Source organism: Thunnus maccoyii, chromosome 8 (assembly GCF_910596095.1).
Source record: "Thunnus maccoyii chromosome 8, fThuMac1.1, whole genome shotgun sequence".
Classification (NCBI taxonomy): domain Eukaryota; kingdom Metazoa; phylum Chordata; class Actinopteri; order Scombriformes; family Scombridae; genus Thunnus; species Thunnus maccoyii.
Genome location: NC_056540.1, coordinates 30809129 through 31097486, shown reverse-complemented (window position 1 = coordinate 31097486; position 288358 = coordinate 30809129). Strand labels below are relative to the sequence as shown.

Genomic DNA, 288358 nt, shown 5'->3' with positions numbered 1-288358 from the left:
AACTTTATATTTTAAGTTGTTGCTGTGAACAAGGTGGTTTCAGTTGAAGAAATTGTAATGTGACCACGGCCTGATTTGACAGACTAGTTACAGCCTAATTACTAACCAACCAACGGTAGAGCCAACACGCTTAAACCTAACTATACTCACCTGAAACCCAACCCCAACCAATCAACCAGTAGGACAGACAACAAACCAGCCAAAAACCACAAACCAGTCAACTTACCAACCACATGTCCAGTGCAACAGGAAAACAGCCATCCAAAAAAATGAATCCAAACTCCAACCAATCAACTGGACAATAACAACCAGCCAATTATCCAACAAGGCGATACCAAGAAGCCAATCCCCAACCTAATAGCCAGGCTGGACCAACAAACTGTGATTCCAGCCAATCAATCAACCAAGAGGACAGACAACCAAACAACTAAAGAACAGTTAAGCCAACCATCAAACAAGAAGTTAAATCGAAACAACCATCCAATAAACATTTGACCAGACATCTAATCAACCAACTTTCAGCCAGCCAGAGTTTGCTCAGAAACACACAAAAACACTCTTGCACAAACATTTGACAAAGTGTTTGTCATTCAGAACATTTGCTTCAACCACTGATAGTTTATCAAGCCTGGCATGATGACAGAATCGCTAATGACCTGGAGACATTTGAGGGACAATAGACCCTTTGAGAGATGGAGATTAGATTTTAGTTGTGAATCTGATTGAGACCAGAAGACAGCAATGGTGCTCCACTCTTTGTGATGTTTATCCATCAGCCATTCAACACCCACTCAACCCCTGAGGGACAGCAGATAGTTTGTCCATGCAAGTTGTCTCTTTAAATGATCAATTTTATAAGACTTAACATTTGTAAAAAAAAAAACAAAAAAAAAACAGGTAGCATATTAGGAGTGCTAAATTGAATTATGGCCTTATGCAAAAAAAAAAAAAAAATCTTCTTGCTATGTGATTACTTATTGATGGGTGTTTGTGTGCATTTTTATGTGAGTATTCCTGACTGAATGATCCCTTTATTCATGCATGCTTATGCATATTTACATGTGTGCTTTATGCATGTATGTCTGTTGTAGTATATGTGTGCAGACCTGCATGAATATGTGTGTGTGTGTGTGTGTGTGCTCATTTGCAATTCAGCTGCTGCCCATACCCCCAAAGTAAGATTTGAATAAAAAGGAAAACCTATGAAATACTGTAACAGTATGCTATGTGTGGTCTGTTTATGAGGGAAATATGTATTCAGTGAATGGAGGAAGGACTCTATGCATCTATAAATTACTTTGGGGGCTCTGCTGCCTCTCTCAGGGATGCTGATGTATCACAGAGAGAGAGAGAGTGAGAGCAAGAGAATCTGAATCTGTTTGTGTTGTGAAAATCTTCTGAGACCAAAGAAGAGAAATAGACGGGGGGAGGAGGGATAAATGGGGAAGATGAGAAAACAGATGTGAGAAGAAACTAATAATCTAACTACTCCAAAAGTGTTGGATTGATGCCCTTTTTAAAATATGTTTTATGCTTTTATTATACAGTAGTTGACAGTAGAGATCTGACAGGGAATGTGAGGAGAGAGAGATGCAAAATGACATGCAACAGAGGTACCCAGCTGGATGTAAACCAAGGACAGTGTGGTTCATGGTCGGTGCATTAACCCCTATAAGTCATGAGGGTGACTCATTTTTCAGCTTTTTTTAAAAAAAATGCATCCTCTTTAACTCTGGATATTTTGAGTCCTGGAATTTAAATTTAATTGAAATGGTTTTGTTGTGTCATACTGATGCCTGCAGCTCTTCCACTTTCCCTTAGACTCTCTTTTCCCACTATTAGTGTGTCTGCTCGGGAATTTTCCATACCTTGTCCTGCTCCTCTTACTGTGATTTCCTCCTCTAGAGATCATCTGACCCAGTCACCTGCCTGAAGGTCCTGAAGAAGCTCCTATCTGTCAAATATCAAAAATGCAACATACTTTGTTGTGCTTGTTCACGTTGGACCTTGTTTAACTCTCCAACTAGCTGCTAGCAACTGATGATTTTGCTCATCTGCATCCTAGTATACAAAGCACTCCTGAACAGGAGCCATTTAGACTTAAACTTACAGGGTACACCTTAATTTTAGTTGGGCCAGATCGAGGTTGGATCACATTCCCACCACAAATGAACCACTCCACAGTTTGTTTGGGATCAGACCAAAACCACATCCTTAAAAAGTCTCGGTACGGTCGGTGTGGTCCGCACCCGAGTATGATTGCTGTGTTCAGATCTGCCCAAATGAATCACACTAAGAGGGAAAAGATTTCAGTGCATACTACAATGATTAGTATGTAGTATTTACTGTATAGAGTTGATTTGTAGTATGGAAATGGGACACAGGACATGTCTGTTTCTCAGACGAATTTACCAGCATTCCAGTCTCTCCAAGTATTGTCACTGTTCCTCTGTCAGACTGCAAATGGCCTGTCTGCTAAAGCCTGTCTCTACCTCTTGGCAGAGCCGATATCTTGTCTCTGCCTCATGGCCAGAGTGTGCATCAATTTCCAAATCTTAGTTTGCCAGGTTTTGTATATTTTTCCTCTCTGTCTGGATCCTGACACTCTTAGGCCTGATCCCAAACCTACATGAGCCTGAGCCAAGACCTGTCTGTCTAAGCCAAAGCCTGAACCAGAGCCTCAACCTTGGTCTGTATCTATTCCTGCCTCTCCACTTGAATCCCTCTTTGAGAATCCAGCTTAGTTTTCAGCTGGCCCTTGCTCTATTGTCCATGTTGCTAAGCTGCTGTAGCATTCACTCTATTCATGCCTGCCTATCCACCAAATAACCAGTTTCCTGCCTGTATCCTGTTACAAGTTCTGATTACTTCTTGATGAGTGTCTGCTAGTTCTGCCTGCCTGCCTGCTGATTTTTGGATTAGGTTGCTGGGTCTAACAGTCTGTCTGTTGACCATTTTAAATCTTTTGATTTGATCTTTGAACTCAGAAAGGTGCATTTTACCTGTTAAGTCTTGGTTTCTGTATTTGAGTCCTCATTCCTATTGCTGGAGTCGCACAAATGTCATATGTACACAACAGTATACAGTGTGTCTAAGAGTGAGTGGGCGACTGTAAATGTCTCCATATTATTGTGTCTTTTAGTATATGTATCTGTCAGTGTTTGTGTGTGCATGACTGTGACTGTGTGCATTAGTGCAAGAACAAGAGTGAAATCGAAGAGTAGCTTTGCTTGCATGTATGTGTTTGTATGTTGGAGAGAAACGTGATTGAGAGAGCTGTGATACCAGGCAGACTGTCAGATATGTTGTACATAGAGATGACATCTCTCCAACTCTTATCTGTCTTTCTCTGTTTTATCTTGGTGTGGTTGTTTTTCTTTCTCTTACTTTAATTCTCCTATATTCCATCCCTTCTACCTTTTACTGCTCCCTTCTTTTCTCATCTTTCTTTATCACTCACCCTCTCTTTGTCTGAATCCAATTAAAATGGGTCTCTCGGGGTTCATATATTGTGACACAATATGTTGTGTGTGTAGGAAAGCAATATGAAGCAGGTTTCATTGCAGGTTTGAAACTGAAACTATGAAAAAACATATATATTTTTTAACAACTTAGACCTTTATGTTTGGCCACTGTTCCTATCGAACAGGGTAACAGTTTATTGACCAACAAAATTGTTCAGATGGGGACAACTTTAGTGTCCAGTTTATTTCCAGATTGTGTAGCCTCTGCAAAATAGTTCTGTTCAAAAACTTTAAAATTTACACTTGGGCTACTGGTGATGTGCTCAACAATTTCCTTTTTTTCGGTGCCAGTTCAAAATGTACCTGTTTGGAATGGACCGATTTCTAGAGACCTAGAGAGAACAGTGCCCATCCCCTAAATGCCTCTCATGGAGACTATCAGTAGAAGAGACATCCAGCACTAAGTCTTGAACGGACATGCCAAGTTTCGTTCATAGTACACAGTTCAATAGTAGAGCTTAAGTTTCTTAAACCTTTTAAAGTCATTAACACTATGGATCTAATCCCACCTCTGACCACAATGTGGATTGCAATGGCAGAGCGGCGCTGTCCGTATTTCTGCTCGTCGACTCCATGGGCAGAGGAAGAAGCAAATCAATGTTGTAGAAGCAACGTTGTTCATGAGGTATTTTTATATATTTTCAAGAACCACTGATCCAGACATCTTCACACATCAACATTGCACTTCCTCGAATCACCAGCAATCCACATGCCAGGTATGAAGTAGATCTGATGAATGGTTCTCGAGCTATGCGAAGGACAAACATACAGATAGAGGTTCCTTGCTTTATATAAATTGATTTTGTTAATTTAAACACTACAATCCAGAAACTTTACCTCTGGTACTCCTAATCAAAAACATCTCTGAACTAACAAGAGGTAAAAGCTACATTATCCAGCATGAGTCAAGTAGTTGGCTGGTTGCAGGCTGATACACTGGTTTGCTTACTTGCTGGAATGTTAAATAACAAGTTGACTTCTCGATTGGCATGCTGTTTGGTTAATTTATTGATTGTTAAGCTTGAGGAATAGCCGATTCGTTGGCTCGATAGTTGATTAGTTATTTGGCAGGTTGGTTAGTTTGATGCCTGTGAGGTAGAGGGTTATTAGTAGATTGGTTGATTGAGTGCTTGATGGCAGTGTAATTAGTTTCTTGGCTTCTCTGGTTGATTGGTTGTTGCTAGTTGGTGGGCTTCACCTCCCTATCCTTCAGTCACCTCCTACCATGGAAGCCGCCATGCTGCAAACACCTCACAGATGTGACTGAAATGTCAGGGATTTTCATGTTTTCCCCTCAGCTGAAGGTTTCGTTGGTGTGCTGTCACCTTAAGGTGCTGAAATCTACCTCAACTCTCAATGTCTTGCTCCATTTTCTTCTTTCTCTTTCCCTTCTCTGTTTCCTGCTCTCTTCCTGTGCTGTCCTAATTCCATAAGAAGACAAACTTAAGTACAAGTCTGCCAAAGGCTTCCAGCAACAAATCTCAGTGAACATGACAGTATTTTTTTCACTTGAGAACGGACCAGCCGCACCAAGGCACAATACTAACCAATACAAGCAGTGTCCAGCTTAACAGACAAGAAGCAAAATACGTTTTGATGTGTCTGAATGTGGCCTTTGGCCTTGTTAGTCTGTATCAGGAACTCTGTGACAGGCTGTTGAAAGCAAGGGACATTCTGTCATACACAAGGGACATTGTGACAAAGGACAGTAGACAGAGAAGTTTTCTGAAGACACTGCTGATTTATCCAGTGACACTGAGAGTCTTTTGAAACTCCAGTGGATGAGGAGTAAGACAAACATGTCACTTTAAGGTAGAAGTCTTTATTGAAAGTTATTTTAATGCCTGCAGGTGTCAATTTGTGCAACAGGACGCTTACAACCTTGCATATCTTTTCTATCTTTTAATTTATTTTACATGATTTCATTTCATGCATATAAGAAGCAGGGTTTTTTTTTTACATGGAGATGGAATCTGGCACAATTAAATTGAGTCGACAGTCATCTCAATTTTTTAATTGTGTTGATGCATTTACAAAACACTTTGATACAACCGGTATGACTCAGTGTTAACAATTCAGAGGCCAAAGACAATAAAATTCACGCAATGCATCACCAGCCACAACAACTGGTCCTCTAGAGTGTACAGTATAACAGACAGGAGAAAAATTATATCTGATTGGTTCAAAAATGCCCGTTGGCTCTGTCAGCATCTATCAGCAGCTCCACAAGACATTTCTTTCCTTTTTTTTTTCTTATAATATGTAGTATAACAAAGCAGAACCAAGAGTGTGTCCTTGATTTCCCTTGAAGTCGCAAAATGTCGCCAAAGAAGCTAAGTATAGATACAATTTAAAAAGGACATTCAAGCCTAAAAAACAAAAAACTTGTGATATGATTAATAATTACATTGTTGGTTTAAGGCAGTATATGATCATGTTAACAAAACTGTAGTCAGTTTTTTGACAGTACATTTTCCATCAGAATTTCCACATGACCTTTCCTCTCTGGAGAAATTACCAAAAAAAAGAGAGAATGGAGGATATAGATGTAATTGACCTAACAAGACAATGGCCTTTTCTGGCCTTTTCCCCACAAAGGAATCACAGGAACAAAACTCAGAAACTAAAAGTCTCTTTTTTTCTGCATTGCTGCATTTCACAGCAGCTGAAGAGCCATTAAGGCCAGGCAAATAAGACATATAAGTGAAAGCAACAGCTTGTCGGAGTCATCGTGTCATTGGTTGTTATTTACAGCTGATGCTTGAATGGATGTTGGAAAGAATGTTGGTCATTTTTCTGCTTTAGTACAATATGTGATGACATTTAAATGATTACTCACTCTATTGCTTGCATGCTCTTTCATTCGTCCACACTCTCTGTCTTTATCTTGCAAGAAACCCTCACCCCTTGTTTTATTTATTTATTTATTTGTGACTGAAACTGTACACAAGTTGTTGCAGCTTTGTGGCTTGTCTCAGACCAGTCAGTGTCGTTCAGCCCTGCAAACTTCACCCTGATACTTCCTGGCGTCTCGGAAAGTCCTACGCCAATAGCAGGGACTGTTTTGGGGAAATTAGCAGAGATGTTAAATTTAGACCCTGCTTCCCTCTCAAGTACTGTTCATGAGTTCCTTAAAAGTAGTTGTTTCCTGTAGTTCCTCTACAGAACAAAACATGCAGTATTCACACTAAACAGTCTTCTCAACCTGCGTGGTTTGCATTCTCTATTTATGTCTGAAGAAGGCAGAGAGGAGCTTAAATTATAAATATAACTAATAGAACTAAATCTGTATGCTGCATACCCATCACTCTTTTCGTGTAAAGTTATTATATATACATTCCCCGCTCTTTTCTTAGCCTTTTCAAAGCAAGAGCTCCCGTAGCTCCAGAGCACCTCACCAATCTTGCTCATGGCAGCTATGAAGTATGGGAGGTATGCTCATGAAAACATTCAGCTCTTTTATAAATAAGTTCATTTAAATGTTAATACTGTTTGTAAATAACTAAGGCCTGAGTACAACTCCACCTCCACAGGCAAGACATTGCTCATATTCGTGCCTTTCACCTGCTGAAGGTTTCACCCTGCTAACGTACAGGGGGAGAAATTGCACGTCAGCCTCAGTGTCAGAATGATTAATTTGCCTCTGCATCATGGCATAGTAATCCTCCTCGCAACGGCGCGATCAATCACACGCCGCCCGGCGGGTCGCCATGGCACACACCACACAGCCCAGCCGAATGCTGAGGTGAGATGGGTTCCTCCCCATAATACAGTCACAACAAACAGCTTGATTGAGTCAGACTGCCTGGCAGGAAAGCAGCGTAGAGATGCAGAACGAGAGAGAAAAATGTGTTTTTTGTTCAGGTGATTTCTGTTTCATCATGCAGAAAAGTTTCCGCTTGTGTTTTTTGAGGTTAGAGGCATGATTGTTGATTCTCAAGTGCGCCAAGATGGATATAGAATGACATGTGACCCACATACAGTGCAGTGGTCAAGGATTTGTACAATAATTTGTGAACGGTTTAAAGTGGCTGATTTTGAGCTTATATACAAAATACTAATAATTTCAGAACAAACGCAATTATAAACAAAAAGATGTAGATTTACCATATAATTTGTGCAGTTGACATTTCTCAGTACTATCAGAAACTCACTGAGTTTTGATATGATCATTGTCAACTTTTAACTTTATCTGTATTGTCCCCGATCCTAAATTTCTCTTGTATCCAAGGAAAATATAGAAGGCACACATGCATCAACATAGGATACATAACACATAATAAAATACATGAAAAATTTAGTGTAAAATATGCAAAAACACAGGTTAAACCTATCTCATACTGTAAGCTCACATAAAATACATATCAGAAGACAATATAACATCCAATCAAAATTCAACTGACACAAATGATGCTCCAAGGTATTTACTTTACTGTTTATGCTTTGTTTTTAGTATTTTTTTTATACTTATGTACCGTGTTTTATACTTTGATGGTGTTTTATTATTATATCTGTCCTCTCTGTTGTCATGTTCTTGTGCTGCTTTTATGATTTTGGTGAGCTAAAGACAATCTGTGTTGGCAAAGACTGCTTTGTTTTTCGTCAATTGCACTAGTATCTATAAAATGTGACATTCAACACCATTATACATTACCATTCAACATCATTACAACCTCTTATGAGTCACAGTAACAGCAAATGTTCTAGAGCTGAAAGTTTAATTTTGATTATAAATGTGAGCAGTTTGTGATCGTTCCCAAAAGTCGACTGTAACTTTAGGGATGTTTTCCCCTGAATTTTGCCTTGCAAGTGGTGTTTTCTTCCAGATGATTTAGATTCCAAACAGGGTCTTTAAAATCAAATGGTTAGTTTAGGATTAGGTTTAAGATGGTTTTACCCTTATGAGATTTAATTAATGGACCTTGTTTGGGTGGTTCAGAGCAAGAGGTTAAACACTGACTGAGAATCCAAGGGAAAGAAAGTCCCTGAGGCAATAATATACTTGCAAGGAAATATGTTTGACTTCTCTGATTTGGCTATTTTACAGAAATACTGCAAAGATTGTGCAAAATTTCACTTGGCTGATGTGTTAACTGTTGTGATTGCAAATTCTCAGACGGACTCATTTACAACAAAGCAAAATGGTTTCCAGTAAATCTCAGTTCAGGCGTCTTTGGCTCAACCCCCCTGTAGGTTAACAACACAACCCGCTGACCAGGATTACAGGGCATCACACTCTGATGATACACACACAAACACACACTCTCTGAAAAACACATACATACCAACATGCACTAACCAGCCCAAGGCGATGCTCAGCTTTATCGCCGATAAATTACATATTGATTTCACAGTGTGGACGGGGGACTGGGGAATAGGCTGAGCTGGTGAATTGTCTATTGAGTTTTCTCTGTGAAGTGATGATCGAATTCCTGCTGTTCTTCTCCACGTACGCAGCCTGCCTGCTGGCATCTCTCAGGTTGCAGCACATCGGACAATATTTAACAGCCGCATTGTTTGTGTGTGTGATTTAATCTCTGAGGATTCTGGGAAAGTCCCAAGAGCTTCCCGGTAACAATAACATGTAACTAAGATGTATTTAGATTCTGTAGTTAAAGGATAATTCTGGTTTATTACAACTTTGGGTTTGTTTTTGTGGTTTTAATAACAGTGTACTCACCAAATGTGTAGTCAATTATTATTTAATTCAAAAATAGCAGCACCCCAATGTTAAAATACTCCATTACAAGTAAAAGTCCTGCATTCAAAATGACACCAAAATACATTTTCTTATATAAATTTTTTCTAAGTATCAAAAGTAAAGTGACCAGTTTCAGATTATTGTATTATTATACAACAATACATCATATTTTATAAATGGATCATATGTTTTGTATATAAAATCCTAGTTTGCAGAGTAGTTACTACTGCAGTCACATTAATGTAAGTAGTGCTTAGTGCTGAGTTAATGTATTTAGCTACTTACTAACTCTGTTCTTACATTTAACAAGGTAGATTAAAAAGTTAGCAAAGAAGATATTTTGACAGTGGAAAGAGTCATTTCTTCAGTTTCTCTTGTTTCTGGTATATTAAAAAATGAATGTCATTATATTGAAACAAGGATATGGACAGATCACTGACCTGTAAACAAGAAATATTACAAAATAATTTTTAAAAGCTGATTTGTAGTAATAGAGGTATTTTCCCAATAATTGAAATTCAAATTGTAACATTTATTTGCTTGTTTAAAAAAGTAGGTTCACACAAATTACACCGATTAACTCTAGTCGTAGAGACAATTTTATTAGTCCAGGGTTTAATGGTAAATAACTGTCTCTGGGATTTCTCTGTCAACCCCAATACAACCAAGAAGAATGGAAAAAGAAGAACAAATTCAACAGCAGCATCTTCTTCCAAAATTAGTGTCCCTGTAACTCTGAATAATACAGGTACGTCACCACCAACAACTTAATGGTGACTATTTCTACTAATAAACTATCTACATGAATATATATATATCACGAGTGGTAAATATGAAAATATGTATTTTTTGTACATATTGTCTAAATTAATGAAATTAAATCAAAATTCAGGGCTCTATAATAAAGCAGTTGGCTGATGAGCAGATTTTTGCAGTGTTTTGAGGTGAAATACTGTCAGTGCTGTACTTTGCTTGAGGGCACCTTGACAGCAACTGTTTCTCTAGACAACCACTGTGTGTGAGTGCGTGCGTGTGTTTTTATATTTACACATTAACATCATTTTATTCATTCATTCATTTATACATATCTGCTTAAATCTGTGTGCGTGTTTGTCTTGTATGCTGGTGTGTGTGTGTTAGTGTGGCCTTACACGCTGTGTGTATGATTACAACACACTTTGCTGAAGTGTACTTAAGACATCATGCTGCTCGCCCCATTCGCAGGGATAATATGATTAAGAGCCACCTATGGCGCTTTGCGAGAGCGTGTGTGTGTGTGTGTGTGTGCGGAGGGGAACTGGTCAGCAGCCAAAAGCACCATCTTAATATGTGCTTCTTGCTTGTCCCCCTGCAGGGCTGAAACAGCGCGGCGCCTGCACCACGCAGAGCCTCGCCTTCAACCCGAGCCAAATCATCAGCCAACTATCACCCTGTACAAGGTTACATTAACACTCTGAGGCGTCCAATCACATATTAGACTCCATACACTCCGCGGGGCTGAGATTTAAAGCTCTCAAATATTAAGAGAGAGAGAGAGAGAGAGAGAGAGCCATCCAGTTTGCTAACGTGGCATTCCCCCTCTCTGTTTATATGTGTCTACTGCATGTTTCTGTGTATGTGTGAAATAATTAAGACAAAGTGTAAAACATGAGACGCAATGATGAGGTGAACCCATGTAAAAGCCATCACGACTATATTGATGTCTCCTAATAAATCTGCGAGGATATAAAATGTGAGAGACTTAATATAAAATACTGTGACGCTAAAGATGATATACAGCCATATAAAATATTAGGGACACTTAGTTCATTAAGTGCACTGATGAGGAAGATCCAGGTAAGAGCCATTATTTCTAATAGATTTCTCTCATTAAATCTGTAATTAAAAATGAGGAGATGGCGATAAAATGGAAGCAGATAAGTTTAAGAAGTAATTTTAAAGCAATAGTTTGATATATTTGGGGGAATGTGCTTGCTTGGTGTTTAATCCAGATTCGGAGAAGATCGATATCAATGTCATCACTGTGCAGGTTTGGGACAAAGACTGCAGCAGCGGGGGGAAACTGCTGGCTGAGCAGTATCAAACATGGAGCATCCTTCTGTTCAATTTTGTTGTACAAAGTAAATCTAAGCAGTGGTGAACATTGCTCATCCTCAAGAGCCCCAGCACCTCATACTTTCCCAACTTTCCCAACAACTTTCTACTCATCCTTTGGATGGTTGAACAAACCTGGTCCAGTATAGCTGATGAGTGCAGCCAATCAACAATTGTGTAAAAAAGTGCTGCAACTGTACATTCAGTACATTCACTGTCAAGGCTGATTTATAATGTTGCTCGACAGAAATGACATATTTTCGACGGAAAAGTTGTTGCTCAACACTTTTCTTTCATGTTTTTAAATTGGCTTTTGTGTCTTTTTGAGTTGTGTGATTGGAGTGTGTTATGCATATTGATCATTTGTTCATGTGTTTCTACTTGAGGTACCTGGGTTTTGTTTTTTGTTCTTTAAGATTAATTTTAATTTTTGGCATATATTTTTACTCGATGTATGTTCTTATGGTCTTATTTTTAACTCTTATTCCTGTGAAGCACTTTGTGAATTTCATTTCTGTGAAAGGTGCTATACTAAATAAACTTATTATTATTATTATTATTATGTACACCTGAAGAATTTTGTTATTTCAGTTATTTTGTTGCGTAATGTGATTGGGTAGTGTTACTGCCGTTGCCATGGAGATTGTAGTTTTCATTGAACTTCCTGATTGATATTTTGATCCGTAACTTTAGATTAATTGTAACATCCTTGTTTTTAATAGTCCCGTTCAGGATGATGTAATGTAACTAAACAAGCTGGCTGGAGAATAGCATCTGGTTACCATGGAAACCTTTCGCCGAAGCATAAATCGAAAACGTCGTGCAACTCTTTAATTTCTGTAGAGTGACACTTATCAAAAGTGTTGATCATTCTTTGATGTGTGAATGTGTATCTGCGTGCTTCAACACAAATAATGTGTGTGCGATTCTAGTGGTGAAGCAGCAATTATCTGACAGAGATGCTGCTCATTAATCACAAACAGGATGACCCCAAAAAAAAATCTCAGGTACACAAAATGCCCCCAGAATCACAAATCAAAGACAGTAAAACACTTCAGTGATCAGAAACGGAAAGGCTGCTGCTTCATCTCAAGGTTGAAGTCAAAGTGAAGCATCACTGTGTTGTTTCATTTCTGGGAAATCGTCAGTGTGAATAAAGAACATTTGAAAAGAAAAGAGGAGTCCTTGTCTTGTTTAATATGACTGACTGTGTCTGAAAGACTCTCATCAGTTTAACATGTTTTTTTTTTCACAGAACTTTGTGTTCTTGTCTTTACTCTGCTGCAGGCTTTGCTCCTCTAACCGATGCTTACATTTGTTTACAGGCATTACACTAACATCACCGACTAATGTGGTAATGATTTAATGTTCAGTTGCTACGTTGCATCTTGCTGTACCTTCGGCTCATCGTTTTTGATTTTCGCACACATATACCCAGAATCTTTAAAAGGAGTAGACTGATTTAAACTGATTTTTATCCAGAGTTTAGGTCCCAAAGTCCCCAAATGTTGATTTTCCTGCTACTGAAGATACTGCACCCAAGAGAATACAATAACTGTGATGCTCTTGTGTTGAGTGCAGCTCCAAAAATGCTTGCACAAATAAAATTGAAGAGAAAAATTGGGAAAAAATGCAAATGAGCTGCTGATTATGCACCGGAGTTCCTCAAAGTAATTTTAAAAAAATCAATAAATGTTTAACCTCGGAAATGTTTGCTCAGCAGGTGCTATTTTTAGAATCTGATTTTCACCAAGAGTTTTGTATTATTGACATTTAATCAGATTTTACTTTTATAAAATGAGTCATATGAAGAACTCATTCTAAAAAAAAAAAAAAAAACATTTGTGCGCGACCATCTAAAAGTTCTTGGAGGAAGTTGCTCACAACTTCAAAATAAATGTTCAAAATTATTTTTTCTGCTGTTCAACAGATTAATGAACAACAAATGGAAAATAATGTGGATCTGCTTGTTCAGGCGGCAGAAAGGTGGATCTTCTATCTGAAGACGCTTCCACCCCGGGGGTTAAACAGTAACAAGTAATAAATTGTTTTGTTTTGATCAGTTTTGCATAATACATTTTCATGCACTATAGTTGGCGTTTCCATTTTCGGTTTCTATATATATATATATATATATATATGTATGTATATATAGAGTACAGGTGTTCTTTTGATCCCTTGTCCACTGTATGAAATAGATGCCTCTCTCTTTAATAGAGTGGAGTTTCACCCTCAGGGTAATTGATTACTCTATATATCCCTGCTTTGTGCAGACAGATGATGACATAACCAAAACCTCTTTGTCTTCTTTGTTTTTTTTTTACCACTTTTCTATTTTTGCACTTTTTCCATTCTCTTTATGCATTAAACTGCATCTCCTGTACGGTTTTCTTCCTGAAACACACACACACACTGACAACAGCATGAAATCTAAAACACAGACACACACACAGTGTCTGGATGTGTGAGCGCTTTGTCTTGTCTTTTGTGGACAGTTGTTTCTGTGAAGAGAAACAATGAGAGCAGATGGATGTAAAACAGGGAAGAGACAAAGAAACAAAACCGTTGGAAGTTTAAACACCCAACTGCTGCTGGAGCCAGGAGCCAAATGATGCTGTTGCCATGGTAACAAACGCTGCTTTTCTAATTAGTAGTTTTACTCAAGCAACAAGATTGTTTGCCAGTGCCTTGGTCATGGGGACTGAAAGGAGTATTACCCCCAACATAACTGGCCTTGATGGTGGGAGGAAACCCATACGGAACATGCAAACTCCACACGGAAAGGAACCGGCGCAGCCGGGGTTTGAACCCAGGATGTTCTTGCTGCGAGGCAACAGTACTAACCACTGAGCCACCATGAGGCCCACAGAGAAACTGTCAAACACTAGATATACACTAGAATTCAGCGGTTTCACCAGAAGAGAAAAAACAAAAAAAGTTTCAGTTTAATTTATGCTGACAACAGCTGCGGGCAACACTGAGGTCTCATTTGAGATCATTTTGATTTAAATTTAAAAAACTCAGTTCTCCCAGTTGTTGTTTGTATCTATTATATTAAAGTTTGTAAATCCCTGATCATCTTCTAGCAATAAATGACTTTATTTTTTCTAGGTTCTGAGTTGTAACATAGGCTGTAATGAGAACAGAAAAAATAATCAAGGTATAGCAACCAGGATGTTGCTCTTGGGAGGGAATGTAATAAAATTGCTGCTTTTCTGGAGAGCTGATGCATATCAGTGCTGGAAATAGAACGTTGGCACATTGAAACGATCTGACAATTCAGTATTTGTGATATTGTTGGTTGAGGCACCAATGCTACCAGTTTGGGAACTTTGATGTACCTTGATTACCTCATCATATATCCATTATTAAAATAAAATGAACTTCTGTATCATCCATACAACAAAACTAAACAAATTATTACTTTTATGACTAAAAAAGTAAAAGTGAAACTAAAATGAGCATTTCCACATCACAATCTATAACTTACAAATTAAAAAGAGAACCACATAGATAAATCCAGACATATTGATGTCTGCTGAACTTGAGCCCAGTACCTTTTCCCCACTGGACTCGTGTGTTTTGGTGTAATTGGTTTCAGGAAAGAATTGCCTGCAGTAGTAATACAGGACAGACTGGAAGAGGCAATGTTACCGTGGTTACTACTGTTGCTGGCGGTGTCAGATAGAAGTAGAACAGAGAGAAAATAAAAATGCTGAATGCAAAATTGCATCTGCAAGGCCTCTTTTAGCACAGATACTTAGAGAGGGAATGAAGTCAAATCCCTTCGAGGTGTTGTGGCTAAGTCGTTTCGAGGGATTTTCAACAATACAGCCTTGTGTGCTATCATCTCTTTTCTCCTTCCTTCTCCTTTCTCCCCCTTGATGTTGTCAGCTTTCTATTCCTCGCTTTATGTCCCCTGAAAAAGCAAAAAAATCTAGCACCATAATAGAGAGCAATAACAGCATTTTACAACGTAGCAGATGTCACTGTGTTTCTGGGATGCATCCTCATTTGGCAGCTCTGAGCACAGCAACTCCGCAGCGTCATTCTGTCCATCACTCACTGTCTGAGAAACAAATGAGGAGGCACATTTCAGAGATCCAACACTTAAGAATGTGATGGCTCCATTTACCAAACTCTTGCTGACATATAAACTAAAGAAAGTAGAGTGCTGTAACTCATCCTAAAAGTTCTGTATTTCATGTAGCTAGCTGCGATGCATTACTGTACATGGTAAGATGTTCTGTACTGTGACCATGACAGATATGAGGAGCGGAAAAGCAGTATACAGATGGAGATACTGGGAATTATCAGCATGGACAGCATATTAGTTTTATACAGTTATCGGATAAAAATACCTGTTGGTTGTGTCATCAATAATAATCTTCACAAGCTGCTACCCAAATGCAAATTCAGCTCCATGCAGTACAAAGTTGCATATATGTTGATGTTACCTTTTCATCACCACCATTACCTGATTGGTCCTTAGTTTTTTTGCGTAGTCTGCCAACTTGATTGGTTAGGTTGATCCAAGAAGAAAGAACTTTCTTGAACCTCCATACAGTAACATTTATTATACACATATCTACCTTTCTATATATATCTACCTCCATACAGTAACATTTATTATGTACATATCTACCTATTAGGGATGTGCAGAGAGTCCAGTATTTGTATTTGTATCTGTATTTGTTGAGGCAACAAAATTATTTGTATTTGTTTTCGAATAAAAGTGGAAAAAGGTTTAAAAATCCTGTTTTAGTTTTTATTACGCTTTTAATTTTAGAAAATTAACGTGTTACAATAAGTGTTCATGAAGTGTTCTCTTGGGAGCACGAAGCAGTAGCTCAGCTTTATCTCTGGGGAACACCCTCAACTCCGGGAGTGACGTCCAAATTAGGAAATGCGCGTCATGTAGCAGGTGGATGTGACTCCCCTCGTTGAGACCTGCTGATAGACATAACAGTGGAGCAGAGATAGTGATGTAACCGACGTGTGCACTGGTATTTAACATGTTTTTTTTTTTTTTTTCTTCCTGAAAACAAATAATTTTTAAAATATTTGTATGAAATGTACCTCCACACAATAACATTTATTATCAGTTCAAAACATACATTTCTGCTGTGTCTTCTTTTGTCGTTTTATTTTCTTTATCTTCTCAGCACCATGGACAGCTGATGCTTAGTAGCTCTTAATATCCAGAATACACAGACGTGTTGAGTATTTTGTTGTCAGAAAAATACTTTATGTTCACAAAAACAGAAGCTGTGCAGATATTACAAGGATGCTCTCATATCTTGTAACCAAAACTCTCTCTCTCTCTCTCAGCTGTGAACAGAACAGCCTTGTGTGGTTTGTAGTGTCTCCTCTTGGTTCTGACTTTATGCTTGACTGGTTCCTCCAACCTCAACATCTTATGAATATGCCATCGAGGTTGCAAAGGGACTATTGTTACACATCCGGAATTCGTAACAAACTGCAAGGGCGAGGTCTGCGGTCTGGGAGATGATTCATCTTTACAAATACACTACTAGATCTGCTCAACATGCCTATGAGCATTCTTTACATATTTTTTTTTTCCCCACATGTTGTTGTTATTTGGGGCATTTCAGTTTCATTCCTGCCTTCCCCCACTCAGTTTACTCCCTTATCTCTTGGGCTTTACAATACAGGAAGAAGCGTCCTCATCTTGACGTCTCTCTTGGGGTTTTTAAAGGCCAACTGTATGTCATGGTACGAGGACGTAGACAGCTGCTTGTACAATGCACAATTTTCCAGCAGACAAGTCACAGCCAGAGTGAAGGCTACCCGGGTACACACTTGGCAGAGCTTATTGCAGTGTTGTAATGTATTGATAAGAAGGAGAAAGAACCAGTCTGTTCAGTAAATTCACATCCCCCCTCTGCTCTAAATCAGTTTGTCTGACTTGCACCTCAGCTTAATCCTCCTCTGTTAAGAAAAAACACATTTCCAGCCTGATACTCATGTTCTTAAAGCTGCATTAATTGATATTTTGACCACTTGCAGAATATGCAGAATAGGCTAAAAAGAATAAAAAAAACCTCACACACATACACACGCTATGGCAAACATAGAAAATAATTGCTTACTAGCACATTTAGCAGAAACAGACAAACATTATCATCCCATTAAAACTGGACTTTTCTGGAGACCTCATGAATGTAATATTTACTTTCCTTTTAACTCTGGTTTGGTCTCCACCAACTCCTAAGAAAAATATCTGGCTTTTTAGCCACTGGATGTTCCACCAGATCTTCACCAGCTAGTTTCTAAATCGCCTGTCGTCTGGTGCAGGGCAGGTAGTGTAAATGTTCATATCAAAACAGAGAAGAAAGGCTTTATGTCATGCTAACATCTTCTTCCTCTTCTACTGTACACAAACTATTCATGCCGTGCCATCACTCACCTTTAGAGGCCTCCACTCCATCAGGAAAGTCAAAATATAAAGAATGAAGAAGAGTGTAACTCCTCACCAAAGCAGCTGATAAAAACACCACAGGGTACACAAGGTGGCCATTTTAGATGACAAGACACAAATGTCATATTACAGAAGATATGTATCCGCAATGTAAGATATGTATGAACACTCCAGAAAAGCAGCTATTGCAACTATATTCACTCCCAGAATCAGCACATTCAAGCTATGGCGATGCAGTTGATGTGTTCTGCAGACAAATGTCACAACACTATCAATCACAATCGTAGACATTTCATAGTTGCTGATGCCCAAATGATTATGTAATCTTGTCACGTTCTGTTGAATATACTTGCAAAATGGTATTTGATAAACAAATGCACTAATCCTTGTTTTACTTGGATGAAATTTCAGAAATTGTTTAGACAGCTAACAGGTTGTTTTAAGGAGTCTTAAGTTGTCTTTAGGATGAAATATTTTATATGATTCTATTGGAGATTGTATTCATGATTTTTAATTGCAGTGTTTCTGATATTGTGATGTACTTTGAGACATATTTTGTGTTATTTGTTTTATGTTGTTTGTACTCGTTGCTGCTGCTGCCTGTTTCTGCAAGGACACTCTTGAAAAAGATTTTAAATCTCAATGAGGTTTTCCTGGTTTGATAAAGGTTAAATAATGTATTTGAAAAAAAATAACAAAACTTGAAGAATGTAATGGCAACATGAGTAGTATAATGTAAAAATAACAACAATGAGCCACACAGAGCTGCAGAGTTGTATATGAATTCTTTCAAGCAGTCATTTGATCCACTGATTTGCAGTACTGTGCAAAAGTTTTAGGCATTAAAAGTAAAGTGAGAATGCTCACAGTTTTTCAGGTACTCGGCAGGTCGGTTGTTCCTGCATCTTGGAGAAGTTGCCACAGTTCTTCTGAGGATTTAGGGGTTTTACCTGCTTCTGTCTCTTCATGTTAATCCCAGACTGACTCCGTGATGTTGAGATGAGATCGGATCAGTTCAGGGCCAAACCATCTGTTGCAGGACTTGTTTTTCTTGTTGTCGCTAAAAATAGTTTTTTATGACTCTGGCTGTATATTTGGGGTCATTGTCATGCTGCAGGATAAGTTTGGGACCGATCACATACCTCCCTGATAGTATTGCATTATGGATAAGAATCTAAACATCTAAAGTGCCTAAAACCTTTGCACAAGACTGTATATACTCTATATATTTATTTTATGTTATTTTGATAGGCGACAGTAGAAAGTTACAAGGGAGAGACAGAAGCAAGCAGCAAAGGTCCCCATCTGAGACCAAACTGGGGACGCTGCAGTTCATGGTCAGTGTCTTAACCCACCAGGCCACCCCGATCTATTAGTATAAAAAATATTCATTGGTGGAGCTTTGACCAAGTGATTTTCTGTTCAACATGAACTTCCTTCAAAAGACAGCAGGAAAACTGAGTCAAGGAAATTTCCTGTACTCATTCTGGAACAGCTTACATGCCTTAAATACAAAATAACGTGAACACATATTGGTTTTTTTGCCCTGATGCACATCGCTGACATGAACAGAGAGATACGGCTCTTTGTTGTGTTTAAAGGTAATCTCTGTTGCTACAGCTGAAGTGACTGACATGAGGTTATAATAATGTTGTGATGGAAATAAAAGAGTGCTTCAATACAGCGTTGTTTCACGAGACCCACGAGGCTGAACGTATTGCTCAAGGGCACCTCAGCAGTAACGTTTAATGAGAGTCCACATCATCCGTCATCTGTCATCAGCATCATCACATCGGGTGGCTCTACACAGGAAATCACGCAGCGTTACATCTCGCTTTACCTTTAAAATAAATTATCTGCACCAGATGACGGGGAGCTTTCAATGTATTCAGGTCAAGAAAAAAAAAAATCTGTTTTTTTTTTCTATTATCTTTCCCAAGCAAGGAGCCGCAGAGTGCATTTCTCTGTAAGCATGCCTCATCTTTCTCAGAGCAACATATGGCTATTAGTCAAAACCTTCCTCTGCTTAAGCTGAGTAGACAGCCAGAATTACATAACAGGTTTACTCACCGTTTCCGTGTGTGTGTGCATGTGTTTTATTTAATTTTATATCCGAAAAGCTGCACACACACAGAAGCCTTGTGCATATTTAAAAAGGAGATATAAGACGCTGGTAAGCTGTAATGTGTCCCAACATTAGCCCTCAACGGCTGTATTTAACAACCAGAGTGGATTTAATAATTTGTGCTAACAAATGGCCCGGTTGTCCTCCACTGGCAGCTCTCCTCTGATAACCAGCTCCCGGTTTGACTGCAAGATAACAGCTGTTAGACATAATTTACTCATCTAACTGGACATTAACACAGGAAAACGTAGGACATCCTTTAGACCTTGTGTGTACATGCGCCAGTGTTAAGTGGATAAAACAGGATCTACAACTGCCAGAGTGACAAGTTTCACTTAATTTACTTACCTCTACGAAGCAGGAACGCTTCATGATGACGTAAAAGTGAGACCTGGTGTCTGCACTTACTGCTGGTTAACTTAATGCTGGTTAGTGAGTGATCAACTCAGAGTTCACTGTATGAATTAACAGGCAACATGCACATGCACAGTGGCGTCTGCCTTACACAGAACTACTCTGCAGAGACTGAAAATGTGATCACTGTTATTTGTCTTTGGAGCTGTTTCTTAACAAACTAAAATGACCAAACTCTTCATAATGAAGGAATATGTCACCCAGTGCAGCGGTGTGGCTCACTGACATGTTTGTAATACATTTTTGGACAACAACTAAGGTTTACGGCACAGAAAAATAAGTTATATCAGGCTTTAGATACACACACAATACTTGTTAGTAGATCAATTCATTGCTGGTTTGGCTCTGCACATGAGGTTTGTTGACAACAAGTCATATCCTTCAAGAGAGGCAGGAAGGAAATCAGGAAAATGGGAGACAAAAGACAGCCGAGAGATCATTCCTGATACATATCGTCACTTCAGAAAGGCAAACCTACGACACAGTCGCTATATTCCTTGACATTCAGCGACAGCATGTATTATCAAAACTGTCTTCTAAGCATAAATATAGAAAACATAACTGGACAGACTGAAATTCCATTATCTTCACAGAAGCAAACAAGATTATTATTTCCCCACTTTGAAAAGCTGGTCTACACTTCGATGAGCCATTTTCATCATAATCCATTGTTGAAATGGTTTGTGACAAATATTTGGACAGAGATCACAACCACAACCCTGGGATTTATATTCCTCTCTATTTTGTAGATTTTGCACAGCATAAATGAAAATAACAGATGCAAATATGACATTTGTTGTCACCATGACCTCGTGCTTTATCTTTGTTTTGGTCATTGCGACTGTGGCATTAAGAATTCAAATGTTATTCATCACCTCTCAAGTTGGCCAGTGGGTTGTAGGGACCGTAAACAGTCATTGATCCAAATGAGCATTTATTCATTATAAAAATGAATTATAAATATTAGAATTTCTCCTTTGTACAGTATGGCTGTTGAATGTCAAATGGAAAAGTGCAGAAAGAGGCCCTTGTCTTTAATGATGATATTTTCCATCACTGATATATTTGGAGTTGGAGCTCCTGAAAATATCTGGACATTATACAATGTCTGCACAGCCTGCATAGCAAAAAGCAGCACATTAGCAGAGCAGCAGCAGGAGCTTTCATTTGTGACTAAACAGGATCCGTTCAGGCATGGTTGTGTTTTGGCAGCATTTACAGCCCCAAAACACGATCACTTTAGTTACATGTGTAAAACAGAAGAAAATAATGTAACATGTAAAAATATGTAAAAATATGCTTGTACGCAGCTTGGGTAGACAGCTGTATTGATTAAAACAGAAGCGTATCTGTTCCATCAGATGCACGACTGATGAATGTGGCTGAAATGACTCCTGTGTAGACGAGCTGTTAGGGTCTCTGTCCAGTTATCCTCATTAATAAGAAGCACATTAAAAATTAATTTATCCCAAGAATGCACATTACATTAGCAGCAGCTCCATATTAAAGTGATTTAACGCATATTTTGTAAGTTCTGATGTACTGTTTCTTGTGTCTAGAGAATATTTCCCATCTGTGTCAGTACCATCACCAAAATGAAATGTAAGATACCAAAGAAAGTCTGTAGCGACTCATTTAAGACACTCTTAAGTGAGTCCTAATGATTTGCCTAGTATCTAAAGGTTAGATAATTAGGCTGATAATGAATTTTACAGCATTAAAGCTTTGCTGTGAAAGCAGCAGCTAATAAATGGGGATGTAGATGTGGAACAAACTAAACATTTCAGCAGGAGGGGCTGCTGCTGCACCTGAAAACAAATTCAAAACGATTCTGCCAGTAACACCGCGAGGCAATTCAGCAAAACTATCTTTAGCCTCTGAGAGGCTTACTGTACAGTTTTGCTCCTGCTACTGTAAACATGGTGTGTGTGTGTGTGTGTGTGTGTGTGTGTGTGTGTTGTCTCACGTGATTGCCCTGTTTTTCCTTCCCAACTATTCAGCAGTCACCAGCCGTCCTCTGTCCAACAACAGCACCGAATTATAATTAAGATGATGCCTGTGAGGGTGTTTCTGAGAGTGTGTGTGTGTGTGTGTGTGCGTTTTTGTTACCTCTTGTCGACCTTTTCCTATATAAACACTGACCTTGTCGGGACCAGTACTCCTCATGGGGACCAAAGCCAGGTCCTAATGAGGCAAAATGTCATTTCTGAGGTCCTGGTTAGGGTTCGGGTTAGGCTGTCCACCGTGAATGGAAGTCAAGGCAATGTCGTAACAAGGATGGCTGCACAAACTCTGTGTGTGTGTGTGTGTGTGTGTGAGAGAGAGAGAGAGAGAGAGAGAGGGAGAGACAGGTAGAGAAAGGTAGGAAAGAGAGATTGCTTCATGCTTTTTTGTGTGTGCACAGGAAAAAAAACGCGTGTTTATTTGTGTGTGAGAGAGAGTAAGTAACTGAGAGATACGGAATGAGGGATAGTGGGTGCACATGTGCAGAGTGCATTTGCAAAAGTGTGTGTGTGTTTGTGTGTGTTTGTGTGTTGGCGTTGCAACGGAGGGAAATCCATCATCGTCAGGCTTCTATTGATGTGAATGTCAGACTCAGTGAGGACCGATCACATTGAGACGCAACACAAAGCACTCACTATAATTAGACACACAAACACACACACACACACACACATGCAGGCACATGTGTATTCCTGCATCTTTGTGAGCACGCACATGCATACAAATTTACTCACAAACACACACAGATCCTGTTCGCACAACGGTGACATCATTCACATCAGTGTGACTCAGAGCAGTTTGTCATTTTAACCAAAATAATCCAACAGCTGTGTCCAAAGACTGTTTTCTAAATAGTGAACTGTATTTGCTCAACAGCATCTTATTTGAGGGTCCAAAACCTATGCACTATAGAGCATTCAGAAATACCTGCAGTAGAACAAAAATGTATGATGATAATCTCTACTCAGTGTAATCTATTAACTGTTGATTATGTCTGAAACAGTGACCTGAAATGTATACAAAATACAGTGTCATAAAATATCCCACAATGGAATGTAAAACAGTGTCCATAGCATGCATGTGACTTTTGCTGGAAATACCACAATGTAACGTTTCACCATGAATAGACAAGTAACCTACCTGTTATGCTACATTATTCTGGTGCTTTCCTTGCTCCATACTCCAAACTAGGAATGTTCTGAATCTTTTTGTCTGTAGGAACAGTCTGTCACACCTATTGCCCTGTTTGAAATGCTGCTGTTGAGTCCAGTTTGCAAGCAAAGGAACACATTACATGTGACACACTGCACATGAGATTTCCCAGAACAGCCTTTTTCTTTACAATGCATTGGGTTTTTCAGGTTGACCGTCTCTGGAAGATGTGCAGCAGAAGTTGTGTGGACCGAGACATGGGGCACTGGAGTGGCCTGATGTTTTTTGCCTTATTGTGAAAGGTGTGCATCCTCTTCCTGTACATGTTCGACATCAGTGTCACACTTGGTCAAGTATGCCTGAGCCGGTGTCATGCGAAACTCAAGGAACTGCATTACGCCCTTTCTTGGTGTACCACGTTCAGTGTTGTGGATCCTGGTTTTCCAGACACATAAAGTTGTGTGTCATCAGCGTAGCAATGAAAAGAGATCTATTATAGATTATTCTGCCAAGTGGAAGTGAATAGATATAGAATAGAAGAGCACTTAGGACAGGTACTCCTTAGCTCATAGAGGCTGTACAACTGAGAGGTAAGAGATGAACCACTCCAGAGCAGTGTCTGCATCTCCTACAATGTCCCTTAGATGACAAGACAAGATTCTATGATCCACTGTATTGAATGCAAAACTTAAGTCAAGTAAAATCAGGGCAGACCCTTCACCAGCATCAGTGGCGAGGAGACTATTGGTCATCCTAAGGAGAACAGTTTCAACGATTTGAACTTTTCAAAAATATCATGTTAACTCATGTGAGTAGTCAATTGTTTATATAACAGTTTAGATTAAATTAAATCCTTGAAAAGCTCATTGAGCAAATGGTACAATGTGCAATTTACAGTATGTTCCATTTTCTTCCAAAATTGAAGCATGCCAGTATTGTTAAAGCATCTGCACCCTAGTAAACATGGATTTGGAATTTTGTAGCTGAGAGGACATCTGCTAAAACTACTAAAACTGGGCTGGTTATAACTTTAAAAAAAAAACCAAAAAAAAACCTCACATATAATCATAGTTTTAATGGTATATAAATAGTTATATTTCCACACGTTCTACAGGATATTCAGACATACTTCTTGACTAAACCTGTACAGAAATGATCAAAAAGAGATTATCTCCATACACAGTGTTATTACAGGGTTCTACAAGTGAGTATTTAGTCTCAACCACATACACAGAGATGTTTACATACTAAGCCCATACAAATATTGTAGATGCAACTACATTAGCTTGCTACATGTATACAAAAGACACAGAAACCTGAGCTGCTGGACATATGTTAATGTTTTAGACAGCAGTAGTTTAATGTGTGTATCTGTGTGTAGATATATTATTTAACAGCGCTCCAGCTTTTCCATACATTACAAAGTAAAACCACAAAGCAGTGCTGCTTTAAAAAATGCCTCTGGTCAAATTAATATTAACATCCCTACATTAAACCAAACTCTTGAAAATACAAAATACACTCTTTGCTGTTGAATTAGTAAGAGAACAAGTTCAATCTCGCCGGGGGAAAACGTCTGGACAAATATTAACATATAAAACTACATATTAACACATTCAAAACGTCCTGTGAAGCATACAGAAGAGGAGAAAGACAGAGAAGGAGGAGTTAAGCTGTATTGTCTGGATGACTTATAAGTTGAACAATGAGGATTTGTTTTTTGTGTTTTATATGTTTCCGCATTTTCTTTTTTAAATATTTGAGAGTCAAATTTGTAGAAGGCAGTCAGGCTTCAGCTGCTAATCTTGGCCTCCTCCTCCATGCCAGCTAGATATAGTCTGACACTTCCTGGTGCTGCACGGTGGCGACAGGTGTCTGTGGTATGTCAGATACGTTCACTTGTAATCAAACTGACACCAACTACTGCTCATGGATTATCTGATGCCTGGAATACATTGAAGGCACTAAAGATGTATCTAATAGTGCACATCTACTGGCTGATGTTTGTTCTCCACCTGTTGCCTCAGGTTCCAACACAAGGTTTAACAACAGGAGAGCATACTTCCACAGCTGAGCAGACTGGTACAACTTTGGCAGTTGAGGTAGTAGGATGACTTTAACAATGTCTCCATGGAATTGCAGGAAAGGAGCGAATACATCGGCAGTATAAGAAGGCAGAGAGGTTGGCGTGCAGGGGTGTAATGGAGGGTCTGGGCCCGTGGTAGCGGGTCGCCTCTGCGGACAGTTACCCTTTCAAACACATGCTCTCTCCCCAAGTGGTCAATAATGTTTTACTGAAACATTTCTAAAGGATACAATTGATAATTTCTGACTTTGTGTTGCAGGGTGTAGTGATCCTGTGAGAACGGATCGTGATCCACTGGTGACGGGGAAAAAAGCAGGTGGAAATGTGTGTATCTATGTAGCTAAATGACGGATGGTACAAGAACTACACACTTTGAGAGTCACGTTGTTCTGACGATACTGAGCTTCTGTCCTTGTCATTTAGACCTTTCTACCTCTCTAGGGAGTTCAGACAGTTATTTATTACAGTTGTCTATATTCATCTGAGAGTGAATGCTCAGGCTGCTGCAGATCCAATATATGATACTGTGGTTAGGTTAGAAAACGCTGCTCCTGATGCCCTTAAATTTGTACTGGGACATTTCAATGTCTGTTCTATAAAACACTTCTATCACTGTATTACCTTTCCCACTAGAGGAGAGAGGACACTTGACCTGTTCTTTGGCAACATAAAGGATGCATACAGGGGGTATAAAACCACCACTAGGTGACTCAGACCACAACGCTGTCCACCTGATCCCTCTCTATAAACAACGGCTTAAAACCAGTAAGGATGAGTTTAGAACCATCCAGACATCCAGATGTTTTGACTGTACATCATGGGACATCTTCATACCAGTGAGAACTTGGATGAGCTCAACACTACACTTTTGTATGGACAATGTTATTCCAATTGTTATTCCAATGAAATGTATCAAGAGTTTTCCAAATGATAAACGATGGATAAATGCAAAAATTGAAAGCAGCGATGAAGAAGAAAAAGTGAGCCTTTCAGCAGGGTGACAGTAGGCAGGTTAGAGTTATGAAGAAGGAAATCAGGCAAACTGTCATTAAGTATTAACATAATTATAAGCAGAAGATAGAACGGAAGGAGAACAACTTAAGGCAGGCATGGCAGGGAGTGTACACAATGATAGGACAGGAAAAGAGGAAATCACTTGTAGGTAATCATTGGGATGATTTGACCTTTGCAAATGAATTAAATAAATTCTATGGCAGGTTTGACACCTCACATCTCAATACTGAGCAGAATCTGATTAGGCAACAGCTTGGCCCTGGCCATAACAGCAGAGGAGGTTTGGCAAACTTTTAAAAAGGATTAACATGACAAAGGCTGCTGGTCCTGATAGATTAACTGGGCGGGTACAGAAGGAGTGTAGGGAAGAGCTTAACTTTGTTTACAGTCAATTGTTTCAAATCTCACTTGATACACACTATGTTCCCAGAGCCTGGAAATCTTCACTTATAGGGCCTGTACCGAAAAACATCAAAACCACAGCCTGAAATGATTACCGTCCAGTAGCCTTAACATCTATTGTAATGAAGAGTCTTGAGAGAATAGTGTTGGATCGTGTTCTCAGCAAGGTGCAAAACAAACTTGACCCACTTCGATTTGAATAATAAAGTGGAGGAGCACAGAAGATGCTCTTTTGTATGTATTTCATAGAATTTACTCTCATCTACTGTTCATCTGCATTCAATACTAAAAGACCTCATATTTTAATGGAAAGGCTGTTACATTTAGAGATGAACAGCAGAACCATCAGATGGGTGGAGTCGACTCATAGATCGCAGTGTGTCAGAGTAAATACTGCAGTGTCCTCCCTCATTGATATTAACAATGGAGCCCAGCAGTCCTATCTCTCCAGTGCTATTTACTCTTTATGGAAATGAATGTAGGGCAAACTTATCTGATGTTTTCAATGTTAAATTAGCTGATGATACAGTGATTGTTGGTTTGATCACTTAAGATGAGTTTGTTAATTGGTGTCACGTTAGTTTTCTTCATCTAAATACCAAGAAAACTATGGAAATGTCATTTACAGAGAGGATTACAATGATTATACTTCATTCAGAAGCTTCGACCATTTGGAGTGGACCAACATATACTGGTTTTCTTTTATCGTTCATTTGTGGAGAGAATTCTAACTGTCTGTTGTTAACAAGAACAAACTCAATAAGATTGTTAATATGTTTAGCAAGATTGCGGGTCAACAACAACATAGTATGACACTGACTTGTGAGTCTCGAGTGGCAAGGAAAGGGCGGGCAATCCTCAGTGATGTATCACGCCCTCTCTATGGCGAATACGGTACTGCCTTTGCGGACTTCCTGTGCCCAGAGATCCTTTATACCTTTCAGTACAGCTCCGTTAAACAAATCCTGATGATGTGAGGTGTGTGTCACTTGCAATTTGTTGTACTTAATCCTTGATTATTGGTGATGTTGTTGTGCAGCACTTTCTTGTCAAATGTCTGTCTTTAATTGTAACGTCTTTTATGTTGCGGTTGTGTTTGTCTGACAGTTGCCACAGACACAAAGAGAATTTCCGAAAGGATAATAAACGAAACTAACTAACTACATCTGTTCGCTCTGCCCCACGGGAATACAGCTGGGCTTCGGCCTTCATAGGACAATACAGAGGAGATGAGAGAGAGAGAGAGAGAGGCAGCGGATGAAAGACAGAGGGAGAGAGACAAAGCGAGAGTGAGGAATTGAGGAGGACAAGGGGGGAAAGAGAATCATTTCTGCTTTCATAAACCCCACATGTCTTGCACACACAGTCCCAGGAGTCAGTGGCCTAATAGTGTTGTAATTTAGATGAATACACCACAGGGCCGGACAAATACGCTGTGCAGATGTTTGCTAAGATAAACCCAGATCAAGAGAAAAAAAACAGGTTTAACCCAGAAAACCAGAAGTAATTGGGCAATTATAACCATGCAAAGCAGAATTACAAATGTCCAGTCACATCTGCAGTGCTGTGTAGTGGAGCGGGTAGAGGGAAGCATGAACACTGACACAGTTGGGGGTCCAAAATGCTGAAAACAAAATGTTTAACACATTTAGGGCCAAGACAAGGTATAAATTAAACCATAATGAAGGGTCAATCTAAAAATAGATATTAGTTAATCCTGTTTTTGAAAATGTCTTTCTAAAACACAGTTCATCATTTGGATTAGTCATGGAATCCTGGACTACATTAATTAGATTAATTTCAACCACCTGTGTTAGTCATTGTTAGTCAGTGTGTACTCAGTACTGTCCTGAGGCTCATCATAAAGGCTGGAACAGATCACTAAAACCCCCATTCACACCTAGTATTAATATGCAAGCTGTATCTGGATATCTTATCTGGATTATAGAGGTGTAACGGTACACAAAACTCACGGTTAGGTATGTACCTCGGTTTTTGGGTCACGTTTTGGTACAGCAGAAAAAAAAAGAATGGTAGAAAATAATATTTTGGTCCTTTATTTTGAAAAATGTAAACATCCAACAATGACTCACTGATCATAACTGTTACTGAAACAGTTAAGTTGTGCTGCAGTGGAAACTATTACTGAAACTGTGAAGTTTTGCTGCAGTGGAAAAGGAAAACAACCTTTCCTGCAAGGAGTCAGGACACCTGCTGACAGCTGGTTTATGCTGATTTATGGTCTAACTGTATATAAAGTAGTTCAAACTAGCTCCACTTCCAGCAGCTACAACAGTAACATGCTGCTTATACACTGATGCTTCAGTATTAATAATCTAATGATGTCATATATAATAATATATCAGTCAGAGGGACCAAACCACTACTTTTAATCTAATATTTTTTAACGAACTGCTGTCGAACTGGTTCTTACAACAGAGGGGGAAGGGGAACGGGTAGACATGGTATCATTTCACAATGGAGATAACTTAGCATATTTCAATAATAGTGTTATGTCTTGGTTGTCATTCTGACAGCAGTGACACTAACCGGGGAAACCAGGCTACCTTGGATAAGCCAGCTAGCATACATACATGAGCATGCTACAGCTAAGTGGTGCCAAAATGTTCTAGGTGGAACACGTGCTTTAGAATTAGTGTTCCACATGTCAGACTAAGTGGATTATTAAACTATTTTGATGGTAATTGTTTGGGTCACGGAGCGTATTCTTTGTATGACTGCATGCACCAAGCCGCAACATCCATATGGTGATGGTTCTGGACGAATACACACACCATTACACTCCTGATGCATTGGGAAAAACAAATGTTAAAGGGGACGTATCATGCAGGTCAGGGGCTCTAATGGAATATCTTTGCATGATTTACAATTTAAAAAAAACTCATCTAATACTAGCTCTTTATGCTGCCCCTCAGTTCAACCAGTTTTAGTCCAGACCCCCTCCCAGTGAGCCCTCTCTGTTCTGATTTGCCAGTTTCATGAAGCTGCCCCTCGGCAAACTTCCGTTGGCTCTGGAGGCTACGCAAATAGACAGTAGTAAGATTTCACTTCTTTTTCTTGTTCCCTACTCCAAATGGAAACAGATCCGAAATATGATAGTGGACGACGTGAACAACCTTAGCAACAAAGGCTACAGAATGGACGACCAACTGTGTGAACGATCTGATGTCATTACAAGGAGGAAGTAGAGTTACATTGCAAATGGAGCATTCAGAGCAGGTTGAAGCCCTGGCTTTTGACTTGCAGGAAGCATTTTTACATACTGTATATTCACCTCAAGCTTTGGACTTCTGACCATGTTTAACATCCAACATCATAACTGTATAAAAATAACAGAAAAATCACAAAAAGCATGGTATGTCTCCTTTAATGTGTTGTCTTCAAGAGCTTAGCAAGGTGTGAATGTAATCTGTGCAGTTTGGCTGCTTTCTTAATAACAAAATCCTCCCAAACATTGAAAGGTCATCTAACTCTCCCTCTTCCTGCTATCTCAAGCTGTTGGGTAAAAAGCTGCAGTACAGACAAGCCGCTCCTCAACAAAGCAAAAATTAATTTAGCTGATACAGCGATACTACTTCCCCTGATCTGGGACGTACCATGTTTGTTGACAGGTCTGCCGGCTCCGCTTACCTGGTTTACACATTAAGATCAAATCACAATGTGGGCAGAATCAAGACAATGTTTACCAGGTCTAAATGCAAATATCCTCAAATGATATAATTATCCAGACAACATATCCAGATATGTGTAAAAAAAAAAGTCCATAACGTGATGGAGTCTGAGGAGCAAAAACAGACAAAATAATAACTACAGATCAGATTCACAAAAGCTTAAAGCAATCAAGTCTGAATGAGGAGGTTTAGACTTTCTTCTCTGACAACAATGTAAGTCTGAGCTCCGGCACTAAAATGATTTCCAGTCTTTCCTTTGTACATGTAATAGGTTTCAGAAACTGATTTTCAATAAAATGACTGCTTGGGTTGTTCCTGACAATAAGTATTTGTCAGTTTGGTGGTGCTTGTGGAAATTGTTCAAATAATCCACATGTCTCCACTGATAAACAGCATTAATCTGAAGTTATACCCCTTACATATCATAATTAAAATTCCTCATCCAGAAAAAGATGTTGAGTTAGTGTTAGAGACTATGCACAAATGTTGGGTAATAAAACTCAAATTCATGTGAGAACCGATCGAAATAGTATTTAAAACTGCCAAAAGTACCAAAAGCTGGCATTGAAAGCTCAGTTGATTAGACTGCTACAGGTTTCAATGTAATTAGATTACATTTGTAAGTTTTTGTGTCTTTTTTGGATTATATAATTGTTGTTTATAATCCTAAATGTAATGAAGAAGTATCATTGTGGTATTTGTACTAAAACCGAGGTATTAGCCCTGGTCATGACAAATTTCAAACAATACTCAAATCCAAAATAGTTCAAACCAGGTCTGAGAAAGAGGAGGAGTAAATCTAGTTTTAAAAGACACTTTTAGATCTTTAAAATTGATTTGTTCATATATACAGATTAATCAATATTGGTTAAAATCCAGCTAGGATTATATCCAATAATTCTCCTGTTTCCACTGTGAAATTTCTTAAGATCAAAATGACCTCCATCAGTCATTAGAGTTGAAATCAAATATATCAGTGTCAAAGTTTTTCCAATATCTCCTCAAAAGAATCTGTTATTGGAGAAGCAAACTAATTATTTGTTGTTTTCATACATGGAGAACATTATTTGAATAATTAGAAATAGATATGTCGATGGACCAAAGATCTAAAGCATCAAACAAAAAGGGAAGAAATCAATGTCTTCCCTACTGAGTAGAAAAAGTTGAAAGATACGTGAAGTCAAATACACTTGAAGCGAGTGATGAACCCTTCCAACCCCCACCGTCATCTCGCTTGAACACGCTCACAAACATACACACACACACACACCATCCGTGATAAACCTGAGGTCAGCAGCTGTGTATATTCTGATCGATGTTGACATCAGCGGTTGTCAGCTAGTTGAAGATGAACCGAAGTGACCCGAGATCAATCTGATCCTCACGGCTGTGACGAAAAGCGTTTCCTTCTTTTATACCATTTGAAAATATGTCTGTCAAGGATGTTTGGTTTCAAATTCACAGTACGGCTACGTCAAGTCATTACAGATGATACACTCCAGGCTTTAGTAAGAGAAATGCCTCTGTCTTCTTTTTCAAAACAGCTCTAATTTAAGTTTCTTGCTCGTAACAGCTGAAATACACCAAGTGCGGCTGTGAGGCATTACATATGTGGGGCGTAGCGTCGGCATGATGTTTTCTACCTGCTACACTAACTCAGTCTCCGTCACTCTGTGCATATTGAGTTTTGCCAAGTGATAATGCAGTTGTTTATGCAGGGTTTGGAAGCATAAGCCCTATTGACTGGTACTGAATTATTTAACTAGATTGTTTTAACTTCAGGATCACAGATACACATTGATTTGATTGATTTATTTTAATGTGCAATGTGCTGCATCAGATTGTCTCTGGTAGCCTACAATGAGGTATTTATTTTATTTTTTTAATTTTTATTTTTTTGTTAACAGTTTGTACTTGTTTTTTTTTTTACAGTTCTATGTAGTTTTACCTGTTGGAGGGCCATGTAGCCACATACAGTGAAAAAAATAGACCAGCCACATAAAAATAGAGATGAGCTGTGCGATGCGGCTTCCATGATCAGCGTAGCAGCTTCAGTTGATCAGAATGAACACACTCTGCTGCGGCCAAGCTGCCACAGACGTGTCACGCCTGGTGTATTTTGTCCATAACTCTTAACTGCTCCTTGACATTTTAATGACATTTAATAGTGCAGAATGCACTCAAAGACTGGACACACTGGAGTGTAGCTCGCAGCACTCGTGTCACCTTTGGATGGCACTTAATTCCAGCTCTCGAGTTTTCAAAAGATAAATTTTTGTCCTTCCATCGCTACAGTCTATACACAAGTACCAAGACTACACATTTACTTCTTTAACTCAAAGAACAAACTGAACAGAAAGCTGCTTACTGACAACAGCAGCTGCTGTACTTTATATTTAAGGCTGGGTAGTTCTCAAAGTTTTGATCACTTACAATCCAACAATCTGCCAAGTCTGCCCAAAATAGAGGACATTGGGATAAAAAGCATAAACTCTTTCTCAATTGGATAAGATACACCTAACATTTCCCAGAAGATTACTATGCATTACAAGTAATGAGAAAAGTGGAGAGAACAAGGTTCAATTTCCTCTCCACTGTGTTTTTCTGTGGTCAAACAGGCAGAAATTGAACAGGATTGTTTTATAAGTAGATGTCAATCAAACAGTGACCTGGCGTTCCATGTGTCACCGCCTGCTCCAAATACCTGAAATCTGCAAAAAGTTGACTTGCAACTTTACTTTTGACTCCTCACCCCAACAAGTCTCCCAAATTAAATGACAAAATTGATGCTGGAGTTGGTGCATTCATTCCAGAACAACAAACAGAAGTGTTGTCTGATCTGGTACCCCTATTGACATTATCTGCACAATGAGGTATAAATTGTCTGTCTTCCAAAACCATTACAAATCAATGTTTAAAAAGTGTTATGATGTGACAACACTATGGTTAAGGCCTAGTGAGGTTTAGCAACAAAAAGCACTTGATTACATTTAGGAAAAATAGAGAAGAAGAAGAGAAAGAAATAACCTGGTTTGGGTTAGAAATACTGCTGATTAGTCCTCATGGTTACAAAAATAATCATGTAGTTAAGGTTAGGGGATGATCATAGTCATAGTTTAACAAAATAATAATGTAGACTCACAGTGGGAAACAGTGATCTCCTATTTATCGACACTGCTAACTGTGTGCCTCTTTTGATACAGATGAAACTACCAGCTTCTCTGAGCAAGAAGCTTTATGTTGTATTTATTTGTGCATCACAGGGTTACAGAGTAGGGATGTGCAGAGATCCCAGTATTTGTATTTGTAATTGTATTTGTTGAGGCAGCAAAACTATTTGTATCTGTATTTGTATTCAAGTAAAAGTGGAGATAGGCTTAAAATCCTGTTTTTATCCTGTTTTTTTGTTTTTATTACACTTTTAATTTTAGAAAATTAAAGTGTTATAATAAGAATTCATGAATAAACTACCTTACGAAGGAGGTCCCCACACCGGGTTTTGGACTGCAGTCTCCCAGATCATAGACGACTGCGCTGATTACTGAGCTAAAACTTTACTCATCACCTCATTGCAGGCAGACCTCTACCTATTTATACACCCATAACACAGAGACAGCACAGCGTGTAATGAGTAGGGAGGAACTTCAAAGGCAATTATTGCTTTGCACTTTTCATTTATTGCCTATTTTTTACAACCTAACTTTGTGGAAAGGAGAAGGGGAACAACAGGTTATGGAGAGTCCATTTGGAGCACTTTGCTTGTGTCAATAGCTCAGCTTTATCTCTGGGGAACACCCCCAACAAATAACTTTTAAAATATTTGTATGAAACAAATATTTGTATAAAACCCACTATTTGTGCTTTGCCACATAATGTATTTTTATTTGGGCACATCCCTATTACAGAGTAGCTACAGAACCATTTAGCCTACAAAGCTACACTGTAGGCCCTGAGAAAGCTGACATGGACTTCAAGATAATACCATAAGCATTGTGACTGGTCACGTGAGGCTGTTTTCTCCTTCAGGTTTCTGGTGCCAGTGGATATTATTTATAAAGAAGACACTAATTTCGCATTCATGTCTTATGGGATTGATACCCATGTTTGTGACTTGTGAGCGTCGGGTGAGGGTTAAAAATACTGTGCATTGATAATATAACATTATATCCATTAAATGTGGGTTTAATCACCAAGCATGACAGACTTCGGCTGATAAGTGTCAATATTTGCTACATTTTCAAGTATCTCTGTATTATCAAGTGCTAAGTCGGATACATTGGTGCCTTAAGAAAAGTCTGAGTTTCACAGCCATAATTCATGAGTCTGAATCTCATAATTATAATAACTCCAAAATGACGTAAATGCAACATAAATAAGTTAAGGAAACGCTCAGTAATCTTCTCTTTTTCAGTCACACACATTTGCAAAGTCATCTCCGCTGCAAACCTGCTCACCACATTTGCTGCTTCACATCACATCACCGCAGTGAATGAAAGAACGGAAATGCTTCAGGTGCATGATTAATGCAGAACACACACTGATGATGTATAACACATCTAGGTATTGTGGAAGTGGCGCTACGACAATCAATGTGTGAAATACAACCTTGAAATATAAATCAATTCCGATGCTGGAGGCATCTATGGTGGGCTCACTCTCCAACATGATGAAGAAGCATAAATCCACCATAAATCCATCCAACCCCTCCCCCACATATGCACTCTGACCAACCAGTTGGAGCTAGTGCATGATCCCTCACTGGGTTCCCACATAGAAACATTGACAAAATATTCTAAACTCAAGGTGCACTTACCTGTGTTAACTTACTGTACAAAGAGAAATTGTAGTAGCAGTTTAGGATATTTCCTCCCAGATATGTGTTCCTGTGGTCATGGGTGAACCTCATTGCTCAACTGACCGCTGCATTTGTCAGAACGTGCGACCGAGTGGGAGGTTTTTCCCCATGTTTCCCCCCCTCCTAGTTGAACTTTTGTCGTCACGGAGATGCAGGGATGCAGAGAGCAGCTCAGTTTTGGCTGGACTGAGGCTTCAGAGTCCACAGGATGTGATGTAACTCCTCGCTGTGCTATTTTGGATGAGCCTCTAGGTACAAACCTGGTCTGCCTGTTGAAAGGAACAGACAAGTAGATGAGATGCAAGCACATTACTGGGGATTTTAAGTTATTACACCTTTTTAATGCTGTAATACACATTTATTAAGCTTGATGTCATGAGGTAGTAAACATTGTTCCTCCTGCTCTTCTTCTGTCATGTTTTATCAGCGTCTCCCCGGATTTCAGCTACAGCAGATAATCTTTTTTTTATATCATGTGACTCATTCGGTATATGCTGTGTGCTGTAAATTTGAATCCAACATGCCTGTGAGTAACATTGACCCGTTTCGTGTTTGCAATCACTAGCAGGTTCACATGCAACCCTGAGGCAGAAAGTTAGTGCGCACAGGAAGCCGCTCTGACTCTGACAAGGTCAAAGCTCATTTCATTGTTCTGTCATTTGTTATTGTTTTCCATCCACAGAATAAAAGACTTTCAGTTATGTTCCTGAGGCTGACTTTCATCATGGTACATATCACCTTCTTACCTTCTTTAAAATGACAGAAAAACATCGATTTGGGGAGTTTCACAGCTCCTGTCACTAGCATTTTATTTTATATGTATTCAGTGTGTTAGTATTTGCTGAGTGCTCCTTGCTAGCTGCAGTTCAGCAACATCAATATTAAAATGATATACCAAGCTTATGTCTTTCAGAGATGTAGCCTAATTGAAGATTCACATTCAATGAAAAAAAAAAAACAAAGAAAGAAATTAATCAATTTTTGTAAATGCGTGTCTGGACCTTGGAACCTGAATCCTGATATTATTTCAGACGGTGAATTGCAGAAGGAAACTAGAAAAGGTAAAATTTCTGAAGAAACTGTACGTGTGCTGGTCGTTTTTGAGATATCAGATGAGAAATTTGTTGACAGCCATGTTTTCCATTTTTTCATATGGGACCAAAAATCAATGCTTTTTCATAATTTGTGCAAAGAACATATGTTGGATCGCTACAAAAAGTCATAGCACAGGTGTCCTCTGCTATGATATCCTAAATATTTGTGTAGATCTATGTAGCCCCAAAACTGTGGGAGGAGTAGTTTACCGCGAAATAGGTGGGAGAATAAGAAGATGTTTGCAGCATTTCAAAAGTTATGTTATGCACCTTCGCTACTCAGACACCTAATAAAAACCTTTATGACCTTTATTAACCTTGCGGTGTTGGCACCTTGTTTAACTTAGAGGCTACAAGACAGCTGCTAACGAGGCAGCGAAGTTGGCAACACAGCATGTTTAGCACATTATGATGGAAAGGTGGTGATGATGACAAAGTTGTTGATGATACTAATGTTTGGTAACAGTCTTTATGAACCTGGGGAGACAGCTGTGACCTACAATGTGAAGATAAGGACGGAGTGAAAGTCTTGTGACTGTGTGGACTTGAGAACAGCTGAGCGATGGTTAAGTGGCTCTATTCTTCTTCTTTTATGCTCTTCTGGAGCAGCTCCACCTGTCATGGAGGTGCAGCCCTGCAGTCAGGAGAAGTATGGTGGCAGAAGACGCCACAACATTCAGCTAGAAAATCTCAAACTTCAGCAGTGAAACTTGTTACACCAACTGACATCAGCTTCTGTTTTTAGTACTCTTGTCATTTTGGTACATTATATTATTATTATTCAGTTGTAGTGTGGTATTTAATTTCCTTTTTTATAGTTTGGGCATTTTTTTCATTATAATTTATTATTTGTCTTTTGTTGTTATGATGAATCTGTTATCACTGTTTGACACCGTGTTCTTGTTTGTCGAGCCTTTATCAGTGGAGGAAAACAATGTGTTGGTGGTATTTTGATATTAAATATTTTGTTTGTTCCATTACAGTTCAACCTGTTTGAAGAATAAAAGCAACAACCTGCCTTATTCTGCCTTCTTTCAAGGTATTGACTCTGATTTCAAAAGAAGGTGGCAGGTGTCCATTCATATCTTAAAGTAGGATAAATGTTTCCAATTATAGTTCTGGACAATAGTTTAACCACTGTTCCAAACTATAGGAGCTCCTCTCTTTGCTTGCTGCAAGTGTCCATGGTTCATGCATGATAACACACTCTGGAGGTGTTGTAATATAGAAAACGATGGACTCTTAACTTCCACAACTCGTCATTTATTGTTGCTTACATGTATAACTCAGAATTCCTAAAGCCACAACTCTCACAATTTATATAAATTGGTTTATTTCTAAACACCAACAGGATATCCACTGAAGTATTATTTAGAGGTTAATTCTGGTATTTTTCAACCTGGACTCTGTTTTCCCATCATTTGGGGTCTAAGTGACTAATGGAGACAAAAATTTTTGAAATTAGTCCACTATTTAACAAGATCACTTAAGCCAACAGCCGCAAAACGGGCTGCAATGTAATCCAATCGTTGTCACTGACAGGCTCAGATTGTTATTATGAGTGTCTGACAATGGAAGCAAGCACAGGATCCATGCTACAGAGAGCTGTAGCAGCATTATAGCTAACTGCACAGGGAACTACATCCAGGGCAGTTTGCCGTGAGGCTGACTTTCACCGCAGTTAGACTGTAAGGAAACTAACAAAACAAAGTGCAATGACGGATTATCCTGTAGACTATTATAAGGACGATCGTGAGTCATTTCACTTCGACTGGACAACCATATTTATTTGAGCCAGAGTACAGAGAGAGGAGATAAAACAAAACAAAAAAGGAAAAATAAAGAATGGAGGCAGAAAGACAACATACAGTAATGGTTACTTCAGAAAAAATGCTGCTGTTCCTGCAGTCATTGCTCTCCTGACGAGTGAAGAGGAAAACTTTTTCTGAAGAGTGGGATCCCAGCTGTGTAACTACTACATATGGATTTACAGCATTTATCAACATTGTTGCCCTGGAGACTGTTTCACCTCCACAGAATCAACTGGATGAAAAGATTGAGGCCGGCTGGATCAAACTTTCAGCTTTAAGAAAAATGTGATTTCGACACGTAACTGTGAAGAATTACAGTATGAAAATCTCTATTGTCCAGCAGTAATCCATGAAAACTGCACAGTGGGGATCTGGTCATTTTGTCGTTGCAATTAGGAAACTTGTGAACCATTTTATTTCATATTCTAAGTTACTACCTCTCTAGCATGAACAGATGCTGAGCCTCAGATGTAAACAAACTGGTGTTCAAGCTGCCCCAGATGTAGTTCCCTATGCAGTTAGCTATAATGCTGCTAAAGGCAGCTAGTTCCTGTGTTTACTGTCATTGTCAGACACTTATAATAACAATCTGAGCCTGTCAGTGGCAAAAACAAGCACTTTTAGTGGATATACTTTGATGGGTTCAATTGCCCCCAAGGATTACATTGCAGCCTGTTTTGGAGCTGCTGGCTGAAGCGATCTTGCTCCATACTGGACCAGTTCCAAAAGTTTTTGTCCCCATTTGTCACTTAAGCAGCAAATGATGGGGAAATAGGGTTCCAGGTTGAAAAATACTGGAATTACCCTTGAAAGTCTAAACCTCCATAGGGAAGGAAACTTTTTAAAATCAGATTATGTATCGCACAAGGGGTAAAACTAAAAGGCCAAACACACTATTATCACTGTGTTCCGAGTAAGCACCAAAACAAAAAAAGCTTTAAAGGTCACAATAAAAACTTCTAATCTGTTTTAATGGACTCCTTATCGAACTGTCCAATAACTTCCCACAGTCTTTGGGTATGTAATCAAGAAAGCAGCCACATAAAGAACAACATCCAGATTTGTTCCCTAGACAGCCACCAAAACCACCGGTACATAATCCCAAAATTATTATTATTTCTTTTAATAGTCTGGGTGTGTTTTTCTTTTCTTCTTCGTCTCCTTTACTCTCCAGCACTCGAGCACCTGAGGGAAATGTAATTGCATCCTCCTCCTGGCAATAATACAAGCAGACTGGCCTCATGCATTATTCATGCTGTCTAACATGGCGCGCTGGATTTTTAAATTAGAGGTCATCCTGTGTTCTGGCTCAGGACACCGTGGGAATTACCTGCTCCACAAGATGCATATGTGTATGTGTGTGTGTGTGTTTGTGCATGTGCGTGTCTGCATAAATCAATCTATATGCATCTGTGCGTGTGTGTGTGCCTCTCCTAGCGCGCATGGCTTCATAGTGCTTTTATTGTATTGTGTGCATGTACAAGTATATCCAAGCCTATCAGTATATATTTTCGTGTGTGTGTGTGTTTGTGTAGAGGCGTGTTTGTGTGAGCCCGTCCTCCCAAGAAGAACAACACTATAGGTTGCTATTTCAGTCGCAAAAAGCGTGACGGACGCCATCTAGCAACTGTAGTAATTATAACCTGGAGAAGTGGTGCAGTTCAGATGGCGTCTATATAAGGTGACAAATTTCCATATTTGGAGGTGGCGGGTTAGATCCTAACTTGCAAAACCTGGACATAGTGGACTGTGCTGCAGGAGACCGCTGTTTGCTTCTTGCTTCCAACCACGAGTGTCATGTTTCCAGCTGCGAGTCAGCTACGATCATTGTGGCGTTTACTTTTGCCATGACGGTGAAGGTTGCCCAACTTTAAGGAAGTAGTAACTTTCACCCACACCAGGTTTTCATGTTTCATTTTAATCAAAACTATGATCTTTCCCTAATCCTAACCTAACCAGATCTTAACCACAGCATTGTCGCATCATAAAACATCATTATTTTTTAACAGTGATGTGTAACAGTTTTGGAAAGCACAGACGAGTGATGCTGCCCTGCCAACAGAGGAGCCATATTAGAAAAGGTACCTATTAGGAGTGTACCTGAATGCAAATACATTATTTGGCAAAGCACAAATAGTGGGTTTTACACGAATATTTGTTTCAGACAAATATTTTTAAAATTATTTGTTTTTGGGGAGAAAAAAACAAAAACATACCAGCATGCAGGTCGGTTACGTTGCTATCTCAGTCTCTCTCCTCTGCTCCGCTGTGACGTCTGTCAGTAGGTCTCAGTGAGGGGAGTCACATCCACCTGCTACATGACGCACATTTCCTAATTTAGACATCACTCCCAGAGTTGGGGGTGTTCCCCAGAGAAAAAGCTGAGCCACTGACACATGCAAAGTGCTCCCAAGGGAATCTCCATAACCTGTTGTTCCCCTTCTCCTTTCCACAAAGTTAAGTTGTTAAAAAATAGGCAAAAAATGAAAAGTGCAAAGCAATAATCACCTCTGAAGTTCTTCCCTACGCAGACCTTACATGCTGTGCTGTCTGTGTGTTATGGGTGTATAAATAGGTAGAGGTCTGTCTGCAGTGAGGCGATGTGTAAAGTTTTAGCTCAGTAGTGGAAAGCCTCTTTCCACTTTTATTCGAATACAAATACAAATACAAATACTTTTGCTGTCTCAACAAATACAGATACAAATACAAATACTGGGCTCTCTGCACATCCCTAGTTCCTATGGCTCGTGCTGGAGTGCATGGTCAAAGGACCTCCTATGTGGTTGTTTAATTTGGAGGACATGTTGGTTTGTGTGTTTGCTATCTATTAGCTCCCTGGTGGGATTAAAGCTTACTTCTCTGCTTGCTGCATACAACTTTAATGATTTTACACCTGGAAGCATATGGCTCTGTGACCTGACACCTGTTAGAGCACCATCAGGTCAGCGTTCTGCTAATATGTCCAGTCTGGTGGGGCTAAAGGATAAAATACAGACTTTTCTTTGTGTGTTTCACCCCCTTTATTTTCAGGTATTTGGCTATTAGAAAACAAAAAATGGCAGAAAATAATAGAAAGCAATACAGAATAATAAATATAGATCAGATATTTTTAATTTGACAGTGAATTCACACGCATACGGTAAAAAGAACATACATCCACGTAGTCATCCATGTCCACTAACACAACGCCTTACCGCGACACTCTGTTATCCTGTCAAGCTCTGAGCAGTGAGCAGTGTAAGCTATATGTCTCTCTGTCAGTACAGAAAAGTGAAACCACAACACTGTGCATGTAGCGCTGCAGGACACAGACATAAAACACCTGTACATTTATCCAGCAGCTGCTCTGGTGTTTCAGCTCACTTGGCAGGGCAGCAGGTTTTCATTCGGGGTCCCGGATTTGAATCTTGCTTCAATAAATTATTCAAACAGTTCAAGTTTGACTCTTCAACCCAGCGAGCAGACATATCGTGTCTAGAATGTACAGGGTGCTGTTCGACAAGGTCAGCTAAAACATTTTTCTCCCATGATTCTCCCTGCTCGCCGTCGCCACAGGCCACGGCATTTACAACGCTTAAAATATGTATAGAAAAACTACAGAGCTTGTCCTGAGAAAAGCATGAATGTGTCCAGTAAACTAGGACGAAGAAGTCACTGTGCATTTGATTTTAAAATGTCTTAAATAATAGATATTCTGACCTGATGATGGTCTCATCCTCATGTCATATCTCAGAAAGTCTTCCACCAGGGAAATTTAACTGATTTTAGAAAGTAAGGATCACAAACTCATCCTCTGATAACCATTAATGGCCAACCCAATCGCCAGAGTATAACGTTGGCATTGAACGTTTCTGCAAACCACAGACCACGTATCATATCAACATTTCTACAAATGTAGCATATTAACATTTCTACCCGTTGAATTATGATGTTTTATGGTGTGACAACGCTGTGGTTAAGGTCTGGTTAGGTTTAGGCATAAAGACCACTTGGTTAGGGTTAGGGAAAGATCATGGGTTAGGGTTAGAGGTTAGGGTTAGGGTTAGGGTATGATGTCTCACTAAAAACACCCGGTTTTGTCGGTTGGCAGTGGTTTTTAGATGGTCTCGAAATGTACTCTCGGCTGACTTCAAACTTGCCGCCAAGAAACTTTCTAACCATCCACCGACCCCTCCTCCTCCTAATAGAAAAGATCAGCTCATATAGATCGCATGTGAACTACGTCACTTTAGAAATGTTGAGATGATATGTTCTGTTGAAATGTTGACATAATACGTTTTGTTGACATTTTGATATGATACGTTTTGTTGAAATGTTAATATGCTATGTGTTACACATGTTGAAACGTACATATTCAACGTTTCTGTGGTTTGCAGAAACGAAAAACTGCCAACGTTTTATTCTGGCGACTGGGCTGTAATGTCCGCACCGAATTTCTCCCACAGTTGGGGAGATTATTTGGACCAAACTGATGCCAAGCAGGGAAAATATATTTTTTGTTACTATTGAGTAATGTGGCACAAATAGACCTCACACCATTATTGATATCTTTATCAGCAACTGAAAAAGCACAGATTGATTTTTGTTTACAGACCAATAAAGTAACCTGCAACAATACTGGTTATAGCATCATATCACATCATATCATACAGAATATACATACACAACACACACACACACACTTTAGATTTGACTTTCATATTTTATCTCATTCTACTATTCTGAAAATTTGAATTAAGTTAATGAACCTTCACAGTCACACACTGAAACACCTTGATGCAAGTCCACACATTCACTTGTTCTTGCAGTATTTTTCTTTTCTTAGTGATGGAAATAAGACCCAGGTTGTAAAGAAAAAAGGTAATTTAGCATAATTTAGTTGCCAGTACATCAATGTTTATATATATATACACACACACACACACACACACACATATATATATATATATACATGTATATATGCATGACTACCTTTTCATTTATTGTTCATAAATTATACAATATTGTATTGTGAGAGGGGCAGGTGTAATTAGCTCTCTGGCTCACAGCTTTTTAGTCATTGCTGTAATCTGTTTTTGACATTTGCCGCTATTTTCAGGATCTCTTGTAAAATTTAAATAGTTGCCTTTCAAATGAGACCGGGGTTATGACTGTAATCAAAAGGGTTGAAGAACGGTAACCTTTTTATTTTGGGTACATTATTTTCAGGATTGTGCACAGTAAAGTTGTACTTTACTGTTTTCAGTTTTAATCATTTATGTTTTTACTTAGAGACTTAAACAAAAATGAACCAAATCAATAAAAGGTTGGCACTTGGCATTCACATTATACCGAATATTCAGTGCAATATTGCTAAAAAGAAACTTAATCCGACAGAACTGCCTTTCACTTCAAAACATATTTTCCGACTGAAAAAAAAAGTTTGGTAGTTGGTTGATATTTTCACTTCATTATCATTTGTCACTGCAGTAGACGGAGCCAGAGACTGTCCAAAGATTTTATCTGGTCGGGTGTAAACAAAGTGGAAGCACTGATACATACATCGATACAGAAAACTGGGGAACATAATACACAACAAAACACTTTAAAAAGTCAAGTGACATTACAAACGATGAACTCCAAACACACGTAGGGATTCTTTCTCTCTGTTGTTGGACTCTTCTTCCATCTCTCTGTCTTCTGTCTCTTCTCAACCCTCCCCCCACCCCCCAAACCTCCGTCCTGACAGAGCAGTCGGTGTGTGAAATGCGATGTCAGACCCTCCCGCTGCTCGTCGATCATGATTTTCCTGGTAGAGCTCTCAATAACTCAGCAGGCCCTCATGCACCATGAGAGCGCAATTAAGTCGACTGACAACTGCATTTTTCTCCTCAGAATAAAACGGTGCGACCCGTTGGTATTAATCTCAATGGAGATTTTGACTGATGTAATGAACGGATGGTTTCCTGCTGAGCTCGGCGCAGCTGCACGGTCACCTGCTTTCTTTTCAACCTAAAGTGAGGAAGAGGATCTGAGGGGTTGTTTTTTTTTTAACTTTTTTTTTTTTTTTTTTTTAAAGTGGGTCAGCCAAGCTTAAAGGCGCACATCAAAGTAAAGGTCACATATTCCTTTTTTTAAACATCCAAGACATGAACATGGAAGATGAAAAATGGTGCTGTGGTAAAGGTTTTGCTTTGAAAATGGAAACCTGTATGATGTTTTCCTCCAATTCAGTTTGGTTTAACTTACTCAAAATCCCTCTTTCTGTGTTGATAGCTGTAGCTGAGCATATTATTAAGTGTCTCTCCATTTCTGTATTTAGTGTTACACAACAGGACCAGGTTGTTTCTGTCCTCCTGAGGGACGGCCATTGTTTTCTGTCCCCTCCAGAGGACGTTTTGTATTTGACCGACCCGTCTACTGTGGTTGTAGCTGCTGTACTTGTTGTACCTTAAAAGAGGACAATCTCAGCATTTCAATATGAACTCAGTGGGCAGATGAGACCTTGTGGGAACTTAACTCTTTCCTGCACTCTTTCTAACAACAGAGGAAATGTTAACATTGTTTTTACTTTTTGGTGTTGCTGAGCGTAATAGAATTTTATGTTCTGGCGCATGTAAAGAGGAGTTAGATAAAGATTGAATTTGTATTCTTCCCATGTGCTATTAGGTAAGATTTTTCCTTTTTTTCCCATGTTTTTGTTTGTTTTTGTTCTTATATCTATATACACTAAGACTATGATGTGCACCCTGCAGTGAACATCTGAATTAAACACATTCTTCATACATTTTTAATGAGAGCTCACTTGAGGAGACAAAACAAACTATAACTTTCACCACAGGCAATGTGCAGCATGTAGGTTTAAGTATTGTTTTAAGCTTTAGGAACCTTTCATAACCATAGATTTGGACTTGATAATTGACTGAACTATAAATAATTACAGCAGCCTTCTAGGTTATTGGTCTGACATGAACTCAGTGGTAGGAGGTGATAGAATTGGTCAAGTTTCCTAATGTAACACAACTTTGAACTGAATTTCCAGTAGGGGTGTGTCCGAATACAAATACATTATTTGGCAAAGCACAAATAGTGGGTATGTGTGAAACAATTATTTGTTGGGGGTGTTCCCCAGAGATAAAGCTGAGCTACTGACACAAGTGAAGTGCTCCCAAGGGACTCTCCATAACCTGTTGTTCCCCTTCTCCTTTCCACAAAGTTAGGTTGTAAAAAATAGGCAATAAATGAAAAGTGCAAAGCAATAATTGCCTTTGAAGTTGATCCCTACACATTACACGCTGTGCTGTCTCTGTGTTATGGGTGTATTAATAGGTAGAACTCTGTCTGCATGAAATGATGAGTTAAGTTTTAGCTCGGTAATCAGCGCAGTCGTCTATGATCTTGGAGACTCCAGGTCAAGACCCGATGTGGGGACCTCCTTCGTAAGGTAGTTTATTCATGAACACTTTAATTTTCTAAAATTAAAAGTGTCATAAAAAAAGGGCTTTTAAACCTCTTTCCACTTTTATTCGAATACAAATACAGATACAAATAATTTTGCTGCTTCAACAAATACAAATACAAATACAAATACAGATACAAATACTGGGATCTCTGCACATCCTTAATTTCCAGAAAATCTGCCAAAAGCAAATGTGAATTAATGTGCTTTTCCATCCATGACTGTTATGCACATATTAGGAATTGGGCACATCGAGACAAATAGTAACAGTTGTAACTGTAACAGTTCAACGTTGTTCACTTTTCATGAAAGTCATAATTTATTCACTATGTCTGTATCCGTCACACTTTGTTTCATTTTGTTTTTATTGATACATCAACTTTTCTACCTCAACCGAGCATAAAAATGACTTTTGCGATAATTTCTCAAATTGGCAGCATTTCCATTCCGTTTTTTAAAGTGCAAACTCAAAATGTGCATAAAACAGGTGGATGTGAAAGGCACGGAAACAAAAATCATCCAAGTACAAACAGTGAGGGGCAGAGGTGATCTGTAGCAGCAACAGCTAACAGGTGCTGCTCATCAGTAATTAGCAGCTTCACTACCTGAAACTCAGTAGCTGAAAGTGTTTTTCACATACTGGATCACAAACAGTGCAATTCGAAGTCTGAAATGTTCATGTTCCTTCCAGTCTACATTAACACTCCAAAACAGTTACAGTCCACTCAAGTTAAATGTATTTACTACATTTATTTCACACAAAATGTATTGAAAAAGACAATTTAAAAAACCCCAGTATAAATTCACCAGCCTCATTCTTTGTAATCATATCTGTCTCATACATAATAATACATAACTGAGCAAACATGACAAGCACGTCTGCTGTTGAGGAATTTAAGTTATGCATGAAACAGGAGGCAGCACAAGCCTGGTAATCATTTTACAAAATAATAGGGTCAAATTAAGTATTTACAGATGACAGGATTTCATCATTTGTCCAACAACTGGGATTTCACTGCTCTTCATTACGAAATGTCTCCATCAACTGAAAGCAAATGATAAAACATTTAGTGCAATTGCTCCTAAGGTTCTTTAATTTTGTCTTGGTATTTCAAAGTAAATATATCATCGTGCCAAACAATATATACAAGAATGAAAACCAAACATCTTCACTCGCTTGATTCTAGCAGGATGTATGAAAGTAAATAAAGTCAGAACCCAATTATGTGATTCCTCTTTGTAAAAGTGCTAAAAATGTGCTCATCGGCACCAGTTTGAGCTACATGATCATAAGATCATCAAAGTTGCATAAAATAATTAAAGAGCTCAGCCACATCACTGAATAGTGCTCAGATGTCAGACAAACTTTTTAAATCACATCGTTAAAACATATTTGCAAGACTCTTTTTGATTTCCTCTCGCTCGTAATAATGTTTTATGTCTGTTCTGCTGTCGCTCTGATTTAATTACCAGGATATAAAGTACTTTATGTATGTTTCTACTTTAATTTATTTTCTTGTTTTGTGATCTTAAAAAAAGCATGTATAAAACATGCTGTGAGCTCTGCTTCTAGATAAGTTATTCATTCTATAAGATTAACATCTAAATGGTGATTTGGTTGGTCGCTCCAGCTCCAGCTTCAGCTCCACACCTGAACAGACGCCTGGCCGGCCATGGAGGAGCAGGTAGCAGGTAGCTGCAGGTTATTTTGGCTGTCTGACATTTCAACCAACCATGGAGAGAACCAGCCAGCCGTCTCAAAGACAGCAGGTCTGACACACATGAGAGAGAGAAAGACAAGCTGGGGCTGAGGGACAAAAAAGATAAAGACAGGGAGGGAGAGATTTGGTGATGGAGATGGAGAGGGGTGAGGGAGAAAGAGAGAAAGAGAACAAGAGGGTTGAGAGAGATACACTCAGAGTGCAGGAGAGGGACTAGAGCAGTACTATTCATCAGTCTGGCTAAATTAAGCAGATTGCTAAATGTGGTCCCCTGTGTGAATATGAAGAAATGTGCCTCTTAATGTGATTGCCAGCGGCGGCCACGCCATAACTCAAGGTTGAGGTTGGATGATGCGAGCAGTGGGGGGTGATGGCGGCGGCGGTGGTGGGGGATTATACGAGGACATTTACAATGTGATGATGCCAGGCGAGCATCAGGGGGAGAGAGGAAGCTTGGGCCAGTCAGCAGCTTCACCTTGAGGGAAGCAGAGCGGGCCAGCTAGCCGAGCTGACAGCTAACTGCTAACGCCAGAGTTAGCTTATGCTCTGTGCTCTCCTACACATCTGTACAGTTACACATACAAGAGCTGGTCAGTCTGAAATAGTGTCCAGACAGAATGCAATGCAAATTTTAATTTATTGTTCAAATTTAATCACTTGAGTGTTTTTCATTCTTTGTTTATTCACCCCAAAACAGCCAATATACTGACTGTATAGACAGACGTTAGCTTGTTAGCAACCAAGGAGTGTTTCTGTGCAGTTATGTGCAGTTATCAGACCTTAACTTATCTCAAAACATCATCACAAACTCAATTTGTCTTTTGTTTTTCAATCAGTCTTTTTTTCCTCCTGTCTGTGTACATTCATGAATTGGAAAACAGCATTATTAGCCTACAAAAAACAAACAAATCTTTGCTTCACTTGGTATCAACTAGAGCCAGACTGCTTGTTTGCATCTTAAGGCTTTGTGTGCAATCAAAGGGCCTCATTCAAGAGGCACTCATACTAACAGATTCCTTCTTAAAAATGCACATCCGAGTCGTGGCATTCATCAATTTTCTCATACTTAGAATTCTCTCTCATGTATGAACAAAATTTACAAGTGGTCCAGACCTCTTGTATGTGTCATGAATTAATTTTGAGTTTATATATGATACCAAAATTAACAAAAAAATAAATATATAACTAAAACAATCGTAATGCAATAATTAATATTCTGCTTACTATATCATCATCATCATGACTGTGATGTGTTTTTTTTTTAGATTCTATGATTTTTATGGCCATATTTTGTTGCAGCAACTTCTGCATTTCAGTAAGGTGGTTACTAGGAAACTCTCACTCCAACAGCTGCCTCAGTGTCTCTCTGCAGGTTTCTGTCCAGTATCATCTTGTGTTGCAGCTGACAGTGTAACATCACGTGTAGATTATAATATTCTCCTCTAATATCTGTGACTGCCGTACTTGAAGCTGCACAGTGGTTTTACTCTTTGGGAACTTTTTGTGAATGAGCAGAACATGGAGCCTTATATGGCAAATTTTAGGGGTGTAGATTATTATGATAATGATCACATCCCAGGAACGTGCACCTCCTCATGAAGACCTGGCATTCATCAGGCTGAAACGAACGTTTCACGACAAGTTCAGGCAGTTAAGAAAGTTTGTTGAATCCCATGTAGGATGTTCTTATTTTCCTCTTATTGCTTTGTGCAAGAACAAATATAAGAGAATAATAAGAAAATCAATCAGGCATAAACTCACTGACATGTTGTTTATCACAGTGTGTTGCAGATAAATGAGATTAATATGAAAGTAACAAACCAATACTGAGAAACTACTCATAGTTATCTTGGATATTACACCCAGAAATTTGCTGGTTTTGCTACTTCATTCTATTCCAAGGCAACATCCTGCTAATACTCTTATATGGACATTAGCTTTACAAGATAATGAGTAGCGCCCAAATGCATCATTAGTTTGGTTCTCTGAGGTCTGACCGTCTCATTTGGAGGAGCATGTTCAGCCAGCAAATCCTCTGAAGGACACATGGCCTAAACTGTTCGGAGGATCCATCTGCTGAATGCGGCTTTTCTTTAATAGCCCCTTATTGCCGATGCATGAAGTAGTGTTACAAAAAGTGTGGAGTAGAGTATTGCTTCAGCCTGAAATAATGGTTCGAGTTGTAATTTCAATTATGGACATAATGTTTAGAAAGTAACATTTAATGTGTCATAGCAACATTTATATTTTAAGCCTTACCCAAACCTGAATACTGCAGGTCAGGTCTTAGTAGTCGAACATTAACCATTCTTTAGTGGCCTTGGGTTTTGCAGATATATTCAGCAGTAAAGTTCTGGCAGTGACAGTTTTGCTGCTACATTTTGATTCTCACAAAATGTAACTGAAATTTGATTGAACAGAATTTGAAGGTAATATAGTTTGAATACCAGAACTCTTACCACTATCCTTGCAAAACATCCTTGCAAAACATCACTGCCACAATTTTATCATAAGTCTTATAAGATTTTACTGTTGTGTCTTTCTTTTTTGCTTCATGTACTGTTTCAGGTTGTGATTTTCTGCATCCCCCTGGATTATTGTTTGACGAACCCTCAGAAAAGACACAAGAACATGAGAGCGTTTCCCTAAAACACAACAATCAAAAACAGTTTTCTTGACTGAGAGTCATCTTAATCTACTCATAACCCAACCTGTGTTGTGGCTTCATTACATTCTGTATTCTGTGCTACTGTGGGTAAGAAAATTGGTTGCACCAGTGGAAATGAAAGTATGATGGTGAAAATGGTGGTTCAAGAGAAAAAGTCCTTGCTCTGGGGAACTGAAGACAAAATTTTGTCATTTATCATTTTGATGTTTTAAATTACTGAAAGTATTTCTGCTGTCAAACTCTACTGCAGCTTATAAAAAATGTAATGTTACATAATCTGTTTTGCCAATTAACCACAAGAAGAAAAAGTACGTACACCAAACAACCAAATGGACCCAAAAGTGTAGTGCATCACTAATGGCTGGATTTTAAAGCCATAATTTCAGGCAGGATCTTTCTTTTCAACAACTACCTGAGAAACTGAAGGTTATAATAACTGGTACATTTACAGAATGAAAACAATGAGGCGTCGTCTTGTTAGGACATAAAAGAAAACAGAAACAGAATTGCTTTAAAAAAAGAGAAAAGAGACAAAAGCAGCTCAGGCTGTCACTAACCGTGAGGAGAGCTTCTGAAAAAACACAAGCAGAGAAAAACAGTCTCAACGCTTAATGAGAAGCAGAGCGCGGGTTATGACCGGCTCGTGTTTGACGAAGAAAATAGTAGGTTTGGTTAAACTGCTTCCCAAAGCTTCTTTCAGAGGAAAGAAGTTTTTGGATCATTAGCATAAAGACCCATTCAACAAATGACTGGGTAATACCCAATGTTGATTTAGAAGACTTATTGGAAATACATTGTCAGTGTAAATTTTGCAGATTTGTTCATTATGAACATTTTACAACTTTGCACATAAGTTCATTTAAAGAATGTAATCCAGGTGAAATTACAGTTCTTGTATTTGCTGCTGCAAATTAAGAGTACATGAATGTAATTTTAAGGAAAATGGGTTGAAATACACCACTTTTATATTTCCCAGTATCAATGCAAGGCAGCTCGCCAGAAAGGCAGAAATTCTATCAAATTTGCTCCCTCAGTTGGCCCAGCTACATTACATGATCTATTTACAAGTATTGTGTGTGTATCCAAAGCCTGAAATATCTTATTCTTCTTGGCCGTAGACCTACGTTGTTTTCCAAAAACTATTAACAACACGTCAATGAGCCACACCACTGAAAAGTTCGGTCACATCAGTTTGATTAGAAACGGTTCCAAAGACTAATAACAATGATCATGTTTTCAGTCTCTGGAGAGTAGTTCAATTTAAGGCAGGTACCACTGAGCATCCTTTAATAGTGTCAGGGAGAAAGACAAGTTGTAATTCTGTATGTGTCTTTTTTATGTGTCTTTTAGGCTAAATCTAAATCTAAACCTGTTAGATGAATTCAAGAAGTGAGGAAATAAACATTGATTGATTTACCTTTAGAAAAGGGCACTTTTGCCCTGTTGATGTCTAATATTGTGACATTCCTGTTCATAATTGAAAAATGTATACAAGTCTTATTTTCACAGTGCTTTGGGGGTATTATTTCAGAATAATGTTTTATTAAAAGTCATTGGAATTCACTAAATTATATGGTTAAGAGAGTGATTGACAATAACAAAGTAAGAGAGAATGACCAACACTGTTTGCTGTAAGTCTAAGTAGAGAGATATATTTCCTGTCATCTTCATACTGCAGTTGTATCTTCCCACCGTGTCGGATCCATTTCAGATATGTGTTACAAGACCGTATCCTATAGCAACCATCGATTATCTGCTCCGATATGAAAAGTGCTCAAGTTCAGGCCTTTACTCAAGTCTCCTTCTAAAGACTGTGAGAGTGGACATGATGACCTTTAGTAATAGATAAATGTTACTAAGCCACTGCTTTCATTAGGAAACTGGAGCTATTGATCCGTCCTGCAGGCCTGCTGCTGAACATCATCTTTACTCGGAGCATCTGTTCGTCTTCGAGCAGCAAACAATCTGATGAATGACGGCCCTTGCGGATGGTAAATGATACTACCGAGCAGGTACCAAACAGACATTGGACATATACGCATGGGTAAATATACAGTAGTACAGTGTAGTTGGTCTTCTGTGCTGCTGCCGTCAGACTCTTCAATCACCACTGTTCTCAGTGGACCATAATAATTCCAAGACTGTTAGTCAATCGCACCACTCAGCTGTGAACCTTTTGCTCTGCTGTCTTTGCATCAGGAGACTTCACACACTTTTGTTTTACTGCTGAAAAACTCACTTTTCCAGTTTAGTTTCTTTTAATCATGACTTTTGTTTGAGTCGGGTAAGTTCCTGTTTAAATTCTGAGGGTTTCTGATCAAGCGGTGCATTGTTATCATCAGAGGAGAAAAATGTGTTTTATCAAGTGTAAGAATACAAGACAAGAACATCGATATTGGACGATTCAACAAAACCCTGAATGACATCTGTGGAATAGTTCAACTGGGAAAGATTGTGGTAATGGGAAATAAACTGGAGTTAGGGCTGGGTACAAGAAAAGAAGAAGTATGTCAGTAATAAAAATGGTTTATAGTTGTTCCAAATGGACACATAGAGTAAAGGGAGATGTGATAATCATAAAATACGAGGTTAACAGCAAATATTTTCAGACATTCTCTCCTGGAAGGCATTTATAGTGTTGGACTAGAAATACTTGTGTAACAAATGAAAAAAAGAGAGCTAGAGAGAAGTTCAAACTGTGTCTCCTTTCTTATCTTCGCACAGCTGGCCAATCACTGCCTGAAGTGGGTGTGAATGTCAGATTGTCGGTTTCGGGAAGTTACAGAAATGGTTGGACACAGTCCACCCCAATTCTGGTGAGGTGTGGGGGGAAGGGGAGGGGGTTTCCAACAAGAAACATATGTCAAGCCTTTAGGCAACTAAAACACTTGGCTATGTTAGGTAACGATCATGGGTAAGGTTAATAAAAAGCTTGCTTTACGCCCATTCACCCTGAACTCCTCTCTCTTACTTTCTGCTCCACTACATAAAGGACACACTACTTCCTGCATTGGCTCTGAACGTTGGCGCTGCATGTCAACCGTAAGGTGTGGAAGTTGTTCCTAGCAATACCGGTCTTGAGCATGAACTGTGAAGTGCTGGAAAAATAACATGTATTTCTGCTCTTTTTAACAGTGGCTGCTTTTTAATTCACGGAGCATCATTTATATTTACATTTACATTTTATTACGTGGCAGACACTTTTATCCAAAGTGATTTACAAGTGAGGAAAGACAATCATGTGTGACACAAACTAGCACATACAGTAAATATATTTTGAGTGTGTTAGTTTCAGGATACCAGTTGTTCTCCTGCTCTGTGAGAACAAAAAACGCCTCTATAGAGATCGATAAAGCATCACATTAAAAACAATCACAGGTAGATGTTATCCTGCATCCTGCATCCTGAAATCTGATTATATGGAAGTCTATGGAAGAAAATGACCCTACTTCTCACTTGATTTATTACCTCAGTAAACATTTAATGAGTTTATGGTCTCAATTACATATTTCAACCGTGCAGATTGAGAAGGTCTTCTTTAATACAGCATGATGTTCACTTTGTAAATTATGGTCCCATAAGTAAAATAGACAATAAAGCAGCCTATGCTTTAGGGCGTGGCTACCTTGTGATTGACAAATCACTACCACGGCAACAACGTTGATTGCTAACGTAACCATGGCGTCACTCCAGATTCACAGATTATAGGCATAGCTACCACTATTTCTCAGTGTGTTTTCAGTCTATGAAAGATAATTGTAACATTTTGGTCATCTAAAAAAGTTTTGTTCAGCATGTGGTTGATCCTCTAAAGAGCTGGCTGTTGTTTTCCGGTATTGTGTTTTAATGGTATTGGGCCTGTTATTCGCTTGCAAAAACTAGCATTAGCATTACAACATTTAACCATAGACTGTAAATGCTAACCAAGCTAGCAGCTAGTGCTAGGGTCACCTCCACCCTCTCATCCACTTCTGGCTCCAAAAATCAAAGATGGCGACGGTCAAACCGCTAAATTCAAGCTTCAGATCAGCAGTCCACAAACCAATGAGTGATGTCACGATGTCTCCGTCCATATTTTTTTTTATATGGGGTAATCCTTTTGATTTTTAGGATGCAACAATGGCCAAAACTATGAAAGTAAGACAAGTTTTAATAAACCAGAATTATCTTTTATCCAGTCAAAAACTGTGGGTCTTAAAATTTTGGTGGATGCCACTGAACAAACCTATTTTGGCTCACAGTGAATTGCAGCATTATATTGAACAGCAGTTTGACAGCATCTGAAAATACGTCAAACTCAGTTTTGTTGGGAGCATTTAGCAACCGAAAGGCTCAGATACATAATGGTAATTATTTAGGGGAAAAGAGAGTGTTTCTCATTTACTTTGTTTACTGAGAGTTTTTCCATGAAGGGTTTGAACCTGCAACCATCCAGACACACAGCTGCTGCTCTGTTTGAGATTCTCCACACTGTCCCAGCCTCCTCCATGTGCACCATCCTCTACAGTGATCAGTGTGTCGACCCACTCCAAACAACGACTGAAGCCAATTACAGCCTGTTGTGACTATAAATAACCACCATAGCAGCACTTTACTCTGCATTTACATAAAGAGCTATAATGGCCGTGTAATGGTATAAATATTCATCATGCTTCCTTTGCATTCCACTTTTTACTTCCCACTTTCCACTGAATTATAAAAGGAAAATTTCCCTGTATGGAAGTTTATGTACAGTAGGATCTCTGCTCATGTTGTGGTGACCAACAAAAAACAAACAAACAAAAAAACCCAACTCTGCAATAATGACAATTAAATAAGAACATTTCCTCTTGTAAAGCTAATATTTTTGCAGAATTTGCAAAAAAAAAGGTGTTTGCCGGAGTTTGTTGAACAATAAGGTCATATCATCATGAAATTATGCTGCTGAAAGTCAATAAACAGTAATATTAAATTACTTCTTAACTCTTAAACAGTTAGCTTGCTGCTTACTCTGTAAGAACTGAATGAAGGGAGCGACCTGGGCCCTCCAGCCTGCATGATTTGATCACCGACTGCCCAGCAAAGCCTTCACCATTTCAGCCACACCTCTTCTCAGCCTGACTCACCTACAGAACACCAGCTCAACAAAGCAGCACCTCTCTCCGTCCAGAGACTGGTAACAACTGGGTCTAGTAAAGCACAGAGTAGCATAGCATAGTAGCACACATGGGTAAGCACAACACTGTTAACTTTGCCACTGTACATGTATTGATTTGATTTGATGTTATTAACTGAGCTTTATTGTTATGATGTCTGTTCATAGTTATGTTTTTGGATAGCCACACCATGAAGTTGACACATGTATTCTTAGGACTGGAGTTATATCCAGCAACCAACACATTTTGCATGCAAACTAACATCTCTTTTAACTCATGCTCGAACACACGGAGGCAGAACAAAGAAGACACACTCTCTCTTCCTTCGTCCCCTCCCATGCCATGTGGTTCCGGCGAGATCTTTGAGAACATGGTCTGAATTCTGCCGTTTTGTTTTTGGCCTCACTTGGTGCAACACACACACACACTCACACATACATACACTCATATACCTTTATATAGACACAGTTAGATTATATATGGTGTGTTTTATTCTTTTATCTCATAGTTAAGTTTAGTTAAGATCACATAGTCTGTTTTACTTTTGTTATCCTTATAAATAAATGCTTTTGAAGATACATGCTGTCTATTTAATGTTGCACAAGAGTGAATACTGCCAATCTCTGCTCTGCAAGAACTCATTCAACTATTACAAGCTATTGATATGATCATTTTAGTTATAATTATTAAGTTAATTATTAATCAGAGTTCCAAATTGATAGCTCAGTATATTTAATGAGACTGAATCAGTCTTCTCCCTGTCTTCCTGGGTGATGCCCCGAGGTTGGACTTGATGTAAATTATGTCCTAGTATTTAATATAATTATTAATTATTTCTGATAATTATTAATTATTTGTGATAGCCAGATTTAATCTAAATGCCCTACATAAATGTTGCATGATCCCAAAAGGGAACACTACTATTAATACTTAAGGGTTTCATTCCTTACCAAGTTCACTTAAATAGATGAACCACCTGAACTGGAAAAATATCAACATTGTAAACTCTTAATGCAGACTGATTCACTTGGATTACAGATTAGAAATCTTCATCGTCCTCCTCAATGAGGCAGTTGGTTGTCCAGAATTAAGTAATACAGCATAACACTTCCAACAAAGTAGGCTAGCCCAGTGGTTCTCAAACTTTTTCACATCAAGGACCCCTAAACTGACACAAATTAGACCATGGACCCCCATCTGATAAGATTTGTGCTTTTACATGTTTTATTACAGAACGTGTATGAAACCCATGACCAAAATAATCATACATTCTGTCATTGTGTTATTTATGGATGGCATTATAGTGAAAATAAATGATTCCCCTTTTTTGCTGGAGACCCCCTGGAACTCTCTTAAGGACCCTGGGGGATCCTCAGACCCCACTTTGAGAACCAGAGGGCTAGCCTACCTTACTTTATTAATTCCAAGGGGAAAAATGGTTACACCAAGTAACATGAAGGAAGCATCAGGTTAACAAACTTCATGGGAGTTAAATTCACAGCGGTGCAGTTGTTCATGATGCTGATATTTTTGTAATGTACAGGCCAATGCAACAATGAATTAAAAGCTTGTCTTATTAGACTTAGGCTACTACAGCAAATAACAACAAATATTAGTTTGTTTGTTTTTGTTGAGTGGAATAGAACATGTTTAAAATGTGGTCAAGTCTCTCCTACAGCTTAAAATTGGCCCCTGGAGAGGAGACAAATACAGATGAATGAACTAAAACATTATAGTTAAAACAGTGACTTTGCAGACAGTTAAAGAAGTTGCTTAGCAGACAACATTCATGAATTTAAAATAGGCCTACTTTAGCTGCCTGTCATTTGTCAGTTCATATTAGCACAAAATGTCTTGTCATGTTATCACTTTGCGGCCAAGCTAGCGTTTGCAAGCTGGTTAAAATGCAGCTGGATTTTGCAACCATGTGACTTGACACCACCTCCTCAAAGTCCAATCAAAGATGAATAACTATTAGCGTCATAAAACAACAACAATTATATCGTATCATCAAAATGGCGCAGAATGAGAAAAAATGCCACCAATATTCTACTGAATACCTTAGCTATGGATTCGTACCTTCTCCCATCAATGCACAACTTCTATTATGTTTATTGTGTGAACAAGTGCAGACAAGAAGTGTCTGTTCTTCTGTGCCCTCAAAGAGAAGCATGGTAGGAGCACCATCAGCAGTCTCTTTGCTAGGAAGATCAGCCACAGTGATAGCTGGCTAACAGCATCCTGTAACATCTCCCTGTTGATAGCCAAATGTGGGTGGGTGCCAGATGAGACAACCAACTCTGACTACAACGCTCTGCTTATGGCCTATGTCCGCTATAAGTCCAACAGTTAGACGGCTGATAAATTTTTCTTTTCCACTTATCTGGAAACAGACACCAAGGGCCAGACCACTTTTAGTGCGCTGGATGTGTATCTACAAGAGAAGTAGATCCCAATCTCCTGCATCCTCGCATGCGCCACTGATGGTTGGCAGGCACTGTGGCTTCACCACTGTGCTGAAGGAGCAGGTCCCACATATCCTCACAGTCCACTGTATCTTGCACTACCACAACCTTGTGGCCAAATTAGACGTAGCCAAATGTGAGCCCACTATCCAGGAACATCTTATCGACATCCAGAGCGACGACGAGGCCCAGAGTACTTTCCACACCTCTGGCTGGAGCAGCATGTGGCTTAAATATGCTCAGTGACCTCGGTAATGGATAGGGGGCACTGTCCCAAAAAAGGTTGAGAACCACTGTTCTAGGGTTTCTTCATATGAGAGAGCCCTAGAGGTGGTTCAGCTATCTCCAGCTTGACCCGATACGGCAAAGGGGCGCATGATATAACTATTCATCCCTCACTGCCGTCAGATCTGACATACTGGAAAACCACTATGTTCTGTCGATAGGGGTTCCCCTCAGGAGAGCTACGTCACACATTTCAGTGTACACAGACACATCTCTTCGGTTGGGGAGGATTGTGTCAATATGGCCATAATTGCCATAGCCTCCATCTCCCCACATAAACTGTCTGGAGCTGTCCACAGTGCTGAAAGTGTTGAGACACTTTGCCCCACTGCTGATGGGCAAGCATGTAGTGGTGAGGACAGACAACATGAAGGTAGCAGTGTATATAAAGTGCCAGCTGCGCTCAGCTGCTGGAACTAGCCAGGAGTCCCCTACTGTGGTCTCCTTGAGAGCGGTGTACATCCCAGGCTAACAGAACCGAGCTGCAGACTTGATGTCATGCAGAGGTCCCTACCACAACAAGTGGAGGTTGAGTCCCACACTTGCACAGATGTTCTGGAGCAGATTCAGGAGAGTGGAGGTGGATCTATTCGCCTCACAAGAGAATGCACAATGCGCACTGTGGTTCTTGGTTCTACTTCAGCCCGTTACACAAGTAGACGGTCCGCTTGATGTTGGTAGATAAGAAACTTGCTCCATCTTTGATGAAGGCTTAAGCTACAGTCATCTCATCCTGTCACAAAAGCAATGGAGAGAGATCTGTTCTTGCACAGCGCTTTTTGAAAAGAGTCAGGCGACAGAGATCTGTCATGCGCTCTTTGGCACCACAGTGGGATTTACCCCCGGTGTTGCATGCTCTGGGGGGTCCCTCATTCAAGCCTATAGCTCAAATATCTCTTAAGATGTCTTTGAAAACAGCCCTCCTCTTAGCCCTGATATCAGCTAAGAGAGTGAGTGACTTATGCGCACAATCGGTCTGTCCGTCTTGTCTTACTATCAAGGAAGATGGGAGCACAGTTATTCTGCAACCAAATCCCTCATTTATGCCTAAAGTCACAACCAGTTCTTGTAGGTTGAAGGTTATTTCTCTGGATTTCTGTCTAATCTCATCATCATGGATTAGTGAGCTGTGCTGTCCTACATCACCTGTTCTGCTCGCATTGGGACTGTTACGGTGCGTAATTTTCGTCCCTCTCTTCTGCAGCAGCAGGTGTGTTCTGTGAAAGGAGTGTGAAGTTTTTCACTCTGACCTTCACACGGGGCTTGGCATGGAGAATGACCGTGGCACAGTCTATGTTTTTTATCTTATTATACTCCGCGCTTGTGGGGTTGCGAACTGGTATGTGTATCTGCTTGTGGACTTTGGTGTCACATGGGGCATTGACCTCATCAGCTTCCCTCTTAACCCAACAGCAACAGCTCTGAGAGGCTGAAGCCTATACAAAATAGAACATTAGTTACATATCATAACTCCAGATTCTATGAGAATAGGCATAGCCCTCTAAGATCCAGGCCCCCCTGCTCCATCGGTGGCAGCTGAAGAATAAGCTGGCTATTGGCAGCAAAGCTCGGGTCACAACGTTATTATATACCAGAGATGAAGAGCTGAAGGGGGCAACCGTGCGCAAAAGAAGATCTTCATGTCTACGCATGTAAACGGGTTTAAACCCATCACTGACAGCTCTTAGAGGGCTACGCTTATACTCATAGAATCTGGAGTTACGATACTTAACTAACGTTCTCCCTCTCTCTCTCTCTCTCTCTCTCTCTGTCTCTCTCTCTCTCTCTCTATCTCTGTGCGTGCATGTGTGTGTTTGTGTGTTTTTGTGTGTGTGTGTGTCTGCACTTCAGTCCAAGTGTCACTCAGCCTTGTGATTCCTTCAGAGCCTGCAGGCATTAGAATCAGAGTCATGTTCCAGCGGACACTTCGGACAAAACGGTCCTGAGGAGGAGGAGGAGGAGGAGGAGGAGGAGAGTGTGTCTACTTATTTTATTTATCAACTTAATGATAATATTATGTTTTCCATGAGCACATTGCTAAGTTTTTTTGCTGTTTGTACTTATGTATAGGCTGTTGTCACAATGCAGTTTCACCTCTAGGATTAATAGTCTATAAATCTATGTACAGTATCTATCTATCTATCTATCTATCTATCTATCTATCTATCTATCTATCTATCTATCTATCTGTCTGTCTCTCTATGTACATAATTCTCATTCTCAGTGTAATTCATAGAGCCTTATCAACTTTGTCTTGAGTGTGGTGCTAAAGGAAAGCTCATGCTTCCGTCAAGCTAGCATCTTTCCTCTTTTTGCTTTGCTCAGCAGATTTCATATCAATCTGTAGCTTGTAAAACATCTTGTGTGCAAATTTGACATTTTGCCCTGAAGGTAGCACTAGAGGAAAACAAAGTGTAACATAAATCATCAAGATTTATCCTCTTGACACCATCAATATCTGCAGCAAATTGTCTTTTAAAGTTGAAGTTTAGAGTTCCACACTAACAAGAATAAGAATTTCATATACAAGATAGATAAAATGTGATGGGGATGATGTTGACTTCAATGTAATTAATATTGAATTAATATTTCATGTTAATCTACCAGACTACTGTTGAGTACCCAAGACACAAGGTCTCAGATATGAACATAGTCATACTAAAAAATATATGTTTAGTATCAATAAGCACCTATGACATTGTATGATGAACGTTCCAGCTTATGAGCTGTTTTCATAGACATTTAGACTTGTCATACAGCAGGTGAAGCATAAATCACCTGCACTTGTCATAAAGCACACAAGAAAGCAATAACATTAACGATGGCTCAGTTCATGAGTTTTGGAAAAACGAAATGGGATTCAGCCGTCATTAATGTTTTCAGTTACACCTGTGATTTTCCTGCTTTGACATATCAAAATGTCTCCTCTGTCTGCTGGTCCCTGAAACTAAAGCAGCTACATCATGTGACTATACAGACACAACGGCCCTGTGCAGCTAAACCAGTAAATTACATATGATAAAGTCATTTGTAGGCTTATAATCAAGCACAAGGAGCTCACTATAGTGAGTTCCTGTATGATTATGGTATAATTGGAAAAAAAGGCACAATGGATTACAAATCTATAAATTGAAAATGCTTTCAAACACTATCCATCTTTATCTCATTTTATTCTATTTAAATTCATTCTATTTTCCTCTTCATTGTGTTTTTAAATTCCTTATCAACTGCTATGTTGACTCTGTTTGAAAGGTAATTAAACTTTACTTACCCTCTTATAAGATCACTATAAACACACCACTGAGAACTACAGATAAACTATAACTCTCCTCTAGAATATTGTAGGTGTGCATGTCAGACTAAACTCAACAATAAGTTCTTATTACAGCAATCTTTCTGTGGGGATCTATGCGTAAGGGGCAGAGCACATGCCCAGCAAGTGACACCTGCGCCGGCCAATCAGTGGCGAGCTTCAGGGCTGAGCGAGCCAATGACAGCGTCCTGTGGGCGTGTCTGTCCACTGCGAGGTGCGTTTTTTGGAGTTTGCTAAATGACTGCAGCAAGAATATAGGCTACAGTGTCGGAGCGCACAGAGGCTGGCTCTGCTGTCTAAACTGTACCTCTGTGTGTGTGAATGTGCGCGCCGGGCAGGGGCCAGTGTGTCGCTGTCGCTCTCTTGCCATGGAAAAGGGTCCACATCAGTCCGACACGCAGGTCCTCACGTTATTATAACACTGTCACTTCTCCTGTGTGGATTGATTTATTTTTTTTCTTTCTAACGGAAGCAGTGACCGGATGGGAGCGAATGCGGAGCGCAGCAGCGGCCGCCGGTGCGTCTCCAACTTGACCACCACCAGACAATGGGAGTAGCTGAGCCGTGCAGCTGCACCTCCAAGTACTACTACTACTACTCGCCCCTGGGAGACAACTACGAGAAGGAGAAGCAGCAGCAGCAGCAGCAGCAGGAGAGGGAGGTAAAGAAAAAGAAGGAGAGGGAAAGGAAGAAAAGGAGACAGACTTGTTCCACCTGCAGACCTCCCTCTCTGAGCAGCAGCAGCAGCAGCAGCTCCGGGACTCCCGCAACAGCCGATACGCACGGAGCGACGTTTCAACTGCCTGTGGGATGCATGTTAGAGAAAACCTGCAGCCAGATCTGAGAAAAAGCACTCCAATGTGTGCGTTTGTGTGTTGGGAGGTCTATTCCGTGAGTGGATTTAGGGATATAACACAGATGCACAGTTTGTGAGACCTCTGGAGACACTGAGACGCAGCTACCCGCAGCCAAAAACTCCCAGTATTTTCTTTTTTCTACCACTGAAGGAATATGTCTTGTTTCCCCTTTATCCGCTGTGGATCGCACAGACTAGACTTAAGAGTAATTGAGTGTAATTGTGTGTCAATTAACAGCAGCCTGTGAGCGACTAACCTCCCCTCGACCCCCACCCCCCCCCCCCACCCCCCTCCTCCTCCTCTTCCTCCTCCTCACTTTGCCCCCCCAACCTCCCACTTCCCCCCCCCACTCCCTCCCCACTCCCCCCACCCCCAACCAAAACCTGGACGAGCTTCCTCCCCGCAGCCCCGCCGGTGTCTCTTCCTGTCTCTGTCCGTGGTCCTGAAAACAATTTCGGGGTGGATTTTGTGGATTTTCCCGCTCTACGGTGGCGGCGCTGCAGGCGTGAGAGCGGACACATGATTTCATGGCCGGTGAGGTCATGAGCATCCCGCGGCTCAACACCGGCTACTCCGGGATCTGAAATACACACACACACAAAAAAAAAGCGGAAACATTTTCGGCTCACCTTGGAGGTCATAAACCATAACCATAAACCCCCCTCCCCTCTCCTCCTCTTCCTCCTCCCTTTCCACCACTAAAGGATTTTTTTTTTTTTTCTGAAGGGGAAATTCAGCCTCTCAAGAGTGTGACCCCCCCACCCCCCCTTCAGCAACACCTTCACCCCCCCACCCCCTCCAAACAAAATGAGACTGGCAAAAATGTGCCGACTAAACGCGCTGGGGATCTATTTGTGGGAAACGGTAGTATTTTTCAGGTAAGCAGAGGCATGAAATGGACTTCATGAGTGGGAATAACGATGTGTGTGTTATTTGGATGGATTTGATAAAAAATTGAAATTTGCATTTTTATTGCTTTTTTTTCTGCCATTTGGAGACGTGAATGGAAATTAGAGCTCCCTTTTTAGAAGTCTTGAAGGGAAGAATATTCAAGGGAAGGATCCATGTGAAAATCAAAGTTGCCTTTGGGTTGTGTGTGTTATTGCTCATGTGCACGCCAGCCTGCACGCACTAGTGAGTTGAATTAAGTCTCATGGAATCCATGCAGGACAGTATGTGGAGCAAACAGCGACTGCTAGTGGGCGGTGTAAGTCGCTGATGTGCTGTCCCAGAATGTCAACAGGCATGTGAAGAGAGAAAAGAAGACTCTGCTCATGTTTTTATGGCATTTAGATGATCCCTTATTTGTGATTTTAATAGCAGTGACAAATGCACGTACAGACTCATGTTAAAGCTCACGTTGCTCCAGTTGATCAGTGAGTAGATGCAGGGACGGACTTTCCCATTATGCAAGGTAGGGAACTGCCTGGGGCCCCCAGCTAAAGGGGTCCCAAACAGCTATAGCTTTATAATGAGGTTTAGATATGAAAAATATTGAAATTATGTCACTATTATAAGTCATTGTACCCTGAAATAACTTACAAAAGGCCCCCAAAGCACTTAAAAATATGCAGTTGTACACTACTTACTTACTGTTTACTTCTACTTCAGAGGAAACATTGTACTAACAGATAAATGTTACTGGTTAAGTTGCAGATTCAAATTTTACTCACGAAATATTACAATTAAAATATGATGCATCATTAAACTATTCAGCATTATTATTATTAGTTATTATTATAAATTTAAGTACATTGTGCTAATAATACCTCTCTTTCACTCTTCACTTTAAGTAAAAATTTGAATGCAGGACTTTTACTGTGTGGTATAAATAGTTTTAATATCATAGTTTTACTTCAGAAAAAAAGTGTGGAGTACTTCTTATACCACTGTCAATACCAACATTCCCAGTTAGAGAAAGGGTGGAAATAAGGCAAGATTGTGTTTGCTCCCAAATCACTAAATCTGTCCCCTGAGTAGATGGTGGGTTTTCTGTCCATGTGAAAGTGAATTTTTCACCCAAAGAAGCTGTGAAAATTCAATCATTATATTTGTCTCTGACTTACAATGGCTTTCACTCCTGAAAATCCTCATCTCATTTGTCTCACCAGTTCGATAAGACAAACAGTTGTTGCGAGGTTTGGGTTGTAATTTCTTCTTTCATTACAAGTAATCCATTAACCGATTAACAGCCATTCATTCCGCTGCTGCTGCTGCTGCACAGGTCGTAAGTCAAACTAAATCCCTAAAACACCAGGGAGAAGGAAAACAACACATCAATAAGACATGCATTTTTTTTTTTTTTTTTTTTACTGACACAATATGTGTTTCAAACATTTGCACGCCACATAATCAGGGAGTACTTTTGCTAGCAGCTAGAGCCAGCCATATTTTTTTTCTCCCTGGTGTACCAATGTTGATTTTGAGGTCATCTCTGGTTCCTCTCCCTGCCGGAAGCAACATTTACTCATCTCTGCTCACTCCAAAGTTGCCTATTCATCAAGGCCCTCTCGTGCTGCATGCAGGCCCCCCTAGCAACCAAATCATCTTGCTAATGTTGCAGCAGTAGGCGGGGCATATGGTAGCACCGCTCTGCGATTGGACCGTCGAGGGCGATGTTGACCGAAACGTCGTTATGCAGCCGGCATTTTGTCCGTGATAAATGAGGAACATGAGAATTTGAGGTTGTTGTCAACATCAGATGGAGTCACGTTGACTGGATGAGGTAGATGTGGGTTTTGTGTTGATAATGAAATTACTGTAAACAGAAAGAGATGTTTGTTTCTTGTAGATGTTGGTTGTATTATTAGTCATGCCGTATGGTTTATGGAGACGTTTATGAGTTTAGTGTACAGTTTATTAACACTCCACTTGTCTAAAAATGATCAACAACACAAGTAGCAGGACCCAATCAAACCACAAAGAAAGGATAATGAAATCATGATTTGAAGGTTGTTCTGAAGTTGATCTGTGATTAGAGGAATGTGGTAGAGAGGATAGATCAGAGGGACAGAAAAGAGGTAGTTGGACTCTGGATGTACCTGGCTCCGAGCCACTATGGGACACCTAATGCGTCATCAACAAGGTGAATGCATTTAATAAAGAGTGAACAAGTGCCAGATGTCACTGCCCTTCACATGCTTGAAATTGCTCTCCTGGGATCATAAAATGATGGCAGCAGGTTTTGGGTTAGTTGAGCTCACTGGGTTCAAGCAAGAAGTTTATCATTCATCTTTTATAAAGACCCTGATTATGACATAATGACAAACATTTTCTCAAATGACTACTACTTTCACATGATAACTGATACGCAGTGATGGAAGAATCATTTTACTCGAGTAAAGGAGCTGCATTCTAATGAACAGTACAAGTAGCTTGCTCATGTAGAATGGCCCTTTCAGTGTTGTTGGATTATTATCATTATTATTACTGATGCATTAACACATAAGCAAGGTTTTAATGTTGTAGCTGGTTGAGATGGAGCTAATTTTAACTACTTTCACAGCGGCATTCAACAAATTTTACACCTGAAGTTCAAGTTACTTGTCACGAGGAAGATATTACTACTCGACCTGTTGTATAATGTGTCTAGAAAATAACCCTGATTATGTCAGCGGTATTATCTTTGATAGGCTCTGAAACTTTTTTCAAGAAAAAAGGCTACATTTAAAACTCAGGGTGTAGAGTTTAAAAGATGTAGGTGTTTACCAGACCGGCAGAGCCTAATGATAGGCAATTTTAAGTTGCATTATGGGAATAGTAGGATCCAGAGTTTTGGGAGTTTGCCTTATACTAGGATATCACAATGTCTGCTTCATCTGTTTTTCACCTTTTGTTTTTTTTTTTTTAAATCTGTCTCATGTAAGTCCTCAAAGTGCAATAGTGAATTACTGGGGTTCCCCTTTAAGTTTGTTATATACTGCCAGGTGGATGATATTTAAGTAGGGTAGAGCTTTAATGTGCTCAGGTACACATTGGTCTACAGACAGCACACCAATCAATATCAAAATATAGACAAAGAAGCAAAAAACACAGATAACACTTTGTTTAGAAAAGGTTATAGTTAATAAGATGAAAGACCACATATACCTGGTTGTACCCTCAGGAAGGTAGAAGATCAACCCCGATGGAAGCAAATTGACCACCGTCTGTAAAGGATGCTGGAAGTTTCACTAAAATTACCAGATTTATAAACTAAGATAAAAATGAATCTGCTAAATAACTGGTAACTAGTTTTTCAAATAAATGTAGTCGAGTGAAACATCTCTGAAATGTATTGGGGTAGAAGTATGAAGTAGTGAAAAAAAAAAGAAAAAAAAGAACAAATACCTCAAAATTGAAATGAGGTACATGTACTCATTTATTTAATATGAAGAAAGTAAAACAATCTATCATTTTTTTACTTTTAGGAGGCAACTTCAGTTGTTAGGTTTAGGGTTAGGATTAGGGTTAGGGCCAGGGTTAGGGTTAGGGTTAGGGTTGGGGTTAGGGTTGTTGGTTGACAAAAGTTCCATGACTTCAAGCAGGATCCAGATGTTTTAAACTAAACGATCAGCTTTAGCTTGTTTGTGATTCACCATTTTGGAAATGAACCAAGAACCGAGAATGAGCCAATTCACTTTTAGCCACTGTTTCTCCCAATTTACACTGAATGCATATTGTATGCAAATATCTCTCAATATAATTTGATAATATGTTTGGGTGCTGCTTTGCATTTCTAACCTGCTGGCTCCTTGCACGTTTCGCTTTATTGCATCATGTGTGGATATTATCTTCCCACACGGCCTCGAAGGTATTTCATTATATGAACTATCAAAGACGTTTTTTTCTACCTGCTGCAATGACTCCCTCATTTCCATTGAATCAGGCAGCCGTTTACAGTTGGGATGGGTGGTGGTGGTGGTGGTGGTGGTGGTGTTGGAGGTGGGTGTGGGGGGTAGGGTGGGGGGGGGAGTCAGAGAGGAGTTTTGCATTCAGCGCACTCTGTTTAGTTAATGAACCAGAGTCAGGGTATTGCTGTCTCAGCTCCTCGGGCCTGGACTCTGCAGTTCCCTGCTTAATTGATATCTCTTTCCTCTCCGTCCCCACCCGGACCCCCCACACCTCATTCCACATTCAGCCTTATTACTAAACATTGATTAGCCTGTCAATGGCTGAGGCCAGACCTGATGAATACACATTTAATGCTCGCACATATCTCTCCCTCTCGCTCTGTCCCCACTCCTATTATTCATCAAAGAGGCAGTAGAGGAGAGCGTTAGCAGGAGAGAATTTAGATTGAGATTGGACCTGCAGGAAATGTTCATCTCAACAAAACCTTTAATCTTGTATTCAGGCTTACAACTGTGAATTCTGTCAAGACAGGTGACAGAAAGTGCCAAGTAGGTGAGATAATTTCCCTTGTTGCCAGCACATCTTAACTTCTTTTCACTGAAGTTTTTTTTTTAATCAGGGTTTTTGAGGAACTGGCTTTACTTTAAGACACTGTCAGAGGTTTGAAGAGCACTTGTAGACAAGTGAAACTGACCTTTGACCTCTTCACTATACAGATTCCTTTGGGTGTTATCTCAGAAAAAAAGAATAGATTTTGCTGCTGTCACATTACTAGACTAGTCAATGGGGATAAGAGCACAAGCTGTAAAATATGAATGCAAGTGGATCTGTCATAGAGGTAAAATGTAGAGTAAAATCAATTGACCAGAAAAAAAGAGCTGTAAAAGATTTGACATATTGTGAAACTGTTTCTGCTGCCGAAATACATCCATCAAAAGTCTCCAATTCAACCTTTAAATCTCCAAAAACAGGAGAAATTTCCAGCTGAAATTGGAGCTTTTGGAAGCTTCTATTAAGATACTGACAATCACAATAGACAGTCAGTATCATCTCAAGAATAAGACAGATTGCTGCATCAGTTTGAAACCCATATACACTCACTTTTTTTCATTGGTCTCAAGAAAATTATGATTTAAAAATCAATAACAGAGCAAAATAGCCTTTTCATTATATATTTTTTAGAAGTGCAGCAATAATTTAACTCAAAGTAAATTGTCTGAAGGGAAACATTTATTGTCCGTTGCTCTATACTCCAAATCACTTAGCTGGAGTTTGAGAATATGTAACTCAATTAACCTGAAATGGTGCTTTGCTACCCGGCTATTTGGCTTGTATAGCAAAAACACTGATATATTAATTAAATTAAATTAAAGTGTGGTATGTCCCAAATAACTGCCTTGCTATCTAGCTCACTTTCTGCTATTTTATTTGAATGTCCAAACACTGTAGTGTCCTCAAACTATCCCGAAATAACAACAAATGTAGTGTAAATAGTGTCCATTACCCTTTTGCTAACAATCCTACAACGCTTGCTTCGTCTTAGAAGTGATAAGACATAAGAAGTGTAAATTATATGGTACGGCAGCTACCTGACTAAAAAGCTGACTAAACATGAAATAAATTAGTTGGATGAGTGATGAAACAATCAGTTCTGCTGCTGCTCAGGACCTCTGACATGGCCAACAAAGGGTGTGTTAGTGTCTTTACTCCACTGTTCTCCATTCATTGTGTCTAAACCGGAACCACAGCAGAGACTTGAAATGCCCAAGGTGGCTCGTTCCTCGGCGTCCGCTTGTATCGACCACTCAGGCAGGAATGATTAATCAAGTCGGTCAGCGTTGCGTTCAGTGAATTCCAACACACAAACCAGGACCATCAGGGAATACCGATCAGTCAGTCAAAATGATTGACAGGCCTTTGAACAGCCATTGACATCTTTGCCTTATTGCTTTTCTACCAGGTGGGAGGTTGTTGTTGGAACAGCAGAATTTTTTAGGTTAGCGCTTGAAACTCTGGCAGGTTGTCTTCTGCAACATGAGTGTGTGTGTGTGTGTGTGTGTGTGTGTGTTACCTGGATATTTCTAGATGCTTATGTTCAATGTATGCATGTATTTGTGCCACTGACTTTGCATATGTGAGTATGTGTGTTTTGCTCTGAATGTGTGTTTCAGGTAAAAGAGGTTTATGCCAAAACTGGAGCATATGTGCAGTTTGCCACAAATTTCACTTGGGGGAAATTTGCATTCACTGATTTAGATACAATTACGGACTGAATATATTATTTTAACATTGTGCAAGAATGTAAAAAAAGGAGTAGCTTTCTGTTTATTTATTTAAAAAACTGACATCGTATATGATTTGCAACGAGGCTTGTTGCGTTTTTACGGCTTTGTTTGTCACAGTGCAACTGCAACAACTAAAGTATCTCCAAGTTTCAAGAGTTCAGCTTCTCAGGAGAAACAAACAAACGTTCCTTCCCTCTTTTGATCATCAGGCGCTTTGCTTATTTCACATCCGCCACCCCTGTGATAACACAGATTGATCGCCTCTCTCATTTGTGGGTGCTTGCACAGATCGTTACTATGCACACATGCATGCAACAGCCCCTCGGTATGCAAACTATTCATCTTCACCCCAAACGAAAAATGTGCAGAGAGTGACCTTTTCCTATATGGATTTCTATATTCAATAAAATGCTTTACTCTCTCAAGTGAAAACAGCAAGCAGTCCATATAAACATGCAATCTAAACAATTCACCTCTGGGCTGAAATATGAGCTCTACTATCACAGATCTTTAAGAGCAACACCATCAAGTAGCTGTTCAAGGGGAAAAACGTATGCAGAATCTATAGGGATAATGTAATCTATAATTTATATTAGCGGGACGAATATGCAGTCATGCCTGCAGCCATTTACCTGTCTGCGGCTGGAAGGTAACCTTGAGCTGGCCTTGAGAAAGCACACACACACCACCATCAAGTCGCAAGATAAATTAAATCAGACTCTACGGGTTCATGAAGTAAATTGATGTTGAAATTGAGAAATTCAGAGAAGGTCATTCATCGGCTTTCTTAAATGATTTAAGTAAAGAAGCCCTGGATGTCAGACACTGTTGAGTCTTGATATTAAATAAAAGTCCTTATCCTGAACTGAAGGTCCAGACGGTTTGTTCATTAAATAAAAGGTTAGCCTCCGCATAGAAAAAAAAAAACACAGCTGGGACAGAGTGACTTACTGGAATGTCATGCTACCTTGAGTGATATTTCACTTCGGTGTAACGTTTCTAGTTGTAGCATTCATTAGCTGTATGAGTGACTCAGTGTTGGTTGTCAGCAGTATTTACAGTCACATCTCTTTTCTTACAACCAGATTGTAAGTTCAAACTAGAACATATCGAGCAGAAAATAATGTCTGTTCTGTGTTGTTTTTGTGAAGTACAAGGTCAAACTTGAGTGAAAAAAAGAAAGAAAAGGGGATTTTTTTTTGTTCTCTTGTGCTGTTATTCACAGGGGAAAACAGAGCACTGTTGCTGCTTTTATATCATATCATAGTTGTGGTAAATATCAAAGCTAGTACACTTGAGACCTGGACTTGAATCAGACTTGGGTCACAAAATTAAAGACCTGAGAAGTAACCTGGACCTGACCGCTCGACTTACTTCAGACTCCCTTAAGTCTTGAGACTTGAAAGCAAACCATTCAAGTTTAAAGTCTAGATAGACCTGCTAAGATTCAGGAGTGGTAAAAAATGTGAAGAGTGACAGGCAGGAATTGTATAGCCTAAAATATTTCACCTAAAGAGGACATAACATGCTTTTTTTATGATTTTCTGTCATTTATATACTGTTATAATGTTGGATGTCTATGTTAAACACAGTAAAAGTTCCAAAACTTGAGATGGTAAAAATGCTCCCTTCAAGTCAAAAGCCCTGTTTCAGACAGAGGGGCTGCATAAAGGGCCGTTATAAGATAAATAAGCAGTTTTTTTAATTGTTAATTATGCAAAGATATTCCAGTAGAGCACAAGATTAAAAATATAGACATAGAAATGTTACATCCTCCTTAATTTATCAGGCATCAGCATTGAAAGGACTCTGTCTCAGATATGTAAAAAAAGACTATTAATAGCTTAACTATTAACATCTGATGTTTCCTGTTTGAAACATGGCTGCTAATATATTTTATTTAATTTTTGAATCCATTATTCGTTCAGGGAAGTTGTGGGTAGAAGGCTTTGCTCGGTTCTTTGTTGTTGCTGAAAGAAATTCTGTGAAACATACGAAATACTGAAGCAGAAGTAGACGGGAACTTAATAATATTTCATTATATAATAGCTGATCACAGATTGATGCTAATACTATGATTAAAGGCTCTGATATCAGGCATTAGCTGGCTTTACATATGTAATTAGAAAATATTCTAAAATGTTCAAAACGAAGTTTACAGTCCCCTTATACTCAAAAATGCAGTTGGACATTTGAGCTTCACTGTGCAGAATGACGTATGTGCAGAGTTTGTTCATTCACAGTGACATCACGACTAGTTTGGAGCCAATCATGGTCCAGTATGCTTTCTGGATGAGGGAGAAGGAGTAGATGAACTGGACACAAATTATTATTCAAAGCAGACGACTTTTTTTTTTGTTAAAACACGTCTAGAGAAGATCTTTAAAGTTTAAATTGTTGCATCAGACACATTTGTCTTCCTGCTGTGAACATGGATGGTAGATATTATATACTGTATACATATATATTATTATTCTATAGGTGTGCGTCAGCTACAGAACTGAATCACTGCAGCTGTCTGGGATTAATTTTGTTGCTCAAGGACACTACAGAAAGGTGGAGCACTCAGCACACACACACTCCTCTCAGAAATCATCCAGTGTCAGTTAGCATACACACCAGCTTCAGCCAAATTAAAGCGACTGCGTTATTTATGAACCTGCCCTCAAGCTATTTTATTTGTTCTGCAGCTTTCTCTATCAGTATTTATCACTCACGTCTCTCATCATAACAAATCATAACATATATATATTTTTTTTTCTGTAATCAATTTCCCAACTCCTCTAATGAAAAACAATCGACTGCTCCGGTGGAGTTCGCTACCATCTCTACAATAATTAACTTCTCGGCAGGTTCATTTCCAAAACTTGATGTATGATAATACATTATTGATTAGCAGACAGAGACAGATTTGCACCATAAATAACAGAGTATATTATCAATGGTCTCTCAGTGCTGCAACTCAGTTACAGTGAAAGTGAATTCCTGGAAATGTTTGGAGTTACAGTGCATTTCTGTAATTAAAGTGGAGTTGGACAGCAACAGACAGATATTCAAAGTGTTTTCTTACCAACAGTCCAGTTTAAATATTACTGTTACTGTTATTCAGTAACATGTTGAAATGTAGCTTGTTTCGGGACATTTTTCTTTCCCTGTACGCTGCACATTTGCAGCAAATACCTAAAAACCAGGTTATGTTTTGTTAGATGAATCTCATCACTTGTCATATCTTAAAAGTACTTTTTTAATTGTTTAAAGCCTGTAAAGATTAGAGAAATGTATCAAACATTTTTGGTACAGAAATGAGCTTCAGTTCTCTGAGTTTTATATGTTTATTAACAGCGGGAGGTGAGCAAATAGCCATTTTAATTATGAGTGACATGATTTAGTTTATTATAACTTTAAGATCAAATCTGTAAAACAAGGAATTAGTAGTTTCACCTGCTTTTACTGTGTTGCTGCAGCTCAGTAATTCAAGAAAAACACTGTAATTTTATTGTTTATATTGTTTATATATTAACAAAAGTGTTCAAATTGAAACTTAATCAAAAATCTGCATTCCTGCCAGATTAATACAAGTAGATTGATTAGGATGATGCAGCAATTAATAGTGTTTATGTAAATGTAATGTACATTTGTGGGAAAGAAATGATTTCTTGACACATTATGCAATTACTTGTTTACAGATGTGATTAAATGTTTGAATTAGTTTTTTAATGTGGATAAATAAATATGAAACATGCTGAGGAATAATCTCTCTGCAAGCTGCAGCCCTCCAGGATCATAACTGTGCAAAATTCAACTGTGTGGGAATTTAAATATAGATCTTAATTTTTCATTTCCATCTTGCCCTCAAAGCTTTTTAATTTTATAGTTTTTTTTTTTTATATCACATAAAACTTATTACATTTGGTGGACTCCGAAGTATCCAAAGTGCCTCACAGCACCATGAGCACATACATTTTTAATACGGCAGGTCCCAGTGGGAATCAAACCGGAAACCCTGACAGTGTTTGACTTGTGCATCTTTTCCCAAAGTTTCAGTGTACTGACAGACTTTCATATGTGGCGCAAGAGATTCAGCTAAATGCTTTGAAGGTTTTAAAGCATAAAAAAAGAAAAATAGCAAATAATAATAAAAAGCAAAATATTCAAAACATTGGAGATGACAGAAAAAAGGAATGTTTTAGGTTCAGTCCCTGCAAAAAGTATGCAACAAGTCCTCCAAATTAAACAACAAAATTTTGTCCACGAACTCCAGAACGACACATAGAAGCGTTTTCTCGTCTGACACCACTAACGACAAAATATTTCAAGGCTGTTTCATAATAAATAAAACTGATTTCTGATCTTACACCACTATGGTTAAAGTTTGGTTAAGTTTAGGCACAGTTTAAAGACTTTGAGGTTAGAGGACCTTCGTCATCATGGTTGCAATAACGACTTTAACAACCACGATCATGGTAAAAATAAACCAGCGTTGACACTTGGTAGGAAATAGTAAATGAACAGTAGTCTCCCACATCAGATGTTTTGTTGACCTACCCATCCACCCCAACCTCTTCCCTCTGCGAACTTTGTGGCTCTTTAACAACATCACACTGCTTCCACCTTTGCTCCCGACTGACAAGAGGCACAATCAGTACTGTTCGGCTGTGATAGGTCTTCATCACTTGAACGTAAGCTTGTGTCAGTTTTGGGCATTTGCTGAAATGACTGACGCTCTCCTTCCTTTCTGCTTGAGAGGAAAGTCTCTGAGTCTTGTTGTCAGAAGTGATGTCGCCAGGTTAAATACCATCATGTCTTTACCGATCTATACTAAAACCTGCACTCACAGACCATTTAGCAATCCATGCTATAGCCTGAGACACTGGGCATTGGGTGGATGAATAACCTCTTGTTTGTCAAGAAATACAATAACTCCCCTAAAACAACAACAATGTGTCATTGGATTAAACAAGCAACATACTTTGTGTTAAATAGTGAGCTTTATAGGTGTTGTTAAGCTTATAGGGTAACTATTTTCCCCTCCCTCCACACTCTGCTAAGCTACGTAGGCTAGCCTCTCAGTCTCCGTAGAGACAATGTTCTCATCTACCTCTTAGAAAGAAAGCAAATGAGCAAGTATTTCTTCAAGGTGGATCCTGCTTTACTACCCAATCATGTGGCCTCGTCTTGAAGAAGTCTCATTTGTCTAAATATTGTAGGCTTTACTATGTGTTTTACCACATAGCAAACATTGGCAAGGTAGTATCCCAGATAGCAACATTGCTGTGACCCAGATCCAGCCCACTTTCATACATTTCATACGTTCATCCGGCCCACATACCGCGTGGAATGATGGCACTTGGGCGGTCCGCTCCTGTTTCCCAGATCTGGGCCACAAGCAAACCATATGTCAACCAAGAACAAACCAGATAAACTAGAACTGGTCCACATCCAGAACACACATACCTGAGAGCACTGCATCTTTACCAAAAAAAGGCCCACATTTAATTTGGGATATTTGGACCATATTTGCTATTTTACATATGGGCCGTTTCAGGCTCACATCCATTTTGTCTGGGCCAGAAGAAGGCTGGCATTGCTGCATCATTGCCTAAAGTGGCCCACTTCCATATGCTATCTGGGATTGTAGCAACAAAAAAAAAAAAGAAAAAAAGAAAAATGGAGGGAGTTTGCAGCATGTTAGAGATGTTGGCACCACATAGCCAGCAGGATCAGAGAATACTGGCCAACATGAAACACTGCAGCAGCCACAGATATGTAGCCAAAGTGAGTGTTTACTTGATAATCTGCACTGGAATTAGTTCAGTAAAATTGCCGCTAAATGGACAATAAATGCTTTAATACCAATCAGACCGAGAGAAAGAGAGAGAGAGAGAGAGTGACTTTTGCCCCGTGAATGTGAAAAAATGTGACTTTCTCGCTGTGGTTTGGGTTGTTATTGGAGCAGCGGAGTGTGCTACGCGGCTCAGCCATCCGAGTATCAGACCTTCATTTGTAGTGATGAGCGAGTGTTTGCTGGGCGAGCCAGGCAGCCTATCTGTTAGTGCCAGGGAAGCGAGCAGCCTTTTGCTTTCCTGAGTGTTACTAAATGCCAGGATGAGATCAATTAGGGATTCGGGTCTTCAGAGGCTTCAGGAACATAATGAGGAACACTTAGGGCTAATGACTGGAGCCTTGCATTAGCCCACACACCTCTCTCTCTCTCTTTCTCTCGCTCTTGCCTTTCCCTCTGCTCGCTGTGTGCATATTAGACACTGGCACAGGACGACTCAGCTGTTTTTTTTTCTTCTTCTTTGCTGCCTCAGCATTGGCCACAGGTCTCCACAGTATAGCCACGGCCAGCATTGATCTGAAATAATTAAAGCAAATCCCAACTTTGATCATGGAAACCCAGAGAACAGGACGGTAAGGGGGGAAGATTAGCAACGAAAGCAGATAGAAAGGCCTTGGACAGCTTTCTACCATGTTGGTAGTTGATTGTGAAACACTTTAATCCACTATGGTCCCATTAAAGTGTATGTTTATATGTGAAATAGCAATGAAAGCACTGTGAAGACCACCTGCTCACTGTTGGCTTTTTGGTATCTGTATATAGATTTAATTTAATTTTGTTTTCCCCATCTTTATATTTTATTCCTCTGCTTGCTCTGCCCTCTGTGTACTTATTGTTTGTGGGATAAAGGAAGTCTTATCTTTTCTCATCTTATGTTTTAAACTTAAAATACTGTTAAACCAGATAAATCAAGATCAGTTTACTGCAGTGGGGAACCATCGAAATCTGATTATGAAAAGCATTTATCATGTATATTTTTCTTATATATATTTTCAAAGTCATTTACGGTAAAATCTAAATGTTTCTAACTTAAAATGAACCATCCCACCACCACTTCAATTTGTCATTATTAGAAAAATTAACAGGCAAGAAAATAAAGCCCCCTGTTTCCCATCCAATCAGGATCTTATTTTGGCTGGTTACTAGGTAGAAACCATATCAGAGAGCTCTGATTGGTTGTTCCTATGTAAATTTGTAGAAGCTCGGCTCAGTCTACAAATTTGTAGAAGGTAGCCTGTGTTACAAATTGGGCACATGGAGTTAGAAAAGATGTGGGCGTCTACTAGGCAGGAAGGGTCTGATGATTCTATACAGTTGCATTATGGGAAGTGTAGGCTCTGAGTTTTGGAGTGTGACACTTACTAGGCACTCAAAGTCAAGATATCTCAGCTGTAGCTTCTGTTCTTTTACCTTTCTCTCACAACCTCTACATGATTAAACATACAATACTAAATCATAAAACTACCTGCATGTCTTGATTACATTTAAATTAAATTGCACACTGTAGCATAGAAACATTATATATTACATATTGCTTTAATTTTCCAAGTCTAAAACACACAAATATAAGCAGCCATCTTGACCTGCATTTGTACACTGCAAGTCCAAACAGCTGCTTATATTTGCTTGTTATACATAATTACTAAAAGTAAATCCACAACATGTCTTATTTTCAGTAATTAATGCCCGTAAACATTGCAAAAAAGACACCATTTCAGATCTCTCAGCAGACAACAGCTAGTATGGATGGAGTCAATTAGCTTCACCTGTCTTTCTCTCATGGAAAAAAGTAAGAATGTCCGTCATGAAAAAGGTCTATTGGTATGCCTCGAGTGGCTTGACCTTTTCTCTGGATTAGTGGTAGTGGCTTATCTTTTTATGGGGTGTTGTAACTGTCACAGGAGATGATTTGAGGTGCAACAATATTTCTACACAGTCACAGTCTCAGCATTATGAAGATAATATTAGAGGAGACATTTCCTGGTGAGTCACAGCTGGAAAGATTGTCTCTTCAGGTGAAAAATCAAATGACGTAACACAAAAAGACTCTTGAATGCGACACTTCATGTTCACTTTGTATGTTGCTATGCTTTTTGTAGTCCTGTTCGGTCACGTTGACTTTGTGCTATACTGTTTCTATACAGCAAAACTTACTGCAGGTGTTCTTGTTTCTTTCTTTCTCCTGCATCAGAAGCTACTTAGAGTCAGTCGGAGAGGGAGGTGGAATATTCTCTTAACTGGTTCATTCATGGATATAGAAAATCAGGGCATTTACAGTGTGAGCAGTCGGCAACAATATCACAGCAGGTGGGATTTAAAAGTACCCATCAAATCTATTAACCGAGCATTTATGCAAATGGAATATAGACACCTGGCAGACATTTGTCTCTCTGACATTTGTCCCAATGAATATGTATTTTGTGGCAGCGCAAAAGTGTGAAAACAGAAATGGCTGTTACTGAAATGTTGATTCTAAACTGATGGTTTTCTTTGACGTGAAGGCTGCAGATGTGTGTTTTTCGGATAATTTGGACTTTACCAGAGTTTTTACTGAAAACCTGCTTGTTCATTGGGGAGACCTGTGTCCTGTTCTAAGAAGCAAAAAGAATAATTTATCTAGTTATTCATTGCCTCTCGATGGTCTAAGACTGTAAAGCTATCTGAGAATTATCTAGGATTTTTGTTGTATAAGTAAAACTTAACTGACTTGACGTGATTCTCTGCCTCAACAGGCTCTAATTTTTTAAATTTTTTTACAGATGGTTAGCTTGGAGTTGTGCTGAAGTCAGACCCAAATTTGTTCCCTACACATTTCAAATATTTGATCGTGCCTTTATGATGCCTCAGGGGTCGCTCCGAATTAACATCCACCTGAAAAATAGCTTCTTTTTTAAGACATACTGTATTGAGTGTTTATATCCTTGTTGTTTAACTCCATGGTAAAATAATATATGCAGCAGAATAGGAAGAACCCAATGCCTTGTCTTGTCTGCTTCTCGCCACATGGTGCAAGTAAATGTACCCTTTCCGGTCATACTGATGGCGATGGGAGTCGTACACAAGCTGAGATGAAATGCAGCATAAGACGCTTAAATCAGGGAATGTTCAGATCGCTTTAACCACAGTTCCCTCGGCAAAAAACTGATACTCTGAGGATGTGTCGGTGGAGTTTGGGTACAGAAAGTTTCAGCTATGGTATGGATCATCCAGGGGTGATCTTTAACCAATGTTTATTCTGGGATTGTAGATGTTGGTGTCAAGGATTTAAAGTGTCTGTTACTCATTTTGACGCCTTGGAGCTGCGCTATGCAACCACTGACAGCTTCAGAAAACTAGATTAGGTGCCAAGTTAAAGGGTTTGTTGCAGTAGTTATTCAGGAAAAGGAGGTACCTTTGCACTATTTGAATTGTTATGGGATTAATCTATCTATCTGCTCAAGTTGAAGGGCTACAAGTGGGAGTCCAACTCCCCCTCAAGAATTTCACAGAGTCTTAATTCAACCAGAAGTGTTGTCCCACGCTACGAGTACTGGGGGAAATTATCTTTGTGTCAAGGACATGCTGGTGTAATCCCAATCTGTGACTAATCTGATTGCACCGTCATCAACCCAGCAGTGTGTTTGTTCAATGCTAATTTGAAAGCCATTTCACACGGGTCTTAAGCTTTATTGTATCATCTCGGTTGCAAGCGCTGTGCCCAAACAACAGAAATTTGTTTTTTTTTTTTGCGAGAGCTTGATCCTATCACACTCCCACTTGTCGTCATTGCAAAGAGGATTAAGCTCAGATTCGTCACGTCGCGGCAGGAATTATTGGCGCTGAGATAATCTCTGATCCACCTAATTTGCCGTTACAGAGAAAAGAATTGGATGAAGTCTGATGTGTCTCAAAAACCTGATGTGTTCTTATTGATCGGCATCGACTCTCGAGAGTGTGTGAGCTCTGCAGTTTTGGGAGACGCCATCAGAGGTCCATTATCTGATCATTGATGGATTGGAGATGGTGCGTTTCTTCAGGTTGTCCGCAGTGGTTCTCCAGGGACACCTGAGGTTGTTACGCTCTGATAAATCATTGACAGCTACAGATCGTTATCATCAATCGGCTCTACTTCGCTCGCTCTCATCAGTCACCTCTGTGACCTCGGGAGCATTTAAACAACAGAGCAGTTAGTACAAAATGTTCAAGCAGACAATTATCTCATCGGGGTAATCACTCATGAAAATGTGCTTGATTTAATCTCACTGGTCACGATAATATGAGGATCATTTTCGCAGTTAATATAATAATGATCTACATGATTTTGATTAATGTAATTTCATTGAGAGGGGGATTTCGGGGCTGGTTTATGTTTCGTACATGGATGAGAATTCAAGAGCAGTAGGTGTCATGCTTTCTTTTGACAAACTGACACATTTCAGAGGCTCCAGCAGTCCAATCCCTAAACAATAGAAAATAACTTAATTAGTGTTTGAAACATCACATATGTCTCCAGTTCTTTAGATGTGAACTGAACGAGTATGACATGAAAATTTAGTTTCATTCCAGAGTTAGACATTTGTTTGAAAACTGTGACGTTTAATATTTTATGAACTGAATGACTGAAAGATATTATTGAAGTGCTTGATTGCGGTTGTGTCTTGTAAAACAGTTTCACCTCAGAGCAGTCGTGTCAGCCTGTAGGTCTGAGGATGTGCAGGAGACCCACAGGAGTCTTCAGAAAAATAACTTTATGTTATTCAACAGAGATGATCCCATTTAAAGAGTCTTAGGTCCGAGGTGATCGTGCTTTCTTCTCAGCCACAGTGAAGACTGTAGTTTTAAATCAAATCTACTTTAGAGGGTAGAGCTGTTTGTATGTTAAAATTCTGACAATTAATCAATGTTCTTCCAGTGTTGATAGTAGATAATATCGAGGCAAATAAATCATTTAGCAGTGCTCCAATAGACAAAACGACCTTGGTTGTGTTTACAGTGCAAGTTGCATTTAGCATTTTTTGCTTTTAGCAGTTTCTCCATTTCTCATAGATCTCCTGATTTTATGGGATGCATTGTTTATCCACAACGGTTTCTTAAATAAAGAAATTCATTTGACACATTTAGTGCATTTTTTAACAAAAATATATGAAGTAAAATAGTTCTAATAATCAATACATGTTGTTTTACATGTCAATACAAGACAGTCCTGTAAAATACAGTTAACTGTGTATAGTATAATTGTAAATTCTGGCCACCCATGATGTAACTTGCGTCCCATGTTCTAGTAATACGAATTATATTTCCGACTCACTTCACACAGTGTTGGGAACAGTCTTACTTTCTGTCACAGGATATTTAATAAAAACACCTCAGGGCACATTTTGCTTTCACTCTGAATTTTTAAAGCTCTGATGTGTGTCACATGTGAGGGGAAAAAAAAAAAATCAATATCAGATTTTGACTTTAGGGGAATGACAGCATAAAGTGCAACGTTGGCCTGCAGACATGTGACCTTTTGCCAGCGCAACAAGGACGACCAGAGGGAAGTCTGCTTATGACAGACACCGTGAGTCACTACAAAATATACTGTAGATCCCTGCATTCATAAAAAAATACTAAGCTGCTTTTAACCAATACCTGTAATACTACTACAAGCTGCAGTATTTTTGTACTTAAACTGTAATGCCTGTTAAAGAAACTGAAAGCATTTAGATTTTGACAATTTTGGATTGTTGGGTTATTATCACAGTAGTATTTACTCAAATCAAATTATCTCCAATCAGAGGAAGTGAAAGATGCCAGTGTGAGTAACAGTTGTTTCCCGATACGGCTGCTCAGTACGTCAGTTTGTCATTGTGATGTCAGAGGCAGAAACGACAAGCAGAAAGACAAGATTAAAGACCCAGACAGGAGTAAGAGTCATCCCTCTGCTCGCTCTAACCGCCCCTTAAAAAAACCTCCATGTCTCTCTTTAGTCACCATTTTTATTTTATCATCCTGAACTTCTCGTCCCACATGATCATTCTAGCATCACTGATATAATGTGTGAGTGGTGTGACCTCTAACCTTTGACAATGGATTTGATTTGATTTGTCAAATTTCTCCCAAACAGACAACGATGACGATGTTGTTTCTGCTTAAGAAAAATCATCAATAAAATACATTAAAACTTTGAAATGTCCTAAATCCGTAGGTGCTTCTTAGTGGGATGCTGCTATCTAGGTTCAAAAGTGAAAAAAAAGTTAAAAGATAAAAGTTTGAGGTGTGACACACGTTGGCTCTGTGCACTGGCATTTAAAAAATCACAGGCTTGTCAAATGGGAGGTCTAACTAAAGGTCAACATTTCAGACTTTGAAAGGCCACAATTGCTACAATAGTTTGATGCATCTTGTCCCTGACTGGCCTAAAGCATGCCTCCATCAACATGTTTATTTCCTCCAGATTGGTTCATTTTCCAGTGGACTCAGACTGAATCATATGGCAGCAGACTGAGTCAAAACCCCCTCATACACTGCAAGAATATTTGTCATTATAGTCCCTCAAACTGTCTCTGTCCCCTCTTTTTGACTTACTGTGTGCCAACCTGGATGCAGAACAGGCTTCATCCACTAAAAGAGATGTAAACTGATACAAAACAAATGCAGCCTAAACGTTTTTAAAATCGTGCAGGGAATTATTTAGTTTAATGTTACATATAGCTGATAGAAAAAAAGAAAAAATGACATTCTTCCTAAAGACAAGATCTCTGCATGTTTAATGTCTTCACAAAAACAGAAAGTCTACCTCTCAGATAAGATATAAGTAAGCAATGTTAGCAAAAGTCACTAAACATGCTACAAACACTCATAAGCTAACGTCACTCCAACATTCTTTAAAGTCAGAACCACTGTGACATTTATGATCTGATTTATGATCTAATCATTTGTGATCTGTTCACTTACAGTTTTCAGTCATCAACATCATCAGTCATGATGGTTATAATGTAATCATCGCTTTTATGATTTACAGCCGTTGCAGCATCATCAGCATCACTGTCATCATTCAACATCAGAGACACACAGACAGAGACAGAGAGAGCGCGGCCTCGTCAGAACAGACGCTGTTCATTCACAGTCTGAAACATCATCGGTGATAGTTTTGCTTATTAGGTTCCTTTTTATGTTATTGTTTATTAGCTTGTTTTGTTTTTTTCAAGGGAAGAAATTGCTGAAGTTATGCGAAAGCCATGTCAGGAAAATGTTTCCCCGTTTGTTTTTCCCTTTTAAAGATTCTTTACAAAATTGTCAAAACTCCTTTAAAGACTTACAAATCTACAACCTGCAGCATTGAATCATTGCATGAATAATGTTGTTAACAATACAGACGAAAACTCCAAATTATGTTTTGGGGGTAACAGCTGAAATAAGACAGTTTGTCATGATTTGAAAATTTAACAAATGTTGCTAAGCTAACTGCTTTATTTTGTGATGTTGTAGATTTAAGGCAAAATATGTTTGCACCCCCAGCTGGTAAAAGGAGGCTACTGAGCCTAACATACAGCCCCTGACACATCACTTGGTTTATGCTTAACACTTAAACAAACATGATCATTATCATTTGGAGAGATATTTGTGTCCAACTGATGAATGTAAATCCAATATTCATTCTCCCTACAGCTCTGGTTTTGTCTCCTACAACTCCTGAGAAAAATCTCTTTTAAAATCTCTTTAGCTGCTAGATGCTCCACTAAATGTTCACCAGCTAGTTACCAACTCTGTGTGCTGTTTGGTGCTGGGTAGATGTGTACAGTGGATTTATCAGAGCTTGTGTGCTGAAAACAGCTGCCGGACGCTGCTGGAAATATTTGCTGAGGAGAGTGAACTAAAACAGTAAATGTGCCATGAAACCAAAACAATGTTGAGCAAGTTAAGCAAGGCTAAAAAGCTCTGTATAGCTGCAGAGTTGGTGATAATTCTCTGTTGTCTCTACAAGTTACCCTTTTTACATCTCATGAAGTCATTTTATCCGTTGTTAATATAAAAATACTGAGTAGTGCAGCTTTAACTCAATGTTTTTGATGTTTTTTGAGCGACTGCAGCCTAAAAAACAACTGTTTTCCTGAAATCTGCTGGAACTTATTTTCAGTTTAAGATGTTATTGCAGCGATGAGCTCGTTAGTTAGTCTCCCTCAGCATCATCATTATCATTCATCAGACAAGAGAAGCACAGCGCCGTTATTTATCTAACGTTAACTTACTTTCAGCGGCGTCATCAGTAGCTTCAGTTATGATCATTATAATGTCATTATCAGTGTGATGATTTATAGTCGTTTACAACATCATCAGCGTCGCCGCTGACAACGTTTAACGTCAACAGACAGACGGAGAGACCGCATGGCTGGGTCCGTCATCGTTAGTCGCCTCCGGGTGTGTGCGTGTGTATGCGTGTGTGATGAGGAGGAGGTCATGTGACTCTGCAGGCGAGGCAGCTTTGGCCGGTGACCTGACATGCAGGGTGACCCCGGCGGGTGGTAGAGGCGCTGGACGGCGACAGCAGCTAAACTTCATCTGCTGCCCTCCTTCACCTCCTCGTCCTCCTCTTCTTCACGCCTCACACATACACACACATGCCTCATCCTCCTTCACCCTCCTCTTCTCAGTGTCTCATCAGTGCCTGGCATGATTTGTTTTTCGATGTTTTTCACTGATGAAGGCCAGTTGGTTGGAAGGTCGATGTGTGTGTTTGTGTGCATACGACTGCACACAATTTCCCTTTTGAGTGTGTACACATGTGTGTGTTATCTTTTGCGTAATACCTTGTGTGTATATGGTGGGTTTTGCAGCATCATTTGTGCGTACCTGCTCGTGTGTGTCTTCTTCTTTATGTACATGAACACATCACGAGAGAAGAACTAATAAGAGATTTGTCCCCTTTTATTTCGTTTTCCGATCACGGCTGCTCCATAATTCCTGTTTTCACTCCGCGGGCTGCGATTCTGATCAGTAGTTTCCTGATAAAGCGACAGCACCGACTGCATAACGTGTTTATGAATTGCTAATGGCGCTATTTATCATGCCGCGCGTCACGATTTAGCATTATTGAAAGTCACGGTTAGCGGTTTTACATTTAGAAGGTGAAAATTTAAGCACGATCGACCGTATCATCTGTCATTTTAATTTATAAGAGATTAATGCAGCGACTCTTCTCCCCCCTCTTGTTCATCAGTTTAGTTACAACTAACGGCTGAATGATAATGATATCCCCTTCCAAACTCTCCTTGTTGCTCTTATAGACATTTTAAGAAAATATTTTACTCTTTAGATGCAACTTTCTGAACTTAAAAAAGTAACTTTAAACCTTCAGCTTTTAACAGATCCAGGTCATGTCCTTCCACTCTGTAGCCTGGATTCAACTTTCTCAGGAAATGATTTTGTTTTCAATCATTGATACAGCGAGCGCAGCCGAGAGAAGGAAGTCCCGAGTCTCGGGCTCTAACGGCTGAGACGGACCGCTGCTTCACTGGATGTCTAATGTGCTGCAAAGTGAAAATGTTCCAGCACCAAAATGAATTATTCCTCATAAACACAATCCATAACTTCTCCTCTTCTCGCCGGGAAAGTTCGGCTCAGGCAGAACCAGAATAAAAACTTGCATGTCAGGAAAAAAAAAAAATCCTATTAGGCTTTGAATACATTTTTCACACATATTTATACATTTTCATGAGTCATGTTTTGGTTCAGATGTTCTAAGAGGATCAGCAAAGTGAATGACAAGGACTTCTTTGCCAACTGAATAAGTAACATGTTTTCAGTTCTCTAGCTGTTACTGTCATATTAATAACCTTTTTGACATCTATCTATTGACTTTAACTCCTCAGCTTCATACCGAAGATTTTTGTGGCTGCACGTTCACATAAAACTGTATAAATGATGCACAAGACATCTAGAATGTTCCATATTTTCCAAAAAATTAATATATGATATACAGTAGTTGGAAAATTTGACAGTTCAACTTCAAAATTTAAAACCAAGTGGGTCCAGCAGAGTTTAAGAGGTTGATATTAGTGGGAAAAAAGGAAAATTCTGCAGAAACTGGTGTAGAAATGATGCTACACATTAAAGCCCAAGAAATGTTTTTTTTTTAATCAAAATTGGACTGGTTTCCTTTTTAAAAAAAAAAAATCTAAATCAGTTTGCACAACAATGGAAACACAAGTTTCTACATCATGTAAAATTTAAAAGTATTCTAACAAGAGAAACTTTGTAGCTGCAGTTACATTTGAAGGCAGATAACAAGCGGAAGCAACCAAAGTGCTTTTTTTTTTTTGAACAGCTATACAGCTCGTTCTTGTTGTTTAACAAAGCTCATTGTGTGAAGCTGTAGTCAAATGAAATGGGTCAGTACAGCAGCTTATTTATAGCCCAGATCGCACTGCTGTCCATGCTCTTTCTCCAGGCGCAGCGAGAGATGATGCAATCAAATACAAACCGCACTACTACAAGTGGCGGCTAATGCAGTTCCACTGTAAGGCCATGGGTCAGTTCAGTCCTCGCTCAGCGAGAGGAAGTCACTGTCAATTTACTTTCAATACAACTGAAGCAGTGAAGCATTTTATTTCAAATCCCGAGACTCCTCTCTTTAAAATGTTTATACAGTCTGTAACACAACAACTAAAAGCAATATCAGCATCTCCTGGATGAAAGAATGAATGATGAACGGAACAAAAAAGCTACTAAACTACTTAAAACTACAAAACCTTTGTGTTTCATGCACTTAATGGCATAAAGTGGATGCTAAAAACAAAGTTAAATGGCATGTTTATGTTTTTATGAAGTAAAAATCCAATGTGAAGGTGAAGTAAGCGTGATAGAGAGACTGACGGTGCTTCTGTCTTTGTGAGGACCTATTTACATACGTTTTAGACCTTGAGAGTGAAGACATTTTTAGAAAGAGGACATGTATAAAAAGAGGAGGTTTTTGGACAATGAGGACGTTTTTTGAAGGTGAGGAGTGAAGTAAGAACTTTTTTTTTGGAAAGTCAGGGCATTTTAGAAACTGATGACATCTTGAAAAGTCAGGATGTTTTTGCAAATTTTGGTTTTTGGAAAATCAGGAAATTTTTGTAAATTCTGGAAAGTTTTTGAAAATGAAGACATTCTGAAAGGTGAGATTGTTTTTGGAGCATTTTGACATTTTTTAAAGTCAGGTCATTTTGTAAAGTAATTTGTGGAAATTGAAGGAATGATTGGAAGTAAGGACATTTTGCTCTCTCTTCAAAGGATTATTAAGGGTTATGGATTGTTTTTAGACTTATGGTTAGAATCAGACTTAGGCAATGTTGTAAAATGAGGGTCCTCTTAGTAGCATACAAGTATATCTACATGTGTGTATCGCTGTAAGTAAGCACAGTAGTGACTTACATTTCTTGGTAATCCAATAACTAAGAATCACTGTTTTATACATTAAATCCCAGGAGCACCAGTCAAATGAACCCAGTTGTATATCGAGCTGACATTGACATTTACTGTATACAAGTCAGATACGCTGTACAGCTGCGGTATATATAGGTTGATGTGTTGATTCTCGTGGTGTCCAGGGAGCCAATTAGTGAGCTTTCAGCTTGCTTTAATTTGTTCTCAAGTTTTTGGTCTATTTTGTTTCGGTTGGTAATAAACTTCATATAGCTGTCCACTTACTTTGGCTCGATCCATCAGCTGTGTTTGTGTGTGTGTGTGTGTGTCTGAGAGAGAGTGTTATTGACTGTCAGCACTGAAGTCATTGCATGTCTATGGGCAAAAGGCCGAACCGGGGATTTGACATTATGCAGAGAGCATCTAATGAGCGTGATGGGCTTAATAAGGTAAAGAAGTCAACTGTGCAAATACCACGGTCTTATTGTAAAATCAATGGCACTCAGCAGGACACGGGCCTGGTTAAATGAATTAGAGCATTAGTTTGAATAACTACTTTAATAAAAAGAAGTGTGAGTAATAACCACTAATGCATTCAACTATAGCCAGCACTGACTGTAAAAGTTCACTTTTAATTATTTGGTTTTTAATTAAATTAGATAAAACTAAATGAAGTTGAATGAAATTAAATGAATTTTATTTAATTACACGTGATGGACTGATGTCCAAAAATGGTTTCCAGCATTTTTGCCCAGTGCATGCTGGGATAACATCCTGGAATAAAGACATAAAACAATGAATGAATGCATGAATTAATGGTATTTGAGGATTGATACCCCTATAAAATACTAATCTTTCAGTTCTCATATCTCACTTTAAAATGACTGAATAATTCCACTGATAAGCAGTTCATTCATTCATTCATTCATCTTATCTTATATACAATTTATTTATGAAAAATACATTAATTCATAATTGTAAAATATCTTTATTTTAAACCACTTACACCCCACCAATGAATTAAAACTTATATTTTCACCTTACTGGTTTGTTCTGTTACATCTCACCGCTGCATTTTTAATGATATTCCTGTGTTATGTCCGAGTTTATTATTTAATATTAATTGATATTAACTGCTGTCACAATACATTCACTGTTGCACTGTATTGTTAGTCCTGAGCTCTTTCTCCTCCATTGGTTAAGTTCTTATCCCAAACACCTGTTTCTCACCTTCATGAGCTGTTAATCCGTCATGAGAATGAGATTAACAGTGTCCCTAATGACTTAACATGCATTAAAGAAACTGCTGATGATATTCAGCAAAAACAACCATATTCAAAAGTGACCTAAAGGCTTTCTAACTCTCTTCGAATTTTGGCAGTTTGACTAAGTTTGCAACATCTCAAGTGACTCATCTGTTTTTTTTCACAGAAGTGTTAACAAACCAATTTTTTTCATATTAGATATCAGATTGTTCTCATTTTCATCCTCATCATCTGTACTGTCTGCAGACCTCCACAACTAATAATCAACAATATAATCCTGGACATGTATGATAGTACGCATGTGGCTCACATTTCAGTTACATTAATCACATTAAATTTCAGCATGCGTGGCAGTTTAGGACCCCACAAACATCAGTGTGAACCAGCAACACAAAAACATCTGATCTGACTACAAAGTCAGATTGAGCATTAAGGCCTGTAATGTGAACGTAGCCTTAAACTCCTTGGTTAAGACTAGAGGAAGATTACATTTATAAGGTGAAGTAGTCATATGCTTTGTACACCTATCCATCCATCTCCACCTTGTTCCTGTAACTTTTTGCTGCATTACAAGAACGTCACTCTGCTTCTGCTTCTGCAGTGTAAAGGTCTCACAAAATAGTTGATGTAGTTGTGATGTATTTCATTTTAAAACTAGATGTTGAGGGAGGCCTGTGAGTGATTAATCTTACATGTAAACCAACAGTCTATCAGTTATGGAGAGAGAGAGGCAGTTTGATTTGATAGGATGTGTGCTGCGGGAAGGAAACTTTTGGCTGGACTCTTTGTACAGTATATGAATATGTGCCGGTGGGTTCAAGTGCTCAATTAATGGAGTCTCTAATATAATAAGTTGTTTTAAGCTGTTAGTTTTCTAGAGAGGGTGGTCTCCTCTCCTGTGAAGTGCTTCTCTCTTTTATATCATCAGTCTATTGGCAGGCTACTATGACCTTTAACCCTTGGCCCTTTTGTACTCTTGGGTGCTTGTAACACTGCCAGGCTACTGCTGTAGATGATAAATTGGTTTGGATGTGAAACTCAGCAACTCATGCAAAGAATGCTGATGTATTATGACTACAATCCAATCTTGCATTTATTTTTCTGCCTGTCAAATGTTCTCTTTCTCATTACAATCCGATCACAACATCGCTTAGGCTACATCGCTCTCTCGCCCTTTTGCATCTTCTTTCTCTAACCTTCCTCTACCTCTCTGTCTTGCAGCTTGGCAGCATCGAAAGAAGCTGCGGCGAGGAAAGCCACCTCCCCGATGCCGCCCTCCGAGTTCCTGGACAAACTCATGGGCAAAGTTTCAGGTTACGACGCCAGAATCCGACCGAATTTTAAAGGTAGGAGCTGCCACCAAGACTCAGTCGGATAAGACAGGAATGTAGCCAAACGTTATCCTGAAAAGACCTGGTAATGTGTTGTCTCCGTATTTCATTACCTTTTCTATAAATGCCTTTTTGAAGGGTTTAGCCAAGATTGTCACCAAGAAAGGTATGTTTTACTAAGACAAAAAAAGAGAAGAAGACGAAACAATATAGAAGTTATTTAAATTCTGTTGCTGTATGTTTAACCCTCTCATGGTTTTGGTTGTTCACAATCTGTCAATCTCTTTCATTTGCCCTTTGCAGTGTGGAACAAAGGTAAATCTGCCAATTGCTCAACATGCTAAAGACAGAATAAGGCTATATCAGGTGTTAGACCCCCAAACTCCCTTTTTTTCTCCCTGCCCTTGCACTCATAGCTCCAATCAGACTGTAAAACATTCCCATTAAGAGATTTTTTTGGGATCTATAGTCATCATGGTGCTAGTTGGCTACATTCCTTGGTATCCACATAGTATCCTGAGTGCTTGTTTTGGTGGTCAAGGTAATGTGCCTCTAAAGTGTGCTGCTAAATATGATTTCATGATGATGATGGTGATGATGATTTTATGAAATTTAGTAACCTCTCCCTGAATGGAAGCCCCCATAAAGACACATGTCAGAGGTTTCTATATTAAACTTCCTCACATTAGGAATACAGTCTGGACATTGATACGTTTGTATGACATTAGAGAACTGGGGCAACCCTCTATATTCATTACAGTATATGAATTATGTAACCAGTTAAGAAAAAAATCATTCAGCATCTTAACCAAAATGATTCCCAAGTAATTGGAACAGGCACAGAAACAAAACTGGAAATGGCCTGCTGAGTTTCATCTTATATAGTTCAACTGATATTACTAATTAAGAACGCTAAATGTTACGTTTGAGCCTTGTTGCATGTTAAACACTGCTATAACTGAGGTTTCCAGAATGGATGTGAGTAATTTCTATTGCCATATATTTAGTTTGTGTATTCTGAGTGTACAAAATATTAGTACCCTTGTGACATTTCACCTTACATCTCCCCTCTAATCCAGAGTATATGCTCAACATTTAATGCATCAAAATCTTTATATCATATACCTGCATTTTTAATACGTGGTAACTCAGTGGTGCAGGTATACTGTCAAGGCAATATGACCCTTGACATTTCCCTTGACACCGTGCAATCTGGAGATTAACGTTTATTCTACTGTTGTAGTTATTTTTAAATTGCTCTGGATATGAAAATTGGTTCAATCAGTAGAAAAGAGTGTGTTTCTCCTACAAGTTTTATCAAACTCAGAGCAGTGGTATCTGCAAGATAAGATTTAAGTAAAAAAATGTCAGTCTTCATTTTTAGCAGCACTAGGCAGAATTGTAGCAGAGATTCACACTGGATGGATATGACATTTTAAGAATTACTTTCATTATAATTCTTCAATTATGCCAATCAACAAATCACAGAGTTTCTAAGAGTTTTGGCTAATTTGATTTAGTGTTATTGAATCTTCATACATTTTTCTGATGTTTATTTATTCAAACGTAATACTTTCATACACTGCTGGTCTGCTTTTGGCAAAACCCAGTAGCCAACAGTGAGGGTTAGAAGTCCTGTGAATCTCCACCAATGGCATTGATAAAACTTGGAGGGACGTTGTACTTTGCTACTGACTGGCCCAAACGCTGCCTGCATCTTGCGTGGGATGTGATGCTTTCTGCATACTTGTCTGCATCTATCCCTTCATCTCTAAAGCAGATTTAACAGGTGAAATTAAAAAGGTGTCCTAATATTTTGTACACTGAACACACAGGTAAACAGACTGCTAGAATGTGCAGCAGTGAACCACAGCTTATGTTTATGAATGCTGCCATGGAGCTTTTTTTTCCCTTTTTTTTTTTTTTTTTTCCGCTGAGCCCATAATGGTATAACCCATTATATGGTGATCTCTGTAAGTGAGATTTCTCAGCTCATGCAAAATAGAATTGGGAGGGGTGGTTGGGTTTTTACCATGACTAAGTGTGTATTATTAAACCTGCCACGGCTGCAAAACAGCTGAAACCGTTCGTCCTTCCTGACCTGCCGAGAATATGTTCTGGTGTTTTTGTGAGGCGTCGTCGTCGTCATGAGTCGGTTTTGGAGACCATTTCTGTTTTTTTAATTTGATTTTTCTGCAGCTCTGGTTGGCAACAATCTGGTGTGATTAACTGAGGCTAGCGCTGCATTGACCTTTACAAATCAGGATTTAAACAGGCCGACGTGACAGTTATTTGAATTTATAGCTTTTATGTTTTATTCGTTCTTTTAATGTGATGTAATAAAAATAAGTTAAATGCAGATGAAAGTACTCTCTGGCAGTGTGTTAGACATGCAGAGAATAATAGTCTTACAGCTTTCAAAATTTCCACCCCATCACAGAATCACAGAAAAATTTAGGAAAATAAAGTTCAATAGGTATGATATTTTATTTAACTTTTGGGGGTTTTTTTTGGCTAAATGAGAGCTGAGGGAGGATCTATGATGAAAATACATATTCAGCAAGATGAGCACATCTTTTATGTAATCTGCTAAGATAATTGTGTCAGGGCTCCATTGTTAGCAGACAGGACCCGATGTGAATTTCCAGACTCTGTCATGGCTGTCAGGTCGACAGAGTGGCATAGCGTGAGCTCTCCAACTTGCTCATTCAAGCAGTTTTTTTTTCTTTTTTTTTGTGTGTGTGTCTCCTAACAGCTAACTATGCCACTGCATTAATCACGTTCATGAAATAAACAGCTTGACAGCTCTGCTCCTTAAAAAACTATGAGGGGGGAGGGAGGAACAAAAAAGTGCACTTGCACAGCGTGAGAGGGAGTCAGTCCGAGGGGACGGCAAAATGGAGGACTGTTCGAGTGCAACAGTTCTGAAATGATCATATGTCACAGAAAATAATAATAATAACACAGAGCCCTACTGGATTTAGGTACAGCATGGAAAACCTTTAGGGTTGGATTTAGTGATTAATTGTGCACAATGATCTTTAAAATAATTTAAACAATTTATTAATGTTGTGTAAATAACACAGTGAATATATATTTTAAGTATTTAAATGAATCTTCATTTTACAACCCTCATAAAAAACCTTTAATTTAAGAACCTGGTTTAGTGTAAGAATAATTATAATAAAAATTGTCAACAACAATGATAATGATCCATGTTCTATTGGGCAAGTGAAAATGGAATACCAATGTTCTAGAATGCTAAAATATCCCAAAATGTGTCTGCGCTGCAGGATTCTAGAACTAGGCCTGCTTCCGGAATGTTGGAATGTTAGAGTGTTGCAGCATTCACAGAAGTTCATTCAGACAATATGATGTCGCAGTATTTGCTCGGAATCATTGTTCACTATTGTCAATTCAGAAGAGATTGACACATCAAAAAAAAAATGGTGATGTTTACACAGTTTAGCTGGTGATCTAATCAGCTAGCGAGCAAGCTAACATTGGATTGAGCTACTGAGCTCACTAGCTTGCCAGCTAACCAGCTAATGAGCTAACAAATGAAACTGCGAATGTAATCTTGTTTAATTTAAGTTCTATTAGCAGAACCAGAGTGTTCAAAGTCCAAAATACACTTGTTGATTGTGACCTGACTGTGATCTGCTTTTTAGCAACAAAGTTATGTTGTCAGCTAGCCTGTCAAAGTTAAGGGATGTCATGAACATCACTAACCTGGTGAAAAGGAGATAGTCCCACACTGAGAAGCTGAAACAGCTCACTAGCAAGGTTGCTAGGTAGATCGCTAGGTAGTAATCTCATTTGCTTAATTTGGTAGACACTTTGCTAGCAAGGTAATCAAGTTTCTGAATTGAAAAGAGAGGAAAATGATGTGTCTGCACCAAACAGGTAGCTCAAGGTCTGAAAAGTGAAGCTAACACGGAAGTGCCTTAAAGCTGCAATCTTTCTAATGACCAGCAGGGGGCGACTCAACTGGCTCCAAAAGAAGTCCAATTGTATAGAAGTCTATGGGAAAATGACCCTGTTTCTCACTTGATTTATTACCACAGTAAACACTTTTCCGAAGAGTTTATGGTCTCAATTGCTAGTTTCAAGTCTTCTTTAATACAACATGATGTTTATTTTGTAAATTATGGTCCCATTTAGAGTAAGATAGATGATAAAGTAGTGCATGCTCTAGGGCGTGACCTTGTGATTGTCGCTACCACAACGACAATGTTGATTACGCAGCGTAAACATGGCGTAACCCCAAAATCACAAATTATAGGCGTAGCTGCAGCTATTTCACAGTGTGTTTTCAGTTCATGAAAGTTAATTATAACATTTTGGTCACCTAAAAAAAGTCCAGCATTTGGTTGTACTAAAAGACCCTTTAAGGAGTCGGCTGTTTTTCTGGTAAGTACACTTTGTTTTAATGGTTTTAAGCCTGTTTTCCGCTAGCAAAAATTAGCATTGCATTATCACAGTTAACCATAGACTGTAAATGCACCGTGCTAACAAAGCTAGCAGCTAGCGCTAGGGTCAGCTCCATCCTCTCGTCTTAACTTGGTCACTTCTGGCTCCAAAAATCAAAGATGGCAACGGTCAAATCACCAAACTTGAGGCTTCAAAACAGCTGTCCAAAAACCAATGGATGACGTCACAGTAACTTTGTCCTTTTTTTTTTTTTTTTTTTTTTACAATCTATGGTCTGCACACTGCACTGTGGGATTCTGTACAAAACAAGTGACATCAAACTGTGTTTATGAACTTCTGCTATTAACTACTGTCTGTAAGGATAATAATACATCATGGAACCTAGAATGGGAAGATCAAGAGAAATGCCATTTTGGCTATGTTCCGGAACATGGAATGAGGAAAAACTTAATTCTAGAACTCCCTCTGGAATGTTGGAATGTTTAGACCTGTAGACATTTAAAGCCACTGGAAACCGAAAATCCACAATAGCCTTCTAACTATGTAATTTAGGGTCTTATTTACATAATAATAAGCATCTAAAAAGTTCAAAATATTGTCATTTAAGTTTTTGTAAATTTTCATGATATTGAATTGGGCATGGTTATGCTGGGACATTTATTACAAAAATTACATAATTAGTGTTGTGAAACAATCATTTCACGTTCCTCCCCCCTGCCTTCGTAATCTCAGCAATGTGTTGTGAAACACAGAGAACTAGGCATTGCTGATCAAATATGAATTTTTTTAGTGTACTGTTTAGCTGTAATATGAAAACGTTTGTGACCCGGCTGCCATGTTGAAAACAGACAAGCCAAAACCAAGCACCGCCTGAATCACAGTACCTGCCAGTATCCAGGGAGATGTCAATCAAAATGAGGGATGTGTCAATCAAAACGTGATCTGCCACGCCTACACACTCTTGAGAAATGGTCTAAACTGCAAAATGAGCTGTTTTTTGAACTACGTTTTCTAATAGTTATGATCGTTTATTTTCTTTCTTTCATTCAGATTTTTGTGGATGCTTAATTACACTCAACTTCGATATCATATATGCATTTTTACTATTTCAAGCCAAATTTCCAGAGTCTTTAAGGGTACTGAAATGTGGCAAGAATGTTATACAAAATGTTAACAGCATAAAAGTGCAGCTAGTTTTTTTGCTAAACGCAAGATGATTGTGCTCCTCTTTTCCGACTACATGGTTTACATAAACACACACCTCATCAAATTAGCACCAGCCCTGCTAATTTTGCGGTGTAGCAACAGTAGATGGGAGGGGCGGGGAGGGAAATAGGGGAGATTTGCCTGAAGCTACGAATGTGCCAGCATGAGAGGAAATTACACTGATCATGACCGGGGGTCCACTGTGTGGGCAAAAAGCTTCCGATTGATTTAGCAGGTTCCTGCATTGGAGAGAGAGGAGAGCAAACACTCCTGACACATTCGGGACAAGCCATTTATAATCCATGAGTTCATCCGTTTTTTTTTCATTGTCTCTTTCTGCTTTCTCAGTCTTTTATCGGTATTTTTCCCCATCCTTTCTTTCCCCTTTCTTAAACCCTTTGCCTCATCCTTCTTTCATTCATTCATTCATTTTTTGTTACCTTTCCTTCTCTGATGATTTATGATGAGTTTTTCCTTCTTTGTTCCTATTTTTTTATTTTTCCTTCCCTCACACCTCTGTTCTTTCCTTCTATCTTTCTTCCTTTCTTCTTTTTTTGTTTTGCAATCAATCATTCCATTTCTTTACTTTTCCCTTGTATTCACCTTTCTCACATATCTTACTTTCGTCATTTATCATCATTCTTGCTCTATTGTAATCTGTCATTTTTCGTTCGTTCTTTCATTTTTCCCTCCCTTGTTTGTTAATGAATTTATTCAAACATCATCATTTTCAGTCTAGCCTTAAAACTAATCAATCGTAATCCATTCTATCATTTGTTCCTGTATACTTTCTTTGTTTTTCCTTCATTCGTTTCCTTCATCCATTCCTACATATTTTTTTACTGTCCAGACATCCATTTTCCTCTGGCATGAATGAAATACAAGGTCATTAGTATCATGATCGCCCCCCCCCCCCCCCCTTCCTCCCTCCTCCCCTCCTCTCTCCTCCAGTCGTCAGGCCTCCTCTGTATTCAAGCCCTGTTTACCGATCCCACTGATTCGTGAAACAAATTGGACTCCTTTGACTCATTTGACCAGGTGGGCATCTGGCAGCAGCCGAGCTCACAGAGCAGGAAGAGCCTGCACATTTCCTCAGTAGTGAGGACAGGGAGGTGTAGTAGAATGGCAACAATCGGCCTTTCTGATCTACTAGCCCCTGTAATGAATGGCCACATGGTGCTGCACAGATAAATGCGTATGAGTGTGAGAGAGAGATGAGGACTTAGAGAGAGAACCAGTGAAGGAAAGGTGTGTGTCTGTTTGCACGTAAGAGTGTTTGTGTGATCCCTCCTGTGTCTGAGTGTGTGTGCGCACTTGATGAATGAAGGAGACTACAGCTGCGACTCCCCTCTCCTTCTCCGCCATAACCTTGTCCTTCCTCATCACTCAAGCCGAGCAGTGGCGAGGACAACGACCGTGAGCGAGCTTCTGGTTTTAAGCTCGACCAGAGCAGGCTGCTAGCAAGCCAGCTATCTACCGCTGCCACTACTTAACCCTCCTCCTGCCTTCAACATCCCGCAAGAGAGGAATCAGTGCTTGAAAAGACCCTGAATGCGTCGCCAACCTCACGCTCAGTGTGCATCAGGGCCGTTCAGCAGGTTTTCATCTTCAGCTCTCTTAAATGGCCACACTAGCTTTCTTAGCTCGGGTTTGCCCCTTCGGATACAATCCTTTTATTTCACGCTGCTCCCACGGTTGGTTTTGCAAAGCTCCCTCCTCCTCTCTGCTCGTAAATCCCAGTGATGATCAGTGTAAAAAAAAATCCTCTGTCGAGAATCCACCACTGTGCTTCTGAGCTGAATGATGCGGTGGCCTCTTTCTCGTCTGAATAAGTGGACTTGAGTAAATATACATAGTACGGCAGTATATTTACATGTTTGGCTTCCTCCTCTCTCCTCCTCCTCTCTTTCCTCTTTCTCTTTTCACAGGTGGACTGCTTGTTACTACACAATGCTACACTACTCTATACTACATTTGTGTTGTACCACAACCCCCCCCCCCCCACTCCCCCACTCCCCTTGTTCCTCCCTGCACCTTCTTTTCTCCTTGCCAGGGTTGAACGTGCCGAGGTGGGACTGTAGTTATTAGCTGTCAGAGCTTGACGTTCATTTGGTGTTATCAGCACTTGTTTAATGGCTACTTAATGGGATTAATGGGCATAAGGTAATGAGCGTGGGATGGAGGAATGGTTGCAGGGGAAAAAAAAAACGAAAGGGTGAGGGAGGGAGAGAGAGTGAAAGAGAAAGAGGGGGAGGTAAGGGAAGGTAGCATTGCAAATGGCTATCCGACTTGGAGGGATTTGCTTACGACAGGAGATTGGAAAGAACCGCAGATGGCAAAAGTGCAATCCAGGGTCTAACACTGCAAACACAGAATATGTTTTCCACTAGCTTAGCACCAGAATTTTGATGCCAACACAGTTCCCAGTGGGCTTCAGTATTGCTCGGTTATATATAACACTTGCAGCAGACATGAATAAGCAACTCTAGAGATACAAACTGTAATATCTACTCCCTACTCCCTTCTTATTTCCATTTTTCCTAGAGCTTACTTTCTACAAGGCTGCAAACATAGAAATCTGCTGGAGTGAGGGGACATCCTTGCACAGAGGAAGGTCTCGTGTCTCTTTTAGTATTCTAGGTAATGGCCCTCTCCTTTCCAAGCCAGGAAATTTGGATGGGGACTATATTGCACGGAGCGAGGAATTTTAATGTCGTTGCAGAGGTGACTCTCCCCTGAGTTATGACAAAAATATTGATCACGCCTCAACGTCTAGCGGGAGGAGGCGGAACGGCAAGGGCAGCGAAGAGAGGAATATTGAGTAGGGTAATGGTAAAAGGCAGCCAAACGTACGAGGGCACTCAAGACAGACTGAAAGAGAGACTGATAGGAGGGTGGGGGAGAGGGAGCGGACAAATACAGAGAAGGACGGATGTTTGCACTGACTGTGCAGCCAAAAGTAGAAGTCTGTACACTATAAATGATCACGCTGGTAATTAAATCACAGTCAAATGAGCTGTGTTGTCAAGATGAATGAACTCCATGTCTCTTTAGCCACACAGTTTGCTATAAATACCTCACATCATTATTGTTTCCTCTTGATCTAAAGATAGTACAAAACGTGGAGTCTCTTTAGCTCAAGGCAATGTAAAGCTAATGTGGGATGTGTAAGAACAGTTGACGGCTACATTATTGTGTCTTCCTCCCTGTGCAACTCACTGGTCCATGGCTAATAAGTTTGTAAGGAGGGGAATACTGCTTTATAAAAGGCCAATCAGTCCTCCAGTGGAATCCCATCACACCTCTAATTACCAGCTTGAGGGGGAAAAAAAAGGGTATAAGCCCTCCGTATCAGTCTAAAAGGCCTGATGGAGAGGTTGACACATAATTGTTTACTTCCGCGACATGATCACAAAGACGACGAGCTGTTGCTTTCAGATTCTACATGGCAGACATGTCTAATCTCCGGCTGATGTGTGCAGCCTGGGACTACACCAAAGGGAGAAAAAACATTTAGGGAAAATCCCTGTACTCATTTCACACAAGAAAAACAGAAAAATAACATTGTTTTCGAACACAAAGGCAGGGCTTTTTTTTTTTTGTTTTTACACCTCCCCTGCAAAGCCAGGAGAATTGATTCTGCACAGTGCTAGTAATTAGCTCGCGTTATGAGATCTCTGCTGCCAGCAAAGCAAAGCCCCAAAAACCAAAGCTGCTGTGGTTTTAATGCCAGGATCAGGTGCTCAGATGTTCGACAGACTGCCTGGCCGCGGGGCTAAGCTTGGGCTTAGCCCTGACACAGAGAGATTGCCGTGCTCAGAGGAGGGAGGAAAAATTGCCTTTCATGGATTCAGGCAGATTATAGAGTTTAAGTCACCTGTCTACAACAGTTCATGGTCGCGACGAATACTTTCCATCTATCTTAGGAGCCATTTCCCTTTTTTTTTTCTGGCTGACAATGACAGATTACAATATTGCTCCCAGACTTCTACTCGGTGTAGTCGCCATCCTTCACAATGGCAGTTGTCAAGTACAGCAAAGCAGGCCGGGCCCGGTTTACCCAGTTCAATGCGGTTCAGGGGGGAAAGAGGACATCAATCAACAAATCTGAGCTACAAAAGAAAAAAACCTCCTCTGTGTGTAGTGGGAGGACATTTTTGGCCTGTGTTCACAGAGTAAATGAAAGAGAATGAAGCTGTGTGGTGACATTTCTAACTCTGTTAAGGATTAATTACAAAGAAGTACATTTAGCTGTCAAACACATAGATGGGATCGATTATTTGCTCGGAAACTATTTAACGTGCGAAGGTCAGAATGAGCTGTATACTGGTTGACCTTTACATAAGGATATTTTTGGAGATGGATTCAAGAAAGTATATTTCATACACAGTGTATGAGACATTGCTACGTGAGTGCATTTTACACATAATAAAGGATGAAAGATGGAGTGTTGTGGGGTTGGAAGAGTGTCTGCTGATTGAAGGACAGGAAAACTTTTGTCCATGCTTTTCTTGAACCTCTTAGACGAATCCGATAAGCCACTGATCACAGCGGCACATCAGACACAGAAGAACAGACAGTAACTTCCTGGAGTGAACAGGTGAAAAGGCCTTGTCACTGTGAAACAATGAATTGTTCAGCCTCAGCTTCCAAATTCTTGACATTAGCAAGTCGGCAGTTTTCCATTATAAATCAGCCTCTCTGCAGACTAAAAGGTCCCTTTCTGTGGTATGACTGAAATTATGGAGCCCATTTGGAAGAAGTTGAAGATTTACATTTTTTTTTGGGGGGGGGGAGTACAATCTTTTGTCATTCAAATGATGTACGGCTCCATTTCAGCCAAATGACTTAAAATTAATGGCGCCCATTTGAAGGAAGAAGTAGAATTTCATTTCAGATTTGGAGATCATTTATCCATTCCTGTGGGGTTACAGCTCCATTTCTGTAGCTGTAGTCAAATCATTATAAGGGACAAAGAATCCATTTTGAGAACTTTGTTACTAGAGTGGTTCATTTCATTTAGAAGTTGGTCAAGTCATTCTGGAATATGCAACTAACCACCAACCTGTTGCCCAACAGAAAATAAAGAAAAAGTGTCATTTCCATGAAGGCCAAGTGAGGCACAAATCAAAAATGAAGCCAGTTTGACATGTAGTCTTTGCATTCTCCCCGCCCTCCTCCTCCTCCTCCTCTTCCTTCTCTCTGGCCTCTTGCATCTCCTGTAGTGCATTTTGCTAGTCTTACTTCAGCTCCTCTTGACAGAACTGCATTGCAACCCTCCTCTTCCTCCTCCTCCTCCTCTTCATCTCAGTGCATCGCCTCTCCTCTCCTGCCCGCTGCAGTATGGCAGTAGATTGTACCTCTACAGACTCGTGCATCCCTCCTTCCTGCTATTGCCTTCACAGTATGTTGCCCCCCTCCCTCTCCCCCCTGCCCCTCCTAAGTCTCCCCCACTGCCACACACTCACCCCCGCTGAGTGTTGGCAGCAGTGCGACAGCTTAGATAATCGAGCCTTGCTGTCTTGTTCGCTCATTGATAGACAAAGCGGTTGTTTTCCTTAATGAGGACAAACAACGTATAGTTGGTTACGTGTTGTTAGAATATGCTGTGTTTAATTCTGATCTTTTTTTTATTAGACCCCAAAGGCTCCAAAAATGAAGCTACTCACAAGAAAGGTACTTTCCTTTTCTTTTTTCCCTTTTTCTTTTTTTCTTCTTCTTTTCTTCCCTGACCATGATTTTGTGTTTGTCACTCATGCAATGATGAGGCATTTTCCAAACGTTGACAACACTAGGAATGTTAGGGAAATGCCTTTTTGGTTTAAATATATAGACATTGCCATGTGTTGTTTTTAGGTTATGTGAATAAAAATGGTGCCAATTTTATTGCCTAGAAATCACTGTAGAACATCTGGTGACAGGAGCAATTAAGCAAAAAAGTATTTGTCAGACATCAGCAATAATTCAAGCTTTACTTAATTCATTGTGTTGACACAGACATTTTTCTCCCTTAACGCCACACATAATTGTTTCATTAGTGGTAAAAAATGTTGGAAAAAAATTGCTCAGTATGACAACAGTTAATTCCTCCAAAACAGCAGATATTAAGCCTTTTATCCCAGGCTCAGGTAAGCCTGTTTCCTGACAGTTCTCTCTGGCCAAACAGGGCCTTTTCTGAGAATGTAATGTTTTTTGTCTCCCTTATGAAGGTAAATTCAGACTTACAGCTCTTTTTTATCCTGGCTTGTCTGTAACCTACCACTGTCAAATCATTGTGCTGGTCAGAAAGTTTTAAAACTGCTGCAATACTTTGTTTTATAACAAGGCTTTCAACACTTAATCATGGCTGATGTGCAAAGTCAAATGTACTGTAGATACAGTATATGGCACTGGACATCTATTGTGTTAAATATAGAAGCTGTGATACTTAAGTATATTATGTAGAATAGAATAAAATCTCAACCACCTTCATTTAACCAAGAGAGTCGCATTGAAATTAAGAATCTCTTTTACTAGGGAGACCTGGCCAAGACAGGCAGCATCATAAATAAAAACACATAGTTACATACATAACACACAAAAGGAGACACATTTAAAAAGAAAATAAAGAACAAGCATAGGGAAACTCACGGTTCAATAGATACATTACCATGAATCAGTTGCATAACTAGGAAAATTAAAAACATTTACATCCTAGAGAATCTACCTCTAATTCTTTCATTTTGGATTTAAAAGCCTTTAACAAGATTAATTCATTGAGTCTCAAGTCATTTTGCAATGTATTCCATGCTGAGGGTGCAGAATACACAAATGCCCTTTTTCCAATTTCCTTGCAGGCATTTAGGACAGACAGCATAAAAAAAGTTCTGTCCGGCACTTGTCTGCATGATAAAAACGCATAGGTAGTAAGGAAGCAGACCAAGAATTGCACTATATATAAAGGTGTACCAATGTAAAAGCCTAGGATTGGCCAGAGCAGGCCATCCTACCCAAGAGTATAACTCACAGCCATGAGTCAGAGCTTTACAATTGGTAATGAACCTCAAGGAAGCATGGTAAGCTGTGTCAAGCATATGAAAACACTGAGTAGAGGTATGCATATATAAAAGATCACCATAGTCCAACACAGGTAAAAAAAAAAGTGACTACAACAAGTAACTTTTTTTTACATCAAAATAAAAACCCAGTTTTAGCCTCAGCTTTTTCTTCAGGTACCGCACATGTGGCTTAAAAGTGAAGGAGTCATCAATCAACATACCCAAGTACAAACAACATAAGTTTTGGTTTATCTGCATTTAGAATGAGTTTCAGATGAAGTAGAGTATTTTGGACAACAATAAAAGCATTTTGCAGGTATTCAGAGGCCTGTACAAGAGTTGAGACATAGCAGTATATAACACTGTCATCAGCATATAAATGAAAATTAGCATCTGACACATTTTGATCCAGATTATTTATATAGATAGTGAATAATAGTGGGCCTAATACAGAGCCCTGTGGTACACTCTCGTTAACAGATACAGTATCAAAACATAGACCATCATATCCAATGCACTGCGGCATATTATTAAGATAGTTTGAGAACCAAGCGACTGGTTGCTCTTGCTAAGACATCTAAGTTTTAAAACATGGTCAACCGTGTCAAAAGCTTTGGACAGATCAATAAAGAGTGATGCACAATGTTGCTTCTTGTCAAGTGCAACATAAATGCCATTTACTACCTTCAGTGCAGCTGTGATGGTTATATGTTTTTTTTCTAAAGCCTGATTGATATATTGATAGAATAGCATTGTTGTATAAAAACTCCTTAAGTTGATCACTCACAAGAGCTTCAAGACTTTTAGCTAGTATTGATAATTAAGATATCGGCCTATAGTTATTTAAAATAGTTGGCTCACCCCCTTAAATAAAGGAAAGGCAAAAGCAGATTTCCATATCTTTAGAATTTCCTTATTTTCCACTGTAAGGTTAAAAAAATGTGCAGGAGGCTCTGGTACAAAATCAGCGGCCAAATTCAAAAAGTAAGGATCAATAAAATCAGGTCTTGAGGGTTTTCTAGGGTCTAAAGCTTTGAGGGCTTTGTGAACAGAGAAAGGTACGAAACTAAAAGACTGACCAGTATACACTGAAACCTCAGTACAAGGTTTCACAGATGCAGAACAAGCAGAGTCAAACAGAGAGCCAGAAGATATAAAATACTCCTTAAAACAATTCGGTAGCTCCATTTTGTCATGATCAGCAACAGAGTCCTTAATAACAAAGGTAGGTGCAGCTTGAGAGTTATTGCTCACAGAAAGGGATTTTATGGTTTTCCAAGGGTCATTTAGTTTTCAGTGGTGACAGACAAATAATATTCTTATTTGGCTTTCTTGATAAAAGAGGAACAAGTGTTTCTTAGTTGTCAAAAAACAAGCCAATCAGTAGTAGAACCTGTTGTCCTTGCCTTAGCCCAAGCCAAGATTCGCTCATGAATAGTATCTGCTACAGTAGTTTAGAGGAAAACCAGGGGTTATCACGACCTTTAATCTGTATCTCTGAATGGGGTATATGTATTTATGATTTATGTAAAAGTAAAAGGAGGCAAATCATGATAAAGCCCCTGTTTGTTAAATGGTTTTAATTTAGGGACTTTAGTTTTCCTGATAGCAGCAGCAACACAATGGTCACTTAGATCATCGCAAAAAACACCAACAGCTGAAAATTTATAAGAATTAGACAGAATCAAGTCAATTAAGGTGGACTTCTCAGGGCATTTAAGATTTAGACGAGTGGGTGAATTAATCAACTGGGTAAGATTGACAGAATTACAAAAAGATTCAAAATTGTCAGATACTGGTTTAAGCCAATCCCAGTTAAGATCACCAGCTAAAACAATTTCACTATATTTTAGTCTGGATAAAAGGTGAATCAATTTGGTCTGTCAGCATGATAATAGTAAAACCAATGAGTCATCTTTGTTTAGCAACGTTACATGACAATTCCTTTGACATTTCATATATTAAATCCGAATGAGATCTCTCATTGAAGGCAAAGTAGTTATTTAAAGCCAGTCTCTTGGTAATTACCATGATAAGTTCATGTCCTGTGCCAACCACTACGGGGTATGCACGGATTATACAACAGCCATAGAGCAAGTACATCCATAAGCAATGTCCAGTGGAGACAGCACATTGTTAGACTTACTCACCCAGGAACGATCACTTGTCTTGTAAGTCCCAGTCACAGACAACACGCAAAGTAAAGTCACGAGAAACGCTACTGTCTCTGTCCAGAGAATGTGTGTGTGTGAATGCACAGCAGGCCGCAGGCAGAGGAGTGGGGATGGGGAGAGGGGAGGAGGAGATGCGACGGCGAGGGCAGGTGGAGAGGCCAGGCAGGTAGAAACTGACTGACTGGTGCACTTTTTGAAACCCAGGATAGTTGGAGAGATAGATTCAGAGGACCAGAGCAGATTATATCCCAATTAGATGGCCCAGGAAAGAGATATCTCTATAATCTTCATAAAATAAAGTTTGCACATGCACTATGTAAATATTTTGCTTTTCCTCAGTATAAATGTTAAAAGAACAAAAGACTCGTTATTAAAAACAGATGACACTAAACATTGACATAGACTGAGATGCTGCCATCTTGGATCCACCTTAACTAACCTGATTTTTACACTGATAGTCATGGTTGAGTTAAACAACTGAAAAACAACAGACAGAACAAGGAAAATGAATGAAGTTCAAACAGATTCACTTACATGTACCAACCTGACAGTGATGGTGCTGATGTGATGATGATTTTATAGGCTGTCAACTAGTGCATAATAATATAATAGTATAATAATATCCATATTTGCAATAACATAGTGGACAATTGTACTGTAGGTTTAGTAAGTATAAGTAAGTTTAGGAGAGAATTATATCAGCATGTGTCACCTACCAGATATTGTACCCGACTCTGGAAACTAATATTACAGTAGTACAGATCCTGACTCAGCACAACCTTCACTAAGTTAAAATATGTTTTGTCCAAAACTGCATTTGAGTCCTTGTACAGTAGTGTTCAGCAGAGAGAAACAAAACTTTAAGCATCCAATAATATGTCTTTTGGACATAACTCACCTTTCAGAGAGACTTCCCTTTTGTTTTCATACATTCTGTTTCATCATAAGAGATATTATAGTATAGTATAGTATAGTATAGTATAGTATAGTATAGTATAGTATAGTGTAGTATAGTGTAGTGTAGTGTAGTATAGTATAGTATAGTGTAGTGTAGTGTAGAGTAGTGTAGTATATAATGTGTAGTATATTGTATTTAGGATATTATAGCAGAGTGTAATCTAATGTAGTACAGTACAGTACTCTGAACTGTGTGTGTGTCATACTCCCAATTTACTAGAAATTAGCAAAGCAGAACACCTGCCAGCCAATCAGAATTAAAAATTCTCGATGGTCATAGCAGAAAGGATACAGTAGTATAGCGTAATATAGTATAGTATAGTTTAATCTACCATAGTACAGTATCATATAGTGTAGTATAGCATAAGTAAGTAAGTAATAGTATGGGATTGTACAATGATAGTAGGCTATAGCACAGCAATAATGTAAAAGTGCGCAGTAGGGTGTAGTACAAAGAATATATAGTGCAGTTTTATACAGTATAGTTTAGTAACAGTCAGTTATTTCTGGCATAACAAGACCTTTTCAGAGTTTTTGTCCCCATCATGAAGGTAAATTCAAACAAACAGGTTTTTTGCCTGTGATGTACGGTTTATAATCTTACTCCACTTCTAAATTATTAAGCTGGTCAGACAGTATAGCAGAGCACAGAACAGTGCAGTATAGTATAGTACAGTAGAGCAGAGTACACAGTGGCGGTACTGTATAGTACAGCGCAATATGGAATGTGACTAGAATCACCTCTCTCCGTTTGTTCTGTGTTGTTCCATGTTGAAGAATTTCTCTCAGCCTATTGGCTCATTAGCTTAACATGCTAACGCTCGTAGCACAGCAGGCCCTTTACACTGTGGCTCCTGTCACTCGTAACTAATGTGTATGTGGCCCTAATTTGTATGCACAGAGTGGAAGCCATAGGAGAACCCCCACATACACACACACACACACACACAGAGACTCTGCATCCATCCTGCAATTAGTGCTGCAGGACTTTCCAGACAATTACAGTTGGTGATGGAGCAAACAGCAGAGGTGATGCACTGGGCAATCTTTTTGGGCGACGCTGCCAGAAACAGTCGACAGAGTGCAACAGGAGTTGAGAAAGGTTATTCCAATGTTTTCTGGCAACAGAGTACTCCTAACTGATTATAGAAACAATGCCGAGGAAACATCGGGACTCGAGTCGCGCCGTCTTAAGGAGATTAAAACAAAAATTCATCTGCGATACTGCAGATATGATCCTTTTGTGTCTGATTACTCTGGGTGACTATTGAGAGAGACTCTGTTGGTTTGCAGACTAAAGACCCCAATTACCTCCTGAGCTTATTCTGCTGGCCAATACTGTCAGCTTCACAGGAGACGACATTTTATATTAGCAGGCAGCAGCCCGCCTGCTTCCAGGCTGCTGCGATGCATAACTTACCCACTGGCTCGGCAGAGGGAAAAGAAAAAAACTGCAGAGCTAATAAGAAATAATTTCTCATTTTAATGTTCAAATAGAGGGAGAAAATTATAGCCTAAGATAATAGATGTGTTAGAGAGAAAGCCAATCAAAGGCAGCAAAAATACAAATGTTTGTAATTACTACTGTGGTATTAACATTTTTCTGAGCCTTCCTCTGCTATTTATAATATATTCAACTGTGGTTAGACTTTAAAGTGATCTAATTCCAGTGTAATAACTAATAAACAAGGCAACATGCACAACTACAATGTATAGTGTTCAATAATAGAAAGTTTTAACATTTTGGAAGGAAACAATCATTTAATCAGGAAATACAGTCATTGCAGGCTGCTTCTCTACTGCATAAGGAAGTGTCTAAAGAAACTGCAGATATTGTATAACATAATAAAGACTATTTATTATCATGTTATATATAGTAAGAATTTAAATGCTATTTTAGGGTTAAGGTTGATTGTATACAGTGAAATGATGAGGATTTGCTACAGCTGTTAAATGGCTCAGGGTGCATTAGGTCATTGTGGCCGAACTGTCGTATATGCATAATTAATAAGCTATTATAATATTGTATAGGTGTTCACTTTCTGGTCCACCTAACTTCTTCACATTGGTTTCTATTGTCAGGCACAATTTCTCAGTCCCTCCAAAAAACTCCTACTGTTAGCTAATCTTTACATGCTAGAACTAGCTTACATGCTAACATAAATCAGTTAGTATTCTAGTCATATGCAGTGTGATAAAATAGGATAGAACAATTAGCACAGTCAGAATCTAAAACCAGATGGAGTATTGATGAGATGATGAGCTCTTGATCAGAAACATTTGACCTTCAAATTTGAATATGACCTCCAATATGACCTTCAGACGCCATGTAAAATCAGCTGAACACACTCTATTGACATCTAAGAACTCATCAAAAGTGATTTGACATGCTAGAGATTAAAGCTCATTGATTTCTAACTCCGCATAGCGAGCAGTAAGAGAGTATTTTATTTCCTTCCACTGGTTTTACTTGATCCACAGTCGGTATCCTTATGTGTAACGGCGGTTATTGACATCCACGCAAGCTCTTTATCATCAGTAACGGTGACGCTAATTTTTTGCTACAAAGTAGCGTGAAGGATGGGCTCTATAATCTGCAGAAACGGTCGGGTTTAGGCAACTTTGGTGGAAATGTCAGTTTTAGATGAGAAAAGGGGGGGGAGGGGCAACAGAGGAGACGTGAAGGGAAAAAAGATTACGTTAATGTAGAAGGCAGAGAGGAAAGATGTAATACGGAGGAATGTAGGGGGGGTGGGGGGACGACGAGAAGGAAAGGAATGGAGAGGCGAATGCGAGGAAAGCAAATAAAAAAAAGGGTCAGGAAGAAAAAGAAAAGAGAAATGAGGAAAAAATTGAATTATGTAAGGAAAGGAAGTAAAAAAACAACAATAAGAAGAAACAATTAAAGGACAGTGAAGGGGAGGAGAGGATATCAAAGGAAACATGAAGAAAGAAAAAGAAAAATGATTAACAAGAGACAAAAAAGTTAAAAGAAAGGATAAGTAGGAAATAAAGAATACACACTGAAGAAAAGTAGCATGAAATAGAAAGACGGAAGCACAAGAAAACAAACAATAAGCAGCAAAGAAATAAGAGAAAAAAAATGAAGACAGGAAACAAAACAAAGCGACAGCAGAGGTAAAAAAAAAATGAATGAAAGAATCAAACAAACCAATGTGGAGACCTGGAGCGGCGTGCTCATCAAGGTGGTAGGAGGAAGGGGAGACCAGAGGAGAGGGAAGATAGGAACGAGGACACAAAGAGAAGAAGAGGAGGGGGAGGAGGAGGAGGTGGGAGGGAGGAAGAGGAGATTTCTCTTCCAGCGTGTTCAGCAGAATCCAGTCAGCAGGTCAGGGCCCGAAGCCTCGCCATGGCCGTCGGCAGCAGCCGTTCTTCCTGATTAGAGGCTCTGCTGTGCTCCTTCTGTTGTGGGATGTTCAGCACATATTACACACAACTCACCTCCTTGCACCGGCGCTTTATGCAGATTAATGTTAGGCCAAGGGATATTTGTCTGCTAACAGATTCTGGGCTCTCCTTCCCCCCTCAGTGCCGTGCGAGAGGCCCAAGGATTCAATCTGTCTCTGTAGATTTATGCTTATCCGAGTGCCCGGTTTCATGGAGGACGGCTTTGTAATATGATTGCATAGTGCTTCAGAAAGGTGACACTTTAATATGAAGACTGCAGGTTGGAGCATATTGCGGTTATTTTACTTTTTTTATTGAGAGCAAAAGAGAGAAAAAAAATCTGCTGCTATGTAGATTTATGTTTATCCAAGTGGCCTGTCTCATAGAGAACACCTTTATAATGTGAATGCACAGTGCTGCAGAGGGCTAACGCTGCACAATGATCGCTGCATGTTGAGAGCACGCAGTGTGGTTTTAGTGAATGTAAAGCAGAATATCCCCCTACACAGATTAATGCCTATCCAAGTGGCCTATTTTAAAGACTGTAATATAACTGCACAATTCTTCAGAAGGGAAATACTCGGGTGTGATTGTGAGGGTTTTCCTCAACTGTAGAAATCCCAGTTGTCATAGCGAAATCACAAAATACTTGTACTGGCTTGTTTTTGGATTTGTCACCTGTCTGGTTAAGTTAACACAAGTAAAACTTCATGTTTAAGGTTAGTGAGAGATTGTTTTCTTGGTTGTAATAATCCAGTGTTTACCGTGGAGGACACAGGACATGAATTGTGGACTTTTGTGTCAAAGTCAAACATCCACCTCCGTGTTCTCGCTAACCCGTCTTTCACATCAAACGTGCAAGCGTGCACAGCTAGTGTGAGGTACCGTGTAGGGTGAAGAGCATTAAATAAAGCCTTACTAATCCTTCAAAGCAGCTAATTAAGATGCAAGGGGCTATATGGGAATATATAAACAATCACAGGGTTAATTTACTATCCTGGTGTTGCCATCCTTCCAGATATTTTCTGCCATGCTTCAGATTTTTATATCACCAACCCCTCTGGCTAAGGTCTGGCCAAGTTTAAGCATTAAAAACCATAGATTAAGGTTTTTGAACATATATTTTCATGGTTAAAACAAGCCAATATTGTCTGTTGGTAGAAGACATCCACCTCAACCCGTCTTTCAACGTGCAAGAATGCATTTTTATATGTTTCTCATATTGTCTGCAATGCTTTAGATTTCTTATCCAAAGTCTTTTTTTTCTCCCTGTTGTTTTCTCAGAAATGTACTAATTAGCCTTAATGAGTATACCAGAGAGAATAATGCATTTTTAACACTTTTTTCTTTCATCAGCACCATTTTTGAGTAAAATATAGATATCCAGGATATAGCTTTATGAGTATCAGTAATACTTAAAATAATCAAATTGGCAAGGGCATAAATGCACGGACGTAAGAAGTGTTTATTAAAGCGAAAATCGATCCCTGTGTCTCAGTCTTTATATAAACTTTATAATGAAAGAGCAGAACAGAGTAGCTAATTAAATACGCTGCACTGCAGAGAATCCATATCACACTTTCTGTTTACATCCAAATGAGCGTGTGATTATTGCACGAAGACATATGGACGATACATCACTACCGCTGTCAGATGTCGGTTTATCTCCTCTTTTAAATAATAATAATAATAATGATAATGAAAATTCATACATCTGTTTATTGTACTCTATCATTCTACTCAGCATTGACAAAACACTCATATAAGATAAAATAAAAGTTGTCTGAATACAATAAAAAGTAAAATAGTATTAAAATGATAAAACCTTTAATTTAATCTTGAATTATAGAAAACAAGGACATGATAATATTGACTCAACCTGTTTTATCAGTGAGGTTGAGAGAAGGAGTGCATGTGAGTGTTTGTGTGATAAGATGAAGTGGTGGAGTGTGTGTGTGTGTGTGTGTGTGTGTGTGTGTGTGTGTGTGTGTGTGTTTCTCCACTAATCCCACATGACTATCTACCTTCCTCTCAAGATGATTAAAAGCACTGAGCTAACAGCCGAGCATCACGACACACCGTTAAATCACAGACTGATTTATTGAGCAGATGACCATCTCACACACACACACAAGAAAATATCTCACTGTCAGGCAAACAAACGTGCAAACAACAAACAGGAAGGATCAAGCGCTCAAGTTCACATGCATGAAAACACACACAGATACAGAAACACGCATATACGGTGCAAACTTTTCCCGCTTCCTCTCTTTCTGTCTCTCGCTGACACACAAACACTCTGCAGCGTCGCTACCTTTCTGTAATCCATTGGAACAAAGCTCCGGTCACCTCATCTCCGTCGCCGTGTTGCCGCCGTAGACCTGCTATCGATTTCTGTCCCTCTGCGGTCGAGCGGCTGCCAGCCTGTCATGTCCACCCGTCAGTCAAAAAACCTGGCCTGGAAAGCCCTGAGCGGTCTAAGAACACCGCTTTGTAATTCACTGCAGGCTTAGGTTTGGGTTTTTGTTCAAAGGGGAAGATGTTTAAGTATGGGGGGTAACGAGATGCATCTGCAGACTGTCTCCTCCTGGACGGTATTCATACTGGTGAAATGGTTGTGTAAAGAAAGAAAAAGAGAGATTGAGAGAATCCAAGTGCTTGTTAAACTCTTTTCAAGTTCCTCCACTGCTCGTGTTAATTGCTCAATCCCACCAATTATCTTTATTTTGCAGGAAAGCAGGAAGTGACCATTCAGACAATAGACTCTTGGAGCGTGACCGATATCTAGATCAGTATCTGAACAACAGCCGGTACAGATATGAGCTGATAGAGTGACTCTATCGATGCCCTCCCTTTAAATAATAATTAGACTGCAGATACCTTTGTGCTACCTGCGAATGCAAAGTATGATATAATAAAATATCTATTAGCCTGTTAGGCAGATCATTTGTTGGTCCTTCTCTCAGACTGTCTGTAACTCTCAGCCTCGAGGCTATTGGTTCCTTCTGAAGATGTTTAAAAATAGCTCCCAAATATATAGTTAAATATTAAGAAGGCTCAGTAATTTCCTAAATAACAGCTGTAGCTTTTTGCAAATGTTTCTCAAACTGGAGGAAATTTGTTGGGGACTATTTTCAGTGGCGGATTAATCCCACCATATGATGCTTTAGTGAGTATTTCTGGGAGCAGGACTGTGTGTGTGGGATTGATTCAAACTAAACTACAATGTGTGTGTGTGTGTGTTCACGGTAATGAAGGAACATGTCACCCAGTGCGACGGTGTGACTCACTGATGTGTTTTTAATAGTTTTACTGTAACAGCACAGATCAGTAAACTATAGGCGTCGCCAACACGCACAACGCGTCCTCAGTTGGATATTGTTTATGTTTGTCTTTTCATGGGGTTTGTTGACAATAAAAAATATATATATCATAGATAGAGTGTAAATGAAACAGTGTGTGTGTTCAAATAATATGTATAAACAGAGGGACTCTGGGACACAGGAAGTGCACACATGCAAGCACATGCTGACAGGCAAACATACACAAATATTCACACAGCAAACACACACACACACACACACACACACACACACACACCGCACAGAGACACTGGAAATGCTCACAGGCATGAATGCCAATTTTGAGTAAATATGCATAGATGAACACACACACACACACACACATATACACACATACACACACATATACACACACATATACACACATATACACACAGCCTCAGGTGGATTCTGACCAGGCTGCCATCCATCCCTCCATCCTCTCCTCTCTGCCTGCCTCCCACTTTGAATACATTTCATCTCATAATGAAACTTGAACACCCCGTGGCTGAAAGAGAGAGAGAGAATACGAATGAGAGAGCAACAATGAGACAGGAAAAAAGAAAGAAAAAAGTAAATTAGAGAGAAATAGATTCGTGGAAAGAGTGAACGACAGATAGCGTAGGAGGAGGAGGAGGAGGTGGAGTAAAAACATATACTGTAATGACATTTCTCCTCCCTCGCTGGGGAGGAAAATAAAGTTTTTTTCCCCTAAAGTTCACACCGTGGAAGAGGAGATGATGGATGGCTGAATATGTCGGTGGGAGTTACTACCATTCCTCATCTCACCACTCCAATTAAAATGTGACGGGAAGTGTTTTTTTTTTTTGTTGTTTTTTTTCCCCCTCGCTGTTGATCAACCGCACTGTTTACTCCCTCGCTTAAAAACCAAAAGGGTATATACCGTTCTATAGGAGAAGCCACATATAGGCTTTTACATGTGAGGGAATAACGAGAGCTGTCTCTGTAAATGAAGAAGGATGCGGCGCAGGAGAAGGTCCACAGCATCTACATGGGAATAAAGGTAGAAATAAACAGGAGAAAGATGCAGACAGTTGCTTTTTTTTTTTTTTCAGGTGTTGGATATCACTTAAGAGAAGGTAGACATAAGGAAGAGAAGAGAGGGAGGGGGTGCGGGGGGGAAACAAGTCTTGTTTCAATAGTGTTTCATTGTTGAATCAGGAGACGGACGGCACTTTAATGTTTCTCAGCCTTCGAGCATTTTCTTTTCTTTTTCCCCCTCCAGGCGTTTCACAGCCTTGATGTTTATCTCCTCCTCCGTTGTCATGTCTGGATGTAATGGAGGGAAAAAAATTAAAAATAGCAGCAGGAAGAATGAAATTTATTCTCCCTTTTTTTTTTTCAGCCTGTTGTCCTGCTTGTAGGTGTGCAGTGAGTAAAGTCAGGAAAAATCCTTGAAAGTTTGTTGATTTTAGAAAAAAAGATATAAAGCCAGTGCACTGAAAAATATTTATTGATTAGAGGTCTTAATTAGGAACTGTATATTCTGCATTTAACAAAGAAGTCCATATACAGGCTGATTCAACACAGCCGTGGCTCCATCAGTTTTTTTTTTTTTTTTGTTTTTTTTTGATGCATTAATTGAGTAGGTGGGCACAATTTTCTTGATATTGCTGTTTTGGCAATACTTTGTGGCCAAGGTACCAAATTAATCAGTATGTTCTCCATAAATGGCACTATCCTAGGATTAATTGACTTAAAGGGGCAGTCCAACAATTTAGCGTTGCACTTTCCTAAAGTTGGGGGAATCATAAGAGTTAAAAGCAATAAATAAAAAGAATATCCTAAGTCTAGACCTAGTCTAGGTCAAGCTCCTTAAACAACTACACTTCCCATCCCTCATATTCTGCTCTTTCATTCTTTATCATAAGTGGAGTTAAAGTGGCCAGATTGGTAAAAAATATTGATAGGGACAATCCAGAGCAGCACCTTGATACTGGTACCGTCCATACCCAGATCTATGCCCAGGGTTAAGAGCTCTATTAGAGAACCAGTTCAAGTAAAACATGTTATTTGATGTTGTTAAAATATATTCGTGACTCACAGTTGGACTACAGTCTTCTTAAAAAAAAAAAAAACTGCTCTAAGTTCCATATGCCATCAAAAGAGCCGTCAGATATCAGCTGCAACACACACACACACACACACACACACACGCACAGGTACAGTACACTCTGAGCTTGTGGCTGAAAAGCTTTTGAAGGCTGTTTTTTTTTTTTTTTACAGAATCAGCTTTTTATGACTTTTAGCAAACTTTTTTAGAAGTTGAGCTGAGTAATGTCCAGGAATATAAAACTCTATAAAGCTTTTGATAAAATGTTCATTATTTCACTGTTTCACTATCGAGTCGGGAGATTTATGAAGCTTTAAAGTTCCCAGGGAAACTTTTTTTTTTTTTTTTCTCCTTACTGGCATTTCAGCTCTGATGTTTATGCATGGAGGATAAGAACGAAACGATCACCTCTTCAGCTGTCATGTCAGGACATAATGGAGGAAAAAAAAGAGCAATATAGGAAAAAGAAAAACAACTCTCTCTACTTTATTCTCTCTTTTTCTTTCTTCCTCTTCCCTCCGTCCTGCTTGTAAAATGAGCAGTGTTCCTCGACTTCCATGAGCATGTGTGGGGAATATATATTAGTTCAATAAAAAGTAAAACTGCTTCCCCTGGACCGTATAGCCTACAGATGACGCCCTATAAATATTTAATGTCTCACAGCCATTGTAGTATTTTTTGCTGAAGGCAGCTCAATTGCAAAATAGGCGATCCTGCGTAATTCAGAGTATTATTCATATAATTTGTAGCCTGCGACTTTTCTTCTCCCCCTTTTGCTTTGTTTAGCTCTGCGCCATTTGTTGCTGTGAATAGATTCGGCCTCACCGCTGCGCCGCTGAGGTGTCACTTAGAGGAGTGCAAATTGGGCATCAGGAGAGGAGAGAGTTAAATAAAGCATAGTAGAGCAGGACCGAGACAATCCCCTCGATACCTGTGTTTTACAACCCTCCAAAGGCTTGATAATGGAGCGTACCCCACTGTACCACCTATACTCATTCCTTCTTGTAAAAATATGAGGTGTGTGCTTGATTTATGTCGCTTCATTAGTTCCACTTCGCGGGTCCAGGTACGCCACAGTGTGGAGGTGCTAGTAATGAATGTGTCAGCAGGGAAAGCTGATGGCTTGACCAGTTAATTGGTCCCTGTAAATGGCGTATCGATGATGAGGGGTTTGGGGGGGTGGGAATGCATCCCTGCAGGCCGATCCGTCTGCGGCAATAGTTGGATAAATACGTGAGTGAGTTTGAGAGTCCAGAGGATGCTGCTGGAGAAGGACCAAGGTTGACGAAACATAAACATTGCGCAGTGTCATTAGCAAAAGAGCACAGCAATGAAATGGAAAGCCAGAGGAGAAAGAAGTACAGCAGAAAGTTTTGTTGACAGTTTAATGTCTGCGTGAGTGGAACTTTGGCCTTCTTCCCCCCCTTTCTGGATTTGTTTGATTGATTTCAACCAAATTCTATTGTCTCCCCTTCATTATAACCTTGGCTTTGTTTCATTGTTGTTTTTCATTTAACATTTATTTTTACCAGCATAGTCTCTTTAGATCAGGGTATCTCTATTTCATCAGCAAAAAAAAAGAGGATAAATGATTGTTTACTGCTGTTCCCATGTTTTAGTGTGTTTGCTTAATGCTTTTCTCATTTAAGATAATCACTGTCGCCAGAAGATAATGTTGGAGTGAGCAAACATATGGAAGAAGTAAAACAAAACACTCTATTTCCCTTTTACCCTCTTAGGAGAATCATATCATGTTGAACTTGATTCTCAGCTGATTCAAGTGCATCAGTGAGGCATTTTATCTCCTCAGTTGCCTAGTTGCAGTAATTACCATTAATTAAAGCTGTGAGCAGCGTCGGTCGGGACCTCGCGCTCTGGCCCGTCGGGATCAGATCATTTTGCTTTTTAAAAATGATATTTATTACAAGTGTGGTGTGCTTTTATTTTGAAAGATTGATTGACAGGATGAGAATTTTCTGCAGGGTGAGACATGTCTGTCTTGCTCACACCTGTGTCACCAAAATCATGCAAGTCTTGCATCAAAGTTTGAAGCCGATACCATTAACGTCCTTGGAGGAGATGGCGTTTTTTCGGGGTCCAAAATTGGGGCAAAGTCTTATTTTGAAAGGCTGATTGCGGACTTCCTGCTGGATTTAGGTCAGGGGTGCCAGCATATGATTTGTAGGTCTTGATGAGACGAATAATTGAGTTTTAGTTTGATCTCTCTACGACATTCCTACTGGCCGTGGCGGTCATTTTTTGTTACATAGGTGGCGCTAGAGAGCATCTTTTGGCACTTTAGGGGTTAATTTTTACATTTTATCAAATTTTATATCAGACCTGATGTGCATACCAAATATAGTGAGTTTTTGAGCATGTTTAGGAGGTCATATTTAGGATTTAAGTCCCGTAATAATAAAGAAAGTAAGAAAGAAAGAAAGAAACAAACACATGAAAAATAATAGCGTCCTCTGCCTTTTGGGCTCGGTCCCTAATTATGTTGTGATGACAAGCACAGAGGAATATCCTTTGTTCACAGAGCACTGATTGCTTTTTGACTTTTTACAAATCATACCACAGTCTGACCTGAACCAATCCCAGATCACCTCGGTCAGGTGGGTTTGGGTTTCGGTTCTTGGTCTGCATCTGTATTCAGAAAAAAGTTTATTTGAATGAATCTCTTAGTTTTAGCTTGATCACCATGTGTTCCTAATGTTCCCAAGTGGTATTTTATTAAGTATTTTATTAACAGCAAGGTTTTTGAAGTTTTCTCAACGAAATCTAAATCTTATAATTGACATGATAATGTGAGATAAACTGAGATCCCCAACATTTGGTGACCAAATTAACTCACATGCTCAGAGATCTTCATCCTTATTCAAAGAGTGAAAGTGTTCACAGGTCAGAACTGCTGATTCTTTATGAATGAATCCAGGATTACACTCCTGGTCTGAATGAATCACTGGAATCAAACTCCCTGTCCACCAAAACAACAACATCTGGCAGTTTGTCTTCCTTGAAAATGTAAATCTGCTCGTCAGACATGCACAGCTCAGCCGCTTCCGTCATCGGCATGAAGTGAACTGTAACTGCTTTCAGTGTGTCAGATGAGGTTTGTTTTTTTTTTTTGTGGAAGTTGTCTGAGTCATCGTTGGCGTTGTCGCGATCCAACAAAAGACCACCAGAGGCTCGAGGATGGCAGCAGTGAGTCCTGGATTGATGCTGATAAGACCTCCGAGCCCCGTTGGAGGTTGGTGAGGAGGCAAGAATTGCAACGGTGCCATGATTTGAAGCTGGAGAGACTGTTCTGCCGTGTTGAAACAAGTAGTGCCAAGCTGCTAGAATTCAATCAAAGATCAAAGAGAAATGATGCATCTTTTGTTGTTACCTGCTGAAGCGACGAGTTATCTAATATCTGATATCTATTGGCAGAAGTAACACTGAAGTGAAGGATCCTGCTGGATTTTGACTTGTAAAGCAGATGAAGTATTCAACCGTGTCCTAAATGACATGAAATGCATTTTCTGATTTTCTTACAGTTTAGTCAGAAGAAAGATTGCCTTCATAACTAAAAAGAAACAAACACTGACTGTCGGTAAAAGACGGGATTCAAACTTTGTTCCTTAAAGTCAAAGTTCAAAGTTTTGTACTCTAAACTATCCACCCCAACTTCCTCTCTGACACTTTGTAGTGCACATATATACTCATAATCACATTTCTGCATTTCAGCTACGATAGCATCACTATATTTATTGACAAGCTGAGTCCTACTGTACTTGTGGTGTTTGTGATCACTCTGTTGCTTTTTCATTTGTCCCAGTAGATGATAAAACGATCTTTGTCGCTCAGCCAGTCGGAAAAGATTGAGTAAGACTTAGTTTTATTATTTCAGACTATAAAGATGCTTCTCTTTTCTTGATTGTTGATAACACTGCACCATTTTTACTGGTATTGTCTCATTTTTCTACAAACCAACAGAATATTTTTAAAGCTATACATACTGTAGTCGCTTTAAGTATCAGCTGGGCATCATTGTATTGGAGATTCTCCTCTGCATTGGCAATAGTGATGCTCCCTGCAGTCTTTATGCACCTGGTATATCATCCTAACATATGGCGTTTGGTGGACGTGGCATAACCTGCTGTTTAGTAGATGCTTTAATCCAAAACACCTTCCAGTATCATGAGCGCATGTAAATTGAGAGGCTCCGGTTGGAACGTGAAGCTTTATCTCGGGGCAGCGATGAGCTGCAGAAACCCAAAATATGTCATGTTTTCACCAATGCTTGAACTTAATTCGAGGTTAGAGATGATATAGAAACATTCCCACAGGCTCATGTCTTGAATCCACAGCTCGGCGTCGGTTCCAGTGTCAGTTTAAAAATCACAACGAGGACGAGATGTTAAGTTGACACCGGAAAAACGTTCCAAGTCTGCTGAGGGGGGGAGCGGAAAACCCGCCGAACTATTAATCATTAAAAAAGCAATTACAGGCAGTTCCCTGGCAGGTTTATCAGGCTGTCATCTTCATACCATCTCTATTTAGACCTATCTACTTCCTGGATAACCACCAAACACTCTTTTCTCTATGTCAGTTCTGCTTCAAGGTGAAAAATGAGTAGATGACGATGACCACAGAGTACAACTCTGGAAAATAAAAGATTCCAAGGAGAACCAAAGTGGGGAATCACTGCCAGGGAGCAAAGTTGTGTAGGTTTGTGTCTTTTGAATAAAGAAATGGACTTTCTGGAGTCCGTTTCGAGCAATATTTCACAATATTCCACCAAAAACATATATATGCAATACACAGACAGGAAATGTTGAGAGACAGAGAGGATAACATACAACAAATTTGTCCTGCCAGATTAACGGCGGCGACGGCAGCCATGACATCCATGAACTTCAGTTTTTAAAAGAAAACACTGGAAAGGCAGAATATCTCTATTTACAGTATCCTTTAATAAGTGTATTACCATTGTTTGCATGTCAAAACGTTCTCTTGAAACTTACATGAGAGAACGAAATCAATCAATCAATCAATCAATCTTTATTTATATAGCGCCATATCACAACAGAAGTCATCTCAAGGCACTTTTCACATAGAGCAGGTCAAGACCGTACTCTTTAATTTACAGAGACCCAACAATTCCCCCATGAGCAAGCACTTGGGGAAATGAGTACATGAACAGCTTGGTGAAAATTTTGTTAAGACTTAATTTATTTCATATAAGTTAGTTTGTGTTTTCCTGAACATTTACATGGATACAATTCAAAGCTTAAAGAGAAGAACCTTAATGTGAGTGTGAAATGTATTTGCAGTCAATTTGTTTGAGGTTTCACAATGTTCATGTTCACGGCAAATCAAGCAGTTACCAGCAATCATCTGCTTTGGCTTCTATATTTATGATCAAACCGCTTCCCTATCAGTAACTATCTGCAACTACAATTGAATGACACTCATCACTTAAGACTATATTGCATTTAACAGCAATATTGAACAAAAAATGTCAGCAAAAAGGCTTTAAACTCAGTTAGCTGGTTAGCTAGCAGCAGCATTGATTATTTAACGTGACGTAAAGAAAGCTCACAAACATGTAGCTTTATTATTCATTATTATCAAGGTTAATTAAAAAAAACATTTCTAAAGCCATCCAATCCCAAGTTCAGATGTATTTCAACCATCTAGTTTCCTCATAAAGAGAGGAAATCTAAGTTTGGAGACATCAGCATCAGTAAAAAAATCAAATTTATTTTATCATAGCAACAGAATTGTATAAATTGTTTCTAAAGGTTTTGTTTTGCCTTCAGTTTACAGGTTAAATCAAACACGTAGAGTCTGAGAGCTCCGGGGGATGTTTAGAGCATTTATACAGTAAGAGGCTGCAGCGGCTGCAGTTAGCAGAAGTGCTGAGAAGCCGAGCCGACTCGTTTGTTTCGCCCTGCTTTATTGCTGTTGTCACTTGTTTTTAATGAAAGTGGAGTTCAGCTGAAGAAGGGGGGGATTTATTCGTGCCGACACACCTCAGCAGGACTTCAGCACTTTCGCTGCCCTTGATTGGCCTCCTCAGCGTGTGTTTGTGTGTGTGTGTGTGTGTGTGTGTGTGTGTGTGTGTGTGTGTGTGTGTGTGTGTGTGTGTGTGTGTGTGTGTCAGCTTGTGTTTGTGTGTTTTTGAGAGTGTGTGTACATTCAATGAAATTAAGTTTTCAGCTCACATAGCGGACCAGAACTGTGTCTCATAAGAACAGTCGGAATAATTTAAATTCATTTCTCATAAAAAAACATTTCATCCTTTCTGTTTCTGTCTGAAAGGTAGCGCTAATGATTTAGTGAGTTTAATAAGTTTAAAAGTAAATTGCTAATGCAGTTTTAAGTATTGGCTACTACTATTTCACATTTTGATTATGAGGCTGTGGGTTTGCTTTGTGTTAATCTGACGTACGGCAGCCAGCAGGGACAAACTTAAAGAACAGACAGAGACCAATGACTGTGTGTAAGATGGTTAAATGTTATCAGCTGCAAAAGATCAAGAACCAATGAGGCATGTTGACAATATGTATCCATGCAGAACTATATGTTAATAAGTGTTAATAGGTTTTATTTCTTTCTGTGCGTGTGTGTGTGTGTTTGTAAGCCGCGTTCATACCGCATGTGTGTGTCTGTGTGGTTCATTCATGCCTGAATGCGCCTGCATATTCATCTCTACAGTTTAGCATATATAGTGTCTGTTCCTGGGTGTATTTTTGTTTGTGTGTGTTCATTTTGTGCATTTTTAATTTAGTGTGCGTCCTTGAAGATAATTCAATGTATATGTGTGTGTGTGTGTGTGTGTGTGTGTGTTTATGTATATAATGCACATTCCTTAATTAAGTGTCTTTATTCAATCAGCACGTTTACTCGTTTATCTTTCTCATCTATGTTCAATGGTGTTTGTTGTATGAGTTTGTGTGTTTGTCACCTAATCTTTTCCTTGTGTTTCTCCATGTTTATGTTTGTGCGTTCAGGTGTTGATCTGTGCGTATGTCAATGTGTTGATCTGACACCGAATCCACGCCCGATAATTACATGTTACGCACATTATTGACAGATGATAAAGTCGCACCATGCGCACATTTAGAATGACCGATGACAGGACATTAGCTTTTTAAATAGATTTGATGTATTTCTTATGCTTATTTATCAATTTTTCAAGACCAAACCTCCCAGACTTGGATTTTTGTTGCCTCCAGGAGAGCTCAGGCCTCTTTTGACTGGCTGGCTTAACAAGACTAACTAGTCAGAGCAGCCATGTGAAGCTCTGGATACAGTATTACAGTACGCTGCCTTTCAAAAACCAAAAGTAAATGAGGAAAAAGTGCAAAAACTGGAGCTAACATTAGTTAGTTAGCGACCTACAGCTGATAAAATCTTCAATTAAGAGTCGATATGCATAATGTCAATGAGGGTATAGACGTACAGACGTGTCTGTGTGTGTGTGTGTGTGTGTGTGTGTGTGTGTGTGGCTCAGACCGTTTGACACATACACACCGAGGCAAGTAAATGTGCAGCTACAGTAGCCTCTGACTCACACTGCCAGCCTGTCCTCCATGACAGTTAATGAGCTGTCGCTTCTTTTTCCTTTCTGTCTTTTTCTGCTGCACCCCCGTCTTCTGTCTTTATTGGAAAGCTATAAAGCAAACTCTCTCTCTCTCTCTCTCTCTCTCTCTCTCTATCCTTCTCTCCTTCTCTCCCTCACTGGATGGTTATTAAATGAACCGCTGTGGTAAAGAAAAGAGGGAGAGAAGCAGAAGGCGGAGGTTTTCATGGGGGGGGGGTATTAGCCTCTCCAACTCCTCCTCCCCCCCCTCAGGTTCTTTGCGTCACACGCTGCGAGGAACGTCAAGAGAAAAGACAAATTATGATATCCCTCCACTCGCCTCCCTCCCTCCTGCCACGGAGCGAGAGAGGACTTTGAAGGAGGGGATTTTAAACAAAGCCAGGATGCAGACGAAATGTGTCAGGGGACTTGAGTTTAGGCCTGAAAAGCCATTCTGAGAAAAAAAACACAGTGATAATGTAATACCAGCTGGTTTATGGATAAACACTCTGATGCACTCAGACATATCAGAGCATGTTACCCACCGGGTTTGTAGAGCCTTTATACATCCGACAGCTACTGTCAAGTGGTCCAGTAGCAGTGATTATTACCAGGAAGGTTTTGGAGTCTATTTATCTGCTAATCGCACCTAGTTTGTTTGTTCCGAGGAGGACAGTGCAATTTCAAACTCAACAGAGAGGTTTTTGCAACATTTAGGTGCCTACTTTGAATGCATTTTTAAAAATAATACTCTTAACTAACCGTTTCTTTACTTGTAAATTTGAAGGACTCTAGCTCTGGCATTTGTTTTTTTCCCCAAGTTTATCGTAATAAGCATCTTCTTGCAGCAGGATGCAACAACTTTTGGATGCTTGGGGACATCCAGTCACAGTGGAAAACAGTTAAGATCTATCTGCTCATATGTTTGTTTTGTTTCTATGAAAAGTCCTCAAACCTTAAAGTAAAAATATCTTACGATCAGCTGCACAGTAGAGTATTAAGGCAGGGGTTTGAAAGACAATGTTCATATGACGTGTTATCCAAGGCAAAACTTCTTATAGAGTAAGAAAAGCCAGTCATTATAGAGGAGGGCAAGACATGGTATTCATTTAAATTCATAGTGTCGCACTCACCTGAAAATAAGAATCATTGTGTCTTTGTTATCACAGAATGAGTCCTTTATATCTACATGGGGAGTGGGGCCTTTTCCACAGAGCCCGCCATGTTACACCGCCATGTTTGTACAGTAGCCCAGAATGGACAAACCAAACACTGGCTCTAGAGAAGACCTTTCACGGGTTTCACATGTTTCGCAGCCTCCTAACCGTCCCTACATGCTCGAATGGGAGGGGCAACCTTACTGCTAGATGCTACTAAATCCTACACACTGGTCCTTTAAAGTCTACTTACTTGAATGTCGGATAGTCAGTTTCATAAAGTTAAAGCCCTCCCGGTTCAGATGTCAGAAAGGTGTGGAGGGAGCGGGTTCCAGACGCTGTTCAGACAACCAACATGCTCTTTACTTGGAGCAGACTGACACCTTTAAACTCAAATGATACTTTCTGTGTCTTTCTGTGTACAGCGCAACATCTATGATTGTACACGCCAGCTGCACAAAAGCGAACACGTCCACATACAGACACCAAATGTAGTATAAACAAAATGTATGTAAGCCTGTTTTTTTATATATCTAACCCATTTAACAGCTTCATTCCCCAGACTGGCACATCCTGGCTACTGCACCTTTTCTGCTTGGCTATATTATCACTTGTGTTTGCTACCAGGAAAATACTCTACATGAGGTGATTGTAGGTAGAAGATACAATGCTGGTCATCATAAAATCTGGACAGATGAACAGTTTTTTAAAGCTTGAATATGCAATTTATACGTGTTTTATACATAAATGAATCACTGTGTGGATTTGAAAGTACCGTCTAGCTGTCTCAAACAAACAATAGACTTCCACACAATGCCTCCACCATTTTTATATAAACATCCTTTCAGTTACACTATCATCTATCACTTTTTGAAGTAATTGAACTTCTTACCCTGGCAGTTTTAGTGTCTTGCTCTCCTCATCCAGCTACAGTACGCAGCTATTTCTCTTTAGCTACATTGGAACAAACTCATTTCATCTGCAGCCAGTTTCATTTGCTGCATTGGAAGCAAACCTGGCTGATTTAATATCAGAAAGTCCCCCCCCCCCCCCTTCCATCTTTATTACTTCATCCTCTTTTCCTCACGCAGTCCTGTGAGTAATCTATTGTTTGTTCTAATTAGATGCTGTACATGTAAGTCACGTAGGGAACGATCGCCTCCGGCTAGCTTTAATGATTTTTTCCCTCTTAACCGTGCATCTTCAACCCTATGATTCTACTCATGGCTTAACCACAGTTGCGTGCTTGTGTGTGAGTGAGTGTGTGTGTGTGTGTGTGTGTGTGTGTGTGTGTGTGTGTGTGTGTGTGTGTGTGTGTGTGTATGTGAATGACTCTCAGATGATATTCCTCCCCAGTGGCCTCCAGCAGTCCTCAGACTGTGACAGGGAGAGTAATTGGCCATCAAAATAATCCAGACCCCTTCCTTCATTCCCAGCTAGCCGCCGGCGAGTGGAATTAGACACCGAGTTTAGCCAGGGATATTAAACACAAACTCTGTATCCGTGTGTGTGTGTGTGTGTGTGTGTGTGTGTGTGTGTGTGTGTGTGTGTTTTCATGAGGCATAGTTTGACCTTAAGTCGCATCAACATGTATCAGAATATGACTGTGATGCAGCCTCATGATTTATTAAAAATATTCCATTTGGTAATCCAGAATTATAATAAATACAATATTATGATAAAACTCTGCTCAAACACAGTCTAATAAAAAATGTATTAAATGAAATTGGATCGCAGGAATCAGATTACAAAAACTGCAAAAATGTGTCCAATCTAATTACTTTGCAGACAATGAATAAACTATCACACTTTGTCTAATAAGTTTCTATACATGAAAAATGCACGAGTGCATTTTGAGACCGGCCGGCATGCAAAGGAGCTATTATGGTAAATAATTACTTTATAACAGCGAAAAGTCTCTTGTGCGTTAATGGAAAAAGCATTGAATGTATACAGTAATACTGTATGAATAATGACTTAAAATCTGACCAAGATTTACTGTGTTTTTCTCCACAGATTTAGTGAATATTAACATTAGTTAGCACATGAGAAAAAACCCCTTCTGAGTGCATTTATTATCAAGGTTCCTTATGCGTATGTTTCATGTGATTTGCTACTTCAGTACACTTTCCCACTTTCCAAATTTTAATAATGTGTCCCTATGTTAATTGTTCATTTACAGTATCTCTTGTTATATGCCAAATATATGTCAAGAAATCAGTATTTTTCACAATGGTTTCAAATGTGTGATGACTCATCCTGCACTCACAGGCGTTTACAAAAGTTCATCAAATCAAACGTGACTTTGGGCGAGTAGCTACGACCCACCTGCTAGTAGCTAACAGAGCGATATGGTGAGAGTTTTAATTTCCAAAACAATGTGGCTGCTGAGGTCTGATTCATTCATCTCTTCCTCGTCTTCCTGATCTAACAGCAGGTGAGGGCAGGTGTGAGTGGAGCCAACAGTCGTCTGCAGCTCCGTATCGTGCTAAACTCTAAGCCCCGCCCACTTCCTGCAGTCCAATCAAATGCGAAAGATTCGATTTAAATCCCTCTTGTAACTGTACACGCTCAATACAGAAGCTTAAGACTTCTGTTTTTCTGGGACTTTAACAACAAATATTACTGGGATGACTACAGAAAATTGCTGATGAACCTTTAATATCCAGGAATTGACATTATAGACACTACTGCTGACTATCCCTGTAACAAACTGTCCACAGTTTTGCATATTGACCATAAACGGTTCAGCCATATATTAGGTTTTGACCTAGTCTTATTTGAAGATGTCCAAAAAAAGTGTTTTCCTTGATCCCTTCCTTGTTTTGCTTGTTGTGTGTATTCTGAAGATTTAAAGTCCCCAGAACCAGCTCTGAAGTGAGTCACAATACTAACACAGCCTCCAAGATGGTTCCTAATAGGTTAGATGACAGTTATTTTGGTAAATCATTGCTATGATAGAAAACTTTGATGAAATAAACTAAATGAGTTCCAGAGACTGTGTTCAGACTGCAGTAGCATCAAGCACAAAGCTAACTATCTGGAAAGTCGAGCCAAAATGCATTAATATGGACACTAAGCACCAAAAAAAGAGAACTACAGTCACACAAGCTGAAACAAAATTTCATCATGACTTACATTGAAATGGAAAGTTTATCTCATGATGGTCTATTGAATCTACTGTATATTTCTGAATCTGTATGTCTTAAATCTTTTTTAAGTGGATTCATGGAGGCATTTAAAGTTTTTTCCTTCCCCTAGACATGAGGTTTTAAGCTTTTAAATGAATAGTTTTACCTTTTAGAAAATGCAAATTGCAATGCAAACTCAAGCAAGAAATTGGTTTTCTTTCAGAGTTACATGAGAAGATCGATTCTACTCTCATGTCTGTGCAGACAGAGCTGGAGTCAGGACATGGGTTAGCCTAGCTTAGCATAAAGACTGGAAGCATGGGAAACAGCTAGCCTTTTTAACCTGCACATAAACAACATAAAAACAGTAGTTTGTGGTTTAATGAGGAGTTATGAGCTGGAAGTATTTCTTCACAAATTATAATGTGGCATGGTGACTTCCTCCTTTTCACTTAGCTGGAAATTCTTTGCAGAGCAGTGCTGGGCAGCTGAATAAATAGATTTCCCTGAAGAAGAGCTGGGGTAACTAGGCTAAACACCTCTTGACTCCAGCTCCATACTTGCTAACACTCAGACATGAGAGTAGTATCTAACACTCAGTGAGTCAACAAGCACATTTCCCAAAATGTTGCACGACACCTGCGGTCTCAATGTCAAATGTGTGTATAAATTTAAGATCTGCAGTTTACTGGGTCGATTGACTCTCTGTCATCATCAAACCGGAGACAAACCGCCCTGAGGTTGAGGGTTATTCACCGTGATTTATCTGTTAAAGCCAATATCATGTCCACTGTCCGTTTGGCCGTCCTCGCCACTTCAACTCCACTCCTGTCGCCACGTAATCGCATTTGTGTTTGTACAACTCGGTAACACAGTGAATCAATGAAGCGGCTGCGAAAGGCTCGAATGCTATTTACTTTCACCTTGACTCGCTCATCTGAAAACAACCTTGAACGCAGCGTCTCATATCTGTGAGAAGAGTGAGGAGCGTTTTTGTCATTATGAATTCCTTTATGATGACACTGTGTTTATTGATATTGTCTGAGTTTGACCGACGGGGGGGGGGGGGGGGGGGGGGGGGGGGGGGGGGGGGTTGAAGTCTCAAAGTGGATGTGAAATAGATTTTCTCGTTTCTAGTTTTCTTAAGTCGTGATGAGATATTGACACATTTATTTTCCGTCTCAACAAACTTGCTGTCGTCAGGCAGTCAGACATTGTTGGAGTATTTAAGTCCAGAGCAGCGTCGGTCTATTCACTGCAGACCCAAATCCTGCATTAACTACCGACTTACCAGAAAGTTTCTTTCACTTTCTTTACTTTCTACAGTCTGTCATGAACTCACTTCAGCTTTAAGTCTTCTCTGCTGCTCTAATATGGAGTCACACACAGAGTCTGATGCACACAAACACACTATCAGCCCAGTTTCAATACATAAAATACTATAAAAAGTTCATATGATTTAACAAGAGGAACGATTAAGAATAAGGATGAGATAAAGTGCTGATGTTGTATCAAATTTTTGGACTGATCTTCGATCAACGGGGAAGATTTCAGAGTCGACCTCTGATTCTCTGCCTGCATTTGTTCGGTGGTTCAAGCAGGTCTTGTGTTACGCTCATTAATGCTGTTGGAAAAATAACCGAGCCAATCAGAGCTCTGTAAGTCGGGTTAAGAACGAGGATGATTTCTTGTTGAGCCAGAGTGAAAATGGCCATCAAACGTGGATGAGATCAACCCAGCTGTACAGGTTGTTGTAAGTTAACTTCCAGAAATAAATCTCAAAGCTGCACCAATCAATATATTTTGTGTGTAAAGTAAAAGGTGTCTTTTATAACAAATGACAAAGACTGACGTTGCTGTTCCCCTGAGCTCTGAGAAGCCTTTTAGCTCATTGTTTTGGTTTTACAGCCCCCGACTTCACTTCCTGTTTCAATCTCTCAGCTCTCATCAGCGTAATTCCCAACAGGTGGCTGTTTTCTGCAAACAAGGGCTGATAAACTCACCTAAAGACAAAATTAGAGACTAGCTGGTGAAGAAAGTGGTGGATACCAAACCGGAGCTAAAAGCAGAGTGAATATTGGAACCTACAGGTGGACACAAACACAATTTCAAATGTAATGTTGCTCTTTGTCTGCCGGGTGTTTCCTAACAAGTTTTTTATTATACGTATGTCCATGTTATGTGTACAGCTTGTTCGGCTGCTCCCGAGTGACCAAAAAAAATCAATCAGCGCAGTCGATTTGGCCTATTTCCCTGATCGACTGCTGCCAGCGATCTCTAGAGCAAAATAATCTGCCTTCCCGAACAGCCAACAGCTAAAGTGAACACGACAGACTGAATAACGGAGCAATTCTGCAATTCAGTCTGATTATCATATAAGATGTCAAATTCCTTAAACATACAATAGAAATGTCTAACAAAGATGGCTGCTGCTCATCAGTGACAAGACAAGACTGTCAACTTCCTGTCAATGTTAAAAACATGAAATAAAAACTTTGTTGCCCTTTATTAATGTTTCTGATGATGATGATGATGAATAATGACATTGTTGTACCTGCTGTTTTCTGGGCGTCATGCCGCTTGTTGAAAAACTCTTTGATGAAATGTAACTTTTGTGTCTCTTTCCCTTTCTTTGCCCCTTCTCTGCAGGTCCGCCTGTAAACGTAACCTGCAACATTTTTATCAACAGTTTCGGGTCCATCGCTGAGACGACAATGGTAAGCTCAATTATTCTTAATATCACTTTATAACACAGCTCGACACACATGTCTTGATAGTATTTATTCTTCACTCGTGTGTGGATGCGGACAGTTGGGCGGCTAATGGAAAACGTCACATCTCGTCGCGGCTCCATTTCGGCTCGGGGTAAAAAAAAATACGATTAATTGAAACGACGGCGGCGCTGATATTCGGCACATCCAAAGTTTCATTTTTATTCCCCTTTCAAAAATTAAAAGCCTTCTGCCCTCTGAGTGTTTTAGAAATTTCTCTCCGCCTCATTGAACCTGTCTCCCATTTCCAACACTTCATTTGAAAGAGCGCATCACCGACGCGGCCATTTGCATAACAACGCGACGGCCGTGCTGTCGTGCCTGTTTTGCAAGCGATGGGATGGAAATTTTACACTCATTCATTACACAGAAAATCCATTAGTGTTAATATAACTGAACCATCAACCCTCACAGAGCAGATATGTGTGTTTGCACGTGTGTGTGTGTGTGTGACAGCAGAGGTGATCTCTGCACCCACAGCATCCATGATTGTTGCTAAAAACAGGCACCACACCAAACTCTCTAACCTCCATAAAATACATGCGTCATGTTTTCATCCACCAAATGCATCAAGCTTGTCAGCTGTGTAAACCATCTGCGGCTTCCACTGGGGAAGGTCATGTCCTTGGTAGCGTTTCTGGGGATGAGTCAGGTTTTAACGATCTCAGAAGGAAAAAGACTTTTTTTTAAGGGGGAATTAAGATATTTGTCCGACTCGGTGTCTTTAAATTTGCCTAAAATACAACAGAATTTAATATTTCTCCAGAATTAGCGGCCTGTATTCCTGGTAGAAGGCTTTTAAACAGCATATGAGTACATTTTTAAACCTTTTTGGGGGACAAATTGGATTCAGCATTTCTACAATTCCAGCTACAGACTTAACCGTCAGAGCTTTTTGTAATTTTACAGGCTAATCATGTGGTCTGAAACCGAAAGTAAATAACCGTAACTCTCATCAAGTGTAAGTGCGGTTTGATTACATTTGATTGAGAGTGGCGTCTCCCTGGCAACACGAGCAAACAACCCCCAACAACTGTTATCAGATTCAGATTCTAAGATTGAGGAGTTTTCAGGGATTTTGAAGGTTAAGAGCTGGTGATATTCCATATTTTCTTAGTACCAAACAGTCAGAAAAGGCAGAATAAAAAAAAAAAAAGGAATGTATTGATCCTACTAACAAGTACTGTGTGTGTATCTTATTCCTCTGCGCCAAAAACTATTAAAAACACATCGATGAACCGCATCCTCGCACTGGGTAGCATGTTCCTTCATTACCGTGAACACACTCAATCATACACACACCGTCCTGCTGCCAGAAATACTCACAAGGGAACCAAACGTGTATCAATCCGCAGCTGAAAATAGTCCCCAACAGATGCACTGTTTTGTCTCATTTGAGTAACATTTGTTAGGAACTACAGTGCCCAGCCGTTTTTAGGAAAAATGAAAAGAAGGAAGTATGAAATAGTGGGAGATATTGTTGTTAGTTTTGGACTTTTCATCGGATTGGTTGACAATAATAAAAAAAGAATATCACTAGCCTCATCTTTAGCAGAACAAATAAGCCTTTGGGAACAACTGTAAACCTCTGAAAGAAGAAAAAAGGAAGGAAAGGAAGTATGAAGTGTATGCAAAGGAACCAGAGGGAAAGGACTGAAAACTGGAAAGAGACACACAGAGGAAAGAGAAAAGGGATATAATGGGGGGGGGGCAAAAAATGTAGGAAAAGGAAGGGACAGAAACAAAAGCACCTGCAGAGAGGAAAGGAGGATATCCCAACCTGAACTAACACTGACACACATCTCTGCGTCGAAACTGCTGGCTGCTGCAGATCCTCGTCACGCGGGAAAAACTCCAGATTTTCCCTCCCGCAGAAGCAGAATCGTTCCTCGTCATAAACCGAGGAGGAGAAGGAGGGAGGGACAAAGGAGGAAGTGGGAAGATGGACAGATGGGGGATGAATGAGGGGAGGACAATAGGGGGGAGACGAGAAACCTTTATCAGATCTGTTTACATACAAAGAGCCGCACAAAGTCCTGCATCCTAACTTTTCAGTAATTTCTCATTAAAATTTAGCTGCATCCAGTTGTTTATTTGCTCCATAGCGACGTAAAAACAGAACATTCATTCCATCTTTTTTTAAAATTCATCACCTGACAGCTCACACGCCACTCTGAGGTCATTTACTGCTCCTACACATTTAGATCTTTCCGTTTCTTGCGATATTAACTCGTGAAATTGAAGCAATATTGTAGAAGAAACTTGCTTGCTCGCTACTTTGCATCATAATTCTACTTCTGCTACTTCCCGTCGACTCAAACATGCTGCAACTATTGCATTTCTGTCCTGAAAGAAGGATCCGTCCTCTGTCGATCTTCTTGAGATTTCTCCCATTTTTTTTTCCTGATTTCCAGGTTTTTTAGAGTTCTTCATTATGCGAATGAATGATTTTATTAGATTGTGTCATATGCTTTACTAAGTATATGAGAAATAAAAGTGGTTTTGGTCTGGATAAATAAAATGTCACTGCTAGAGGTCAGAGGTCATCGGAGGCCGTGACCGAGCTCACATCCCGTCAGTCTGTGAACGCGGGGTAACTTGTGGATGCTGGACGTTCTCCCGCCGAAGACCACAGTCGGTGTTGTTGTTGCTCTGATCTCTCGGAGGCTGGATCAGAAACAAAAACAACAAAGTACTGAAATAATTGGATTTATCAGGTTTTTATCAAAGCAGAAAATCCATTTAAAAGCTCAAGAGGCGAAACACAGAGCGAGCAGGAAGCCCAGGACCGGATCTCGATGCGGTGATGATGCAGTGTAGTGTAGCTCTGGACCGTAGTATCCCCTCCGTCCTCATCACACACACACACACACACACACACACACACACTGTGCTGTGCTGGGGCTGGAGCACAGTGATAGATGGAGTCGGTAGAATGGCGCAGTGCTTGTTGAAGTCCCGGCGGTACACGGCTTTATTCCTGTTTCAGTGCTCTCGACGCTCACTCTCTCTCTCTTTCTTTCTCTTTCTCCTTCACACACACACACACACACACACACTCAGACAAGCACGCAAACCCTTCTCTCTCTCTCTCTCTCTTCATCCCTCCATCACACTCATTTTCTGCCTCTCTTACTTCCTCTCCCTCTTTACAAAACACTCCAACCTCACTCACTCATTATGTCTCTCTCTCGGTCAAACACACACACTTGAACCTGAAACACTCGCTAATTCACTCTAACACACACACACACACACACACACACACACAGATAGAGAAAGGTGGCATTTTTTTTAATTCTTTAATGGAAATGGCATCATATATTGAACAAGGGTGACAGAACAAAGACATCTATATCCATTAACTCTTACATAATGTTCAGGTCAAATTTGATCCATTTTTACACTTGAGAGCAGTAAAAACACCCTGAACACCTTTTTTTAGCATTAAATTTTATGACTTTTTCCTAAAGTGACCCAGAAAATACAAAAATCGAAATATTGTAACTTTTTTTTTCACAGCCGAAACATATCTTTGTATACAGAGGATGTTCCAGGTTAAAATTCACCATCCAAAAATGTTGCTGCATTGTTCACATTCATTGAAATCATTATGGTTGTTTTGTTTGTTTCTGTTTTAGGTCACATAGGAGCATAATATAGTGTGATTGTGAAGTTTTTTCTCTATAAACAAATAGCATAAAACCTAAATTATAAACTCTCTGCTCTCTGAAAGCTTCATTAAGGATTAATCACCTATTCATGAATGACTGATGAGGTTTTAGTGAAGGCAAAATGTGGTTCATGAGTTTGGTTTAGAGATTAATTACTGTGAAGGGTCAGAATATGTAGAGTATGTCAGGGTTAAAAACAAATAAAAGACAACAATTTTTAAAAAAAAGTCCATTTATCCAAATTAAATCTCTTCTGATAATCACTGAAGCAGATCAATTATATATATACGCATGTTGTATTATTGATAAGTTTAAGAGACTTCGTTTAATTTTCAAATTCAGTCATGAATGTTTCAAAAGAGGAGTAGAGATAATTTTTTTTTGGCCATTTTGGAGATGAATTTCACCAGTTAAGATAATCCTCCAGTTTCCTCCAGGATCCTGTCATGTTTTAACAATAAAACATAAGATAAATGTTTCTTTTCATTTTCTACAAACCTTGAGAATATAGAGTGGTGCTTTGTCAAATGTTGTACTTATAGACTGTATATAAATATGGACGTAGTGAAGTGTGACGTCACCCGCTGGTTCGCATCAGTTTGAAGTCCAGAGTTTGTTTGTTTGGAGCGGCGTGTTGCCTTTTGACGCTCTGGAAACTAGGACAGGGAAGGCATCATAACCAACATTAAACTTACTGAAATATTACGACAATATGATTCGTAATATTGACTTTCTTGAGAGAAGTTGAGGCTTTTTGAACAGGAGTCGAATGTTTTGCACTTTAAGGTACTTTCAATCTGGGAACACATCGGCTATCTGTCTGACGATGATTTAGCTTCTGGGAGCAACAGCCGATATTTCAGGGCTCCTGGTGTAGCCAGCGGATATCCGGATAACAGATATCTAAGCCAAGACTTCCTCCTCCATGTGCAGGTCGTTGTTTCCAGTCTGATTAGCAACTTGAGACGCTCCAGCTAATTTCTATGAATAGACATATGCATATGAATGCTGTTTACCTGCATGCAACCAAAGCCTGCTCAAACGTGATTGGTCAATACTATTCTGACAACAAACGGTACCTAAATCTCATCCCGTTGCCTACAGATTCAGCATTTATATGCAGATATCTGATAATAGAGATTAATTCCACGTCGGCTTCAGCCTCAAGCCTCGGTAGTTGCTGCTCGGTTGTACTGTAGTTCTCTAGTCTCTTTATCCCTCTCACACGGAAACCTCAATCATTTTTATTTCCCTTTGTCATCTCTCTCTCTCTTTCTCTCTCTCTCTCTCTCTCACACACACACACACTTTTATCTCGCCGCTCAATCATTCTCTCTCTCTCTCGCCCTCCATATAAAGACAGCTGAGCACCGTGAACAGGCTTTACAGTGTTACTTAAAGTATTATTTCCAGCTTTATCCTTCTCTCTCTCACTTTCTCTTCATCTCTCTCTCTCTCTCCTCCTCCTTCCTATACAACAGGGGAAGTTGTGACTGTATGTAGTTCACATCACTGGATGTTCAGTAGCCTCAAAGGAAGAAGGACACTAAGCTCCCGTGTTGCTTTCAAATGCAGCTCGCCAGAAATAGTTAATTTCCTCTCTCTTAAAGAAACAGTCTGTTTAATAAATAACCAAAAGATTTGAACATGCTGTCAATATTATTGTGTGAATGAAGATGTAGAGTGACATCTTATAAGGCAGTAAAAGCACTTAGGGAGGAGGTTAGAGTTGATGGTTGGGCATAGCGACTGTTTGTACCTACCAATAGTCAGTGTTGGCTTCTTTCAACCATCACAGCTATCTTTCCCTAAACTTAAATAGGTTCTTTTCGTTAACCAGAGGCTGTAATCGATATGTTTATAGCAAAGTATCAGGTTTGGCTTGTAGTGAGGAACCTGCAGAGAATTATCAGCGACTCTGCAGGTCCTCTCGGAGCTTTATAACGAGTTTCAGCTCATTGTTTGACTGTCCGGCTGCAACTTTACTGTTTCAGTTCACTCAGCAGTTTCATGGCGTCGTTTTTCAGGCCGCAGCAGGCAGCTGTTTTCAGAGAAAAAAGCTTTTAAAAAAGTCTGTTGTACTTTCACTTTATCTTTATTCACTTTAACGGTAAATCTGGATGTCATGCTGTTTAAATCTCGGTATAAACTGAGTCACTCTTACACTACTGGTCCAACTTGTTTTGTTTCTCTACTTCCTGTAGTTTACTGGAATAACATTCCCAGCGGTGTCGACGCCAGAGTTTTAAATTGCTTTACACAGGCTCGATCTGAGATATCGCAGAATCCCTTTGTAATTTTTCCCCACATGAAATCTCACATAATGCAGCTTTAATAAACCATGTTTAATTGCATCAGAACAGTCGAACCTCTCTCTCTTATTAAAATCACCTCAAGATCCTGGAAGAAGTTTGCTGTTGAAAATTGATTTGACATCCCACAGTTCTGGTGGTGATGTGGCTTATTTTGAGGCCAAATAGTGAAAACAGCATCTTCCTCTTCCTCTCTCTCTCTCTTAGTGCAGTGTTGTCTGAATGGAGCAGATGTGCTGCCATAATGTGTGAGTCTCCATAACCTCCTCTTCCTACCTGAGCAGCATCCAGGGAGCCAGCAGGGTGTTATGACAGGCGTGGAATTAGAATATGGCTGCTGCTGTCTCTGTGGTTATTGCGGTTGTTGTTGTTAGAGGAAGGATAAGAAGAAGGAGAAGAAGAAGAGGAGGAGGAAGAATGCAGTTCTTTCATGCGTGGTTTACCGCCTGATTTTAATACATGCTGAAATGAGTGCGGTATTGTGTAAGTACAGCATTTCCTCTGCTAATGGTTTCATAGCAGCGTGGCGGCGGTGGATGGTAATTTCAGGGTAGCACTTAACAGTCCAACAGCCTTATGTTAGGATATTAAAACCACGAGTATGACCCATACAGACGTCGTAGGAGTCCCACTTTTTACCACACATATGCCGATGTCCTGCAGCGTTTTTCCACTGTCCTCAGAAAGGAGGCAACATTCAGAACAGAGCTGTTTTAATAAACTGAACACTCAGTTTAGTCATCTATTCCCTCCGATTGTAAATTAATCCCTGAAATTAATCATTTGCATTCTCAAATTACTTTTCCTTCATTTGAATCCTGGACTGGACCCCCCCCCCCCACTTAATGTCCATCCATCTGCAGCCATGAAGAGTCCTTGACCCATGAAGCTGAGCTTTTATGGACCGGATGACATCTGTAATCTGAACATTTTTTTTTCCAATGAAACAATCTATTCTTCCATTAAAGGCTTTCAATGTTGGATTTAACAGGCATAATTATATGAATCATTGTATATGATGGAGTTCTTTTAGAAGACGTCTTCTGACAAAATAAATTAAATGTGGAATCTGTTGTCCCAATGTAAACAAAAGCGTAGTAAACCACCTTTTAAAACACCAGATTGGATCCTGCCTTGTAGTAGTAGTAGTTTAATACCATAAATTACACCAAAACTAAATATATGTATAATATTCTCTGGTTACCTTATGTAGAAGATTTGTATAAAGATCTGAATTATATCAACTATAAACACTGAAACACAAAATATTGTCTAGACACTCAAACTCCTTAATTATTTATGTGCTTTACATAAATATATATATATATATATATATATATATATATATATATATAACCAACATTTAATTATCAGACCTTTTATTTCAGGTGATATGTGAAAATTATGTTCACTTTTTCATAAAAGCATGAAACTTGGCACACTTGTACAGTTTGGAGCCCTGAACATTTTCAGAAATTAGGTTATGGCGGAAAGTAAATTGGTCGTCATGGCCACCACAAGACGTTTTTGTGATGGCTCCATTTCTGAAAATGTTCAAGTTCAAGTGTGCCAAGTTTCATGCTTTTATGAAAAGTGAACATATCACCTCAAATTTGGCACATATCACCTGAACTATGTTAAAATAGTGAAAAAGACGACAGTTTGAGAGATAAAATTAGCATTTTTAGAGAATTTGCAGATAACTTTGAGACCACACACAAGTAATTGGAGAGAATGAATGATATCATTTGCAGTAATGAATCAGTAGTTCAGAGAAAATTTCAAGGAATGAGCAATTAAAATTATAATTATAATTCCCTGTATAATTTAGTGAGTAAAAACAAAACAAAATACTCTTGCTACCAAGCAATTTCAAAATGAACCGCTGGCTAAACAGCTGATTGAAAGTTGTTTACACTATTGCACAAACCTGTTTTATTAGCATGGTGCTCAGAAAGAGATATGAGCAGTATCAATGCATGATAGATGTGAATGCATCAAGTCACATTTTTAAATAATGGTGAATATTGCAGACATGGACACATGTGTACAGCTACAGGATGAAAGAATTTCTAGAAGGAGAAATGAAGAACTAATATTGGAGATTTGAGCAACATCACAACAATTAGTTTTGTAAACTGTGAGACTTGTGTGGCACCAAAATTCATAATTATCTTTGTCCTTAGCGGTTTGACTTTTGCCTTTTCCGAGCTGGTGTCAAACTGCAGGCGGGTTTATGACTAACGATCACGGCGCAGGCTCATACCTCTCCTCTATATCCCCTCGTCCCTCCTCTCCATCGACAGACGCTCCTCATCTCGGCGCCATTTCAGGTTATTTATCATATCCTCGCCACAGGAGAAAAGGCGACTCGTTCATGAAAACGTAAAGGTCAAGCTCATTTGTTTCATGTGAGATATTCAGTTAATAAACAGTGATAAACAGTGAAGGGAGCTCATTGCCATGTGACTGTATTTCACACACACACACACACATGCAGCACTGTGCCTGATTGCTCCTTTAAATGCCACCTGCTGGGGCTGCTGGCATGGCCGTACCTCGTCCCTGCGATGTATTTCTGCTACGCCACGCAGCTTAATGATGGCTCCGGCCTGGCCGAAGCGGCCGAGCTCCATATTCTGAGAATAATTGACAATTAGGGGGACGGAGGGCCAAGCTAAATGCCACCCCACGCTGAATAAAGAGACTCCATCTCTGATTGTGAAACGGGATGGAGAACGAGGTGGTGGAAGGGGTTATACAATAAAAGCTCTGAGGGAAAAGCGGTTAATATCCTCTACCTGGATCTATTTGACTGTGATATGAGAGAGAGAGAATGAGAGAGAGGAAATTTGACTTGTAAAACCTTCAATTTAGGCAACAAGTCATCTAAAACTGAGATATTACAGAATATAGAGGATATGTTTTAACATCCAAGAGAGAAGAAAATGAAGAAATGTTTTGTGTGAAGCTCCACCTACCACACACACACACACATGTCCGTGCAATACTTGGAGGAATTAGTTTTATTAGACCGTAGCTTCATTGACAATTTATGTTGGTTTTGGTCCTGTCACCCAACTCTGCAGCTCCTCTCGGCTTTATGGAGCTTCATAGCGACTCTCAGCGCTCTCTTAGCATCATTTTCAACTGCAACAGGCAGCTGTTTTCAGAGAAAAAGCTCTAAAATCCAACTGTACACTACCTGCTCAGCACACAGACACAGTTAGCTGTAGACTAGCTGGTGAACATAGTGGAGCATTTAGCAGCTAAAGAGCCAGATATTTCCCTCAGGAGTTGGTTGAGAGCAAACACAAGAGCTAAAAGAGAGTGAATATTGGATTTACATTCACCAGGCAGACAGAAACACGACTCCAAATGAAAGCATGTTGCAGAAATACCATAACATTGTTACCTTTCCAAACTCTTTTAGGGAAATGGTGAGTTGGGTCAACAAAGACTTTGACTCAGGAAACCATGGTTACCTGTCTCCTTCCAGCAGTCAGTGTTGGTTTCAGTGAAGTTTTCCTAAACATGGTCACAATCTTTCTATTAACCAAATAGTTTTATTGACTAAATCATGACCATAATGGTGGGAGATCAGAAACATCTCAGTTATTTTGAGAACGGTCATTTTATAACACAGTGACAAGTGACTTATTTAGTCATTAGGAGGAAAAAATCTGTGTTCTCATCGCCTAAGTCTCAAAATCAGTCCCCACAAAGATAGAGTTGAAGGAGTACTCACACACACACACACACACACACACACACACACACACACACATTTAGACCTGTGGGAGATGTATTGATCCTCCTCTTTCAGTTAAACAGTGGAGGCTGAAGGTCTTAAAGCCATCTGTTGGAGGTTCATTTCAACGCTGCGGTTGGGTTTTAACCTCCAGTGGGCTCAGACTCCAGCTGGATGAAACCTTTTCAAAAGCACAACTGAACATCTGAATCTCTGAATCGTGTAAGTGCGCAGAGATCAGCGGCTTTCACTCAAGTCAAAAGTCAAACATTTACATTCCTGTGTTGTGCAGAGGAGAAGAAAGCATGAGGACTTCTTGAAATGTTGCGGTTTTCTTCCATTAAAGATCTCATTACTTCCTCCATTGTACATGATTCCAGATAATTCATAAACATGTACACACAGATTTTGGGAACAAGGAAATAAATGACAACAACAAACCATGGTCAAACACTGTAGTTGATATGAACTATTTTTTTATAAGTAGCCATGACATAAAGGCTTTTTCCAATTATTCCCTGAAGAGCGACTTCCTCCTGGACTTCCTCTCTTCTCAGCCAACAGAAGTACTCTTTATCATCTCTCCTTTGAAGGCTCTGTGAGTTAGAAATGTATACATCCAGCCCACAGGCCTCGTCTTTCAAACATGCACTATGCAGCCCTCTATCCTCTGTTCATCTATCGCTCTGTCTGTCCTCTCACTATATCTCTCCATCTCCCTGTGTAAGACTAAAGAGGGAGCAGCAGCTCAATGACCTTCAGCTGCCTTCCAGCCTCGCGCCGGGGTCAACACTCCACACATCCATCTGCCTGTCTATAGATCCCTCTGTTTCCAGCAACTTCCTTTTCGGTGCTTTTACTGCTCTTAATGCGTTTTATTTTGTAAAAACGACCGCATTTCTGCAGCGCTTTTAAAAGAAACTCTGCAGAGTGATTTGCCAATCAAAAAACTATGAAGACAAGACTCAAGGGACAAGTAGAGCATGAGGATAAAGAGTAGAAAAAGCTAAAAATCTGGGTTGATTGTGCTGAAGTCTTCAAGGCTGAAGAGGATCTGAGGCAGCGCACAGGCGGGAAAATGATTTCAGATATAGCTCGAGGCCACAACTCGCCGTGATCAGTAAAATCTCTTACATTCACAGAAAAGCAGAAAATGACATACGGATGAAGACCCATAACCAGCTGCTCATCCGACCGCAAAATCCCGTCCATCAGTCCATCTCTATATCTGCCGGTATATCTGTCGATCCATTAGTTAGAGCATCTTGAGTCAGCAGTTCAGTGACCCTTAACGAGCCCTTTTTTCCCTTCATCTCTCTTCTTCTTCTTTTTTTTTTTTAAGGGAGCATCTCCCCGCAGATACTCTTAACATCTCTCCGTTCAAGACATTTCAGGGATTTATGCTTTATAACTTTCACTGTTTTGTTGTAATTTAATTTCTACACCGAATCAATTTCCTGCCTCGTCTGCTTCAGAGACTTTTCGACCTCCAGAGAACGCTGCTGTGATAGACGAGGGTGTAGGAAGCGGTAGAGATAGTGATAATATAATACGAGCTAAAAAAGATGAGAGATTGTACACTTTCAATTTGTGTGGCTGCTGCGTTGCATTCTGATTGCATTTCCTGTCCTGCTAATACGTTTCTCTTTGTGTGCTTGTTGACTTTTGAAAGATACTGAACGCAGAGAAACCAAAATCTGACATTGAATTGTTAAGATTTGAAGTTGCTTAAGCTTTGTTTTGGTATCAGGCCTCCAAACACCACTAAACAATCAAAACTCACTAATTAAATCCTGGAAAATCTGCTATTACATTGTTTTTCTTCATTTCATCATCCTTTCTTTCGTTTCATCAGTTGATAAAGGTCTGAATAGTGAATGCCATTATGAGACAGTTTTGGAGTGAATACATGCATCTCTATTGCAGAAATCTCATATTTCACACTGTTACGCCACCACAGAGGGGAAGAAAGTTTTGTTTCACATTTATTAGTGAAGAATTCGCTCGGAAACGCTTGCAAAAATAACATCCATTGATCAATAACACCAATACTCAACAGATTGATTGATTTGATTGCTTAAAATGACCTATAATTACGTTTTCCCAGCGAGGACCTCTTGTGGTCATGAGAATAATTACAGTTCTGTCTCAGTCGCATGACATGATGTAGGTTTTAAGTGCAAAACACACCGGTAGGGTCTTGGAAGGTCATTTATGATACTTCAGCAGCATCTGCGTGAAGAGTGGAAGTACGCTGGAACCCTTGAAAGTACTGTATGACAGCGGTGCATCCAGATGTCAGTCCTCGATGATGCGTCTCAACACATCGTCAATGTGTTAAAGCAGCACGACGAGGGGCTGCATTGGTGGGGGACGTGTTGCTTCAGGTACTAGTCAGACATGAATGACAACGCAGGAAGGAAGAAATACTATTTATACTAATCAGATACAGGATTTTACAACTCTGGAAAGTTATCATTGCAGCAACTATTTTACCTCCTGGGATGGGCTCATTCATTTTTGTCGTTGGGCTAAAATTGCACATTGGATGCGAATGTTTTGATATAAATCCATCTGATGTGTGTGTGCGTGTTGCCCTTTAGAGGCGAGTTCAGGCTGGATAGATGTGTGTTTGCATCTTATCTGGGCCCAGCAGCAACAGAACCAAACCTAAACTATACAGATCCCAGATCAGAAAACACTATGAGTCATTTTTGGGAGGCAGTCGAGGAAGAACCTGCAGTATTTTGTCATTTTGACTTATTGAATGTGCCATCCACACTCAACTACAGATCGTTGTTTTACAGAGGAAGTTATTGGAAATGTCTTTTCAATCATCGGATTACTGGTTACTGTAAATTTATTCTCAGTAAAGTCGCTTATATTTGTTGTTAAATATGTGTCTTTCTTATCTGTACATGCATCCATAATTGCAGAATATTTGGTCGTCCCTCCCTCTAAAGTCTCTGTATCGTCCGTCCTTTCCGTCTCCTTGCAGGACTACAGAGTGAACATCTTCCTGAGACAGCAGTGGAACGACCCTCGGTTGGCCTACAGCGAGTATCCCGACGACTCGCTGGACCTCGACCCCTCTATGTTGGACTCCATCTGGAAACCTGACTTGTTCTTCGCCAACGAGAAGGGGGCCAACTTCCACGAGGTCACCACCGACAACAAGCTGCTACGGATCTCCAAAAACGGCAACGTGCTTTACAGCATACGGTAAATGGAGGCGGTGTGAGGTTTCATATCCTAACTGTGAGAGTAATGCAGCTTACTGTACTCATTTTAATGTAACTTAGTGGATCTTTTAAAAAACCTGAATTTGCGATACAGTGTTGGTTTCTTACTCTACATATTCAGCTGGGATCATTCAATACAGTTTGATAGTATTTAAATAACACAATACAAATCATAACCTCTTGTTGCAGTTTTATAAATCAGGAAAAATATTCTGATCATGTTTGTTTGGCATTAAATTAAACTGATATCAGCGATAGAAAATGTTATCATTCCATTAAGTTTTAATAGGTTTAGCTGTGCATTCTCTGTTGTTGCTGTGATTTAAGTCATCCAATCATTTATTTCAAAGTTTCAGATAGGCAGAATTAAAATTTTGTTATGCCGTTACTGTCCTTTATTTCTTATCAGTTCGCCTTTTTGTTCAAGTAATCCAAATATTTCTAATGCTGAAAGTTTTACTTGGAGGGCGACGCAGAACTAATACATACAAAATGAAATAAATAAACATAAAAAAGATAATATATAATAAAAAAATACATACATACAAAACAATCAGTGACCAAAAAACGTAGAGTTTTAAGCTTCTTACACAACATGAAGCAAATTGTAGAGACGGCGCTACAAAGTTCTTGCACTCCAGACGGTCTCATAGGCAGACTGAAAGCACCAAAAAAAATCCTGCATACAATCCATCACTTGTACTCACTTTATTAACAACGTTTCAGTCCTCAGACCTTCATCTGCAAAGATTTATGTTGTTAATAAAGTCAGTAAAGTAACGGACAGTATGCAGGATTCTTTGGTCCTTTCAGAGACGGCGCCATAAAAATTCAAAGCAAGTCACAAAGCACAAATTGAGGTGAAGATTCAACTGTGAAAATGTTTCAATATGAGTAAAAAAAAAAAAAAGTGCTTATCCTGAGGCTGTGCGGCTCTTAAATGTACACAGACGAGAGAGTAAAGCAAAGAAAACGGAGGAAAATAACAGAAAGAACTGCAGTGACTGTTGAGTTTTGAGGTTATTCAGCTGCTTCACTTGTTATTCAAACATTAGTTGAATAGTAATTATAAAGGACTCAACACACACATTTGCATGGACAACTGGCGCGTATGCTGGTAGCTAGCTACAGCTAATATCTGTATACAAAAAGTAAATGTGTGTGTAAAAATGCAAGGAGAAAAACTCACTTTAAATGCATTCAGCCTTGATGACACATGATGCTACATGTGCAGTATGTGTGTCGAATATTCTGTATTTCTTGTCCTTATCTAGCCTGACTTGTTAAAAAGTGCAACAACAGAATGAAGTTTTCTTGAAATTAACATTTGAAGCGTCCGTAAAAAAAAAGCAGAGAGAACTTTGATAGCAGTGAAACGAATCTGGCTGATGGTTTTAAAAGATAAGAATGATATAAAAAAAAGTTTTAGCAGAAGATGAAGGAGCGGAGTTATAAGTTTGGAGGTTATATTGAAACAATCGGTTATAAAACTATGATGGAAAACAGCGAATGTCTCTCCTACTCTGACGTCTTGTTTATTGCATTCCTGAGACCTTCATCCTCTGCTTTAGAGCGCTCTTATTGCATCCAAGTTGGAGGTTTTTATTTCCTCCTGAGCTGCACTCCCTACATTTTTTTCTTCTTCTTTGTATCTCCAAGACATCCCATTCAAGGCTCTCAGAGTTATAGCCGCCTTCAGCCGACAAACCTTTTAGTCTGCCGGTGCCTCCACCTCCTCCTCCTCCTCCACCTCCTCCTCCTCCTCACTTTTTATTGCCTCTGCTCAGGGGCGAATGAGAAAACGCTGCAGCAGCCATGGTAATCTACTCAGCCTGTTAGTATTCCAGCGGCGAGTCTGATCCGTTATCAACCTCAGTTTTCACCTTCCTGTCCAGCTGGAGGAGGAGGAGTGAGATTGGCCCTTTATAAATATCGTCAGAAAAAAAAAGGGATGAGCCCTGCACTCCCCCCTCTGCCACTTTCATTTTTTAACTTGACAACATCAGAATGAACCCTCTTCTTGATCAGCTTGATCTCGGAGGCGACGGAGGCGCGGCTCGGGATATTAAACCGTCCCCAGGGGAAAGAGTGGGGTCTTGTAAATGTTGTTTACTCCTTTTTTTTTTTTTTTTTGATGTTTATCGCTCAACAGTCGAGCGGCGAGAGGAGAAGTCGTGACCGATGACCGCCGAGATGAAAGTGAACTTTTTGAGAGATGGGAATGACCGGATTCACATGGAGTCCAAATCTCCTGCTGCGCTTCAAAGCAGGAATGCAAGGCTTGCACTTAACTGATATGTAGCCCTATTTGTAGATGTAGGTGCTATATCAGAGGAAAAATCTATGATAATTCTATGTATTTTTTTAAAAAAAAATGACAAAATTCATTATTTTTTTTACATATCTTCATTTAGGATGATTAAATCTGAGAATAATGTCCTCGCAAGACAGTTTGTTGTTTGTTCAAATACCCAGATCGAGCTATATTTACATTTACTTGATAAGGACCCCTAGTGGCTGTTTGAATAATTACTCTTTTCTGTCAGGAGCAAAGGCAGAAGTAGCGTGACGCTTTTGTAAAGTCAAAAAAAACTCATAAAGAGGAGGATGAATGTGTCGATAAAGCATGTGGCTTGGACATGGGAGCATTGTTTTTCTGTCAACCTCGACTAAACTCAAGCAAGTAGTTTTTGTGCCCAACCGCACCGTACGGTGGCAGATCAATAAACGCTCATGGATCATTTTTTTCTTTTTTCTTATCAGGATAAATCTTGTTGAGCACCTTTTATTTTAGATTATAAAACATCTTTCAAGGTGACTTGTCTCATATAATAAATCTCATATTTAGATTTAAAATCAAGTTGGACTTGAAGAATAGGTTCACATGGATCTTCATAGTCTACAAAACTCAAGTAGCCCAGAAATTATGATCATCTGGACCTCACAATGACGAAGTTCGATCTCAAGACAGGAAGTAGTAGTGTTCATGCAGGTGGATAAGCATGTAGCATGTCTAGCTATCTTTTTATTACCCGTAATCACAATCTTTCCCTAATCTTAGTTGCTTAACCTTAACTATACCATAGTTATAGAAGATATTGTAGAAAGCAAGTATCTCTTGTCTGGTGAGAGACCTGCAAAAAACTTAGATATACCGACTTTCTTTGAACAATTCAGGCTGCTGAAGCTGCGTACTGTGTCAGCTTTAGAGTCACAGGAGGGCTTCACTTCAAAAGACGGAATCTGAACCTATTGTTTAAGACACATCACTGCACTAGGATTAAGAAAAATTATGTGTTTGTTCTAGAAAAATTCTTGACACAAGTTGAATGAGCTTTATTATAAGAGAGGGGGAGGCTGTTTGTAGTGAGATGTACATCACATGTTCCTGCTTCCTTATCAGGTGTAAAGAAATACAACAATTAACTGGGCTGAGATAAAAGACAAATAAACAGTTTTTCAAGTTTTAGTTGCAGAAAAATTACATACTGTAATCAAATATCTTCATATCATCCAGGTTTTTCCAGGTCTTTGTTATCTCTCCGATAGTGGAACAAAAGCACAAAACCACCAGCAAGGTTGTAAGTTCAACTCCTTCTGAAGCTCTAAGAGTACAAAGCAAGGCACTAACTCTGCCTGCATTCGGCGTTTAGGTGTCAGGACGCAGCAGACTTCTCTGTCTCTCTTTCTGAGAAAGTGGGACATCTGCTGAAGCTACATCATGTGTGTAATACATATTCAGCATCCTGTCAGGGACTTGTAACAATGTGCAGACGCAGGCGAAGTTTATTTGATACATCAGGCCGACCGGACACGTGTGTGTTGTAGCGGCGGGTGTCCTGTTAGAGCAGAACAGAAGGACTGAGCGTGTGCGGCGAAATCATGACAACCTGCTGACAGCTCAAACTCACATAATTGAAGCCGGAGTGAGGGAGAGATTAACACTCTCAGACGTAGTATTTAGTGATTTATAGATCATTTAGAGAACATTTAGTGGTGATGGTGGTTTTCATCATCAGTTGCATGACACGTAACACGCTCCCTGATTACCACAACATATGACAAAGCAACCAATTAGTGCGTTATGGCAATTAGTAGCAATGCCTTCAACCAATCAGATTCTTTAGATGAAGTCAGCTGTTATAAAATGGTGTATTTAAGATGGACAACCATCAATATTTGGTGATATTGAGGTTCAAAGTCTGGAAACGGTACTTAAGTTAATCTCACCACAAGTTCCATGTATGAGCTGTTCTGGAACTTTCAACTGTATCACATGGCCTTCATCAGCAGATGGAGTTTGTACTGTAGATGTTTCATTTTCTAAATTATTTTAGTACTTGTCGTTCATGTCGGTATAAAAGCTTCAGAGATTCAAAGTTAATTCAGGCAAATTCAAGATAATGCGATACGATCGAAAGCTCCAGAAGAGCCACTAAATGGACCTTGTGGTAAGAATGTTTTTCTCAAATCAGCTCTGCGATGATGGGTCATCAGTTGAATGTTTATACTCTTCTATTACTGTAAGGCTTGATGTGATGAACTAATTATAATATTGATAAGTGATTAATTGATAGACAAAGTCACTTTATTATTGACTTAATTTTAATTTTCTAGTGAAAGCATCAAAAATTAATCAATTAAATAAGCATAGCTAAGACTTACTTTGCTGTTTTTTTTTTCTGATATATATATTTCAAATTACAAACTGCAGTTTACTGATAATAATTGTTAAACTGCATCTGCAGTGAGTTAAATTAAATGTGGGAACAGAGATGATTACATCTTCTAAATAAACTCCTTCCAAAAGGCGACTTATTCCATAACGGCAGATATTGAGGTCTAATGGATGTAATGCAGCAGCCGTATTGTTCAAATGGTGTGATATCTCATTTTAAAATGAAAGTCTTTAATTTCAGTAATGCATTATATCAGTTATAAAAATAAAAAAAAACGGTTTTTCCATTAATTTGTGGGAAAAGTTCTGCAGAGATACATTCCCTCCATGTGACAGCAGTAATTAATTTCGGTGCCTGAGACTCAGAAACCTAATGTGTCACCACGACGCGGGACCGGCTGCCCCGAACATTTTAATTTTCTGAGTTTCACGGATCAGCCTTGCATGAAACAAGATTCATTCCCACGTTGCTGCACGTCCTCCCGCTCAGCTACAGGTTTTCATCCTGTTTTAGTCCTCCAGCAGAGAAGAAGACGAGCTGAGGTTTGGAAACTGTGACCTCTAAAATCACACCGGTGTTATAGTAGTTTCTGCAGTTGTGTGTGCGTTACTGAGAAATAACAATCCATACTTACACGTTGGATTCATTAAAGGATAAGTTTGCTGTTATTTTACATTTTTCTTACAGTCGACAAATTGTTGGTTTGTACTTAAAAAAAAACTCCTCCCAAATCTTTATTTTTTACTGTAGTTTTTAAGCAAATGTTACTCAAACAGGATGAACTACTGCATCTGTTGGGGACTATTTTCAGCAGCAGATTAATCCACATTTGGTGCTTTAGTTTAGTGTTTCTGGCAGCAGGACGGTGTGTGTGGGATTGAGTCAAAATACGAGACGATGTGTGTGTTCGTGGTGATGAAGGAACATGTCAACCGGTGCGGCGGTGAGGCTCATTGACGTGTTTTTAATAGTTTTTGGACAATGGAGCTTTATGTCGCAGAGGAATAAGATATATCAGGCTTTGATATACACACAATACTTGTTTGTAGGATAAATTCATTGCTTGTTTTGACTTATTCTTTAAATGAAAAAAAGAAACTCGGTCATTAAAACCTCTCAGAGCCCAAAGAGACATCTTTAAGTTGCTTGTTTTGTTTGACCAACAGAGAAAAGCATCATATCCTCTCATCTGAGAAGCTCAAGACAGCGAATGTTTTGCTTTTTTTCTTGAGAAATGACTGTTAAATGATTAATCAATTACTAATTATTGTCATGTATAAATTTTCTTGTGATCAACCTGCTACTTAATGAACTAATCGTTTAATCAAATAATCCACTTCTTCATCAAAACATTTCTTTTTTGCCAATTCACTTATATTTTTATTGATCCTGTTTTCATACATTTAATTTGTTCGACTTTAACTCCTGAAATCCGGCTCCTTAGTTTTCATGTGAAGTAATTAAACTATTTTATTTCCTGTATTATTCATGTGTGAGCATGAAATGATGATGATGTTAATGTAATGAAAGCGGCTGCTCATAACGCCAGTAATGAATGGCTTTAGGCTGTTGTTGCAATTATTCAGTCAGGCAGATAAATTGATACAAATTCATAAAATGTTATCAATTACAAACCTGTCCTGATGTGTGTGTGTGTGTGTGTGTATGATCGGCGTGGTGGTCTGCCACCGGCTGGTTGAGTAACACTGATAAAGCTGCAGATAATCCTCTTAATACTAAGTGATACTGTGTGTTTGTGTGTGTGTGTGTGTTTCTCTGTGTGTGTGTGTGTGTTTTCATAGAATAACACTGGTCCTGGCCTGTCCCATGGATCTGAAGAACTTCCCTATGGATGTCCAGACCTGCATAATGCAGCTGGAGAGCTGTGAGTACATGCATGCACACACACACACACACACACACACACACACACACACACACACTCTTTCTCTCTCTCTCTCTGAGTCAGGGGCACATGGAGAGCATCGGTCGATCAGTCACTGAGCAGCTGGCAGGGTGAGAGATATGATATAGATTTCTCTGTGGCCTTTTCATTCTTCCAATGGACGTGAGCGGAATCACAAAAACCGGAGCTGAAGTTCAAAGAGCTCAGTGCTGCTACAAAGGTTCGGTGATCAGAAAACAAAGAAAGGGACAATATGATACTCGCTACTGATATGTGGTGTTAGGTCTGATTTCACGGCATCAGAAGGGCTTCGCAACGTCAGCGTCTGACACAATCACATTTTTAACCTCGTAATTAATATTGACACTGGTCAGATGTGAATTTATCCTTATGTGAAATTTTATTCAACAGTTCAGATGAGGAATTAAAGTCTGGTATTACTACCTCTTCTCCGTGTCACTCAAACCACCTTTGTAATTTGTACAACCACCGATCACAGCGAGCAGGTAAAGCAGCAAATCAGTGTTGTAAAGTCAAGTTTTCACTTCATAATTTTTAAGATATTTAGTTTAATCTTTCAGTTAAACTGGAGACTTTTCCATATTTCTTTACATTTCAGAAAAATACTTGCTAAATGTATAAAACTGGCTATTTTGCAGATATTTTATATTCAACATTAGCTCATAAAATATCACATTATGTCCATGTTTCATTCCTTCCTGTCCATCCTGTCTTTCCTTCCTTCCATCATTATTCCTGTAATGATTCCTTCTTTTCTTCTAATTTCTTTCCTTTTATGTTCTTTCTCCATGATTCTTTCCTTATTTCTATTCCTTTCCACATCGTTTCATTTATCGCTTTTTCATATTTTCTCTCTTCTTTCTCTCCTTCCTGCTAATTTATCATACTTCTTCCTTCTGTCTTGCATTATTTCTTTATATCACTTTCATTCCTTCATTCATCTTCTTCTCTGTCTTTCCTTATTTTCTTCCTCTATCTTTTCAATCATTCTCTATTTGTTTCCTTATTTTCTTCTTCTTCCCTTTTTTTGGTTCCTTTGTCTTTCCTTCTTCATCTTCATCTAGCATAAAAAAATCTGAACTAAACTCCACTCGTGTTTACAAAGAGTACTTTATATAATTGAATACATTTCACTGCTGTTACAAACGACCACATTCACTGTACCGCGCTTGTTTTACAGCTGTGGACATTACTGTGAGCTACAGTAACTACAACACATGACATGGTGGTGGTGGTGTGCTAGATAGTAGAATTTCCAGTTTGTGTTGAACTGGTCACACACACATACACACAAACCCTGCAGGGGGGGTGAACCTCTCACTAGGTGACCCTGCACTCCATCCAACCAGACACAGAGAGCTCAGCTTCCTCCTCGAGGGGGAAAAAAGAATAAAATAAATGACCAACACGCTGATGAAGACAGTCTAACCTCCCGCTCTCTCTCTTCTCTCCGCCAGTCGGCTACACCATGAACGACCTCATATTCGAGTGGGATGAGAAGGGCGCCGTGCAGGTGGCCGACGGCCTGACGCTACCTCAGTTCATACTCAAAGAGGAGAAGGACCTGCGCTACTGCACCAAGCACTACAACACAGGTGAGTGAGACAAAGACGGAAATATGGCTTCTGGCAGTTTGAGATTATTGTGCTAAAATCTCCATCTTATCAAGCATTTTTTTCTATATTATAGATTTTAAGAACTTGCAACTGCATTGAGATACTCTCAACCTGTTTGTAGTTGTTGTTGTTAAAGAAATTTCTATAATCAGGTGCCTTTTCCTGTCGTCTTCTGATATACTGACACTTACAGTATTTCTACAAGGTTCTTAAAAGAAGTTGATTTCATTTGGACACTGGTAGTAACTCTTTACTTTATGAATCTGCAATTTCCTGGAAATGTTCCTGAAAAGAACGATGGAATTTAACAGGGAACGTAGCGACAAAGTCTCAACACCCTTTCTTTAGATGTGTTGACTTTAAAGCAGTTGTTGATTTTCAGAGGAACTTCCTTGATAAAACTGCACCATTTAAACCCAAGTAAATATGCATCTATTATCACCTTGGAGACTTTATTCTCCATAAACACTGTCTGCCTGTGGACAAAATCCACATCTTTTCATTTTCAGCTGACCTGCTGTCCACAAACTGAAGGACGCTCTGTAGAAATATAGGAACTGATTAATTTGAAGTGTATAATTCAATCCAATTCCCTTAAAATTAGTACCAAATTACATCATCCTTTCCTGGAACTTCCTCACCAGAAAAACAGCAGCATTGGTGGTTTACTGAAACACCTACAATACCCGTTTCCTGACAATAACCATGAGATATGATTATCATCCTGTACTTATTGTGCCTAAACCTTCCCAAATCTTAACCATAGAGGTGACAGATTAGAATAATACACCACATGAATGATTCTGATAACATATGACGACCATTTGTGATGGTGTTGGAAGGCGCTGAGCAATGATGTCATTCTGTAGATAGGGTATCAGTATAGACTGTATAAAAATATGGACGTAGTTACCGTGACGTCACCCGTTGGTTTCTGAAGAGCGGTTTTGAAGCTCAAAGCGAGCCGCTCCGGCCGTCGCCATCTTGGCAGTGTGTGACTCTGCCTAAATCCCAGCCGATCAAAAATAGGTAAAGAGGCGGGCTGAATGGCTGAAACAAGCCACCTAGCAGCTGGCGGACCTGTCACTCAAAGCAGCCATGTCCTTCATTATGCATAACTTTACGGCTTAATAAAACTAAAAGGGGAAATTAGTTATAGAGACCAAAACCGTTTTTTGTACCAGGCTGTAAACATGTTCATTTCTGCTGTAAGGTTGGGCATTTTAACATGGGGGTCTATGGGGATTGACTCGCTTTTGGAGCCTCAAGTGGCCATTCGGGGAACTGCAGTTTTTGGCACTTCCACATTGGCTTCATTTGAAAGCCCCGGAGGTTGCCGCTTGGGTATCAGATAAGAGAGAGCTTGTGAAATATAGCATTTGTTGTGTCTCACTTATTTTAATAAAACAAGACTTTGGGGGCTCAAAAATAAACAAAACCTACTTGCGCAGCACAGTAACATTGTTGTGGGCTTGAGAAATGTGAAGAATGAAGGTGAAAACAAAAGGAATTTAGCAACATGTGTATTTCCAGTGGTTCTATCTCTCTCTCTTTCTCTCTCATTAATACTATACTTTCTTCATTTTTGTCCTTTCTGTATCTTTCCCTCATCCCTGTCTCTGTACCTTCTTCTCTCTCCTGTTTCTCTTCTGTTTCTCTCAAGCCTCCATCCATCTTTTTTGTGTTTCTCTCCAGGCTTTGCACTGTAAAGGGAAGAAAGAGGGATAGATAGAAAGAAAGAAAAGGGAAAGGGAGAGAAGAGATAGAGGAGGTTAAGAGAGAAATAAAGCAAAGCAGGACTCAAGGCAAAGAGAAGAGAGAAGAATGGATCTCACTATATGAAGACCAGAGAATATTATCTAAATTAAGACTTGGCAATCACACACTTTGAAATTAAGCAGAGGAGACGTTCAAAAAATGTATGCCTGGAGGACCAAGATGGTGCATGAGTCAGAGACAGGATTTTATTTTATTTGACTGTGTGAAATGTGGAAATAACAGAGAAATGGAAATACGTACAGTATTCCCCAAATATTTTTTCTCTTTTCCTTCCACTGTCATGAAACTTTCAGTAAGGCTCAGTGAAGAGGAAAACACTGTGGGATGGGAAAGTTTGTTTTTGAAGATTTTTTTTATCCATGTGCATGAAAAATAATGAATAATAATCAAAATGAGCCCCAGTGTACATCTTAAGACATCTTTGGACATGAAAGAAAATGCACATAGCAGAAGATTAAAAAGAGAGAAAAAAAAATAAGATAAGAGTGCAGAAAAAGAAAGTGTTAAAAAATAAAATAAGGAAAAATGTTAAGACGGAAGAAGACTGGAAATCAAACTAGAACAGAAATGCAAGATGGAGGCACTGGGCAAAGAAAAACAAACAGATGTAGAGAGAAAAAGAAATAACAGTACAGAAAATAAAAAAGAGAACAAATGCAAAAGAGAAGAGGTGAGAATAGCAGTGAGGAAAGAAAAGAAGGAAAGAGGAGAAGGATTAAGAGAATAGATGGTGCTGGAAAAATGAAAACAGAGGGAATGAAAGAGAATTGGGGAGAAAGGACAGCAAGTCATGTGAGAAAGTAGCTGAAGGATTGAAATAAGTGAGAGCAGCAGAAAAAAAAAGAAGAGAGAGAAGCGAGGAGAATCTAGCAGAGGACGGGCGAGGACGGGGGCGGCCGCCACGCTCTGTTTCTCCCTCCAGGTCTTCCAAGTGTGGCTGAAAACCATCTGTCCAGTCCACCTCGCCAGTCCACAATTCTTACACTCCAGAGAAAACAGAATATATATATATATATATATATATATATATATATACTGAGATACCAGTGTACAATAGACAGAAAAGGCACAAATAGAGCCGTAGATGTTTGGGAGGGACATTTTTTTTATTTTTTGCCTTTGTGTAGAAAGGAACCGAGACAAACTGAGACATCAAAAACAATAATATTATCTCTAAACTTGAAGGCACAAAAACCTAGAAGAGAAATTAACAGTCACAATGAAATTATCATTGTGACTAACCCTAACCCTATCCCCTAACCCCTAACCCTAATCCTAACCCTAACCATAACCCTAACCATAACCCTAACCCTAAATGCTCATTTTCATGTCACAAGTTTAACCTTAAATGTGCACACTGGACTTTCTTGTCATTTCCTGCATCCCGCATCATTCAAAATATGTTTGTAGTGTTATTATGCCTTTCATGGTTTTCTGTTATTTATATACCGTTACGATGCCTTCAGCCTGCTCCGAACACTTTGTTTGCAGTGTTTTTTTCTACCTTGCTATGCCCATAAACATCCGTCTGTTCTGCAGCCTTGCTTGCTAAGGTTGTTCCGCGGGTTGTTCACGTTGTCTATTGTCATATTTTGGATCAGATTTCAGCTCAAACATGTACAATTGTATTTGAGAAATTATCATTTTGAGTAAAGAACAGAAAAAGTAGTTTGTAGACGTGGCCCCCAGAGCAGATATCTTGTTTCAGACAGAGGTTTGAACTAGCCAGTATAAGATAAATTAAGAGTATTTTTAACTGTAAATCATGCAAAGATATTCCAGTAGAGCCCCAGAGTATAAATATAGACCTGGAAAGGTGCATGATATGTCCCCTTTAACTAAATTTATTTAAAAAAAAAAAGTGCAATTTACAGATTGCAGATTTGCTTTTTTTAAACCTTTTGGATTTTTTGTGGCTACTACATTGCTTTACTGTAATTGAACATGAACATTTCCAGAAATAGTACCAGTTTTAAATTTTTTCTGATTAAAAATCTGACATTTTCAAGAGTAAAGTCGTTGCATCAAAAAAAGATTAAGGGCTTTATGACTCTTGTAAACTGCTAGAAGTTATTTGCAGTAACGTGTAACATTGTGGAGTCCTTGGGAAGTAGAAACCCAGCATAGACTCAGCATCTGGACAAGAAAGATGCGCACATGTTTTGCAGACTGATTCGTTTTTATATTATAAACATAACTTTTTCCTTGCGATATTATGACTTAATGCTCATAATATGTACAATGATTTTACTTGCAAAATTACAATTTATCTTGTAATATTATGCTTTCATTCTCAAATGTATGACTTTATAATCCAAACATTACAACATTTTTCTCCAGATATTTCAACTTTATTCTCAAAAATTTTTTTTATTTCTTTCCCCCTAACAGACACCTCATACTCAATCATAAGACTTTGACTCTCATCTGCATATAAAACATATAAAACTGTCCTCTTCTTCCTTATGTTGGCTACTTTGAATGGTCTCTCCCTACATTATGTTCCATCCAAATCTCCACTTTAATCTGGAAAAACATCCAGGTACACAAGAAAAATGCTTAATTCTAAGTTTAAACATAAACCAGGAACTAAACATCATGACCAGATATTGTTTAGTTTTCTTATAAATAGATAGAAACACAAAAGCGAAGCCCATCAAACTCTTGTGGGAACCCAAAACTACAAAAAAACAAAAATTATATGTCACAAGAAAATCCATTTTCAGATGACCGTAGCACAGCTCGAAGTGTGTGTGTGTGTGTGTGTGTGTGTGTGTGTGTGTGTGTGTGTGTGTGTGTGTGTGTGTGTGTGCAGCAGGCTGATTACTTCAGATTCAGAGCCATCACTCACACAGAGGTTGACGTCTGCTGTCGCCGCTGAGGAGATGAACGATCCACCTCCAGACGAAAAGCCTTGACACAACTCACACACACATCACACATCACAGACACACACACACACACACATACACACACACATACACACCTAGGTGTGTATAAATACACACCTAAATCCATATTCTCATGCACGCACAGTCAGATGCATGCACAGAGACAATCAAGTAATAATCCACAGCTTTGTTATATAAATACATATAAGTCTGTTTTCTCTGTCACTGAGCCCCACTCAGTCAAACTCACATCACTTCCTGTTTGAGAAATTAAAACTGTCCTACCAGAAAAGTGATAGATGACAAATGATGCAATGCATTGATTGTTTGTTGCCTACTTACACACCCAACAGACAAATGAACATTATCATCCCATTGTGGTCGTGTATGTGTCCAGTATTCACTCTCATTTTAGCTCTGGTTTGGTTCTCCACCAGCTCCAGAGAAAACTATCAGGCTCTTAAGCTGCTATATATTCCACATTCTTCACAAGCTAGTCGCTAACTTTTTCTGTCATCTGCAACCTGAATTACTTATGACTCCCAGGGGACTTGAAGCACAGCGGGTTTATTGAGATTTAAGCAAAACCATGATTTCTCAAACTAAAGTGCTTTTGTTGCCTAAACCCCAAACATGACTCAGTCTCTGGTGTCAGAGTCCTGCGTTTCCTTCTATTGTGATTTGGCGCTATATGAATAAAATTGACTTGAGTTAAAAAAAAACATTGCCTATGAATATAATCCATGCAGTGATTACGTTTTTGCCAAAACAACATAATTGGGAAAACAATTTAGTTGTAAAAGTAATTTGTAGGAGATAAAGTTGCCCCAGGGCAAAAATGATCTTTTTCTGGAAAAACACTTTATTTATATTTGTTGTGATAAGTTTATTGAATACAACAGTATTAGAAATATGCATAATGTGACCATGATTTAAAATAAAATGATTTTCACATTGACAGGTAGTGAATGTGGGGCTTTTGGGGCATTGCAGATTTTTTTTCTGTATTAAACCAAAAACATATTTCTCTAACGTTAACCAAGGGCTGCCAGCGCCTTTAGATAACCATAAAAAGTGTAATAATGCTACTGTTGTTCTGTAGATCATACTTTGGTGGGGAAAAGACAGGACTATGTTGTCTCTTAATATTCACTCATACGTTTAGCATCAACAATTTTGCAACTTGCCAAATTAGTTAATTGACAACATTTAATCATTATGTTTCCTGCAAAAACTATTTATTGTTGCATTATAGTATTATATGAGGGTTATTTCTAGAAGACGGGGTTGACAGTGAGTTTATCAGAGGTTGTTTGCTGCTGCTGGATGAGAGCGTTGAGACTGAACTGTTCAGTAAATGTTTTGTAAAACCAAAACTATGAGCTAAAAGAAGCTAAAATGCTCCGTAGAACTCCTACAAACTGCAGGTTCGTCACTCAACTGACCCCAGTTTAATCTAACCATAACAACTTCCAACCTGCGCTGTCTTCTTCTATTCTTTCTTTTTGTCAGTAGCAGACATGAATTCTTCAAGGACAATTTACACCCCCATCCCACCCACCCCCGTGCTCTTTCTTTCTTTCTTTCTCTCCTTTTCCTACATTTCGCTTTCTGCACCTTTCTCATCTCATCTCCGGCCTATTACTCTCCACGCTGCTCCTCTGTGACTGCGTGTGTACTTTCATGTGGGCGTGCGTGCGTGCGACCACGTGTGTGTATATATATGTGTGTGTAAGTGTGAGTGGTTGGCCGTGCACACGCCTCGCTGCTTCCCCAATCAAGCATTAAGAGGGAATTAAGGTGTCGTTTTTACTCAGATTTATTAGCTGCAGTCCATTGTGACTCCGAGAGAGAGAGAGAGAGCATTTCCCTGTATCTCTCATTCTCTCTCTTTCTCCTCCCCTCTTCCACTGACTATTGTCATTTTTTTGTATCTCTTTCTATCCTTCCATCCACCCCAACACACACACCCACACATACACACACACACAAAAGAAAAACCGTGCCATGTTTGAAATACTAATTACGGTTTCTGCTGCATTGCAGGGCGCCTTTGTTTTCTTGCTGGTGATATGTTTGTAGTGTGTTTGGGTGCAAAGCACAAAGATACAGGGTTTAATGCATTTCTTAGTCCCTGACCATAACTTAGCCCTAAACCTTATTCTAACCTTAAGGCATTTTCAAACCTACAGTTGGTTTGCTCTGACTTATTAATTACGGTTTCTGCTGCATTGCTTGGTGTGTTTTTCCCTCTTGGTCCAGTTTCTTTTCACATAGAAAAAAAAAACACTTCCTGTAAAGGGTGTCAGTACGATCGCTGTGTTCAGATCTGGCAAAACGAATTGTGCCCAGGGTGAATATGAGCCAGAGTTGAATTCGACTGGACTAAACAACACAGGTTTGAAAACGCCCTTGAACTTAAAACTGAGTGAGAACTGGACAAAACATCCTCACTTTTCAAAAACGTTCCTGAAAACTGTATATCTTTACTTTCAAGGTCTAAAACACAAATAGGTCCTTACAAAAGTAGTATAAAAAACACACATGCACACACAAAAACACTCCACACACACACTGAAAGAAAGTATTGATTTTATGACACACACACACACACACATGCACACACACACACACACACACATGCACACATGCAGAAGTGCACACACAAGACTGGAAGCCATTTCATACAGTGAAAAAAAAAAGTGTGTGCCTTGTTACATACAGAGCACACACACACACACACACACACACACACACACAGTGAGATAGGGGCCCGGCTGAATAATTTCAATCTTCTTATCAGATGGAAAATATGGACAGCACTTAAAAGCTCTGAAGTGTATCACAGCTATAAATCAAGTCCAACCCCATCGACTCTCCTCTTCCTCCTCCTCCTCCTGCTGTCATTTTTTTCTCCTTCCCTCTTTCCTCCTGTCTTCTCATATCTCCCTCTCTGCCTCATCCCTCTCTCCTCTCGCTCAACACTCCCATTTCCTCCGTCTCGTCCTCTTTTTTTCCCTCTCTCCTGTTTCCTCTATCCCTCCTTCTTGTCTTCTTTCCATCATTTCTCCTCTCTCCGGTTTCCAGTCTTTTTAAGGTTAAGTCTAATTGATGAGGCTGTCTTCCATTGATCGTCTTTGATTAAATGGATCGTCGGCCATCTTGCTTTTTGGTTCTCTTGTGGTTTATTGTGAGACCCAGGGCTCTCATTACATTACAGCGAGAGACATTTGTTACTGTTGCTGTTACTGCACTGCAATGTAAATAAGCCCACTGCAGCATGTGTTAATTTAATTATCTCTGTTGCAGGATTTCCTTTACAAACAATGACTTGTGCAGAAAATATGTGATGTAGAATATTTATATTTACATTTTAACATATTTCATATTTGGACATTTCATCCATACAGTGCATCAGTAAACTTTATTAAGATTTATTTAATTTAAAATACAAAACATAGCCCAAACCATGAAAAACAGACTATTTAGACAAAAATAGACTATTTCCTTCTCATTAAGATTGCCATGTTTGGTACAAATGTCAGATAATCCAATAATATGCTAAACAGAAACAAAACATTATGAATATGAGCAGTGAGAAGACAAAGACAAAAAAAAAAACACCACCTACAGAAATTCAAACTACAACAACAGAAAAATCTCAGGCAGCAGCTGTCAAACTCTCACACTGTTTGACTGACAGGTGAAGGCTGTGAGGTGAAGCACAGAAAAGCCGATAGCAAAGACTGTCGAGCACCAAACATAGAGACTGAAAAACATTCTTAAAAAAAAAGTGTTGTTGATTTTTAACTACAAGATATAATATTGGATATCGAAGCATATCGTAGGAAAGCGGGAGCAGAGATTTAAGGGGCAGGAGGAGGTGAGATTCACTCACTCCCTTCCTTCTAATCCCTCCACTCTCCTTTTACAGCAACACGCTGCGAGCGTAAACATTCACAGTTACTTTCCCTTCACAGCCACACAAGGACTAACAGTGCTTCTGGCAGCCGCAGATCACCAGACGTTCAACTGCAGCAACACAGTGTGTGCAGTGTACCAGCATAAGAAAGCAATACACGTAGGTTAAGATAGCGAGTTAAAGGGAAGGTAACACGGGGAAAGAATAAAAATGACCAAATTCAAGTGTTTGACTCTAGAAAGAGTCAAATATCCTTCAAAAGGAAACTACTGCCAACTTTACTTCCTGCATCGACAATCACACAACAATGTTAGATTCTTGTCCACATGGTTACCACAAACAAGTCTTGCACCTTATTTTGCTTGCTTCACGCTTTTATGAATCTGTGAAACCGTCCTCCCAAGAAAAACGACACAATAGGTCATAATGTCAGTCACCCAAAAACAACATATAGTTACTAGGGGTGTGCCCGAATACAAATACATTATTCGGCAAAGCACAAATATTGGGTTTTTTATGAATATTTGTTTCACACAAATTATTTGTTTTCAGGAAGAAAAATAAACCATGTCAAATACCAGAGTGCAGGTCGGTTACATCGCTATCTCAGTGTCTCTCCTCTGCTTTGCTGTGACGTCTATCAGCAGGTCTTAATGAGGGGAGTCACATCCACCTGCTACATGACGCACATTTCCTAATTTGGACATCATTCCCGGAGTTGGGAGTGTTCCCCAGAGATAAAGCTGAGCTACTGACACATGTTTCATGAACACTTTAATTTTCTAAAATTAAAAGCGTAATAAAAACAAAAACAGGATTTTTAAACCTCTGTCCACCTTTATTTGAATACAAATACAAATAATTTTGCTTCCTCAACAAATACAGATACAAATACAAATACTGGGCTCTCTGCACATCCCTAATAATTAGGTTTGAATGATGCCATCTACCGGCTGTAGTAACTGTGACCCGAAGCAGTGGTGCGGTTCAGATGACGTATATAAGTCGATAAATTTCCTCATTGAAGGGAGGAGGGATGGATGGAGGCTTTAACCCAACAGTGGACTTTACCACAGGAGACCGCTGTTCATTTCCTGTTTCCAACTGCGAGTCAGGACAGTTTTGTAAAACTTGTAACTATGATCGTCCCCTAACCTTAAACCCCGTGGTTATTATTGTAGCCATGACGATGAAGGTGATCTAACTTTAGGGAAGTTGTAACTTTAACCCACACCACATGTTTCTCTAACCTTAACAAAGTGATCATTTTAACCCAAACTAAACCTAACCAGACCTTAACCACAGCGTTCTCATAACTTGATAGATTTAGATCAGAAGAGTCACATGATCAAACGACTTATTTGATTGTTTAGTTTGAAGGGACTTGTTGGAATCTGGACAAATCTGAATGTGATGTAAGAGTTTGAACAATGAACAAAATCTGAACGGAGATACCTTGGATTTAAGACAGTCTGCTAGGATTTATGTGTCTCTTTGAATCTTATTTTGAAGTCTTATAGCGTTGCTGCTGGCATGATAAACCTTTTCATTCCTCGTATACATTTAATCTCAGTCAGAAACTGTTAAATAACCTCATTTCTGTATAGTACAATGGCTCAGTGAGTATAGAAAACTCTAAACTTTGGTGCCACCATCACCAGAAGTATTATCAGTTTGATTTAACTTCCTGTATGATCCTCTGAGCAGCCTTTCAGACCCTCTGCGACTGGCCGTTACTGCGACAAGTATCTGACAGTATAAATCCAAAACCACCATTTGTGTCTGTTTTCAAAAATACAACATGTTTGCCTTCATTTGATATTCAGCAAAGCCTGGCATTTGTGTCTCTCTGATTTTCCGCTCATGATTTACACTTTGGCTTAGTGTGAGTGCTTGAAGAAATATGACATTTTTCTCTCAAAGCTGTCAACTTCACCTTCAGTCCATCCATTTTTGGCTCATCCTCCTTTTCACCGCCAGTCTAACATCTCCTCCCCCTCTCCGATCCCTCTTTTTCACTTTCTTCCTTCCTCGCTCCCCATCTCTCCATATCATCCTTTTAATTTTTAGATCGTCTCATCATTTCCACCTGTTTCGGGGGACACGACTGCGTCCGTGTTTAGATAATGTGTCCTTTCAGATGAAGATAATAAGGAAATCAGAAACACTCTTCGCCGCTAATGGAACGGCACCGCCTCAGGCAAACTGATGAAAGAATATTTTTGCTTTAAGCAGAGTTTAAACATCGCCCAGCTTTATTAGTCTTCCACATTATTTTCTTTTTTTTCCTGGAATCAAATCGTGTATGCTTACTGCAAATTCAGTCATTTCCAAAATGAGATATCCATGTTGAGAAACAGGACACCCACTGAGACTGAAAATAATTGGCTCCGTGAGTAAAAAAAAACTAAGCAGCGAATGTATTTGAAGCTGTAAGTATTATGAGTCTTCTCACTATGAAATAATAACCTTTTAGTTGGTGCAAATGCAGAACATCAGAATAGATTTAAAATGGAATAAATAAATTTCTCAGTAGCAGAAGGTTTTTGTTACCTTTGATGCTTCTTTTAACTTTTCGCATATATAAATATTTAAAGCTGGAATTTAAGGTTAAGACAGTAACCTCACCTGGCATCATTACTGCTTTTTTAAGGTTTATTACACAAATCTGTATTTTTCTAAACCTGACTGACTGAACTTTTAACATCATTTCTAGATATAGTTAAAATTGATTAAAACTACATTTGTTCTCAGTATTCAGTATTCTCAAAACTCTCGTAATGACACAAACTTTGTATTTAACTGTTTTTAGAGCTTCAATGATTAATCAATTAATTGATTAATCGATCACCAGAAGATTAATTGGCAAATATTTTGATAATTGAATAACTGCTTTAGTAATTTGTTTAAGCAGATGTGAGGATTTGACTAAATATCTTTTAGATTTTAGACTGTTGATCAGATAAAACAGGACGTTTGAAGACATCAACATGAGTGAGCTCTAATCATTTGGTCTGTAAAAGGTCCAAAAATAGTGAGAAATGTCTCATTATAATTCCTAAATGAGAAAATAATCAGCATCAGATTAATTGATAATGAAAATAATCATTAGTAGCAGCCCTACTTGTTTTCACTGAATAGGTGCATGCTTATGAGATCTGATCATATGCATAATTGATACAGCCAAATTATTCTGTTTGTGGGCAGGTGTCACCCAAAAGTAAGAAGAAGAATGACACAATGCAGAGCTTCAAGTCCTGCTTTTGGTAGTCAGTAGTCTCATTAAGGGAAAACAGTTAATACAAATTAATACAGATGTCAATGATATGTCATCAGATCATATCAGAAACACAATAGTCTGATATGAAGTTAGAGGCTAAAACACGTCTTGCTAAAGCTGCCGTGGAGAGAAGCAGGAACGTACCCAGATACACAAGGCAAGGCTGAAGATTAACTTCTTTATTCAGGCTCAAGGGCAGGCAGAGCTAAACTGAACAATACTGAACTGAGCAGAACAAACTGAACAGAACAGAACAGAACAGAGGATCCTAGCGAAGCTGAAGGAACAGGTGGCAAGACACAAAGGCAGGCCGGGAGCTGATAGGCTGAGGGAAACACAGGGAGCAGGGCAGGGCTGACTAGGCTGATACAGGGCAGGTGTGACGGTAACAGCAGGCTGGGGAAAACACTGAGAGCAGGGCAGGGCTAACCAACTTGACGCAGGGCAGGTGTGAAGGGAAATAAAACGGGTTGGGGAGGAGCGCAGGAATGTAGGAGGGAAACACAGAGCAAACAGGAAACCAAAACTCCAGAAAACACAATACCTCTTAATCACAAAGCAGCATACATTAACCTGTCAAAGAATACACAAGAATATGAACTTAAGTATACAACATTACAAGCTAACTAGCTAATAATGCAAGGCAGTCCATATCAATGAGTAAAACCATATGGACAACAGAAGTTTAACACAGGAAACAAAGAGAACAAAAAGAGTCCAAAAACCAGGAATCCATGACAAAAGCAAAGTGGTCCATATCTTTAGCTTGAAGGCAGTTAAGAGGAAGTGATTCTGCAAAACTCCAGAATATGTCCAATGCTAAAATTCTACAATATGTTTGCATGGCAGCTGGCTAATGTGTTAATAAAGAGGTGAGTGTTGCAGGTCTGTGATGAGACACAAACTCTGATTTCCTGCATGAAAAGTCCGACTCTCTATATGCCCATCCACCACGCCCGACCTCCACACCGTCACTCTGTGCTTCGCAAAACATAAAGGACACACTACTCTCCGCAGTGGCATTGAACGTTGGCACAAGGCATAAATCTTGAGGTGTAGAAGTGTCCAACATGGACGTAATTCCTGGGGATGGGCTGCCACGGGATAAAATTTATAGTTACAGATACAAGGATTGCAGTGCGGAGGAGACTGTGCGTTCCAAACTGAGAGTAGATGGTAAAAATCAACCAAAAGCGTCATGTCCAGTGCAGAGGTAGATACTTTTGTTACGTTTCAGCTTTTAGAATGACCACCAACTTCTTCCTCTTCATAATACTTAACAAAACTGTCTTCTTCTTCCTTCCTCTTTCCATCCGCCCCCACCTCCTTTACCTCATCCTCCATCCAGGTAAATTCACCTGTATTGAGGCTCGCTTCCACCTGGAGCGTCAGATGGGCTACTACCTGATCCAGATGTACATCCCGTCCCTGCTCATCGTCATCCTGTCCTGGGTTTCTTTCTGGATCAACATGGACGCCGCGCCGGCCCGGGTGGGTCTGGGCATCACCACTGTGCTGACCATGACCACGCAGAGCTCCGGTTCCAGAGCCTCCCTGCCCAAGGTGAGGACAAAACAAACGCACCTTTCAGTACGAGCTTTTGTAATGTGAGACGCTTCACAAGCAGCTGTTGGATGTATGAATTTTTAGAATTGAGAATCATTTAATACATTTTTTGCTGAATTATTTTTAGAGAAAATAGAGAGGAGTTAAAAGAAAAATGAAATAAAAGGAAGGAGAGATAGAAAATCTCATTTTCATTGACAAATGTGTGTTAAAGTGGAGGGTAAAGGGTCAAAAAGAGGCAGAGGGAGGGATGAGAGAGAAAAATGATGGGGGAGAGAAGAATAAAGAGACATTAACAGAGGAAGTTCAAGGAGACAAAGATGAGAAAAATGACTTACTAAAAAAAAGAAATCTTTTCCTGTGAGAGATTTTCAGATTAAGAAGGGGGCGGGGGGGGGGGGGGGTTGCGTGAGCCAGTAGGATTGTATAATTATGTCCAGGGAAACTGTAATCCTCAACACACACACATACACACACACACTCGCTCTGTGTTTGTTGACATTAGGTGCTTCATGCGCTCTAAAAATTGAACAAGTGAACCGTGATTCCTCTGCAGTTCAGCTGTCACAATAATGATCACACAGCACAGCTGAGCTTAGGTGGGCATACTGCTCACACATACCTCTGAATGTGTGTGTGTGTGTATGTGTGTGATTGATAGCATACACACACACACACACACAGCTCTTTTCTCATGCCAGAGAGTACTGTGTCAGGCGGGGCCAGATGAAGGTGGAGATTAGGAAAGTAGACAAAAAAAAGAGAGTAGAGGAGATTTTGGATTTGAGAATTTAGCAAACTGTTGTTAGTGATGTTGTACAAGCTGTTAACATTAGTTTCCTGTATATAGATGGACAGAAAGGTGATGTCAGCTCACCAGACGCTATGGTTGGATACAAAATATGTAACTGTCATACCAGCAGTCATAATCACTCAACGTGTCAGCTCTGCTGCACAGTTTTGTCATATTATATGTTTTTAAAGAGTTTCCTGAACTGTGATGAGTTTTTAAAGCAACTACAGCCGGGATCAGACGACTGATATGAGCTTGAAAATGGCCCTGTTCCTGCAGACATCAAGCATCAGGCATAACAATTTGCTATTTCATTGTCTGAGTCATAGGGGAACACAGAATTATTCACCTAGTCTAGTAACATCTATGAAATACTCCGTGAGCCTTTCAGGGCCATGGTTGTTGATGTTTTGGATCCCAGAGGTGTGTCTCTAGTCACTCCTGCCAGATCACCTTTGCACATATTACAGGTTGTGAAAGGCTGCAAGCTATGATTGGTCAGGTTTCAAAATAGTCTGGCATGTATCTTGGCCAGGAAAGACGTAAACATGTTTGACATGTTAGTCTGATCCTGGCTTAACAGAGCTCCAATACAATATGAGTTATAATCAGCATTGATATATTAACAATAGATCATGTGACTACCTGTATGTGAAAGCGTCCACTTGTAGTGATAAACCCAACTCTGTAGTTCTCTTCAGCTCTGCAGAGAGTTTCAACGTCTTTGTCAACTCACAGTTTTGGTTTTATGGTTCCACAATTTTACTGTTTTGGTTCACTCTCACCACTCTAATCAACACTCTTTCCAGCAGCAGACAGCTGTTTTCAGCAAACAAGCTCTGATAAACCTACTGTCACTACTTGCTCCAAACAACAGACAGACAAAGACAGATAGCTATTGAGGAAAGTGGAACATCTTGCAACTAACAGCTAGCAGCAGTTGCTGGACGCCAAACCAGAGATAAAATGAGAATAAATATTGGACTTAAATTTGCTGGGAGGCCGGATACATCACTCCAAATGGATGCTAATGTTGCTCTGTGTCTGCTGGATGTGCAAACAGGCAACTGTTTTGCTAACAGGTTAGCCAAATGAACTTTAAAAAGGTGATAATATGTCAGTGTTGAGGTTACAGCTTGTTTCCACTGACCCTGAGTGGCCGGAAAAAACAACTTTTCAAAAACAACTTTATTAAAGCTTTAAGACAGTAGTTGACAAAGAACTATAGTTGTTAAAACTGCAAAAGTTCTGAAAATAAACCTCAAAATTATTCTGGTCAATTGTCAACACATCAAGGATAAAACGTATTAATAAAATATTAGATTATATCTACAATTATTTTTGTTTTGTTGGTGGAAAATGTTGGTACAAGAATAGTCCCGCTCATCAGTGATGCAGTAGTTGATTGACAGTCAGCAACCAGGCAGTGTGTCTATCACCTGCACACTAAAATTCACTGAGTATAAACTTTTTAGTTGCTGAGAACTGTGACTGTGCATTCAAAAGATACACTGTGACATGTAAGTTTTAAAAGAGTAGATTGTAATAAACTTCAGTTTGGGTAAATAACCCAACAGTATAATAAAAAATAACACTAAAACTGGGTCGAAACAACCCCTTGTCTTGAGGGGCTTTCTGGGTAACATTAACCCAGTGTTTGTGCTATAATGACCCAAACTGGGTGAATTTTGACCCAGTGATTTTTACTGTGTAGTCAATAAGTCAGTCAGCCAGTTATTTGCTCATTTTTGCCAAATAGCAAACCAGTCAGCCGGTTAACCAGTCAGTCAGCTGATCAGTGGTCCAGTCTCTGGCTGGCTGCATCTCTCCACTGTGTTCTTTCTTTGAACATTGTCCTATGGAGCATGAGTGCAGTAACGCCACCTAAGCTGCAGCTCTGCAGGCCGCCGCTGGTCAGTTTGTCTGTCAGAAGCTTTCAATCTCAGTCAGGACAAGACCGGGCATGGAGGAGCCTGGTCTGGACTGGCCAGGCCGACTGTAGCTGGGTTTGTTTTAGCTCAGCTCGCCCGGTGCCAGGCCATAAGTCTATCTACCATGAAAGATCTATAGACTACTTTAAACGCCATTTTTAACATCATCTGAAACTCAATACGCCCATAGCTCACTCGAAGCTTTTTGACAACACTGCAGTTTTCAAAGAAAGTGTTTAGTTTTTGTCTTTCTTCTGCCAAATTTTAGACTTTTTAAGACCTTTTAAATGCTCATTAAAATTGAACATTAGAATGGTTTAACCAGCAAAATGAAGAACCAGCTTATTCCAGCTTATTTCTGATTGTAAACACGTTATAAACCTATATATTTGCAGTAAAGTAAAACAAAGACAGCAGGAAATAAACTGTTCCGAGACATGATGTCCAACAATTTGTCGCACTCACTCTACCTCCATCTGCTTCATTTACTTCACTTACTGGCTTACTTTCCCTGAAAGCCTTTCAACCAACCCCAGAACAGGATGCTATTTGCGCTGAATGCTGACTATTTATTCCAGTTTTCCACATAACTTGTTGCCTGGTTTCACATAGTTCACATAGTCACCAAAAATGACTTAATTTAATGGAAATACAGAGTTATTTTGCAGTTTTAGAGCAGAAACCAGACTGCATCCTCTCTTTATGCATCTCCAAACCAAATTTTTATATAAGATAGTCATTTTAAGGAAAACAATAGTGGTGCAAAAACTGTAAAAAGTGTTTTTGAGGACTCTTATACATCTAATGCCCTTAATGCCTATGCTTAAATTCCCGTTTAAATATTGTTATATATTTAATCTCTAAATTGATGTAATTTACAATCTGCTTTCTGTTTTTCTTCTGTTCATCTCTCTCTCTCTGCATGGATGACCATCAAACCGAGTGAACCAGTTGACCGTTTAGGCCTCAGCGGCTCTCAGAAGCTCTGGGGGGGAATCAGTCAGCCGGGCATTCAAAGATAAATGTTTTCATAAGCATCAGACTCTGCGCAAACAAGCACGACTTACAAGAAGGCCGAGTGGCGACGATAAGCATTGCGTGTTTGTGAAAGTGATCTAAAGTCATAGTTTAATTGGGTTTTAAATGGCTGATTGTAGTTTTTCTCTCTCTGTGACAGTATAGGGATCCCCCCCCCCTCTCAGGCTGCACAGTGTAATTGCGTGTGGAGATGGAGAGTTGTAATGACAGGCCAGGGTGAATGCACTTGAATAATGGTACTTGGCGGGCAGATAGCAATCAGACAATGATCCAACCAGACTTCATTTAGCCCTTATTATCTGGACAGTCCTCACCCTGTCCATCTTGCTTCACACCGAACTCTATGTATGTAAAAGCTGCTGACATGCAGCCGGCTTTGTCTGCAGATTTTATCTTGTTCTGTGGCTGATTGTCCACATGGCTGTCCATTTAACTTAATAATATACAAATATAACATCTTAAAACTGTGATTTAAGTTCTTCATACCCTGGAAAGGTTGTATGTATGTATGTGGAACACATTTACTCTAGACAGTTTTCTCTGCACGGCTCCACCATAACAGTCAAGGTTAAATGTCATGTTCAAGAGCACTTCAGCAGAAGAGCTCAAAGAAGGAGAGTGTTTTATTTACTTCCCCCTCTTAGTTCTTCCCTTCAAACCTGGATTAAAACCAACTGGACTAGAGGTTTTCCCTCTAATGAATGAGTAGTGTTGCAGATGGTCACCAATGCTACATAGTTAGCCATTTACTGCACTATTCCCCAATTAACTTCATACAGTATTTGTCCCATACTGTTGTCCTTTCTCTTTCAACAAGCACTTCTTCATCATATGAGCAGATAGTAGAATGTGAATTGCCTCAGCACACTTGTAAGTGAAAAATTCAAACTCAAGAGATGCCCTGTTGTATTGAAACACTGCAACATCAAGTGGAATGTGCAACTTGATGTGTTTCGTGTTGTTGTACACAGGTTTTGCTGTAATTCAGCCTGAAATAAGAAGTATATTTTGAAACTTTGGATTATAGACTAGAACTTAAAATAAAGTGGGTTTTGAACAGCGTACAAATATCTGTAATGATAAGCCACTGTCACTTTCCAAATCTCATGAGTCCATAAAAAGATGAAAAATGTCACAGAAATGGTGAAAATGTCTCTTTGCTGGCTGCAAGGAGGAACTCTCTCCGGATAGACAAAATGCAGAGCGCTGAAGGTGTCAAGAGAGGAAATTTTGACAAATCTTTTCCTCCAATTAGTAATTCATGCATCAAATTTTAATTACTAATTAGTGCACTTGATATATTTATTTAACTTCACATTTTCATACTGTTGAATTTTTTAATGTGTTCCCTTATGATAACAAAGTTGTGCCGTCGGGTTGCTAAATTGAATTAATAATAAATTGAATTCCATTGTCCTTTTCCTCTCAGGCCTTGGATTTAATAATGTTTGTACTATATATTTATATATTCATGCTATATATTTAATAATGTATATGTGAGGAGACCCACAAATTCCCGGAATTGTTGAAAAAAAAACCTATCATTATAAATCTTTCAGTGGTACCTTTCTAATCCCCTTCAAAGTACTCTCCTTGAGATGCAATACACTTGTCTTACAAATTACAATCTTACAATTTCATTTAGAAGATGCTTTTATCCAAAGCGATGTACATCTGAGAGTTGATACAACACAAGCAAGGATCAAGTCAGGAGACAACAATGCGAGTAAATACCATAAAGCTAAGTTTGAGTCTGATATGACAGGCAGTGCACAGAGGCAATGCATAGAGCTGTATAGTCTTTTCTTAAAGATTGAGAGGGACTTTGCAGATCGAACAGTTTGGTAACTCATTCCACCAACAGGGAACTACAGAGAGAGAAGAGTCTAGCTAGAGACTTGTTGTGGTGGTGGTACCAGGCGCCTTTCATTGGCAGAGCGTAGTGAGCGGGAGGGAGTGTAGACCTGAATGAGGGAGTTCAGGTAGGCGATTGTCAGGGTTTTGAATTTGATGGCAGCAACTGGGAGCCAGTGGAGGGATATGAACAGCAGGGTGATCAATACGTGATATTACAAGAGCCTGTACCAGGAGTTGTGCTGCATGCTCAGACAGGTAGGGTCTGATCTCCCTGATGTTATAAAGGGCAAATCAACACGACCGAGCAATTGAGGCCACGTGAACCTTAAAAGTTAGTTAGCCATCAGTCATGACACCCAAGTTTTAAGGACACTTTGTGGGCATAAGTTGCGTTGATTCAAGCTGGATACTGATCTGTTGTTGTATAGAGGGACTGGCTGGGATGACAAGGAGCTCGGTCTTAGAGAGGTTATGTTGGAGGTGGTGTTCTTTCATCCATGCCAAGATATCGGCAAGGCATGACGAGATGCAAGCCGACACTGTGTGGTCTGAGCTGGGTATCGTCAGCATAGCAACGGTATGAGAAACCATAGGAGCAGATGATTGCACCAAGTGAGGTGGTCTATATTGAGAAGAGAAGGGGACCGAGTACTGACCCTTGAGGAACCCCTGTGGATAAGCTGTGCGGTTTGGACGCTTCCCCCCCCTCCGAGATACTCTAAAAGATCTCCCTGAGAGGTAGGACATGAACCAGCGGGGGGCAGATCCTGAGATACCAAGCTCAGTGAGTGTGGAGAGGAGGATTTGGTGGTTAACCGTGTAAAAGGCAGCTTGTCCCAGCGCTTCTCCTGTTCCTGTAGTCATTTTTCTGTCACGGTGTCCAGAGCCTCCTGCTATTCTTCCTAGATTTCTTCCACAGTGATGAATCTTCTCCCTTTCAGTCCCAATTTTAGTTTCACCAAGCTGCCTGCATACATAGCGGCAAATCCAATAACCACACCCTACTCCCACTCTATCAATGGCTTCTGGGAATTTTTGGGTCCCCCTTCATATACTTCAGGTTATCTGTTCAACAGACAGTCATTTTTTTTTAATTTAAAGGTATAAATTACTTAATTTGGGGAACAACATAAGTTCATCGTTCACAGATTAGTTTAGGGAAACAACTTTCTCATTTTAGGCAGCAATTTATCAACAAACTTCCCCGCCTGACTCCTGCCAGACTTTGTATGAAACTCATCACAGTCCTTGTTAGATGTGTTGTTTTTTTTTCAACAGAAATCAGACATCATGGTTGGCGGGAGACAAGAAATCCTCTAAACCCAGCGGCTATCTAACGCTTCCCTACTCTCTGCCCCTCACCTACAGGTGTCCTATGTAAAAGCCATCGATATCTGGATGGCTGTATGTCTGCTGTTTGTGTTCTCGGCCCTGCTGGAGTACGCCGCCGTCAACTTCATCGCCCGCCAACACAAGGAGCTGCTGCGCTTCAGACGGAGGCGACGACACATGAAGGTGAAAACTCACTGACATCTGTGATACAATCAAATATATACATTCACATTAACATTTGTTTTGTTTTTTTAAATCTTTCCACCAATTCTGTGTTTTTGCCTGATGCATCAACAGAGACAACAGGTGAATTGAAGAGTTGTAATTAAAAATTATCCATGGGACAAAACAAGTAGCAAAACATCTGATAACACAGAATGAAACCAGCTGCTCATACTTTTAAAAGAATGATACACGACCTACGGATTTTGACAAAGAGGAATTGAGATGCTAAACTTGAAAAACTCATTTTTGTCTCAAAACTCTTCAATTCTCCTGATCCCACGATCTTCTATATTGGCCATTTACATTCTCTCCTGTAGCTGTTGAAGAATTCAATAAGAAAGGACATAAAAGGCCCATTTTTAGGAGGAAATAGGTTTGTACAAAGGGTATTTGGGGGAAAAGTTCAAGGCATAACTGTTACCAAACCAGACAAGTTCAGTTTTCCAATGGTGAAATACAAACAATCCAACATTTGTTTGGTCCACACATGAGCATCGACATCAATCACACTTTTAGTCTCCAAACAACCAAACAGAAAGAAACACATACTGTAAAAACCTAAATGTGTTGTTTTTTAAGTGGTAAAAAGCGGTGCTGTTACTGTGGAAATCCTCTGCCGCTGAGCTTTTAACAGTATAAAACACTTAAGGTTGTTGTGGTCATCGAGGTGATGGCTGGCACTGTAAACAGTTTGAATGCAGTTTGCATAAAAAATCCCTCCTCACTCTCCTCCGTCCTCCGGCCTGCTGAAAAATTCAGTTCGTGTTTGATATTAGCTTTGCGCGGTGCTCATCACCAGGCAGAAACACAGGGCATCAATGTTTCATGGGTGGAGCGTTGAGCATGATTAAAGGGTGAGCTGCTGAACAAACAGGAGATGAGGCTCATAATGGATTCACAGTGTAGAAGGGAAAACAAAAAAACAAGAAAGGAAACTTTCTCCCTCGGCTCTGAAACTTTATGGAAATGCATCATTTACAGGAAACAACAATGAGAGTGCTGCTGCTCTTTCAGTCCCAGTTTCAGTCTCCTCACTGCGCTATTTGTCTCTTATTTTTGGTTATTCCAAAATCAACATCCTGTCAAAGCCAACTTTGCAAAATGGAAAAAAAAAAAAAACATTTTACACATTTTACACATAATAATGTAAAAAATATTTTCTTTTAAGCTAAAGTTCATTCTTGATCTTGGAAACAGCCATTGAGAAAACAAACTTACCACAAGGTCCATTTAGTACCTGTTCTGGAGCTACTATGTATATCATATCGCATGATCTTCCTCGCCAGATGGAGTTTTCCCAGTTGTCATGGAAATGTAGATGTTCAAATATCCGTTTTATCTGAACGGTTTAAGGACTTCTCACCCATGTTGGCTTAAAAGTTTAGGTTCAAAGTTCATTCCTGATCTTAGAAACAGGTGATGTGATATGATCGAAAGCTCCAGAAAGAGCTACTAAATGGACCTTGTGATGAAATTCTGTTGTTTCCAAGGACAAGAATGAACTTTGGTCCTTAAACTGTTCTAAATAAAACTTAACATCTACATTTGCATGACATCTTAGCATACTGCATCTACAGATGAAGACCATGCAATATGATCAAGAGTCCAGAACAGCTACTAAATGGACTTAATGATACATATATATATATATATATATATATATATATATATGTATATCGATGGCCGGAGAGCAAAACCTCCTATCTGAAAAATGCACTTTTTTGAGAAAACTTGTTGTTTTCTTGCAGAATGCTATTTGTTAAGGATACCCAATACATAACACACTGTTTTTGGACTATATTACTATATTATGTGTTGTTGTTTACGGTATGTTTGTGTGGTTATTACGGTATTGTTAACACATAATAGCATTCTGCAGGAAAACAACAAGTTTTTTTTTAAGTTTTCTCCAAAAAGTGCATTTTTCAGATAGCAGGTTTTGCTCCTCGGCCATTGATATATGTGTGTGTGTATATATAATGATAATATAATATATGATAGTAATGATTACAATAATATGATAATAATATAATGATTTTTAGTGAAACTTAAGAGAACCGAGTGGCTCAAAATGTCTAATACATCTTTGATAATAACAGTATAGGGCATATATAGGTGTGTTGTGTGTGTGTGAAAGTAATAAGTGTCTGTGCTCTGTATAAGAAACCATGTTTAAAGCAATTAATTTGGTCCTTGATGAAGGAAAAAAAGCAGCATTTTAACACGATTAACACATCAACAGCCTTTCAACTTTCTTAGTTTTGACATTGCTGTGAAGTCAAGAACAAATACGCCTGCCTCAAAACCACCTCATATTTTTTTATTACCTGTCTCCAAACCTTAAAAGATTACTTCTGATGAAATGAAGATGAAGTGGAGGCCATAAAATATGTCAATTTATTTAATAACTTGAAACAGCTTTGGATATATTTAGTAAAAAAAAAATGACAAAGCACAATGTCAGTTTTCCCTGGAGAAATGTTGATACATATCAGGGTTTTTTATCCCTCCCCCCCTTCTCTACTTTTTTTTCGTTGGTTTTGTTGTTTGAAGCATTTAATCAATCAATTCTATCTGTCCGGTTGGATTTATCAGTCCCGGGCTGCTGTATTGAATAAGGAGTAAAGCTGTCAGCCCTGCAGGGAATATTGAAGTGCTGTTTGAATGTGAAACTGGTGGTTTGTGTGTTTTGTGTGGGTGGAGGGCAAAAAATATGCAAACACCCACAAGAAAACCAACAGTGAGCCTGCAGTAAACAATCCGTACAAGTCCTGGATTTGTGTCCGTATATATGTGTGTGTGTGTGTGTGTGTGTGTGTGTGTGTGTGTGTGTGTGTGACAGAAAGAGAGATTGTATATACTCAGCGAACATGCATGAGTGCCTTCACGAGTGCTGTCGTGCGTTTTGGTGTTGTAGGGCATGTGTTCGTGCCTGCCATGTCTGGAGCTGCTTGATTGAGTTTGACACGTTTTAGTGTGTGTGTGTTAACATGTCCTCGTGTTTCTGTATTTACGAGGACCTCGTGTCCCCACAAGGCTGGTAAGGTGACGGAGGTGCCGCCGAGCGCGGACACCTCGCCAGCTCAGGGTTACAGTTCGGAGGGAAGGATTGAGTCGAGAGCGGGTTTAAGTTAGAGTTAGAGCTTAAAGTTGTTTTGTTTTTGATCCATTTATTTTTTTTATTAATTGATTAATCAAATTTCAAAAAACATATGATGAAAATGGTGAAAACCAGCAGTCCAAAACCCAAAGATATTGAAAGAAGCTGGAACCAAAGAATGTCATTTTTGCTGCCCGATAAATGACTTCAATGTTTCAAAATTTATGTCCAATTTTAAAGCACAGCAGGGCTTGTAAACAAAAGTCCTGATTCACATTTAGCTTGTTTAATTGACAGGCTTGTGGCAACCTGTCATCCTAGAGATTGTTGTGGTGAGGACAGACTTCAACATGATGAAGTGTCTGTCTCTTCTTCTCCGCTGAAGAAGCACACAATTAAGAAAACATGATCCGAAATGCATTTCTCTTTAAGCCGCAATCCAATTATGATTCTCAAAACACTGAGAAAGACATTAGAAGTGAACTTTAAAGGTAACGTCTTCTGAAAAATCAAAACTTTGTCTTACAATAACACATTTATGACTTTGTCCTTTGTCAGAGGCTTCAGCTTCACCTGAAAATAAATCATAAATTCTTGTCATTTGAGGTGCTTAGTCATACTCAGTTCAGATTGCATAGTTCTCCTAGATGACTCGTTGGCTTGTGACCTTTTCTAGCCAAGTAATACGTATTCAGGACACCTTGTTAATATATGTATATGTTTATGATTTCTAAAATATGTTCCCTCCTTTAAGATTTTTTCATTTTAGTAGTGCTTAGAGGTCTGATGAGGTAAACATTCCCTGTGTATTATAAGAAAATAAACAAAGATTTAGGGAAAAATAGAAATATATTTTGTATTTTGGCACTGTTTTTTCGCCCCCCTCAAAGTTTCCCCTTCCCCCCAAATGCATCACCCCACCGTTACTCACTGAATATAGCTTACTGTTTACAGTGAATCTGTGCTCCGGCGTCATCAAGATATCAAAATGCTCCGGAGACATTAGAGCCAGCAGTAAATTACCAAAGAGCTGCACAGATCAGTTCATCAGATCAGTCAGCTGAGATGACCAGCTGTGTCACCCGGCCAGCAGCTTTCAGCCTGGCTCAAAATCTCCACCATCGCTGCCTTACTGGGCACTCACACCGACAGATTCATAAGCAGTGTTCTGGTCGCTGGCTGCTTGTTGCCAGCCGTCTAGCAGTCGTCGGCATACAAGCAGCGCTGCGGACCTCACGTTTGGTTGTGGCCAATATCAAGTTTGTGGTAGAGCTCTTCGGCAGGCCGGCTGTGAACCAGACATCCCTACTATCTCTGACACTTTCTTCCATATGTCATTTTTTTTGTTTATGTCACGGTAAACAAACAATGACGAATCGTACAGCTCCGGGAAACTGGAGACCACGATGATCAATTTCTCTTCCGTTGTCAATATGGAACGGAACAGATGTTTGCAGTCGGTTGCTGCTATTTGCATAAAGTTAAACTCTGCTCGACTTCAACTCATCGCTCTCGGTGCTGGCATCGCGCCGCTCGCTGCTGCCAAGGCATCTGAAGCCAGCTTTCACCAGCTTTCCTTGAAAATGAATGACTGCCGGCTGCTTTTGTCGCTTATGAATCTTTGGGTTTGAGTGCAAAGTTAGTGGCACAGAGAAGCGCTACTTCTTCTTCTTCTTCTTCTCATGTTGGACTGAGGGCAGACTGGGTGACTCACTATCGCCCCCTCAGGTACAAAGTGGTATTACGAGACAGGACGGACTGGGGCTAGCTGGTTAGCATGCTAACTTCAGTAGATATCTGTCAGCACAATATGTCTTTGACATAATCTCAAAACTGTTATTTCTTCACATTCTGTTGATAATTAATTAATTTTTAAACACTTTCAACTAAAATTTTGGTCAAATCTTACATAGTGCACCTTTAAACCTCCTTTGAAATCAGTCTCAGTCAATAAGAGCCTAGTAGGGAAGAGGAGTAAGGCAGTCGAAGTGGGGTTTGTCGGGAAAAAAAATATATAAAAATAAAGAAAATATATAAATCCTAAATCCTAAATCCCATTGTTGTAATCCCAAATCTCCTGAGCTGTGATGGTAGGTGAAGAGGTAGATTAGCGGTCCGGCTGCCGCTGCACTTTCAGGTGAATCAGACACAAACTCCAGCTGCCTCGCTCCCTCTCTCTCGCTCTGTTCGTACACCTCTTTCTATGTCTCTCGACCCTCTCTCACCCCAAGAGCAGGAGGAGAGAGAGAGAGAGAGAGAGAGAGAGAGAGAGAGAGAGAGAGAGAGGACCGCAGGCTCAGCATTGACCCACATCTGGCACGTCAAACATTTTGCATATTTTTTTTTTTTTTTTTTTTTTTTTTCTATTACACAGTTTATTTCTGCTCATGTGGCAGAAGCAGGAGGTGAATTTGGGTCATCGGTTGTGTTGCGTAATTTGAGTTTTGTTAATGAAGGAGCTCGTGTGATCAGCTGAGACTTCGCAGCTCTTACTGAGGAATCCTCATCAACGTCTTTTACAGCTCATATCACAAAAAAATAGGTGATTTCAGGTTCTCAGGTTCTTATATAACGTGATTTTTTTTTATGTCATGTTGTGTAGCAGAGGATGAATTTAGGACAAAAGTTGAGCTTCAGGTTTGTGCCCCATGTTTTTTTCATTCTGGAGGTGAATTTGGTGACAGTTCAGTCTATTTTTCACACCGTGTGATTTATTTATTAGGGATTTTCTATCTAGAACTGAGAATCCCAGTTGTCTCCGATGAAAGTTTGTAAAACTACCCGGAGTAAAAATAGTAACTATGAGTGCACTCTAGTGTTTATATAGTGGGGAAGGGCTCATGCTAGTCATCCCTCTATGTCGTCGTACCACCATTTCAAGCCCAAAAAATCAGAAATGGTGAAAAACAGTTTAACACTCTAAGTCCACAGTTCAGTACTACATAGTTCACAGTTTTTTCAGCAATTATTTTCTAACACGTATAATGTGTTTAAAAAGAAATCTCAGACAGAGACTTTAAGTATTTTATTTCAGTACTCACCTTCCACCACCGGCATACAAACTCCTTCATCTCTATACAAACTGTGACAGCTTCAAAAATTAAGAAGCTTTTCTATTTTCCAGTTGAAACCTCAGCAAAACTACGAGCGCGCTGAGAAAACACAGAGAGGAATTTGAGGTGTTTGCATTTTAAAACAGGATTTTTGCTTGAGAGGGTTGCATAATAATAACACGGTCCGAATGGAGGAATCATTCAAAAAGTGTTAAATTCAGCTCCTTTGGTCTTCTTACTTTATTTCAAGCACAATAAAAACCGAAGAATATGATTCATTAATAAAAGTATGCGCGCCCTCAATAAGATCTTCACCATTAATCCCAACTGCTCTGCTATGAAATAAATCTGGTGATGGTGAAACCCGAGAGAGAGAGAGAGAGAGAGAGAGACAGTCATTCAGGCATCACACGTTCTTAATTAACCTCTCTGGCCAGTCCTTCTAATGTGAGTCTAATGTGATCCACAGCCCTCCATTACGGCTCTGAGAGGCTATCAGTCAGGTCTTAGCTCGCTGCAGAGGGAACGGTCACTGCCGGCCTCCAGCACGTATAAACTATTCTGTCCAGTCGCCGTTATGTCGCCGTCTACCCGCCCGCTCACCTCTCTGTTTCCAAAAAAACAAAGGAAAAGGCGGACAGGGAGGCGGTCTGTGCGGCCTCCACCTCCTGGACACGTTTTATTGTCCAGTGAAACAAACAAAACAACAACACATCCGATTTTCATGCCAGATTGCCCAGAGTCTGCATCACATCACAGACCTGTGACTGATGTTTGCTTTTGTTTTCTTTTGTTTTAATTACTGTAGCTATGATCTTCCTCCAAACATAACCAAGCTGCTGATATTGTTAAAGACATCATTTTAAACACATTGTCATTCGACATTAAAAAGCATCACTGAATACAATCCAGAGTTGTCCAATATCAGCACTCTTTACTACTGAAAGGGTTGATAGAACAGAGATACTAAAAATTGTATTGATCCACATAATAAGGTCAAAGGTCTGGAACAATCAGCTAAACGCATCAACATAAATAAAAGTTGTCCATAGAGTAACTTTATATTCAACAGCCCATCATTTAACCACTGAAGCTACACACAACAAGGCAGCACGGTGAATTGACGTAGCAACCAGTGTGTTAAACCTTGGTGCAAAAGGTGTGACTGTCAGACAGAAGGGCACTAATCCAAGTGTTGATTAGTGTAGCAGTATGAACATATTACATTCAGTGTTGGACTGCAGGAGAACGACAGCAGGTTTCTCTCTTCAGAACTTGTTGAACTTTCTGTTCTGTTAATCAGTTTTGCTTTTCTTTAAATTTTTAAGAATATCTTGCTGCTAGCATCTCTTCTTGTCATGAATGGTTATAACAAACTCAGGACAACGTGCATGAACACACATACTCTATACATTTAGATGAAATTTACATTCAGTGTTCTCCGAAAAAGACTAATAGTCTGATATCTTGATATGTGGATATGTTCAATGAATACTCAAGGCCCCTGCATAACAAGTGACACACAGTCTGGTCAGGATTCATTTGCAGTTAAATTATTACCACAAAGTTTTGATGCATTGTCACATTGTTGAAGATATAAATATTGCAAATTAAACAGTTATATATGTGCTGTCTGAAAGAAGAAAGAACGTGAGAAACCTAACTGTCTGTGTTTAAAAGCTATCTTAGCGGCATTAGCGCGGACATACCACACAGCTAGTTGTGCTTTATGGGAATTACCAGCATGGTTAGCACACGTCTTCAATTTTGAATGGTAATTGTGTTAGGGATGTATTGGATTAGAGCAACATTTCCCCAGAGGGATTTGTTTACTGTGATTATGGCTACAACACTGATGAATAGCTATGAGGGGCAGCTGAGTACAGTTAAAAGTCTCTGTAATCCCAGTGAAGAATGTCCTCAAGGGTTTTATGGCTTTATGCAACTGTTAGGATGCATGTGTGCTTCTTTAAAAGTGTTCTTTTGAAGCTTTGAAGTCAAGTGCACATATATACAATAATGAAAGGAAGCTGGAAGGATAAACAACTCGTTCCGGGATTTCTGGAAGCAATAGTCGAGCTGCTTGTGAGCACAGTTGAAATGCGGCTTATCGATCTGAAACCAGCTGATATGTGACTCAGAATTAAAGCTGGACTACAAACACTACCGTCCCTGCACTGACATGAACACAGCGCTGTACTTCAGCTCGTCTTTCAGTGTTGGAAGTGAAGCCGTCGTTGCAGTGCAGGTAGCTGCTGCCGCAGCAGTTGGAGTAGTCCCAGTGGTGCTGATTTCTGTGGTTTCTACTCTGATGCTTTATTGATTCGTTAGTGACACTGATAGTCTGGAGAGAACAAGACAGAAGGAGAAAGAGCGGGAGCAATCAGACTGAGGCTACCTGCTTCAGAGGCCTGTCTAATTAGAAAGACAGAGCGAGAGGGCATCAAATGGACAGATACCGCAGCCCTGTGAGAGGGAAGAGAAGAAGAGCCGGCTCCTCTGAGCATCGATGCGGAGTGACACCCCCCCCTGCTGGGGGACTCAAGCAACTGCAGGGGGATCAGATCAATAGCGCCACTCATCCTTGAAGGATAGGCCCGCCTGGCAGCAGCTCACTTGTTTAACACAGACAAGCTCTCCAGACTGAAAAAGAGAGAGCCCCTTCAGAAATCAAAGGGAAGTCGAACATTACTGCCTCTCGCATCCGTTTCAATCAGAACTGTCTTCAGTGCAGTTTCTGAAGTTCAGGGCGCAGAATGCAAATTAGTATTTTTAGATCAAGAAAAGTTTTCATTAAAATAAATAATTTGTGAGGAATTATCCATCCGGGAGCGCAATCAATCCTGTCGGGTGCATCAAAAATAACTGTCCTACATTACAAATCCCAGATACCATCCAGTATCATAGTAAAAAAAAAAAAGTACAATAACCATATTTCATTTAGCTTCAAGGCAAAAAGCTACTAAAGCCTGACGATTGTCCTCCTCCACTTCTCTTTGACCTCAGCTACACGAGGAAACAAATAACCAAGAGCGACCGTGGCGCCTTGAGATGCTTCCTCCCCTGCAGCTGGCTCTGATTTTGGTAACACTCGGCCTTCTGGGAAAAAAAAGATGTACATTTGGAGAAGTGGCCTGAGGGAGATGACCTCCTCCCCCTCCTCCTCCTCCTCCTCTTACCCCCCGTGACTGCAGACGCCATCCCGCTGTTCAACAATGACAGCGCCTTATTAGGGAAACCGACTTTCTGATTGATCGGCTATAATCAGCTCATTAGCCGTGATTAGGCATTTTTCAGCAGGGGGGGAAGCACTACATGCTGGTTTGCTCTAAAAGCCTTGATCTCACAGGCTGTTCAGCAGCTTTGAGAACAAAGGCAGATAAGAGAGCGCAGGGATTAAAAGGCCTAAAGAAGCACAGGGAGAGCGATCAGTGATCTCCGTGGACTGAACTCAACCTCGAGATTGACAGGTCGGCTGTGAAGTGGCATGAAACACTCACTTACTGTTTCCTGATTAGAGGAAGAAGAGCTTAATGGACAGAGTGGACTCCCTTATTTTTGTCATCCTGCATGTGCGCATTTGTACTGATGACACTTCATTAATATAACTCACCGGCACCGAATTATCATATTACCGAATTATGTGATTCCCTGTTGGACGAAAAAGTGTTTTGACCTCTTTGACCTTATTATGCTCTTAAAAGCCATTGGATTAGTTAAAAAAAAAAAGAATCCTCATCAGGCTCTTCATGTTTTTACAACAGTAAAAGGTTGAACTTTTGGACACAAGGCCTTCCACAATACTGAATAAAACTCTTCATGTAGATGGAATTAAGGTGCAGCAGCAGGTCAGGAAGCATGCAGTCATAAACACTTTAAGTAACTGTATTGAACAACGTGAATAAGGAGAAATTTAACAATCCAGAAGTTGAAAATTGTTTGTATAGAAGAAGAATAAGTGCACAGCGTGGTGGCCGGATTAAAGTTTACTAGAGAACACTACAAAGAACTGCTGTTATGATTTCTTTTGACAGATATACAGACATTTGCAATTTATTCTTACTTAAAAATTCATTTTAAGTCAATATGTTGGTGCACGGCCTTTGCACCAGTGTAGTCTTGATGTTATGACACGATATAAAAGTTATGATACATTATCTCAGGTTTTATATTCATGACATGCAAACTGAATTTTATCCATGAGTAAAGACATCTCTGATATGTACATTTAAGTTATCTTTAGTGTGTAGATGTTCATGTTTAGTTAAAAAAGCACCATAAATGTAATATAATATTTGTAATATTGATTTAAAATACCAATAATGAAAATAAACTATCATAAAAGGAAAACTATTAATTGAAACATAGGTTTGGGGTCTATAACAGGTTTTGAGTGTTTCTGTGGAGGGTCGACATTGTTTTCATTATGCCCATCTGACATCAAAGACTAAATTTAACCCCACATTACGTGGGTGAAGTGAACCCTAATTGACATTAAAATTTAAACATCAGATTTAACGCATGAAGCTAAAGGTGTCGTGGCTTCCCAGAATGTTATTCAGACCAAACGCTGGAACTGAAAGAGAAAGAGGGGAGAGAAAGGAACAGTGCAGCAGATCATGTGGATAATCATTCCAGGTCAGCGGCTTGATGAGCGAGAGACATTAACACACCATGCCTTAATGCAAGCGGGGACTCCAGCGGAAACAAATGCAGGAGAGAGACAGAAAAGCAGGGATGGATGAGTGGATCGCTGGATGGAGAATAAAAAACATGGACACATTTTTTAGAGAAAATGATCAGGAAAGTCAGTGGGATTAGACTTAAAACACTGGCAACATGGAACCAAGCTCCAACATCAATACATTCCCCCTCAATTATATAATATTATAAACTATTCTTTAGAATATTATACTATATTCATGGTTTTAATTACCTTAGTTGCAGCAATTAAACTTATGCTTGGCACTAAAACGTGCGTCATAATAACAAATGATACACAGGCTAATTAGCAAGCTAATTGAATTGCCTAAGTAGCATTTATAATGCATATAGGTGCTGTATGACCAAAGTCTCAAAGCCTCTACTCTACTAGCGTACTCTAACTACACTGGAAAATATACTGATCATATTCTATATAAGATACATAGTATATACAACTGTAAGGTACAGTAAAATTTGAGCAGCTTTTAACCAAGATGATTCACTTTTTTGCTCGTTTGTTAGCATTCAACATCTTCGCTGAAGATTTTCTCTAAAATAAATGCTACACAGGCTAGCTGGCTAACCTGACTGACATCAGCGGCCAAACTAAAGCTTGGAAAACATCCGTAAAGAGGCTAAATTAGCTCATAGGATTGACTTTTCAATCACAAAAAGAATACATGAATTGCCAAAAGAGACAACTGAGATACATGGATTCTGTAGCCTTCATGGGTACAGGCCTGCTGGTGTTCACACACAAAATATGTCTTGTTTGGTCTAATCACAAGTGGCCAGATGTAAATACAGATGTGAATGCACCTAACCACATAGAAAACACACTGGACTCTGATCATGTAGGCCACATTCTATAAGGTGAAAGACATCTGCTGCTTTGTGCAGTGTTGCATTGTTTTACAATGATAACTCACACCGGATATGCTGTACAGGCAGAAGTAGTCAAGGTACGGTAGCTGGGATGTGCCATTCTGGGAAATAAATATGATTTAATTTCTGCTATAGTAGAGCTTTGACACATGTCAACACTGGATGTATTATAGGAAATGGATACCAGACTCAAAGATGGCGCCTATTCACTCAAATGAAAATTGCTCGTGTGGCACATAAGCTGAAAAACTCTTCTAGCTTCCAGGTTTGCTTTCTTTGTGTGGCACACTGAATGTATGCATTACTGTGTACTAGCCCCACCCACATGTTCCCACTCAGCCCATAGACTTTAAATTGGGATGACATCACAAACTTTAAAATCTCTTTTGTGGGCTCTGGGAAAGTTGTAGACATATAAAACCTTCATGCAGTTTGAGGTGTCCTGTCAACATCTCTTTTATAACAGCAGTCTGTGGCGAAAATGCTTTTTGGGCCACTGCAGTACCGCAAGTGGCCACTGGTGAAATAGGCTGAGTAGCGGCGCCATCTCCAGCTAATACATCCATGGTCAACTCTGGAGAATAGGACAGTAGCGTGTCGAGATGTGACATCACATGTTGACCCTCGATAAGAGATGTCTTGGCGTTGTCGATGTGAGGACTTGCATAGAAATCAAAAGACGTGGATGTTTTGATGTCCGTTCTGTTGCCTTTAAAGTAGCCACATGTGACCACATGCAGTATGTAATATGACTGCATGCATGTTTCTAACTACACTCTGGACCACTTCTCCTCACATGTACAGCATGAAAACCCCCAGTTAGTTGATTTGCTTTTACCGTGCAAGACTTAAGACTGCACACAAGGGGACATAGCAAATAGTCTCATCAGTCCTCTTCGCTGGATGACTGTGCAAAAATATGTTTTTCTGCTCAGCAGCGATCAGTTATGTCACCAAAACCAATCGCTAGCGGTCTTTCGAAATGGATCCTAGACTTATTCTCGGGTGTGAAGAGCAATCAGTCTCAGCTAGATATCAGTCTAACCCAAATTTAAATCACAAATAGAAAGAATATCAACGTCTGTCTTTTAAATATCTTTAAGTAGAACTGTCGACCAAAAGAGAACTTTTTATTTTAATCTCACATCTACTTAGACATTCCTCTCAGCTCCACAGAATCCACTCACCGCTGACATATTGATACTGAAACATCCTAAAAAGCCTCAAATGGCCTTAATCGAGGAAAGAGGCAGAGGGGGGAGAAAAGGAAGGGAGGGTGGCGGACGGTTTGAGATGAATCCACCAGAAAATGGATCAGCAAAGGCAAATTTATAATACATTTCCTTCCCCGCTGCTCGGCTGGAATTGCTTCTAGGGGGAAATCATAAAGCGGAACGCAAGCCAAGGAATTCCTCCTCCGGCCCTCTTTCAGGAGAGACTGATGCCGGTGTTAGTTGGGGCTGACACCTTCCGAATCGTGTTTTATGTAAATGCGGGTCTCTAAAACAAGTATCCAAGGGTAATATTTGCAGAGGAGATGGTGGAGGATAGCGGGCCTTACGCAGTTTGCTTTCTGCTTCCTGCTAATCTGCTCGATTAATCAAATCAGCAGAGGCAAGAGATATAAATGCTTCAATCGAGAGAGGAAAGCATGATGGATGAGCGAGCTAAGAGGTCCTCTTGCTCTCTTTTTTCTCTTCCTCTTTCAGTCCCAGTCTCACCCTCTTCTTCTTCTTCTCCCCTCCATCATCTCCCTCAGTCGTCTCTCTTCCCCTGGTTAGTTTTTTCCGTATTCGTCTACCATGACCTCATTTTCTTCGTCGTACCTTGTCTTTCTTTCTGGATTTCTCACCATGTCCGCTTTCTTCAGTCCCTTCTATTTCTCTGCTTCACTTTCTGTCACTTTCCATCTTTCCTTCTCTGCTTTCTCCACCATTTTTTTCCTCATCTTTCACTTCTTCTCTTCCTTCCATCACTCTGGCAGGTGGTCTACCTAAAAGCCTACAAATAAACCGTGCTAAAATGGGAACAATTTGCTAGCAGAATCGTTGTATAAAAGCAATTCCCGTAGTTATTTCAATAAAGTTTTGCACCAGAAAAGGACAAGAGTCAGCTTGAATACGTTTTGGAGATGTGAGCTCACAAACTGATGGGAAATAGATTAACTATGTCTTATAGTGACTGGGGAGAGAGTAGCTCTGGCTCAGTACCAAGAGGCAGCAAGTCCTTCTAACTAAACAAAGTGGGTCTTTTGTCAATGCCTTTAAAAATGACCCATAAAGTTTTTCCAATCCAGTGCCCCAAAGGACCAGACTACCCCGTTTGTCAGTACCCTCTGAAAGTACATGAACATTTCCTGATTCGCCACTGCCATGGTTTTGATTTAATTGGGTTAACCAATGTTAACCGTCAGTAGGAACTGAGAGACGGTCAGCAGTCTTGCATGTCAAATCACATGCTATGTTTACCCGTTCAGCCTGACCTTCTCTCTGTAAGACTTTATGGCTCTGTAGAAGGTCATAGAGTACGAGAAGGTCGTATTTAGGCATTTGAACAAATGACTGATGCTGTCATTTTCATTCAAAGGCTCAGCAGCCTGTCTGCTGAGATTAATCTAGTCAAAAGTTTTTTTTAATCAAGTAAATAAGCTTGAACTGGCTGTAGGTTACTTGTAAAACCGCACCTTTATGGACTGTAAGCATCTATTCTAAGATTATGTGTTCTCATATAATGTACTGGATCCAAAGTACCAATATCTACTCTACAATATTTACTTTATCAAGGAGAGCTGTAAAAGTGTTTGTAGCAACAAATGACGAAAGACAGGAGGGAAACAACCTTGGGGCCAGTTTTCAGCAGAGTGAAATTTGTTCAAGTTTCATTCAGTGATGTGTGTTATATGTAACAAGGTCATAAGATTTGCAGAAAGATGGCAGAAGGAGAATGATGGAGAGAAGAAGAGAGGATGGAGGGAAGAAGAAGAACAACAACAGGAGAGAAAAGAGGGAAAGAGGAGCGATTAGCTGCATCCTAAAGTAACGCCATAAATTACCTCCCGCGTCCAACCCAAAGGGCAATGTTTCATTCCTTCAGTCTCCTCTGTCCTTCCCACCATCCATCCATCCCTCCGTCCAATACACAAGCCTAGTCCTTGATGCGTTAATGGAGGAAATTTCTAATTAAGCATGAATGTAATGAATCACCTGGGCCATCCAAGGGCATAGGTTCGGTCTCAGTCAGGGGTCTTCTCACATCAAAAGTGGTGATTGTGCTTTTTTTTTTTTTTTTTTTTTTCCCTGAGCAGTGTCTGTCAGGCTACAGATCGGGCTTCCTCCTTCCTCTATATTTCCCTTCTCGCCTCTTTATTGTTCTCCTCCTCCTCCTCCTTCTCCTCCTCCCCCTCTCTCCATCGTCCCGCTCATTGCGCCTCCTCCTCACGTTCCTCCGCCCTACACATTAATCACATGGCAGGGAGAATAAAGCAGAGCATCTGTAATAGTTTAGCAGCATCACTGAAGGACGGGCAGAGGTCGGCTAGCATCGCGGCTAATGTGTAGACGCTCCGTGTGTGTGTGTGTGTGTGTGTGTGTGTGTGTGTACATGTATTAACAGTAATAGATGGGTTGGTGTGGATGCAAGGACAGAACGGGGACATGAGGCGCTAAAAATGGATCGCTACCTGGTGGTCCAACACACACACACACACACACATATGAACGCTATACCTGCACACAAACAATAAAGGTAAAAAAAATTTCCCTTGCAGCAGCTTTTGCCCCATTTAATCTTATTTTTATAATAAGATTACTTCTGATACTTTTTTTTTCCATTTCCTTGATGCACATTGGTAATTATCGGCTCATTGATAATGTGTTTAGCTTTTTTTTTCCTCTGCAGTAAACTAGAGGCTGTTCCAACAGAGGAGACTTGAGCCATTTTTTTTTTTTTTTTTTTTACTGGCTGGTTGATTTGTTGCTGCTGCAGAGGTTTTGCGTCAGTCGTTAACTTCTCCTGCTGCCAACAGTTCCTCCTGCTCCGGGCTGCGTTCCTGCTTGTTTTCTAATGACAAAATGCTCCTTTTTTTTTTCTTTTTCTTACCCAGAATGCACCAGAAAGATTCCCTGCTGATAGGCTGCCACACAGTCTCCCACTAGCGGCCCACAGGGAACACAAGTCGCATTCATGCATGAATTTTTTGACACCCGTCTTTCATCAAAAATGTGAATCCAAACAAACATGACTCCTAATCATCGGGGATCTTTTTGTCTGCTAATTTTTAATTTCATGGGTGTTGTTTTATCTTTAAAGGGGCACTTTGGAACGCCTGTTATTTTCAGACACACACACACACATTCTGTCTCTCTCGGCCCATCGCAGTGTTTGTGTTGGAGTCTCTGGACCAGATAAGGAAGTCATTGTGTCCCCTGTAATGAAAAGCCAGGGTGACGGTGCAGATAGGATTTTCAATATCTCACTGTGCTCAAGTGAGAACGCCACTCACGCTCATAACCTTGAGTACAGCGCATGTCAGTCAATCCAATCCATTCAACAACCCTCAACTCCCCCCATTCCCCCCCCGTCCCCCACCCAGCGCCGGTACTCCCCTTGACGGGTGAGATAAACACACTTTACGTTCAGCTTCAGCTCATATTGATGACTTTTACAAAAGGAGAGATATCAACCCTGATCTCAGTGCTGCAGGTGGAGTGATCAATATTGAGCTCATAATATATCATAGCAGAGACACCATTAGGAATGCATTATTTAGTCCTTTCAAAAGTTATATTTGTACTCACTTCAATAAGAATGTGACTTTGTTTTATTACCTTTGTGTTGATTTCTTCTTACTTCTTATTCCTCCTTAAATTAAATCTTTTGTAAACAGATCTCAGTCTGGATTATGACCGGAGAGAATAAATTAAATATAATAATAGCCTTACTTACTGCCTTACTTTCACACAACACCTTTGTTATAAATGTGAAGTCCTAAAAGGTCAAACTGTCTTCACCAAGCTGACTATTTAATGACAATAATAGTCTTCAGATAAGCTGTATGAGGAACATACCGGAGGAAAACAACATTGTTTTTACGTAATGAGGCATTTATTTTATCTTTTTAAGCGCATAGTGAAACATGAAAGCTCAAAGTGAGACATTAGGAGCCTTCAGTTCCATCTTTATATAGTTAATGAGTTCACAGCATATAGACTGTGGGTGATTTGTATGAATTGAACTGTTGCCTATAGAGGTTACACTTCATTAAGTGTGTGATGCACAGGAAAATAAGTAGAATTGGAGGAGAATATAAGAGACAGACAAGTGATGTCAGAAAAGTTTCAGAAACAAAAAATGCAAAGATGACTAACTAAATGCGAGATGACTAACTTGTCACACATGGACCAGTCCGATAAATTACCCCTCAACCAAATAACTATAGTCAGGTTTCTTTTATCCAACTCTCCAAAAAGATCAACAAAAGAAAATTCAATTTAATATGCGTTTCCATAAACTGCTGTGATGTGAATATTTGAAGTCATGGAGATAAATAGCTGGTGGCGCTAATCATCCAGTTGGGGGCCATTAAACCATTACAGAAGAAGAGGACACAACAAGTTATTAAAAGAGAACAAATTAAACCTCAAATAGTGAAAAACAATATAGAAAACATGATGGAAATACATTTCTGTTTATGTATTAATTTGAGGAACTCAGCCAAGCATAAAAATATGAATAAACACAGCTGGATGTAGATACACCTAATTAATCAGCCACAAATGACCATTGGAAAACTGTGCTTTATGTTTGAACAGTGATGATGTTGATGTTGATGTGAAAGGTGACACAGTATGACTGCTTTTTCTCAATGAAGAGACGATGCAAATATCTTAAATACAACAGCTGTCAACAGTAACTTCAAATAACTCTGAACGAAACCCCTAGTCATTCTTGGACATAATGGTGACAAGCCTGCTGGGTAACAAAATACAACAAATGGATAAGATGAATTTGGAGAAGCTCTCTTTAATTGGAGGCTAACTGTTTACCCCTGCTTCTAGTCTTTGTGCTAAGCTAGGCTAAATACATCCTGGACTTATCTCCCTACTAAATGAACAGAAATCAAATTAAATATTGTTCTTCTCGTCTGACTCCCAGTGAGACGGCAAATAACTGTCCGAGTGTTCCTTGAAATTTAAGGAAAGTCGTAGTTATGTATGGTTTCAGGAATCCAAACTCATCAGTGACAGAACAGATTCAGGAAACACTGCACTGATGGAAATTACACCACGGAATATGAACGCACAACCTAGAACGTTTATTACTGGTTTAATTCAGACAGACAGAAACGTACTGAAACGACTCACCTTCTCACTTTTCATTTTCACTTCACGTCATCTGAAATATTTGGTTTTCATGTCTGAACTACTTTGTAATTAACTGAACTGAAATGGAACTGACCTCTGATGCGTACAGCTTCAACACCTTCAACACCTGCATTTACTCACCTTTAACACACTTTCACACTTCCACACACACACACACACACACTCATTCACAAACACGCACACCTCCAACAGTAACGTCTTTCTCTGGTTCCTAACAGCCTGAGTCTTGGCCTGTGTTGCAGGAGGATGAGACGGGCGAGGGGCGCTTCAGCTTCCCCGGCTACGGCATGGGCCCCGCCTGCCTGCAGGCCAAAGACGGCATGGCCATCAAGGGCAACAACAACAACGCCCCGGCCTCGGCCGCGCCCGAGAAGAGCATCGAGGAGATGAAGAAGCTGTTCATCGGCCGGGCCAAACGCATCGACACGGTGTCCCGCGTAGCCTTCCCGCTCGTCTTCCTCATTTTTAATATTTTCTACTGGATCATTTACAAGATCATCCGCAGCGAGGACATCCACAAGCAGTAGTCAAGAGGCGGAGGAGGAGGAGGAGGAGGAAGGCGAGAACGGTGCAAAGAGTAGAATGCAGAGAAACGAAACAGAAGGGAACGGAGAGAAGACTTGGATAGGAGATATCATTGCGCCCTTTTTTCACGCCAACCTTTCCTTTTCCTCTTCCTGCATCCTCTTCCTCTTTCGGTCGAGGATAAGTTGCTTTTTGTGGCGGTCGCCCCCCACCCTCCCACCCCCCCTCACCCCTACCAGACCCCTACTAGACATTGTTTGAGATACGTATTGCTTTATTTTCCCTTTATTCTCTTCTCCTGACCCGAATCCCAAACCCCGTCCCCCGTCTCTTTACACCTCCTGAATAATCCGGACCAGTGCAATAGCAATGCAGTAAAATGCATGATATATGAATGTGGCAATATATTAATGAAAAGATGAAAAATTGAAAAAGCAAACACAGACTTTTGCAGGTACACCCAACAAACTGTGTGGGAGCGGACAGACTGGAAACGAAAGGAGAGGACGAGAGAGTCTTGTAAAGGGTCTTGTATTTGATTTGAGGTCTTTTTTTTGTGTGTGAAGACAGATATATAATTCTATATGAAAAAAAGTGATGTGGGGACGGGGTGGGAATGTGCGAGAAGCATACAGCAGTGTAATATACTCATGTATCTATCATAAATGGAAAAAAAAAAAATATGAACTTTATTTCCAAAGGAGGGCCATCTGGAAATGAGGGATTTTTCACCCAAAAAAATGGAAGGAAGTCGGATTGGTGCTTCCATTAAATAGAGCAATGCAAGGATCACGCGTTCTATATATCTAGATTTGCTTCAAATGTGTATTGCAAGCACTCGTCAGCGCTTTTCCTCCCCCCCCTCCCCGCCCCCCCCCGCCCCCGCCAACACCACAAAACCTTGAACTGCAGAGACACTTGAGGTTTGCTGCTGCCGCTGTCAATCACATGACTGGACAAAAAGAAAAAAAAAAACAAAAAAAAACAAACACTGGACGAGCAGTGCTGAAGATTATGAGACAAAATATCTCATTTATCTGTGGTCAACGTGTTCCTCTACCTGTCCTTAATTTATTTCATATTGCATTTGTTGTTGTTTTTTTTTTGGTTTCTTTCTTAATTTATGTGCCAAGTAAACATGTCGCTTGTGGCTGTGCAGCGCTCTGCAGCTCCGACCTTTTTCATCCAAAGGAACGGCGACGGTTCGACGGTCAGTTGCTGCGTCGACTGACGTCTCCTCACGTGCTTTTTCTGGGTTTTTTTTTTTTTTTAATCCACAAGATGTAAATTTGATTTCATCGACCGGAGAAAGCGCGAATAGATCCTGGACAGAGTAAAAATACAGATCCTCGTTTGCTTTCCTCGTTGTGTTCATTGGGACTGAAACATAGATATGTTTACATCTTATTAGTGCTTCCTTGCTTTGACCCCGCCTTAATGTGACACCCCCTCCCACCCCATCCCCCCTCCGCCCTCCCTCCCTGAGAGGACATACTGTATGAAGTAAATTATACTGATTATAACACCTGTTATACCTTAATTAACTATATTTTCATCTCATTGACATGCACCAATGTAGCTGCAAACATCATCATCTGTGAAAAGCTACGTCACCGCCACACAGAGAGTAAATAACTGGATTTATGTTGTCATAGCTATGTTGGACGGGATTTCATCATTCAGCAGGTCGGTTGGTTTGATTGATGATTTGTCAGAAGACTTTTTTTTTATTTTCTTATACTTTGCGCCGGGCTTCTCTATGCAATGATCAGTATATGCAATTATGATTTTCTCCTCTTTTTTTTAGCTCCACCATCTCAAGAGTGCAGTGAGTTTACTGACTCATACTGTACATGCTAACCGCCAAACAAAGTTTCTTATGCTTATTGGTAACTATTAAACGAATGGAGAAGATAAAGTGATCAAATGCAGTGATGAAGTAGCAACCTGTCCAGGGCCCAATGCATGCTGGGACAGGCTCCAGCCCCCTTGATTACACTTAGCAGGAAAAAAAGAGCAGATTATTGTTCAAAGAGAAGGTGTAGAATTTTTTTTTTTTTACATGGTTGTTTCATATTCCTATTTTGTCTGTATCATTTACTCAAAAAATCCCAAAGGGCTTCTTTATTTAAAATAGAAATTTGACATTTTCCAATTTTGTAGTAAAGCAAAACAAATGTTCAAATGAAGCATTTAAACTTAGTTTCATGCGAAACTGGGTTTAAGATTCATAGTATTGTTATTTCATATTTGGGAAACACTTTACAGTACAGGTTCAGGAAGTTTTCTAGAAAGAACTACGACTCTTTTTTCCCACATTTAGTGACAATTTACAGATGCCTGAGACTATTATTTGAGTTTATTTAATTGCTAATTATGTTAAATATATAAGAAATTATCGATTTCCAAAGGAATTACTCAAAAAATGGCTCCATTTAAACCCTTTCTTTAAAAATTGGAATTATTCTTCATATTGAATTGTACACTTACCTGTTTGCTGTACAAAAAACTAAAAAACTCAACATTGTTTGTATTTTCTTTAGAATTAGTACCAAATTACATAAATCTTTCCAGGAAACTTCCTAGAAAATTATTACAGTACGAACTTGCAAATATTGTTCATTCAAAAAAAAAAATGTGTTCAGCATGATTTTGTCAGTATATAGTAGCATTTTCAGTCACAATGTCACAATGTCTCTTTTCACACCAAACTCTCAACATTCAGTGTTCAGTGAGACACTTCTCTGCAACTGTTACACCATCGTGTCTGTGTAGTCACCTGAAATAAAACAGTCATCTGGATTTTTTAAAATGTGAAACTATAATGACAGATGAGCATTTATCCTGAGGAGCTTCTGTGCTTCTTATTGGCTGAAGAAGATATAATTAAAACATGTTAAACTTCACAATAAAAATCCAGATGATGTGTTATATTTTGATTTGTCATCCCTGAACATCACATACAGGGAAAATGTGGTCCAGTACCAGTATAAATCAACTGTTTATCACCATGAAAATACTATTTCACTAGAAACTTGTTAAAATATTTAAACCCCAGTCCAAACTTGGTTTTGAAGAGAAACCAAAGACGTGTTTTTGTTGTTGTTGTGTTTTAGGTGGTAGCCATGACCTTTTGCTGCTGTTGAGGGGAAAATGCTGAAGATTTGTTTGAGGATGTTTTATTCAGTTAATCCGAATGTTAACTGATTGCCAGATGCAGTATCGGGTTTGTCAGATTATCTTCAGATATAAGAAATATGGTTATAATATATACAGAGATATTTTCTTATGACACTTTTTTTTTTTGCATTTTACCTCTATATTCAATTAATATTGTTTTAAAAGAAAGCAGACAGTTTTCATTTGATTGAAGTTTACTACCTATCCCTTAAAAGCTGAGCCTACACTTTTTCACTTTTTTTTTTCCTTTTAAATTTAAGCAAAGCACGTTGAGACGAAGTAAACAGGTGGATCATTCCTCACACAATAAATGCTGTTCCTTCTTTTTGACATTTTTGATCTGGTGGTACAGAATTGTCCTTTTTTAAGAATCATTCTTACAGTGTGTCAACATGTACGTGTCCGTCCTCACGAGGAAAAACGACAGTATGGGTCTAAAGCTCAAGCCGGCTAAAACTACTTATAGTTACATTTATGCCATCTAGTGGCCGTAGTAATTATGACACGGGGAAGTGATGCAGTTCAGATTATGTCAGTACAAGGTGACTTGATAAGATGATTTTGCCTAATTAGGAGGAGGCGTGTTGGGTGGATGGTTTGATAGTTAGATGGCAGAAAGTGGCAAAAATTGGACTTTTAAAAAACGTAACATTGTGGTGTTGCCATGACGATGAAGGATGCATAACTTTAAGGAAGTATACACCCTGTGTCAAGTGATCTTTTTAACCCAAACCATGATCTTTCCCTAAACCTAACCAAGTGGTTTTTGTGCCTAAACCTAACCAGACCTTAACCACAGTGTTGTCACACCATAAAACATCATTATTTTATAACAGTGATTTGTAACTGTTTTGGAAAGAGGCATATTATGGACCTATGGGTCATTCTGGAGTACATTACTATGGCCACTAGATGTCATAAACGTAACCGTAGTGCGTTTTTTTGCCGGCTGAATTTTAGACCTATAATGTAATTTAATTATGAGGATGTGTCGATATTTTCAATTTGATTCACTATGTCATAAATTCAATAGTGAATTCAGTTATTTCAGAGTGTGTAAGACTGATCCGAAGGGCTATGCCACGCACACACGTTCTTCTGTTCACATTCCAGTATGTTTTAACTTTGAAGTGGAAGTGCCATAGAATACGATTCACCCCCTAAAACTATGCATTTCATGCAGTAAATCATTACCGGATAAGGTGATGTAAAACCTTTCAAGGCCGTGATCACCGAGGACGTTTTAATTTATCTTCCATTATGTGGTCAGAGCAGGTACACATCTACTGTTGACATTTTGGATGTGAAGACCAAAATTCGCCACGAAATGTTTGTTTTAGCTTCATAGAGAACAGTGTTAGCTTTAGCAGCATCTGCTCTCTTTTAGAAATGGACCCATCATCCTCTTTGTTTTTTTCACGAGCACACAGAGGATTCTCAAACTTCTCCTGGTTCCTTTATTTTATTGGTAAACTTCAGAAACTGAAGGTTAGCTGGGAAAGACTAATTAGCTGCATAGTGATTAGCCCCAAACGACTCTAGACGGCGTCGTTCCTGATGTACCATTACAGAGTTGCAGCAACAACTAACTTCCAGGTGGCATTATCCCAAACTACACCTCTTCTTCTTGGTTGTTTTTCATGCAACTCCCACTGGTAAAGTTTCAAGAAAAGCCCTCAGGTTCAACAAGCTTGATGACTACTCGTAGGGGTAGTTAGCAAACTAACCGCTAACACGCTAGCAAGCCAGGAACATGTTAGCGCAAGTTAGTCACAATAGCTACTTGAGCTTATTTATATTTTCTCTAAACATGACACTTAAATTTGCGCTGATTTACTTCATGTGCTAATCCATTGAGGTGAACTGATTTTGTCTGCAAAATTTTGTAGTTTTTAAGTGCTGGTGGATATCTATCAAAAGGAGAGAGAAGGCAGCACAGTACAAACATGCTATTTAGCTTAGTGTTTATTTCTTGCTATACTTTGAGACAAGCAAATTTAATTTATATAGCACAGCTTATTATAAATACATGATACAAAAAACCATGGAGCTCACAATATGTTTTGTCTTGTAACCCCAAGATAATAATTTAAACATCTTTTGTGACTTTGGGGGCTCCATAAAAGCTAGAAAAGTCAGCTTCCATGAGCAATGAAGTTTGGGATATGAGTAGCGTCTTACAGTTTCATTGCAAATGCCAAAATAAATGCTTGTTTAAAAGGAAACTAATACTGATGTTGAGACTCTGCAATGCCTCATCAGAAAAAATGCTATCTTGATGCCTCCTCTCTGATCACGGCCTCCTATACCTGACTGGAAAACTTCAGCAGACTCAGTCAAATTAGGACGACTCATTTTTACTTCTGTGCCATAGACAACTGCATCTGGGAAAAGTTAGAAGCACTTCTGTCCATCAGCCTCTTGCCAACAGCAGTCGTCCATTTTCTACGTACTGATCTTCTTGTGCCATATGGGGGTTGAATATGCAAACAAAATACAAGGACCTATAAGCATATCATGCATTCATTCAACCACCATTTTACATGATTCATACCCTTTTCCTCAGGCGTGGGTTGTTGTGTGTATCATAGTCATTTTAGAGCTTTGTCATAGGCCTCGCATCATTGTATTGATCATTATTATACTGTATGGGGTTTGGGGGAGGGATGGGTTCCTAAGATGAGATAGATAATGTGTTCATATTGCATTACCGTGAGATGTGATGCATATAGACTGAACAATGAAGGATGTGTTTTTGGAAGTTTATAAATCCTTAAGTTCCGAACTGGATTTTAAAGTAGCATGGTTTGATTTGTTGATGATTAATGACTATTCGTTTTTGGAGTTTTGTTTGGTTCTCTTGTATTTTCTTGTATGTATCGTACAATCCGATGCCCTGAGGGAGAAGGGAAAATACAGTGACTCCTGAACTGCTGTGAACTAAAGGAAACATTGTTATGATTATGATTATTATGATTATTATTTTTTTTTCTTTGCACAAGTTGGAATGGCCTTAATTTTGCTTTACTAGCTTCTATTGTGTATTGGCACAAAGTGCACCTGTTTAATTTGCAAAAATGACAAAGCTCATTACGATGCTTATAATCCGAGAGTGCATATCAAAGCAGGATGAAAAAAAAAAAAAGAAGTTCAGCAAATCCTTTTTATTTTTCATTAATCTGAGAAACAATATTTTGCATGAATATAAATACAATGGCAGATATTTTGGCTTGTACAAAAAATGTGAAACAATTTGAAGAGAAAAAAAGAATGTACCGTTTCTGCTGTATCTGTATATATCTAAATATTTATTGAAATATGTCATAATACTAATTCTATTAACGATTAAAGGTTTTCTGAACAAAAATCTCTTTACCTGTTTTTGAAACATTGTCAAGGTTGTTGGAGTTGGATCTTCTGCTTTCTGTTACTCGACTCAAGGATCTGTGTAATCATTAAAGAAAAAGTATTAAAAATTGCAAATAAATCTTTGCTTGTAGGGTGTATTTATTGTCTGACATCCCTGTGACAGATAGAAATCTATCTCAACAGCTGTGCAATCTTCATTTTGTTTACCATAGGTTTGTTTAACTGAAATTTTTTCTCAGAAAATCTTGAAAATGGTCACACTCACCTTCCTTACAGTACATTTTGCCTGTATTTTTCTCTGAGCTCTGGCCGAAAGTGCAGCCTCTAGTGGTACAAAAAGAGCACATTACTCCTGCCCTTGCATCACTTCACTGTTTAAATGCTCATTGTACTTACTTTTTTTTCCTATTTTGGGACATTTCAATGTGCTAGTTTGCTATCTGAGATCTTCAGATTATGTTTTTTTTGTTTTTTCCAAAGTCTAGACCACAGACCAAATTAATTTAAAACATGAAACAAGCAATAATTATTTTTGGGCACTTCAAAACTAACTAGTGAACATGTTAGCAAACGATTGCCTGCTTCCACAGACACCAAGGAACATTACCATCTCACTGGAGTCGTGATTGTCCACCTAATGAATGTAAGTTCAATATTCACTCTGCTTTTAGCTCTGGTTTGGTCTCCACCAGGAGAGAAATATCCAGTTAGATGTTCCACTTTCTTCACCAGCTAGTCTCTAACTTCATCTGTCTGATGTTTGGTGCTGGACAGGTGGTGTACAGTTGGTTTATCAGAGCTTGTTTGCTGAAAACACCTACCTGCTGCTGCTGGAAGTAAGACTGATGAAAGGGCTGAGTGACAGTAAACATGCTGTACAGCCAAAATTATGAGATAAAAGAAGAGAACACTACATAGAGCTGCAGAGTTGGTGATAATTCCCTGTAAGTTTGTCAATGAGTAACATTATTTCACACATAATCATTTAATTTTATGTTAATATTAAAAAATATTGATTCGTCCACCTTTCAGAAATTCTTTCAGAAGGAACCAGGAGCTAGTCAGGTGCTGGTATCATGTAGGGAGAATTGGGGAACCGAGGCAAACTACATCATTAGCTTTAGCAACATTATAATCCATGTTGACACCAATGATATAAGGATGAAGCAGTTGTAGATCACAAAAAGCCCAACCAGGACGTTGGAGTCCCTGACCATGAAGGGTAATGCTGATGTTACAATGGGCTTAGTTCACTGAACTGCTGGCTGGCTCGTTATCGTAATGATCAGGTATTTGGTTTTGTTAACTGACCTTCTTTCTTGGGCCGCCCTCACCTGCTGAAAGTGGATGGCATTCATCCAACTGGGATTACAGACGGGTGTCAAGTCAAGTTTGATATGAGGGATTTGGCACTCGGCAGGTCGCAGGTGATTAGAGAGCCTGCTATGTTTCCAGCAGGGAAACCTCTCAGTGCAGCGATCAGACTAATAGCTTGGTTTATAACATTGAGTGTCTCCCTTCCTTGCTGTATTACTCACAAGTTCTTTTTCCCTAAATATGTGAATCACAAAAATCTATAATCTGGTGCTGGTGGCAGTAAAGTTTGCCAGAAAGCACCAGATAATATCCTGCACAACAAAACATCAAATGTAATCATCACATGTGTGCGCACGACTCCAAAAGTTTCTACAAAACCTTGTCTTGCTTCAATTACTCTATGCCATCTTGAAGTGGCTCTTCAGACTGGCCTATTACTAAAAGCTGCAGCCCCAAAAAGACCCTCAAATTTGTCTTTATTAATATCAAATCACTGTCGACTTAAGTCTGACTGATGGATGGTCAGATTCTTGAGTAAAGTCTCGAAATGGTTTAAGTGTTTTCTTACCATTACATGAAGCTGACTATACTAACACCCACGCTGCGTGGGCTGCTAAATAAGATGAGGCTGTTGTCTTAATCTAGTCTATTTTTAATTTAACCTCCAAACTTGACATTTAATTCAACTCAGTTTTTGTTTAAGTCCATCTCCATCAGCTATGAATCGCTTTGTCCAGGGTATCAGACTCTGGTCATTCCATCTTGTGATACTCTGTCCACCTCCTGCTCCTTTATTCCCAATTTCTGAAGAATTTGGAGAGTTTCTCAAATCTTCTTATTCATTCTGAGATTTTAATTCTTGGTGATTTTTTATATATTATTACAGAATATGGCTTTCAATCCTCTAAATAAAACCTTTCTGTCACTTTTGGTTCAGTTTTGGTTTCACTCACATTTGAGCATGCAGTGGTAACACCCTTGAATAGCATCTGTTGTATCTGTTTTTCTTATTAAATATGAAGTAACACTAGCCTGTCTTTGTACTGTTCTCCTTGTGAAGGTCTCCATATGTTTACAATCTGTCTATAATGATGTCATCCTAATTTTCTATATTGTAATTTAGCTATTTTCTGTACACACGAGACCTATTGCATGTCTGCCTGGAAGAGGGATCCCTCCTCTGTTGCTCGTAGTTCTGGTTTCTTTCGTGTGTGTGTGTGTGTGTGTGTGTGTGTGTGTGTGCAAGCACTATCCGTATGCTTGAAGTCTTGCTGCCAGCTGGGCCAGAACATGCTGGAAGCCATGTTGGTCACTGAATACTAATAATGTGTCTGTTCACAGCAGGAGGGCTGCACTCACGCTGAATACTGATACACACAAGAATATACTATATGTGTGTGTGTGTATGTACAAGGTGAACATTTGTTAACATAGGCTGTACTGTAACTAGTAGGTCACAGGTTTAATACCCCAGAATACAAATATGTCCATTAAGAGCCACATGTTCTGGAGCAAGGCACTGACCTATTTGTCTGCTCATTGGTGAGAGAATCAGCTACATGTGAAATATTGTTTTTAAGTCCAACAATTCAGCTGCTATCATGAATTGAGAATGTTTAGGAATGGTTTATGTGTGTATTTTTTGTTTATTTGAAGAGAAATTGTTTTCTCTTTGTTTTAATCTAGTTTATATACTTTACTTTCAGAAACAAGGTCGACTTATTTTCCACTATTATTAGATGTGGTTACTTTACACATTTAAGGATACTTTGAGTCAGCACCACAGCTTTCATTTAGTAGTTTTAAACATCGTAAATATATTATTTTATACCAGCCAGTTAACCATAAGCCAGCTCAAACTATAAACATGGCTGCTGAACAATTGCAGCTTTTAACAATCTCTAAAGAGCATTTTGTTAAACTTGAAACTTGCTTTAAATGCTGAAAAAAGAAAATTTAATACATGTGCTCTCTTTTAAAGTACAAATCAAATATTATTCTGTATAATTATTACCAGATGCAGTTTTGTAAACACATGCATACTCACATGAACTGTGCTTAACACACACTTAGCAACAGCACCTGCAGCTACCTCCGGGCTCTGTCCCCCTTACACTCCTCAGTTCATCCTCAGTTCAAGTGAAGTCAGTGGGGTAGACAAAAATCAGAGGTCCTGAGAGAATGCACGGGAGAAGTTCACACACACGCACACTCACAGTCACCTGAATTCACCTGGGTCGCTCACTCACCTTGTGACACCCTGGTTTCTTTACCTACAACTGAAAACTTAAAATGGATCAGTTCGGTCAAGAAGAAACAGAGCAGACAGCTGACTTCATACTCTAGTATCAATATATTTGATTCAGTGTTAATGAATTAAATGACTGTGTGATATGAAAGGGGTAACTGATGAACCCATAGAGTCAGCAGACAAACTCTGATAAAGTGGCTAACACTGCTGAAGAAAATTTACATTTCGCTAAAAAGAGCCTGATATTTTTCCAAGGAAGTGGTGGAGACCAAAACAGAGCAAAAAAGAGAGTGAATATGAGAAATGCTGCTCTGTGTCTGCTGAACATGTTAATAGGCAAATGTTTGCAAGCCATAAAACTTTTTTATGAGGGGAAAAATATCAGGCTGTGTTTGTCTTGGAGTAATTCTGCTCCCTTAATTATTTGCTTTATTTAGCAGATTTTTAAATGTTATGAAAATGTAAAAAATCATCAGAATTAACATCGACCTGATGGTCTTAATGCTGTTTCAGAGGTACTAAAATGGTCAAACTTCTACGATATTAAATACACAAAATGTTGACAATCAGCATCATTTCAAAAGGTATTAGTGCTGTCTTTCAGAAACCATAAGATATCATCATCTATAAACTTAAAACATACACAAGCTTGACATTGTCAGCAGGAAACCGTTGCCCTCATCCAGAGTGACTTGAAATGAAAGGACCACTAGATGAGTAACAAAGTTAAAGACCATCAGCTGATCTGATGTTTTCAGTCTCTGATCATTAGGCCCCTCTGATCACTGCAATAAATGACCAGTTTAAACTCACATTCATGATGTGAAAGACTAGTTTGGATTCAAGAGACGGATGAGAGACTGAAAATCGATGCTAATCATATTGACAGAAGCACTTCTCATACGTCTCCAGGCCTTCTCCAAACTCCACAATGGATCAAGAAGAAATTGCAAAAGATAATTACCTTCTCTGTTATCTATGACAACCTACATTAAAACAGCCATTGGCCTGTCTTATTGTGCATTCATGCACTGTTGTGATGACTGGATATACGTTTCCATGAAGAAGTACCTCTTAAACATGCCCTGAAGGGCTATTAAGTCAGGGAAATCTGGATTTTAGTGGGTCCTGCGTGAGCTGCGACGTGGCTGCTTTACTAACAGAGTTGAGCTAAAATCATTATTCAGCTCACAGTGAAAAATGATTCAAGTTACGCTGTACATGATCCACCCGCTGAGAGTATTGTGGGCTGTTTTGCATTAATTAGACAGCTCAAAGACGGAGACGGAAAGGAGTGGAGAGACGGGCTGACATAAAAAATGTTCCTGACCAGATTTGAACCTCTAACAGCTTAGCCAACAAAATGTGTCATTAAAGATTAAATCCATAAAACCAAAAACTGTCCAGAAGCTTCATTTGTCCTCCTCTACTCCTGAGACTTTGTGATATGCTCCTGGATAGTTTAGAAGGAAAGGCTGCCCATAACCAAAGGTCTAAAAGATTGCAGTGCCATTAACAATATTATTTAGTCACTATTATTGATAACAAACTTTTGGTGCCAGAAAACAAAAAAATGACATTGTGTTAATCTCTAAAAATGTCTTTTCCCATTAAGATGACATAATATTAATGTACACTGAAAATTACATAATTGTTTTTCTTTGATCTTTTGCTCAAAACTTTAAAAATGGAGAACAGACAGAGGTTGCTAAATTGCAAGACTAAGAGTCTACAGCCAGTATGTGAGGCTGTCAGTGGTGGAAGAAGTACTCATATATTTTACTTAAGTAAAAGTAGCAATACCACAATGAAGAATTACTCAATTACAAGTGAAAGTCTTGCATTCAACATTTTTCTTAGGTAAAAATACATAAGTATTGTCAGGAAATACTTCAGTCCAGTCTTTTTAAACTGTGGCCTTATACTATCCTTTAAAGTACCTCAAGTGAATTTAAATTATGTTGTAAACATAAATATACATTGTATACAATGTATATTTACAATTTACAATGTATACAATTTAATTTATAGTGTAAATATACATTGTATACAATGTATATTTACACTATAAATTCTAGTATTTTATCATTTTACTAGGTATTTATGTCCCTACATGTCTTGTATTTTTGATGGCAGCTGATACACAAATTTTCTTTGAAGGAACAAGAGTCTCCTCCATACAGACTTAAATACTGCCATACTTTCTCGTTATTTAGCATGAGCTCATGACATGACATACAAGCTGTGTTTGATTTCACAGCTTGGAGGAAAGTTGATCTGCCCTGCTGGTGAATGTCACATGACTTCATCCTGCAATCTGGCAGCCTCTGCAGAAACACCATCACATTAAAACTGGCTTTAGTGATTTATTGAAGCCATCCGTCTCTTCTCTGGTACTGTATCGATCCGCCGGGAGGAATAAGTCTTTTCTCTTGGCTGCCTCTGCAGAGAGGTCAGAGGTCAGCATCAGTTACAGGACAGCGACCCCACAGCTGGTGGGGATCTCAATTTGTGTGAAGTCGAAGGTTTGATCCAATCTGAGAGGAAACGTGTCTAATGGATAATGTACATTATCTGGAGGGAGGCTTGTACCAAATGAAAGGTAACAAGAGGGAACGAGCTGGTTTAAAAAAGAAGGTTCTGGATCAGGTGAAATGGCAAAATGAAAATGTGAAAATCTAAAATGAAGCTTTAATTGATTAAGGTATGTCTTGCTGACAGAAGTGTGAGGATTTTTAATTTCTAATCCTCAAAATTAAAAAGTGTTAACATGTAATTCTTCACCATTGCTCTTTTTTTTGCCTTTTTTTGTTCCTATTTAACATGAAACTGTTCGACAAGTGATACATACATAAAATGGATTATTTGATTGCATATATTTGTACCTAACACTGGCAATTGTGGAAAATAAGCTTTTTTGCAGCCAACGTTGACATATCAGGGCAGGAAAAACACAGGACTAATAAAAACATTAATTATGGCGCCGTGCCCGGTGGTGTTGGTTATGAACCCCAAAGGAGATGGAGGACGGCGCTGTGAGTTTGACAACCTGAAGAAAGCAAGTAGGTCTATCTGCACCCTCACAGTATCACACAGTGTGCAGATTGAGCGAGATGGGGAACTACACTGTGATCATGGTCGGGGATTTTAATCACGTGTGGGACCCCAGCCCTCAATACCCCGGCTCCATAAATCAGTGAATGTGCTAAAGGATATGTGCGAGGGTCTGGACCTGGTAAATATCTGGCATCTCCGTAATTTGACATCCAGAGAATATACATATTATTCCCCGCATCATGGCTCTCTCTCCAGGACTGACTACCTCTTCATTTCTGACTCCATTGTATCTCCGTTGTAACTGCAGTATAGGAGGTATTCACATCTCAGATCATGCCCATGTGATGGTCAGCATTCCTCCCTTTAATAAGTCTAATAGGACGCCAATCCAAGCCTTCTACTGGAAACTGGCTTTAGAGAATCTTTAAGAGCCCAAATTACCCTCTTCCAAGAAACCAACTTACCCACAGTCCCATCAGTGGGAGTAGCATGGGAAGCCGTGAAAGCTTTCCTTATAGGACATATCCATCATTTAAGAAAAAACAAAACATTGCCAAACAAATTGAATTAGAGAAGCAGATTTAGACAGCTGAGAGTACCTACAAACAAAACATGACACCTGCAAATTTAACCACCCTAACCCGGCTCAAATATGAGTATAACTCTATCCTCACTGAGAAAGCTGCGTTTGCCCTATTAAGAGCCAGATAGAAGCAGTTTGAAGAGGGGGACAAAGCAGGAGGAATGCTGGCTAGATACATAAAAGAGAGGGAGACTATGAATGCCATACCAGCGATAAGAGACCGGGGGGAGCCTATTATCCAATTCTACAGACATCAATGCAGAGTTTAGACATTTTGACTCTGACTTACATACCTTGGAATTACAGGCGAATTACAGTGAAGTTATCAGATCCTTCCTCAGCAGCCTGAACCTCCCTACTCTATCTGAAGAACAACATGATTGATTGGATGCACCCATCACTGTGGAGGAGATTGTGGAGGTCTTTAGAAGCCTACCATCTCGTAAAGCCCCTGGCCTAGACGACCTCACGGCAGAGTTTTACAAGTGTTATGCTATGGAGCTGTACTTTTAGATATGTGCACAGAGGTATTTAAAACTGGCTCCCTACCCCCCTCCCTGATGGAGGTAGCTATGACTGTAATCTTAGAGGGCGGTAAAAACCCGGCAGATTGTAAAATCTACAGGCCCATTTCACTGCTTGGCTATGATGTCAAAGCATCTATCCAACAGACTCAACAAAGTCATCACTACCCTGATTCACCCTGATCAGATTGGCTTTCTCCCCAAATCCGGCTACGCTGACAATCACAATCACTCACCTGATTAACATTATGTGGGCAACTTGTAATGATAATTCCCCCTCAGCTGCCATCTCTTTGGACGCAGAAAAGGTGTTTGACAGGGTTGAGTGTCTCTATTTCTCACCCTGGAGTCATTTGCTTTTAGCGATAAATTCATCACCTGGATACAACTCCTATATACCCATCCCAAAGCCACAGTGTTAACTAATAGTCTGGTTTCACCCTGTTTTGAGCTAGGTAAGGGGACCAGGTAGGTAGACCAAGCAGGGTGGGTGTCTTTGCGTTGGCCCTGGAACCTCTGGCGACAGGCATCCCATTGGAACCGTCAATTCCAGGGATACGGATTGGCCAATCAACTCAGAAGCTTATGTTGTATGCAGATGACATCTTTGCTTTTGTTTCTGAGCCTGAGCACTCACTTCCTACGCTATTTAAAATTATAGACACATTCTCTCATCTGTCAGATACTAAGTTAATTGGCTGAAATCACAAGGCCTCCCTTTCACCTCACACTGCCCTAGGAAAATGTTCCAGAGAGGAAATTTTTCCTGGGCCCAGCAATGGCATCAAATATCTGGGTGTTACTACCCCCCTTAGATTAGCAGACCTAGTAAAGGTCAGCCCTGAACCTCTACTGAATCAATTTAAAGCAGATATTGAACGGTGGGCCCCTGTTTTCTTATCACTGTGGGGGAAAGCCAATGTTTTGAAAATTACCTGTGCACCCAAGGTCAATTATATTCTCCAGGCTCTCTCAGTTAGAATTCCACTTCAATATTTCAAACAATTTGATAAGCTCTGTAACAGATTTCCCTGAAATTGCAAGCACCCCAGGCTTAATTTACAAAAACTACAAAGGCCAGTGGACCAGGGTGGGCTGGGTATTACAAATTTATTACTATACTATCATGCCTTCGGCCTCAGGCACCTTGTCCACTGGTGCCTGCCCACTGAGCGCCTCCTCTCCCTCTCCCCACCCGGTTCTGTATTGAAAGCACACTCTGTGATGCTCTCCCTCCCCTCCATTTTATCACAGCAGTACTGTCCAGAGGCTCAGACCCACACTATCCTTGTGAACATGCGATGGATTTGGAAAAGAATTTCAATCAAGCTTAAAATCAATCCCCACTTGAATTTGCCAGCAGGCATCTGGTTGAATCCCAAAGTAAATATAGACAAAAAAACATTACTTTGGAAGCAGTGGTTGAAAAAAGGTATTCTTGTACTGGGGGACTTATGTGATGGTGGCACATTGAAATTATTCATGGTACAACAGTACGACCTCCCTCAACAGCAATTTTGGAGATATCTTCAAATTAGATCTCCTATCTTAAACCTTTGGTTCCACTACAACAGTTCCATCAAACTCTGGTGTTTTCTCTTATGTAGTTAAGGTATTTGGTACAGGCCATGAGGCTTCAAAATATTATTCCCTGTTGCTGAAGAATTCCAATAGTAAGGGCTCTAATCTGAAGTCAGCCTGGGAGACTGATCTCAACCTTTCATTCACAGAATGAGAATGGAACAAAATCTTACAGAACTATAAGAAAAGGTCACAGGAAGTTAGAACAGGATTAGTGCATTTTAAAATGATGAACTGGGTATACTGCCCCCCCCCCAACCAAACCCCCAGTCTGGATTACTGGGGGGTTTGGTTCTGCCCAAGCCTGTTTGTTCTGGGTGATCTTCTCGCCCTAAAAGTCCTCCCTGCAGCACAGGCAGACTGGGTCCAGACATCCCTTTATGCTGGGGAGAAAACTCATAGTAACAGAATATAAGGCAACCACCCTACCACCAGCCAGGGTGTGGTTCTCTCAGACAGGTATTGTGGCAGCCAACGAGGGTGTCTGTTTTAGACTCATCAACCAGGTTTGAAATATTATGCTAAGTGGGCGAATTACATCTCCTTCATTAAAGGACGCTGAGGCCTCTGCATATATGATAAGATATCAGCTTAAATCCCAAAGAACCATCTATACCTGTGACATGTGACACTCAATAACCTTCTTATCTTCCAGTGAAGTATTCACAATTCAGTTGTTTTCTATTAATTTGAATTTTCCTTTTGTCAATCTCAGTGTTTTCTACTGTTCAGCCATATAATTGTGTGAGCTGGTCTCTATTCCATGTGTTCTGTCTCTCAGCTCACACATTTTCATATGATGTATTTTATGTGTTGTCTCAACCTGTTTGAAAAGAAAACTACTGATCACAAAGAACACATTAATTATGGCAGCATTCTGATTAGGCGTTTCCTCTGTGGAGCTCTAGTATTACACATGGATTATCACTGGGACAATAAATGCTGTTGAGCAATCATTAAGGAACAGGTTCACAAACTCGCCGTAATCATTCCTCTTGTTCATACTGGATATTAAAAGATCCCCCTCAAATGTGCTTTCAATGTAAGTGATGGAGGCCAGAAGTAAAACATGACCTGTTTGTATTCTGTTGGGAGCAGCACAATATCCTAAAAAAATCCCAGAATAAAGTTGTCTATTTATGGAGGGTTTTTTTTATTAACTATTACTTATCAGCTATATTATTAAAGTGTCTAATCTATTATAAACTATAGTCTCAAGTTACTAACAGTGTCATCCCTAAAAAGTACCTCAAGCAGAACTCTCAAGAAGTGACATCTCCAAATTACTCTTGTCAAAAATAACTGGGTAGAAATAGTAATTTTTTGATACCGGTGCCGATAATACCCGAGTGTCTGTACTGATATCAAATGAATATTTTGTACATTTTACTTTGAGGAATAGGGTTTTTTCCAGGAATATAATTTATCTTTAATTTCAAAGCTTTAATAGCTTCCTAAATGTTAAAAGTTAAAAGCAGCTGTAAAAGATCTTAAACACTGAAAACAATACAGTCTAAAAATGGTAGAAAATGTATTAAATTGGTAAAGAGCTGATGTAAAGAATCAGTCAACAAGAGAACAAATTTGACCAGTCAATTTCCAGTACAGTATCGTATTCAGACAGTTTGATACTCTGATCAGATTTTGGCTGGCACCCAAATAAGCATGAAGGTTTGATCCCCAGCCCTTCTCAAACAAACAAACAAACAAACAAACAAACTAAACAATCTACTGAAAAACCCATCTGTGCAAAGTCAAAAACAAGCTCAACAGACAAAAAGGTTTTAAAACAGTAAATCACTTTTAATTTAGTTCTCTCATCGGCAGGTGAGCTCATTTTAAACATGATGACAAATGAAGTGCATCGGTAGTAGAAGCCTTACAGGATTTGATACATGATTTGAAACATGCTCCATTCAGACGCGTCCGTGAATCCACATATTACAAGCCAACATTATTACTCAAATAAAACCACTACAGTTCAGCTCTTGACCTGATAGAATAAAAAGATAAGACAGATCCATCGCTAGATACAACGGTGGCAGCAATACACAGGATTGCCCAAGCAGTAAAGTACACGTTCCTTTAAGAAACAGGGAGAGAGAACGCGAAAAAACCTAACCTCTGGGTTTTTTAATCCCCAATTCAAGTAGTATTTACCCTTTTTTTTTCATGTGTTTGCGTGTTTCGTTTTGTTTCTTAATAAATTCAAGTTCAAGCATGAAAAACAAAAAAAAAAGACAAAAAAAAGTCCAGATAACACGTGTTGGTTGAGGAGGAGACGAAGAGGAGGATAGAAAGAAAGAATGGAGAAAATGAGGAGTGACATTCTGGATTCCTTGGAGGGGAAACAAAAAGCAGCAGGTGGAGGAGAAGAATGAGGAGGAGGAGGAGGAGGAGGAGGAGGAGGAAGGAAGGGGGAGTTCAGGGAGGAAGAGGAGGCAGCCATCTTCGTGAGAGACAGATGTCGAGACTGGCTCTCGAATTCAGCAGGAGCTGGCGTGACTTGACGGTGAAAGCTCTCGACCAAACCTGCGTCAATTACTAACGAAAATCCCTTCTGTAATACTTGTTTACTGCCACTTTTAAGCCTTTTTAAGCAAGAGTGAGCATTTAGGAGGAAGAATGAGGTGGATACTGATCAGAAAAATCAGGTTTTTTGACTCGAGATTTGTAACACCTGCTCATTTCTACTCCTAGATGCAAAGTAAAGAAGGGGTTTTGGTTAAATTTGGGGTTTGTCCAATTGGTTCCTGCTGCAGCAAATCAATAACCACTCAGAAGTAAGTTGAATCCATTTTCAAACAGTAATCTAACTCAGGTTTGGAGCCCTGGTGTCTCATTGGCGCTGGGCAGAGTAGCGCCCCTCGTTGGGGCCGGCGCCCCGCCCGGAGCCGAAGCTGGGTTTCTGTGCCATGCCTCCGCGGGTGGGGGGTCCTCTGGGTCCTCCGCCGCCTCCTATTCTCTCTCTGGGGCCGCCTGGACCTCCAGGACCCCGGGGCCTCACATCCCGTCTATCGCCCTCCCTGGCTGACCGGGTCTTCTTCTCCTCCACGTTCAGACGGACGTCGCCTCTGAACTTGATGGGCTGAGGAGACGACAGAGGAGAATCTCTTAAAAATATGTAAATCTAATATAACTCCAACAGTGAGAAAAATGTTTACCAAGAGGGAATAAACAGGAAGTGACAAAGGATATTTAAAAACATGAAAACGTCTCATTAGCAAATAATTACAGGAGAATGTAAAAGGAAAAACGTGAGCTGTAATTACCCTGTTGCTGAGGATCTTCTGTACAGGTTCAGAGTCGTCAAACACCACAAAGCCAAAGTTTGGTAGCTTCCCTCCGCTGTTGATCCTCAGCTCCAGGACTGTACCATACTCTGTCGAGAAGGGGGAGGCAAGTATTTAACCGATGTGGTTTCAACAAAAAAATGTTTGCAGTTTGAATATATTAAGTAGACTTTATGTTAATATTTGTTTTGGAAGTAGCACTCCCAATAACAATAAAAATTCCAATTTATGACAGAAAATGAGCTTCAAGTCCTTTATAAACTTTTCTTATCTTATCTTACATATTATTCTTGTAGTGTTTTATGACATTCCCTGTCAAACAGTGATAAAAGTTACATAAAAAAATAAAAAAGTTTAGACATGTAGTTGCAGTTTGTAGCTTTATGATCAGCTATTCACTCACATCTGCTGATAAAAATGAGATGATAAAAAGCTCCAGAACGCTACTAAACGGACCTTGTGATCAGACCGTTTTCTCAACTGCTGTATTCAAAAGTTAAACAACTCAACACCTTGAAGTGCTTAAGCCGCTGTACCAGCATCATCAGATCCAACTTACGTTCAAAGAACTCCTTCAGTTCGGTCTTGTCCACATCATGAGGGACGTTGCCCACGAAGAGCTGGTGGGCGTCGGGGTACCTGACCACCCTGCGACCCTCCGACTCTCCCTGCTCACCCTCACGAACTGTAAAACGACAAACAATTCAACATGTGAACAAAAAGGAGCTAATATACTGTGAGCATATATAGAACATCTACCAGGTTTAGGAGTTTATTTAGTTTACTGCAGATAAGCCATTTGTATGCAGTTAGTGCATTATAACAAACACTTACACAGCTACATGTGATGTTAGGGTTATGGCTAGGGTTAGAGGCTAGGGTTATGGCTAGGGTTAGAGGCTAGGGTTAGAGGTTAGGGCTAGAGGTTAGAGGTTAGGGTTATGGCTAGGGTTAGAGGCTAGAGATTAGGGTTAGAGGTTAGGGTTATGACTAGTGTTAGAGGCTAGAGGTTAGGGTTATGGCTAGTGTTAGAGGCTAGAGGTTAGGGTTATGGCTAGTGTTAGAGGCTAGAGGTTAGGGTTAGGGTTATGCTAGGGTTAGAGGCTAGAGATTAGGGTTATGGCTAGGGTTAGAGGTTAGGGTTAGAGGTTAGGGTTAGGGTTATCTTTCAAGCACATTTTAAAGTGACAAACAGGACTTGCGGGATGTTTGAGTCCAGCGAATGAAGCAGTATCTCTGATCTTGTGTTTGGACAGCGTACATTCATTTGTCATGAAATTAACTTATTCTTCCACACTGGCCAGTGTTTTTGGGAAGTCTTACAATTCAAGTGTTTTTGTTTGAAGATTTCTCACCTCTGTTATAAAATTTATGCAACATCTGATGCGTTCTCACAGGCAGAACTGTGGTTTTACAACCGAAAAGAAGACACATTTAACCTTTGATTGCTGCTGCCTGCAACTTGGCAATATTGTCAAATTCAAAAAAAAGTTTTACTGTTCTGCTCTTTTTATAAAGAAACTTTGGGAATGTGTCTGAACATACCTGCGGTCACAGTGAGTATTCACACACACATCGGTATTTGCCCTCAGAACCATATTCAACAGCATTTGTCAAATGTCATTATGCTTGCTTTGTACTAGCGGTGTAATGCTTGGTTACCTGTCAGGATGACTGCTTGTTACATCTGGTTAGAGGCCATTTAACCGCTGTTTATACTGTATTTGCGTGCTTGTGCGTGTGTGGATGGGTACCTGGTCTGGGGCCTCTGTGTACCGGTGGAGGACCTCCAGGCCTCTGTTCCCTTGGTCTCTGGTCTCTCTGTGGTCTTTGTGTTGCTGTCTGGGTTTCTGACTTCACCTCCACTCTGGGCTGAAAGAGTCAACACACTTTTGTAAGAGCTGGAAATATGTGTTTTTTTCCGCAGCTGTGATTTATAATTTAACCTCAGGCGGATAAAGAAAGAACAACAACTTTGATTATCGTTGTAAAGAAACTAGCTAGCGGGGGGGGGTGTTTGTGTCCTGTTCTCTTTCTGGGAGATGCAACACAACAGCGTGATTTGAGTACGGATGGTACCACTTTGGAGACACCCATCAGCTTTAATCTTTACGTAATATAAAGATGTCTGTTTCAAAGCGAGATCCCTGCTGTTTTAAAAGTAACAGCCACAAAAAAAGCAAGATGACTGTGAATCTAGACTTGGCCTTGTGTTCAGTGAAAGAGCTGGGAGATAATGAAGCTTTAAGTGGAATATCATGACGATGATACATCAAGTTATCATTTTACAGTCTTTTGTATACATTTGGCACATCGTGATAATCGCCAGATTAGATTAATATTGCGATAATGATTTCAAATAATATTCCTGAACCCTGCTTTTAGGGATGTGCTGGTGTCAGATTTTCATTCTCATTTATTACTGTGACCAAAAAATATCATGATAAGCCTTATTAGACACCATAATCAAACTTTTCTGAAATACTTCTATATAGAAGCAGCTTGGAATTACACCCACACACAAACTAAAGCAGGTTGGCTGCTTAAATTTAAAGACAGCTGACTGGAAATTACATTAAAAGCAGTTCTTTGTCTCTTAGATTCTGCACATGTTCTGATTTGTTGTTAAAAGCTTTTGAGAAAAAAAAAAAACCCTGCACACTGTCGATCACATGTTCTTAATTATAAATAAAATAAATAAAACTGCTAATAAAGACAGGAGAGCTGCGTTAGAGCTGCAGTATGACAAAAAAAAAAAACAACTTCTGCTGCTGTATATCATCATCTTTACTAGTTTCTAATGCAACATAATGAGATGCAATGACAGCACACAGTCTAGACCAGTATTCAGATTAATATAATCCAGTGTCACCCGTCCTGTCCTTTTCTAAGAAGGTCTTAAACCTACCGGTGCTGTGGGAGTGGCTTTGACGACGTGTGGTGGGATTCCTGAGACTGGGACCGCCCCGCTGGGAGGGAGGTTCTTACTGGTAACCGACGCCCAGGAGAAGGGCTGTGGGAAAGACAGACGGAGACACAGGAGAGACGTTTAAGCCGATTCATCTGTGTGAGCGAGAACAAACACCTGATACCTCCAGCCATTTTTTCCCCTCAGGTATCTTCTGACGTACCCTGTTTTCCTCTGGGGCGGTGGGGGCGGGTTCAGCGGGCACGGCGGCGGGTTCGGCGGTCGGTGGGGCGGCGGCGGGGCTTTTCTCTGTCTGGTCGTCGGCTGTGTTTGCGTCTGTTTGAGTTTCCAGCATCGTCTCCGACTTCAGCTCCACGACTGCGGGTTCGGTCTCCTTCTCCGCCTCTGGCTCTGGTTCCGGACTCGCCGCCGCTTCCTCCTCGTCGCCAGGGACCGCCGGCTCTGAACTACAACACACAGAGACAACACCTTTATAATACAAGAGCGTAATAAAAGATGCTCCTTCTATGTTACATGAGTATGTAAGTTAGTGCCTGATAAACCCAAACTATGATCCGTACCAGGATGACGGGTCGTAGAAAGGAGCAGACTCCTCCTGAGCTACGTCGGGAGAGGGAACCCTCTCCTCGATATCCTCCACCTCGTCCTCAGACTCTGAAAACACACAAAAAGATGTTCAGGACAGTAAAAAAAAAAAAAAAACACATACCTGCTGCTGCTACTGGAAAAAAAACAATTTGTAAATTTAAATCCCATTAAAACCTAAACCAAAAAGTGCCACCATCTACTCACATCATCCTGATTCATTTAAGAGCGGATGGAATATAACTTATAAAAGAAAAAAGAAGCCCCGTTATATATCTTTCGTGGCAAAGGGCGCCGTCATCTTGCAGTACTATAACCTTTAACATCTGGAGGTTGGTTGGACTGGTTCCACAGATATAAAGACAGTGAAACATGGCGACTGAGGATAGCAGAAGAAATACATCAAACTCTCTACACAGCGGTGTTTCGACCACGGTATCCCAAATATTGGTTTCATAACGTGTTGCGCAACGTGATGTAAACCAACTACGTGTAGAAAAGTGTTCATGTGGCATCATAGCGTCATTTCAGACCTCTTGATTGACAGCTTCATGTCATTTAAATCTCAAATGACCATCTTGACTATTCAAATAGCCTTGTTTCAAATTATACTAATGCTCAATTTTGCAGCTCTGCATAATAACCTGAATAGAAGAAGAAAGGCTGTGGGGCGTTTCAATTTTTCCACTAAAGAGAATAAAATATTGCTCATCGTGAAGCTTGTGGTTTAATCTTGGAGCTCTTTCTTCCTCCTGTTCAATTTACTGCTTTGTTTGCTTTCAATCAAATATTCACAGACATCAAACGTGTTCAATTTCTTTCACTCTTCAGCAGCTTTAACAACCACAAAAAAAAAAAAGACATGGTTCAAAGATAGATGATCAGAGCACTTGAACTGTGATGCTTAACTCTTGATACAAGTCATATAATCTCTAAAGACTGACTGAGGAAATTCACTTAATGGAATCTTTGGCCGAATAATACAGAGATCAGAGAGATGATGATGGTATCTATCGAGAGGATGAAAAAAAGAGAAAGGTGACCCCCGGTGAAGGATGAACACGAAGGAGGACATTATCTCACCTTCTGGAGGCTCGGAGTCAGAGTCGCCAAACACCTCGTCTTGGTAACGGAACACGTCGTTGTGGACGTAGAATTTGTTTGCGACGGTTCCCTGAGAGAACAGGAAAACTAATCAAACACTTTCTACTGTATGTCAAAGAGGTTTGCTGTCAGAAAAACAAGAAACATCAGGAACAAGAGGTTTGCTGTGGGGCCAGTGTATGTGTAAAGACAAAACTTGTTGGAGGACTAATTAAATTAATTAATATAGTTATTATTCTGTGACAGTAATTATGTTTTTTTCAAGCTAGGTTAATACACCCACAGCTGTTGTGTTTAAACACAGAGACACTTGATGTGCATGTTGATGCTGTGCACTGTTACTGTCGCTACGCCTCCTCACTGGTAGTCTCTGCGGGACTGTGTAGAGTAGAAGACTGCAGAATGACACAGTAACAAATAGAAAGGTAGAGAAAGTGCAGATGAAACCACGTGCACCATCAGTGCTAAATAAAGTCCTCAACAGTTCGCCGTTCTCCTGCTTCGCTCAACAACATAACAGCCTAACTGCACCGGTGTTAACGGTGTAAGTGAGTCATTATTGCAGGTTTGTTGCGGGAAGTGCCGCAGCCACAGAAAAGTCAATGCTATTAGCGGGGGTCAAGTTACTCTGGTCAGCTGTAAAGTGTGTACACTGACTGATAAAAGGGGAAAAAAACAACTGTTCGATTTGAAGAATCTGAGTCGACTGAGCAGTCTAATACTGATGAATACTGTTGTTGTTGTGGCAACGGAAACACTGAATATTCATCATGGCTTCACATAAGCATAAAGGTGAAATACGAACCTCCGGTGCCAGTACAAAGGTCTGCATGAACTTCCTCATGGGCTGCATGTTGTTGGACAGCTCGCCCATCACCTGCACCACCACGCCCTCGTTCAGGGTGGCGTGGGCATCCACGTGCCTGATCTTTGTGTGACAATCCCGGAAACTCAGAGCCATCACCCTCTTATGGATCTCCTGAAAAAAATAAGGAAGAATTGAGTGTGTTACTATCCTTCCTGTTTCATATTTGGCGGCAAATATTTTAATTGTTAAGCAACTTTTGTTTTAAAATTGGCGCTACATTAAAAAAAATCTTTACTCACAACTCAGAGAGAACGTCCAGCTGCTCTACGTTTTTTGGGACTTTCAAAATAAACTGCAGACTATTTGGCGGGCGGTGTTGCCTTAAAATATTGCAGGATGTTTTTGTGATGTTGTTTGTTCAGATAATATCATTTCCTGTTTGGACAGATTTTTATCAAAGTCCTTGTTCTGTCACATCAAACAACACAATAAGCCAAACCGCTACTGCATACATCTACATGTTTGCATTTAGGCGTGTCCGTCTGCAGCTGCCTCACATTCTTATCCCTCGTTTTAGAAACCTATTTTAATAAGTGTTGCATTTAGTACTGGGTTAGCCAGACGGACTGGATGAGAAGGTGAAAACGCTCCAGATTTTAAAAAGGAAACTGCTTAAAAGACTAAAACTTCTCTAGCAAACAGGCTTTCATGTCAGCTCAGTATTTTTTTTCACACTCGAGCGTTGAGTATGTGGGAGTCAAGTGTTGTGTGCCTCTCTATGGGAATACCGTTTTTAAAAAACTGTTATCTGCTGGATGAAGTCGTCTACTTACAGATTGTCCGTAAACGGCCTCCACCGGTTTGCCGTTGCTGTCCAGGCCGCCGTGCACGTAGGAGGAGTTCTTCCCGTAAAACCTGAACGCAAAGACAATTTAAAACATGATGCACTCATATATCTATACATGTAAAACAATGACATGTAACTGAGAAGATAAGGAGTCTCCAGAATGATAATCACATGATAGATAAAACAGCTGATAGCGGTACCTGTGCAGGTAGTCGGGGGCCTGGTTCAGGAGTGTGTAATACTGTCGGACAAACTCTCGCCCGACCAGCTGGGCACTTGGCTTCTCCATCACCATTTCTTTGGTCAACTGGAAATCTCTGTGAGGAGGAGGAAGAAGAAGAAGAAGGAGGATCAGGTTACGCAGACGGTTACCCGCTAAACTTTACCCTGCTGATAATATGTAAGAGAAACCACATCAGAGCTGTAATGTGGATTTATGTTGAGCTCAGATTATCTGCTGTTGATCTGAAGCACAATCTGCTCTCACGCCGATTAGAAGAGCGTGTGATGATTGTGAGCGGCTGCTCTCCCTTTTCTTTTTTTTTTTTAAGATATATGTATCTTTGTGGTTTTGTAGCAAAATATGGGATCCAAATTTAATCTGCAAAATTTTAAAACTCATTATAGGGAAGCAGTTCTAATTCTATCCTTAAAGGAAATGTGTAAATTCTTTACAACAAACAGAGGAAATAACTTTAGACTCGTTCCAAAAATACTCAGACTCCCATAGAGCGCAGGCAGCTGTGCATTATGGGATGCCATGACGACTGTTGTGGTAACCAAAGAGCTGGAGAGGAGTCTATCAAATTGCGCCTCTGTAATGCACAATACTTTGAAGAAACAACTTGTTTGAATTCTACAGAAGCGATAGCACTTCTGAGCATGTATCCCTGTGATGAATCATCCGGACGTCGTGATTGAAGAGTCTGAAGTGTGAATCAGCTTAGGTAAACATGACCTCTGCTACAGGCTCATTTTTAATTTGTTTGTCTGGACTGTGTTGAAATACCAGCGGCATGAAATGCGTTTGATCTGCAAAAAAACCGACTGATTCTGACGTGTTTACTGCCCCGTCTGGGTGTGACGACATGAAAACAGCCCGCCCAGGGCGTTAAAAACAACATCAACCCAGATGTTCGCCGGTTGTTTTCGCACCGAGTGGATAAAAATCTGTAATTGCACCGTCACTGCATTCAAATGTCACTCCGACGCCTTTTTCTTCTTGACAACTGAACCTGACGCACATTGAGAAAGCAAACGATCTTTATTAGAGAGAAGGCGACACACTGTAACTAAAACACCAGCAGCTTCTCAGGGGGGTTTGGTACCATTTAGCCGTTTTATATATACTCAATCATTCTGTATATATTCTTTCTTTGGTTCCATTTACCCACCAAACCCAGCGTACCGCCGTGTGAATACACTTCATTCAAGAACAAACCTTGATAACATACCATGACGGACGGTTTACAGTGAAGAGCTTTAAAAACAGACACATTATTCTCTGTTTCCTGTACGTTTTCATTTGGTAAACGCAACCCGGCGCTCGTGCTGCCGTTAAGTGGGAGCAGTCACCTTTATAAATATTTGCACACAAGTGCCTCCATGCTTGTCAGGCTTGATGGATGACCCATTTCAAGCAAATTTCAAGACCGTGCTAGTTGATTTTCATTCTACACTGACAAAAAAAAATTGAAACTGATGTCTGCCTAGAAGGTAGGAAAAATAAATTTGTCAAGCTTAAAAAGGCACAATCTGGCAATATTCTACGTTTCTGATGCGTTCCAGTCGGTGTGTGGCACTCCGCCCCAAGCCCATCCGTCCCTACTGGAGATGTATGTCTTTAAAATGTTAATTCAATTACTGAAAAAGGCTAAATAACTTCCTAAAATAGATAAACGTCGCTCACACAGCTGTAGTGTGTTTGTTGGGGACTATTTTCAGCAGCGGATTTGGTGCTCTAGTGAGTATTTCTGGCGGCCCGGTGGTTCATGGTACTGAAGGAACGTGTCACCGAGTGCGACGGTGCGGCTCGGTGATGCGTTTATAGTTTTCGAACAAAAGTGGGACTCTGTGGCACAAAAGGAATAAAGATCTCAGGCGTTGGATACACAGATAACAGTCACACACACATTCATCACTGTTTTTATCTTCTCATGGGATTTGACAGTAAGACAAATATAAAAACACCCACGGACGTCTTTAAAACACTACAGACACACAAGAGAATGATGGTCAACGATAATATTAAAAAAGGACGGTTCACAGGTTTTCAAGTCTGTCTTAAAACAACAATCAGGAGTCTAAATGAACATTAGTTTTTTTCTTGCTGTAATCATTCCTCCTGCTCATTAGAAGATCCCTTCATAATGCACTTACAATGGAAGTGATGGAGGACAAAATCTACAGACCTCCTTCTGTGCAAATATGAAGCTTCAGCCGTCCACATGAGTCAAATCAAGTAGATATCTTTCAACGTTACAGTCTTTTTAGTGCCAAAGTCCCTCTTTTTGTTACTATACTTCCACTCAACAGGGAAACACTGTCCGAGGAAACACATAGAGAGAGTTTGATGCTAAAAAGAGGAAAACCTCTTCCACTGTTCATACGGACACCTGACAGACTGGAAAAAAGTGTGAACCTAGCCTACATGAGATTTGTGGTAAGAGGGCTAAAACATGCAAACACATTGGTATGGTCATTCAGCAACCAAGGGGAGGTGCTCTCTTTAATGGACTGTCTGCCACACCTGTCCACACAACCTACAGCCATCTGTTGTTCTGGCACACACACTTAGCAACCAGCACACATTACTGATCCATCACGCTAAGCCAATCACTCCAGCCTGAGGCGGAGGAGGTGAAGAAAACCAACCAGCCTCAAGTGTGCTGGGACAGATCTAATGTCTCCAGCTAGCATCAGAGGAGAGGCTTTTAACTGCATGAGACCTCGTTTATTTGAAGAGTAAACGCAAATAAGGGCATGCTACACTGCAGCAGCCATATCAGAGAACAAGCCTGTGTAAAAAAAAAAAGTGCAAGCATGGCACACAGACAAAGGCCACGCCGTGATGCTGCCGTTCACGACCGGCCTGCACGCATACAGTCATCCCGGCTCCTCCCGCACGTCAGCGGGGTTTTTGAGGGGAGTCCACCGCTGGTTTCCAGATATAACCTGAGCTCACATGGCACACGGGCTGGCCCGCTGCGGAGCTAACCGCGACAGCTGGACGAGCACACGGCCCCCCAAAACTAGGGCAGACACCGGCTATAACCTGGAATCAGGAGCAGCCCCAACACGTGTCCCCGGCTATAGCCACATTTTTACACGACTTTCCGAGCTCAGTTAGCCGCCTAACTAGCTCAAAGACTACGTGAAAAACGACAGAGACGTGGTTAAATTTGTTTAAGGTGAGAAATGAAATGGAGTAGTGGCAAGCAAAGGCGGTAAAGAACGACAGGAAGGGAGGGAGTCACGACTGAAGGAGAGCTATAAGTGGGGCTACACAGGGGCGGTGGGTAGCTCTTGAAAACGCAAAGTAAACGATGGCGATGGTTATATCTCGACTTTTCAACTTCACAATACCTACTATATTAGTTTCTTATTATTCCAAACACTAACATAATGAATAATGTCTGCTTTCGGCAAAATAAGGCACAATAACCGAGCTAGCAGCCACCATCTCATTACCAGGAGGTAGACGGGGCCCAACACAGTGACCCGGTTAATCAAACGAATATTATGAAATAATAAACTGCAGATTTTACACCGGAAATACATGTGATCGTTAATCTAACAGAAGAACTTACCAGCGGGTCAATTATCAAAAAAAATCGGCGATTTAGAAACAAGTGATTTCTCTGAATCACCTCAGCAGCTTCACAACGTGCTGGAGTCAGTGCTCGCTTACCGGTTTCAGCTCCGCAACCGAACCTGACAGCCCGCCCCGTACGAGACTTCTTAGCCAATCACAACCACGCTCTATGACTCATCCACCAATTGTCTGAGGCTGCCGCAACGGCCCCTAGTTGACAGCCAATCCCGACGGGCCGTGCCTCTACCTGGGTTGCCCCAATAGAGCCAATCGCGTCACAGTAACAGTTGGAGGTGCGCTTGTCTTAGTAATAGGCGTCTACCGGTTCGTTTAGCGCTAAGCGAGCGGTGCACCGGAGCCTTTTCTCCGCTTGGGGGCGACAAGATTATATTCGATGTCTTGAAATGATTTATAAGAGCTGATGATTTATCAAATTATGCAGATTATTCATTCAGTTTAACGTGTTAATGTGGGAATATAATTATCACAGATTAGAATAGGAGATGTAGTGATAAATAAACCCACCTAAACTCTAAACTGTTTCACTCAAAATGTACTTCAGCAGTGGTGGAAGAAGTATCCAGAACATTAACTTAAAGATCCTCTCCAGATATATTTAAAGATGTATATAAAATACTCTTCTTTGAATAATAATTTGTGTTCAACATGTTTTTTTCCACAAAATAGATCAGTTGACTTGTTAAAATCCTTAAAAATCACATCTTCTCCCTCATTAAAAATTCCAGATTCTATAAATGTGCAAATAGAAGTTTAAGTGCTGGACACAAGATGTCTGTTAAATCCATTCTCAGTGTATGTGCACTGGAGACTTCAAGCTTCCACAGCACACTTGTGTAAACTGGACCAGGATAGGTGTGATGTCACAAATCATGCTCACAGGCCTACGCCTCAAGTCTGATTTTCAATGAGCTCAGAGAAACTTTCCACTTTCAGCAGATAAACGTGAAAACTGTCTTCTAGTGTCAAACTCTGCACGGCGAAGCTCAAACATCAAACTGTCAGGATACATACCGACACCACATGTAAAACTACTCCATTACAAGTAAAAGTCCTGCTTGAAAAATCCTACTACAGTAAAAGTACATAAGTATTATGAGCTTGATGTAGTTAAAGTATTGCAGTAAAAGTAGTGGTTTGGTCCCTCTGACTGATATATTATTATTATATATGACATAGTTAGATTATTAATAGTGAAGCATCAGTGTTAGAGCAGCATGTTACTGTTGTAGCTGCTGGAGGTGGAGCTAGTTTCAACTACTTTATATACAGTTAGCTAGTTTAGTCCAGTGGTTCCCAACCAAGGGGTCAGGCCCCTCCAAAGGGTCACCGGATAAATCTGAGGGGTCGTGAGATGATTAATGGGAGAGGAAAGAAAGAAAAAACAAAGTTCTGATACACAAATCTGTTTTCAGTTTTTTGACTGTTGGTCTAATCTTTGATTTTTGGTGAAATATTGGATCATTTCAAACATGTGACAGTCTGGCTCTATGTCCCTAGCTGCCATTCTCCACCAGTCCACCAGAGGCCCTCAGACTTTTCTCCCTGTTTGTTTAGACTGTACTGAAACTGAGAAAGCTGATATGAGTTGTATCTTCAGAAGACTATCTTGCATGATTATTTAAGTTGCCTATATTAGTTTGTCTGTCTTTGTTTTCACTCCAGTCTGAAATCACACAGCATAAACACAGTGATAAAGAGGATTGTGTTTTCTGGGTTTTTGGGTTTTCTGTTTGCTATGAATAAGAGAGGATGCAGGTTATAGTGTTGTGTACTTAAGTGTGTATTCATGTATATTCTTAGTTGGTTGGACGTAGGTCGGTTTATTATTAACAGTGCTGTGTTTTCTGGGTTTTTGGGTTTTCTGCTCTGTGTTTTTTCCTTCCTGTGTTCCTGTACTAACTTCCCCTCCTGCATCAGCCTCGTCAGCCCTGCCCTGCTCCTTCTGTCTTCCCCAGCCTATCAGCTTCCTTTCCTCATCTCCTGTTTCATTACCTCATTCACCTCACCTGAGCTTCTCCGCCTATCTCTCCGCCTGCACCTCACCCCCTTGTCAGTTTGTATTTAAATCCTGGTTTTCAGTTCTGTTCAGTTCTATGCAGCCTGCGCTCAATCTTTTTCGACCATATCCCACAGCTTTCTTCAGCAAACTGAACTTGCTCAGGGAAAGTAATAAGTCATTGATTAAGACAAGTGGAAAAAGGTCAAAGATGCCTTTCATATCCCACGCCAGAGACCATCTTTTAACAGAGAACAGGGTTTTATGCAGTATGAACCCCGATATACAACCACCTTTTATCACATGATCAAAGTTATAGGTCACATGATGACATCTATGCAAGTTCCAGTCACTGAAGAGAGCTGTGAGATATGGAGGAAAGCTCCAGAGAAAACTAGAAAGTGAATCTTGACTTCATAATATTTTATCACATGCATGTGTTTTGATTGTATATATATATATATATATATATTATACTATACTATATACTGCCAATTATGGCCATTCTTTGTGGAGTTATTTTCTCCACATGTCTGTATGGATTTTGCTCCAGTTCCCCACCGTCCAAACACATGCATGCTAAGTTAATCTGAGACTCTAAACTGACACTAGGTGTGAATAGCTGTTTGTTTATATGTGTCAGCCCTGTGGAAATCTTGCAACCTGCAACCACAGACTGAAAAAGAAAGAAAGATCACAATACAGAGCTACCAAGAGTCAGCCTTGACCAACTTGTGGCATTTCCCATTGCTGTTACATAAAGTATAGGTTCACAATTTTTCAAGTGTGTCTCAAAACAAGTCAGGTGTCCATATGAACAGTGAAAGAGGTTTTCCTCACTGTAATCATTCCTCCTGTTCATACTGGATATTAAAAGATCCTTCAAATGTGCTTTCAGTGTAAGTGATGGAGGCCAAAATCTACAGCGTGTCCACACAGTCATTTAAAAGTTGATGTGAAGCTTATATTCAGCTTCAGCAGTCTGAGATAGTCATATCAAGTGGATATCTGACACATTTACAGTCTTTTTAGCATCAAATTACCTCTTTGTGTTTCCTAAGACAGTGTTTCCCTGTTGAGTGGAAGCATAGTACCAAAAAGAGGGACTTTGGCACTAAAAAGACTGTTACGTTGAACGATATCTACTTAATTTGACTCATGTGGATGGCTGAAGCTTCATATTAGCTTCCCCCCATCACTTTTTGACAATTGTTTTAAAACAGACATGAAGAATCATGAAGCTGTTCTTTAAAGGACTAGTGTGTTAATTTTAGGGGGATTTATTGGCAGGAATGTAATAAAATATTCATAAGTATGTTTTCATTTGTTTATAATCACCTGAAAATAAGAATTGCTGTGTTTTCATGACCTTAACATGAGCCCTTTATATGTACATAGGGAGCGGGTCAAGTTTGTACAGTAGCCCAGAATGGACAAACCAAACACTGGCAAACCAAACACTGACTTTAGAGAGGGCCTTTCACGTTTTTCCTGTATTCAGTTGATTGCAATCTGCAACCTCACCACTAGATGCCACTAAATCCTACACACTGTTCCTTTAAGGCTTATTTACATCACTAGAGCTTCATATTAACTTCAGATAAACTTGTAAATATATTTTTGCACAGTTGCACATTGTAAGTGCATTATGAAGAGATCTTCTCATGGTGAACAGTATAAACAGGGGGAATGATTGTGACAAGAAAACCTTTTTCAATGTTCATTTGGGCTCCTGAATGTTGTTTTAAGACAGACTTAAAAAACTGGAAACTGTCTTTTAATGTTTTTGTTTTTTTTATCTGGCTGTCAGCTGACTAGAAGATGTTTTATTGCAGGAATATATATGCAAAATATATATGCATCAGTATCACATCCAATTATGTGGATCTAACTTTAAGTCATGTTGTCCACTGCGGAGTTGTTATGAAAGCTTGTGTGGAATCCGACACCTGGATGAAATATGTGACACTTAATGAGTTTATGCTCTATAAACTCTTAATGCCTGAACATATAAACATGTTGTGAAAGCGGTCACTTCCTGTTTGCTGTTGTTTGTTTTTTTTTTTTAACGAACTTCTTTGGCACTGTCAACTAGAACAGGTGCAACCTGACGAGCAGGTCAATATTTCTCAATATATCAGTGTACAGAGAGTTTTCAACCAACATACATGTGCAACTCACAAGACAAACTGATATCTTAATTTCATAATACATTAAAAAGATACCACATTTAAATCCTGCGTGTGTGTTATGTGTGTATATATGTCATAATAAGGAGATAAAATGCTAAATAGGTTTTACTTTCAGTAGCAAGGAATCCTTTAAAAGAAGCTGTATTAAATTACCATAATGCACACATACACAGAGACATGTAGACACTATACCCACTGTGTCTTTCCATTCTCAGCAGTGAGTGTGAGACAAACTGAGGGAGGAAGCTGAGAGTGTTTTTTTTTTCCTGCTGTGGTTGAGGGGAGGGACTCCCGCCTTTGTGGACGAGGCTCGGCTGTTGTTTCACATTCTTGACACTGGAGTCTGGATGAACGGGTGGGGATGGTAACAGGGTGCTTTGCCTCTCCCACTCCTGTCTCCCAGGGGACCATGAACAGCTTCGTGCACAACTCACAGCTCGTGAAATGAAACAGTGGAGTGTATAACGCAGCAACATAAACTCACAGGCAGGAGACTTTATTTTACACGTTTAACAGTAAAGACACAAACATGTCAAGCATATGTGGTCGTTATATTGTAAATTCTGCAATTTATACGCGTTTTGAACATAATGTTCTTGTGTTTTGTTTTATGGCCTTTTTCACATAGATTTCCAACATACTTATACTATTTTGTTTGAGCTCTGGTAAGTCCCAACGATAATAATGTAAGAAAAAATACATTAATATTGTAGGCCTATGGCCAAACAAATTGTTCATTGCACGACATTTATGATTCTCTAAACCTTTTTTCATGTGGAGGGTTTCCAATGAACATGTGTCTTTTTTAGTATTTGACTAACTTCAATCCTTATAGTAAAATTTACAATATAACTAAATATATGTTGTATATATGTATATATCAGTGGTGGCTGGTGACTCAAAAAATTGGGGAGGACAGGAGGAAAACCCATGGCGTCATGTTATTTCACACTAGTTGGCCACTTTTTTCTCGTTTCTTATGTTCAAGTTATGTTATGTTCTTATTGGGGGGGAAATTCAGTGAATGGCATATAAAACATTTTTCTTTCAAAAACAAAAACCCCTGAGTGGTGAAAGGGCTGCTTCTTTAAAGACATTTAGCAGATACATATTGTTTCTAAACAAAGAAGTACTCATTTTAGCCCTGGAGTGGTTCAGAATGTGTCATTTTACCAACAAAGTTAAACAAAGTTAACCAAATTTATTTGTGACAACAGATTTATGTTCTCATCAAAAACAGACAACATATGACATGATTTACATGTATTTCCTATGTATTTTCTTAGTATACAGAAATATATGTTGTTACGTTGTCTCTTCTTTACTATTGCAGGTATTATTATTATTTTTATGTACGTTTTTTGTCCATTAGAACATTTTATTGACGTTATTATGTGTGACAGCACTTTTCATCCATTCAATGCTACTTGCACTTTACTTTTGTCTGTTTTTACTGGATCTGTTCTTGCTGTGTGCACTGTAGCACGGGAACACAATTTCATTCCCGTAAGTATTTTATATGAAGAGGATGACAATAAATTCTACTTCTGCATTGACTTGACCTAAAACAATTTAAAGGCTGCAACATCATGCAACATCTGCCTTAGCATTTCACTGACTCTCTTATTTCCTGCGATGTGTGTAAAAGCAAAATTAATTCCAGATCATAACAGAAAACAAATACAAAACCACAGTCTCTTTAGATGGATCATGGTTGAAATAAAAAAGTCTAGAAAAGTATGCGTGCTGCAGGAAAAAAGGCATTTTTAGAAGCTTATAAAAAGACTATTTTGGTGTCTCAAACTAAACTCACAAGAGAGGGTTTTAAAAGTATTTCTGCTGCACAAATGCTGCATTCAGAGACACATAATAGATGAAAAGTGACAACCGAGGATGAGAGGTTAAGCTTCTTGCAGAGAGAGATTTCTCATGTGGTCAGATATTCCTAGTAAACCAACTGGCCTCCTCATAACTCTTGTCAGATCATCTCAATGGAAATTCTTTAGCAGAGGAGAAAGAAACACAGATATGAATGAATGCAGAGATTTGGGTCGATAGTCAATGTCCTTCGCCTCTACCACCTCTATCCAAGTATCTGGAGCAGTGACAGGTGTCAGGTATGTGCAAGAGGAGTTGTTTTGTTGACATAGGTCACACCCACAGAGGAGGAACGAGGTGGATCGCCAGCGCCCAAGGCCTTCACGCAGAAGGTGTAGGTGCTTTCCTTCTCATGTTTAAAGGAGATGTTGGACAGGATGGTTCCTGTGCCGTTCTGGATGACAAACTTGCCATTGTGTGGTTCTACAAACAGCCTCACTCGGGCGTTCTCACCCTTATCAGCATCAGTGACAGTCACTACACCAACAGGATTCAGTGGAGGCATATTCTCAATGACAGAGAAGCTGTAGCCGCTAAGCATAAACTTGGGGTCATTGTCATTGCGGTCCAGAACACTGATCACCACCATGGCAGTGCCAGTTTTGCTAGGAAGGCCCTTGTCTGCTGCAGCCACACCAAACTCATAACGCTCCTTCTCTTCCCGATCCAGCACAGCTTTCACACTGACCTCTCCGGTGTTGGTGTCAATCTCAAAGAGCCTTGAGGCCGAGGCTCCAGATGATGCTATAGGCCAGCTCTGCATTGGTGCCACTGTCTGCATCTGTCGCCATGACATCCAGCACCTTGTCAGCAGGCTGATTGCCCTCTGCAAAGTCCACCTCAAGCATTGCAGGTGAAAAGTTTGGCGTGTTGTTATTCATGTCAGTGAGCTGAACTTTGAGGGAGTAGGTGCCAGAATCCACAGCAACAATTTCAAGTCTGTAATCTTTCATACGCTCATAATCCAGCAGGGTAGTTGTCTGCAGGAAGTACTCCCTCCTCCGAACATTGATAGACTCACTCAGAAGTTGGAGCTCAAATGGGACATCACTGGCAACCACACATGCCACCTCTGCATTTTCCCCCACGTCAGGGCCGGTCACCTGGACCAATGCCACTGGTGTACCAATTGGCACGTCCTCAGAGATGTTGATCATGCCATCCTGGTGTGTCACGGAGCCAATACCTCGGATCTCGATGGCCGGTGAGTTGTTGTTCACATCCTTGAGGTTGATCATCACCCATGCCTGGGATCTCTTGGAGTCGGGCCCATGACCTTTGGCAACCACATAGAACCACTTGAAGAAGTTCTCCTCCTCGCAGTCCACCAGACCCTCGACATAGATGATGCCAGTGGATGGATCAATGCGCAGTAGACTCGCGACGTCCCTCGACACATGATAAAGGCTGTAGTTAATCTCTCCATTGGTGCCTGTATCTGCGTAATTGGCTCTGACCTACAAGGACCAAAAACAGAAGATTAACCCTTTCATGACCATACACTGTCCTGCTAAAACCATGGATACTTTAACACAGACAAAAGTCATTCAAAGTCAAAGCCTGAAACCTACTGGTGAGATGAAAGTCCCTCAAACTTCTCTAAGTATTTTTAATGTTAGTCAACTGTCAAAAATGATATCATAAATTCAAATCCAGTCTGCCGGGCAAAAATTAAAGCAATTTTTATCTTCAGAGACACGTGACCTGCACATGTCTCCCATAAGGAGACTGGAGAGGACAGACCAGCATGGCCATGATCCGGCTTTGTACACCCAAATCTAAAGTAAATGGAGGTAATTAGTCAATTAGGTAGTATGAGCAGTCAGCAGAATATCACTTTGGATCTACTCATTAGGAAGCCTTTCTAGCTACACATCTAAAACTTTCTAATTGCTTTCATTAAATGCCGCGGCTGCTGTTAGGAAATGTAGGTCGGTGTGTAGTTTCACATGAACTAGTTCATTTAAATCTCCAGGTGCTGCTGGTTCAGCGTTTCTACAGCTTTCCCCTGAGACTTACAGTAATGTAATTTGGGTTTTTTTTTAATTTATAGGCCATTATTCTTTTAAAGCAGGACTGGATCTGGGCAAAGCTTGTACTCTGCAAAATAATCTCTGAAAAATTCAAGTCCTAACAATACTGGTTTCTTAAAAAAAACAAAAAGGGGTGAGATTATTTGAACTTGTTCAAATAAATATTTAAACCCTGTTGTTCAGGCCAAAGACAGAAATATAAATCCAAAGTTTCTGAAAAGAATAGAAAGAATAGAATATGATAAATATGAGGCTACAGCCAGAAGCGGGTTAGCTTAGTTTAACTGGAGGATGCAGCTAGCCTGGCCAAGGCAAAAAATAAACATTTTAGCACCTCTAAAGCTTGCTAATTAAAATGTTACATCAGTACAAAAGACAGTTGTGGTTTTACAGGGGTTATGTGTAGGACTATTTCTTGGCCAGACACATTGCACTGATTTCTATAAACCACAACTGCAACTAATGATTATTTTTATTATCTATTAATCTGTTGATTGTTTTCATGACAACTGATTAGTTGTTTGGTCTATAAAATGTCCAAAAAAAGGTGAAAAATGTCAATCACTGTTTCCCAAAGCTCAAAGTGACGTCGTCAAACTTTGTCCGGTTTTGTCCCGTCCAACAGCCCATAACCCAAAGATGTCCAAAAATGATTCAAAACAATTAATTGATTTAATTAATTTATCAACTAATTGATTATTTGACTAATTGTTGCAGCTCTACTTTTTACAATTCAGTTTTTGTTCAGTTAATAAACAAAATATAACATGTTAATTAGTGAGATTTAGAGATGTAGGCCGAGTTCGTTATTTTTGGACAAGGCCAGGCCAACTGTTTCCAGTCTTTATGCTAAGCTAGGCTAACCATCTGCTAACTCCAGTGTGGTATCAATCTCCAATTGATATTCAGTCAAAAGATAGTGAATAAGGCTGTTTCCCAAAATTGTTGAAATCTTGCTTTAAGATACCAAATATCAGTTCCATTTGATGGGACGGTGCAGCAATAAAAACATGTAGTCTTGGGGTTGAATATTTCACTCAATATAAACATCATATAGCTTCAATAAAGAGCTGGAACCATCTTTGTATTTCACACAAGCATTTAAGTGAACTTTTACGTGGAAATCAGGGGTTTTAAAGGTTAATGCAGTCAACAGAATCTCTGAGGGATTTTCTTTCTAACACAGACTCTAGTTCGTACTGCCACATAATAAATATCTGGTTTCCTGTTTGCTCAGGATCACAGACTGTGATAGACCGTCACCGGCACCCGGGGGGGGAGACCGTGGAAGTCACTGATTCAAGTCAGAGAGGTTAAGGTTAAAGAAAGCATGAAAGTGAAATTATAATTTCTCCTGCCCACTGATTACCTTTCCTCCAGTGTGGCTTCACGCAGCAGACATCACCAAACAGCGTTTTATTGACAGCTTCTGAGAATTGTGTATTGAACAGTTGAGCTGCTGGAGCGCAGTGCCGCTGTGATGAGGCCAGAGCTGCGCTGGCTGCTCTCCAAGGCCAACACAAATACAAACACTGTTTATCTCCCAGTAAACAATTAACCAGCGAGACTGACTTGTTTCTTAAATGAGCAGACTAGTTTTTCAGCATGTTTTTGCCTTTTTAATGTAACAAAAACATAAAATTTCTCCTGTTTTTCAAATCAAACCATTCATTCCTTGTGAAACTTGAACATCTTCTTGTAAATCAGTTTGTACAAACTTGACACTTCAGAAGTGGGAACATCCTGTCTGGCTTAATGTTGACTAAATTACATTATAATTGTAGTCCAGAGCGTAGACTCTTCAAATCATTTTGAACTGGCTCTTTTCAGATAAATGATTCATCAGTTGGTTGTCAAAGACACATTTGAAATCCATCCTCTCCGGTCCGCCCAACGGACTCGTAAATTAAAATAAAGAAATAAAAAAGGATAAACATGGACGACCTGCAGGTCGAAGAACTGGTTGTTGTCCAGCCCAGTTCTCAACAAGTAAAAAACGATGCCATTATCTCCGGAGTCCCTGTCGATGGCCATGGGGATGGAGAAGAGGGTACCGAAGCGAAGACAGGTAGAGGATAGGTGAACTGCGGCTTGTTGTCATTGATGTCCAGCACCTCAATGTCGCCCATGATCAGCTGCGGGTTGGAGTCAATGCTTTTCACTCATGTCAGTGATGGACACCTTGAAGTCCAGGAAGCATATGTTGCCATGGCAGTCCCTCAGTGTGTCACGATCGATGGGGATCTCGGTGGTGCAGATGTCGCCAGTGTTGTTGTCCACTCACAGGTACAGTGAGCCCATCTCCAGCGTCAGGCAGGCCCTGGACCGCCACCAGGCTGCCGATCAGCGTGTCGGGCGGCTGCTCCTCAGGAAACTGATACAGCATGTGTTTGAGGTTGGCGCCGCAGGAAACGCAGAGGACGGCCGCCAGGAACAGCACTACCTCCCACCTCGGTGCCGTCATGTCTCCACCCGACAGCATCCCTCTGAAAGAGAGAGAGAAAACGGATTAGCCAGACTGCCCAGCACTCATCCAACATACAGCGTCCAGACAGCGCCAAAAACCGGAGAGTTGACTTAGTTTCCACAGAGCTGCTCCTCTTTCAGATTTATGTGAGAGCTGTTCATGAATAGATTGAATAGAACAGGAGCAATGATTACAGCGAGGAAAACCTCTGTCAGTGGTCATATGGGCACCTGACTGTTGTTTGGCACTTCAAGTGGAGAGTAACCAGTTGCAGGCTAATCACTGGAGTGCCAAAGGACACAGAACCACCACAGACAAACAGAGTAAAACACAAAAAAGGGAGGATAGACAGGAGGACATGGCCATTGTGTGGACTATTTAAATTGGAAAATTAGACAAGATAAGCATAAGTTTTGTTTGTAAATGTGTCAGCATATTCTGTAATTTCTATTGCTTTTATCTGCTATTTGCATAGATAATTGCAAAACAGAGTGCAGACTTGAGACCCATAGTTAAATATATTGCGCATGTTGTGTTGAGTATCTAAAAATAACTGTTAATTTTTTGACGTGGAGGGCTGTAAGCCTCACAGCTATGTGGGCATTTCAAAACCAGTGTGGTCCAGCTGAGTGTGCGCATTTAGGCCAAAATCTAGCTGCATGGCTGGGACACGTTTTGCATATTATTTGCTGACATGACTACTCATTGTAGTGCCAGAATTGGTCTGGTAAATTGTTGAAGCCATTGCAGTTTCCTTGATGTGATTATGTATCGTAAGGATAGGACTTCTCACAACCAAGTATGTGGACATTTTTATGTTGTATCTTTAGATAAATCCTATATGTTATAAGTTCTGTATTTCTGGTTGGACCCAGAACTGCAGGTAATTTCATGTAGGTACGTGTAGATGTTGGGTGTGTGACAATTCATTAAATTAATGATTCAATATGAAACAAGATGACTGTGTGATTTGATACTGGGAATCTGCTTTATCTTAACATGTCCAAAAAACAACAACTTTTGACTGAAAGGGGGATGTGCACACTAAAATCTCTTGATAGAAAACCTCTTAATATGGGAAATCTACCCTCATCCATTGGACACACATCTACCACCTTCTGAGCTGGACTTTGATCAACCACTGGACTACCTAGCATCTCTAGCCTCTCCAGCTCCTCTTGCCAGCTTACTACCTCTGGTCTCTCCACCTCTGCTGACCTACCTGTCCATCAGTTCTTTTCTAGGGAGCAGACCCTTTTTTAAAATTGATTTAATGAGGCAGCATCTCAACTTCTAATGAGGAAAAGTTGCCAAGCTCCTTAGCCAAGCTTGGGGCCAGAGTTCGTATGGCCCGCGGCCACAAATAACTGTTTTGGCAGGAAATTATCTCAAAATCTTTCTAAGCAGTTTAATCTTAAGTTTGTCCCAGTGAAAGTTTCTTCAAGTGCAGACACTTGAGGATTCCTTCAAAAAAGTGAAGGATAACATCTCCACTGGCCAAGGATATGTGTAGTTTGAGCTGACTGCGGGTCACCATGATTTTGCCTTCCCTGTCGTGGGTACACAAAGGGGAGTTGAAATTAGAAAATCAGAGGCCTTGAGAGGACAATCAACTCCCACCTCCTAAGGAGGACAACTGGCAACTCCCACCTCTGTAAGAGGTCAACCAACCAGTAGCCCCTCTGCTGAGGCCTCTGCTGAGGCCTCTGCTGACCACACCAGCACTCCCACAACCACTGCTGGTGGGAGGCTCAGGGTGAGGACTCGCCTCACTGCACAGAGCCAGCTGACTGACTAACTCAGGGAGTCTGATACTGCAAGCCAGAGAAATGATGTCCTTTCACAAGCGGTTTGAGGGACTCACTAGAGCTTTTCTCGAAAAACAATGTTGTTTGTAAGCACTATGCAGTGTTTGACCTGTAGACAACAAACTCTGCATGTTTTGGATCCGCTACCTCAAACTGAATGTAGCCACTGAAATGTGCCTTGAACTCAAACACATTTACTCAAGACTGCTGGTATTAGGGGAGGGACAGAGAATGGGACAAGGAAAAAGTGTGTAAGGAGAACAGCAAAAAGAGGAATGGGAAGGGATGAGAAATGGACACAACACAGGTGGATAATTGCGCATACACACGCACACACAGCATATTGGCTTTGGACTACTTAGTCTTGCTTAGTCAGTTACTTTTATACAAACAAGCTCTTTATATGGTTATGTGTGGTCTTATTTTAAAAGCAAGCTGTGCCTTTTTGGAGTTGTTTTTATTTACTGCTCAAAGAAAATCAAATGTACCTTTGTTATGTTATTTTTATGGACATAACAAATGTCAATGTACTTGAAATGAAGCTCTGGAAATCCTCTACTGTTCTACTGTCTGCAGTTCTCAATCAAATAAGCTACATTTAATTTAACTTGTCTTGTTACACATTTTATGCATTTTAAATGAATTATTTAATTGAATGTTGAACTTTTATGCAGCACTGTTTGACCAGTTGAAACTGTTAAATTCATGCGCTTAAGTACACATTACATAATTAAACCATTCAAAAGCTTTTTTTTCCAGTGGTGTCTCCCTGTGCTGCTTCATAGCATGTTTCAGTAATGTTGTAATGTCTACACACCAAAAATGTCTAGTTAGGTCCAAATGCATCCAAGAGTTTGTAACAACATGAGAACAAATGAAGCCTTTTTATTCAGTTAAATTATATTTATTGTATTGTAAATTCATAACAATTTATTTATTTAGTCATTCATGTATTATTCATCTGTTGATTACAAAGAAAATGCCAAATATCCCCTGCAAATGTCATAAAAGAAAATGGTGTCATGCCATGAAGAACTTCATAAGTGTACACTATATGCATCTCTATAGTCCCATCAAATATTGCACTGCCTTGTCTTGGACATCCATAAGGATGTTCCTCACATATACTGAACACCTCAATGCACATATTCTGCAGGATGTTAGCTGCAGTGATTATCTTGACCACAATGTCCAGTGTTTTGGTGTTTTGAATATCACAAAGTCTCCTCCTCTGTCTAAACATTTGTTCTACCACCACCAGAAAGCCTTGAACGGCAAGCATATTGTGTACATGACTCACCATGTCGTAATAATGAGCTCACGAGTTCCATTTGAAGACAGCAATAGCTACATCTTTACACGACTTTTAGGGCAAGGCCAAGATTTTGGCCTGTGCAGATGCTTTCTTTTAAGCTCTTGGACATTTATCGAGTACCAAAAAAACAACCTCTACCTCAGACTCCTATCAAAAGTCCCGACCCTAAAAAGATCTGCACTGAAGAGAGAAGGGAGAGATGAAGCGGTATCCAATGCTGACATCCTAAAAGCCATTCATGGGCTGAATGACCATTTCTCTAAACTTGGGCAAATGGTAAATAAAAACACAGCTGAGATCACTACCGTGCAAGAAAACATGAAAGGACTGGAAATTCAGTGGAAAGGACCAGATGACACAGTGAAGAAGTTGAACCATCAGATTAATACCCTGCAGGACAGACAAGAAGAGGTGGACGGTACAGCAAACGGTGGAATCTCCGTCTTTTCCCCAGAGAGCAACAACGAGGTTGTGAGAAAGGAAGTACTGGAGATCATCGTTCAGATTGTCCAAGAGGAGAAGAACAAGCTTGGATTCATGGTTGACACTGTGCATAGAGTCGGGCACCTTAGAGAGGATAAAAGTGAATGCCCCATCATTATGCAGTTTACCATGTGCACCTTCAGGTATAAGGTATGGAGGGCTCCCCTAAACGCTGATGTCATGACGAAAAAGAATCTTCGGATGGAGGAGGATCTAACTTGTTTGGAGAGACAGTGCAGAAACAAACTTTGTCCGCTTGTCAAGCAAGCACACACTGAAGGAAAGAAGACCAAATGGCAGAGCCCTGTTGCCATTCTCGACGGTATGAGATTAGCTGCGTAAAATAATGTTAACTGATTCATAAGGTGATTCAACTACTTGAGGTTTACTGTGTAACCTACGTTTTGGGTGGTTTACTTTTTATTTTCATGCTTACATTTTTGATTAAGCCATAAGTTCACTTCATTAATTAAAAAATAAGAGAGATCCTAAGGATTTTTAGATACTCAATATTGAGAGATTTCTACCTGAGAGTATCTAATTTCTCTGACAGTTTCTATCTCAGAGCTTCATAACTTCATAGTTGTCTCTAACAGACATCCAGTTTATATATACATATTTTTTTTTTTGCACTTATATCTTAGTTCCTTAAAAATAATATCTCTTAATGTCAAAGGTATGTGTGACAGTAGTAAAAGAAAATCTGTTCTTATGTTCTGTAGACCAAAAAATGCTGACTTGATATTTTTACGAGAGACTCATCCAGGTGATGGTGATATGAAGTTTTGGAAAGCACAGTGGGGTGATCAATGTTATTTTTGTCTCTCAATGCCTCTCAGCAATCAGCAGGTGTCGCCATCGTCCTTAACAAGTTCAAAGGGGACATTGCTGAGTTTGTAATTAATATAGCCATAACACATAACACAACTCAGGCAAAGATCACAAAAACAAATATAGGGAAGCACATGTGGTCATTGGAGGAGATTATAATGATGCTCCAGATGATCTTATAGATAGAGTACCTGCAAGAACAGTCCAGCACTCAAGATTCAAAAGTACTGCATTTATTTGTGAACAACTTTCAGTTATACATGTTTGGCAGGTTCTTAAATTCTGATAAGAAAGAGTTTAATTGGAGCAATACCAATAGATCTTGACTTATGTTTTATATCCTCCCTCTTGTCTACAATTTGTTTCAGAATCCTCACATTATGACGCTCTACTATCTGATCACAAACTAATTACAATCCATTTAGTAGGTACCAAACAACAGAAAAGTAATTTACACGGTTATTGGAAATTAGATAACAACTTATTAAATGACGATATATTTTGCAATTTGGTGAAAACAACAGCAGAAAGAGTATCTGGTGATAATGAAATGAGTCACACACAGAAATGCAAATATTTCAAGTTCAAGAAAGAGGGAAAGGGAAAGAAACTATAGCTACTTCTTTGCCTTAGAGAAACGAAACCGCAAAAGAAATAATATTACTGCCTTTACAATTAACGATAACATAATTTCCAACCCTTTAGACATTTCAAAATATGTTGGTTCATTTTATAGTAATGTATGCAAGTCAAATTCTCAGGTCAGTGATTGTGATTAAAGAATTTACACTCAAATCTCAGAGGCAGTTCCCTCAATGAAAAAGTCACCAGGCACTGACGGGCTTTCTGTTAAAATCTATGTACATTTTTGGGATATCATTGAAAGTCCTTTGTTTGAATTATTCGAAGAATGTATGGTTAGAAAAGAAATGTCCACAACTATGAAACAGAGTATAACTCTGATCCCCAAGCCTGATAAAGATCATTTATTGATAGAAAATTGGAGACCTATTACACTCCTAAACATAGATTACAAAATTATCTCATTGATTGAAGCTTTCAAGGAAAGGTCTTGACTAGATCATATGTAAAATGCAAACAGGATGTATGACCAACCACATAAGTTTTAATATAAAACCTGCTCTTGATTTACTGGATCACTCTGATGACATTGAAACTGATGCTCTTAGAGTATTTCGTGACTGTTAGAAGGTATTCGACAGTTGTGTCATGCTGTATCCTAAGGTTTCCTGTTCTGAGATCAGTTTGTCAAGAATGTCCAAATTCACCTCTTTGTTTCTGATTGTGGTTGAATTACTTTCATTGCATGTTTTACATAACCCAGTTATTAAAGGTTTATCTATTTTCGGTAAAGAAATCTGATTTACCCAGTTAGCCGATGATACAGCGCTATTTCTAAGGGATAAACATCAGATTGAACATGCTATATCCCTAATAGACCAGTCTCTGGCTGCAGGTTTAAAACTCAATAAATCTAAATGTGAAATTTTATGTTTGTATCAGACTGAGGAAAATACTTTATGTAATATGCCTGTTAAGAAATGTGTTAAATATCTCGGCATTCATATTTGTAATTTCATTTTCAAAATATTCATTTTTACATGACTTTTCGAGCTCATGCTCCCTTCAAATGGACCTCATGATCTTGTTGTTACAAAATGGGAAGTCACGTACACGACATGCTTGGTGTTCAAGCGGCTAAGTCGTGAGAACACCGCTGCTATGCAACATGGATGCCAAAAGACTCCTTGTTGTTCTGTCGGCATCTAGAAGCCACCAAGGCTAACAAGTTAGGTAGCTAGCAAGTAGGTAACGTAATGCAGGAAATGCAAAGGCATAATGACAGAGGAAAAAGATGAGGCCTTTGGTAATATGAACATTTTCCTCAGACATATTATAAAATGACTTTTTAAAAAAACCCTATACAACAAAAATTACAAAATATTAATTCACCATTCACCAAAAAATGAACTTCCATAGCCTCCAACATTTCTGAAAATGTCAACAACACGTCACAACTTGTGAACTCAGAGCTTTCAGAAAATTTCTTCCTCCAAAGTTGTGAATACCACAAGAGGGGGGCGTACATATGGACTCTTCTCATGAACATGGTAAACACGACCCCATTTGAAGGCAGCATCAGTTAGCCACCTAACTAGTTCAAGAATAACAACACAGATGTGGTTGAATGTGTTTAAGGGAAGAAATGAAACAGAGTAGTAACAAGCAAAGGCGGTAAAGAAAGACAGGAAGAGGGGGAGTCACGACTGCAGGAGAGCTAGAAGTGAGGCTACACAGGGGCGGTGGGGTATCTCCTGAAAATGCAAAGGGAATGAAGGTTATATCCTGACTTTTCAACTTCATAACATCTACTATATTACTGTCTTATTATTTCAACCGAGCTAGCAGCCACCATCTCATTACCAGGATGTAGAAAGGGCCCTACAGAGTGACCCAGTTAATCAAACAACTATTATAAAAGTGAAGATTTTACACTGGAAATACATGTGACCGTTAATCTAAGAAGAATCTACCAACAAGTCAATTATCATAAAAACAAATATCATGACCAATTTAGAAACAAGTGATTTCTCTGAGGTCTGCTGTGAGACAGACTGAAGGAGGAAGCTGAGAGCGTTTTTTTCCCGCTGTGGCTGAGGGGAGGGACTCCAGGCTTTGTGGACGAGGCTCGGCTGTTGTTTCACATTCTTGACACTGGAGTCTGGATGAACGGGTGGGGATGGTAACAGGGTGCTCTGCCTCTCCCTCTCCTGTCTCCCAGGGGACCGTGAACAGCTTCATGCACAGCTCACAGCTCACAGTGGAGAGTATAAAGCAGCAACATAAACCCACAGGCAGGAGACTTTATTTACATTTAACAGCAAAGACACTAACATGTCAGGCTTGTGTGGTCGTTATATTGTTGAGTCTACAATTTATATAAGTGGTGCTCACTGCAGAGCCAAATGGGTGGAGCTTCACCTAGTCCAGCTCCACCTCTCTGGACCTAGTGAAGCACCACCCCCTCTTTTATTTAGGTCTAAACTTCATGCAATGTGTTATTTAAACTGCAGTCACAGAAATGATTCAAAACCAGTTCAAACCAGAATATTACTCATTTATTTTCCTTAAAGATGTAACAAATACATCAAAAATAAATACGTTTGTGAAACAAATATCACATACATGAGTGTATTAGTAGGCCTAAAATGGGCTGCTTTGGCAACTCATGAGCTTAGAAAGATGAGAACTACAGCAACACTTGTAGTATGAAGAACAATTTTATTAGTTGACTGACACGTTTCGGCTTCATCAGGGTCATCAGGGTTGCTGGAGTTCTCATCTTTCTAGACTTCTTTCCCTTCTCCGTGCACCTTGGAAGTAGGTGAAGTTGTGCCAGAGACCCTCACTCTGCATCTACAGCAACTCATGAGCTTCCCATTTTTCCTCATTTGGGTGAAACTGTTATAATATAGTGGTCATTGCTTAAACAGAGAATCAGGAAACTGACTTAAATCATTTTGTTCATGTATCTTGTCAGCAAGGTATCATAGTCATCAGTCCATGCTGTGAAGCACTGAAATAAATACGGTATCACATTATCCAGAGTATCTGAAGTTGTGATGGACTCTTTAAAACATGTAGCAGGTCGTCATGGTGACGTTCCTCATGTCATCATTGGTCATAAAGTCTGTTGAAGAAGAGGAGGACACATGAGAAACATGACAATAATAAATTAGACTATTGTTATGATCTAAATTTAGTTCATTTTAGACATTAAAGGTTAAAATTACAAATAACGGCTTGCTCCTTTCAGCTTAAGGCTGTTTGTTAGACAGAGATTAAGAACTATCTCTGGGAATAAGAGAAATTGGCAAGACGAGGAACATGATGGATGGCTTTAGGAAACGTGGGTTTACAGTATAAACCTGAAACAAACCACTAAGCCTCCCACCATTGGAGCCTGCGGAGGAGTCGTTTTCCTCGGTGTCAGTCTCGGGGAGCATCGCCTCCTCACCGTGATCACAGCTGTCCTGAACTTGGCCGTCCTCCTCCTCTGAGTTGTCCTCCTCTTTCTTGAGGAGCCCCATGACCAGCAGCCGATGTGAGTTGTGTCTGTCCACCACCTTTCCAAGTGGTGTTCACTGAACTAGTGCTACCAAGTTGTAAAAATGAGCTGGGTTGGGATCTGGACTTGGCCAAGCTCCCCCCATTGACTCTGCAGTGAATAGCCTCTCAATTTAAATGCTTTGTGAACATAATGTTCTTGTGTTTTGTTTTGCCTTGTTTTATCGCCCTTTTCACACAGATTCCCAACATACTTACATTATTTTGTCTAGGCTTTGGTAAGTCCCAACGATAATGATGTCTGAAAAAATACATTACTATTGTAGGCTTATGTCCAAAGCAATCAAACATTTATGATTCTCTAAACCTTTTTTCATGTGGAAGGTTTCCAATGAACATGTGTCTTTTTAGTATTTGACTAATTTCAGGCCTTATAGTAAAACTTACAATATAACCCAATATATGCTTGTTATAAAAAATTATGATTACACTGTGTATGTGTGTTACTATTTTACATAGATCATGATGAATTGTTCCTGTCTAGTACTGTCTAATATTATACATACTGAAGGGGTTTTCAAAGTATTACTGTAGCCTATATGTATTAATTTATGTATGAATGTAAGAAATATGCAGGTTGACACAGTATGACACCTACTGCTGCTTAAAATATCAACATTTCAGGATATAAAGACAAAAATAGAGATACTGCCTCATGGTTGTATACCTCTGCCGACCAGTCAAGTTGCAGTTTGCATTTACGTCTGTCCAGACTTGTATAATATTTGTAGTAAATACTTTGAAGGAATTTTGTAAAAGGTATTAAGTGTATTTTTTGGCGAAACAGACATTATCACTATATTGACATGTATGATTCCAGTGAATGATTTTTAGTGAGAAACATGCTGTCTTCACTTAGAGACTATTTTTACAGAGGAGTACAGAGGACTGATAGAGAGCTTCGTCACATGGTGCAACAATAATCACCTGAAGCTCAATATCAGCAACGAAGGAACTTGTGGTGGACTACTGAAGGAACAGGAGGCCCCCTGTCATCCAGGGAGAGGAAGTGAAGAGGGTGGACCTTGGGGTCCAAATCAATAAAAAATGGGACTGGACTCACAACACTTAGGCCCTCTTCAGCAAGGGACAGAGCAGACTGTTCCACCTGAGGAGACTCAGATCCTTCAGTGTTTCCAACAGCCTCCTGCAGATCCTCTATCAGTCTGTAGTAGCCCGTGTTGGGTGGCATCAAGGCTTGGAGGTCAGCAGTCTCAACAAGCTGTTAAGGAGGGCCAGCTAGGTGATCAGGTTGTAACTGAACAGTGTGGAGGCAGTGGCGGAGAGGAGGACGAGGGAAAAGATCAAAGCCATCTTTGACCCTCTCTACAACAAGTTGTAGCAGACAGGCAGCTCATCCAGCCGTCGGATCATCTCACCCAGGTGTAAAACAGGGTGCAACACCAGTGGAGACCACAGACTACGAGGACCCAAAACCTGTTTTGTGAGGTCACAGTGAACTTGACCTTTGACCTAATCAGTTCATCCTTGAGTCCAAGTGGATGTTTGTGCCAGATGTAATGAATTTCCCTCTAGGTGTTCCTGAGACATCGCGTTCATGAGAATTGGATGGACGGACGGACAACCTAAAAACATAATGCCTCCGGCCTCAGCTGTCTTTCCTCTGACCAATATAACTGAAGTTTATTTAAGCATGTTTAAGCTCAACAGGCACTAGTGTGTTTGTTGCATTGATATCATCTGATTTTTGTTGTATTTTAGAGATGTTTTCACTTATTCTGCCTGATAAGTCCCCTTCTTAAAACTCATCAAAGATTAGAAAGTGCTGGGAGTCAACACAACTCAGTAATTTTCTAAGACTTGTAGCTTACAAGTTTCCCTCATGGAGGTTGACAGATGTCAGATAGTGAGGGATGGGCAGGAAGTACAAATGGCATGAATGAGTAACCAATCACTGTTGTTGTTTAGCTTGTGAACCTAAACTACAACATTTCAAGTAAGCACTTGCATTTGTGTTGACAGGATTGACTCTCATTTGCACAGCTGTCCTTTTTTTTTTGTTTGTTTGTTTAGTTTTTGTTGCAAATGTTATGCTTTTAGATTTAAGGAGTCCGGTGACCTCCGCCCAACTTCAACTCGAGCAGCTGTGTAATCAGAAATACTGAAAACACCCCTGTGGTTTCGCAGAGTTTTAAAGAGTAACTTAATACCGGACTATAAAAGCAATGTTTCACTGCTTTCTTTGGTGAAAGTTTGACATCTGTTGCACCTGTGACCACACCCAAAAGTGATATCACTGTGTACTAACACACCCTGGAGTACACTTCTACATCACTGCTGCTGCAAGGTGAGGAGTTATGCCACTTTTATGTCATATTGAAGTTACCGTAATTACGATTTTCCAACTTGTAAATAGTGTTCATGTCAATTATGACTGAGAAACTGGGATTTTTCTGTAAGCTCTGATATATCTGACTTATGGATATATTAATATGAAAGTGCCTAAAAACCCAGCAAACATGGACGCCTCACATCATTCAAAATCTGTAATTTTAATGTAATTAAATCCAAATTTAATTGATATAATGTAATTTGGTCAATGCACATTATTTTAAACCCTCATATGACCAACTCTGTTATCATACAACATACATTTTTTACTAATGCAAGCATTATTATTATTTAATGTACATTTTTTGTCCATTGGAACATTTTTATAGATTTCATTAAGTGTGACAGCACTTTTCATCCATTGCACTTTACTCACTGCTACTTGCACTTTATTGTCTTTTTACTGGATCTGTTCTTGCTGCGTACACTGTAGCACAGGAACACAATTTCATTCCCAGGACTATTTAATATGAAGAGGATGACAACTAATTCTACCTTTGCACTGACTTGCCCTAAAGAATTTAAATGCTTTCATAAACAGGTGATAATTCCGCTACTGACAGGGTGGAATAAATAATAAAGGCAAGGCCGTGCAGGATTTTGCAGGCATGCAACATCTGCCTCAGCACTTGGCTGACTCTCTTATCTTGAGCAATAAGTGTATAAAAGCAGAATAAATTCCAGATCAAAACAGTAAACAAATACAAAACCACAGTCTCAGTAGATGGATCATGGTTGAAAAAAAAAAAAAAAAAAAAAACTGCTAGAAAAGTAAACGTGTGCTGCAGGAAAAAGCAGAAGAGGCTGTTTCAGAAGCTTGTAAAAAGCCTATTTTGGTGTCTCAAACTAAACTCACAAGAGAGGATTTTAAAAGCATTTCTGCCGCACAAAGGCTGCATTCAGAGACACATAATAGATGAGAAGTGACCACCGAGGATGAGATGGAAGGTTAAGCTTCTTATGAAAAAGATTTCTCATGTGGTCAAATCTTCCTAGTAAACAAACCGGCCTCCTTGTGACTCTTGTCAGATTATCTCAATAGAAATTCTTTAGCAGAGGAGAAAGAAACGCAGATAAGATAAGATCATCCTTTATTAGTCCCCCAGTGGGGAAATTTGCAAAGATATGAATGCATGCAGAGATTTCCAGATCTTTTCATAGTCTTTTATTCATGGAAAGAGTTCGGTCGTGCTCTCAGTGTCAGTAGAAACATGTTAATTGTGAGAAAAACTCTCAGCCTGCGAGATTTTCCCCTCATTAAACGTCCAAACAATATATCCTCTTTTATTGTTTCAAATATCAGTACACCTGTGTCCTCGTCTGGGACGTGGACTCTTGTATGGAAAATAAAAATGAACAACTCTAATAGCAGTAGCAATAGCAGTAGTCAAAAGATCAAAAAAATAAACAAAAATGACACAAAATCAATCCACCACCAGAAGAGTGCAAAAACTAAATAGTTTTTTTGTAGAAAGCAAGCAGAGGGAACATTTATTTAGAAACTTTATTTTTGACTTTACAGTTTTTGTCTCCTCAAGATAATGTTCAAATTGATCTCGAATTAAAGCCCTGAACAATTCACAACATATATATAATATTGTCAACAACATACATTTACATCAGAGGTCTTTAGTTTTCTTAACTGGGTGTTTTGTTCAACAAACAAGAGAATTGAAAAGTTGCATGAACACATATCGTGATGGTTAGTACACACTGTGCACATTGCTCTTTTGTAATCTTCTTCTTTTTTTTTTTTAGTGGTATAGGCAGAAAAAAAAGGTCATTATTTAAAAAAAACAAAATAAAAAATAATTTGCAATTAGCACCGTTACTGTGATTTGTTTTTTTTTTAACTTAGGGATCAGCACCTTGTCCCGTTAGTAGCGACTAGGAGTTGTCATACTGCTGCTGGTAAGAGGAGCTTAGACGATGAGGTCTTTGTCGATGTCCTCTGCAAACACACAAACACACACAAAACACCCGTCAGCACGTTGAACAATGTGGGAATAATATTATAAAAACAGAAAACTAATTTAAGTTAGAGTGTGAAAAAAATAAGTGCAGAAGTCATAACTATGTTTGGACCGAAATGTTTTAAAATTATGTTCTAATACACAGTATATCTCATTTTATTTAATAATAAACAAATAAACAAACTTCCAGGTTGTTAAAAAACAGATGAGTTACTGGAGTGAATATTTAAGTATGTACAAACAAAAAATATGATATTTTCCACAATATATATTTGTGATTTTGTAAGAATGTCCATGTTTGGCCAAGATATGGTCTAAAACTGTTTTCATTTTAAAACAAAATTAAACTTTTTTTTTTTTTTTAAACTGACAAAATAAGTAAAGTAAAAATGTTTCAGGGCTAAATGACCAGATTTAACTAATAAAACATAATTTGTAATCTTCTTTGATTCCAACTGTTGATATTTATTCATAATGACTCATATTAGTGCTGAAACAATTAGTCTATTAGCAATAAATGAATTATGATCATTTATTTACAATTTAAGTCATTTATCAAGCAAAATAGTGAATATCCTCCAGTCCCAGCTTCTCATATTTGCTTCTTTTCACTGTTTTATATTATAGTTAATTGAATATATTTCAGTTTTTGGACTTTTGGTTGGACAAAACAACCAACTGTGGGAAATTTTTCACCTTTTTCTGATATTTTATAGACTAACTAAATTATAATTTATAAAAAAAAAAAAACACTAGAGCTGCTGTAAATATCCAGACATGACAGACTTATCTCAGTATCTCACTATCAATATGTTTGGTACTTTCAGTACATCACTTACTGTTTTAATGGTATTTGCTTAAAAGTACATCTCTGCTGTCATGTTTGTGATGCTACAATTTATTTTTCCTGACATATTCATTAACAGGAAGGTTTATATTTACAGATAGGTCAATAATATATTTGCTGTTTTGTGCTCGTCCTCCTCAGTTTGTGCACAGTCGATACTTACGCTCCTTGATGCCGAAGCAGGCGGCCCACTCCTCCAGGGCGATGTATTTGTCGGAGTCAGCATCGCACTCCTCGAAGAAGCGAGTGGTGCAGTGCTCCATGGGAACGAGAGGAGCGCGCAGGGGGGCGAGCTCTGTGTGGGTCAGGTAGCTGTTGGTACAAAGACAGGAGAATTACGATTCATGATAAGTTTAAAGAGACTAAAAAGACTAAAAGAAGTTGAAAAAAACTCATATTCATGTCCAGGGTAGTGTGGGTCTAACACCATGTTCATGTCATGTTGTAATCATGAGCAGCCGAGTGGAGAAAAAGCCGTTCACGTCTCATCAGAGATATCAGGAATTTCTCATGGCTACAATATCTCCCACTTGGTAGAGACACTTCCAACAAAACAGGTGCCAAAATGGCTAAAAAATGCCAGTTTAAGATAATTAAACCTGATATTTACACAAAATTTGCCCAAAAAACAGCCAGAAATATGGCCGATTAAGGCTACGTTGTCATTTAACATAAACAAACTCGTTACCAAGGGAACAGCTCTCATTTTTCCCATTCCGCCAACATGACATGAACGCGGCATAATGACAAACACTACTGAGTTGCATTATGGGAAATGTTTTTATGCATATTAGGGACTAAAATTCAGCATATTGACCTCTTTTGCATCCATCCGGACCGTTCTTTTTTAAATCTGTCTCACGCAAGCTCACCAACTTTAACAAATCTCCTTTAATGACGACAGTTTAACTATGAGGCAATGCTTTTTGTAGAAATTCAAATTGCACTATGGCAGCATACAGTATTTATGAAATTCAAGGGTTGTATCATCAGAAAATCATCCTCACTAATGTCCTGTCTGCATCAAGTAGATAATTTATCAATCAGATGTCATTTTAAAACTCCTTCTCTTTCATTCTGATACTATCACATTTGCCATCTGTTAGACCGCTGGGAAATTCGGACATTATCGCCAGGGAAGGAATGTGGGATGTGGTTGGTGCATTTAGAGTCTAGCAGCCACATCATCATCTTATATAAAGGGAAGAGCAGCTGGTGAAAACTGTTGGATCCTTCGGTTCGTGTGGTGTTTGAGATCAGAAAACGGACGATCCGCACTGGAAACCAATCGGCTCCCAGTCTGCCAGAAGCTCAACCGCCGGCCTGGGCACCGGAGATATTTTGGTTTTCAAGATCTTACATGTGCTGACTCTGCCACGTCTGAGATTACTGTGGAACCCGAATAGCTGAGTGAATGATGTTTTACTTTCTGACTTTTTTTATCTTCAGCACAGACTTTTATTATTTGCTGTGTCAAAGTGTTTTTTTTTTCCCTTTTTTTTTTATACGTACCCGTCAACGGGGTGCTGGTCGAGCTGACCGAACTGCCAGTGGACGGGGAAGATGTACATGTTGTAGTTCTTCTCGAAGTCATGGGCCAGCAGGTCCAGAGAGTGCTCGCCAGCCTGCAGCCTCTTCTCGTTCTCGAAGATCTTCTTCACCTGAAAGATCGGACGGACACAAACCACATCACGAGAAATCAACCCCAAAAACCTACATCACAACATATTTATAGAGAGTCATACAGATCTGTGAGTGGACACATCTAGTGTCACTGAAACATCATCCATGAGCTCTTACGCAGCAGTTTGATGTCAGATACACTGGTTGTGTCAAAGCATTGCTGTACTGAATCAGCCTAATAGCTTGTAAATTGTTCTTAATGTGTTAAACCAGTGTGATGTGGAGCTGTATAAAGCATCCATAACTTCTCAGTCCAAATGAGTTGCATTCTCAAACAGTTTGGATTATGCTGCTCATCAGTCACTTCAAGCATTAAACAAGCCTGGCTCCAAACTGTGAACTGAGTCTAAACAAGTGAACAAATATTTCTTGTAGAACAACTTGGAAGCAAACTTTGGTGTCTAAATTTCAGCTTTAATAAAACAGGATTTTGATATCTGTACGTTTTACCTTATATAACTCTTTTACAACTATATGATGCCTGCTCACTGTATTTTACGTTGGTATATTAGATTGTGCTTTTTAATTGGATGACATGTTGCTGCTGCAGAATATAAAATGCTTTTGTTCTTCTTCTGGTTTTATATAATTTTACATTTATCCACCTTCAACATTATGTTACAGCAGTAAATACGTCACATAAAAGAAGAAAAGTAGATTTGAAATGCTGAGTCATGAAGACTAAAAAATGCTGCAATAAAACATGATTTTATTGCAGCATCTTTGCTCTTACGTACTGTTAAGTATTAAAACAATATGGCTTCCGGCCACCAGTGGCAGCACCGAGCACAGTTTTGATTTAACCTGAGTCGTTCTGACTTTAACCTGCAATAACTGACTTTTAGGCCACTAGGGGGCAGCAGGTGAATGTAAGTCCATAATTCACTCTCTTTTAGCTCTGTTTTTGTTCTCTACCAACTCCTGAGGGAAATATCTGGCTCTTTAGCCGCTAAATGCTCCACTATGTTCACCAGCTAGTCTACAGCTAACTGTGTCTGTTTGGTGCTGAGCAGGTAGTGTACAGTGGCTTTTAAGAGCTTTTTCTCTGAAAACGACGGTATGAGAGCACTGAGAGTGAACCAAAACAGTAAAATTGCGGCCGGACAGATAAACAATGAGCTGAAACTCGCAATAAAGCTCCATAAAGCCGAGGAGAGCTGCAGTTTTTGTTTACATGACTCATATATTCCACATTCTTCTCAATTCTTATGACTGCCTGAGTAGCTGAAATGTTCGGGTTTCTCGCAGAACACCAAACAGGTACATCACCCAACACGCTGAAAGAACATTAAGTCATTTCTTGCACTAGAACAGTCTACAATGAGATCATCGGAACACCTCACGAGTGTAAATCCATCTTTTTACGGAGAGGATGACTCACCCTGAGCTTCTGCTTCTCATTCAGCAGGTTGTTGTTCTCGTCGCGCTCGTAGAGAGTCACCAGAACGTTCTTCAGCCAGTCCCTCATACGCAGGGGGAACTCGCTCAGCTCGCTGTCCATGCAGGGCTCAATTACTGCAGAGAGACAACACCGTCAGCATCAAAACAAGCATTTTAACTCATGATTCACATGTACTAGCCATTAAATCTGCCAATTTAATAACTTTAACCTAATTACAATTTTTTTAACAAATAAGTGTGCACCTTAAAGTAGATTTAAGTTTAATTTCAGTTCAGTTGTTCCTCTCTGGAGTCACTTACAGCAAATTTGAAGCCTGTGAAACAACAGTTCATTTCATCCTCAAATATCCCCCAAATCCTGTTTTATTTGAGTGTACCGAACTCCACCTTGATCTCCATTTGAACCCTTAAGCCCTGACTCATCACCGCACACAGCGAGCGTGTGTGTCATGTTCAGTTTGAACGGCGGAAGAAATGCAGCCTGCGTGTCTGAACGGATCTTCCCGCCACTGAGCCGCAGCCTGCAGGGCGGACATGACAGCCCGACCCGCCCCGTCAATCGCACCGAACGCTAACGGCACGCTGAGAGAGCTTAGCTGAGCTTCTTAGCTTATCATACGGATGAAAGAAGCTAAAAATAAGGGATAGTGAACATGCCACTACATCAAGATGAGAAACAGATAAACAGAAGAAACCACACAATATCAAAACATAAAGTAGAAGAGAAAGAGAGAACAACGAAATTTATAAACTAAAGATAATGAGATAAAATTCCAGGCAAAGTGGTTAGATTAGCTTCAAGATCGAGGACAGATTTTCCTCCAAATCTACATCCCACCTTGTACATAATTTTCTGATACGATCTAAAATATTTCGAGGTGTTGAGTCAAGGCCAGTGGAATTAGAAATGGAGCCGTAACAGATTTGGAAGTGATCCTGTTTACGTGGATAACAGTAACTGTTTATTCAGTCTTTCAGCAGTAAGTCTTAGTTTTGTCTCAGAGTCGGGCGGAGGTTTTCTGGAAAAGGTTTGTGAGAACTCACATTTGCAGGATCCGATGTAGTCCAGGTGCAGCTTGTGGCCCTTCTTGGTTCCCTCCAGGGTGCACTTGGTGGCGAAGAAGTGGCAAGAGGTGTCGTAGGTCTTGTTGTCGGTGCCGCAAACCTGCAAAACAAAAAAAAAAGACAACACACATATTGATATTTGGTAAATTGTTTCTGTTGTAATCACATGCTGTATATATTTTAACATTATTTAAGTTCATGCAACAGTTAATTTACAGTGTATTTAAAGGTCAAATATGTTTTGAGGATGATTGTAGGTGTAAATACTTCACTGTAAATACTATTTTTGTGTTCTTGGGTGCTACAGTAGTATGTAAGAACATCAGGCTACATTAACTGCTACTGGCATAACAGCCGAGTTGCATTGTGGGTAGTGTAGACACCAGGTTATGACAACGAAGAAGAAGAAGCAATATCTCTGGCTCTGCTGCATTGATTTTTTTAAAAACTATGTTATAGGAGTGCAATGTACTCTTTTAATATGAAATAAAGTTTTTAAATTCTTAAATAATTTTTTGTTGCTATGAGTGGATATTGTAGGAAAAAAAGAAATGCAATATATTCTCAGTAAATGCTTTGCAAATATGTTCAGTATGAACATTTTGCAACTTAGCAGATGTATTAATTAACGTTTCCTCATAATTATACTTCATAGAAAACATATTTGCTCTTATTATTAGTATATAAATGTAATTCTCTAGGAGACAGGGTTGTGAATACAATTAAGACTAAATTAGAGGAAGAAGAAGAAGAAAAGTTTCTCCTCTTTACTAAACTTCACAAAAACATTTTCTGTATCACTTAAACATTGTTTTTCAGGAATTGAAACACTTTTGTCTCAAAAACCATTTTGTAGTTTTGGAAAATGTTCAAATTAGTAGAATATCTGTTCAGACAGAAATTGTTGTGACCAACATGAATAGATAAGTTGTGTGAAAACCTGAAGTATTTTGTAAATAGCCAAGTGGTCTCTCTATTTGTCCCAAAATCTAATTATTTCTTTGGTTCATGACGTTATTTCTCACCAAATGTCATTGAAATCTGTCAGTAGCTTTTGAAATCTGGTGCTAACTAACAGCCCAATATGATATGATTCTTTGGTGCTGAGTTGAAATTCTCTGCTTAAATGCAAATCTACAGTTTCAACACACGTTTAAAAAAAATGTTGGGCTTTTTGAACTCACATGCTCGAACTCTCCGTCAGCAGCGGGGCAGGTGGAGGGGTCCTGGCACACGCACATGGGGGTGTTGCTGTCATCAACCTCGCACACTTTGCCCTTCTTGCAGTGGTGGCTCAGGCAGGGATCTGAAGAAGAAAAGAGTTATAGTCTCTCTGTAATAACGGCGCGAGTCCCGCACACAGACATCATGTCTCAGGTATTTTCCAGTCCTTTAGGGCCGACGTTTATGCCAAAAGAAAACTCAAGTGAATTCATTCATATGCGAGTGGCTTAATGAGGAAAATGACGAAATGACTGTATTAATAAGAAAATTGCCATTAAAGAGCTTGTGTGTGAATTTGACCGCTGTTAGGTCATAAAGAAAATTACAGCCCTGAAAATGCTGCCTCATGAAGAACGGCAGAAGGGAACATTCAGTTATTAAAGTTGAAAACACAAACCGAGTAGTCACACACACATTTCTGCACTTTAAGTCAAACTCATAATAAAATCACTGTACAGAACAGACATTTCTGGTAATAAAATGCAAATGAATTGAATTTTAAGCTATATTTCAACTAAATTAAAACCTCAAAGCACACTAAAGTGGTCATTTGGGTCCAATAATATGATTTGTGTTGCTTACATGTGGGTAAATAATCATTCTTTTAGAGGTGAAGGATGCAGCTACAGATACAGATACAGGTACTTAAAATGGTAAAAGACTCTCAGTAACTGGCATCTGTATCATTTTGGACAAATTCACACCTTGTTTTCTTTTATCTTATTGTAGCTTTTAATGTTGTTACAGTCATTTAACATGATATAAGCTCATAACACTCATAACCTTTCTTTTTTTTAAATTCTACTGATACATTAACATGTATTAAAGATGTACCAGGTGCACATTAATGCATCAGAGTGTTTGTTAATACTTGTTTACTTTTACTTTAATAGAAATAAAAGTGACGAAACAACATTTTCTTAATAATTCCAATAAAAAGTGTCATCAGTTCATAGAGACTGTTGGGTTCACAGTTTTTAAAGTTGATAGAATTTATATTAAACAGGTTTTGCTCACTTTTATCTTTCCTACTAACCATCAAAAGATCTCTTCATAATGCACCTTCAGTATAAGTGATGGTTAAAGTTTATGTGAAGCTAATATGAGGCCATAGGAACAGACTTTTAAGTATAAAATTCCCCTTTTCTGTTTCCCTGTTGAGGTGAAAATTGAGGGAATGTAAACAGACTGGAAGATATCTGCTTGATTTAATTAATTTGGACGGTTGAAGCCTCATATTAACTTCAGATAAACGGCTTAAAAGATCGTGAACGTGCCCTTTAAAAAGTAGTTTTCATGAGAACAGTTTACAACGAGTTCTCTGAGTTAAACAGAGTAACACAGACATTGTTTTCATTGGTTGTAAAACATATTTTTTCAATGCTTTTTAGAAAAAATTAAATTAAATACAATAAATGAAAATGTACTGAGGTGAAGGGAGAAATCAGATACCTTCAAATATTAACTGAGAAATACGTTTTTATTTTGTTTTTTGCAATTTGGATGAACCGATTAATAACTTTAAACGCATTTATTTGCAATAGAGTAGTTTTCCATTGCAGTATTTGCTACGTATAACTTGCACTGCTCAGGCAGAACAAAATGTCTCATCCAGTCCATTAGTCTGACTGCAGCCGTGTGCAATGTGTTTTCCTGCTGCTGCTGCTGCTGCTGCTGCTGGTGCTGCCTGCGGCTGGCTGGTTACTGGGCTGAGCTGCTCCTTAAAGCACGCAGGGTGGAACATGTAATTACAGCCGTCTCCTCACAGAATGAGGGAGTCTGTTATTACGGATGTTTGTTTGCCAGACTTAGGCGTCACCGAACCCTGCAGTACATCACAACCTAGATTTGCTGTAGCTGCAGGCTGCAGGAGTGAGACGCAGCGAATGAAATCAGCTGTTTTTAACCATACGTGTGTGTGTGTGTGTGTGTGCCACATGTGTATGCATGTATACATCTGTACTGTGGGGTGACGTAATGGACATACTTTTTCAGGAATTTCTTTTTAAGTATTGACGTTTTTGACAACTTTATTTCATTTTGGAAGCAACATTTATATTTATGCCTTTACAATTTCCCAGACTACGTATAAATTAGCTAACAAATACAGATTTCTACATAGTTTCATAGTCTTTTATTGTTGTTTAAACGTCCAGATTAAGACACAAAGATGAGTCATTGCAGTTTGAGGTTCTGAGTTTGCAGCCCAAGAAGATCAGAGCTGCAAACTCTGATTTTAAATCACTTTTAAAAACCCACTTTTTAAAAATCAATGTATTATTTTATGGCGTTTCATTTAGTTTTAATCTTTTTTGTGTGTTTATTCTATGTTCTCCTTTTATTGTAAAGCACTAAAGTGCTATATCAATAAAGTTTATTATTATTATTAGTAGTAGTATCATTTAATTTCATCTGTAACAGTTAAGGAAACAGAAAATGCATTTTGGAGCAAAGTTTATATATTATATTTAGTTTTTTGTTTGTTTAGATGCAACATAACTGGACTTTATTTATACTTGTGTTGGTGTTGTAGGTATAATGAGTGACTTTCCCTTCTGCTTTAGTCATTGTTTTATTTTTACTTAGTTCTTTGTTCTTTTAAAACATGTAACATGGTTGCATATGTGCATGCTTAAGTGTTGTGTGAAGAGGAAATGACTTGCAGGAAGCACATGTGTGTACTTGAATTAATCATGCAGGGCTTAAATAGAACAGAATAGAAGTCTTTCACATAAAATCGGCAAAAGAACACATGACAAAGAGAGTAAATATGATGAAAAAACAAAACAAACTATAAATATTATATAAAATACTGTAGAGCAAAATATTGGACTATTTTTTAAAAATATAAATACATTAACAGAGTAACATTGTGGGGACTTGCCACAGATTTAGGGACAAATTTCCTGGTTCATATTATGGACTTGAAGGAATTAATGTATGTCAACGTCATCCTAAACAAGCTTGTGTGAACTTACTCTCAGCAGCAACATCTTCAACAACCTCGATGGCTTCGTCAAACTCTCCGATCTCAATCTGCACTGGGTTGGCTCCCACCTCGGTCTCCTGGGGAAAACCAGAGGTCAGAGGTCAGACTGTAAGCAGATTAAACCCCCTGAGTCACACGCAGAGGATTTTAATGTCATCTGGGTGTGGAAAGAGAAATCTGTAACTGTCAAAGAGCCTTTTAGCAAGACCTCAGTCAATATTTCTGAACTTTCTTTTAAAGCACTTTCTGACTTTGGTTAAGCAGATGACTTCCGTGCACGGGTCTATTTCTGCATGATGTCCACTTAAACCAAAAACCGCTTAAATATCCTTGGTTTTCCTAAAAAAAATTTAAACGTCACCACTAAAGAAGGTTCCTCCCTGAAGGCCAAACAGAGTCTGGGAGCAGCGAGACCATAATATCCAACAATAACAAGCAGCTGGATCCACATGTGGTGAAGCTATGAAAAAACGTAATGGCTTCCTGACCGGCTGGCTGGCCGAACCAGTGGCTAAAATTAACAGCTGTGGGATCTCTGGTCCCGCTGGACCTCTGGAGCAGGAAACGATAAAACGTTCACATGAAGTCTCGCTCCAGCGTTTTGGTACGGGGATATTTCTGGTGATTTTTGGTGGTCTTTCCAACGGGCTATGAAGTCTTTTTCAGTGGTGGAAAGTAATGAGCACATTTACTCAACTACTGTATTTAAGTACAATTTTCAGGTACTTTACCTGAGTATTTCCATGTGATGCTACGTTATTTTCCACTCTGATACATTTCAGAGGGAAATATTGTACTTTCTACTCCACTACATTTATTTGACAGCTTTAGTTACTTTTCAGATGAAGATTTGACACAATGGATAATATAACAAGCTTTTAAAATACAACACATTGTTAAAGATGAAACCAGTGGTTTCCAACCTTTTTGGCTTTTGACGTCTTACAAAAAGCAGTGTGTAATCGGGGTCACATTTCACATGTCTATGAGTTGTTAACAGCTCCACCAAATAGTGATTTTTCCCTCTAAACTTCTCACATGCTTTCATTTCAATAAATGATCCAATATTTCACCAAAAATCAAAGATTAGAGATAAAGTCTTCTTTCCTCTCCCATTAATCATCTCACGACCCCTCAGATTTATCTGCTGACCCTTTGGAGGGGTCCGACCCCTAGGTTGGGAACCACTGGACTAAACTAACTAACTGTATATAAAGTAGTGTAAACTAGCTCCACCTCCAGCAGCTACAACAGTAACATGCTGCTCTAACACTGATGCTTCACTATTAATAATCTAATGATGTCATATATAATAATATATCAGTCAGAGGGACCAAACCACTACTTTTACTGCAATACTTTAACTACATCAAGCTCATAATACTTATGTACTTTTATTTAAGTATGATTTTTCATGCAGCACTTTTACTTGTAATGGAGTATTTTTACACTGATATATTGGTACATTTACTTAAGTAAAGGATCTGAGTTCTTCTTCCATCACTGGTCTTTTGTTTTTCCTAATATGGCAAAAAGCATGAAAGCTGGAAAGCAGCTGGAAGGATTTCATGTTTTCATCCCTTTCTGTTTGATGGAAAGATTAATCAAAAGTCTCAGAGGTAACAAATGGATTTGGGTGGATTTTGGTGAACAGATTGATTAGATTTTGATAATGATCCAAACCTGGGAGTTCAGCCATTAGTAGATCCTTTTTTTTTTTTGTTTTTTTTTAGATGTGACTGCTCTGCTTCATTCAAGTCCAAGGAAAGTGGAAAAGTCTGAAATCAGGGACTTCCAAGTCTGCTGCGAACCAGAACATCTTGTTCTTATACAGGTGTGAAATGTTCAGATTATTTTGACTCAGTGGTTCCCAACCAACAAAAATCTGAGAGGTAATCAGGTTGTTAAAAAAAAAAAAAAAAAAAGTCTTCTATTAAACTGCTCCAAACTCTAAATCAAAAACTAATGTCTTCTCAGTAGACATTGATTATTTTGAGTTTTACAAGCATCTACAAGCCAAAAAGTTTAGGAACCACTGTTTAAACATATCAAACATACTGTCCTCTGTTTTCATTCATCAAGTGCAACAAACATGCAGGAATTCATGTCTGTAGCATGTTTGCTCCACAGTTGCACTTTCTGCAGTTTTCTCCAAGATTACTCGATGGATCGATTCTTTCAGAAATCCATGAAATCAATGTGGGTCATTGAGCTGTGAGCGCTCACATGAGAAGAAACCACCGTCACATGAACAAATACCACCAAACCTCTTTGGCTGCGGCGCTGAAACCCCAGAGCTCCGTCCCAGATCGGATAATCTCTCAGAGCAGCTGCGTGGCTCAGGAAACACATCACAGACGCCAAATCAAACTCAGATGAGAGCGAAAGAATTTGGGCCGAGTTTCCCAAAGAAATCCCTGATATATAAACTTTGGAGAGCTCCGCGGAGCTTAAGAGGATACGTTCAGTTTATAACAATCTGTGTCTTACAGTATTTTCATAGTTTTGGCCGTCGTTTCTATCAGTTATTATAACACTGCACACATCAAAGTAACAGCTGAGATCTGGGAACGAGGTGACATCATTACAGACAGAAACACAAGCAATCAGACTGGTTGAAACTTTATTCAGATTATCCAACCACTTTGTTTGGGTAGTAATTGTATTATTTGCCTTTGTGACTAACCATGTTCCCATATTCCAAGCAATTAACTTGGTAAGTAAAATATTAACCACACTGATAAAAAATGATGGCCTAAGCCAGAGTTATCCTTTGAATACTGCACATGTTTTGCACCACAATATAAAAAGTAGTTCAGATTCTGCTCCTGGAGGACAGCTACAGGAAATATTTGGGAGATAAACAAGGGGTGGAAAAAAACCCCACCATGACAAAAGACAAGCCACCATGTTGAAAGAGTGACAAAAAAACAAGACACGTCTGGTGATCCTTCTCTAATTAGAACTGGTTTATTATAAAAATATGGCGTTAATATTTGTGTCTGTTCTTTATCAAAGACCTGTTTGCAGTTTATTTGGTTGTTAATTGAGGTTGGCAAACATGGACGAGACGTCCTGATAGAATAAACATTACATTTCTATGGCGACTGGGCCGAATCCACCCACTAATGCAGCTCATGTGATATCACAGAAAGCTCCAGAACAGCTACTCAATTGACTATTTAACAGCTATTTAGGGTCTCAAGTTGGTGTAATGTCAAAATGTTTTCAGGCTTTTTAAAGACTTTTCAAGTACATTTTGGCAGGTAAAAACAGGATGAACATCTGGACTGACCTCAACAACTGGCTCCTCAGTTCCTGGCTCCTCAGTCACTGACTCCTCAGTTACTGACTCTTCCACGATGACATCCTCCTCAGTCTGACACACACACACACACACACACACACACACACATTAAATTTTTATAACTTGTACGAACATATCAACACACACTTGGATGGTCACAGGAAAGCGCTGGACAGAAGGAAGTCAGAAAAAGATCTCATACACACACACATACACACACACAGCTTGAGTCTTTATACACATGAAGACACAGCCAAACCTAAACTCAGGGGAGCAATTTGATTTAGGAAAACAAACATCTTCACAGACTTGCTATGTGAACATGCACACACACCCACAAGTAGATATATATACACAGGAACTCTCACACACACACGCACAGACAAAGGCACACATGGTAACTGTCACGATAAAACATAATCACACAGGAAAGGTGAAAGGAGGAGACACACACTCAGGAAAACACACACACAGAGAGGAACATGCTTGTAAAGAAGAAGACAAAGGCAGACAACACACACACACACACACACACACACACACACACACACGTAAAGTATACTTACAGGAGCAGCCATGGCGTGGCCAGCCAGGCACAGAAGGAAGATGATCCACACCCTCATCTTCAAAGTCTGTGGAAACAAACAGAGAGACAGGTGAGATAACTTCTCTTTCATTTAGATTTTCTTTTCATAGTCACGCAAACATCCCCAAACATTTAAATCCAGTAATATTGTTTTTTTTTTATGATTGTTTCTCCCCTTAAAGAGACACGTTCCTGATAGTGTGAGCAGAAATGAAGAGGACAGACACTGATACGGGTTTTTCTCAGCCTGTTCTCTTCAATCTGTGTATAAATACCACGACTTTACACTTTCAAATTGCGTGCAGTACAATTTTGCATGCAAATGACCAATTATGGAGGCCTGGAACTGCTGAAAATAAAGCTGGCTCTCACTTAAACCATGTTTTAGTTTATTTTCCTATTTTAATTCATGTCTGCAGCGCCTGTTCAGGCTGATTCCACTCAAATAAAATCAGAATTAGAATCAGAAACATCTAAAGTCTAAACAATAACCAACTCTTCTCACGTCATGAAGCCCTGCAGGCGTTGTGAAGATAACAGAGGCATCTGAATGCAACACGCAACACGACTCTCACTACTGACTAATGGAAGCTCTCCAATTCCCCAAAACAAAACCCTCAGTGTCTGCTTTGTTTACTGGCAGGTCGTGTTGAAATTGGTTGGAGCTGTTTGTGGTTTTGTTGAAAAAGAAAAAAAAAAAACACCCAGAACATTATTTTGTCTGCTGAATGAATGATTTCATCATTCAGGAGCGCTAAAATCTGAGAGCTGCTGTCGAGACGCACAGAAGCTGATTGCACTAAATTAGGCTTCAGACAGAAACACGAGGCCTGGCGAGTGTATCTTCCTGTCGTTTGGATGGAAACAGGCATGTAAACAGCTCAGTGCAGCGTTTTTTCCATGACCCGAGGCATCATACTTTCACTCCTTCTATTTTTCCACCGTACCTGTTGATTGGAGAATTACTGCGCTTTCCATTTGGTCTGTTACAGTAAATCTCTAAACACATATTTACATTTGTAAACCGAAGACAAATATGTAAGAATCTGACCCTGATGTGGGTGTTATGTGTAGCTGGATTGGTGGAGCAAGGCATTAACTCTGCCGGGGTTAGAGGTTCAACTCCCCACTGCTGCCACCTCTATGATACTTAATGATAATAGGAGGTGATTTGGTTAAAAGCATCCACCAACAGGCTTGTAATATCAGATTTATAAATAAGAATAAGCCTCCATGTGCATTTACTTTGTCCATGTCAGTAATTACAGTAATGTTCGTACATATCCTGGATTTTTCATTTAATGGAAGAAAATGGCAACAAGATTACTATGAAATAGAGGCCACCTGATACTGGACTAGCAATGTTTATGAGGTTGTTGTTTTTAAATCAATATGTATTTTTGTTTTTAACATAAAAATACTTTTTTGTTAAGGATCAATTTGTTTATGAAAGAAGTTACGCCATGGTTTATTCACTGTTGGCCATCTTCTATTTTTGAGCCGACTAAAGCTGGTTGCTACTGGAGACGAGTTGTACGACGTGTTTTAATTTTGATGGACTTGCATAGAAGTTCACGCTGGTCTGCAACTCGCTCTGTGTGTGTTCTTAAAGTTAATAATTGTTATGAAAGAACCGTGACCAAAATATGTTCTGAGTTGGAAGTTTTATAGTTGAAAAATAACTTGTCATTGCCCTCTGGTGGACAAACTATGTAATCACAACACTTTCGACCTCTTACCAACATATTTTTGGCATTTCCACACTTTAATTTCTTGTTTTTTTTTCCAATATATATATATGCAATAAGCATAAATTGGGTAATACGTCTGGTTGGGTTCTTATGAAAGATTTTTATTTGTATTTTTAGCCATGCTAGCAGCGTTGCTCTCAGGTCGTTCCACCATTTTGGTCAAAACTGAAATATCTCCTGGATCATTAGTAATGACTTTAGTGCCTTAGCTGTACTTTGTGTTTAATGCTAGTTAGCAAAGGTTAGCATGCTAACACGCTAAACTGAGACAGTGAACATTGTAATCATTATAGCTGCTAATCATCAACATCTTAGCATAACCACTGTGATCATGTTAGCAAGCTAGCATTAGCTCACAGCCCAGCTTTATAGCGCTACATGGCTGTAGGCTATTTTATTAATACATATAAAATCCTCTTTAATCTACTTTGTCTGTTTTTTTGTGTGATTTTGTGGGGGTTATGTAAGAAGAAGAATGGGTCTTTGGTCATAATTTCATCGTCTGTTTCAAGTCCACGTGCTACAACAAGCTCTTTTTCATCAAACCAGTTGGAAAATATGACTTTTCCATACACAGACAGGTATAGATTTCCTTTGAGATAAAATGTGGCTGCTGTGAGATGAGAGTTCCCTATCTGTCTATCTGTCTTCCTCTCTTCTCCATCTAACCGTCTGAGCATCCATTGTTGGGGACTCGATACGTAATTCTCTGCTTCCATCTCCCTTGATCATGTCTCATCTGAAGGACTAAATAAGGGTTCTTTTGTTTGGTAATGGAGCATTACATTGCTTGGTCTTTCTCTCTCTTTCTGTATTAGTTATCTCCCTCTGAACCCCCATAGAGTCAGCTGTTTCACGCAGACATCCAGAAATAATCTCTGACATCAAAGGACGTATATAGGGGTTAGTTCAAGTGTCTGGTGAGGCTGCCTGCAAAGATCAAAAATTCTCACTGTTATTTCATTCATTCCATTTCCTTTTTATATCATTGTTTGCATTTGTTTTGGCTGGATATCAGAAAGAACTAGAATTGGCCTCAACAACCCCAAAACAACAGGCTATATCTCCTGTGTGTCTGTATCTGTTTTTGAAGTGTTGCTATGAAATTCCTCATGCAGGCCAATAAGGCTGAAGTGAGCTGACACGGTTTGTGCAATATACTGAACGCTGCAGGGGATCAGCGGGGGATAATACAATTTACAAAACAGAGCTTGGAATAGTTTGAATTCCTGGACCTCCGATAAGAAGGCAACAGGTTCAAACCAATGATATATTAATAAGAAAATAATCTAATCTTCTTTTGGAAAGTTGACCTTTGGAAATTGCTGCAATTATCAGTTAGGACAAGGAGATGAATACCTTTGCTCTCAAAAACATCGCCTTGAGACTTGATATCTTAAGGGGGTGGAGGAACACTTTGTTCAGTTGGCTGCTAGTTGTCCTGAAAAATGCAGGAGGGCCTCTCGGTACAAAGCGTCTGAAAAGGGCTACATGTTTGGACAGATGCAGCGAAAAGGGTAAAGTTTGCATACAGACGACCCGAGTCGGAGGGTGTTGACGTTATTGCGTGAGTTGTTTGACAAACCCCCAAGCAACACACGAGCTTTCTGTCTACTTTCTTGACTACAGAGTTTTATTGATTGTTTGCCTGTAGGCACATTTTTCCTCCGTTGTTACTCTCAAAATAGTTCATAATTGACTGACATGTTGGAAATTTGGTGTAATCAAGTTGTATCATTCATTCTTGCAGCGAGTTTGTACAAGTTTTTATCATCAGATAAAACCCTCAGAGCGTGACTGGAGAGACTCCAACAGTGATACACTTCAAAACTAACTGCAATGCTGACATTTTCTTACATTATACAACTGATTTAAAGCAAAAGAATTCTCATAATTTACACAAATCCTGTAAGAATCTACAATTTGTACTACGTTAGTTTATCATCCAGGCTTTTGAGATTTATCATTGTTTAGAGAAAACTTCTTGTGTCCTCTGAAGGTTGAAACGAGGTCAGTTTTGCATTCTTTTCACACGATTCAGCGACAGCGCAGCAGCTGCATTCAAAAGGTCAGAGAGGATATGAGTGTGTACTGTGTGATACTGCTGAAAGCTCCAGAACATCTGCTAAATGGACCTCGAGGTGAGATTGTTTTGTCAAGACTGAACTTTCAACCTAAACTTTTAAGTCCTCAGAATCATGGAAAGTTTGAACATCTACAGTTCGTTAGTAACTGAGCATCTCAATTAGTTGATGAGTATTGTTTGATATGGTAGAAAGCTCTGGAACAGCTACTAAATGGACCTTGAGGCAAGATTTTTTTTTGTCATGACATGTGTGTAGTTTTTTACCTCTATTTAATTTTTGTGGGATTACAAAAGATTATCTTGTGATTTTTGACTTCTTAGTAAAAATACTTTTTTGAGGTTTGAGTTTTGAGATACTAATTTGTTCCATTTTAAGCTACTTTTACTTTATCTTAGGGTTAGTTAGGGTTAGGGGTTAGAGTCAGTTAGGGTTAGGGTTAGGGTTAAAATGCTCCTACTTTTATATGTGTTAACAGGCTGATAATAATCCAGCAAATCATATCTTGGATCTGCATTCCTGTTTTGATGTATAGATGTGGGAGCCTGTTCCTTTGATGCTGGAGAAAACAAGACCATGACTGTAAAAAAAAGCCCCTTTGAATCCCAGATAGGCTGAGAAAACAAGAGATTCTCCTCTGTCCCTTAGCTGCTGCTTCTGCACTGAGCAAGACAAACGGATGAATACTGTGGTTGTACTGGAAATCTCCTGTGAATAACCTCTGATTGAAGAGAATAAAAGATGCTGGCTGTTGCATTGTTTTTTTTTTGTCCTGTCAGAGGGAATTTCAAACTCTTCAGTGCTTAATTCAGCATCAGGACTTTTACAATGGTGACCACTGTTTGTGAAGCTCCAGAGATGTCGGGCCAAGAAGTCATGAGCGGGCTTGGACGTGGAAAAATACAGAAACTCTGGCAGAGGACGCAGACAGTGACGTCTCCAAATAACCTGCGCACAAGGAAACTTCTCTGTACCTTTCAAAGAGCTGAGCTAAAAAAAGGTGTTCTGCCTGACGGGAAATTTCATAAAAAGAACTTCTGACACACTTATAAGTAGCGTGTCTGACGGAGAGCAAGCAGAGCTAAATGAGATCGCAAGGAGAGGAAAATAAAAAAAAAAAAAAAAAGGTCTCATCTCCAAAAGGTGTTTGATTTGGAGGGACACAGTGTTCCCGTCGTATGTCCGCTTTAACATATTCCTATTTGGTCAGAGAGTCATTCGGCTCGGGTTCAGGAAGGCGGAGGCCGGAATGGACGACGTAACAGCAAAACAAATTATTTTATTTGGAAAGCTGCTCTCATAATCAAACAGGGTCGAGGCTAAAGGGGAAACTTCAGGCTCATAAAGGGGCTCTTTTTCCCCTCAAATGTATTTAATTTGGGAGGTTAGTTAGGTAAGCAAGTGTAAACTCTCTACGGAGGAAAACAACCTGCCGCAAATACAGATATCTCCCTCACTTTCTCTCTAATATCTCTCTCTTTTTTCCTGTCCCCCTCTCTGGGCCTGTCTCCTTTTTTTCCGTCGCTCTTTAAAGGGGAACAGATTTAGAGGAATTCTTTCTTCTTCTTCTCCTCTGTGACATAACAGGCGGGTTTGGAAACCTGGAAAAAAACAACCTGTAGCAGTTTGTCTGCCAGAAAAACAGTGCCGACAAACAACACTGGCATGCAAAGGACTGTGAAGAAGCAAGTATGCTATAAAGGCTCCGAGAACGAACAGTGATTTCCTCTGTCTGTATTGAGTTCTGTAGACTGGGACTGTTATGAAGAAGGAAGATCAAAGTTAATGAAATACCGTCAAAAATGCAGATTTATGGGCTCATGTTACAGCTGTAAAATATGAAGATTTAACAGTTTGTTTCCTGGCAAAGAAAAGCTGAATGTTTGAATCCAAAATCCAATAAAAAAAAACATTCCATCGATTCCTCTACTGTCTCCGTTTTTCATGACAGAAAGAAAGATTGAAATTCCAAGAAGTCATCAAGAAGAAGATGAAGATCTCTTTTCAACTCCAGTATCACTTGTCTCAGAGCTGATGCTGGTTGAGTATTATGTCATAACAAGAGGTGACAGTTGGACGTCATGTCTCCGTGTCTTCAACAGCTTCTTCACTGCCCCCTCCAAACAGCAGACATTTCTGGAAAATCATTCCAGATGTGGAAATTCCTACATGAGGAAGAAGATTCTTGGCTTCCACCATTTGGTCTTTATGAGGGACTGATGCAAACAGGTCAAACAGGTGTTGTAAACCCTGTCAAGAGAGTCCGGCAGTAAAGCCTCGCTAAGCCATTTGTGTTCACTGAGTAAAAACACTGTCAAAAAAATGTAAACTGTTGTCAATAAATCCCCGAGTGACCGATGGTAAATTATCATTTAATGGCCCTTGGATTTGGTCTGTTCAAACAAATTAAGGCTGCATGGAAAAGGTGTAAATGTAAGAGTGATGTCTACTCTGCTGCTCCAAATTTCACTTTTTAACACTAATCTGTACCGTTCTGATCAATTCTGCTTCACTGTGATTTCTTGATGTTTTGCTATTATTACTGAGATTACTGAAAGAAACTTAAGGCCACTGGAGGCCTCTTTACAACTGTGCAATTTTGTAGCAAATTGATAATTGTGAGAGGAACGTGGTGAGATCTTTGGTTATCTCACTGTGAGACACGTCCACCGATGACTGATGTGGAGCTTTGGCAGTATGGCTTTTTTATCATGTTTTAATATGCAGTTCTTTGGCGAGGAGCCATGATATAACACCTTTTGGTCTTTTCATAGACTTCATTGATGAGAACAAGAACATACAGTAACACCATTTCTATCCTTTAAAATGAATCTAACAGCAAACAGTCTGGATCAAATCTTTGAAATCTGATCTGTTGTCATTTTTCCTTGTGAAAAGTTTGTAGGTGCAGATGACAATTTAAGAAACCTGCCCAAAAGATGCTGAGCACAATGAAAATGATTGCTGGAATGCAAAAAAACTGGCCAAATATCAGTTTACTATTAGAGAAACAGGACTCAATAGCTAAGTTAAGCTCTGCTACAACAAACTTTGACTTTAGCTGACGTAGTTTCCAGGGAATTTGAGCTCCACATCGATGAAAGGTTTCACTGCTTTGATGTTTGAATATCAAACTCCTTCAAACCAAACTACCTCCTTCTACTAGACCCGCAACATGACACCTGACAAAGTCATTTCCTCTCTCGAGAGCACGGGAGGAGGAGGGGGGGAAATCCCCTCAAGTTAGCTGGACAAAGGCTAATTTTCAGAGACACCACCAGTCGTCCCTATCACTCAGGAAACACTGTGCACAAAGAGCACAAACAAGAAGAGGAGAGTGGATAAGAATGGAGGAGAAAAGTCAGCATCTGTGTAACCTGAGGTCCTCGTCACCTGACCTCTTCTCCCCTCCCCCCTTCCCCTTCCAGTAGGACAAGTCCCCAGGTTCTGGCTTTCCACAGAACAGTTTCCCTCCACATTGTTGTTGTCTTTTCAAGTCTTCTCTCTGAGGTCTCCACTGTGGTTTGAAGCCAAAATATATTGTAAAGGGTCATTGTCTCTACTACAATGCTGTGTTGTTGTGCAGTCACTAGACGTGTCATTATGATTGATTTCAGACTCTCTTGAGTCTTTTTCGGTGAATCGTAGCAGAAAATTATGATTTGCTGTCTTTCATTTGGCTTTGATCACATTTTTCTTTCATCCTTGCTCTTCTCTGTCGTTGTGGCTATCATTTTGATGTTGCTCTCCTCTTTTTCCTCCTTGGACAGATCAAGATTCAATAAAAGTAATTTGCTTTTTAGAAGTTATCAGTCAAAGTCTCTTGGGTGCAGATTTATGGTTAAAGTACATTTGTCATCTCCAGTGATCAGTATCACTCTTTCTGTTGTATGTAAACTCTATGAGGTCAGGAGACATTGACTCTATGTGGTCAGTATGGCAGCCAGCCAGCAGGAATCTATGTAAAAATAATTTTGGCAATTTTGCTATTATGTCTTCCTAATGGCAATAGTTCAAGCTTCATAGAAAATGTAGGTTTAGCTGCACTTTAATCACCGATAACACTGATTTAACCAGCAGCTCAAGAAAGCGTCTACATTGTCTGATCTTAATACTGTCTGCTCATTTCTTCCTGCAACACAGGAAGTCTGTAATCAATTGAAGATGAACTGTTGAGTCAGCGTGAGTCTCGATCTCCACCCACAGAAAGTTAATGGAGCAGAAACCCCGAGTAGCAAAGGGCATCACTTGTCCCGCTAACGATGCCTGATTGATAGGAAGTGTTAAGAGACTGAATAGAAACACATCTTCAACCTGAATAAGTGAATCAGTCACTTCAGTTTCTCTGAGTAAAACAGTAACTGAAGAGTTCAGACAGAAATTTGAAGTCACTAAGATTTTTCCACTTGAGTAGGACTGAGTCACACTTGTGTTTTTCCAATCCTCTCTTACTTCACACGTAATCTTTCCCATTTACTGTCTTGACTCTCTCTTCTTATATACTCTTAGTCTCTTTTCTTACTTTCTATACCTTCATTTCTCTTGGTATTTCTCCTCTTTTCTCTCTTGTCTGTTTGGTATAATCTCTGTCTTTCTCTTTCTTTCTCTCGCTGACACTAAACTCCGGGTTTTCTTCTCCACGTCGAGCCCAGACAGCAGTCCTTCCTGTCAAGGGGATTAGAGCCTTTCTAGAGATTTGCCAAGCTGGCCTGATATTTCCCAGTATCCCTTCCTCCACCTCCACCTCCTCCTCCTCCTCCTCCTCCTCCTCCTCCACCCACTTCGGTCCAGACCTGCCACCTCAACAATTAACCAGCCAGAGACACTCTGTCTCTACCTCGCTCATACTAATGCGGACACATTGTCCTGCAGTCTTTCCACAGACAGCTGGGAAAGATCCTCGACAGGTGTGACAAACACGGAAAAACAAGAACTTCTTTTAGACTCAAAAGAAAGACAGAAAGGAGGAATCTGCGTTGCACTGAACGTCTGTGGAAACACAACTTTATTTCAAACTCTAGTGGAGATTGAAAAGTTTTCAGACATCAAAATCAAAGTATGTAGACGCCTGAACTTTACACTTATATCTGAAGCATGTGATTCTGCCACCATGGGCATTGATATGCTGCTATAACAGCTTCTGCTCTTCTGGTTTCCACCCAGTTTTGCACCCTGTCTGCAGAGATTTCCTCCCATTCAGCCACAAGAGCCTTAGTGAGGTCAAGCACTGATGTTGGGTGATAAGGCCCTGGACACCAATGCCAAAGGTGTTGGATGGAGTTGAGGTCAGAGCTGTGTGCAGGCCAAACAAGTTCTTCCACACCAAACTTGGAAAAAAACATTTCTTTATGAAGCTGGCTTTGTGCTCGAGGGTATTGTCATGACGAAACAGGGGAGGGAGGGTCCGTTGCCACACGATATATCTTGGATTTCACTTCATTTGAACTAAAGCCTCGAGCAAACCGTGACAAACAGCTCCAGACTATTGTTCACCAACAGTATGCGAGATTTTTTTTTTGTCTCTTTCTACACATCCCATCTCTCTTTGGGTGAACATGAGTGACACTTGAAGGCATCTGAACTAACTCACTCAGAGCGTTTTAAACAGCTGGTAACCGATCGCCAAGGCAACCCGCATTCCTTTACATGGTAGTAATCAGAGAGGGGGGAGAGTTACAGAGGGGAGAGATATTTGTCTGAGAAACGTTCCTGTTTCACTCATCAGGCTTTGTTGGAATCCCATCCTCCCCCACTTCTACACCTCCTCTCTCTCTCTTCTTTTCTTTCTTTCTGTCTTTCTTTCATCCCTCTCTCTGTTTGTTTCAGTCACTTTATTTGCAGGAGTGTTTCATAGAAAAAACTCTGCAGAAGTGCATTTACAAAACTGAGAATCCTCAAAAAAAAACAAAGACATTTCTGCATCCAAACTCTTACAGTGACTTTTTTGAAATATAAATTACATAAAAACACAAAAAGTTCATAAATTAAAGAGCATATATCAGCGTTTCTGCATCTCCCTCCTCCCCTAAGCTTTAACCCACAAGCCCTCCTCCTCCTCCTCTTCTTCCTCCTCCTCCTCCTCCTCCTCCCCCTCCTATTGCCGATGTGGCACACAATACCTCCACAGAGAATTAATTCTCATAATCACAGCTTGTTTACCTGCAGGCAGTGATTTTCCTCGCAGCTGTTTAGCAGTAATGACAGGGGAGATTGTTGACTGAGGTTTGAGGTCGCAGCTACTTTTAAACCAGGTGTCACTCAGTTTAAAGTGTGTTTCAAAGAAAGTTTAAATAGTGGAAATCAGTGGGGGAATTAAGAAATCAACACAGACAACCATGCAGGCAGTTGTTTGCATGGATTTTCAACACTGGGTTGAATTTTAATACAGTAGCTGCTGAACTTTGTGTGTTAAAACCTTGCAAAGAAGAGACTTTGCTGCTTGGTTTACTTTTGGTCACACTGACAGAAAAATAAATGTGTAGATTTGTTGCAACTGACAAAACTAATCTGACTTGATGTTAGAGCTTAAAAGTTCAACTTCTGCAAACTCTTATGCAAACACAGAAGTGTAGTTTTATGGCCTGATGGCACTTTGCCACAAAAAAACTAAAATACAAATTAGTATATAAGTAAATAAGTTCTTAAAACTTAGATATTTCTTTCCCCCAAATGCCCTCAGAAACAAAATCTTGCAGTTACAAAAGAGTAAAATCTTAAGTCTTTTTCTACACGTCGCTAAAGTCACATGATAAACAGTCAGGAGATGCTGTGCAGAGTGAGCGCTCTTACCTTCAACTTTACAGAGCAGGGAAACCAGGAGAGAAGTCAGCTGTGTGCAGGGTTGCAACAATCTAACAGCCTCACCACTTCACACAGAAGACATTTCCAGTGGGATGTCCCAGTTAGGACCCAGACCCCCCCTCCCCTCCCCTCCCCTCCCCCTTCCCCCCACCACCACACACATACACACACACACACACACATACACACATATACACACTCTACTCAAACCTCCCATTACACCCTCCCACAAATGTGGGCAGGGCCTAATGTTAACTCTCCGCTCACACCGAGCGACATCCCAGTCTGGACAAAAATCTGCAGTCTGGGAATGAAACTTTTTCTGGATGTTTCTTCACTCATGTGTACAGCTAAAGATAAGCTTTTTATGGTTGTTAAAAAGTGCATTGTCTTTCTTTAAAACGGTCACACCTATTTCAAAACATAACATTTTAAAGTAAAAAGAAAAGCAAGAATAGTGATAAAATAAAATAAAACAATTCTAAATTACAGATTCTGTAGGGATGCTCACTGAACTTTTGGCACATTTAACCACATGTATTGATAAAGGAAATGATTTATAATGACAGTGACAGTAGTTTGATTTAAATGATGAAGATGAGGAACAGGATGGTGGCACACACAGGAACAGTGCTGCATGAGCTGCGAGGTCATTTTGGCACAGTTGCCGCATTTGGTATTGTAGGATCATCGCATCATCATTTCCTCACACATAATCATCAATCAATACACTCAGCATCACGAGCTCTCCAACATTACTTTTTGTAAAATCACAACTTAATCTAATAGAATTTTAAAAATACTAGAAAAGCAGCATTATTAAATTATTTTTGAGCAAATCATGTGTGCACGGAGGCAACAGGAAGTCAGTCACAGGACTCTAATGAACATGCTCTATGTGCCCCGAAATGCAGAAGAAGCATATATAACACTGTATTTACAGAATCACACGTGTGTGTTTCTGTCCACACTGCTGTCCACATCTGTTTTGGAGTCTGTCAGGGCTTATATGTTCCAAAAACAGGACAACAGATGCACATAATACGTCAAGTGTCTGCGCACACTGATATCTCCACATTAGAGGTCTTTAAGGGTCCTGAAATGACCTGTGGGAAACCAATTCAATTCATTCATTTTGTGTCTGCGAAATATTTATTGTACTAATGGCTTTGGGGGTTCAGATTTGGTCTGTTTTGATTCCAGCCAGTGACTTTTGTCTCTCTCTCTCATTTCCTGTCATGTGTCCACTATCGCTATCTAATAATTGGCATAAAATGCCCCAAAAAGTGATTAAATAAAGGTATTTATGATTATGTTTAGGAAGTTAAACCACTTGGTTAAGGACTGTAGTCTTGTCTTGTCTTGAAAAAATCAGCAGTGACTTGAAGCAATAAAAAAAAAAAAAAAAGCTGGATGTGAATGTAAATTAACTGCACATGAACGTAACTTGAAAGGAGATGCAGCTGCATGGATCTAATTTAAGGAAACATGTTTGATGTTCACCTTCTTGACCCTGCGACACACCCGCTGTGACACGTCTGTATTTCCGGTCTAGCACTCCTCCTTAAGGGAGGTCAGAGGTCAAGCTCAGATACACGACAGCTGTCATGAAGCATCTTTGTTTCAGGGTGATCGCATGGAGGGAAGAGCTACATACAATATACATACATACGATATAATAATCTAACAATAATCCGACTCAGTAATACTTATTATACCCCTCCGTTATTTAATGTCTGCCTTATGTCTTTTTTTCCCATTAAAGTTTGAGGAGTTTTAGAAAACTTCTGTGTAAATGTACAGTATGTAAATAAACTTTTATCTCTATTATTGTTAAATTTAAGCTTTAAGTATTCACCTCCGCTGCTCTTAAGAACTCATGTAAGGACTTTTTTTTTATGATTCCTTTCATCTGACATCATCAGGCATGATATTAATCACTTCATTTTTAAAATAGTTTCATGCTTGATTTAAAAGAAAACATTTGTTGTGACTTTGTGTCTAGAAATGTGCTGTACAAATAAAAGTTCACACCCTGCTCATACTATAAACACATTGTTATTGTGAGCAGTATGAAAGATACGGAAGCATCTCCATTATGTTGTTTATGAGCATGTTACAGCTCCGTAGCATCGGTCTGGCTTCCTTTGCAGGGCTGGAACTCAGTGAAAACATTCAATCCTCTGGAGAGTTCACAGAAAAAACGTCTGGCCTGTGGAACATTTACCTCATCACAGCTGGGATTCATGATTCAGTTTTTCAAACACCTGCGGTCTGCAGACAGACAGAAGCAATCAAGCTCCAAATCCGTCCTTTTATGGAAACACTTGGCATGGGTTTGTTGTGTTTCCTATAGATTACTCCTGTCTGTTCCCACCATGTAGAACAGAGCTGATGTGAGGAACAGCTGGATGGGAGGGAGGAAGGAAGGGAGAGAAGAGGAGAGGAGGAGAAAAAAAAAAAAAAGCTGCGATGCAACGTGGCGTTTTCCATTCTGCCTGGAAGCCACAGTCCGGCCGATGATGGAGAGAAGAGAAGGAGGAGGAGGAGGAGGTGTCGTTATACCGTGAGACTCTCTCTCTCTCTCCTCCGCCCACCTCATTTATCCTCTCGTTCACCCTTCCTCCCCTCTTTCCTCAGTCTGTCTACGTTTTCTGTCTCGCTTCTTTTATCTTCCCCTCTCTCCTCTCACACCATTTTGTCTCTCTTTTTCCTCTCCCCCTCTCCCTTCTTCTCTCTCTCTCTCCCTCTCTCTCTCTCTCTGTATACGTGGCAGTTGTCTCACTGTATTTGACTTAACAAGTCTCACAGAGATGATGAACTGCAGGGTTATAATTATGTTCTTTTCAATTGCTGCTAAATTATCCATCCGAAGCTCTGCAGGTTTAAGCACGTTTAGATCTGAAACAACCGTCACTGTAACAAAACCACACGCTTACAGACAGTTCAAAAGTCAAATTATTAAATACTGTGAAAGCCACACATACTGTACATCTCTGTGCCACGTCACACATTGGAAAAAAAAAAAAGAAAAGAAAGAAGAAAGCAACGAGAGGACAAAAATTTAAAAGTATTTGGCCTCTTATCAGTCAAGCTGAAACAGATAAAACTAGACAGCATTCACACAGTATATCTAAGGCTGCAGAATACTCCAAAACTGTTTACTAAAAATACAATTCTTAACTGAAAATATTTACATTTTTTAAAATCTGCGTCTAGATCCAGATAAGAAACAATGGTAACAATTGGGAGTTACTGAACCGAAATTAAATTGCCTTTTTCTGTCTACCGCATCAGACATGTCTGCTCTAAATAAATCACTTGTCCCGTGTTCTCCTTCCAGACACAAATCCAAAAAGAAACCAAAAAGGAGAAATTTATATTTCAAATTCTGATATACAATGTTTCAATTAAATATCGTTCCATCATCTGCCTACGTAGATGGAGTCCTTACTGTGATACAGCAAATCAAATCTTGCATAAAGCGATAACATGTCGTTCTATCAGAGGCAGAGCAGACAGTCACACTGAGCCTGATAGCATCCTGCTACACAACCCAAGTGCCACAGACTCTGAACAACAACCCACGTTAACTTTCCTGCTAAAGTTTCCTTCTTATCTGACTCACGAATGTGAACACACATCTTGTCCTGCGGCTTAGCTTATTGAACGAGCCACCAAACAAACATTCACTGGGGAAAAGTGCACCGCTAACGTTAATTAGCAGCTAGTTAGCTAATTAGCTGCTCAGCTGCAGCCCATTAAACAGCTGCAAATGTCACTTCAGACCTGTTAGATGCTGGTTTGGTCGTTTCTCTTCAAAATTCCTGTTAGTGACACACTGTCTGTCCATGATTTGTAGCTACAACAGTTTGTTTACTTTGTCTCTGTTCTGTACAGCGTAACATCGGTAGCCTGCTAGCTGTTGTCAACCGAGTGACACAAAGAGGAACATTTCTGATATTTTTAAGACCTGTTTTCTTCATTCTAATCTAATCTGTGTTTGACTGCAAAGAGGGATGATTAAATGTGATTTCAGTTGGATTGTAGATGATAATCATGAGTCCTCAACAGTTTGTGGGTAGTGATGGTATATTTAATTATTGATAATTGGGTTGAATGATGACGGCTGGATGCACTTTTATGTTGTATTTTATGTGAGCTTATGCAATGGGGTTTTAACATGTTTTAAATATTGATATATGTTTTGTGTAATTTATAATATTTTATGTATCTTAAGTTCAAATCTGTGTGTGTTTTAGGTTTCACCTGGCTGGCCAATTCTAGGCACACAAGTGGATGGTTGAAAATAAAATCCCTTTAACAAATATGGGTTAGTATGAACTGAAGTTGATGTAAATCCTGGGAATACTATATGTCACACCCAAGACTTTGGTGAGCTATTATTGGAATATAGAATATAATCAATAATGTCATGTACCAGATTTGGTGAAGATTGGATGAAATTTGTTGGAAGAATGGTTAAAAAAATAAAATGCACAAGAAAAGCGTTTTGCTCAAAGATCAAAATTGGAAATTTCAGTTTTTCAGAATAAAAGATGCTCAGTGAGAGATTTCACAATGTTACACAATGAGGTTAAAGACTTTTGCCTCTACATCTCACAGTTAATCTACAATTTTGTTTGATTGTAATAAACAGTATCATTATTTCAGTTTAGGTATCAATATGTCCCAGCTGCATGCTGACCAAAATGTATTCACTTTTTATTTGATTTTGTTTTGGTTTTCATGCGTTTTACTTCATAACACAACTGAAATGATTAAACTGTTCAAACATGCAAAACATTTGTGAGGATTATTCAGTAACATGCAAACAAACATTTATATAAGCATATATATGTAAGCAGTTATATGGTGATTTATATGTTTTTTTGTTTGTTTGTTTTTCTGTTGTTGTTTTACAGTACAGTCAGCAACTAGAGCCTCTCCTATGAAGACACACTTTACATTATTACAAAGGTGTTTGACTATATTGTCATTAATGATCTGTTTATACATTAACCTCCAGTCATAGATTCCCACAGGATGAGTTATAATTGTTGACAAATAAATTAATAAACACTTATATATCTGCTCACAGCTACATTATAATGTGTTATAAACCATTTATTAACCCTCCTGTTGTCTTTCCGTCCACCATGCAACTTTTGTCCTCCCGGGTCAATTTTGACTTGGGAGGACAAAAGTCCACAGATGCTATACATTTTAATAAAACATCCCAAATTAAATGAGAGTAGTGATCATTACTTTTACTTTAAAGTGTGTGGTGTGGAACCATCCATGTGATTTTCAGGCAATTAGGTGAAAGAAATCCATATTTCTGATATAAAAACATTTGAAAACGGGTCAAATTTCACCCGAGGACAACAGGAGGGTTAAATGTTTGTATATTGCTTATAAAAGCTAAAGTAAAGCGTTATGGCAGATTTCCATGTTTGTTTGTTTTTTAATTTAATTGACTTTAATTAACTTTTCAATTCAGTTAAAGTTTCTCTGCCTTCCAGGCTCACCTGTAAAAGTCAACATCAACCTTCAGTGTATTTATGAAACTGTAAATGAGAGAGAGAAGTGCAGGGGGAGGGTAGACGAAGGCAGCGGAGGACTCCGAATATTTAAACCCAATAGCAAACATCAAAGCTATTTTTTTAACCACTGCTTCCTCTATAAAGTCACACTGGCTCTTAAAATGATTACTACTGTATGCTGAGGGACAGGGAGTCTTTTCACTTTGATAGATGTTTTGCCTTCAGTCACATTACTCCTCCTCCTCCTCCTCCTCCTCCTCCTGCTGCTGCTGCTGCTGCTGCAGCTTGACACATAACAGCAGAAACACACGGTACACTATAAACGACCACCTAAAAGAATTTATGGGTCTTTTTGGAGGGGATTTTTGCTCATGTGAGCAGAACTTGAGACGTAAATGACATGTTGGCTGTGCATTGTCTCTAATTGGTCGACCAGACAAAACAGAAATGATATTTAAAATAGAAATCTTCACAACGGCCTCAAGAACGAAACTTCCCAATCATTTTCTTTGCATAAGTTTAATGTGGTTACAGTGTTCTGAAGTCATGCAACACCAAGTTAAGTCTCAAGTTGATTTTTTTCACATAATACAGCAGAGACCTTCAGTGCTTACAGGTTGAATAATTAAACAGTCAGACTGTGTGACAGTTTATGCAAAGCCTGCCTGTCCTACTTATTTTTATTGTGTAAGAATTTGACAAAAAGAAACTTAAAAGACTTAAAAGTCTCAAATTAATGGATGCAAAGTAGTCGGCAGTCCCGTTTTCATCCCACGTCGTCAAATACCGACGCTTTGTCACACCCCTCTGGCATCACATGCAGACACACGAGGCACCCTTTGGCGACGCACCAGGCTTTCAACTAAATCCAATGTAGATCAATCCATGGCACTATCACACGCTCAGACCATCTGGTGCGGTCTGGTTAGGTTTAGGCACAAAAACCACTTGGTTAGGTTTAGGCACAAAAAAACAGTTGGTTAGGTTTAGAGAAAGATCGTGGTTTGGGTTGAAAGGATCACTTGAAACGTCATCATAGCAACAGTAAACACCACAACTGAGTCGTGGCTGGGAACGTGACACTCGCAGTTGGAAGCAGGAGGCAAACTGTGGTCTCCACTTTATTATCTAGCCATCCAACCAAACCAGAAGGAAAATGTCAACTTATGTAGACGTCATCTGTCTCATGCTGTTTAATAATGACGTGGATGACTTTGCATTGGAGTTAGATGAAAGCCTGGTGCGTCTTATACAGACACTAGCATCGGTATTTGACGCCTTGGAAAAGAGAACTGTTTTTTGAGGTAGCCACCGTACTAATGAACCAACAATGTCAGCAATTTGTTTCCAGGAAGCTCATTAAATACATGTCAACAATCACTGTTCCTTCCATTTTGTTTAAAGCGGCTACAATCGATGTTTTTATAATACCAATGTATCAAATGACAATGTGTAATATCAGAGGTGTGGCTCATATTGATAAACTTACAGAGAATTATCAGCGACTCTGCAGCTCCCATCGACTTTACGGAGCTATATAACGAGTTTCAGCTCATTGTTCAGCTGTCCGGCTGCAACTTTACTGTTTTTGTTCACTCTCAGAGCTCTAACAGTGTCGTTTTGGGCCACAGCAGGCAGCTGTTTTCAGAGAAAAAAAGCTCTAAAAGCCCACTGTGCACCATCTGCTCAGCACCAAATGACAAACAAACACACACCTAGTGACTAGCTGGTGAACATAGTGGAGTATTTAGCAGCTAAAGAGCCAGATATTTCCCTCAGGAGTTGGTAGAGAGCAAAAACAAGAGCTAAAATAGAGTGAATATTGGACTTACATTCACCAGGTGGACAGAAACACGACTCTAAATGAATGATAATGTTGCTCTGTAACTGCCGGATGTGGAAATAAACAACTGTTTGTTCAACTTATCAACTTGTTTCAGGGCACCGGGCTGCAACTGTTTTTGCTGGACGACTCAGTGCTTTTTTACCAGAGCCCTCTACGTTGGGACATTTACATCTTTTAAAAGTTTGAGTTTTCAGATTATACTGAGTTATGAGTTGCTGTAGGGTATTTACTTCTTAGTTTCTTCAATTTACAGAAGCAGAAAACAATCAAATTTTGTGTTACCTAAGAGAGAAGGTCTGCAGAAAGAATAAAAGTGGTAATAAAATATAAGTAGATGTAAAGCATTAAATGTTATGTGAAGTATGTACAAGCATATTTCCCTTATGTGAGTAAATTGTGATATGTATTGATACTGAAAATGTATTAGGTGTTAGTGTGCTATATTGTTACTTTCTTTGTTCTTCAGTCTGGATTAGTTGAACAGCCGAATGCCTAAAATGTGACAGAAGGACGTGTTTGTTTGTTCCAGGGAAGTCTGTGATTTAGCCGTTCCTCAAAACAGACTGGCTCAAACACACACTGAGACTAACCCTGATGGAGGGTTACAGGCTGTAATTACACCGACACACAGGACAGCAGATGAGCTCACTGCTTGACCACCGGGATCCCAGTTCAGTTTTACAAGGATTTGTAAAGGTCACGCAGTCGCCCACAGTAGGTGTTTCAATTCAGCCACAGAGGGAGGAAACTTACCAACCTGGGATGAGAACGTGTTGAAATCTGTGGTCAGACAAAATCTGTAAAGGTGATAACAAAACATGTTATTACTACATGAGGTTTGTCTGTTAATACAATCAGATGACAGCACATGCATAATATTTACCAGATAGAAAATAGACAATATATTTGTGCATGTTATTTATGTGTTTACAGTTTTTGGATGACACAGAGGGATAAGCTATCAGGTTGTGGCTACTAAATTAATACTTCATAGGATAAATGTGCTGATGGTTTGGGTCTCTTCAATGGATTTGTGTACAATAATAATAAAAACTGTGGCATTGTCTTTAAAAGCATAAAATATGTAACTTTTGCTCAACAGCAACCACTGTGGTCGCAATTGTTAATTTCGGGATGATGGTATGTTGAATTTCCCTTCATTTCATGAGATTGTCTTGATTCAGTTGCGTTAAAGGTGACCTGACTGAGTTTGAGAGGAAAATATCCACAAGCAGAAAGGGAAACTGTCGGGGGACCAGTACGATGCATCTCTGGGGTCGTTAAAACCATTTTTCACATGGTCACATTTCTGTGTGAAATCATGTTTGTTGTCTTTTTACTAAAATGCTTATAGTATCTTGTGAGTTGCTATATAGTGAACACAAAATGTTGTGAACAGATGAAGCAACTTGTGCATGCAAGTTCTTGCAATAAAAATAAAAATAATAGAAATATGTATATAATATATTTTGTACTTCTCAACTACTTCCACACAGTATGAATTTTACAATGCAAGTAGCCTAGCTAGCACAGCTAGCTGAAGCCTACAGCTATGCATAGCAATCCCGCGAGAGAGAAGAAGAAAACATTTCCTGGTAATAGTCTCTGTGTACACTTCTTGTTTTACTTTTGTAATTAAAACATTCACATGTTTAGCTGTGTCAAGTAGAAAAGAGTCATAAAGTCAGCAAACTGACACAACAAACGGTAGCTAGCCATCGTAAGCTACTGCAGAAGTACGGCTGTTGCAGCAAGACCCCGTCATTCAGAAGTTACATAACCTCACTTCATGACTTCAAGTTGTCATTATTGTAGTTGCAGGGTTTGTTTACAACATGTCAGAGCTCTCTCACTGTTGAACTGCAGTTTAGTGATGTTGTTGTTTTTCCCAGATCTCTGCAATGAAGTTGGTGAGGTAAATACAATCACAGCTGATAAGAATGATGGCCGAAATATAGAAATAAGACCCAGATTTTTGAACATGAATCGTCCTAGCAAGCCCCTAATTGGTATAAGTATTAAATTTGATATAAGAACTGACTCAAACTTAACCAATATGTTGACTATAGCTATGACTGCAGCGCTATTTTAGGTATCTATTAATAAACCTGACTGATCCACCAGTGAGTCAGTCATTACAAACATTGTTCAAAAAACCCAAAATGTATTTTGAACTCTAAAGGACAGCTCAAAGTTTAAAAAAATACCAAATATGTTGCTGAATTTAGGGTAAATGTATTTAAAACTATGTCAAAAAACATATACAATATTCCCAGTTGATAAGAGTGGTTCAGCCATAAAAGTTAGAGATTTGAATATTTCACTCACTATAAATATCAACATACAACATAGTTCCAATGAAACTAGTAATAGAATATGATAATGTCAGTCAGTGTGGATTTTTCAAACTGTAAATCTACTTAAGGGGGGAAGGGGAGCTATGATAAAGGGGTTAAATACTCACCTCTGTTGAAACACTGGACTGAGTCAAAGCAGCAGACATCAGCAGCAGCAGCAGCAGACAGTTTGGTGACGTGTAAACCAGAGCTGAAACTGTGGCTCGGACACAGTGTACTGACATCAGACACACACACACACACACACACACACACACACACACACACACAACAGATTTTTACTGTATCTGGCTCCAATCTTGGCACGACACACACATACACCAACACTCTGCCTGGACACATCAGATGCTGGGACTCGAGGCAGTGCAGTAAAAAAAAGAGTTGAAGTGCTTTCAGCTTTCAGCACATAAAACATAAAACTTTTTTTTTATGCTGAAGTGTGGATTGATGGAGGGCAGATCTTCTGTCTCGTCTCATTACACTGAGAACACTTTCACTTCCTGGCAGACAGAAAGTACTTTTAGGAGAGCCGAGGTGTTGGCAGAAGCAATTTTGCTTCACTTACACAAAGGACCTCTTAATTTAAAAACTTAAACCCCCTTAAACAGTTAGTAAATAAGATTACACTAAGGTAAATATGCATGGAATACTTTTAAGAGATAAAACCACTAACAACTACATTCTTCAGTCTGTTCTTACAGAACCATAAGAGTTTTAATAACCAGTGTTGGAAGAAGTACTCACATCCTTTACTTAAATCTAGAGTGCAGGACTTTTGTCTCCCCCTTCTGGCAGTGAGAAAAATTACAAAAACACTTTCAACATGTGCTTATATCATAGGCTCCGCCGTAGCCTACTCTGTCGCTACTGTTGCGGCTGTAAAACAGTAGCCTAGATAAATTGTTTTGAGTGTCACACAACCCCCATGAAATTACTCGTTTCACTATCAGAACTTGATCCATTTGGTCCGATAACATTTGGAAAGTCTAGAAGAGTCACATGATTAAATTATTTTATCCCCCTTCATGTTATCAGAGAGCTAACCAGAAGTTAGCAGAGAGCTAACCAGAAGTTAGCCGGCTCGGCTGGCGGAAGTCTGCATTCATGCATTCATCTGCCCAGCGCAGGAATGTCAAACCCGATTACAAACTCTGATATACTGTGAAATAGAGAGAGATTTATCTGGTGGTGATATGCTTAATCAGCATTGTGTGAACTCGTTTGACGAGGGCTTGAATGCAACAGACGTTGATTTATATGTTAAAGTTCCACATTGCAGGTTTAAGTAAAAGTATCAATACCACAATGTAGAAATACTCCAATACAAGTAAAAGTCCTGCATATAAAGTCCTACTTAAGTATAAGTATAGAAGTATTACCAGCTAGATTTACTTAAAACACTAAAGTAAAAGTACTCGTTTTGCAGAAAATCGGGCTGTGACTGTTAAATACATTTAACAAAGCATTGGTAAATCAATGCGTAAGCAGTATTTTATTGTTGTAGCTGGTTGAGCTTGTTTGAACTGCTTTACTTGGGTCACAAGATAAATTTGAGGGGTCGTGAGATGATGGATTTGATTAATGTTCAAGAAAATTTCTTTAATCTTTGTGATGTTTGTGAAATATTGTAGAGCTCTGGAAGTCTGTCAAGGGGCGTATCAGAGTCGTGTTAAGCTACCACTGATGCAAACCCAACATTTCCTGCTTCACTGCTTTAAAAAAAGCTTTTAAATGAATAAATAACAGGAGACTTTTACTGTGAAGAATTTACAGGAAATTTAATGTGTACCTCAATGAATTAGCAGACCTTCGTTAGCGATGCAAAAAAAAAACGGTTGACACAACAAGATATGGAGATATTTGCAGCTATTTGTTCAGTTAGAAATAATGCTGGGAGGAGTAGTACAAGCAGAAACAGTGATGATGATGTTTGATGAAGAGCTGCAGACGACCAGCTCATCTCCAACAGGTGAACTACTTATCTTACTTTGCCCTGCTGTGTAATGGAAAAATATTCACAGCGTGCCAGCTTGACTCCAGTCGTGGCTCCGCGTGACTACCCCAAAACAATGGAAAAATGCCACAATGTCAGTGGAGCGAAGCAGTGAACTGGCGCACTATGCGTGGAGCTGATGACCATATAAAAAAATCTGTCACGAGCTGACGTCGGCTTGAGCTGTATATATGACTGAAAATAAGGAAAAGCATAATAGGTCCTCTTTAAGGATAGCACTTGAGTAAATATACCTTGTTATATTCCACCACATTTAATTACTTAATTTAAGGTTTAGGTTAGATAAGTGGCCTGAAGTGCAAATTAAGGGAAAATTGAGACATCAAATTCAGAGTTTTCAAGGACCATGAGTTTATATTAAACAATGTGTACAATTTATGGGATATTCAACATATTTTCAAGCTTCTATAGTCTAAGGTTTTGCCCCTGATTCGAGATTACTTAGTTCTAGGTCTTTACTTTTTAGTACTAATGCTCTAATAATTATTAAACACCACAAAACACTATTTTTAGAGGAATAAAAAAATGGAGGGACAATTTTTCTATTCTGAGACCTTTACGACCAATAGGGCAAAAATATGTTAGATGGCACTAAAAAAAGGCCACGTTGTTACCTAAATTGAAAAGCTTTCTCCTCTTTACGGTGGCAGTTTTAGGGCATCACAGACAAAGTTTAACAAAGACAAATTGTAGTTTCTTGTACAGATTAAACAAACAAGATGTTAATAGTGAACGTAAGAGGTGCTGGCAGGTATATATATATTTTTTTTACTTTCAACAGACACAGGCTAGCTGTTTCCCCCTGTTTCCAATCTTTATGCTAAGCTAAGCTAACCCTTCCCTGGCTCTAGCTTCATATTTGGCATACAGATACTGTATATGAGTGATCTCTTCAAAACTCTCTTTCAGCATAACTTTTGGCTTTGTTGTCTTGACTCTGCTGTACTTTGAGCTGAATGTTGTTTGTTTGCATGTTAGCAGCTTTTGCACCAATGTCATCATCATCATCATCATGTTCATCCATCCAATAGTTGTGGACCAGTGTTCAACCACCTGACATTACCCATTTAACCACACCACAAGATGCCAAGATAACAGACAACCACGGCATTATATCTGTCTAATCCATCTAGATCTACTCCACTAAATGTCTAGGTAATAGACAACAGACCACATGTGAAGAGATAGGAATCTTCACCTGAAACGTAGCTGCAGATGGGGACTCAACCACCATTTCTAAACCACAACAAACTAGAGAAACAGGAACAGCACATGAGAACACTACGGGTTGAGCACCTGCTAGAAGACGTATAATTACAAGTCCCAGATCATTTATCTGTGCTTCCCAAAACTGTTACACATCACTGTTAAAAAAAATAATGATGACACCGCTGTGGTTAAGGTCAAGGATCGTAGTTACGGTTTTGCCTCAATCCACCCCTCCTCCTCTGAATGAGGAAAGCTGTCCACATATACGTCATCTGAACTGCACCACTGCTCTGGGTCATAATTACTACAGCGGCTAGATGTAACTAGATCAAACCTAACTATATTGGGCGACTGACATCACCACCTATTGTGTCGATTTTCCTAGGAGGACAGTCTCGTGTTAAGCCAGTAATTGAGTAACATACTCGGCTCTAATTGGACAGTCACTTTCTCCTGTTGCCACTATACCAGCGCACAACGAAACAGTTCATTTCACAATTAGTTTCCATGTATTGTTTTTCTTATTTCAGTCCAACTTGCTCATTAAAATTAAATCATATAGAAAGGGAAAGCCTTTCACAACAAATAATCAGCTTTTCCCCCATTTGTTTGAAGTACTTTCACATAGTTAATTTAGAGGAACTAAGCTTCTGTTTCCAGAGGGAACAACGAAGCCTCAATCAGACACTGCTTTTTTATAAGAAATCAAAATCCCAAAAGGTTGGGGATCACTGTTTTTACAGGCTTTTGCATATTTATCTATATAGTGACATGTTAATCTGTATAGTAACTAGAAGCTATAGCTGTCAGATAAATGTGCGGAGTAAAAGTAGCATACTGTAAAATAGAAATACTCAAGTAAAGAAAAGTACCTCAAAAGTACAAAAGTACACTTTTTGAGTAAATAAAGTACATAGTGTATGTGCACTGATCTAACATCAAAACCTACAGTATCTTCTGGGCTCTTGGTGTAACAAGCATTGTGACCAGACCACCTGTCTTCACAATTGTTCAAAACTCCACATTTGCGTCAATAATCCTCTAGCGATTGATACAGTGATTCAAGAAGTACCCTGAGGTCCTTTTTTTAAGCTTATTTCACAGCATCAGCAGATATAAAAACTCCTGCCTTTAGTTGTGTTACTCACAGGTTCATACATGCCTCTGAGTCGTCAGCAAAAACTATCTGAGCTTTAAATCTCCTTCATCAGAAGCACAGAGACATCATAATGGGAGTCTCCTGCTAGCTTGAGTACCACTGCTGAATGCCAACAGGCTGCTAAATGTCACATATTTGAGTCTAGTGTACAGAGAGGAGAAATGAACTTCCAAGTAACAACCATATAGCAGGCTCAGAGCTGCATATGTATTATTCATAAATCATGACTGTACAACACCAGCCCAGGGCAAAACCGAACATTATGTTTCTACTTAAGACTTATTAGTGTAATTAATCTTTCTTTGAGGGTATCTTTGGCTGTTCCAGGCTTCTTACAATGTCATCTTGTTTGTTGCAAACATTTGCCACCACAACCTCCACTCTCTCATCAGATAAAACCACATACAATACATGTATACGTGTTTACGTTCATGTGCATGTATGAACATGTGCATTTGTGTGATTCTGAGGGTCTGTTTTTGTCTGTTTTTATCTCTTTTTCAAGCTTGATCTGTCTCCTTCCCGCCATGTGTACAAGTGTGTTTATATTCCTGTACATATATATTTGTGCATATGCATTTGTGTGTACATGATATGAATGAGGACATGATCATGCTGATAGCAGGAATTCTAGATAGTCCGTATCGCATTCCAATCTGATCTGCGTTCTTGTCTTCATGCTCTGAAATATCTGATCCAGATTTGGGCACTCTTTCAATTTTGGAATGCGAATCAAAACTGGAATCTTCTTCATACGCGTCAAAACAAGGCAGCTGGACTAAGAAACAACAAAATATCACATGGCTGTGTGTTGCTGTCCCGACGTTATTCATGCCATGTGTCACTGAAGTGTTTGGGCTTTCAATCCCTCCCCAAACAACTGTGCCTGATTTGACTCATCAGGACTGGACTGTGTGAACCTGTACAGATCCCATATCATTCAATCGTCTGATTGTTAGTTTTTTTGCACCTCTTGTGGCAGGAAAATCTCAAACAATCAGGATGTAAAGCCAATTTCAACAAAACAAAAGGCTTAATAGAAATGTAGCAAGCTAACCTGCTAATAGTAGCTTTCAGTTCAAAGTATATCTGAGTCAAAATACATCTTCCCCATGGTAAAGCTATAAATTACAAAATTTTACATCCTTTCTATTTTCAATCCATCCAACAGTTTTGTCATCTGTATGTGATGAGCAATGCAGCATCATGGGGCCCCTAATGTAGCTCTCAACGTTTCGCATTATGATTACCTTGGACTGTCATACACAAAATTTGTAAATTTATGTGTTTATGTGTTTCTTTTACTTTCACAGGTTTGACCAAACAGGATTCCACTAGCAGCACTCTGCATTTACATTACATTTACTGTGATGTGAAATATGGGCAAATGTCAACATGAATTTCCAGCCAGAACAGGATGATGAAGTTCCACCAAACGGAGAGGAAATATACGGTGGAGACTCCCAGAGAGACGTGAAGCCGCAGGGTCCCACACTGGATGTAACCTCCTGCTGATGGGGGTGTTTGTTTTGGCACACTGGACAGGATCTGACAGTCCTAACTACACCCCACCCCAACCCAACCCATGGGACACACACACATGCCCACACACACACACACACACACACACAGTATATAAACTGTTACTGGTCAGCTAAGGACAGAGTGTATACAGTACGAGTGTGTGTGTGAGGGAGATATTATAGTGTGTTAATATGCTAATATGCTAACATTAGTGCCTAACACCTTTTTTCATGGCAGATATTTTAATGTGTCATAACAGGAAAAGTACAGGTGTAATTAATAACATGAATCATTGCTGCTTTCCATTTACATGTGCAGGTTTCTGGGCACTCATGTTGTGCATGCTGGGAGACTAAAGTGGAACAATTATTAGTTACACCTGTATTTTTCCTGCTATGACACGTCAAAATGAATGCTCTGAAAAACATATACAGCTATATAGATGATACAGCCTACTGCTAAATGTAGAGCTGAGTCTGAAAAGTCCAAAGAGAGAAAAAGAAAAGACTAAAGACAGAAGTGTTTTCATTCAAGTATATGAGTTTTTTAAAATTACGTAAAGGGAAAATTTAACACTATTCTCTTTTTCCTTGTGAAGTGTGACACACAAGTTTCATGGCGCTCCATATGCATAAAGAAACCATCTCCTTTATGTGGTGAGACATTAAAAAAGACAAAAAATGTCTGTTTTTTTGCATGAAAGTGGTTTTGCACTTGCTGTGTTTCTCCCTGATGAAAGCTAGAACACGTGAGCACACAAAGCAAATTATAAAATGACAAATGAAGTCATTGCCTACAACTTAAACTATATGACTAAATGTACGTGGACACATTGACATTAAGGCCCCACCCAGATAGCATACGGAAGTGGGCCACTTCAGACAATGATGCGGCAATGCCGGCCTTTTTCTGGCCCAGACAAAATGTATGTGAGCCTGAAATGGCCCACATGTAAAATAGCAAATATGGTCCAAATATCCCAAATTACATGTGGGCCTTTATTGGTAAAGATGTGGTGCTCTCAGGTATGTGTATCCTGGATGTGGGCCAGTTCTGGTTTATCTGGTTTGTTCTTGGTTGACATACGGTTTGCTTGTGGCCCAGATCTGGGAAACATGAGCGGACCGCCCAAGTGCCATCATTCCACGCGGTATGTGGGCCGGATGAGCGTGCCGAAAGTGTCGGGTGTGGGCCAGATCTGGGCCACAGCAATATCGCTATCTGTCTTAAACAAAGTGCTTGTCTGATCACTTCACTGTGACTGAAACTCCCTCTCCGTTCATCCTCTATTCGTGGTTTCGGGCACTATAGCTCTCCACTAGATGTTGGAACCCATTCAGACAATAGTGCATTGGTGAGGTCCAACACTGATGTTGGGCGTTACGGCCTGGCTCACAGTTGGCGTTCCAGTTCATCCCAAAGGTGTTGGTTGGGGTTGTGGACAAGGCCAGCCAAGTCCCTCCACACCAAACTGGGACCATTTCTTTATGGACAACCCAGTCGCCAGAAGAAAACATTGGCATTGAAAGTTTCTGCAAACCACAGAAACATTGAATATATATATTTCAACACGTGAATTACGTATCATATCAACATTTCTACAAATGTAGCATATTAATATTTCTACTTGTTGAATAATGATGTTTAATGGTGTGACAACGCTGTGGTTTAGGCACAAAGACCACTTGGTTGGTGTTAGGGAAAGATCATGGTTTGGGTTAAAATAAAAATAAAACATAAAATAAAAACAGCTGATGTCTCACTAAAAAAAAGACGGTTTTCTCGCCAGAAAAACGGCTGCAAATCTCCCAATGTCTCGCTAAAAACACCCGCTTTTGTCGGTTGAAACAGGAAGCGGACATTGGTTTTGGTTTCGAGGTGGTCTCGAACCGTTTTCTCTGCTGATTTTCCAATCTGCTGCCAACCAACAAACTTACTAACCATCCACCTGCCCCTCCTCCTCCTGTACAGGAAAGATCAACTCATATAGATCACATGTGAACTACGTCACTTTAGAAATGTTGAGATGATACGTACAATGCCAAAGTTTTATTCTGGCGACCAGGCTGTTATGGACCTGGATTTGTACACAGGGGCATAATCATGTTGAAACTGGAAAGGGCCTTCCCCAAACTGCTGTCACAGTTTAAATCTCACTATTGTCTAAGTGGCTCAGTCTCAAAACCATGAAAAACAAAGGTCAGGTATTATCCGCCCTACTGCTTCACTTGATGGAAATTTCAAGGCTGCTGTCTATTCATTCAAAAGGATATTAAGGAAAAGTATTCAACATACACAACAAAAGTGTGTTAATCATTGAGCATGGACTCAATATGGCAACCCGCTGGTCAATATTAGCTTCAGGATAAAAGCAAACATGTTGTATTTGCTTCAGTATATTACATTAATTGTATCGACTGTGGCAAGACAGACGCCAATATTTGTTAGCGGAAATACACTTTATGTAATATATCAGACCCAGTCACATAGTATGTAAGTAGTCAAGGAGAGGCCTACAAAAAGCGTTTTCTGTTCTTCAGCTTCACCTTCATTGAGTTAGACACATGTCACACCTATGAGCAACAACTTTCTGTGGACTATGTACCTCGCTCAAGTGGTGACAGAAATATTTACATCAGTTTAGGCCTTCAAACTAAAAACCTAGAGGAACAGAAAACCGAACTCCAGAAGAAGACTGCAGCTTCTTCCAGCAGAGAAGAATTAACGAACATTATCCAGACGGTCAAACTATCAGACCCACTGAAGGGAGACAGTGTTTGTGTGTGTGTGTGGGAGGGTAATATGAGGAATCCAGTGACTGTGCTGACAACCCTGTTATCTGTGGAGTTTTTGCTGTACACAATGAGTCTCTGTTCGCCTCAGTGGCTGGTTCAGACCGAGGGGGCCAGCGAGGGACTCTTTGCCCTCTGCAGCGCCTACAAAGGCTTCTCCAGCTGCACCACGTTTCCAGCCTGGCTGGGTAAGCATCGTTTAACGAAAGACAGGTTTAGACAAAAAAAATATAACTTATGGAAGTTATGTCTTCTAATGTTTTTTTGGGGATAATCACCATCATCAGTTAACAATCCAAGAAAGGATATGGTTTAGTCAGGTGTAGGTTATGGGGTTTATACATGTCAGTCAATACTTTTTCATAGAAACTAGAAACTCATATTAAAGCTACTGCAAGAGTCCCGTATCCGTCATTGTACATAAAAACTAAATTGTGCAGTACGTGTATGCGGGTGTAGTTCAAGTTCCATTTAAGAGCTTTCGATCATTTCACACGATGTCAATCTGCAGATGGAGTCATGGAGATGGATCTGTTGACATGCAAGCTCAGTAGCTGTTATGGTTTCATCCATAACACTTTTAGACTTTTTGTCTATGTTGCATTAAAAATTAAGTGTCAAAATTCACTGGAAATTGTATTTTTTTCGATTTTTAAGCAGGTTTTCAATCATTTTAGTCTTCAACAGCATACTTGTGTTTTAAGGGGCAGTAGATGTGGTTTTCACTGTGATAAAATTTCCATATTAATTTTAACATATAAACATGTTAATTTGCTAACATTATGATGTTAGCATGCTAACAAGCTTACACACTGACATCCTAAACATTAGCATGAGCAACATGAGCCCTTTAAATGCAAAAGATCACATAGTAAATTTTATAACATGCTAAATGTTACATATTAAGATTTAGTAGTTGTTAACATGCAACTCTTGGCGCATTAACATGCTGATATGCTGCATGCTAAATCTACAATTCAGCTCAAAGCACATAGAGGTCAGCTGAGGCTGACAGACAGATTAGACTGATGAAATTTGAGCCAAGTCTGAGATTGTAGAGCTGAGCCTGACAAGCTGAGTCAACGTCCTAATGTCACCTTGTCACTTTGGGGGATCTTGGGCCTTTTCAAGAAGTATGTCAGACCACAGTTTGACCCCAGGTTGATTACAGTTCAGAGTGTTTTTTGACTGTGTGTAATGACAATTTCAGAATGAGGAATGTCAACAACCGTTCAGTCTGAGGGCATCACAGATCATGTTGTAGACTCTGTCAAACTTGATGAGAGAATGCATAAAAATCTGACATGCTAATCTTTCCGTTGAGACCTCGTGAGGCGTTCTAGTAAAGCTGTTTGTTCCCAGACGTTCAGGCATATGTGGGTCCAGATAAGAATATCTAAACCACCATCACTTGTTATAACGTTTTAAATCTGTTACTTGCAGGTAGCTACAGTTTGTCGTGGATGTTTCTGTCTGCTTCCAGTCTGCTGTCTCTGACTGCTCTGCTCACCGTCAGACCTGCTCTGACCAGAGGAAGGAAGGCCATCGCTGCTCTGCTCCTCAACATCATTACCAGTATGACATACAGCTGACTAAAGCTGTACATTTCAACTGTATACATGCAAACATCACTATCTCTTTATCCAGCAAGGCCATCTTGTCAGTTATTCAAATGACCACCAGGGAGCACCACAGAGCAACAACACTGGTCCCTGTATGTACAGCAAACAGTGAATTATGCACAAAACTGTAGATCCAGGCAGCAGTTTGAATATCAGTGAATGCTGAAAGCAGGTGGCTCACCTGTGCTCTGGCAATATTTTGCAATGCCCCTTTAGCCACACTATTAAAAACTATAAAAACTGACTTACTAGTATTGTATCTACTGTAATTGTGCATGAAAAGTGCATGGATTTATTATTAAACTTATCTATTAAAATTATACTTTTTAGACACCACGTTAGTTCTTTGTTCTACAAACCAGTAAGAGTAATTATGATGTAATTATGACTCATTTGTATTTTGAATTAAAGGTCTATTCAATATACTCCCTATTGGTGCATTTAAGCACACTGATGTCTGATATGTCAGCGTTAAGTTTCTTACATAATGTAAACTTCAGTTGAGGTAGGCTATTTTGTTACTTATGAAACAATAGAGAAAAAATTGGTATAAAGTTAAAAGTGAAAGCTAATTTACTGCCTGTTTTTAAGGTAGAATACGGTATCTAGATAATTTCCCATTTGCCAATAGGATACCATGGTGCTTTCATTTACATCCTCTCCTCCTCTGCAGTTGCTCTCTGCGCCAGCGCACTGATCGCCTTCTTAGTGACCATCGAACAGCAGGAGCCTGAGCAGCTGAAGCACCTCGGCTGGACCTTCTACATTTGCTGTGCCACCCTCTTCTACGCCTCGCTGGTGACCGTCCTGCTGGGCGTCATCCACGGGGACAGTTCACGGGTCGAACCAGCTGTGAATCTGTCTGTGATAGCAGCTTGATGAACAGAGATTTTTATTTTTATTGACAAAAAGTTACATGTTGCAGCTTTGAATTCACATTATACTACATTATCTGTTATATATGGTATACTTCATGTATAATTACTGTGTCACTTTGCTCAGGTATCCAGTTCCTACCTCCCTCTGTGGTCTCTTTTTTGTACTGCTGTAAAATATAATTTCCTCCCTGGAGGATCAATAAAGTGTTATAAGTTTCTGATTGTGCAGAAATATCTGGGCCATACAATGCATGGCACAGAACTGAAACACCCATCTGTCTCACTGAACCCTCAATGCTGAAATTCAGCCTTATTTGACCAGAGAAAGTTCAGTACTTTTGCATTTCATAACTGAACCTACCAGCTGGATGACGTCTGAGATGATGATGATTTAACTCTTGAGGTTTTCAGCAAAGTCATGTTGGAATTTTCTCTGCTGAATTTTCCAAAAGTTTGCTTTCTGCTGAGAGAAATCACACAGGCAGTGACAATCTGGACCATGTGCTTCTGATTCACATCACTATTTGGTTTTATGAGGATCATTGATAAGACAAACTAGTAAATATTTAATCCCCTTCCAACTGTGCCGACTACGCTGGGAAAAAAAACTAACTGTCCTTGAGCTCTGCACAGAAAAATAAGTTACAATTTAAAGAAGAGACAAGCTGTATTTTTTAACAACTCTCAAGAAAGTGTGCACATCTTGATCACAGAGCGCCTCCCAGTGGTAGAAGCATCAAGTCATTATGCAACCTAAACACATTAAACAGGGAGGGTTCTGTGTGAGGCTCAAACAGTGACAGTTGTACCTTTTGGTTAACAGAAACTATAAAACCAACCAGCTGGACATAATATGGTAAAGAGATGAATATTGCAACAGTGAGTTTATAGACAGAAGTGTATCTGATTTAAGGGCAGCATTATACTGGGTAGTGTGTGTGCTGTGCAGCGGCAGATCTCAACACTGGAGCTGTATAGAAATGTAGTTTTTTCAGAGGAAGAGATGAAAACAAAGAAAAATTCTCCCACAATGTGCACTGAAATGAATCTGACAGTTTCTTGATGAGGTCCATACAGTATCACGATATTTTGCTTTCATTCACCCAAAATGATCAGCAGTATATCACCACTTGATCTGGCGTTTTAACCCAGTTTTCATTGTTCAATTCACTTTTAAAACAGATGTTATATCAAGTTTCCTTCAATCAGGTAGGTAATACTCCTATGAAATGTTATAACAAGTGATGGTGGTTTAGGTATTCTTATCTGGACCCACATACGCCTGAACGTCTGGGAACAAACAGCTTTACTAGAACGCCTCACGAGGCCTCAACGGAAAGATTAGCATGTCAGATTTTTATGCATTCTCTCAGTCTACAATATTAATCTGTCCCTCAGATTTAGTGATTGTTGACATTCCTGATTCTGAAATTGTCATTATACACAGTCATGCAAAAAACACTCTGAACTGTAATCAGCCGGAGTCAAAGTGTGGTCTGACATACTTGTTGAAAAGGCCCAAAATCCCCCAAAGTGACAAGGTGACATTAGGACATTGACTCAGCTTGTCAGGCTCAGCTCTACATTTTCAGATGTGGCTCAACTTTCACCCATATCAGCATGTTAATGTGCCAAAAGTTGCATGTTAACAACTACTAAATCTTAATATGTAACATTTAGCATGTTATAAAGTTTACTATGTGATCTTTTGCATTTTAAAGGGCTCATGTTGCTCATGCTAATGTTTAGGATGTCAGTGTGTAAGCTTGTTAGCATGCTAACATCATAATGTTAGCATATTAACATATTTATATGTTAAAATTAATATGGAAGTTCTATCACAGTGAAAATCATACCTACTGCCTTTTAAAACACAAATATGAAGACTGAACAAAAAATAAAACGTTTTCTTGGGATGACGCTGTCTGTAAAACTGCTGGTTGTGTCTATTTTACTTCTAATGCCACAAAGGCCCGAAAGCCCACATTTA

General features: G+C 39.6%; 3 protein-coding genes, 1 long non-coding RNA gene and 1 pseudogene across 5 annotated transcripts; 2 read left to right on the top strand and 3 right to left on the bottom strand.

Annotated features, from left to right (window-relative positions):
* The first annotated feature begins 63099 nt into the window (after positions 1-63099).
* glra1 (glycine receptor, alpha 1) lies at positions 63100-189154 on the top strand. Its single transcript, XM_042419040.1, has 11 exons — positions 63100-63170; positions 89106-89230; positions 89519-89530; positions 100493-100531; positions 128357-128424; positions 141214-141437; positions 147939-148021; positions 149521-149658; positions 162900-163114; positions 170105-170251; positions 188661-189154. Exons 1-11 carry the CDS (start codon positions 63100-63102, stop codon positions 188943-188945), a joined length of 1407 nt encoding a protein of 468 aa, XP_042274974.1. The 3' UTR covers positions 188946-189154.
* A 17433-nt stretch (positions 189155-206587) lies between these two features.
* On the bottom strand, positions 206588-218306 carry g3bp1 (GTPase activating protein (SH3 domain) binding protein 1). 2 transcript variants are annotated; one of them, XM_042419436.1, is made up of 12 exons: positions 218282-218306; positions 214572-214688; positions 214358-214439; positions 213522-213695; positions 212696-212786; positions 211588-211681; positions 211230-211473; positions 211007-211111; positions 209853-209970; positions 208658-208783; positions 208078-208187; positions 206588-207893 (listed from the first exon to the last, which is right to left on the bottom strand). In XM_042419436.1, the coding sequence occupies exons 2-12, from the start codon at positions 214664-214666 to the stop codon at positions 207645-207647; spliced, it is 1488 nt and encodes a 495-aa protein (XP_042275370.1). In that variant the 5' UTR covers positions 214667-214688; positions 218282-218306; the 3' UTR covers positions 206588-207644. The 2 variants fall into 2 exon arrangements, with proteins under 2 accessions (XP_042275370.1, XP_042275368.1); XM_042419434.1 differs by lacking the exon at positions 218282-218306 and adding an exon at positions 218181-218275.
* A 9964-nt stretch (positions 218307-228270) lies between these two features.
* Positions 228271-228769, bottom strand: LOC121901477 (annotated as a pseudogene).
* Positions 228770-240784: 12015 nt separating this feature from the next.
* Positions 240785-265503, bottom strand: sparc (secreted protein, acidic, cysteine-rich (osteonectin)). The gene is made up of 10 exons (XM_042419224.1): positions 265410-265503; positions 254766-254831; positions 254188-254271; positions 250882-250969; positions 247864-247985; positions 246659-246779; positions 245595-245728; positions 244043-244191; positions 242694-242842; positions 240785-241661 (listed from the first exon to the last, which is right to left on the bottom strand). Exons 2-10 carry the CDS (start codon positions 254820-254822, stop codon positions 241633-241635), a joined length of 933 nt encoding a protein of 310 aa, XP_042275158.1. The 5' UTR covers positions 254823-254831; positions 265410-265503; the 3' UTR covers positions 240785-241632.
* LOC121902046 lies at positions 256940-259387 on the top strand. The gene is made up of 3 exons (XR_006097445.1): positions 256940-258444; positions 258578-258677; positions 259156-259387. It is a non-coding gene; the product is annotated as an uncharacterized LOC121902046 (long non-coding RNA).
* Positions 265504-288358: the final 22855 nt, after the last annotated feature.

Bases quoted from the DNA above. Each gene is read 5' to 3' on its own strand.
- glra1 (XM_042419040.1), top strand. From the start codon at position 63,100: ATGAGACTGGCAAAAATGTGCCGACTAAACGCGCTGGGGATCTATTTG. The intron at 149,659-162,899 runs GTGAGTGAGACA...TCCTCCATCCAG, and splicing joins CACCAAGCACTACAACACAG to GTAAATTCACCTGTATTGAG. The intron at 163,115-170,104 runs GTGAGGACAAAA...CCTCACCTACAG, and splicing joins CCAGAGCCTCCCTGCCCAAG to GTGTCCTATGTAAAAGCCAT.
- g3bp1 (XM_042419436.1), bottom strand. From the start codon at position 214,666: ATGGTGATGGAGAAGCCAAGTGCCCAGCTGGTCGGGCGAGAGTTTGTC. The intron at 211,474-211,587 runs GTACGGATCATA...TGTGTGTTGTAG, and splicing joins TTCTACGACCCGTCATCCTG to TTCAGAGCCGGCGGTCCCTG. The intron at 208,188-208,657 runs GTAAGTTGGATC...CCTTCTCGACAG, and splicing joins ACTGAAGGAGTTCTTTGAAC to AGTATGGTACAGTCCTGGAG.
- sparc (XM_042419224.1), bottom strand. From the start codon at position 254,822: ATGAGGGTGTGGATCATCTTCCTTCTGTGCCTGGCTGGCCACGCCATG. The intron at 246,780-247,863 runs GTGAGTTCAAAA...TTTGTTTTGCAG, and splicing joins CTGACGGAGAGTTCGAGCAT to GTTTGCGGCACCGACAACAA. The intron at 244,192-245,594 runs GTGAGTCATCCT...CCGATCTTTCAG, and splicing joins ATGAGAAGCAGAAGCTCAGG to GTGAAGAAGATCTTCGAGAA.